The following is a 218202-nucleotide window of genomic DNA, read 5'->3' as shown; positions in this document are numbered from 1 at the left end:
TCAATCAAGCTTTAAATAACCAACATGACATCATCCCACAGCTCACAAACAGCAGAGAGAAAATCAGCCATGTAAAATGTTCTACTGAATACAATCTGGAGCTGGATGACAATTGATTCAGATCTAAACTGTATATGTGAATCAGAGGCTCAATAGAGAAGGAGGAAGCTTGCATGTTTGCATTTGTATATTTATAGATGTATTTCTGTACATTTATTACTAATATATTATTTGATAATATTTTTTACCATTTAAGTTATTTACCTCCTCTTTCCTAACTGCATGTTGAGCAATTGTAACAAAGCTATTTCCCTGCAGGGATCAATAAAGTTTTTCCTTATTCTGATTTTGAGAAAATGATAAACAGCCTGAAAGGAAGTGTTGCCTGGGAATCTCAACTCAGGGCAAGAAATTACCGTGTTGCTCTGCGTTTTTTCTGCTGTGGAAGCAAGTTTAGAAACATCAGAGGCCAAAATTATGGAAGCCTCTCATTTGATATCACAAATGTGGTGACCTAGATCCAAAAAGATCCAGATTGTGGCAGTTTACTGTAAGTCCTCCTCAAAAATGTGTTTTTCTTCTTGTTCCTACAATTGAATCTTTGAGCCTCACTGTGCAGAATGATGTATGTTCAGAGTTTGATATTAGAAGGCCGTTTATACATTCATACTTGAAGTGGAAAGTCTCTGTGCTGACTGAAAATCAGATTTTTAGAGGCAGACCAAGGACCAAGATTTGTGACATCGCAACTATGGAAACATGGTCCAAAATTCAAGTGTGATTTGGAAAGTTGAAGCCTCTAGTGCACAAACACTGACAATGGAGTTTATAGTGAAGTAGGAGACATTTTGTGTCCAGTAGTTAAACTTGTGAAATAAAATATATTTGCATATTCATAATGAGTGAGAAGGTTTTGTTGTTTTTTTACCTGGTAATTATGTAAAGCAGTGTATTCACAACCTTGGATTTTTAATGGTGAGAGATTACGTTTACAACAGCAAGATATACAAAAGTGTCAAGGTGAGGAAAAGGTCCTACCGTGTTGGATTAAGTTTACATTATTCCTCCAGATTACCAGATTTTAAAACGTTTAACAAATTGAAAACTTTGATGTAGGTGCTGAACACAGAAACACACTGTTGTATGCATTATGCTCATTTTCATATCATGCCTGCACTGACAGGACTTAAATCATTTTTCTCACTTAATCAACAAAATGCATGTCTGGGCTTGCAGGATGATAGGATGCTAGAAATCCTCCACTGAATTTTTCAAGTGATTTCTCAAGTGACATTTCTGCAGGTGTAAATGTAATACTTCACACTTGAATACAACATGCAGATCTATTTTTACCAAACAAAAGCTAAAAGGGTTAATCAATTATTAATCAATGCATAATACAAACAATAATACTCTATTTTCTTGTCATAACCTCTTTGACCTCTCTCCATTCCTGAATTAAAGGGAATGATGCAAAGACTATCACCAACTGTTCTTTTTATAATGTTATGTTAATTGTGAAGCATTCATATGAAATCCAGTGTCATACAGCTTTTCTGAGGCATTACAACAAGAAATGATGTGTGCTGTAGTCAGGCAGTCTAGCTGTCAGGAACATTAGGCCTCAGGTGGTTGAACTGATGATGACATAAATTGGTATCTCTTTGAGTAAAAATGCACTTTACACCGACCATTAAAAGATCTGAGACACAGGAGAGTCGTGAGAACGAGATGTTAATGGAAAGAGGGTGAGAAGGCTGTAGTCGAGTGTTAATCTCTGAGGATTCTCACCCTGACACCTCCACACATAGTTGTCTCTGCAGTCCCAGTGGTCAGCCCCCCCCCCCCTTCCTCCCCCCTCGCTCAACCCCCAAGCGGTTAACCCCCATTCTCCCTCAGATGTACAATAAATGAATGTAATTCCACAACCATGTACTCGTTTACTCTCAGAAAAGTAGTAGGAGGGTGAGTTGAGGTAGCCTAACCCATATGGCTGTATTTTGGGGGTAAATGGATACAACACTGATTTGAACATTATACAAAAATAATGGTATGTTAAAATGTGAAAATATTGAACAGGTAAAAAATAAAATGTTTCTGTGTCATTTTCAAGTGTGATGTTAAAAATATTATACGCATAAAGGATGATAGGTTCATTTTAGTTTAAACAGAACTTTCTAATTACGTTATCATCTGCAACTGCTACAGATGAAAATGTCATTATCGAAGCTCATAGCTCAAAAAAAAAAAAAAGAAAAAACATGGAGGTTAGGAATTGGAGTTTCAGTGGCGCTTTAAAAGGGAGCTTTCAATGGCTTTTTCTCTCTTTAAATCAGAGTTAGGCTGATTATTCAATAAATTAACACCCAAAGCTTTTATATTAATCTTATCAAGAACTGCTAATAAGATTGAAATTAAACCACTGCCCCATTTTTTTTTGCTTTAGGACCTGCAGTGCTCACAAATCAAATGGTCCCTTATGTTGCTGGTGACCTCTCTTAATTTAAAGGAACCCCCAAGGTCCTGAACCTGATTTTTCTGAATCACTGCTGTAGATTATAATTTAAAAAGCTTCCTACTGAAGGACAGTGCATAGCCAGAAATATAAGGATGAACTCATTGGGGGCAAGAAATCTGGTAATGCCCCATTTATCTGTGAGTGAAATCAGGCGTGATGCTTCAGTGTAGTGGAATCAGCATTCAGTGACAAAGGTGTATGGATTTGCTGAACTTTAACTAAATTAGCAGTATTTAGTTTCTGTGTTGGAGATACTTGAGATCAGTGCTTAAGTGTATTTAGCTTTTAAAACTTAAAGCTACTTAAAGAGTAGTGTAGTGTACTATGAGTAACTGGACACATTACAGCTTTTAATGTCATGTAGAAAGCCTCAAAAGAAAAAAAACAATCTCAAAAAGCATCAGTGTGGTACAAAAAGCTTCATTTATTTACATGGTAAACCTCATAAGGCACAGCAGGTTTGATTCCTCATTTACATTATAAACAATGTTTGAAATCATTTGACATGTTCTTCTCTTGTTATGCTTAATATAAGCAGATTCAAAACTGAATTTTGGTTCACAAACGTTACAATAGACTTTTTCTGCTGCAGTATGTTGAATCAAAAGCATTTGATGAGCATACATAATAAAACACAAATGTTCATTTTGTCATTTTTATAGGTAATTCATGCTCATTTAAATCATGTTGAGTTTAAAAACACAAATGCCTCATCTGCTTTTTATTAGAGCTAATCAAAAAAAGTGCAAACAATCTTGGAATGTGAAGATCTTGAAATAATCCAAGTATGACAAAAAAAACTTTACAAGACTATTTTGTCTGTGAGCTTTGATTATGAAACAAATAAAACCTTTTCAATCTGGTGGTCGATCCTTTCTTTAAGTCTCAGCACATCAATCATGCTGCAGTGAACAAGACAAAACATTTCACTGCCAGACGTTTCCCCTCCCTCACAGGGACGGAGGAGTAACGGGGGTCCAGGCTGAAGACAGTCGCCCGTGAGGAGACGTGTCGTACTGGACTGCGTCGTGTGCTTCTGCTGCTGTATTGCTGTCATACATGGGAGAGCCAGAGGAGGGCACTGTGACTGAATGAGGCAGGCTGGGATAGTGGCTGCTGGACCCTCGCAGGAACTGTGAGCTCAGACTGTTGTTTATCCCCCCAGTCTGGGTCACTGGAGTCAGGGGCGAATTATTCACAGTCCAAAGGCTGGTGTACTGACTTTACAGACAGAGAGATAGAAAACTTGTTACTCCACTTTGGGTATTTGAAAGATGAAACTTCTGCTTTCATTAACCATTGAATCAGTTACACATAAAAAAGAAGAAACACACACATACTTTGAGTTGGTACCAGAGGGGGAATTGTGGGCAATGGGCATCATGCTGGAGTGTGTTGGCATCTGTAGACTGGACCAGTTGTCGTGGCTTGAGAGCATCGACAGACAAGCTGAAGAGTTATCAGTGTAGCCAGCTGCAACACAAACAGAAGCAGTGAGGTTTCAGAGTTACATGTATAGGTCATGTTATTCTGAATAATATTTGTCAGAAATGAAAGAAATGATGATAATGAATCACTAAACTACTCATTAGGCCTTGTTTCTGTGATGTGAGTATTATGTAGTTACAGCCAAAGGTGTGTGTCCATACATTCCTGGTCAGAAGCCCAAGCGTTTACAGCTCTGTGGCTACACTCACACAAAAGCAAGAGGAATGCAGAACATTCCCCGCTCAGCAACATTTGTTTGCGTTTCTTGTTAATAGCAGGGGAGGAAGTGGTGTAATGTCCCGGATGTATGAAGGTGATGGTGGGAAGAGTTGACTACTCACTGGGCGAGTTGGTCCGATTTGTGTACGGGCTGGTGTAAGGGGCAGAGCGGTGGTTCCTCAGCGTGGAGTAGCGCTCACAGCCGTGGGACGGTGAGACAGAGATGGGGCTCCCAAACTGACTGTGAGGACTCGCAGGAGGGCAGAGGGAACCTGCGCCTGGAATAAACCAGCCGCCTACTGGCTCCACAGAGGGGGGGAGACATAATGGGAACATATTGTATGAGAATCACAAGCTTACCACTAAACTTATTAAATGAATAATTTTAGTGTAATACTTACATTGGGAGTAAGTTGACTGCTGGTTGTCATTTACATCTTCTTTGATGTCTTTGTCGTCGCTTCTGCAGAATTAAAAAGTTTAATGATGTATTTTTCCACATCTTGAAATCATCAACAAAACCTCTGTGTGTATTCTTACCGTTCCTTTGCATCCAGGAAGGCCTTTGCAAAAGGATTGTACTTTATTTTAAGAGCAGTTATCTAAAAATCAAACATACAATAAAGAGACATCATTAGTATTGTAGTTTGCCATCAATAAAAACACAAGGTGTGCGTAAAAGCTATGCGTAAATTACGCACACATTCCGTATACGAACAATACAACTCATTATTATTCCTATTATTACTTTTAAGTGAGAAAAAATGTTTTTGCCCACCTCTTCGTTTTGGTACGCTGTTACTGCAATGAACTGTGTCTCTGTGAACGAGTGACTGGTTATCATCCTGCGCGGGCCTCCAACCCGCACTATGTGGATGCGTGGCTCGTACTTGTGTAAGGAATTTAACATTATCTGAGAAAAATAACAGAACATATACTTCATATGCTTGAATGATAATTAAACTAAACATTGAATTTGCAAAAAGATAAAGGGTAAAATGCTTTTATTTTCCTATCTGTAAAAAAGTACATCAGGCAACAACGTGCTCTCTTCTCCTTACCTGACCTCCTCCGTTCAGTTTATTGGTGAGTTTGACTTTGCTAAAGGAGACGGGAGCTTTCATCCAGTGCGCTCCGAAGTTAGGAGAGTCTGGATGGATGTACACACAACTAGGAGTCTGAGGTTCAGGTTTTCCTCCTGGGACCCATTCCCCGTTCACATATTTCCACCTGTGGTTGTCCGCAGATACGAAGTCCAGCAAAACAGAGTACATGGCGTTCGGGTCCAATCCAGACACGTTCATTTTCAACACGGGAAACATTCGCCTTGATAAGAAGAAAAGCAAGAGAAAGTGTTAGTGTTTACATTATTAATAGTATTACTTATTTTTCCCCTGTCTATCTGTGAAGCCGAAGAGTCTGAGATATTTGCGCATTTTGGCTCACCTGCCATTTTTGGTAACTATCATTTCATTTGTTAGTTCCTTAAATTTTTGCCAAAGCTCGCATTCATCCAGGGAGACTTTCAGTTCTCTCTCCGTGGGGTCGCCTTTCTCGCTGCCGGCCTGCAGCTCACTCTCCACGGCGCTGAGGAGGTGATCCACCCGGTGCTGACTTGCTTTCCCGGGACACTCACTAGAACCTGTGGCCATCCTGTCCAGCAGCTCCGGAGATGAGTAGATTGTAATCACAAGATTTAGTGAAGAAGCTAAATCTGCTCCAGTATCTAATCCCGTTATCTATAGTTATTGTGGTAAGATGCTGAACATCACGCAGCAGCGACATATATAGGCTGAAGAGACGCTCCAGCTCAGGATGGGTGTTTGGAGCAAAGGTGGTTGGTTCATCTCCTCTTTGATCTTTGCGGGCTTGTCACCGATTGGCTAGAGGAGGACATGTCACTGAAGTCCACAGGATGACAGCGTTTTGAATGAAGCAGTTTAACCTACTTTATTACATCAACCTGTAAATATTGACACTTAGATCAAAGCCGCACCTGCAGAGACCAAACCACTGACTGACCTCGGCTGTTCTGCGGTCCCATAAACTTTCACAAACTTGCTTCCATTTAGTTTGAAGATTATTTTTTGCCAATTTGATATGATTAAAAACTTGAAAATTGGTGAGTCAGTTTAGCCAGTTTAGGCTTAAGTAAGATTTCACGAAACAGATTTAAAAAAGAACAATCTAATATAACTGAATAAATAAATAAACGATTCATGATTTAGTTCATTAAATACTATGTGAATAAAGTTAAATAGTTTTGCAAAAATCACAGCCAAGTGCAACATAAGCATACATTGATTTTATTTTTTAAAATGTATCACTGCTGAATAGCATCATCATCCCTTTTCACAATCTTAACTGTTGTTATAGACTATATTTGATATTTATATTTAATATTTTTTAAGTCATATTAATATCATTTACAACTCAATAAAATAATCAAATAATCTAGTGTTATTTGGTTCATGAGACAGAGCTGAATAATAAGATATAATCAGTGAGACATGGAAAAACACAGGGTTGTAATGAAAAGAAGTGTAAAATGCATCTTTAAGAGAAAAGAGGCATGCTGGGAAATCCATAAAGTGTAGTAACAGATAACTGACCCAACACATTCCCTAGAAAAGCTCTATAGTGGTTTTAAATGCAGTAGTCTGTGTTTTGTGTGTAGTTCCTCCATAGTTTTAATCCACGGTCGATTATCTAAAGGAAGGACAAGAAAGATCATTTATTAACAGTACATTTTTACAAAAAATGAATTCATTGTTGGACACCACTTTACCTTGACATGCTTTTGTTGACATACATCTTCAATGGATAAGGGATCAGGTGTTTTATGGCAGCACATTGCTGTGTCCCGAACCAGAGTCTCAAAACATTGGTGGCTGCCAAGAACCCACACATGCACAACAGGAAGTGACAATCAGTTTCGTTTCAAAGAAATCAGTTTTTTAGAAAATTGGGTTAGTATGTGTGTTTTCATGCACCTTGCTGAAATCATCTCACTCAGTTTTTGGTAGGATGTAGGTCGGCCTCTCTGGACATTTGGCTTTTTCACAGAGCTGAGAGCTGGCTGAGCATGTTTTAAGTCAATTCCTGGAAGCATCTATTTAGAAAAATAATGGCAAATATAACTGATTAATAATTACAAACACATAATGTGTATTACATCAGTGCTGTGCACACAAATAAGCAATGGATGCATGTAATTACACTCGGTGTGAACTGTTGCCATGGTGGCTTCGAAAAAAACAAACGTTAAAGGAAGATAGTGTGTAACAGCTACTTGTAAGCTTCCATAGAGCTTTGCGGTGTTGTGTTGTGTTGTGGCTGGTTTGTGTTACTAACCAAATGTCGGACGCCTCGCTCCTCCTGCCAGTACAGTGAGTCTATCTCTCTGTCCAGCAGTCTGGACCAGAGTTCACAGCAAGCAGAGAAAAACAAACTTGAGTCAGTTTAAAGAGAAGTTGAAAGACTTTTTCAATGCACTCCTCAACTCTTGTCTCCTCATTTATTCTAAATGTGACTTAAATGTGTAGAAAATAGTTTAAATAGTTGATTCCAATGCATCATTTCCTTTTTATAATATGCCTGTTTGGTAAATGCCCAACCTCTGTGAAAAATCCATGTTGGTTAAACAAAGATGATGCATTTTCTTCAGCTCTCTCAGGTAATTCTCTGCTTTCCTGCTCTTCTTGGGAATCTCAGGAATAATCTGGTTTGAGAGAAAGTAGCAAATGTGTATTTCCCTCTATTGTCCCATGCTAGGCTACCACATGCACACTGTCTAAAAGAAGTAACTTATTGGCTGACCTACCAAATCAGGCATCTTGCTTTGGAACTTCCTCATAAAGTTTGGCTGTAAGGTTGCAAATGTGGGAGCTTTCATCTGTGGGTGGCACATATTTCATTCATATATCATTTCCTTGTCCATTAATTACTTTGTAATTTACAATAGCACCATCCCCTTGTATACGAGCTGAGGTAACCATGGTGTCAAAGCCAGGGGTGTCATAGCCAGTGTCATTTCCCACAGTACTGGTGTCCCATTTGGCGCCTCTCCCTCCTCCTCCAACACCCCATCCAGCGCTAACTGTCACACCAGGCCACTTCCTGATGTGGGACTGCCGCACTGTGAATTAATGTTATTGATCTATATGGGCCTACATGACATCACACGCTCCACCAAAATTACTTTGTTTACATTTTATTTCAGTTTTAATGGCGTTCTATGCACTTGAAGTCTTTCATTCTGATTTTTACACCGTCTAGGCCACTGCAGGTTTCCATTTGATATGGTCTGGTGATAAACTGAACTTAATAAGAAATAAAACCTGCTTAGTTATGACATCAATGTTAGCAATATATCTGCTTTAATTATCATAGTTATGACGTTATATTATGATGTAAAAATCTGAAAAATCCAAACTTACCTTTGACCATAATATGTGCAAATGTGATCCTCATTGTCATTTATGACCTAACTCCTACCTGACAAGTTTCAAGTCACCACTAGCTGATTTATATATTGAAATAAAAGGAAGTCATGTGGGAAAATACAAAAAGTGAGAAACACATAGAAATATAATGCATGATGATGCAAAACACCGCTATTCTCCTTAAATTTGTACTCATATACACATTATATAAATACGGTGGCCTAAATAACACACAAAAAATGACCTCAAAAATGACCAAAGACCTGCTTGACACAATTTCAACAAATTTACACATAAATCTGGTTCAGAAAGTGTTATTTGAGTATTTGCATGTCCCTCCATGTACATATTTATGTGAGATAAACGAGAAAGTAGTGGCAGTCTGCTGTCGTGATTTCACTTCAGTTTCCACACGTACAGTAGGGACTATAGGTGCCCTCCAATTATACAACACACATACAGCCTGCACCCTTGCCTGACACCCTGAGGATGTCTTCAGAGATGACAGGCCTCTCCGGCTGTGGAGGATCTGAGATGTCAGTACAGAGTCTGGGTGAGTAATGTTCATGCAAGCCTGCTGGCTTTGACCAGTCTTGTCTGACCACTGTTTGCCTTCCCTTGCTCTCCTTCTAGCCAGGCTCATTCTCTGTTTGCTCAGGCTCATTTTGACACAGAGGTGAGAGAAAAATGAGTCCCGCATGCTTGTCCGTATATGCTCATCTCAGCACCTGAGCATAACCTTGCCTCCATTGTTTTCACTTTTCAGAGCCTCTAAAGTTTTTGATTCAGCCTGAAGATTTGAAATAATCCAATCTATTCCTCTAACACCTCTAAATATTAGATTGTTGCTTTCTTTAAAATGTACTTAATATCTTTATCAGCAAACCTTCACATGTTTTCTGTTCACTCTTTATACCACTGGCACAGGGGGACTGGTCCTTAACACAAAAAAAAAAAGTTCCCTGATTTGTTACCTACAAATTTAAAAGAACAGTTCTACATTTTGACGAGAGTTAGATGAACAGATTGATACCACTCGCATGTCTGGGCATTAAATATGAAGCTTTCACCAGCAGCTGGTTAGCTTAGCTTAGCACAAAGACTGGATGAAGAGGGAACAGCTAGCCTGGCTCCATCTGAAGGTAACGAAATCTGCCATTTCTGAATCAACATTTCTGAAGCTCACTAATGTATACATTTGATCTTTTTTGTTTAATTTGCATTAAAACTCAACTGTAAAAATGGCAATTTGGTTGTTTCATCTGGTAACAGCTTCATACAGACAATGAGAGTGGTATTACATTTCTTGTGATTAAGTGTATTTCTCTAAAGTATTCCCTTAAATATTTTGCTTGTTTAATTCATTATATCACTAACGCATGGTGAGAGGATATTTAGGAACATTGTAATTGTTAATGCCTGCTGGCTTGAGGAGGCAGTTGGGTGATCATTGCTCCAGGTGTGTTTGCCTCTCACTGTCTCCTGTGTTAAGTGGGATTACTGCTCCTGTGGTTTTGACACTAACCTTGGGAAACATTTGCTCAGTTTCATCCTTCTCCTGGCTGCCTCTGAAGATCAGCTCTGCCGAACTCTCCCCTGAACCAGACACCTGTAACAACCTGCAAACACACACACACACACACACACACACACACACACACACACACACACACACACACATTCGAAATAAGTCTTTTTGCAGCATCTACAAATGATAGTGACTGACGAAAACTGTCAAGCCTTATAAAACATGTAAAAACATCCTCATCGCCTGGTCAACTTGCTTGATGCTGTGATGTGTGACCTGCAGACAAAATGTCAAGTTGTTAATATATTCCTAATGGTGTGCTACTTCTCAAGAGTAGCCATAGTGTGGTGCAACTCACACCCGATAACACTGCACACTCTGGTGACAACACACTTTGTCTGCTGGGTGCAAACTGGCTCCTGGGAGGACTGCGAGGCAGCGTTTACTCACAGGACAGTGCAGCAGGTAACAGATCTATACAAACCCCACGAGCTGAACAGGATGCAGGTGGAGGAAAGAGGAAGTGGACCTGTGCAGTTATAGATGTTCAATATTAACGTTGATATGTAGAAGCTTGAAAATTAAAAACTCTCAGAACTGATCCTTAAACAGGATCCTTAAAGATAAGAGGCAACAAGACCAACCCTGTCTTATGTACATTTTCCACTCATCGAAGTCAATATAGTGATGGACACGGTATGTTCTGGTCAATCTAATTTCGCAGACCTGTAATGCATACTTGTGAAATTCAACATGTTGAAGAGACCATGACCAGATGGCCACAAAGATAGCAAATTACTGCCTGAACTGTCCAATAAATCATATCTGCTAATAATAAACATATAAATAGGCACGGACAGATTGGAGGTATTGGCTCATTGCATAAAAACATAACAGAGGATTCTGCCTGCGCCATATTTTGGCTTCAGCTCTAATTGCTTTTATTTTGGGTATTTCTCATGGATGTGGGGAATGTGCATATGGCACAGCTGAAGTGGGGGCAAAGGGGGCTGCTGTCTCGCCATGTTTGTCTGTGGAGCGGTGAGATTTTACACTGATGGAAGACTTGTCAGCACAAGCCTTCACTCGTCTTCTTACCAAGCTCCTAATGTCCCCAAGCCAATGTGCTCTTCACAGTGACAGCCTCTTACTAACCATCATACATGCTCCTACTAAAGAGTGCTCAGTGCTAATTAACAACAAGGGTGACAGTGGCTGACACGGTCCTGTCATACATTCACAGTATGTAAACGCAAGCCTCGACTACACTGTGGAGGATTTGAGCAGGTTCAAAAATTTAAAGATGTTCATTGAAGATTTCTATCTTTAGATAACATTCAGATTGTATTTTGAAGTCAGGTATAAAAAGACAGTGGCGGGAAACCTACACAATTTTAAAAATTAAGCTTTGTTTTGTGGGAAAACTGGTTCATTTAGAGTACTAAGTGCTTCCAAGACAGTTTTGCTTATCACCATATAGATTGCAACATTTTCAATAGAGCTAAAACTAAAGCATTTGTGGCAAATGTATTTTTAATAGCAGGGTTAATACTTGTACACTTTTCCTTAAATGGAACCACAATAGGCTACAGCTCAAAGTCTAATAGGCTCTCATATTATCTCTGCTTACTTTACTAAATGGAGAGCTATTTGCTTGGAAGCTCATAAAGCTTTAAAATGAGAAAAGACTCTCCAAACACTTCAACATCTGCTCACAGTGCTGGCATGAAGTGACACCACAGGCCCAATTGCCACATCTCTTTTGTAGCAGACATAATTACGACATTTTCCCCCAGATGACGTTTGGAAGAGTCAGAGCAGCCGTCCAAAGACGTGAGTCTCCTCAACAGAAGGGTCAGATCATGTTTGGTCATCTCACTTCTACGTGAGTAATCAGCTCTCTCCTCCAGGAGGGTCAATGCTAAACAGGTCTCCAGTGGAGTCAGTGTTTGTTCTTGAAGGCAGAGCAAACACAGATCCAGCGAGCGCATAGTTAAGACCAGAGGCCCACGATGTCTCTGCCGGCCCACAACCAACCCTGGCTGTGAAACATAAAACTTCTCAGGAATTAGAAACTGTCCTCAAATATGGGAAACATTCGAGCAACTACACTGGTGCTTTAGTGAAATGAACCTTAAGACTTACACATTGTGTTGCTTTAAAAAGGTGCAGGTTTTATATTAGATGATTATTTGGAAACATTTTGATGGAATTATTGAGTGAAATTGTAGATCTGTTTAATGAAGCAACACAACTCACCACAAAAATGTTTTGCAGAAGAACAAAACCAACGTGGAGGACAGAGCTTGGTGCAGTGTGAAATCAAACATTTGACCGTTCAGATGTACATTTATCTACGGAGATTTTTAAAAAGTTTCTTTTGTGACCTCAAAAGAAAACTGAGTGAGAATAAGCCACTAGGTAGTTTCTAGCACTAGACAAGAAGACAGAGAAAGTGGACAACACTAAAAAAAATTCTAATAGAAACAAAGACAGACTTATCGATGTTGAAGTAGCCACAACCTTGAGTAAGAAATGTGGTCCTCATGTCCTCTATCTCCATCAGCACAGGGATGTTGAAGCGACTCTGCTCTCCTCTGTTGAGCCACCAAACTAGCTGCAGATCTGTTGTCCAGCACTGTTAACACATTACATTAACATATATGCATAAATGGCCAAACCTACTGTTTTTACATAAAAGATCTAAAAGGAAACACATATTTGTTCATAACAAACTGTAACTCAACTCTTTTCCCTGACATCCTGCAGACTTCTCTGCAGCTTAGAAGGGTGATGACATGCAGCCACAGGAAGCCATTAACTGCAGCAAGGACCAATTAGGCCCCAGCAGGTGTTCTTGCCTTTGCCTGCTTTGGTCCTGCTTCACCTCAATGTCTGTGACAGAGCCTCTCCATCTAAGCTCAGGAAACAACGGGTAGTTTCATTTGCTAAGCAATTTGAAGCAAAGGATTCCTACTGGAGGGCCTCTAAAGTTCTTTATTGCGTTCTCTTTGTCCCCCCCCCCCCCCCCCCCCACCCAGTGCAAGTCATTAGAGAGGACAATTACATCCTCCTGAAGAAGGTCTGCTTTTTACAGGAGGGGAAGATAAGACAGGATCTCTCTCATGTTAGACCCCTTCAATGCAGGCGCTCTCTGAAGCTTATTGCTCTCTTCACACCCAGTCAGAACAGAGACAAGACAGTCAAAATCAAAGTCAATCACGTCGGTCACAGCGGAAGGAGAATGACACGTAAGAACAGTCTCTCCCATGTAAAGGAAAACTGATATTTGTGAGACTTAAGTAAAAATGTGAACACAATTGTGACGTGCAAATGATTAGTTTCACCTGTAGATAGTTTTAACTAAAACAGGTTCAATAAAATAGTTGCTACTACTGTCACAGCCACAGTTCATCAACATACTGCACTGCCCATGCTTGTGCTGGACATAGAGTCACAGTAATAACATGTTAATTGCTGCTGTAATTATGTTGATGACATGCATGTCACTTCAGGAGTAAAAGAGAATGTGAAGGTGTTGTGGTCAATACAGAGGGGCTTTGATTTGCAGGGTTGTGTATTTGACCCCAGACAGAATGTAGTGTGGGTCAGAGAGAGATAGACCAGAGTTAGGACTGGATTATGAACTGTGAATGGTAGACAACCCAAAAACCTCTGATTCACTGGGTGTAGATCAGTATTTTGGTTAATGTGGTTACAAATCCCCCCCCCCCCCCAAAAAAAAAAAAATCAGCTGAAGGGCAGGAATTGCATTTGAAGTTTATAGGTTCTTATTATCTAAGTTTATATTGTGCCCACATAGTCCATATTCATAAAAAAAAGCTGTTTCATCACATTATGTAATTTAACAACAGAAAATCTGGCAGAAGGTAGCTAAATTTCAGTGATCTCATGGTCAACATGTGGAACCTGTCATGTGGTCTGCTGGGTAGTCTGCACTTGATGTTAATTTGCAGGCGGCAGGGTGCATAGATAATGCACAGAGGACAGGAGGTGGGGATTTTTGCCCCCATGACAAGTAGTAACAAAAGGATAACACTCTGCAGGCAAGTAATAGAAACAATAACCTGGAAACAAGCCCAACATAGAGCTGTGGAATATTAGGGACCGCAAGGACTAAGTAAAAAGTAAAAGTTTAATACATGAAGAATATAGCAATATTATTTAAGGTATAATAATAATTAATATTGCTAATAGGGAAAAAACATTCTATTCCTTATTTTTTACAGCTTAGTTGACATTTTTATTTAATACTTTACCTTCATTTCTTTCTCTGACTTTGCTCTTGCTGTCTCATGTCTCTGCTGTAGTGCTAATCTTTGCAAACGGACCTTGTCTTTGAGCAGGGCAGCGTAGTGGCGATGGAGAGCATCCCTGAGATGGTGCATGCTCCAGTATGCCTCAAGATGGCGCTGGAAGATAAACAGAGACACTGAAAGCTGAAGGGAGCTAAAAGGAAGCACTACTAGAGGGAAGGATATGATGACATTATTGATTCCTGTGAGCTATGGATCATATTTGAGCGTATTTTTTCCCTCCAATTACTGTCTCTGACTGCAGAATCAGTGTCTTAGTGATAATGAAAGTGTCTTTATAGTTATGGCATTAATATTCATGAACCTGCTCCAGATGAGCCCGACGCCTGGCCTTGGCCTCTTGGTCCACGTCTTGAATCGCTTTCCTCCTCCAGGGTTCAGTTTTGACTTCATTGCCTGCCTATCAACAGTAAAAACCCAATTTAGATGGTGTGGGAGTGAAACAGTCAGCTTGCCCGAAGATTAAAAAAAGAATGCATTTTTGGTAATCCCTCTCGTCTGCCAAGAGCATCCACCCACACAACAGCCTGACATTGTGTTCTTGCAATGCCCAGCCAAAAAAAAGCAAGGAGTATATGCCCACCTTCTCTCTTACAATAAAAAGCCCCCACCTTATATCCAGATCTTCAGCATTTCTCTAGAAAACAATTTTGTAAGGCTGTGATCTGCACTAAGCCTATCATTGGGGAGTAGTGTGTTTATTTAATCCTGATGAAGGGGCCTGATGAAGAATGATACTCAACAGATGTTACAGAAGTTTCGGGGAAAGACTTTAACCTCTGAATCAAAAGAGAAATGTTGACTTGTCCTGGCAAAGACCATCAAGAGTAGAAAGATCAAATCAGGAATGTAACCAGAAAAATGCAAGCCTAATGGGAGAAATGGCATGCATGCCAAAGCAGATTAACTACACAGAAACACATGCTACATGCTTCTTTTTATAACCTTCAAATGACACATAAAACATGCTTGAGCTTTGATGGGAAGACTACACTGTCTGATCTTCTCTCTGAGGTCACACTGTCCCTGGGAAATGCCTCGTCCTTAACAAGCTGCCACTGAATGACCACATTACTAAAGTTTATGGGCAGAGTCTGTTCAGGAAGTGTCTGTTTTGTCTTTTCTCACAAAAGCTACTGGAGAAGCAGGATTTATCAGTTCCGTTGCCACAGTAATGCTGTCATGGCAGAGTAAAGGGACCTGCAGTTCTTTGCTGTCTGCTGTGTGCAAGTGTCAGTGAAGGGGCGAAGGAAGCATCCATCTGTGCACCCTGCCACTACAAATCAGTGGAGGATAATACAACTGTCCTGCTGTACCATGTCACTCTACTAGACAAGCGATCATGATACTGCAAAGAGGTGAACAGAAGCCTGCAGCCATTCTTTTTTACTCTTGATCCAAAATAGGAGCACAGGAGAAATAGATGGGAGCTCATCAGGGACAATGCAAACAATATCAGGAAAGAAAAGTCATGAGATGCTGCAGGTGTGGATGGTATGTGGCAGAAGGCCAGAGCTCAGTGGACAGACCTAGAGCATTGGGTGGAGTTAACAACTCAAAATGAAAAAGACTTTAAGTGGCAGATTCAAGACAGTGTTTCTAGTTGTAACCAAGCCGACCATCTCAACTTTTGCCAGCTCGCACTTCTTTAAATCCAACTTTTCCCTTTGAGTACAAGTATTTGAGCTTCATCAGACCTAATAAAGCTTTTCTTACCCCCAGGACAGACACAGTGATGAATAGTTCTGCTTCAGGCCTGAATCAGACAGCAATGAATACCAGTGTTGAGGAAAAAAAAAGGGGGAGCGAGGGAGGGAGGCACATAAACAAGGCCACAATTGAAATAACACAATAGAGGATGATTACACAACTTTCAGTCACCGAGCCAGTTGATAATATCATCGCAGGATCCATGGAGAACCGAACAAGTCTTGGTACACACTGTCCTGGTTCAGCCGTGATCTCAGTCTGCTTGCGTGCGACAATAAAAAACACTTTGTGACACTGAATGGGAGCATCTATTCAAGGCACATTGCTTTATTCTAGCAGCCTGTTTGTTTACTCACATGGAATAAATGAGAAATCTGTTAAGTCATGTATAAAGCTGTGCCTTACACATATTTAACACCTGATTTATTATGCCATGAATTCTTGATTTTTTTTTCAGGATAACAGCATAATAATAAAAATGAAAATCTGACTGGTGATGAGTGTGTTTTTAGAAAATACCTTTCTGATATCAACAGGCAGTAAGTATGCATCCAATATAGAGAGCAGAGTGCTTGATTGATGGAAGTCTTTGCACTTTGATCTCATGACAAATCCACAAGGTAACCTTTAGAGAAACAGGGCATGTCACTACTGCTAATGTTGAAAATATAGCATCAAAAAATAACTAACTACAATGTAACCTGAGCATATAAGAAAGTATGTTTTTAAAAAGCTTACCAAATGTTGCTGTTTGACCGCTTCAAATTCACTGTAGTGTCTTCACAAACATATTCAGTCTACCTCACACTTGTCTGTCCAAGTTACTGAGCTTTGTAGCAAACCACACTCTGAGTAAAACTCTGGTTACCAAGTTACAGAGAACAATACAAGAACCTTAAAGTGTATTACTCCCATACACACAAATACACACATTTTAAATATGTTAGTGACCTCATGTGAAGATTTAATCTGTGTCAAAGGATTGCATATTATTACTGTTTCTGTAGGACAATATACAGACACCTGCAGTAAATCCGTAAAGAAGCCAAATGGCTTTTTTCCTTTCACATTCTAATATTTGGTTTATCACAATCAGGCTTTTCTTTTTGCTGGAAACACACTGGTTTGTTCCCAGTCCTTCAGTTGGTCCTAGCAACAAAGCAGAATTCAGTTTGTGACTAAACATTATGTACATGCATTCTGCAGGAGACTTTGGATTTAAAAAAAAAAAAGATTCTGGTACCAACACTCTTTTGTAGCTAGGTGCAATACTTAGTTTGATATTCCAAAGGTAAAGCAGACTGGAGGTAATTTCTTGAACAGATGCACCTGGGCCCTACAGAGGCTCTACAGAGGCTCTACACTGGTCGACCCTGCTTAACAAGAAATCTAAGAGGCTTAGGACACTAATGCCCAAATGGCCTCAGGTAGCTACACTGGCAACAAAGAGTCTTTGAAATACCATCTGGATATTGGCCAGAAGTGTAAAAGAAATCTAAATGACTTCAAATCAGCATCATGTAACAGAATTATTAAAGAGGCCCAACACACAAATCAGCTTATGACGTAAAGGCTCAGTGACACTTGTGTAATTAAAAAAAAAACATTTTTACTTCAGTTGGCATAAAATTATCAGCTGAGAAAACGTTTGACAGTACAAATATCTAGCAAATATTAAATACTGTACATCACTGATAAATCCCTACAAATGATATAACCCTCTTATTAGAGGAAAAATAAACAGTCCAGTTTGGTTTCAGCAGCAGGCGCGTAAACCCTGTTGTTGACAGCTTATTGTTCTCTGGCACAAAGGAACGGTTTCGCGTCCCTTTACGCAAATCCCTGTGCTAATTCAGATGCCCCACTGAAAACAAAAAACCATGTGCAAAGGACGAGAATATTAAGGTATTCAATTCAAACTTCAACACATCATTGAATAGGCATAAACTCGCAAAGAAACATCCCTGTGAACCATAAGAAGCACTGTTGGTTAAGCAACGAGCTGCAGCTTTTAAATCCTATTTCTGTCGAGGCAAGATTTTTTTGTTCTCATTCCAATTCAATTTACTCGTCTGATTTTTTGTTTTTTGTTTTCTTGACAAGGAGTCAATTTTATAATTATTTAAGGAATGACACTTTTAGGAATAATTCCGAAACAAATGGACATTCCTTTAGAGACATTTGCAAACATTTCATTTACATTTATATTCAAGACTTAAATTTAAGATGCCATTGCAGCAGGACTATATCAGTGCACACTTTTCACGAGTCCATCGTAGCTTGAGTCAGCTGTTTAAAGATGAAAAATCAGATGTCAGGTATCAGCAGCCTTTAAGGTGCGGGAGTGCAGAAAGTTTGTCGACTTTTCCCAAAGCAGCGGCGTTTTCGACCCCTTTGAGCCATTCTTTACATTTCCTTACAACTGTCTCGTCCACATCTCCATCCTCTTCTTCATACTCCACGTCATCGTACTTGTATTGATCGTTCAACAGTGATATTTTAACGATAGCGGTGATGTCCTGCTCAGCGCCCTCCGCTTTGGCCACTGGTGCGCTGCTTTTGGACGCTCCGTGCGCCTTTTTGGAAGGAAATACGCGCCTGTGCCTGAAGTCCGCGGCCGCACAACACTTCTGCTGCTTCGCCAGCATCTGCTTTTCCAGATTTCGTTTTTGGATGACAAGAATGGCTTCAGGGGTGAGACTGAGGGTAAATTGAATCTCCTTCTTCCCTTCCTCTTTGCCATGGAGGAGTCTGGAGGAGTCCATTGAGCTGGAGCGCCTGACACCTTCCGATGAGTCCTGAGGTTTGGGCAACGTCAGCCAGGAGCACTGAGCAGCACCCGGCTTCTGTGATGGGCTTTTACTCTTCTCTTGCTGAGCTTTCCGCCCCAAATTCCTTAAATTTGCCGATGCCCAAGATGTGGATTGCTTCCCCTTCTCGGACCCCTTTTCTGCGCCGGATTTGCTGGTGAGCTCAGTCTGAGGAGGCACTCCGTTGGCTTTCTTTTTCCCGAATAGATCCCTGCCAGGAGAAGAGATCCGCTGGTGGAGGCTGATGGGCGGAAAAGGCATTTTTGTGACTGGAAGTGATCAGGATATAAAAACGTGCAAATGTTCAAAGTGCAGATGAGGAAGCCCTGCACAAAGCGACGAGCGGCGCTCTGCGGGCATTATCCAACAGCGAGGTGAAGGGAGGCTGTAGTGCACCTGTTGGCCACACTGACTGACTAGAAATCAACTGGTGAGCACACACACAGCCCGGCTTCTTTATGACAGTGCTGGCAGGAAGGCGTGGTCAGGAGAAGCACCAAACAAAGCCACGAAAAAACTGCGGTGATGTCATTTCATAATTTTCAATAACTTCCGATGAGCCACATGCACCTCATGTTCCCCTCAGATTTTCTCACAGCGCCCCTCTGCCGTTTTGCAGTCACTGGAGCTGCTGACACATATTTAATAAATTGTTTAACAGACAACCAGACTGAAATATACTACTAATCTTCAAGCATTGATGTGAATAGTGTCTGGTTAATTGCTGGTGACACATAGTAAGTATACAGTGGCCCTGTCAGTCCCTTATAAACACTACTGATTGGCCTTTGGTGATTATATATAACCCTGATTGTCCTTGTACTAACAAAACATGTCACAGACACAATGACATGCATCTTGATTTTATCCTTTCAGTCAGTCAATACAGTCTCAAATGTCAATTAACTGAGGCGTGTGGATGGGCCTTTGTTGTGGTGTCCACCATGTAGCCTATGAAAGGCAATCTGAGGGAATACAAATAGTACAGCATTATTGATTTCTCCTCATTTCTGCTGTTATCTGCACTTTCACCCAGACAGTTCCACAATTGATTCAATGTGATTTTGTTTCCCTCAGTGTAGGGAACAAGAGGAAATCAATATTCACCTTCTAAATCTATAGTTTCTGCAATTTATTTCATATTGACTTAACATATTTGTCACGATTTGTGGAACACACTACCTTTAAGTCATTCAGCATATACTTACTAAAATGTACTGATTTCAATTTGATGTGTATGGTAGTGAAATTACATTTATATTGACAAGTAATGAGTAAACAACACGGAATATGTGCAGCATAATTGTTTCTGATTTCAAAAAAGTGACCTGAAATAGCAAAAATGGCATAATTGTTATGATTAGAATAATATATCTGTAGTTGATTACTTTTCACATACTCAGTTTAGCTCAGACTAACTCATGGATTTTTAATCAATCTCTTGAAAATGACCCATGACTAACCCGGACAAGTTATTTATTAATCTTTACAAAGATGAACTCATGAAGCCGAAAAGCACCCAGTGTTTAATTTCAGTGGCTGCCTTGGCGTGGGATCCCTCATCTCTCTGACATAACAATGGATTAGAAGTGATAAAGTGATAAAGACGAAACAGGACACTCTAACAGATTGCTGGGGTCAGGGTATTTCTCCCCCACACCCTCAAACTTTTAATCCAAAAATAGCGGGTAAAGAAAACTGATCACAAAAACAACCAACCTCTCTTCATTCAAGGGAATTATTTTATCCCTCAGATTACTTGGGAAGTATACGGTATTCAGGGATTTGCAGGTCCACTATTAAGTTAGTTGAACAAGAAGTACAGAAGGGAGATTTTGCTAATGCTAATCCACCACCACATTATACAAGTGCCTGATGAAAACATGTGGGGGCTGAATTGCTGTTATTTAGTACAAAGAAAACCTAGAGGCATGTTTGGTGAGCCTGAAGCAAACCCTTCAGTTACTACATAGGCTGATAAGAAGCAGTGTGTCTTTCTTTATGTGGAGACGGATGCATTAAACAGCTTTAAAATCATTTCTTCACTGTAAATCAAATGGATTCATGACTGCTGGTCCAAGGTGTTCTATAAAATAAAGAGACGCACACCTTCTCATCAGGATAATATGAACATCTGCGGCACAGATGGGGGTAGGTTGAGGTTACGAATCTTTCAGAGGAGGTTGTCATGGCAACCCTATCCTCAAAGGCTATGCCATCATGCTGAAGCAATATAGGGATCCCAATGCAAGCTATATTGGGTTATTAGGTCACGTCAAAAGCACAATGCTCAGAAAGGCGTAATTAACTAGGTCATTGCTACATCTGGCAGGAAATCAAATTCAAAAAGGAGAAAGAATTTTAATGTAATTTGATGAGCTGAGGGGTGGGTGGTGGTGGGGGGGCAGGTGTAGTCACATACACTTGGAAGACTAACAGCCCAGACAGGCGCTCATTTTTAATCTATCTGGCTGGAAAAACCTCAAAAGAGCTGTGGATATCTCATATCCCAGTGCATCATCACTGAAGCGGTGCCACTACTGCCTGAGGGAAAATAGTTATTTAAAAACACTGAAGAGCATCTGAGAGGGCATTTAAACATCAGTGCCTCATACGTAGTCAGAAGACAGAAAATGTGTTTTAATGCAATTTCACACTGTTAAAGATGTAAATATGTATGGTTCGCCAATTTTTCAAAATACCTCTTCATTCATACTATATGTAAATACATACATAACACAGTAAGGCACTTGTCCTGTAAATTACAATGTGTAGCAAAGTCAAAATCATTTCCCTGCACTTAAATGTATAAAACCTTCAAAACATAAGAATATCCTTAAATATATTAAGCATAAAAGGCACTCTTTTCGATCACAACAGAAGCAAAAGGTAATGAGTGTTATAATCTGGTAATAATCTTTAGCAAGACTTAAAAAGCAGAGAATTCACAGTCTGAAGTAGCAATAGTAAAAATTTGGAGATATAGCGTATAAACAACACAGATGTATATTTTACAGAGCCACCATTCTTGTAATTTGCATATTAGGACCAGTCATCACATGAAATTATGGAGTCCTAGCTCAGACAGGTAGTGAAGCATTTCATCACAGCATCCCTGTGAAAAAAACAAACAAACAGAAAAAAATGTAAGTAACTGTGGAAACAATTAAAGCAAGGAAATTAAAGTAAAAGGTATGAAGGAATGTTGCTTGAGTTATTCTATAATGATCCATGAATACCCAGCAGACGTGCTTTAGAGCGAAATTGTGCAAAAATCTGCGATGCGTACAAAATTAAAAGTGACAAAAAAGCACTTCCACCCTTTGTTATGAAGATCTGGGTGGGGCTCGTCATGAATAAGTGAGCGTGTTTTGGCGGGGAAGCACCACATGTTCCAAGTGATGGGGGCTCCCTTTCTCCAGGTGCTCTGTGTTTGAGGGATGATGCAATACGAGGGATCGTCATGGCAACCACAGATCGCTGCCTACTCTATTTCCCCTTTGCACTGCTTGCTCTTGCCATCGGTGTGTTGCTATGCAGACTTCGCCTGCAGCCACAGTTAAATTTCGGTGGAGGAGGTGTGAAACCCCGTCAAGGTTAAAAGGAGAAGGGGGGATCATAAGCAGTCTGAGAGGGAGGACGGGAGGTCAGTGCACAGAAAGGAGGCTCCTTGTATTGCTTTGGTTGCTCCCTCTGGTGTATAAACAAAAAACACAACAATCCTTTTTTCTAGCACCCATCCAGCCTGAGGTTTTTTTGATTTTTTTTTAAATTTTACTTTCACTTGATGCTATTTTTGCTCCCCCCCAAAAACTCCATGAATAAATGATAAGTCTCAGAGACTTCCCCAGCTTCTGATTAAATTTTAGAGCAACAGTGGCCTTAAAGCACTGTGGGAAGTGCACATGCAGCAGGTTTTTCTACCTTGGTCTTCAAGCGTGGGAAGTTATAAATAGGCAACAGGGTAAAATACATTAAAGGATCAAGTCCATTCGCCATGTGGTGTTGTGGTTCGCCAGGTATCACATTTTGTGTCAGCACCAACAGGGGTGTAGGGAGAGGACTGTGATCAAAATGTGCATTTGGTCTGTAATAATGTGGCAAACAATAGAAAGCTAAATGATCAAATCTAAATTAATGAAAAATGGATTAAAGTAAGAAGCTTAAGAAGAGAGGATAATAATGTGTTGACAAAAAAAAGGTAAGAAACAAACAAAGGAGTAACATAAAGAAATACGTCATCACCAGGATTTCAACTGTCGGCCCAAAACAAGACATCAAATTTGCATTTCTCTGAAGGAATTTGGCTTTTGTGAGGTGGCACACGGGAAAGGTCTTTGTCTCAGCCTTGTGTTGTTGTTGGCGTTTGGGTGGGGGGAGGGGAAACACGAGGTGCTTATAAGAGGTCTCTCAGCTGTCGGGACAGATTATAGGGTCGCCCAAACATACGAGACACTTGAGGGTCATGGGGGTGGCATTGTGGGGGCTTGCAGGGGGGGATCTAGACCTATCACTAAATAAGATATAACCCCATTTACAGCTAGACTGACAAAACATCACACCTCATGCTTGGCCTAGAGAAAGCAGTGAGGTGGTACAACATATGGGAGAATTTCAGAGGTGAACACCTGAACACAGAGTCTGTGGAATTTTTTAATTCAGTAAGATTTCTACACATTTTGACTCTATACAGCGTATTATCTACTGTAAAGACAAAGAAAAAAACCAGTGAGTCTATAATGTGACTTAATCTTCATATTTCATGCAGGACAGCATATTCACCCCTATCCAGCTTAACAGAAACTCATCACATGTAACACAACTGCTTAATCAGGGGAGAAATAGTTTGATAAATCTACTCAAAGAGCATTATTGCATGAAAAATATTTTTTATCTGACATTTTGGATGAAGCAAATAACGTCACAGAGCTACAGCACAGAGGAGTGTGAAACAACAAGCTGCCATTTGTTTGACACTTCGTGCTGGCCCTCGTCATGGGGGGATTAAAGCCATATGGTGGAGGCAAACAGTGGGATGTTTAGAGATAAATAAAAAAACAAAACATGTTGTCGTTTAATGGTGGGTCATAGTATTGCCTCCAGTTTGTTGTGTGTGGCATAAACAGTGTCATGTGTGTGGACAGTTATGATAAAAATGGGGGATATATTTAAGGTCTCAAATTCCATTCGACAAAAAACAGTTTCTCAGAGGTGGTTTAGGTGTACCAATGTACAGTGTTATGTATGAAAATCAATGCGAACATTTTCCTCAAATATTTGTCATGTATCAGGAAGAGTGGGTCATTCACTCATTGGAAGATTGGTGGTTTGATACGTGGTTCCACCAGTCCATATGTCGAGGTGTTCTTGGGCAAGAATCTGAACCCCAAATTGCTCCCCAAGAATGAATGTTATAAACTATTGTAAAACATTGAGTGGTCAGAAGATAAATGCAGCCCACATAATCATGTTAACTTACCTGGCAAATGGAATGTAGGAGATGCTATACCTGAAAGAGAAGAATAGAAAACATCATGATAGAGGAACAATCACAGATAACATAAGACACCAACTATAGGGAAGAAAAGTACAAATATTATTTTGAGGCTATAGTTTAGACAGTCCAAGATGTTCTTGTTCATCATGGTGAAGACATTTCCCTTCAGCTGAGCTTGACTTGACATATCTGTTATGTTTGGGACCCCTGATATTTCAACTTAAACTGAAATGTCCATATGTTTTGATAATGCTGATCTACACACCGTGGATTTGGAATGATGTGATGTTTCAGAGATTAAAGATTAAAAGCATACTATAAATATAGGATTTAATGGCAGCGTAATAATGTTATTTTTGAAGAGCAAAACACCAAAATGAAAATGCTGTTATTAAAAGGCTTCAAGTAGCAATCAGTCAACTGATGGGTATTTGATACAACTTGGCGAAGGGGATTAACCACATGTGATAGTGAATGAATCGGATATACTGTAATCTTCGTGTTAATGATTCAGAACAGCTTGTGAGCCAAACACCAAGTACAACTAAACTAAACACTATACCCTGTACTGGAGGAAATAATTACCGCTGTAGTGTAGCTTAAAAATCCCCTGATCAAACATCTAATATATTTAAAATATGTGAGGAATCTAGAAATTCAATGATTAACTTGAGTAAGATTACCGTGTTATGTGACCACCAGTCAGCAGGAAACTCTCCTCTGTCCTGTTAAGCAGGGCTGTAAGATTTACTGTAAGACCCTGGTTGGAGTTGTAGCTAAGACATGGGCAAGTTACAACCATGAACTGAAGTTTTACTAGTTTACCCCCCAAAAGTAAATGTTCCGAATGTTTTTAAATGATTGAATTAAGTAAAATAAGTAAGTTAATCCATCCTGTTTTGTTATTTATCTTCCTTCAGTCTGGTGCACTCTACATTGAGTTAGTGTGTTTTAGTTTTATATTATCTCTTTGTTAGATTACACAATTCAGCCTGAGGACTGGATTCTGTGCGTTGGTCTGTGGCTACGTCTTCTTAAAAGGGCCACCTTCATACAGACGGCTCGGTGCCTGCGTAGGAGTGCACTATGCCCCCAGTCTGTTAAGAATGAGCTGGGGATGTGTGACTTGTGGTTACTATGGTGATGCCTCTGAGAACGCAGGCAGAGCGGAAGTGAGTGTACTACATGAACAGTAGGTGTGACAGCAGAGTAGTTGTGAGGCAGACAGTCTTCCTTCTGTGTTGCTGGGGGGTTTGTGTTTCTATGAGCAGAAATTCTTTGTTGCTACTGTGCAAATATGCTCATTAATGACCATACATGCACTGACACGCTGATACACATCACTCACTGGTCTATTTACTCACTGCTGTGCTAAAACTTAACCCCACTGACCCTCAGGATGTTAAGACTTTGAATGTAAGACTATTAAGGCTCTATAATCTGTCTATTATTATTTTTATGTTAATTGATTAATAGTTTTGTCTAAATGACATCAGGAAATGTCCATCACAATTATCCAGAGCCCAGGGTGATTGTTTTGCCCGACCAGCAGTCGAATATCCGGATACTCAATCTATAATATAACAAAACAAAAAAGCAGCTAATCCTAAACAGGAACCAGAAAATGTTTAGAATATTTTTAAATAAAAAACCTAATTGATTGATCAATTATCAAAATTGCAGATGATTTATTCTCTTGTTATAAACTTAATATGCTATGTAATGTTTCAGCCCTAATGAATGAATATCAATACATTAAAACATGGTAAAACCATTTTATTTCAAACTGGGCAGAATCAATAAAAGCTTTTTTAAAGCAGGTCGTGGGAACAGAAACAGGAAATGATTGAGGTACAGTCAGGTTTCAGTAAATCAACTGAAATTACATATTTTCTGAGGCAATTCATTTGACATACTTTTAAAAAATAGTTTTTAAAACCTACTTAGGTGCTATAAATAGTCATTGGACTGTCCACCTGTCAGCCCTGTAGTAGTAATGACCCTGGGGAGAGCTGGCAGGGATTTTGGACTGTTAGTAAACAACTGTCTGTGTCTACTTGCCAGGACCACACATTGTAGAGTCTAAAAAAGTAGGTCCACAGTGATCCTGGCACTACCACTTCCTCTACAGGCCAAGAATACCGACCTACCTGGCAACCTACCTTACAGTCTAATTACAACACCCCTGACTCATGCACATGTCACTGGTTGCTAACTAAGGCAAATCAATTGATTCATGCTTTTGGCATCACATATAAGCCATCTAGTTATTATATTATCGTCAAATATCATATGATATGTACTCTTCATAGTTTGAGTGGAAAAAACTCATTGGGCTATAACTATTCTGAAAAGATGAGTCACTATGAATAAAATCAGCTGGAAGTGTGCCGATGTTCATTTAACCGTTTATAAATTTATCCATGCAGGTGCAAACAGCAGTGTGTCACATTAGAGCACCAGCAGTGTGATTAACTCCACTCATAAAGTCACTGAATGAAGGCCAAAGCAGCTTCATCTGAGTAGGTGTCACTGATTAGTCAACATACTACAGTTGACACATGAGAATGGTGGGTCACACTTACCACGTCATTGCCAAAAACTGCAGAATACAGAAGATGATAGCCAGCCCCTTTTTATGCCACTGTGGAAGCAAACACAAAAGACTTAGTCTACTGATCAAAAACAAAGCAATTAAACTATAAAGAATGTAACTTGTTTGTGCTGTTTATTGTCTACTTACCCAGAACACTGCACAAAGTGTTAAGATGAGGCAGAGCTGGTGGGGAAAAGTTTTTATCGGTTATCTTTCGTGTATGCTGGCAGAATGACATTTTACAGAGAATGTATTCTTCTAACCTAAATAAAATGGTGCTGAAATGTGTGAGGATCAGAAACAGTATCCTTTAAGACAACATGGTGAGAACCAGCTCTTTAACTGAACCAGACCATTCATCTCATTTCAAATGAAAAGGCTACAGGCAGTTTACCTCTTCAATATGTGAAAGCAGACAAAAAATAACAGGACATCAAATGCTTACCAATATAATTTTGAATATGAATACATATCTAGTGAAGCATTAAGGTCAACAAGAGACCAAAAAATACTGTATAAATATGAATGTATATAATCATATTTACCAGCATGACAATGGTCGCTATCAGTCTTGTTTTTTCAAACATGCGCTTCAACTGTTTTAGTGGTCCCATTAGGAAGCAGGTGCTTTAGAAGAACAAGAAGAAACAGTCAGGTTACAGTTTTTAAGCATCAGTTAAAAATATATTTCATGTTAATCCATGAAATGATTGTTATCATGTCTTCATATCTGAGTATTCATCACAGGGGTGTGTTTTTGTTGCTTTCTCCAAAGATAACCTGTTAATCATCCAAGACTGTGAATATGTGTTGATAAATGTTCAGTTTCTATAAAAGGGAGGATTTTTCATAACCAAGGAATGTATTCAAAACTAATTTCTTCTCTTTGTAACACCTTTAAAAATGATTAACTGTATGCATATCAACTGCACGATCAGCTATGACAGACATAGGATGCGTAGATTTTGTTTCATTCTCAATATTCTCACACACACACACACACACACACACACACACACACACACACACACACAAACACACACACACACACACACACACACACACACACACACACACACACACACACACACACACACACACACACACACACACACCTTGTTTGTTGTGTGGGAACCATAATCAAACGTAAATTACATGTTGCAATTATTAGCAGGTTAATATTTCATGCCCTACACCATGATGACACATTCAAAGCCTTCTTCATGATGCATGTGTGACGTGAATAACTGTAACGAGACAAAGGATTTCCCCGCTGATGAGGCACACAGCTCTGGGCTCAGCTGAGCTGAGTGGGTAGTGGGAGTCTGTGGAGCGTCACATCTGTTAGATGAGACTCGACAGTTGACGCAGGCTCTTTCTGCTGGTCTGCAGAGAGGCTCGATGCTTTTCTCATCTGCTCAGAGTGACTGAGACACTAATGATATCCAGACACTGCTGCTGCTGCTTTAGAGGAAGGACATCACTGATCAATACATGGCCAACCGCCTGGATTTTAAAATTTTGCTGTTAGCAAAACTCAATGAATTATTACAAAATTGATGATGAAATTAACACGTTTAGTGTTGTATTAACCTAATGGATGTGAATTTTAAACTTAAATTCACAAAAGCTCAAGCAACAGCCATGTTAATGTTTACATTTCACATCATGTGATCCATCACTGATTCATATTTTTGACAATCTTCCACCAATCTTCCAAGGTGACATGACAAAACCAGTAGTCTGAATAGTCTCCTTGTAACCTCTGCAGTCAAAATCAGGAACAGTTGAAAAAACTTAAGTATTATCTTGTTTTAAGCTCCTTAAAATATGACACTGTCTTGCTTTGGATCAGTAACCTGGACTATGAAAGCAGAAGGTGACCCAGTTTCTTGACACATCTAAACCTTGTGGACATACGATACCTGAAAATAGAGACTGGCCTGTCTGAAAACAAACCCCATGTCAATGGTTTACTGTCTGTCAAAGAAATAATGGCATCTTTAGATTTAGACGCAGGGGTTATCCAGATTAAATAATCCATAATGTTCTAAAATCCAGTGTGAGGATAATACATTTTGAAGTTAAATTCTGATCTTTCTTTAAGATAGCGTGAACTATAAACAGTAAGGAGCAGACAGAGTCTACACAGTACAGTGTATCAGTGTAACAGTATTTTTAGAGCACATAGTCTGAATGTGCTCACACTGCCACCACAATCCTGCAAATACTGATGTCCAATGTCAAACTACCATAAGGAATATTTTAAATTCATCACAGACTTTAAAACTGTGTTTAATATGCTACCAGTGTGGCTTTTAAAAATGTTAGAATAATTGAAAAAGAAAGATGGATATGTCCTGAGTGATGGTGATGTAATGACAGATTTGTAAGTATGGTGTCCAATCACAGAGAAGATATTAGATTAGCCTGTTATGCCCCTACATAGTGGAGGCATCATTTACTTGTTAATACTTGCCAGAAAACTTGGCTTTGCAAATAAGAATGAGAGAAAACAGAAATGTCTGGTGTGTTCCTAGAGACAGACAACTAAACAAACTGCAATCGCAATTACATGAACTCAATCTGGTACAATATCAGCCCACTGCCTTTGGAAGACTAGTTCATTTTTCACAGGTAAGCTTGCCTAACCAATCTATGTCATGTACGTGGTGCTTTACTACTTTTCAACTTGCAGTTCCAGCTGCAAGTACAAGTATTTGACCTTCAGAGCCCACCAACAAGTGTCAACCCTTTTAAATGGCTTCAAGCTGTGGCAGCATTTTTACTCCACCACAGGTTCACCTATATTTATTTAAAAAGACAAATATATAAAGTGAAATATGGTTTAGTTGTCTGGCAGGTCAAACTGATCATAATAAATAATGGCGATTATCATTTGAGCTGTAATCCTACAGTTGTTGTTTATCAATAAGAAGGAACTTGTGTGGAATCAGGAGATAAGCACATGGGGTAACGACTGTAAATGATAATAATTACTACTTGACGTGTATTCTTTAAAACCAGCCTGGAAACAAACCTTGGAAAAATGTGTAGCTGTGCCAAGGAAGAACATAACAGGGTGTGGCAGACTTCAAAATTGATTTAAGACTGTATGAGTCTGTTTCTCATCGTTTGTCATATTCTTGGAAGTGTGCCACAGGGAGGGAAAATGTGATAGCAAGAAAATTCTCAGAAGTCCAAGTTTAGCTGTCCTTAAAAATCTTACCTGGAAAGAGCTGCGATGTTCCCTAGTGTGTAGAAGACAGCAAAAAGCTTGATGCCATTTGGAAGGAACAGGAGTGCTGAACCCTGATGAAACAGCAAATATAGTCTCTGTCAGCTACACAGAATAATGTCACCACACATTAGTCGTTATACTGAAACATAATGTGCTCCCCCTAGAAAACACCACAAGGTTTTGTTTAAGAAGCGCTGTCTGGATGGCATAAAAATCCACATACATGTTCATTATTGGAGGGCCTTTTACTTTAAGTGTTTTAGTTTAGCGAGGGGCCTTAAGGATGTTTAAATAGCTTGCAGCTAATTAAAGCATTTCATAGAAAAAGTGGGTTCAGGAGTTGCTTATGTCTTCTCAGAAAGGGAAGAATTCATACATCACTAATAGATTTAATTCATTTAATGAACGTTCATGCAGTACTGTATCCACTGTATCCCTGTTTGCAAGTTTATGCAGAATATTAATAGATCTGAAACTGTTTCAATAACCTGAAGGAAGATCTGTGATTTGGAATTAAAACAATTATGTGCCATTGCATAATCCAGATTTTTTGGTGCAAACATCTTGTTCTGCTCCACATGTTTTAACCAGAGAGGTAATTTAGTTGACACTATTCCATGTTATTATGGCAGAAGGCACAATAAGAGAAACTGGTTTGGTTTAAGGGCTGGCAGCCAGGTGACAGTTGGTGTTTGAAGATGATGTATGAGTGGATGAGATAATCTTTAAGATTATGTGTTGTCAAAGGATTAATGTTCATGAATTTCTGTACTCTGTGAATTTCATCATCAAAGCCTAGACAGAGAGTAAAAGTACTTTGTGAGTAAGAATTGTCACCGTGGTGGCTTCAAAATGTTATCAGCAAGTGCCGCCTGTGACAGGACTTCCTGCAAAACTGTTCATTGTTGATGTTAAGTAACCTTAATATTTTTATTAAGCAAGTGACTAGTGTCAATATTTTTTTAAGTAGCAAGTGTAAAAGGACAGGATATCATTTTTAATGACAGTGATGCTTGGCCATGTTGACAATTGGAGACTTTTATAGTATTTATATAAGCTACTAAAGGAAAGATAACAAGATGAACTAGCTTGTTCGGACCACAGTCAAAACAAGTTAGTGCACATGAACAAGTTGATAATCACATTAACACAGTTGTGTTAGCTATGCATTCCTTATGTCAGCATATAGTCTAGTGTTGGGATGATATACAATTTTATCTTATAACAAGATAAAATAACTCATGAATAGTGACTTGAAAAAAATGTCCAGTTCACTAATGTACAGTGAGGGCTGAGCCCTGTGTGTGTGTGTGTGTGTGTGTGTGTGTGTGTGTGTGTTGCACATACAGTGGAGCAGAGGAGAGACAGTGAACCGGGTGAAGTACTCTAACGACAACTAAACTTGTTACATTACTGTAAGTACAATAAAAGCTTTGTGAGTAAAAAGCCAAGAGAGCACACACAATAGAGCACAATATGAATGTGACATTATACTATTATAATGAAATATTGTAGAGATACAGAGATGGCCTGGCCTATAAGTCGCATTCTCAAAATTCTAAATAACATGAGGGTTTGGTGTACACCCCCAGCAAAAATAACATCATCCTCATAAATGAAAATTATGATGCAAAATGATCCCTCCCACTAAAATTGCAAATAGTAGGCTATTACAGTTTCCCCCTTATTAACATAAAAAGGCAGCAGCACTCACGAGTATTGAGCACAGGATGCCTGAAGCAAAGCATATGACGAACCATTTCACCCTGGTGCTGTAGCTGAGAGTGCTGGCATCAAGGACCTGGTGAGAACAATGGGAGGATGTCACAAGGCAAAGCTAACGACCTGCAGAAAGACCCACAGGTTTCCTACTGATGATTTAAACATGTTGGCTAGCACCAAACAAATAACACCCAGCTACAATGTTATCCCCAAATACACACAGCACAGGTCTGACTGTAAAGCCACAACTAGATACAATGAAGTGAAGCAAATGAACCAATATATTTAGAATCTGCAAAGAATTACAAAAGTGCAAGTATGGGACACTCTGTTGTGCTGGAGTTAATCTTTAACTTTGCAACAAGTTAACAAGTACCATAATGTAAAATATAAAAAAAATGTTCAAGTCAGCACCTTACCTCATTTCCTCTTCCTTGGGAATGCGTGTAAAAAGTATCAATACACAAAACACACAATGTATTAAATATTAACAGAAGACTATGATATCTATCTTGAAAAAGATTAAGGCGTAGTCACCTGATTATGGTACGATAAAGTGTTCATGTTTAGGACTCGGGTTACAGAAGGCTAGCTTACAGTGAGGCGTAAACTGACATTTTAGCAACAACTAACGCTACTTAACGCTTAACGCTAACGCTAACTCCGAAAAAATAATATATTATTAACATGTGTATGTACAATAATGTTAGGTTTAACACAGGCTATGGAACTAGCCATTGGTGGTGTTTTTGTTATTATACTTTATCTACTGACAGGACGTTAGCATTAGCAGCGTTTACTGTCATATAGGCTACCTGTGCAGTGAGACCCAGCTCTTCATTGTCCTCCTGGCCGCTTAGCACACGACGAAGCTTGTCCATCGTTGAGAGCTAGCAGGGAAATTTGCTCACAAATCTTTATGTATATGTTTCCAGCTGTAGTTTTGTTGTTGGTGTCCACAAGTTTTATTTATCGCTGTACGAGCAACTTTTGACTTCCTGGCTTCCCGTGTGATGCTGTCTGTGAGTGCTGACTCTGAGCCGGTTTGTCCACACCCAGTGGGGTTCGTCAAGCTGATAAACTGACTGCAGATCAGCCCGTGAAGGCAACTTTAACAGCCTCGCTTCCTCAGAACCGCTGCTGCCTTCAGGTTCTGTCGGAAATAATACGTTATGAAAGGAGCTGCGTATTATGGACTGTTTATAGACTATATTTTATGAATAGGGGGGAAAAGTTTGACTCTAGATATGTTTTGTATATTGTAATTTAATTTCAAGTGTGATTGGCTATTATAACTTGATGGTAAGTTTAGAAGAAACGATATTTATCAACACAAAGTGGGTATACGTTCACATTTTTGTCTTCACTCATTTTGATACTCAAATAGATATATTAAGTCTGAAAATCACTCACTGTTATAACCTACTTCATCAGTATACCTCATTTCATATTATTCCAACCATTTATAAACAGGCTGTTGTTTTTCTGTTTCTCTGTCGCCACCTAGTGGAGATGTAAAAACAAAGTACGAAACAGTTGGCACTATCAAGGCAGTAAAACCATGTCCTCTTTACATGACCATGCTTGGTAGTTTTACAAGCTTGAGGAGTGTTTCGATTAATTCCATGCATAATTTTAACATTAGCTAGCCAAATATGCTGGGTTCGAACATGGTGATGAATGTTTGAGGAATAAAAAATTAACTGTAACATGTGTTTTCAGCCTGTTGGAAAATACATACAAAATTGCAAATGCCCTTGTTAAAGTCTTCATCAATCTTTTTGACAATGGTGAATATAACCTTGTAGCATAACACGTGTTTAAACATTTTTTTGCCAAGGCTATATAATGTTGCCTTGTCTTTATCAACAACATAACTGGTGTCAAATGAGATACAGTTATGGGAGGTTTTTGAGTTTGGGTCACACTGTCCTTCTAAGGGACACAGTCATCCAATTGGCTTTGTATGTGTATGACAGCAGAAATCTTCATTTTAATTAACCTTAAATACTCAGCAATTACTGACACAAGAGTTAGAAAACACAATCAAAAGGAAAATGTGGCAATGAAAACACAAAAACTACAGATTACTCTGACAATTGTTGATAATCATTCTCAGACACAACAGTGAGATAATTCCTTTAAATTTGAAAATAAAAATGCATTATATACTTTATACACCCTGAATATAGCAGTCAGGAACATCTCTTCATTATCTCTTAATCTGTACACACAATTTAATATGAATGAAATGTCTCTCTGGTTGTGGTTATAGGGGAGACAGAAGGGTCGTATCACAGTTTACCTTGAGGTCAGTCAAGTTTTGAGTTCCTTAATCAAATATGCAAAAGTGCACTCTCCCTCTAGCCAATACATTTACATGGGGGTTAGTGTGTTTCATGGATATTTATCAATTTCAGGATACCCTCACAGTTTAAATATACTAATGTTTACATTTTACCTACTGTAAAAGAACATAGCAGTAATATTTAACTATCAAATGACAAAAAAACAGATATTTTACTCAGTGTAACTTCGTGCTTTTCAGAAGTGTGAATAACGTCGAGCTCAGCAGACTCTATGTGACAAACGAGTCACTTGATAAGAAGTTGGTTATCATCAGGTTGCTGCGATTCCCCTCTGTACAGTTAAAGGATGACGTTCTGTTGCGGCTACATCAACGAACTGAAGCATCAAATGGGACTTTGAAGAAGTCCAATATCGAAATGCGCAGCCCTTGTTGGATATTTCAGTTTCTGTGTGTTTTGCAGACAGTATAACAATGTGGACATCACTGCCGTTGTTCTTGTTGCTATCTGGTTTGTTCTTCTATGGATTCAAGTGTGCTTCGGCTTTCGCCTGTCCGAAGATCTGTCATTGCTTTCACAACGCAATCAAATGCAACAATGTGACAGAGAAGTCTGCTCTGATGAAAGGTCACCGGGGAAACAGACTGTAAGTTCACACTAATGAGATGGGTATGCGAATCTGGTAAACATTTGAAAGTGGTTAAGTCCACTGTATACATTTATAGGGATGTGTTGATCAGGTAGGTGTGCTAGTTTATTATTATTATAATTCTTTGCAGCGACAATTAATTTTTATAGCCTTTGTTGTTGTTGTTTTTTTAAATTCACCTTAATACCACGATTATGCTGTGCGTATTTACGCATGGAGACGTGATCCAGCTGAAACGCACTCGAGTGGTTACAAGTTGAAATGCGCTCATATTTGATTTGAATACGTGGCTGCTTAGTTCACAGATTTAGCATTTTATTATGTTTCGAGAATTCAGTGTGACTGCTTTTCATTTGCCATTACCTCTATTTTCGCATAAGGTAGCAGACAAGTGCTTTGAGAGTGAAGTGCAGAGTAATCCTCACAAACTAACAAAACTCACTGTGCTACTGTATGTTGGTTTATGAGATATTTTTTCAACTCTTTCAGGTTTAGAGAGAAGCTTTTGTCAGGTCTGCACTGTGTTGGCTCACCATATTTAGAATAGTCTGCCAGTTGTCTTGGTGCCAGTTTTGATAGTACTGATTTAAAAACAAAACTTCTCCTTTTAACTGAATACACTTCCTAGCAGTCAGTATTTGTTGGAGATATCCTGATATCACAGCAGTACAACAGATTAAGCCTAATTTTGTGACATCATTTGCTTTCCTTCAAGTTCTGGTTTAGTTATTTCTAACCTAAATTGTGACTGGCTGACAACTTCGTCTATCCAGGTGGGAGCATCCATCTGCTCTTTCAGCATAAATGCATATGTATTATACTGTGTATGTGGACAGTGATATGATGTTTTACTTCATGTTAATGACAATTGTTTGCTCATTGTAGTCAGTGAAACCTAATTACTACAAACCTTATGAGATCTGTAACTTCATGTGTGTGTATGTAGCAAAACACCATTAGCATAAATTGTATTACTGCTACTATAATATCATTTAAAATTCAGAAGGATTTTGAAAACATCAACGTAAAACTTCTGGACGCATTGCAGACTGGAGAGCATCAACTTACAAGTAATATTTATACTATTTAATGCTGTACCTCATTCAGCAAAAGCACACCACACTTCTATTGTTGGAAAACAGAGGGCATTGCAAGTGTGCAATTTAATTACCTGTAAAGAACATGTCAAGTTGATCTCACACGGTCAAGTACACAGTGCATCCTTGTGGTTATAGAGTTTCAGAACTCCCTGTTAGAGTTCACCAGGCTGTCAAAACCTTGAAGGTGCTATCTTGACCCCTCCTCTGGTAAATCACAGAACACTGAGTCTCTCCTGATAAGTGTCCGTGAACACTGAGGCCAACAGCCTCATGCATGTGTCAAACTATAACACCAACACCTCACATACTACTGAACCACAGTGCTGTTTTGCTAATGTTGTAAATTAAAAATATTTTTTCAGTGTATTCATCTGTTTATCCCATTAACTGTGCATGTAGCAGCAATTTTAAAAAGTGACTGACAGCATGAAATACACAGAGAAGCCAAAATCATTGTGTTACATAGAAATTGATTAGTGTGACTGGATAGACAGAATGGCAGAACTTTAGGAAGAAAAAATGTTGTTTTAGTGTGAGTACATTACACTTACATACATGTGAAATTGTCTTTTAAAGTGTCTGTATATGTCTGGTTTCAGGTTTCTCTATGATTTGTCTTTACGAACCATTTCAAGCCATTCTTTTGAGGGTTTGAAAGGAGTCCAGAGGATGTAAGTTAGCTTTCTTCCAATTACTAATTTTAAAATTGTATTATTACTGTTATCAGAGTTATTGATAGCCAAGCATCCAATGACTGAAGGGAATCTGAATGTATCTGTTAGAGGTGTGAAGATCACCACATACAATGTTTTTCTCATTAACTTTGTATTTTAGCTGCATTGCCCAATTAACAAATAAGATTAGGTTTGTGGGGATTTCCCATCCTTTATAAAAATAAGTCTTGACAGTTTTTACGTACAAGAACAAACTTTCCTTTCTTTCAGTGTTACAGTTTAAAGTTACATGTTCTTTGGATGTACTTCATTGCTTTGATTCTGCTCTATAGTGTGATTGCTCAGAGTGTAAACCTGGAAACCATTGAGACTTTAGCATTTAACGATCTTCTCAACCTCTCAGAAATGTAAGTTCTTCCTGGGATTATTTTTTTTAAATAATGAAAGTAACAAACACTGTAATGCAGTACAGGTTTAACTGATGCTTTACATGTTTTGCAGCTCAATCCAGAACACAAGGAGCCTGATGCACATTGACAGAGGGACATTTAACAACCTTCCCAAGCTGCGCTACCTGTGAGAGATCTTCATACATACAATTCATATTTTTGGATTAAGATTTGAATGTTTTTTCGAATTCTGTACACCTGAGCAATGAGTATTACTTGTTTGATTTTAGCTAATATGAATCCAGTTTTAGACACATAGTTCTCTAAAACATGACACGTTTTCTTTTGCGTCAATAGGAGCATCTCAAATACCGGAATATCAATTTTTCCTGACATCACATCTATCAGCTCTCTTGAATCAGAGTTTATCTTGTAAGTAAATCTTTTAATCAAGACTTGTGAGATATAAAAACCAAAGCACATCACTATAAGCAAATTGCATTTTGAGTATATCTTTAGTTCAATTTGCTCATGATTCTGTTATGAACTCTGATGGTCTTTCAGGGATATCTGTGACAACCTCTATCTAAAGGAAGTACCTCCAAATGCTTTCACTGGAATGACAAAGGAATATGTTATAATGTAAGTGACGCAAGAAATTCATTTGAACCTCTTTACTCTGTCAGTCATTTGGACATAAATGTTGTAAATACATGTTAGTCAGCTGCTGAGATAGAGATTATTGGTCTTAATAATCTTGTCACTCTGTTAAACTTGCAGGAACTTGTACAACAATGGCTTCAGAGAGATACATGACTACGCCTTCAATGGGACAAAGATAGATAAATTGTAAACTTTTCTCACATCCCCATTTGCAATGAACAATTTTACACAAGTTATATTTAAGTTTATCCACTCACATCATCAGACTTTTATTTATGAACTCTGCACTCTATTATTTTTCAGGGTTTTGAAGAATAATCGCAACCTCAGAGTGATCCATAGAGATGCTTTCAAAGGAGCTACAGGCCCCGGAGTCTTGTATGTGATATTCTTAAACCTCGAGTCACTTAATGCAACATTTATGTGCTTCAATTTATACAGACAACAATATTTGTGAAATTTACAGTTGAAATAAGATTTTTAAGTCTCGTTATGTCTGTCAAGACTTGAGAGATGTCTAGATATACACTTCATACAACAAAAAAACAAAAAGAAAAACAAAAGAGTCAAGAAACCAAAAAAGGTAGTACAGGAAAACACAAACAGATCAGGTGAAAGAAAGCTAACCGATAGTATAAAACTTGCAAAACTGTACAATAAGAGTCCATTAAGTAGCAGTGATAAAGACAATTGATAAAGTCTGGTGTAAACCTGAACAGTGTACAGCATTACAGTGTAAATCTGTGCAATGAGGCATGGACTTCTTATTCTGGGGATAGGGCAACAGCAAATGGAATGCTTATATTTGTGGGTGTGCAAGGAGCTCACTGTCTTGCTGACTAACTGAAGTCTATGGATGGATAATGTGATTTTAACAGTGTATAGCCAACACAATGCACACAAAGAGGACTTTACACCCCCATGCAGTCACGTTCTCATCTGTACTCTCTGTTATTTTACAGGGACGTTTCTGCGACAGCTCTCACAAAGTTACCGTCACAGGGGCTGGAGTCAGTTCTGGTGTTGATGGCTCAGTCAGCATACGCCTTGAAGAGTCTGCCTCCTTTGCAGGGACTGTGGAGCCTGCGAGAGGCCCATGTCACCTACAACAGTCACTGCTGTGCGCTGCTGAGCTGGAACAAACACAGGTGACTCAGTGCAGAAATTGAGAACATTTAGTATGACGCTGGTTAATCAAATAAGATGTATTATTTACACAAATTCTGTCCCACTGCAGGTCCAGTTTTTCAGTACACTGAAAGTAGAATATTATTGAAATGAGCTGCTAACATGCTTATGCGATTATACAAGACTGCAACATAGATGTGTGTGTCCGATATGTGTCAATCAAGTTATATTCAGGCAAAAGTGGTGGCACATTTTTCGAGTTAGCCTTTACTTGGTTTCCTCCCTTTTCTACAGGGACTTTCCTATTAATCCTGCATGGAATAATGGCTCCACATACTGTGATGAGAGTGATCCATCAGGAAAGTAAGAATGTGATTTGGTTATTTACCTAACAGTTGTTTTCTTGTCTTTAACTTTCCCCTGTACTGGTAAAATTATTTTCTTTTCTTTGGAACACAGGGTTCAGCGTGTGATCGGAGGCTCAGCAGATACACCTCCATTTATGGACATGCCCTTGTTTTTAGATGTTAACCCATTTGTCAAGGATGAAGGCTTTGGAGATGTCAATTTCCACTATCCAGAATTGGACTTCTGTCAGACCCGACCAACACTGGTTTGCACACCTGAGGCAGATGCTTTCAATCCCTGTGAGGACATAGCAGGTTTCAGTTTTCTCAGAGTGGCCATTTGGTTTATCAACATACTGGCCATCACAGGTAACCTGACGGTGATCCTGGTCTTTTTCACCAGCCGGAGCAAGCTGACAGTGCCTCGCTTCCTCATGTATCACCTGGCCTTTGCTGACCTCTGCATTGGAATCTACCTTCTGATGATAGCGACTGTAGACCTGCGCACACGAGGCCACTACAGTCAGCATGCTATTGAATGGCAGACAGGGCCTGGCTGTAGTGCTGCAGGCTTCCTGTCCTTGTTTGCTGGAGAGCTGTCAGTGTATACACTTTCCACCATCACCATAGAGCGCTGGCACACCATCACCAGCGCAATGCAGATAGAGCGCCGTCTTGGTCTGACACAGGCAGCAACTATAATGGCAGCAGGCTGGCTCATCTGTTTGGGAATGGCGATGCTGCCCCTGGTTGGTATAAGCAGTTACTCTAAAGTCAGCATGTGCCTCCCTATGGACATAGAGACTCCCCTGGCTCAGGCCTTCATCATAATTCTCCTGATCTTTAACGTGGGTGCTTTTGTCATTGTATGTGTTTGTTACGTGCTGATCTATCTGGCGGTAAGAAACCCTGAGTTCCCTAGACGAAGCGCTGACACCAAGATTGCAAAGCGCATGGCTGTGCTCATCTTCACAGATTTTCTCTGCATGGCACCCATCTCCTTTTTTGCCATCTCTGCTGCCTTCAAGGTGCCCCTCATCACAGTCACCAATTCCAAGATTCTGCTGGTCCTCTTCTTCCCCATAAATTCTTGTGCCAATCCCTTCCTTTATGCTATCTTCACCAAGGCTTTCAGAAAGGACACATGTCAACTCATGAGTGCCATGGGCTGTTGTAAAAGCAAGGCCAGTATTTATCGCATGAAGGCCTACTGCTCAGAAAATGCAATCAAGAGCAATTTGGGAAACAAAAATAAGGGGCATCGCACAGGAGTGAGGCTGGCTGCCATGGCACAGCAAAGTCTTTACCTTAAGGAGGAAGGAGAGCTCACCCGAAGGCAATGAGAAGAACAGGACAGAGGGACAAGAGAAACTGCAGTAAAACATACTGGATTTGAAGGAAATTATTCAGCCATCTATCATGTTAAAACAGTGTTTGGGAAGGTTATGTTTTTGTTGTAAAATATTATTTTTAGAAACTTTGTAAACACTGCTGAATTGAAAGGATTGCTGGTGACTCTGTTGTGGCAGTGGGTATCCTTTTCATTCAAGACTGATATGAGTTCAATCCATTGAATGAGCTGTTTTCTAATTTCTATTTATAACAGAGAAAGCAAATGTGTAATATCCATTAAGTTCCATTAAGTGTACCAGATACTATTAATGTTATTAGCTCCCCCTGTAGTTTTTCCTACAAATGTCAGCTGTGAAAAAAGCTTCTGGCAAAGTGGAGACACTCCCACAGAAAAAAGCTCCAAAAACAGCTGCTAAAATGACCTGGGCTCATTGTTTTGTCACACTGTTTTCGATGTCCAGAGTGAACCTTCAATCTCAACATTTAATGAGAAAATTTGAACTATACATGTGTTATTCTACATAACAACTGGGCACAGTCCATCTGCAGAAGGGGATCATGTTGATACCTCAGAGCCCTCCAGAACTACTTAGTCCTCTCTGAGTGGTCAACCATGATCATCCCAAAGATTTATTATTGAAACCAAAGGATACCATGGCTTTACAAAAAATATTGTTCTTCTTCCTATGCTTAACATATTCTAAGGATGGCTTGGCTGAAGTTGATTATACTGTATGTTTAAATGAAGAACTTAACCATCATGTTACGTATGAGGGTTTATATGGAAAAATCAGTACCTAAAGTTGACCACGTGGTGGAGGAGTTGGACAGACAACTTCGGTTTTTGTTTTTCTTGTAAGGTTTTTTTTTTTTTAATATTGTGATTGAGAATGCAAGAGATCAACTCCCCTGTCTGTTTGTTGTTAGATTAGTCTGCATATATGTAATTAATGCTTATTTTAAGATAGCAAGTTGTAAGGTCATATTTTTCTGTCTCAAAAGATAATAAGAGCACAATATATAAGTCTAATAGGAAAGATAAAATAAAAAAATAAAAAAAACGTATAAACTCATGTAATATCTCGAGAGTTTTGTTTAGTGACAGTTTTCTGTTGTTGCACCTATTTCGGTGCATTTCCACAGCTCCTCAGTCCCGCCTCCATGGGATCCCTCCTGTGACGTCGAGAAAAGTAAAGGTTTTTTTTTCTCCCTCTAAATGGGACCTTGGGTCAACAAGTCTTTACTCAAGCTGCGATAAAGCGACGCCAACGGGCGATGTTGGTTATTTGTCCCGCACAGACCGCTTAGAATAAAAACGTGGAAGTGTTTTTTCAGACTGTTGCAGGACGAAAAGCAGCAGAGTGGATAGCTCATAGCGGTCATGGCAAAGAAGTCAACTCCAGGCTGGTTTGGAGTTTTCCTCTCTACTACGACTGTAGCGATTATTGTCGGGGGTCGGGTCAGCGGTGAGTTGTTTATTTTCTGAGCTTTGCTTCACTGCACATACTTCAAGTCCCTTAAAGTCGGGCTTTAGACTCATCCAAGCGTTTCGTAGGAGCCAGATGTTTCTGTGACACACTGCATCCATCTGGACGAAATTTAAATGCCTTTGCAGACAGCTTTATATCAGCCAGTGGCAAACTTCAAGGAAAGTTGCTTTATAGACTTTCAGAAAGTCTTTGATACATTTAAACAATCAGGCAGAGTAGCCTACTAACTTTGCTCATCAAGTAAATGTGTCTCTTTTATTTGGCTAAAGGGGACAATAAACATAGAGATACTTGAAGTAGCTACCTAGTTGGCAAAGAGTCATGCTGAAAAGCATTTGGTAGTAGTTCAAAGTTTAAAGTTCTTCATCCGTTAAGAATAGTTTCAATCAAAGCTGTCCAGTACTGAAATATCAGCCAGAGCAGACAGATAATAAATCACCAGCTATTTAAATTTTAATATTGATAAAGAATGAAGTTATTTGTCTTGCACAAAAGCAAGCCCTTCAGGGGTTGAAGTGTTTTACTACGTTTCTCTGACTTATTATCATTGTAAACAGATTGTTAAGCCTACATTATTGGGCTGTTGTTTGATTAAAATAAGCAGTTTGAAGATGTTACCTTAGGCTCCATAAATGTGTTTGTGATGGCAATTCCTCACGATTTTGTGACAGTAATCGAGTAAATGATTCATTGAGTAACATGATGATGAAAAGAATCAATAGTTGCAGCCCTAAATTGTCATTTACTAGTTGCATGTTGGTCTGTGGTGATCTAGAGCAGTGGTTCCCAGCCTGGTGGTCCTTTAAAACATTTGAGAAGCTTCTTAAGCTGTTTAGGGTTCTAAAATCCTTCTATAAAATGTCACAAAAGAACAAATGCTGTTTTGTGTCTAGCTGCTAGTAATTATTGTCATGAAAGATTACAAGTGGACACTGCTTGATCCACAATCCAAAAAGGTTGGGAACTGGTCATTTTGGGTTTAAACACTCATATGAAGGCCTAGTTTTGTCACTTTGGATGTCAACTCTTTGACACTATTAATGTAGCTCCGACTCACAGGTAGAAGTATCATTTCATTAATATAAATCACATGTTCCTGACCAGCCAGTAAAACTGAATCTGACACCTTGCTCTGTGAACAGCCCAGCATCATTTGAGCCGCATTCACCCACCCACCAGGACCTCTCAGCCTATAGAGATACCAAGGACATACGTGAACCTGGATATGGTCAGACAGCTGCGTTTCAAGCCCACTATTGGCGCGATCCAGCTGTCAGTGGGCCATGAGGCTAAGTTCAACTGCTCCATTGACATCCCCGATGCCAGGCTGGAGCCCACCATTGTCTGGGTGAAGAACGGTGAGGACCTGGCTTCAAAACAACAGCTGTTGATCAACGAGCTTCAGACCATCACAGATGGGGTTACCACTCTCCTCTCTTCTGTCAGGTACGTGACACACAGAGTGATATTTTAAAAAGTGTATGTCAGTCTGTGATTATTGACCTCATGGACTGTATTACAGTATTGAGCAGGTGCAGAGGGTGGATGCTGGGGAATACCGTTGCCGACTGATTATCGGCACCAACGTGGTGGAGTCTAAACCAATCATCATTGAGGTGGATGGTGAGTTTGGACTTGATGCTGCAATCGGGAGCTTCTCCTACATTTTTGCTGGAGCGTCACACTTCAATTAACTTTAATTTGTCCACAGGTCTACCAACATTTAGTCAGGAACCAGAAGACAAGAACGTCACAAGGAACACACCTTTCACTCTGTCATGTGAAGCAGTGGGACCCCCAGACCCTGTTGAAATCCGCTGGCTCCGTGATGGATCACCTGATAGTGACTCTCATAACTCTCCCAGCAGCTTCACTGTGTCAGGTGAGCCTAAATCACTCTTTCTCAATATTGAGGACATGTGTTGTATAAACAAACACACAGACAAATAAATAAATAGAACTTTAATATGTATATATATTTCCCTCTTGTCCATTTCCTCTTTAGGTAGTGAAAATCTCTAAAGAGAAGTGTCATTTCTAGATGTTCCCCTTGCACAATATCCAATTTATGATCTGACTGAGTTGAAGATTCTGCTTTGTGGTTTATCACACTCTGACAGGAAATATTCCTTAATTAATCTCTCATGTGTTGGAGGAGATGAAGAAGTTCCTCCTTTAGGAATGCTGTCTTTGTCTTATTTGAAATTTCTTCTGAAAAGTTGGATTCATGTGGTTACTTAGTGTTTTCTGTTGAAGCTTTGTTGGTTGCATTGTTGAGTAAAGAGAAGATTTACCACATGTATAAAAACATTGTTAAACTAGTATACTTGATATAACACAAGAGGTGGAGCTCAGTCAATTATTATGGGTTCACTTTGGTTGAATTCCTTTTTAATCATGACTACAGAGAGAGATTAAGAATGTTTGGCTCTTTAATAGTGGAGATAAAGTGTGATGTTGGTCCTTACTCAGCTAGCGTCACTATGTTGGTGGTTTCTATTCTGCCTTGTCTCTGCTGCCTCAGCATCTGTACCGTGTTTGCTACAATGAGATTTATCAGCAAGGTCAGTGTCATGTGGGCCTCCTGTGACACCTCTGAATGCTTAGCAGCGGTCATTCACGCATGGTCAGTCCTTTTTGTGAAATCACTCTGCTAGCTGTACACAGTAAACAATGTGATACTGGGCAAATAACTGAACTGGAAATGAAAATACTTGTTATAATGAACTATTAATGAGTTAATTTTTATTTTCGTGTCATACCATTCAAGTGGTCCATCTCACACATGCATGCCCCACGTTCTGCATGCCTGATATGTTATTTTAACTTTGTATAGAGTGGCATTAAAGTAAGGCTGCAACTGTTATTTATTTTCTCAATTTATCACATCATCATTAAAAAAGCCTGGCAGAACTTCCCAAAGCTCAATTTGCCATATTAAAGTTGCTTGTTTTGTTAGACTCCAATATGTTCTGTTTAATATATATATTATATTAATGAGATTAATAAAATCAGAAATTTGAGAGCATAAAACTAGTGAATTTAGTGTGTTCTCCCTTTTATGGTCTTAAACAGCCTCTCTTAGAAGACAAACATTTGGCTTTAGAAGCATAACCATTCTGCTCTGTATATTCTAACTGCTCATTTTCAGTTTGCCGCAGGCTGAGAACTCCTGCTGCAGGCTGTGAGTGGTGATACAGCTAGAAGCTGAGGGGGTTAAAGGTTCAGAGCTGTGCTATGGTCCAGTGTGTGCAAGGGCCCGGGCAGTTAGGGGATGGGGGGCTGCATAGAGAGTTTGCTCGGGGGTTGGCTCCAAGGACAAAGACCTCATTCATAGGACTGCCCACTACGCTGCAGGGAGGGGCTGAACACAGAGGCTGGCAGGCTGCAGGCTACCAGAGCTCTCTGCAGGACCAAACACTGGCACAACAAAACAGTGTAAACCCACTCTTGTGCATGTATTTACCAAATGCTTAGTAAAAGTATAGGGCTCCCTTTTCCTCTGAAGGCTACATGATATCATGAAATTGATGTAGTTGGTTAATTATTTTTGATTTTATTTCAGAGAGAGTCATCTCTTGTCATTACTTATCATTCAGCTGGCTTGAAATCTGGGCATCATAATTTACAGATGAGGATGATTAAAGTTTGTAGTAAAGTTTGGGCCATGGCAATCCTTCTGTCTGTAACATCATAATATGAAGTGGATGCAGGTTTGGAAGCTACATGTTTGAAAACACAAATAACTGTATGAAATGTGCTGCACAGTAAAAAATAGTGAAAAGTTTAGGCCAAGTTGTAATCTGATGGAGTACTTCATGGCTATATTTGCTGCCTGAATATAAAACTGGAAAATAACATAGACATCTCAGGCAGCTCAGTAAGATGGAGTGCTCACAGGCCTGATAATTACAGGCTGCATGGTCCACACTGCAGCACTTCCACATTCTGCATTTGGTTGCATCAACCACTCGCTTCTCTGCTTTTACCAAATTCCCTCCATCATTTCTGATGTTTCCATCCTAGTGGCCAACCAGACTGGTTTTTTCTACTGTGTTGTTGCTTTTTCTATGATTTACTTTGCCACGTTAAGTGAAAGCAGAAATATCTAAGCTTGGGCCTTGATTCATTTCCCTTTTCCCACCAAATATATGACTTTACAACAATGTGTGTGTTTAACCCTGAAATGCATACAGGCCTTTATCAGCAGGGTACTAAGAGCAGGGTACTCAGAGGTAGATTTATGCCATTACTGTAGGTCTGCAGTAAGAACTGGATGATGAGGAGAGAAGAGGAAAGTTTGCAGTATAAGAACTTAGTGATATTCATATTCCCATATTGTAACGCTACTCTCTAGGATGTGATGGATGAGATGGAGGGCGGCGTTCAGTCACAACCAGTTAATTGGCCAAGTATGTTACACCACACAAGGAATTTGTTTGTGGTCGTTTGTGTCTCTCATGCAATGCAGATAATATACATATTATTCACAGACAATACACATTTTACAGATTATATTAAAGACAACCAATATATTAAAAGTGCAAGGGTGTGTGATATTGTACAAAACAGTATGTGTAGATGTGAAGCAGAGTGTAATAGCTATCTGAAGAAACACGAGTAGCTCTAGCATAGCAGATGATGCTACTCAGCTATCCATGAGGGTTTATGTTGTTGTTGTTTATGCAGCCATTTTTAATAGCACAACAAGACCAGTGTGCATCCCATAGATGCCTGAGTTTTACAACAACTGTAGCAATACTACAACAATATGAACAAACAGCATTCTGATTTATCTATTCTTAAAGTCTTGCCAATAGTTGACAGGCTGACAGAAGTATTTCATAAATAATAGGGAAGTAAACAAATACACTGCAATGCCTTAACTTTACTTTGAGCTATTACTATACTACTTTTGTACTGTTTAAAATGTTACTGTAAAAACACCTGACAGAATTATAGTAGTATTAATCATGTGCTTTGGATTTTGGTAGTGAGGCAGTCCTTTTGTTTACATTTGGACTTTGGATTTGACCAAGATCTGGACTCAGCATTTCGTCATTTGATATATGTTTTGATTATTAAGCACACAACCATTCAATGAAATTATAATAACATCCACAATCACACTTTAGTTTCTGGTCAAACTGGAAAACACAGATTCACACTGAATATACATCTAATCTTGACTGATGATTACGGTATTTTGTTAGTCAAGAAATTTTTCCAAAGGACTGTGGAGTTTGTAAATTACTTAATCGAGATCATGGATTATAATCCACCCTTGAGACTGGAGACTCAGACTTCACTGGCACTGAGCTTTTACAAATGTTGGTACACAGTAACAAACAGGGGCTGAGTGGAATGTTTACAGCCTCATATCATGTCAAACTCTGCTGCCTACGGCTGGTCAACCCCTGGTGCTCAGACACCTTTTCAGATTGCAGATATGTCTTTGGAGGAGTCCTCTATTCGCTTTGTACTGCTGGATCTGTTTAAAGGTTGGGATAAGACCTTCATAAAGTTGCAGCACCAGAATAACAACACATTTAAAGAGGAACCACAAATTTGAAGAGACAAAAAACACTGTGTAAACAGAACATACGTGCAAATTCTGTGTCTTGTGGACACAGAAGAAGAAAAATAGCTGATTCAGAAACTTATGTGGTGGTCTGAAGCATAATTGCAACAGAGCTTCTAAAACCTTTTGGGCCCTCTGTGAGCATATCTGCAGGCACAAAGGCGGACATAGCATTCCATACATTCATCAACTTCCCCATCAAATACACAAAGAAGCAGAGGACGAAGAAGAGAAAGGAAAACAAGTAGAAAAAAAGTGATTCTCTTAGGTCTCTAAACTGTTTAGGGGAAAGAAGAAATAGATAGTCATTCACGCAGACATTCACCTGTGAACAAGAACATTTAACACTATTCATTTTGTACTGACATTTTGTTTCTTTCTGTTATTTCCATGTTTTTCTTGACATTCCATTCATCAAATGTGTGCACAGCAAGGACACACAGTCCAGGGAAATGTTCATAAAAATAAGAAGACATCCATTTGAGTTGGCTAGCTCACACTTCTGAAGCTGAAGCCAAACTTTTGAGTACATTTTACACAAAACATGGACTGTTGATTCACCTCTTACACTGAAATTGCTCAACAGTTTTTCAGACTTGACAGCAGGAATAGTAAAGACCACTCTACAGTGACCAAAAACAATTTCAGTATACGTTGGTATGTAAGCATTGTTTTAAGAGGGATTTAGAAACAATGTGAACCTATCCTTTAAATGAGATGTTTGGTGGAGTAGCATTTCATGAAACCACTTAGCATAACCCACATCTCTGTTGTTTTATATTTTCTCACTATTTTTGAAACACTCATTGTTTTACCAAAATACTGCTACAGTAAATCCATGCAAACATCTATTACCGTGTTGCCTACACTCTTCAAAGCACCGTTGGAAGGAGCCTTTTTAGCCATATTATAGCACAGTTACTGTATGTGTTTGGATTACACTAAGCCTTTTGGATTAGTGAATGTTGTAACACTTTTTCTGCCACGAAAAACTTGACATCACTGCAAATCCATTGTCACTAGAGTGATTTTAACACAATCACAGCTCACAATCAGCGTACATTGAACTTTATACACTCACCTTAAACAATTCAGGGTTGAGATAGATTTGTGGAGTGTCACTTTAAGGAAAAAATGCCATTGGTAGCTGTGACATTTACTAACTTGGCTGTGTCCCTGTTGCCCTCTCGCTCTTTGGTGAAATTACATAAGAATGATCAGTTTCTATGTACCTCAGCCATGCCTCAACCATGTGTATGCCATTCAGTTTGAAGTGAGGCTTGTGGTACGTTTGCATATGCAGTAAATGATCCAGTGCAACCTATTTTAAGTGAGGCTCTATCAAGGTTTGTGTGGAAAGTGAAGCCCTCTTTACCCTGCTGCTCCTAAGCAAACCAAGGAAAGTAATGAGGTGAAGATATTCTGCAGAACGTAAACAAAACATCCCAAGTTGGTTCCAGTCATCTCTCTCAGGCTGCTTTGTGAATTAGCTTTGTGGAAATGTTTCTGAGATAGAGACACTGGAAAACAGAGCACAAAAGGGACATTATTTAGCAGCTGTCCTAAGTCCTATGCTAACTGTGCAGATCTGTGGCTGTTGAAAGACGGGAATTGTATGACCAGGAAGAGAGACCCAGCAAAAGGATTGTTACCACAGTGCATAACACTGGAGAGGCTCAATTTGAGCTTACTGCATGAGGCACTGCTGTGTGAACTTTAGAGAAATAATGGAAGACTGAGTCATCCTAAATGTGTTTTTTGTATATCTTTCAGTCTCGTCTCATTCTCACTTCCCCAGGGGTGACATAGCACTTCTACCCCAAATTCACCTTTGACACAGAGACACCAGTTCTTCTACTTAACAGTGTATTTCCCACTACTGAAATTGGTAAAACTTGAGTTGAGATAGATTTTTTCCAAAATATTCAATGCGATCATGACCTTGCTGATAACTTTATCTGAATGTGTGTCTATCCAATGTGTCAAATGCAGGTGTGGACAAGTACACTCAGTTCAGCTGTGAGGCTCGCAACACGAAGGGTGTCAGCACCTCCAGAGAAGCAAAAATCAACATCAAAGGTAAAAGTGGGTCCTTCTGGGACTGTTAAATTCCATCGACATTCCTACAGAAACTGACCATTTGCCTCCATGTGGGGGTACTTACTGTAATGAGGTTTTTAATGGCATTTTACAGTGCTTCCCAGTCCTGTGTCTAATGTTACTGTGATGGAGAGGCAATCCAGTAAGTTGATTTTGAGCTGGGTCCCGGGACATGATGGTTTCTCTCCACTCACCAAGTGCCACATCAGGGTAAGCTTAATATCACAAACACACACAGTCTGTTGAAATGACCTCAGATTAATCTCACATGTTCTTTTCTGTTCTCTTAGGTGAAAGAGGTGAGTAGGAGGAAAGGAGAGGTAACAACCACCAGATTCATCAATGTCACAGTGCCGCCGTTCCAGTCTGAAGTCTCTGGGCTGCAGGCCATGACGTGGTACAACATGAGTGTTTCCTGCAGTAATGAAGTGGGCACCTCTCCTGTCGTGAAATGGATCCAGAGCAACACTACAGAGGGAGGTGTGTTTGTGTACTGTGCTTCAGGGACTATGGAACAAATTAGGGGGTGAAATTTGTTTGTGGTGGGCGGTAATCAGCAGCAGATCTAAGGTGCAATTACAGCAGACACATAACTGTAAAGAGGGCAAAATGATCCAAAATCTAATTAAATCCATTCCAGCACTTCTGAGCTAGCTTTGAGACTGTGTTTACCTTCAACACCACCTTGTGCATTTGCTTTCCAGAACCTCTGTGTTATGCTCCTGCCTCCTTCATCATCACAGATGATTCCTGTTTAGGTCTCAAAAATGTCGCACTATATAATTAGCAGAGTGTTTTCCATCCAAAATGTGCTTAATGTAAGCCTTCTTGTAGCAGCAGCATATAATAACTGGAATTTGTGGGCGTTACACAACTACCTGCTCTGCTCATGGCAAGTCCCCTTCAGAATAAACGTCGTATCCACTAAACCTCTTTCATTTTCCTGAAGGGTCAAATAGGAAATAGGAGTGGTTTCACTGAAAAAACACAAAGTTCTTACTGGGTGGAGCTGCGTTCAATTTCCTTCCTAAAGCCACTGTGGGGGATATTTTGGTTGAAAGATTTGATGTGTGGTGCCAGGAAATGACCACATACCAGAATGTAATCAAAGATTTCAATAGAGGGGCAGTCTTAGTTTCTTTTTTCATTTTTGTTTTACAGTAATACTGTATGAAGTCTTTTGCTATTGTAATTAGTTGATGTGTTAATCCCTCTGTTTTCCATTGCTTGTCACATTTTTCAGTGCCATCAGTTTATCCCCGAAATGTCACCGTACAACAGAATGAGTCGTGGCTGGTGATCAGATGGAAGGCTCCTCCAGATGATAAGATCAATGGTATCCTGCAGGGTTATGATGTCATTGTCAGACACGGTGCACAAGTGAACAAGGTGAGCTCATCAGTGTCATCATCCATGTTTATAGATTTAGTCTTTTGTTTTCAGTGTCATCATTTCTTTTGTGAATAATATCATTTTGAGTTCTTTCATTTATATAGCATTCACAGTTATATTATAAAGGAGACATGTTATGCTAATTTCCATCTCTATATTTTTGTTCTGGGATTCCAATAGAGTTGCTTTGCATGATTCACAGTTCAAAAACCTACTCATTTGCAGGCCCTCAGTTCAGCCTGTCAATCAGACGATCTCAACTCCTGTCTCTTTAAAGCCCTCCTCTCAATGAGCTCTGTTCTGATTGGCCAGCTTTCTGGGGAGCCCTAGAGAAAAATAATGAACAATTCAAAAGCATACATACATGTTTAAAGCACTAATTATATATTACTTTGTGTGTGTGTGTGTGTGTGTGTGTGTGTGTGTGTGTGTGTGTTTATACTCATAGACACCCATACTGTAGATATGCACACAGCACTTGTCAAAAACTGAAACATGTGTCATATTTAGTTAACTTTAAATTCAATTAGTAACTTTATATTATTATCCCAGAAGTAAATTGGTTAGCAGTATTCACAAAATTTAAGATACACAATAAAAACATAGACACAAAGAAAGAAAGAGAAGCAATGAGCAGCAATCAGGCATAGTGCTCCATAGTATACATATATATTCATATTAATTAATTTGAGAGAATGTGTCTAGCAATATAGAAATTGTTTTGCTGTTGCTCATATCTTCAAAATTTCTCATAACAATGACTAATGTATGACAAATATGAAAAGAATGAGTGAGAGATATTGAGGATATATGATTTTTCCTTTGTCCTGCCTACTGAAGCAAAGGTCAGCTTCCGTACTATTCCCTATTATCTGCATACAAACATTTTCCCACTTGTCCCAAGAGTTAAACAGGAAGAGAAAGTAATTTACAATAATAGCAACCTTTTTAGATAAACCCTCTGTATGAAATAAGTTATAATTAACAACAAACTCTAGTTTATAGGAAATATCCGGCACATTATTCCATGATGGGGTTTGTGCGTATTTGTACTGCTTTCATGCTCTCTAGTACAATAGTGTGTTTCCCGTCCTTCCTGGCTGTTTCCAAGTTAAAGGAAGCTGATGGTGTGAAAACTGGCAACCACTGTTTTTCTTAGTTTGCCATGTGGTCTTGAGTCATCAAAGAGTGAATAGAATATGAATACAACGGGATGTGTAGGCCCAAATATCATTATGTGTTGTCCAGTCAGTTAATGATGTCATGTTAGACAATGGCTTTGTAATAGAAGTAGTGACTGGAAATGTGTGTAAAGGCAACTTGTTTAATCCCCAAACTCATCTGCTCCTGTAAAACAGCCTTTATGTTGTTACTATTACTTGGTCATATATTTGTGACCTATTATGCTCATTCCGGTTTCCTGGTAGAATATGTGGTGCCATTAGTTTATTGTTCCCTAAAAATTTCTTGCAGGCTCATTGTTATTGCCTCATGATGCCCTCTGTTTAGTGCCTCAGAAAACGTAGTAGAGCATTAATCATGAGTTCAGCATTTGCAGTCAGACTGTCAGCACATTGGAAAATGAGAGGAACCCCAGATGGTGCTGTTTGGTGTTGTGAAATAACAGTGGTGTCTGTCACATGTCTCCTCCCATTGCAGCATATATGCTCATCCCGAAAGAGTTTCTTCCCTTTTTTTTGTATAGAGTTTCATTAGATATGATAATACCCAGTTCCTTTGTATTTTCCAAAAATGTTTCATACTGTAAATCACTGAATGACAAAAGCTGAGAAGGACTTTTTTAATTTGCATTTCTTGTTTGTTATTGTGCATCAAGTAGAAAGAAGAAAAAAAGGGAACATAGTTAGAAAAAGGACATGATGTCCTGCAAAATTGCTGAGATGGATTTAAGATGTTGCACACATGTACAAGATGTTCTTCAGCATTGTGTTCCCACTTCATGTCCCCATAAACCTCACTTAATGACTTACCTTATCGTAGCATTAAAACATGACTTATGTTTGTCTAACAAGTGTGACTTTACCTCTACAAGTGTAATAATGACCTTTTTAAAAAGAAAAAATGTGGTTATGGCACTATGATTTAAATGTCTATTGTTGTGTGTTGTTCAGGTCCACAGTGACACCACCACAGCCTTTGTGCCAGTGCAGGAATTCAACACAAGCTACAGTGTGGAGGTGGCCGCATGCACACAGGCAGGGAGCGGCATGGTCAGCCCACGAGTCTGGCTGTTTGTGCCAGAGGACAGTAAGCTGCTCTATTGATTTATCTCATCATCTGGAAACCGTTAACTTCATAATCTGACCCAACTTTGTTTTGCAGATTAGACTTTACCATAATAGGTAAATACCTAAAGAGGGTTTACGCAGTATTTTTTGAGGTAGAATGGCCAAAGTTTGACAATGCAGCATAAGCATGGATATTTACAAAAAGACAGTTGGGATTAAATGAACTGTCTTTTATCATCTGGAAAACTTAAAGGGGCAGTCCACATGAATAACTTACTGTACTTTTCAGAATGTGAACTGCTGTATAATGTCTTCTGTGCACAAGAGAATTTCAGATGAAAAAATAATGATAATTAAAACCTGAAGAGTTCAGTTTAGAACTTGCTCTATGTGTAAAGTGCCTTGAGATTACTTTGTTGCAATTTGGCGCTATACAAATAAAGATTGTTTGAGATTGATTGATTGATAATGTCCTAGTGATGTGATCAGTGTTATCTCAGCTTGGAGACTACAAATGTGTGATAGAAAGCCAGGGATACAAACTTGGGACATGGAGTTTGTAAGATGTTGTGTTTACCAGGCAGGAAGGCAGTAAAGAAGAATTGAGTAATGGTTAAAAAATCATGATCTCTCTGCTTCAGCTGTGCACTCTCTTAAAGGACAATTTTCAAGTCTGTAATAAATAATAGTCAGTTACCATATAAATGTTTAAACAGGTTTTGTTGACAAAAAGAGGAAGTTTGACACTAAAAAGACTAGGCCTATAACTCTAAAAGATGTTAACTTGATTTGACTAATATGGGTGGCAGAAGCTTCATAGCTTCAAACTTTTAAATACATTTTGCACAGAAGGCTTGTAGATTTTATCACCCATCAAGATTTCTGAAGTCTCCAAACTTTGCATGTGTCATACTAAATTTGCTGAAGTGCTCCTTAAACACACTGATCATCAGTGATATTAGAAGCTCTTTGTCCAACTTTATTTAATGGATCGATAATAAACAGTGAGAACAGAGAATAAAATGATTTGCTGACACACTGTTGCATATTAGGAACAATGTCATCCTTTTTGACATTGACATTTAGACAACTTGGAAAAGTTGCTTCATTATTTTTGGAATCAAAAAACAAAATATACTGACTTATATGGACATGAAATGATAGAGCATTGCTATAACGCAGAAATATCCCATTTTCAGTGTTTGTATAATTGAGATAAGTAATTTTGGATATCTTGCTGACTGATTGTTATTTTTACTAAACTTGTTCATCATGTGTTCTTCCTTATCAGAATTTGTCCCATCCCCTTCATCCAGCCCTGACACCGGGGTTCCAGAGTCTGTCTATATTGTACTGGGTGTGGTGTGCGGCTTCTGTCTTCTGCTGCTTATCCTCTGGGGGGCTATCTGTGTACATAACAGGACTTCTGACTCTTGGTTTAGGTATGCTGACACTGTTCTGTAAACATAAAGTTAATGTAATTGCCAGCTTGCTCCAAGTTTGATTGCCTTATCTTTTAATAAGCCACTTAGTATGTGTATGTGTCACCTATTTTTGCCTTGTTTGATATAAATACAGAAAAGATTTATTGGTTTCCATTATACCACCCTGCACTGGCTTCTGAGACTGTTAAGTAATCTTACTACAGTAGTGAGCTGTAGTGGGACGTAAAAACTGAATGCTTCCGGACTCTCTATATAAACTGCCTTTACTCCCTCTTAATCACCACTGTCTGCACCTGATGCGAGTAAGAACTGCAGCTGGAGAGGCACACAACAGCCAGCTGTTGATCCTCTGGAATTCATTATTATAAAGCCTCTGACTCAGTCTTGCCACTCAGGATACCGACAGGAATGTGTCATAGACTGCTGCTTATGCACAAAAACAGAATCTAACCCCAAAGTCAGGAAAGGGACAACTCAGAGTGTTTCCTCCCCACAACCGTATTTTCAGTTGAATCTCAGCCTGTGTATATTATTACTAGGATGTAATGATGTTTGTTAGGGGAATACCTCAACTAGCAACATTTTCTTTGTCCCTGTCTCCCTCTGCAGGCTGATATTTGGAGGTGAAGAAAAGCTGCAGCCGATTGTGCAATACAAACCCCAGAGAACCTACAATCGATCAGCCATAGGAGTCACACGTATGTTCAAAAATTTCATTGGGCCAAAAAAAGACAAAAACAATGTTAATCATATCCTGTTAACAGCACATTTTTCTAAGATGAATGACTTTTGTCTGCAGTTGGGAACCTTGGTATCAGTGATGAACTCCAGGCTAAACTCCAGGATGTGATGGTCATGAGGAGCTTGCTCTCCATAGGAAAGATTCTTGGAGAGGGTGAGTGAACAGTTTCATTTTAGGGAATATTCACACAAGTATGTCTCTAATAGTACAGATCATTTAAATATTACATGTACTATGATAAATGATTCAGATTTATTTCCTTTCAGGTGAATTTGGCTCTGTTGTGGAGGGACATTTAAGACAACCAGATGGGACATCAGAAAAAGTTGCGGTGAAGACAATGAAATGTGAGTCTTTCATTATTCAAATAGTTTAATAATTCTTGAGTGATAAAACAAGTAGAAATGGCAAATAATGTTCCTGTCGTTCTTTTAACAGTGGAGAGCTTTTCTCAAAGGGAAATAGAAGAGTTCCTGAATGAGGCGGCCTGCATGAAAGATTTCAACCATCCCAATGTCATCAAACTGCTTGGTAGGACTGATATAATACTTCTTATATGCATTGTACAATCTCGCTACCTCTCTCATTTGTGCATCCTTACAGTCTCTGTATATCTGTGTATATTAATGGTTTGCCTTTAGGTGTGTGCCTGGAAGTGGGATCAGAACATTTTCCCAAGCCCATGGTCATCCTGCCGTTCATGAAATATGGAGATCTACACAGCTTCATGCTGCGCTCTCGCCTGGGAGAGAGTCCAATGGTAAGATATCACACAAAACTAAAATACTGTTTTCATAAGCAATTTTACCGGATATAACAATATTAACTCTACTCATCTTCTTGATTGTTTGTGTTTTTACACAGTTCTTGCCCACTCAGACCCTCCTGAAGTTTATGGTTGACATTGCGATGGGAATGGAGTATCTCAGCTGTCGTAACTTTCTGCATCGTGACCTGGCTGCTCGTAATTGCATGTAGGTTGTTTTGCTCTGATTTGTGTTGGGAGTTCATTTTGTAGATGGTACACATGGATTGATTGTATTTTGTGACTGTATTGGCAGGTGCAATGACTTTTCAAATACAACAATTCTTATTAGTTTCTTAACTTATTTGACACTGTGTGTAAATTTAATGCGTTGTCACTTATGTGGTTTGACTGTTGATTCTTTCTCACACAGGCTGAGAGATGACATGACAGTGTGTGTAGCAGACTTTGGGTTATCTAAGAAGATCTACAGCGGCGATTATTACCGGCAGGGCAGAATAGCCAAAATGCCAGTAAAATGGATTGCGGTGGAGAGTCTCGCTGACAGAGTTTTTACTGTAAAGAGTGATGTGGTAAGTACTTCCATCTGTTCCAAACTTTTCAGCACTGTCAGTCTTAACATGTGCTTTTCAAAGGTGGAACACACACCCACACACCCACACACCCACACACCCACACATCTTCACACTTCCCTTTTTAGGGTGTGGTGATGGTTTTGTTTTTAATAGACAGAGTGGGGTCAGTTCTCCCTGAAGTGTCAAATGAAAAACAAGACACTCCTTGTGTAAAAAGCATAAGTGAGAATGTATATAAAGTAATTGATTGTAAAAAAAATGTGTCATCCCCATGCTGTAACATAAATCTGAATATTAAATTTGAAATCAAAGAGGATGACTGAATTCACACTTTACAAACGTTTGCACTCCCTAGTTGACTGAATATAAAAATGTAGATAATGCATATGAAATCATTTTTAGGACACTTAAGAAAGTCAGCATATTTTGAGGGTAAATATTAGAGGTGTGAATCACCAGAGGCTCCACGATACGATATTATCACAATACTTGTGTCTCAATACAATATTATTGGGATTTTAAATATATTGCGATATGCCGTGATATATATTGCAATTCATTACCTTTTTTACCTCATGTCCCTAAAAGAAAAAATAAATTGATGTTCAAATTCCTTTAATAAAAGATCAATACTTGGTGTCCGTGTATTGATACAATTTTGCCACGCAACATATCACAATACTATGCTGTATCGATTCTTTCCCCCACCCCTAGTAGATATCAATAGAAACGTAGATAGCAGCGATGAAACACTGTTTTCCATGCACTGTGTATTGTGTACATAATGACATGTCATCTGAAGTTAATATTCTGTGTCGTGTAGTGGGCTTTTGGTGTTACCATGTGGGAGATTGCTACACGAGGAATGACACCGTACCCTGGTGTCCAGAACCATGAGATTTATGACTACCTTCTTGAAGGAAACAGACTGAAGCAGCCACCAAACTGTTTGGATGAACTGTGAGTATTTTCTGTTCTGCACAGATGTTTGATGATTTTAGTTTGTTCTTCTAAAATTTGCAGAAGTTAATTAGAAATGAAGTGTGTGAATGCTGATATTTAGGAAGTGAAAATATGCAACTTTTCAACACATTTTAAAAACAGTTTTTTTTGGTGCTTAAAATGTTGTCAGATACATCAATCAGACAGAAAAAACATATTTTCTCACACCTTATCTCTATTATGACACTTATAGCTCTTATTGAGCTTGAGGAAATTTGACCATACATTGCCTGGATATGTGTTGTACTCCTGATGATACTAGCTAGAAGTTGCTTTACAAATTAGTACAGTGCATATTTTTTTCAGCTGTCATCTATTCATCTCAATAAAACTGAAGTCCTCTGCTCACCACTGCCATCTGTAGTGCAAGTAGCAGATGGATTAAGTTGGTGTGGGCTCTTTAAAAAGTATGAAGATTAATCAGATGTGTTTATTTACTTGTGACTATAGGTATGAGATCATGTACAGCTGCTGGAGGGCTGATCCTCTTGACCGACCCTTCTTTCCCCAACTGCGTGAAATGTTGGAAAAACTCACAGAAAAGCTTCCAGAGTCCTGCAGCAAAGATGATATCATCTATATTAACACCAGCTTCCCTGAGGAGGACCCTGATGGAGAAGCAGTGGCCGCAGAACATCCTTTGTTCAGCTCCTCTCCATCCTGCAGCCACCAGGCAGCGGAAAATTCAATAGTTACTGTGGACATTCATGGAAGCCAGGAGAATGAAGAGGATGAGGATGATGATGATCGTTATGTGGTGGTGGTTTCCTCTGATCCCTCTCTGAGATCAGCAGCAATGAACGTTCCTCTTTTGTCGAGCAATGCTTTAAGTCGCACAAATGGAAATGTGGTTACCGATGTGACAGGGAGGGATCACAACTCCAGCGACACTTCTCTCCTGCTGTAAAAATTGGTACCCAGCAGATCAAGACTGTAATAAAAATGTCATGCAGTGGTTCATCAGTACTTAACATTATGCCTCGTATGCCTCATTGCACTGGGAGCACCTTGACATTTCCCAATGTGGACTATCTGTAATATTATCTTTGTACATAAGCATTTTGTGCTTTATATGGCCAGCCTTTGTGTCAGTGTTATTCATGTTGTTTATGTGTGTCAACATCAAACACGTTCAGGCACATGTTCCTATAAGCTTAAGATACACTGAACTGTGAAATTGTTTACTGAGTTGAATGTGATGTTGCTGTGTAAATATAGAAATGTACAGAACATTTATGAAGTGATCTTGTATACTGTAATGATAAATAATTTATAGACTGTTTCAAGACTACATTTTGATGAGATTCAAGATTCCCTTACTATTTCACACTGTCACAGAAATCACTATGGGAAAATATTGTATCAAAACAAATGCATTAAAATATTTATGTGGACCTTTAAAAGTATGAAATCAGACCCAATTAGGTATCATAAACTTAATTCTGAAGAATGGCCCATTTTAACACTGAGGCATCACAATCTTAAGAGGAAGCAGCCAGGTTAGCTCTGCAAAACAAACAGCCAAAGAGGTAAGAAATACACTTTAAAAAACAAAACAAACAAAAAACTGTTACATTTACCTTAAAAGTATTGAATGACATAGCCTGCTAACATGCTGTTCATGGCGCAGATACTGTAAAGTATTTTATTGGAATAACAATATGTATATTGAATTACATAGATTATTTAATTTACGTGTATGTAGCTATGTAAACGTAAGTAGAATACAATTAAGTATGTTGTGGACTCCAAAGCACCATATGTCCCCTTAAATAAATTGTCACAAAATTGACATTCAGGCAAATATCGGTCAATAGAAACATGAATTAATGCACAACATTAATCTAAGATAGTTGGAAGTGATTTAATCTTCTCAAGGTCACTCAAGCTTGTTTGAAGTTTAGATGAAAAGGAACATGAACTACTCACCCACAAGTTCCCCTTTCTGTCTGCAATTATGAGCAACGCTGTCAGTGACGAGTGATGAATAATGACAGATAGTTAACCTAGTTGATAGTTAACCTGTATATCTTACAGACATGAGGTCAGAGTGAGACTTCGCTCTTCTGTAAAGCTGTCAAACACCAGGCTGAAACAGGTGACCGTGACACAGGTAAAGGTTTGACGTTGCGCTCCTCCAGCTGGTGCGTTCACGGCGCCTCCTGCAGTGGAGTGGTCAAACCCGAAACCAACATGGCTGCTACAGGCAGAATGAGGACGTGGAGCTGTCCGGTCACAGCAGTTTTTTATCCACGGGTAGTCATTTTTGTACTTTTCCTCAATACCATAAATGCGGTTGCTGCAGCACCAGAGCCGGGCCTTTGGAAAATCACTGTTGTAAATGTAAGTATCCAATTAGAAGATACCGGTCAACTGGCGTTAGCTATATTAGCCTTGTTATGCTAGCTTGCTATCAGCTGGGAGTATGGTGACAGTCGTCTAAACTAGCAATAATCGTAAAGCCTTATTTACTTTGTATGTGCTGCTGTCTTTAATAGATTTTAATAAGGCGTGTCTACCGAAAGAACAGTTGTTAGCTAATTGAAGGAGAAAGCATTTCAAGCTACAGTAAGCAGATGGCTAACTAGCTGGCTTTAGTTTAAGTTGGACAGCTGTAGTCTGTAAAGTCTTTGTTGTTTAGTTGAGCCCCTGGAAGAAATCCTCATTTGTTACCTTGTGTCTAACTCTGCCACCACCCTCTCTAACTCTGCACGCTTCACCAGTTTGACCTGTGTGTCCAGGTTTAATTGAACTGCTTGATTATGTCATTTACCACTAACCTGCTAACCTACTCATCATTGTTGTATTATATGAATACACACCCTGACCTAACCTCCACTGTTTGTACACTGGTTCCCGTTTATCAGAATCAAGCCACTGTTTCCAGACTTAGTCTAATGAGAACTACAAAGCCTTAATCAATAATTTAGGTGTGGAGAAGTTTTGGTTTCCCTCTAATGCTGTGTCTGTCTCTATATCTAGTTGCACAAGGAGAGACATCACCAGTTTATTGCTCAACACAAGACATACAGTCAAACAAACACACACCTATGGACAATATTACATTTTTATAATTCACATGACACACGGGTCTTTTTCCCACCATGTAAACACTGGCAGAAACTGCAGACACAGCCACCATTGTGCTTAAATGATTAATCAGTTCACCAAACTAATTACATATTGATAACTAACTTAATATTGATAAGAAAAATAATCCTAACTTTCATCCTAGCTTACAATATTTTACTATTCCACAGACCTCAAGACCGCTGCTGTTAACGAAATCCATGTACAAAAACACTGATATTGAATTGAAAGGTAAGAAAATGGTGGAAAGGTGGAAAATGCGCTCCTAACCTATCACAAAAAAAGGTACACCTTTTTGACACTTGTGTGTTCATCTTCCAGTTAAGCCTTTTGGTTGTCCTGAGACGGTGACTTTCACCATTCACTGGTATTTAAAATACTACCACTGTCACAATGAGTTCAAAAACATTGAAGTAAGTATATAAGCTCCAATGTAAAACTTACAATCGAACAGTCTATTTTTCCATGCTTGGTAGGTGAAAAATGAGATATGCTCAGTTGTGATTGTCATTGTCTGTAGGAAATGTATGACAGAATACCGCTGAGTCGTGGGGGGAGCATGGATCCAAACCCTCTCGGGAAAGGAGAGTTCATTGAACACAAATACCAGCCCATACCATGTAGCAGCTCCTTTCCAATGCTAAAAGTAGGTTTGTCACATTACTCTCCTCAGTTTGGTTGATATAGTAATATTTATTACCTCTCTACATCCAGTAATTGTCTGTTTGGGTTTTTTTGTTTTTTTTCAGAAAGCAAAGGCAGATCCACGTCCTGTCATTCCACCTGTGGAGGGTGAAGTGCTAGTAAGTTTAATAGGAAAATGGAAGTTGTGAATTTCCCTTTGGGGATCAATAAAATCGTATCAAAGATTTAAGATAGAAATCTTCCAGGAAACTAACAGAACACACACAATTTAGTGTCTTGAACTGATAAATAGTTTTGTTAATGTTTCTTTAAATGTTTTACACATACACAGTCAAAGGTTTTAAAGTTGATGTAGCAGGTATTTTAACCCTGTGATATTTTTGTAATATTACATGATGAAAATGAGACCCCATGGATCACTGAGGAATATGACAGCGGCAGCAACAACGGCAGTGTGAGTATCACAGACAATGTCATAGCCACCACTTGGAAGGACGGGCCTTACCTGCTGGTTGTTAAGATAGTGTCAAATAAACAAGATGCCAACTGGAATTTAACAGGTGAGTTGTTGTTTTTTCACAGGCAAATAATATAATGTGTGGTTGAAAAGAGGAACAACATTACAATGTATAATTTTACTCTGCATGCTGCATTCATGGACAGACATGTTAGAAAATGAACTAGTCTGATCAGAGGGTGGCTTCATTATGCAAAGATTTCAAAACTATTCACTGCCACAAACAAATTGTTAATGGTTTAGGAAACATAGCTTAATTTGTCTAATGTCTAGATTTTTGTTTTTACAGTTGATGTGGTGATGAAAGGCGACCACGGCTACATTTCTATCACAGATTACCCTCTCATGATTGTAAGTATATGAGTGAAGAATCATTTTTTGTGATTTGTGTTTGTAAAAACTTAATTAACCATTTATAATCATGATGATCCTCTTCTGGATCAATAGATGGTTATAATTCACTTTTTTGGGTGGGTACATGATTTAAATAACACTCAAAAATACAAAGTTAAAGGGTTTGTCCTCTTTATAAGAACAATTAATCCAAAAACACAATAAAACATAAAGTCTAAGCAGTAAATAATGGAAATAAGTTGTTTCAGTTTTAAAAACTATGACAACATCTGACTACAGACCTAAAGATGTGATTGATGATGATGATGATGATGATGATGATGATGATGATGATGACAAAACAGAAACTCTATTGTGAACAATTGAGTGGAGAACTGATCTCTACAAAAAGCATGCCCACCAACTATCACTGCACAAAAAGATAAATGGCTGTGTATTATTTCTTTGTGCTGCTACATTGAAGTGAGCTACAACGGACTGATCCAAACCATAGTGAATCATAGTGGAGCTAAATGAGAAGTCAGAACTCAGAAACAAAAACAACATTTTTTCTGTCAATTTCTCTGGTATTTGGTCTCCAGTTAATGAACAGCAATTGCTCCCATGTGTGACGTAATTTTAGACTAATCCCTCATTGTCTGTTTGTAGTTCTACATGGTGATGTGCATAGTGTACATCCTGTACGCCATGCTGTGGTTTGTCTGGGCAGCCTGCTACTGGAAGGATCTGCTGAGGATCCAGTTCTGGATAGCAGGGGTCATATTCCTGGGGATGGTGGAGAAGGCTGTCTTCTGCGCTGAATACGAAAACACCAATACTGTTGGCTCTGCGTGTGAGTATCTACAGATAATTAAAAAATGTCTTATTACCTGCCTCATAGTAGAAGTAGAGATAGTAATTGTTATGTTTCTGCTTGTGTTGCATTTAGCTCCAGGCCTGCTGATCTTTGCCGAGCTGGTCTCTGCCCTCAAGAGAACTTTGGCTCGATTGCTCGTCATCATCGTCAGCCTTGGTTATGGCATTGTAAAGTATGTCAGCAGTTTTGTTGTTTGTCAAATGAAAATTATTGTGCAATCAAAATCAGGCAATGAACATTTTTTCATTTCTCTTTCCCTTAAGGCCTCGTCTGGGGACAGTAATGCACAGAGTGGTGGGACTCGGTGTTCTATACTTTGCTTTTGCTAGCATTGAAGGAGTTCTGAGGATCACTGGGGTGAGAAGTGTCCTCCTATTATTTTTTTTCTCTTGTTTTAATCTATAAAAATGTCAACGATAACAACAACAAATGACCATCTCAAGTTAACAGGACAGACAGTGACAACAATCAGCGTTATTATTTGATAAATTACATTTTAATGATAAAAATGGCCCCTAATTTATGTTCTAAAGATCAAATAATCAACTTATTGTTCATAAACGGATAATAAGTAGAAGTTGAAGTAAAACTGACATCAGGATTTGTGTATTTTTCTTAATTTTGGGTGTTGATGTACTGAAGGGTCGGGACAATGGCCCAGCTCTCATTACAGCAATTGTTCTGGCTGTGTTTGAGTCCTGCTGCATCTGGTTCATATCCTTCCAGTGAACTCCTCCTTATCATCTCATCAGAAAGTTATTTTATTCTCAACACCACAAGCCAGACCTGTTGGTTAATCAATTCAGCTTCAATAATTTAGAGTCTCCTTTTCCTTTTGGGGTGGATAGTTGTGCACTTTGGTGGATGGTTCTTTATCTCACCTGCTTTCTTGCCTTTTTTATCTCTCATCGTGTCTGTGATTGTTTTTTCCCCCACATTTTATCCTCGTCCTCGTGTCCTTTGGTCCTGCTATGTCCTTACTCCTAGGCTAAAGACTCTGACTTGGCCCTGCTGGCCAACATTCCCCTGGCTCTGCTTGACTCCTCTCTTTGCTGGTGGATATCCTTTCGTGCACCTACAGCCTTTCCTTATGTGGTTCCCCTCTGCTCCTCACCTCTTTGATATGAGCCCAAATTAGACCAAGAGAGATGCATCTGCAACTGGGATTTCCCTATTTCCATGGGAAATTAGTGCTTAAAATATATATAACACTTCCTTATTTTCCCTTGGAAAATAAGCAGTGAAAGGACACTCAGAAGAAACAGCCAAGCATTAATCAATAATTATCCCTAACCAACATTCTTTTCTGATTTTGATTTAACTACGCTTGAAATATTAATTTATCACTCTTATTTTCTTGCCCAGTCAATGTTCAACTATGTTGACGCTGATTGGCTGTCTTGGTCTGAATTGGCATAAGTGATTGATTTGCATGCCCACCAAACACCCTTTACAAGTGCTCCTGTTTAAAGATGATATGTGTATAGTTGCCATTAGGGGGTGATATGGCAAAAAAAAAAAAATTGGTGAACATATATATATCAGCATATTTTCAGCTACATCTACTGAGAAATTGTTAATAGATAAAATCAATGAATTATGTGGCTAATCAACCTTCATGACCTAACATGAACTAACAGAGATAGTTAACACAGTATAAACAGAACAGCCAATTCGGTGCCGTTTGAAAAATTATGGTATATATCGTCATATCGCCCACTCCTAGTTGCCACTTTAACATAGTCAAACAATTTGTGTTTGAATAGATCAATGTTTTTATTTTATTATAACAATTTCATTGTTACTGCACATTGATAAGCATGATGGTAAAAATTAAGATTTCAACTGTGGCTCTTAAATAAGATATTGAACATGAAATACAAATAAAAACAGGGAACAGGTAAAATACATATTTCAGTTGTTTTGAATATTAAGAATGAGAAAGTGAACTGACCACTTTTTGTTTTATGTGTTACTCTGAGCCAGGAGGAAAGAGTTGATAGTATGACAAGAAGGTGTACCTAATAAGTTGGACTGTAAGAAATTATGTAATTGTAAGGAGTAATGCAAAACACAGGCATTATCATAAGTGTATATTTACCAACATGTAGTGTTTATGGGCTCTCGTTGATTAATTTGTGATATAGTTTTAGTTTGATGTCTGTCATGTGTTTCCTTGACTGCCATTAACATATTTGTCAGTCTGGCACAAACCATCAAGACTCTGAAGCTGAGGAGAAACCCTGTCAAGTTGTCTCTCTACAGGCACTTTACAAACACATTAATATTTGCCGTCATTGGTAAGTAGTACAAATACACTTATAGTTAGATTAGAGAACATGGCCTATGGCAGTACTGGTAGTAATGCCACAGTATCTAAAGAGAACATAAGATCATTTGTCTGTCCTTTTCTCCTCCAGCTTCTATCATTTTCATGGGGTGGACAGCAAAGAAATTCCGGCTAGCAGATTGCCAGTCTGTGAGTATTGTTTTTGAATATTTATTATATTACATAATGTTTGTCTTTAAAAAGTCAAACCTTTTCTTAATTTAATGTCCTATTTTGTGTGAAGGATTGGATCGAGCTGTGGGTGGAAGATGCTTTCTGGAGATTCTTGTTCTCCGTCATTCTGTTGGTCATAATGTTTTTATGGAGACCATCTGCAAACAACCAAAGGCAAATACTACGTTATCACTGTTAAATTCACCGACATGACCTGAAGTGAACATTTTTATTCCTTTTTTTTCTCTGTGAAAAAGTGTTTTATTTCTCTCATAACTTCATTGCCCGCAGGTATGCTTTCACACCTCTGATCGATGACTCAGACGATGAGGAAATTGAGGAATTTATTGCTTCTTCAAACATTGGTATGGTAACATCATGGAAGAATTACTTTTAATCAGAACGTTGCAAAGGTGTCAGTTCTCTTTGATATATTTATTTGTCTTTTATCTTTTTTTGGAATTCACAGCAGACGGCATAAAATTGAGAACCTCTAAAAGTGAGACCAATGGCACGGTGAAGCCTGCAGAAAACAACCCAGTCAGTAACACAACTGCTCATTATGTTTTCAAATGACAATAAGTTAAATTCAATGTTATTTATTTAATATTAGACTCATACAATAGAGAATAACTGTTCAGGTTTAGGAAATGCAGCCATACAAGTGTCTCATATTTCAGCAGATGGCAGTATTTACTCTTTAATGTCCACTTTTTGTACCTGTACAGGATGAAGACATGAAGTGGGTGGAGGATAACATTCCTAGCTCTCTTACTGATGTGTAAGCATCTTATAAAATTTATATTTATTAATCTAGTCAGCTGTTTTTCATATGAAGCATGTGTGATTCTAACTTTTTTGATCCTGTTTGTCACTGTAGAGCTCTGCCAGTCCTGCTCGACTCAGACGAGGTATGAATCCCATTACTTTTGAAATTTACGAAACAGGAATATGTTATTTATTTAACCATCAATGGTTAGTCTAGACATGTGGAGATGAGTAAGACTGTCCACTAACAGTGAGTAAGAAAGCTTTATTTTATGAGGTTAGAGTGACCTCAGGACAAAGGTGAAAGGAACCATGGTGAATTATGTGGGCACACCTTCTCTTTTCAAGTCAAAAATAAACCCTAACCCTAACACATATAATAACATGCTATAACATGAAGATTTTGTGTAAAAGTGAAAATGAAAACGTAATAGCGAGAACAAAAATGTATAGCTAATAATTGCATATTATTTTTCCAGGAAATCATGACGACCAAGTATGAGATGTCAAAGCTGGAGTGAGGCGAGACATTTCCAGCCAGCAGCTGACATGGAGAGACAACACAGCCAGCCGTCCCCGACTCCGCAGCAAGGTTTTCTTCAGGATTTCCAGTCAGGTGGTGGTGGAGTGCCATTTAACTTTTTTCAGGGGATCCTCCCAATATGGCTGCTCCTTCACAGGGGAGGCCACAGTTTAAGGGGGACCTCTGCATATTTCCTCAACTTCTCAAGAAAAAGGATTCTACCAGAGGAGAAACTGGTGTCAGTTGACTGTTTCCTTGATCTGATCAGTTTTGAGCCTTTCTTTCCAAAGAGAATGTTTTTCGTTTTATATTAAGTGCTGTATTTATTTCTGTCATATTCATGTGAATTTATTTTATCAGCAAATTAAGAACAGTTGGCCTCATGCATGAACACACTCTTATATATACATTGAGTGTCTTTTTGATACGAGATATTAACATAAGACGCCTATTTATGAACAGAAAAATAATTTAAGGGTTTTTTTCTCCACAATAATTAACACCAAGAATGATTTATTTAATTATTTTTTGCAGCCAAGGGAGAAAGAGAAAGAATTTGACTTCAGTGTGTTTATTTAATTTCAAACAGGATCTTTCTTTTTATATCTATCTATCTATATATATGTATAAATGTGCGTTCCTAAAGCATCAAAGTTATGGAATTCAGTAGACAGTTTGTATTTTTCATATGATTTTGACTGTCCGTAACACACTTTTCTTTTGTTACCAGCGTTCAAAAGAGAAAAAAAACAACAACACTGAAATGAAAATGCTATGATTTATGAATAGAACATTTCCTCCTATGCACTTTCAAGATCAAAGTTGTGCCTACTCATAGTTTCTTGTATGAGGCCTAATTCTGGTATTCCAATCATCTCAGTATTGGTGTGTGAATGAGTGTGAGAGGGGCGATGCACAAATGATTTGTACAATTTTGAATTTAATGAAGTAGTCTAGTGTCTGGATTTGTAGTCAGTGTAGGAAGTCTATAATGAATCTACTGTATGTGTGTGGAGGGGTGTCTTCTGAAATAAGCAGCAATATACTGTATGTTGATGTGGCGTTTTACAATTGTATTATTTATTTGTTTAAAGTGTACTTATAAGTTGTGTGTTAACCCTTGTTTACGCTAAGTGTGTTTACAATGTGTGCATCCATTTTTATGTTTAATCACTTGGACCCTGAACAATCTCAAAATGTATCGAGCAAAGCATCTTATTTCTTTGCAATGTTTGCTTTCTTTGCTGATAAAGTTATTGTGTTGATTTCACAGACACCTTAATACCATTCATGTTCTTTCAAAAAAAAGTCTTAATATGCTAGTGTTTTTTCATTTATTATCATTAAAAATGGACGGCCTGGTGTTTTTTTCAGTGTAGTCTTAAGTTGGGACACTGTTGTTGTCTTAATGTGTGTTGACTTGAGTAAATGCAGTGACAGGATCTCGTCCGTCCAGGCCAGCTCACACTATGACACACTAGATAAGTTGTGTGGTTAGCACAAGCACAAGTTGATCACCTCTAGTGGTTTATATGGTCACTGTTAACAGTTCCCTCCATTTTTTTTCTTCCTTTTTTCTGTTGGTTGGAAACCTGGAATAATTGTGCTTATGATGGCAAGCTGTCCTTAAGTTATATAAAACTGCAGACACCTGCAGTGGACCTTGATTATTTGTACAGATGGGCTTTGGCTGATTCCTGTTATTTCATAATTCCACAGGTGGAGAGGTGTCTGCATAATATGACTTGTCTTTTTTTCTTTCTTTCAAGAGTGTCATGAAGAACTAAGCTTGAACTTTTCAACAGTTTTCTTTTTTCTTCCGTCTCAAGAAAGCGTGTTCGCTCAGATTAAATATGAATTGAATACAGGAGAATGTTTGTATCCTGATCTCTTATTTTAAGTCTTGATTTGGCTATAAACATGCACATGTTATGATTTTGCAACATCAGTTAAAATCTGTTTCTCTTTAAAGCTGTTTTGCAGTTTCTAGAGGGAGTAGGTTAAGTAACTGTAGGCTGAATGGGCTATTGTGAGGAAAATGATGATGAATGATAATGAAACACAGACTGAAACACGGGAGAGTTTGAAAGAAGCACAGTTGGTGAAAACACAAACCTTGAGGTTTCTCTCAAACCATTAGCTATTAATGGGCTTTTGACTAAGAAGGCTATAAAACATAAAATCCACAAACAAGCCAATGGATTTGTCATGTCGACACTTCAAGTTGTTGGAGACCAAACTGATTAAAACTTCCTCTGAAGTTAAAGTGTCACTTAATATCAGATGTTTGGACCAAATACAGAAACTTCAGTGTTCAAACCCTCCGTTTCTTTTAACCCTAACATAGTTGATACACATTTTTATATATGCAAATGTACAAAATTGACTTGAATTTATTACGTAAATTCAAAAATCTGAATTCAAACATTTCTGTCCATAAGTTTAATCAAACATTGATTAATGACTGGTGGGGAATTTATTAATCTGAATTGGTGTAGAGACTAATTGTGAGTCAGTATATGAACAGTATGTCAGGGTTAAAAGAAGCCGTTTTAGGCTTCGACTTCAGTGTTTAGGTTTTAAAGAGCAAACATTTAGAAACTGAGTAATACAATTACAAATATACAGTTATCAAATCTATAATTAAACAAGATCTTATTGCAGAGACAAACAGGAAAAAAGGAGCCAGGGAGCCCCAGTTCCTCTTAACTGACAGTTTTTTTATCTGAGCAACCTGCTAAATGCTATATTTACTACCAGGTCTTCTTGTCTTCTGCAGCCAATAATGAGCCTGGATCATACAGTATTTGACATTTGTATCAGGCACGAAAGTGTCATTATTATGGCCTTTAATTTCATATTATGGGCTACTTCAAAGTTAGACACTAAAGTACCGGTACCTCCATCCAGCCTCCCTTATGTGAGAGCGTATTTTTGGATTTTTTCCAAACATTTATCCCACATGAAAGATGATCCACAGGCGACCTCTCCCCTTTCCTGCATAATAAAAGTGGAGCAGAATTCCTCCACAAGGCCTTTCATTCTGAACTAACACATGCCCATTTTCTGTTATGATGGAGATCCATAGATTGAAGGGTTTTCTGCCGCTTCACTTCAAAATGACTTATGAATAGATAAAATAAGACATGTTGTTTTAGGAGGATGAAGTTTATGCTGAAGCTCAAGATTCAACTGCTCCTGGAATTTCAAGAATTTGTGAGATTGTGTCCCCCCCCCCCCCCCCCCCCCCCCACACACTTTTTTACGAAAAGGTGAATGTACTTTTTGTAGATGGCACATGACCGGGAGCCTTTACATATCGAACCACAGGGATGGACAAAATAATAAAAACACACAATTGTCCTGAAGGCAAATGATAGTTTACTGAAGCTCATTTAGAGGCCGTAGTTTGTTCAAGATCAGTAAATATTATGTATAATTTAATGCTTGTGACCACTGTTTCTCTCTTTGGCTGGACCAGAAACTAAATATTTCCCTAAACTAGTTCAGGTATGCTGCAAATTTAAGTTTTTTTTAATAAAATTTGATTAAATATCATAGTTCACAGGTAGATCTTCACCAGCGCTCACTAACAGAGCAGAGATGTTTGCATAACACTGCACACCACAACTTCAAAAAAAAGATAATGGAGTTAAAGAAATGCCTCAAAAAGCTTAACCAACACATGGAGAACTTCATCAAATTGGGATTGAGCATCCAGAGTTTCATCGTGGTTCTGTGACTCTGACGTAATATGAGTACAAACCACACTCTGTGCTGGCTTTGCCTCAAGGCCCTCACTGTATATTTTTATCATTACTCGCCAGCAAATGGCTTGTGTTATGAAGCTCAGTGCTCTCCAATTGTCTCTGGCAATATCCTTCCGCCTCAGAATGGATGAAACATGTGAACATCAAACGGCCCGAGCACAAGCTTGAAACAAAGACTGCAATGTGAGCACTTGTGCTATGGTTACCGAAGGAAATTACGCCTGCCATTAAGGCACGTTGTCATTTTCAGAACAGTGTGTGTGTGTGTGTGTGTGTGTGTGTGTGTGTGCTGTCAGGGCATGTGTTTTGATTCTCGCCCTCCACTCCCTTTTAGAAGCATGCAGTTCTTCTGGCCTCTTTTATTGCAATGTAAACCCCTGGATGGAGACGTGAGAGGACAGAGGGAAGGAAGTTAAGAGACCACATGTGTTGAACATTAGTCTCTTCTTTCTCTAACAAATAGGCACAGTGAGATTTGATTTTAAGATCTGACAGTTACTGTTCCTCGCATTAAATTCAAATAAAAATACTTCTTTTGTTTCAAGTGGGATGCTGTTTTGACCTGTCCTGTCTGCTGCCTTGGGGGTTTTAGTCTAAAACACACACTTTTCCTCTCTTTCCCTTTCATCCATTCAGGGAACTTTTATAACCATCCAGGGTTCGTTTATCAGCATGCTTTGGTTTGAATTTCACTCGTTAAAATTCTGTTGTAATAGATGTAGAATGAAAACAAACACTGCCACAAGGACATTTAATAGCACAGCACACTGTTCAGCATCAAGTGAGGTAGTTCTAACAAACGCTGAAATCTTGGACTGACTTTATTTCAGTTATGTAAAGACAATTAAAATTCCAGATAAACTGCATAGTGCATTGGCAAGCTTGCCAAAATCATCATTGATTTATAGTGAGACTATTTCTGGATAACATACATATATGTGCGGAATATGAGTAATAGAGGAAATATGCCCAGGTACTGTACAGTACTGCATCTACTGTTTAACTAAGAAAAACTCCCTTAGTAGAAAGAATGGCGCTATAACAATGTAAGCCAGTACAAAAAACAAATATACAGTATATGATGGAAGATAAACATGTGGCATTCAGTATGTTACAATGTAAAAACCAGCAACAATATTTCCAATAAATTAGAGCCGCAGGAGCACTAATGTCTTATAGGGATTTATCATCAGTACAGCGGGGCAGTGCATCAGCCCCAGGGCCAACCCTGAGCTACACAGAGATGATCTATGATAGACATAAAAATACAAACAGCAATAACAAAAGAAGTTATCCTTTACTTCAAACCCTTTAATTTAGCTTTTGTTTAGAAAGTAAATCTAATTCATGCATTCAAGCTCACTGACACGGCTTAATGATTCTATTATGTTTTCTGCCATATATTATTATATTCATAATATAACTATAATAATATTGGCTTGTCACTCTCATCTTTTGGTAATTTTTACTATTCTCAAATCTCATAGTACATTTAGCCACTGAGCAAAGGATGGCCAGCAACTGGATTCAAGGGGATGAAGATGATCAGTAAACTCAGTGCCCATTATGCACTCCTCTTCGCTCCTCTTTACCTTTCTGTCTCTAGCCTTCCTCTTTTGGAAAGGCGCTCTCAGAAATTGTAAGGTGAAACCAGAACGTGGACCCTGGCCACATGCTTGGCCTGAAAGGTGCGCTCACTGTATTCAGACATGTCCACATCAACGCTGATCTCCTGTGGCCCGCGCAGCTGCTGGACCAGTATCAGCTCACCAGTTTGTCTGTCTGAACGCTGCATGGCAAACATGGCCCGGGAGTTTCCTCCCACTATGCCGAAACGCAGGCTGTCAGGTCCGGTGCGCCCGGGGGCTGCAGCCGTGGCCATACGGAAAAGAGTGGCTGGAGTCTGCAGGTTGGAGGGAAGGGACAGGTAGTGGAAGGAGACGGTCTTAGGTGCCAGGTGGCAGGAGCGGCTGTCCATGGGGCAGGGGTTTCTCTCACACTGACTGCAGGAGAAAAATGCAGGAAAAGAAAATGTTTTACATTCTGTGTATTTGACAGTCGTCAAATAAAGGGGCTAAACGGTTACATAATGAAATTATACCCATGGGAAAGTATATCCAGAGCCAAACTGTTCTTGTGACTTAAAGAGAAGTAACACAAACAATACATACGAGGTCAAGCGAATGTAACTATTGGAAAATAGCAAGCTGTAAACTTTATTTCTCTTTTATAGGCAGCACATGTGGTTCAACAAAGGAGAGAGAGCATACTGTATAAACAGTCTCTGTGTACTCCCAGACCCTGCATATCACCATCAAGCTTCCCCTCTCACAAACAGTAGCTGTGTCCCAATTCAGATATTAATGTGTACTGCATAATAATATTCATAAAACTGTTCTGAACTTTTCCATTTTGTATTAAAAGAAAATTATACAAGATGTCAATTCAACTTTTAAAAAGAGGAAGCAAAATATTTTTCTAATACGTTGTTCTGGACCGTTTTACTGGAAATTTGCATCATCTGCTATCATTTTTTTTAAGCATCATCTGCGTCCCAAATTCATACTACTTAGTAATTCTAAGCAGGTTTTCAGTACTGTTTGTAGTGTGTTCATGCTGGAAAAACAATTACACTCACAACTTGAGTTGATTTATAACCCTGTGGATGTTTAAGTATTCTTAACTTAGTGTCTTTTCCAGTGCAAATGCATTAGTGTAAGCATTAGTATGTACTGTAATTGGAACTCGGCTACTGTCTTACTCGATTCTTTGCTTCCTCCCTTGTTACAAGTGTTTGCCAAAATATTTATCCATCCCCTTTGCGGGCACTGGAGCAGTATTTCACCACATTGATGGTTCAGTAGGAGCAAACAGAGCTACGTTTCATGCCCTTAAATGAGGCAGCTTGATGATGACTAGCAAATAGGGAGCTGGAAGTTGTAATGTCTCTGAGCATTTGGCCAGAACACAAGAGTTCTAGGTCGCTTTAAAGAACAAATGTACGTCATTGAGTGAAGTTCTGCTGAGCATGCATGCTCTTTGTCAGAAATGGTTGGCTTCATTATAATGCAGCTTTAACAACAAATCAAATTTTTGTAGTTTTGGCTAGTTTGTGTATTTGCTTAGATCTGGGAACATAGTGACGTCCATGCAACATAGTAAGGGGGAAAGAAGCATAGGCAGTCACTCTGCAAAACTATGTGTAAACAAATGAACCATTTAGCAAGATTATTTAAACCATGTGATTAAAGAAGGTAAATTGGAAGTAAGAGCACCTGAAATGTTGGTAATAATCCTTCATTGCACTGGAAGATTATGTGCAAGCAAACACTTCTGGTAATAATGTTACTATTAGCCTTTGTTTCTCCTCCAAATAAATTGTTTCATGCTTCTTGCTGCATCTGACTTCTTTTTAGGAAAGTTACCTCGTTCCCAGGTCACAGCAGTTAGTGAGTATGTTGTTTCTACTGATGGCAATGGTGCCCAAAACTACCATAATGAGACTAAAGTTGTGTGAAACCTGAATTTCCCTTGAAGCAGTTCAGCTGATGAACCTTGTAAATGTAACGCCTACCTCAGGGCACCTTAGATCCTGACTCACTCACCATGCTAGTTCATTGGCATGGATGATTATTGACACACCTGAATGGAACACAGCAATCATTACTTTTATTACTGCTTTTCCTGCTATTTACAAGTCAAAATGTCCCCCAAGAGCCCATTACACTTCCATTGCATCTCACAGTTGGATCTGATTTAATACTGTATGAAGTGGGTCACTGGAAAGTTGAAGCTGCCAAAACATGAAAGATGAAATCCCGTTTAACTTTTTTCAGACAAAAAGTTCCAAACAAACAGGTCAAATTGTGTTGTATTCACTTACAAGGGAGATGTCTTGACATAGCTGATGTTTCCATGAGAACGGGGACACACTGGGTTGACGCACTGAAAGCCTCCCCCCATGTTGATACAAGTTGTGCCTTGACTACAGTTGTGCTGCTGGCTTAAACATTCGTCCACATCTGGAAGACAAAACAGCAGAGGCATGTAAGAATGAGAAGCAGGGAGAGAGACTTGCCAGACTGACTCCCTGCTTCCTGGTTACCACAGTCTGAGCAGGGGGTGCTGTGCTCTGGTTGTTTATTTGGTTTTTCGGTTTAGTCTCCCACAAACGCTTCATGTCCTAAAGATCCTTTCTGCTGGGAAAGGGTGAGGTCATTCATTCCACTGGCAACCATTATAAGCTTCAGGGGTCTAAATGGTAGTGGTAGCCAGGTTTGGAACTGACAGACACATCTGCAGAAACTAGGAACTCTGCTGTCAAAGGCTCCTGGTACTTCTATATCGCAGGTATTCCTCTCTGGAGCTACATACCCAGCCAGATCGGCAGTCAGGGCCTTGTGAAAGAGCCTTTGTCTTCTGTTCCCTCTTGTCACTCACCCTCACAGCTCCGCCCATCTGGGAGCAACTTGTAGCCGCTGGGGCAAGAGCAGTGGTACGAGCCTGGGACATTGACACACTCATGGACACACAGCTTCCCTCCTTGGTCCAGCCGGTAAACTTCGCACTCATTCACATCTGTTAAGAAGCAGAAAAGGAAATGCATGTCTGCCTAAAACAGGCATCTTATGACCAGGCAATAGCACTGTGTGTCTGGGAGGGAAGAAATGAAGGAAATGACCTGTATGTATATACAATTTTAAAAACACACTCAATTAATTTATGGAGACTGTTTATGTCTTTGCTTCTCAAACACCTTAGATGAACATTTAAACAACTACATGAAAATTGTGATCTTAAAATGTTACTCAACCTATTACATCTTAAAAGCAACTGTGACCTAAATGGATGCTAATCAGCTTGTGACCTCTCAAAAGGATTATTTTGTTTGTCACAGACTGGCTCCACAGATTATTCTCATTGTAACCTTATTATTCCGTAGAAAAGTGAAAAATGCAGGTATCCAGGGCCTTTTCTGTTCACCAGTAGATGGTGTGCAAAGATGCACATCAGACAGAAAGCCCTGGTAAAGTATAACAGCTGTTTCCTGTCCTGCTGAGATGTCATCGAGCAAGACATCGGCTTGAGGCAACTGCTCGGTAGCTGACCTCTTCCTCACAGTGAAAGGATGGGGCAAAGTCAGAGTTTCCCCACAGGAATCAATTAAGTAACACATAATTACAGCTCACCCTGGCAGATACTGTTGTCAGAGGTGCCACTCATGTGAAAGCCCGCATCACAGCTGCAGTGTTGGGCTCGGTTCACTTGGGCGCAGCGAGGCCTCCGGCTGAACGCTGGATCATTCATGACGCTCCACTCAGGCGGTGCTGCATTCAAAATGACAAGTGCTCAGGCCTCTTCATCTGAGAAAGATCTGAACTATGTTTCTGACATGAATCTAGTTGTACCTGTCTGGGTTTGGTGCTGGCAGTGTGAGCCGCTCCAGTTCTGAGGGCAGGTGCATTTGTACTGGTTAACACCCTCAACACAGGTACCTCCATTCTGGCAGGGGTTACTTGCACACTCACTTATATCTGTTGGCGCAGAAGAGAATGATCACCCTTGTCAAATTGTTGAGGAGTTTAAAGTCTTTTTAGTCATCTCAAGTACTTTCAATCTGGACGTGGTTTAGCTTTTTTTCTCATTATACCAGTGGAAACATAAAAAAAGGTCCAGCAGCTGCAATTTCAGTCAGTCACATTACAGCTGCTGTCCTCTGAGATGAAAAGAAAAAATCTATCCTTTCAGTTTTGTTGCTTCCTTGGCTGCTGCTTTAACACCTTCTTGTGTAATCTTTTGTCACTGCTGTGTAAAGTGCAAAAATATTTAATATAGTAATCAGGATTGAGTGTTAAGTGCAGAGTTGGTAGTGTTCCCACTTCTCACGGATTTATAGATTTTTAATCCTGCTAACTGAAATAAAAATTGGGACTGGGAAAGTTTGTTTGATCCTATGGGTGCTGCTGGGGTTGATTTTTAGGTCTGCACTGGAGAACAGTGAGCCCAGACAACCGAGACATGAAGTCGCTACAGTGAAGCACTTTATGAAATGTATTTAAAATAGAACTTTATAAAGGCAAAATATATGAAATTCTTTGATTCTACTCTTCCAAATAAACTACTACTAATACTATTAGGATTAGGAGTTAGGCGTTTCCTTGAAAAGAAAGAGTGCCTTGTAATGAAACACAGAAAATGAAAGAGCCTCTGCAATTCCATCTTCTATCCATCCATGGGCCGGCTATTGGTGTTCGCCCAGTTTGATGACTGATACTTAAGAAAAGTAGCAGTTATCTGGATGTATGGATTTTATCTCTTCTTCTTTTTTTAATCATCTGTAAAAGTTGGTGATCCTGCACTATATAGATGTACTCTATACCATGTTTTAGTCATATGTTTGTTGTGAAGCACATAAGACCACATGTGTTAACACCTTCACTGAAAGACAGCCTTTAAGGCTTTCTCTGTGTCTCTGTTACTGGTACAAAGAGTTGTGAAATACCTTGCTGTCAATTCCATCACACGACACTTTTTGACAAACCATGCTAAACTTTGTTACAACATATGTTTAGGCTTTCATTTAACTATTACTTCACTATTACTGTAACTGACTTTGGCAGTGAGCAATACTTTCACTGTGACTGTGATGTGTGTACATATTAAATACATAAGCATAGATTCACCAAACAAGGTTTAGTTTTTTTTTTATCATATTTCAACGGAAACAATATAAACATTGATTATTAATTAGAAATAAATGGTAATCTTGTATGACAGCAAACAGTTGACAGTGACAATAAGCAGGATGATACAGGTTTAGTACTGTCTGTAAAAGGTACAAAACAAGTGGACAATTATCTCTGTCTCTGTGGCCAGTTCTGAAAGCTCTACATATGTTCAAATTATTGAAGTAGCCACTGAGCTCCAGCGCTGAGGCCACAGTATACTGGATGACAACCAACCCCTTTAATGTTTATTTGACTTCCCCAGGGGCCACCACACGACCAAAACATGAAAAGGCCCACTTCACCCTGCTAGATATATTTAAACTCTTTTTAAGTTTTTCACACTCTGTCAATACTGCTTTTTAAGCATGACTAAATTTAGACTTCTTGTGCTGGGTTGAAAAAACATGAACAGAGATAATACTGTGCAGAGTCAAGCCCTCTCATGCTGCTTTAAGCATGAATGTCAATAAACGTATGCATATGTTCAACTGAGTGTGCCACTTGGAATTTTTGGAAGAGTGCCACTGCTACAAGCTGAAAGGACTATCTATAGCATGCTTGGCATACTTCAGTGCTATCAGACCATGGTTTGGGTATAATGTCTGGATCTAACCTCGTCCAGTGGGACTTCTGTCAAAGAGGCAGGGAAACATGAGCAAGAGTGGGGGGGGTTATCTTACAGTAGCCTGACCGCTGCTGTTCATGAGGAGTAGAAAGCTGGTGGGGAAAGTACCCCACAATGGAATGCAGTACAGGTGTTTTTCTGTGTTCAAAGACATTTAATGCCATTTTAACGAGGGCTTCATTCAGTATACCGAGGAGCTCCAGCCATCATAAAGAATGGCTCTTTTCTTTGCCTGTTATCTGTGTGTGTGCAGAGCTCAGTTTGGTTTCTGGGCTGATGTCTCTTTCAGCCTCTCTTGACTCAAATGTAACTAACACTCTGTCTCCCACATGGGTAAATACATGGATGTGTGAAAGGTTAACAGGCCTGGCTTTGCTGTATTTTGCTCTATAAACTTTCAGATAAAGGGACAGGTTAGGGAGCATCACAATATGGCTCACCTTTACAGACGGCACTGATGCCCGTCCAGGTGCCGTTGTCCCGGCAAACACGTGTGGCTGAACCGACGAGATGGTAGCCCTGGGAACAAGTGAAATGTACCTCATGTCCAACAAAATACTTTGAGCCAAACTTCGTTCCGTGAGCAGGGGCTTCCAGGGAGGGGCAGGTGGTGGGAGCTGTGGGAGAGAGAAAGAGAGCACGAGAGGAAGGCTGGTCACATGTGGAGTAAGCCTCCCAACATCCTCTGGCATTCTCTGCCTGGGGATATACACGTGTCACTGGGCAGTGCAGAGCCTTCATGGGAAAGGACGGTTCAAATGCCTCATTTACAGTCAACCAGCAGAGGACCGGCCATTACTATGAGTCAGAATAATACCAGCAGCCAAATGTTATGCTATGTTTCAGGCTCTGGCAAGTTTAATACTTGTATAATGTTTGTATAATATATAATACAATTAAATTACATAACAGTGTAAATGGATTACATTTTTGACTTTTATGGGATTTTGATACTTCCTCCATTTAGGGGGATTGTTAGAAAATGTTTCCTATTCTTTCAGTCTCAAGAGAAAACAATATTGTAAATCATTTTATGATCAAATTATTATCAAATTAAATAAGTTTAAGTATATCTAACCTCAAAATTTGATATTTTTATAGGTGGATTTTTTATTTAAGCCTGGTCATTAAAAGCAGGTGGCACAATAATTTCACTTCTGTCTTTTCATTTTGTTGAGGCTTTATTGCTGCAAATGTAAAGTATCAGCTTCTTCCTGTCCTGCCAATAACTCTCCACAGAGTTATGGACTGCACTGGTCCATCACTAACAAATTGGCCTCAACATCTTCTGCCAAACAACACAATTCCACAAATCCACTTCCTCTGTCAAGTGCTCAGCTCTGTAACTGAGAGAGCTTTGCCCTGTTGGATGAATAGATAATCACATAATAAATGGAGCCATCTCTGGCTTTCTGTTGTCACTGGTTTGGAAAAACACTGTTTGAAGATCATCCTCAAACAACTCAATGTTTTGTAATCCTTCATTTATCAGTAATCCATTGAATTATTGAGCAAAACCTCAGTCAAATCATGCATGTGGAAGTTTATACAATGTAGACCTTGAGGATTACAAATCAAATTACTATTTTTTTGCTATTTATTTGAATCATCGAATGATCCAACAGAAAACAGCCATCCTGGATTAAATAATGTCCTTCTCATTATTTCACTTCTCATTCATTTCTCATCATTTATTGTCTATTTACAATGATACTATTGATATGATATTACTGTATATGTAAATACAGTAATGATACTGTAAATTAAAATGCAGTAATGATACTTTAATTGAAAATACCCTTTTTCAGTAACTTACTGGAAAATTGACAGCAAGCTTTTTACAGTGTATGTGTGTTTATTTCTGGAGTTTGATTAACAGATGAATGTGTATTAAATATAACAAAAACATCTCTTTTACGCTTTTATATTTTACATACACATTTACAGGTTTGTCAGTGTAACTACAAAATAACAGGCCAAATCATTTCATTCAACAATTGTATTTCTGTCACAGACTTACACTTTCATATCTGTTCAAAGACAAAGAAACACTGTATTGATACATTATAATGCTGTTCAGTATTTTCAAACAGTAGTTATTTTATCTTAATAAACTGAGCACAGTTCATAATTTCTGAAAAACTATTATCAAAGTGTTTCAATGTATCATCCCAAAAGGCCCAATCTGCTTTTTTTCTTGTTTCTGCTTATCTACAAGAATATTTATGAAAAGAAACAATTTTTCTTTACTTCAGCTATTAGATTATTATTCACACAAAACCAAATTCTCTTCCATATTCCATTTTCTAACCAACTTTTACTCGTCATCATCATCATTTTAGTGTTGCAATGTGTTGCAATGACATCAACGTACAGTAATTTGACAGTTTATTAGGGCCAATCAGCTAAAGCTAATGCAGTGTAAGCCTACGATTTCTATAACTGTACTCTTCTTTCAATCATTTCACTCAGTAGTTTGGTGAGAATTGGCTAAATGTCACTTTTAACTAATGGTGGATATTTTATTTATTTCATTGTTTAAAAAAAGGTAATAAGACATTGATGGAAATAGTGATGAGGGTGGTGGTGATAGGTGCATGATATTATCAATTTACTACTCACCAGCTGACTGGTCTGCTTGGGGCAACTTGGAAACAGAGTTCTGAAGGATTGCCAGTTTTGACTTCATGATCCGGAGGCCCTCTGTAAATCGCATCTCCTGGCCTTTTAGAAATTTCTCCATTTGACGGAGAACCCCAACCACCTGGTGCTTATCCATGCATGTCTGTAAATAAAGCATGAGTGTGAGCAGAATTAAGAACTATAAAGGGTATTGGCAAAGCATTTCAAAATGTAACGACTTGCATGAAAATGGGCACGGGAGCAAAGGTTACCTCAGTTTAACGGTCATAAAATATAAAGCATGACCAGTGAATGGACATTAATGTACAGCTGTGGAGCATGATGTAATAGAAACTAGATCCATCTTATTGGTGGGCACATGGTATTTATGGTTACAAAGATGTCAATTTTATGAGTTTCTTGATATTCTTTTATGACTGTGACAAGATGTATTATTATATCAATGTTTGTTTTTACTCTGCATGCATATCTCACCATATTCTTTGCACACTACACAATTTTTGCTTTGCACAATTTTCCATTAGTCCTCATAGCGCTCCCGTATGAGATATTCTACCTCTCTTCTTCCCTCCCTCACTCACCCCTTTTCACTTACTACCACAAGTTCAGTGGCAGACACAGCTGGACAAAAGCTGTATGGCAGATGTTAGTGGGACATAAGTCCAAAATGCTGTTCCTCTGTATATTTTGCATGGCGGTAGGAAGGCACATGCTCATTGGATAATCCTGAATGGGCAGACTCAAAATAGCATGGGTGCCACAAACAGTTACTTGAGCGAAAAGGGTTGTCAAGCCATTACAAAGTTCCTCAGAGAAAGTGCCTCTAATCCTTTCAGAGAGCTTTATTAATCACATGCTCATTGTAACAATTTCTCAGAGCAGCATACCTTAAATTCCTTTTCTGGCATTTGGGGGTCTTTGTACAACAACAACTATAGCTTCAAGACATTAAAATTCATTGTGTGCATAGTTTGGACCTGTGCAGTTGTTAGACAGTGGTCTCCTCCTTTTACATGCCCCAGGCAAAGGGGAAATGCCACCAGCTGACAAGACATGAGAGGACTCATATCCAGATGCTACAGTGAAAATTCTTTTTTTTTTCGCAAATGCAAAAAGTATGAAGTAATTTCTCCAGTGGAAACTACAGATGACAACCAAACTTTGCAAAACTTTGCAAAAAACGAGCACAAAAGTGGAATTAAGTGCTGATGCAGAATAAAAACAAACCTTTTTTTGTTTGTGGGTTTAACACTCTTTATAGATGACAGGATTAAGATACTGAAACATGAAAATGTCACTTTTCACCAAATAGACCCAGACTATATAAATATCTCCAAAGAATGGTTTAGTCAGATCTTGAGGTTTTAATTCAATAGCACACTCTCTTAAACCAGCTGGCTCACATTTCATTCATTTGTTTAAAGGTCAGCTGCTTTAACTGATATAAAAATACACAATATCTTACCTGAACGGCAGCATGGCTACTCTGAAGAGCGGTCAACCAAAGCAAAAGCAAACACCTGCGTCGAAAAGACAGTGCCATCACTGTAAGTCCAGAAAGAATAATGCAATACTGTTCCCTCCTAACGTCCCTCGAGATTTATTCGATGAAAATCCCAAAGAGCGATTATCTCGTGTGATGGTCCGTCTTTTGGCTTCACGAGTATGGAGGATGCTCATCAGGTGTCTGGGACAGAGATGCGCTCCTGTCTCTGGATCTGCGCTCTTAGAAAGTTTAGCCTCTGAGCTCTGCACGCCACCTAGGTTTCCTGCAGCAAGAATCCCTCCCACCAAGAAACTCCCAAACACAACTTTCCGCATCTCTGTTGCTGACAGAGGAAAGTTTCTCACAATATTAAAGTAGCTGCATATACTGCACATGTTGTATTTTTTATTTTTTTATTTTGTTTGTGGCCTTAATTCTGTGTGCCTACATATTATTATGACTAGCCTATGTATTTATTTATGCTGTTAAGTGGACTGCAGACAAACCAAGTGTCGTTGTGTTAAAATGCAATGACAATAACACATCTATCTATCTATCTATCTATCTATCTATCTATCTATCTAGCTATCTAGCTATCTTATCTATTTGCGAGTATAGGCCATGACATTTGTGTTTGTTTATAAATGTATAAATAATAGCCATTTATATAACCTACAATCACTGGATGTGTAAGATCATCTTCAAAAGATTTTATGAACCGACTTGTTATCTAACTGCCTAAATCATCGTAAATCACAGTAGCTGATACACGGTTAATTATGAAGCTATAACCTATGACTGTTTAAGCATATGTCACATTGTTATACAGTAAAAAGCAACATATTAACATTTCATTACTGGGAAGATTGTTGACTGTACACTCACTCACATCTCATTTCTAGCTGGAGGACACTGGTTCTTTGGGGTTTGATTTATAGAGTCAGTGCGACACCTGGTGGTCAAAAGGAGGACTAAGCGTAAAACACAAACCCACAAACGTAACTAGAATATTAAACGACGTTTTGCCTCTTTATATAATGTCAACGCGGGTTATTATAACACACGCAGTCATAAATTAAAAGACTGATTTAGGATATATAACTTGAGCTCACTGTTGCAGATGTTGACAATAACTGACAGCGCTTTAAACCAATGAGAATCGAGGTTGTCTTTCCCCTTGCAATGTTTGTCCAATGGCTGACGAGGGTTTATGGTATCCAAGGTAGGTAGATCCAGCTGGGACTATAAATACATGAACAAATACATAATCGAGGGGAATGTGCTGCAGACCTCAGAAGCCATTTTGAGATGATGTCCCTGTTGAGAAAGCGTATGAAGATGCTGAAATCAACGAACATGGTTACAACACTGTCTGTTTCTCCCTCCGTCTCCTCTATTTCACCATGGCAGCTGTCAACCGACGGGACATTAGCAAAGCGGGGGTATCAAGCTGCGCTCACAGAGTTAAAACGTCATTGATATGAAAGAGGAGAGTGTCTTGTTTACTGTCTCTGTCCAGACATGTAACACCGTGAGTTTTTTCCAGTCTGAAATCTTCCAGCATCTCTCACAACAACCCAACGTCTCCTTGACTGATTTGAGTTAATTCACTCTTGTACCGGGAGAGAGAAGGGAGGCAGAATTCCGTTTTGCCAATGGCTTCTGTGAGCCTTGTTTCCAGTCCCCCAGCCCCTGTTCTTGACAAAAACATGACAGACTCTGAGCTTGCAGGGGATGAAAGGTCGAGTAACAATCTTATGCAATTCTTAATACGCTCATCTGTGCGTTTCAGTGCTGTGGGTCTACATGCTTGTGTTGCTGTTTTCTTTCTTTTCTTTTCTTTCTTTTTTTTTTAAACCATGAATTGCAGGGTAGAGAGACATTTTTCACGGTCCCCCCCCCCCTCAAAAATCTTTGCATGCCTCTTTGGTGCAATAGAATAACTGTCCAAATAGCTGAGATTTCCCATCACTGTGTCGATTACGACCCATAATCATTTCCATGCAATCATTCAATAGAGCAAGACCTCATCGTTCGTGTTGTTGTGGTACTGGGGTGGCTTCATTGTTGCCATCTGCAGGAGACTATGCAAATGACTATGATGTAAATGCCACGCCCATCTTTCTATTGTACTCCCCCTACCGGTCACCTGTCAATACTGCTGAGACAGGGTTATGATGCGCTTATGCCATGCCCTGTGTCCTTTAGACTGACCTATAGTCCCACAAAAGGGCTGCAAGAGCATGACAACAAATCCAGCCAAGAGTTTAGTGTTGGTTTCCATTAAACACTACACCAGCTGATTTCACTGACCTTATCCAAGGAAGAAGAACCAGTTGGTGTAGTGTTTGCTTGGAACAAAAGCATGCAGAGTCTCAGCTGTTTATGCCCTGTGTTGCACCTTCCACACCTCACATCTGTTTCTGGCATCTGTTTCACCTCATACAAGGTCTTGTGTTTACAATGCATCAGAAAAATCCTTTAGAAATCTCAAATTAACACAGTATCTGTGATTGTATTGATGAGTAGGGAGATGGTGGCTTTATCACAACATATGTCGTCATTGAAACTATACTATGAAAATTATTTTTAGTAAAAAATCTTGAATAGAGTAGACCATTGTTATAACAACAGCAGTAAGTATATTGCATTTTCCTTAATTTGTAATCAAGCTTCAGTTAACACCACAATTATCCATAGGCAAGGGCTGTTTTATGCCAGTTTTCCCATTAAGTTGGCAAAGGTCCCTGTTGCTTTAGCTGGACTAAATATAAGGCTTAGTTATCATTGTAGTGTTGGATGTGGAGGGTCTCGCGTTGAAGTCTGATCTGTGCTGTTGTTAGAGGAAGACGTGCAACAGCTGTAGTGTCTGTAAAAACAGACTTTGGTCAGTAGACTCCCATTTTAATGTGTTTTTGTTTCCCTTTCCTGCCTGGAGGAGCTGATATTACATGTTATAAAATGGTACTTTATTCTAGGGTCACATATTGTTAGGAAATGGTTTCACATACACATTTTTTTTATGAACATTTTAGGTAATTATTGACTTTAATTTCTCTCTAGACTTTTCTGAATTGGCCATTTAGTATGATTAGCATTGATTCCAGTTTTAAATATTTGAGTCACAGCCACGTTGTACAACCAGCCACTTATTTTCATTAATGTTAAGCCACCATCCTGGTCATAAACATAACAGATTAGGAAGCCCCTTGCTTGTCAAATTTATTCAAACTCTGTCATGTCAGTAACCACTCATCTACAGAGTTTCGCTGCTCATGGCTGATGCAACAAAATATTATAAAGAATCCTTATGATTACATACTGATCATAATAGCAACAGATGTTGGTGTCTCTTTCATTAATACTTCTGTATTCCAGGCCAGAGTATTTGACAGTCCAGATAGATTTTCATCAATGTCAAAAGTGAGCCAAAATACACCATTTTTCTGGGAATGTCATCAAGCTTAGGCCATTTTTCTACTTTTGTTTTTGTCTTCTATTGATATTCATACTATTATATAAAGTAACTGAATAGTCTTGATGCTGAAAATGTATTGTTTTGCAAGAGGTTCTCATAGATTTTATTCAAGCTGAGCATGAATCTAATTTGGTTTTGTAATAATAATATGCATTGGTTCACAGGACATAAAAACCTAGCCTTGAACTACTCACCCGACAGGGTGTTTTTAGCACAGGGGAGGCTTTAGGTGTAATGGAAACTGTCTGGCATGATACTTGTACTTTGTTGCTTATGAAGAAGAAAAGAAATGAATGTAATGTAATTTGTTATTTTACATTTATTTTACACATTACATTACATTTTTATAACTCTTATAACTCTATAATTCTTGATGTGAAAAGCAGACAAAATATATAACCTCTTACAGTTAAACTCACTGTGCTAACTGCTATTCCTCTTTTTAGAGAGGATGGAGAATTGGAGGATGGAGAAATAGATGACGAGGGAATTGGAATTGAAGAGGAAAACAAAGAGGCTGCAGAGGTGAATGAAGATAAAGAGAGGGAAAAGGAGAAAGAAAAGGAAAAATCTAAAGATAAAGAAGAAAAGACTCACAGGCACTCGAGGAAAAGATACAAAAAGACCAGAGAGAAGAGGAGGTCCAAAAGAAGGAGACGTGATAGGCAGAAAGTAAGCTGGCTTTTAACCTGTTTATTACAACAATAGATGGCTTTCTGATGTGAAGTACTTGAACTAATTCAAAATTCACTTTCATAATTTGCACCTCTTTTATCTCCTCTTCTCTCATCAGCACCACTCCCCGTCCAGTAGCTCCAGCTCTGACAGTTACGACTCCGATTATGACCGACCAGAAAGACTCAAAAACAGAAAGGGATCCGATGGCCAATCTTCTCAGGTGAAAAATTTACCACATGTTGGCATATTGTAGCTAAATATTCATTTGGGCATTATTGTGTGACATAATTCCCGCTCTGGTTTTACCTGCCAGCATGGACGGGACTCAAAGGGTAGTCACGGCAATTCACAGAAGTCCCCGCCACACAAGAGCAGCGATTTTGACAAGTACAGTGACTACAGCGATGACAAGTATGACTACGAAGATGAGGAAGATGATTATGAAGATGACATGTCCGAGTACCCGCAGTCAAAAGATTCCCCAGGTCAGGGAAAAGGACGCCATGCTAAAGATCAGATGAAGAGAGGAGGCATGAGGGGCATGAAACAACAGCAATGTAAGAATTCATTTTTAAGACCACTTCTAAAAAGTTGAAATAAATAGTAAATTTAATGTTCTGTAACACAAGACTTAATCAAGATTTTAATTATTTCTTCCAAAATGTCATCTGCAGTTGGGCAGAGGGGAAGAGGGAGAGGGAGTGGACCAGGTCGAGGACGAGGGATGCTCAACAAGAACAAGAAGCTGAAGGGTAAACCCTGGGGAGGACGTGGACGAGGTCGAGGAGGAGACCAGGGCATGGAAGACATGGCACTAGTATGTTGTGTACTGCATGTTTCTCAAAATTCAACAAAGCTTTAGCTTGAAATTGTATTATATATTAGCTGATAAGGACAAAATAAAATGACACATGCCTGTTCTTTTTTTTTTTTAGGAAGGGAAAAATCCCCCCAGTTTTCAGAAGAAACGACCAATTATGAGCAAGGAGTTTATCAATCAGCACACAGTTGAACACAATGGTAGATACATTTGCAAGTATTTCCTGGAAGGTCGATGCATCAAGGTAGAGTACCCCTAATGTTCATGAACTTGTTTTAATAATTCATGCCTCTATGTGTTAAAATGATCTATTCTAAAATGAAATCCATAAAAATAATGTTGTCTTCATACAGGGGGAACAGTGCAAGTTTGAACACGAGCTTGTCATCCCAGATAAGAAAAAGGAACTCTGTAAATTCTACCTCCAAGGATACTGCAGTAAAGGAGATAACTGCATTTACATGCACAATATCCTTTATTAATGTGTTTTGCTATCATGTATTGTCACACTGGTTTCTCTCTGCTCTGTGTTTCTGTTTTGAGGGCAGGGCTTAGTTTGGATAAAATTATCCTCAGCGGCCTCTCTTGCAATTTACCATTGAATTTTTCCCAGAGCCCATTTTCTATCTAGCTACAGGCTAGGTTACATTCCCTTACCTGTGGTTAGCCTGGGCTTGTGTCTGTCAAAATACAGTCAGCCAGTCAGAAGAGAGGGGCATTGAGCAGACACAAAGCAGCCTGTTCTTGGTAGACCTCCTTGAGATGATTATGGGTAGTTAAAACCACAAAAATATCTCCTCATGGATATCAGGACTAAAACACTGGAAACGTGTAAAATATGGGACCTTTAAATCATGATTTACTGGAATTTCATTACACTTTTGAAATAATTCTGTTTCTTAACTTGTGATCGCACATGAATATCCATGCAAGTTCTTTCACACTGGAGCCAAATGTTATCAAGGGGACAACTGCAAATTCTCCCATGAGGCTTTGACCGACGTGACCAAAGAGTTGCTTGATAAGGTAAGACACAATGTTTAAAGCAATTTTGATTTTGAATGCTTCTATGCCAACAAATCCTCAGCGCTAGCTTCTGCTCTCTGACCCCTTGATCAGATCATTAACACTGAAGAGGAGAATGCTCGTGAGGATGAGTTGGAGCTGGAGGACCTGAGGAAACAGGGTATCGCCCCACTTCCAAAGCCTCCTCCTGGTGTGGGGTTGCTCCCCACTCCTGGTCAGAGCAGTCCTACAGATGTAGCTGCTGGTCAAGCAGGAAAGAAGATCCCCTCCCTCTTTGAAATCAAGGTTCAACCTACTGTAGACTTGGCACACAAAATTGGTCTGAGGTAATTAAAATAATCTGTAATCAATCTTTAAAGAGTGCTTGGAGCCTGAAATTAATTGTGAGCTTTATTTTTTAGTGGATCCAACTACTCCCAGAATCAGGGTGACAGCACCAATCAGTTTAGTGGAGGCTCAGAGGAAACACAGAGTGGAGGTATGGTGCCTTCAGGCCCCACCGCTCCTCCAGTTCCTCCACCTGGGTCCCCTGGTCCCATGGGTCTCCCCACAGGGCCACCCATGCCACAGAGTCCCCAAGGACAGCACCCACCACACGGCTTTCCAATGCCGCCACCAATCCCACCTGGTCAACCTCCTCCTTTTCATGGAAACCGACCTAACATCAACCCACAAATGAATATGCAGAGGCCTCCATTCCCCCCAGTACCTGATCTACAGATGCTACAAAGCCTCTTCCCGTTTCCATCGATGGGTCAGAACCCAGTAGAGTTTTTCAGCAATTTCCTACGAAATCAGGCTGTGGGCCAACAAGGAGGTTAGTGTCACATCAATGAGGTTAAAAATACCAATACTCAATAAGCTTGTTACAGTTTATTATGATGTGTCTTCTCTCTTTTTGATGTAGTGGACCCTGGTGTGGCCTTCATACAGAACCTCCAGCAGCAGATGGGTGCAGAGTCACAGTTGCAGTCTTTACCACCAGCAGTGCAGAAAGCCATCTTTTTACACCTGACGCAGCAGAAACAAGAGTCACAGCCACAGGGGAATGAGCCACAGAGAGCAGAGGGCCAGGATGATAACAGTGCAAACAGAGGTGAGTGTCTATGTACCTGGTTCAAAAAGCTGGTTTACTGAGTCAGAAAAAGGTAAAATGACACCCAATAAAACCCAGAACCCCATCAGAACAAGACCCAGATGTGACATGATTTACACAAGTGCTCTGACACAGGAACCATTTAAATTCAGTCTTTCTTTTCCAGATGAAACTACTAACTGGTACTCCAGCGATGAGGAGGATGGAAGCTGTGTTTCCTCCATTCTCAAATCTCTAAAGAAGCAGAGTGAGATGCAGCAGTCTAAGACCTCCCCGACTGCCCCTGTGGCTGCAACACTGGTTGACCCTCGGCTTGTGAAGGAGAGGGCTCCACCCAGTGACCCACGTGTCAAGTCAGACCCACGGCAGCGTCCCCCTGAGATGAAAAAGGAGTCAGATGGAGGCACTGATCCAAGGCTCTCCAGGGACCCCAGGAAGTTGAGACCCATGGAGCCAAGCTCATATCGCCAGCAGAGCCACCCGGTTCCTCAAAAGCCACCTACTGGAGATGAGGACGAGGAAGGAGAGAGAGAGCTCAGGGACCGAGCTGTCCTCATCCCTCTAGATGCCAGCCCCAGTGTGGTGCTGCGGGATCCACGTTGCCAATTAAAGCAGTTTAGCCACATCCGAGTGGACATTCTGCTCCAGCGGCCTTCCTTTGCCCAAACAGTGGTATGGGCTCCTGAAGACCTCATCCCTTCCTTGGTGCCCAAGCAGGAACACTCCATCAATTTGCCCCTCCCACCGCTGATTGCTGATGCTCAGATGAACCGGACAAGTCTGCCTGACCTTCCCCCTGTCTCCAGCCCTCCACCAGCAGACCCCAGGCTGGCAGCTGCACGTCTGAAGGGTCGACTGCCATCTGTATCTCTGGAGTCTCGATCCTCCATAGAGAGACCTGTCGATCCCCGCCAGCAAAAGGCTTTAGACCCCAGACTCAAGCGTACAGGAAGTCTAGACTCCAAGCTGATGGGTCAGAAAGAGCCCTCCTCTGGGGGAGGAGTTGTTGACCCCAGGTTACAGAAGGCCAGTGCTGGCTCCTCTCCTCATGCTGCTCGAGCCAAGACAGAGCCTGAGAGGTTGCCACCATATGCGCCTCGTTTGGCCTCCTCTGGTGGAGGGCTGGAGAGTCCCACTACAATCCTTGGAGGCATCAGCCTGTACGATCCTCGTAATCAAACTGAGCAGGCTCAGAAGGACCAGGTAGAACCTCCTAAAAAAGTGGGGATTCTTAAACATCCTGTTAAGAAAGACAATACTCCACCACCATCACTCTCCCCAACTCAAAGAAGCAGCTCTTTTGAGGAGGCAAAAAGCACAGACAGCACCTCAGATCAGCCTCCACCTTCCAGTACACCCACAGTGCCTCCGGCCTCACCAGTCAAACCCCCTGCCGTGCATAATCTTCCCATCCAGGCACTGGCAGGGCTGATCCGACCCCAGTACGCTGACCCCAGGCAGGCCAAACTAGTAGGACAGGGCTCTGCAGGAGCACAAGAAGAAGCAGAGGAAAAGAAGGAGCAGGAGCAGAAGCAGGAAGAAACCACAGTGGAGGAACCAAAACAGGAGGATCCAGAGGAGGATGCAGATGACAGGACACTTAAGGACGTGTTCAAGACTTTTGATCCCACTGCTTCCCCTTTCTGTCAGTAAACACTCCAGTGTGGACATGTAGAAAAGCTGCATATGTTTTGTACATTGATGAGACATGTATATTAATTGTTATTTAGCTTTACCTGAATCTATTTATTTCTGTATATAAATTCTGTTTATGATCATGAATAGATTCACATAGTATCCAGCACATTGCAAATTTAGCAGTACGGAGATGATGCTGAATATGTGCTGAGGCACAATGTATAGTTCCTGTAAACGTAATCATATTAATGCTGAAGAGTGTTTGTGTGTGTGTGTGTGTGTGTGTGTGTGTGTGTGTGTGTGTGTGTGTGTAGATTTTTTGTCAATGATTTATTTTCATGTACGTTGTAAACAATCAGAAACAATGGACTGAACCATTCTGTTTTATACTTTATTTGCAGGCATTACACTCTGTAGAATAGATCATTAATTACATATGCAGAGAGATAAGAAGTAATGAATCAAACAACAGTTTTACAGAATCCATTAAGAATTTTTGTATTTACATATTTATTTGAAGACATTTTTATATTAGTGGGACTTTGTGCTTCTGCTCACTTTTATTAGAAAGGATTTTTTCACATTTTTCTTGAACATTTGCAATTTTTGCCACACATATCCTGATATGAGCTAAAGACGTGGCAACCTCCAACATGATTAGGGCGGAGAATCAATACAGATAACTATGTACAAGTTTGCTCATAGGCTCCTTGCCTGAAATATATACAATACATTATGACTTAATGTCCCTACAGTATTGATATGCTTGCAGAATTCTGTGTGCAATATGAGATTATTCCTTTCTTACTACATTGTGTCCTTTTGCAACATTACAGTAACGTTACAGATTTTGTACTTTGTGCAATTTTTTTAGGTGGCCTAAATGCTTTGAGGATGTAATGTCAACTTTCTAACTTGCTAACTCAGCAGTATGGAGTAAATTAATATTGTGACTTCATTTGATTTCTCACTGCTGACCAGCTTGTAAGTAGCACTCAAAACATCTTCCACTTTTTACATACTAGATCATCCAAATAGGAAATTAAGATGGTTGAAAATCTTGATCACATTGCAGGTATATGTTTTATAAATATGACCTTTATGAATATCTTTTAATGGCTGAGTTTTGTTGAAGTTTACTGTAAATGAACTTGTATCCGGGCAGTGTGTGCTACAAAAGGTGAATGTTGTGGAACTAATGTGGATTGAGTCAGTTTTATTTGATAGCTCTGTGTTTGATAATGTGAGCCTCCCTTGTTGGACAGAAGCAAAGCCACATATTTGTTTTCATAATTCATTTCATAATTCACATTGTAAATGTTTTTTAAAGAAAAAAATCACATGTATAGGGTGTTTTTGAGTGTTTTAATGAATAATGCTTTATTTTTTCTGTCAGTATGGTGATTATGGTTGTCAAATAATGTATGATATTTTAACAACACATAGTCTCATAACATTTCAGTGGTTTTAATATATCTTAATAAAAAAATAAAACATCAATAATTTTACTTCAGAATTAAACATCAAGTTATTATTTCTCCTTTTATTGTGCATATATTATGTCCATATCCAATTCAAACCTGGAAGGTACCTTTAAAAGCTAAGTTGGTTTTACATTTTTATTATTATATCAAATGAAAAACATATAATCAGTGTTCAGTTACTTGTTTTTAAGAGATAAATTCTTGTCTTTTGAAGAGTGCCATCTTGCAGTGGCGGGGCAAGACTTGGTGCTACAGGATGACATGCTGTCTTCCTCAAACCCAGCTCATCAGTCTCTGGGTTAGAGGTCTGCTGGGCTCGATGGATCTCCAGGTTCCTCCTCCACTGGAAACACAACGCTGTAGCCTCCGCTCCATCTGAGTGTGGCTCAGGCTGCTTTAAACCCTGGTATTGAAAGAGTATCAAGAGAGTATTAAATGACAGAGCTGTATCTGTTATTATTATCTGGAGTACATAAGGAAGATCTCATTTGCAAGATTTACCGCAATACAGGCTGTTTCTGCAGCATGGACACCACGCAGGACTGTTTGGAGTAGATTCTGTGCATTCTTCACCAGGATCTCATCAGATGATTTGCAGCCAGGTGTTATAGAATTGACACTAAGACAACCATAGGAAAACTATTGCATTACTTTTATTTTCTTTACGTGTTCATATATACTTGTATATACTATTTGTTTATATTTTGCTAATGGCGTCTGTGCTCCTCTGACCTGGAGATGATGTTGAGCTGGTTTGTGATAGTGAGAATCTGCTCCACAATGAGGGAGAGCTCAACTGTGCTCTGTTTATCCAGGCAGTGGTTGGCAATAACTCTAATAAAATGAGTCACCGACTGACAGTTTGAGATCACATCTTTGGCTGCAGTGACAAATGCCTCTTTGTTCTGAGAAAAGAAAAAAGAGATTATTGTAGATAATGGATGGCTGGAGGTATCATGATCAAGGCAGAAAAGTGCCCCCTAGTGGTTATTACCGGTATTGGGCCTTTCTTCTTCAAGTACTGAGTCATGTAGTATATTGTGTCAGCCATCTTCCTGGTCACCTGGACTATTGTGTTGCCCTTAGGATCCCAGCTGTCACTCTCTTGCTTTAGGAAAAGGGAGGTGTAGGTCAGTGATGCTTCTTTGTATGTACCAACTCCATCCTGTAGGGGAAAATTAGGATTTATTGGGAAGTAATTAGATAGATAGATAGATAATTGAATCACTAAACTGTGTATTTCTGTCAGTTATGAGATATATACCTCCTTCTCCATATTTCCAGGTCTATATTTGATCACAGTTGATGTGCCCATACTTGGTTCTGCAGCGTCAACACTTTCTGTATTGCTTTTCAGCCGAGGAGTAATTTCAGATTGAAATCCCACTTCTTTGACATTAGATTGCGTTGTAGTTTGGCCATCTCCAGTATTCTCAGGTGATGTGCCTTGTAAGCCAGCCCTAATTTGTTCTTTAGCCTCTTGCTGAATCCTGTCTTGCTTGCAGATCTCCTCCACCAAATAGTGAGCTTTGGCAGACCAGCACTGAATCTGCACATCCAGGCTGAGTGTGTCACAGATAAAGTGAGTCTCTGCAATGAGCCTCGCCCTGCTGATTATGTCAGAGATCTGAAAAGCCAGATGGTCATTGATAGACCTAAGGTTAGAGCGTGAGCGTGGGTCCCGTATGTAGTTGAAGCAGTCCTCGACTCTTTTGATAGCAGATTTTACATTTTCAAAAAGTAACTGTGCTACATTTTCAAATTGTTGCTCTACATTGTCTGTCTTATTCTCCCTGAAGTGTTCTGCTGCAAAATAAGCAAGACTGACAATATTTTGAAGGGCAGTATCATAGTCCTTATTTGCTTTGCTTAAATGACCTGAAAGCACTCGAATTTTAATCAAAAGATTCCTCCGAAAAATTTCCATGTTTGCATGTTGCATTATAGTCGGCATCATGCCAAGGTCCTCGGCAGCTTGGAGGTAGGCTTCAGTCAGTGTTTTTAGTTCATCCTGGTATCCTGTTAACTGTTTTGATTTGTAAGCACTTTTGCATATCAGACGAGTGAGCCTTGCTGCCTCTTGGATTCTCAGTGAGTTCTCAGACAACACTGATAGCTGTTTTTGAGGGCTCAGTTGGCTCATTGCAGTCGAAGTCCCCAAAATCTTATCGAGAGAATTGAACAAAATCTGAACAGACAGACCCCAGAGGATACAGAGCCCTTCTAGCTGATCTATTTGCCCTTTTGGTGTGGTGGAAAACTCTACCAGAGACCTTGTGTTGTTCTGGGCTTTCTTCAGCTTGTTGTGCAAAACAGTGAATGTTTCTTGACTATCACTTTGCAAGGGTAAATCAGACGATGTCAAGAGCTGGACAACATCAGCACATGAATTCATTACCTCACTGAGCTGCTGTGTAACTGCAATTGTTGGTACATTTCCTTGCAGCTCATTGTAAACAGCATGAAACCAGGTTCCAGCTACTGGCAGTAAAACCTTGCGAATGTTGTTAATGAGGTCAGAAAACTGCGTGCTGTGTTTGTAGATGCTGTCTGTTTTCATTGCTGAACTCATCGCCGTCTCTTGAGCAGTCTGGACAAGCAGTGGAGTCAGCGACACCAGTTCAGCTCGAAAGCTTTCCAGTGTCTGGCAATCAACAGCATCAACAATGGCCAAAGCTTCCTTTGTAGCTTGAACGTAACAGTTTGACAGTTCAAGAACACCAGTGCAGGCCTGGTTGAGTACTGTCACATCTTTCCCTTTCGTCACAGTCACAACTTCATACAAGAGGGGTAAAAGGTCAAATTCAAGAGGCTTGTGGATCAGTTTGGGCTCATCTGAGACAGCTGGTATCTTTAAATCATTGCTGTCATTTTTATGAGCCAGTTCCGCTTCTATAATTTCCCCATCTGAGTGCTCCTCCTCAAGTTCAGTTTGGAAATCCCTCCCTGTAACCTCCAGGACAGGAGAATGAGAGCTTCTCATCATATGACCCAGGTTCAGTTCATAGTTGTCCTTGACTGGGAAATGTGACTGTGAGACATCAGGCTGACGTGCCCCCTCTCGAAGTGGGCTGAGGAGATGTGGATGCTGTTGGCCATCCAGTCCCTCCCTCAGCACTTTAAAGTTCTGAATGGCAGCAGCAACATCATCTGAAAAGGTAGAATACACTACCACGTTTAGACTGGAACCAAACAGCATGTCTCTGACTGACTGGACCACTTTGGTTTGAGATAATTGAACCTGTTTCAACAGGACCAGGAGGCCATTCCTGTAGATGGGGTTATCACTTGTGTCTAAGTGCCTCCTCACTGAACGCATACCCAGCTTCATGTGACAAATTAAGTTTGTTGCGTGTTCATTAAACAGTTCATAGTTCTGCTCTCTGTATGCAGTGTCACATCCATGACGGTCACTGACCATCTCAGTAATAACAATGCTAGTGAACTCCCTGACATCCAGTACATCATTGAAAGTATCCTGTAGCTGGCCAGTCTCCTCCTCCCATTTTTGACAAATCTCGTGAAGCTTTTGAGGGGTTTGTATTGAGTTGTCGGCCAGCTCGAGTGAAAGAGGTGCAATTTGAGCCCTGAGTCTTCTGAGACAGACTTGTGAGTTCTCTACATTCTCCAGGCTCTTTGCATCAGCAGCCACAGCTGAGATAAAACTTGTAATTTGGATTATTCTATCAGTGTAAGATATGAAGTCTTCAAGTATTGGTTGAATAAAACTGAGATCGATCTCTGTAGAGAAATCTGCATTCAGGACCTGTCTCGTCACACATACAAGTTCTTCAAATGTGGATGAGGCTGTCAGAAATGTGTCCAAGACTTGATAAAGAATGGTGGTCATCATTACTTTATCAACCATCTGTATTTGTTGCACTAACAAGGAGAAATTGTTCTGTAGATGCTGCTCAGAAACATCAGGACCCTCAGAGGTCTTAAAAATCTGTTTTATGTTTGACCACAACTGCAAGATGTGTCGACAATGAGCCACCACTGTTTGCTGAAACTCTCTACGGGAAGAGTTTGCCACGACCATACAATGAAACACAAGATCTCTTACTGTGCTGTCAAAGCCAATGTCTCTGACTGAGGAGGTGAAGGAACTAGCAAGTAGCTGCAACAGACTGTCCCTCCTTCCGGCATAATACCCACAAGGACCCAAAGATCCTTTTCGACATTCGCTCCTCAGGGTCACAATAATGTCACTCACTGTGCTCTGCACCTTGTCAAGTATGTACCTCTTGGCTGCTTGGGCCTGCTCACTTGTAGGGTGTTTGATGGTTGTGCACACAGCCGTGTGCAGCATGGAGATGCACCTCCTCAGGGTCTCCAAGGAGTCATGAAGCTGTTTGGTTTGTCTTGGGTCCTGTAAGGAATTTGCTCTTTCCACAGTCAGACTGTTGAGAAGAAGCAAGGCGTCAGAAAACTTCTGGAAGGATTTGAGCAAGGATTTCATCTCAGAGGAAGAGCCAAGCTCAGAGAGACGCTCCAACACCTGATCTGCAGCAGCAACGACTTTCCTGACAGTAGCATCATCGTTCACTAACAGAACCTAAGAGCAGAGAGATAGATAAGGTCACTTATTTATTTATACCTTTTTGCAGACAGGCTGTGACATTACAGATAAGATTTCAGTAGCTAACACAGGGGGAAAAGTTCAGTGTTCCCAAATTAATATAGAACAATTTAAACTGTTATGTCTAACAACACCAGAAAGTTGGGCCAAAGATCACAAAGGAGTAGTTGAAATATTTTAATTAGAAAGTGTAAAACAGACAGCAGTTTGGCCTTTTGTAGTGTAATGTGATATTCCCATTGATGGAAACCTCTGTGAAAACAAATGCAGCTGTGGAAGATGATTCTATCGGAACCTGTCAGTCGCTCTCTGCTTCTAGACAATCAAGCAACCATTCCTTTCCTTCAATCTGATTATTTAAAAAAAATTCTAATCAGCTTTATCACCAAGAGAGGAATAATCATACGTTACTTTGACCACTCCCAGGAAGACATTCTGTGTAGCAGTGATGAGTTCCTCTCTGTGCTCAGTCAAACTGGGCTGGATGCTGAGTTTCTGGGCTGCCAGCAGCACATGTTGTCCAGACACAGTGACTGACTCCAACAGGGACGACATCTCCATGTACAAAACCTCATCCTCTGTCTCACTTATATTCCTAGAAATAAAAAGTCTGGTGTTCATTTGGTAATTTATTACACATGTCAGCATTACATGCATAAAATCACATTGGTATTTGACATCAGTGACATTTATAGGCAGTTGTAGCTGCAGTCTTGTCCATTAAATTTATTCTCCTTCCCTCAGTGAACTCCACATTGTACGCACCTGGAGGCCACCGCTGCCATGTTCTTAGTAGCTTTAGCTACAGCATGAGCTGCCCCCTCCAGCTGGCTGAACTGCTCAGGGTCCTCTTCACTGTCACATAGCAGCACCAAGTTGCATAAATGACATGCAATTGGTGCAACCACCCGCTCCGCCACTGCAGTCCTTATCAGTCCGTGATCCAATAATGAGGACATTGTTAGTAATTCTCTCTGGTCAAAAGAAAGTGAGCAGCTCCATGTGTTGCAGTGTTCCTGCTGTATTCACTGTGGTAGCTGAATTAATAATTCATTACACTCAATAGAGGAGCTTGTGCTTGATGTCAGTGTTTCATAGCAACTGGTGTCACCTGACCAACCACACATACAGTAACCTCGTCAGGTTTATAGAATGACTAGTTGCCTTTCTTCCCTGACTTATTGTCTGCAAGCAGAGTGTACTGTGGGATGCAATTTAAGATTGTTTTTTAATACTTAAATTGCAATGTTTAATATTTTTAAAATCAGAATAGAATAAATTAGTTGTTAAATGTATAAAACATCAGAACATATTAAAATGTCTGCCACAGTTTCCAATCCCAAAACATGCTGAAATTGTTTTTTTAAACAATACTTTTTTATATATATTAATATATTTTTTTTAATATTGTAAATGACTTAAACAATTGTTGATATACATTTTCTATCAATCAACTGATTTATTGATAAATTATTTCAGCTTTGATGAGCTAATACTGTATAAATAATTAAAATTAGACCCTTTTAATAAATGTTATTTCAAGATAACTCTAAGCCCTAAGACGTGTTTTAAAGCATAATCATATATTTGCTTTGAATAATTTTCTCATGTCTGATGGTTTTTCCACCAAACGTTTCAATCAACTTATACGTTTTTAAAATGACATCTACACTTTCTCTGTCATTGAAAATCCAGACTGTTTGGATATGAAAATATGTTTCATTTTAAAAGTTCAGCTACTTAACAACATAACTAACTAGAAAATGCCATTCTCAATGTTTGTGCACTGAAGGCTTAAAGTTTCCATATCACACTTTTGTAAGAAGCTTTCTGCTTTCACCTGCTGAATGTGAAAAAAACTCTTCATCAAACTCTGCACATTCTGTAAGCAACAATGAGCAAAACACATTTAAGTGAAGGGGAAACTTTTAGACAAATATAACTGTTTTTCAGAATTTTAGAATATGTAGTTATGTTTTAGTTTTTTTGTCGTTGTTGGTCTAGAGTTTTTTTTCTTCTTCTGTGCATTTGGAGCAAAGCAGCCAGCAGAGAGCACCACACACCATAAAAAGTGAACCAACTAACAACCACACTGGAAACATATTGACAAAAACAACAAGCAGCACCATGAAATTTCACTCTAAAATTTATCAACAGATAAATATACAGTTCAAACACATTTTAAACACCAATCATACAGCACACTATAATGGAAAAGATATTCAGTGACAGTAGTATATTCAGAACAAAACCCCAAATAATGGCGTGATTAACGGTGACAACAAACATACAAAACAAAATATAACCATCACAGTTAAAACTTACCAAAAAAAAAAAAAAGTCAAGTGTCGGTTTCTCTGCATTCAGGTATAGCATCGAGTTAACAGATGCAGAGTGAAGACGTGAATGTGTACAGTATATGCCGTCATGCCAGTGGAATTAATTGGTAAAATAAAGTGTATCTGATCAATAAAAGATTCATACAGCAAAATAGAGAGCCAAGCGATCATAGTCATAGTAAGCCATAAAGTGTCTTAGCACTGAAGTCCTAGAGAAATGTTAAAGATATTAAAATATAATTTTTATTCTTTGGCATTGCACATTTAAATTTGACTCAGGTGAAGTGAAAAAGTCCCAAAACTCATGCAGCTGAAGGGTTTCATCCAAACATCTTGTACATCTGGCAGCAAAACTTGGGGACATTTTCATTCTGTATCCTGCAAAATATCATTCACAATCAAGCCCAGCATTTAAAAGAGTCATGTGGGGTAAAATCATTAGCACTGAGAGCTGAGCTACTTTATTGGTGGCAGATTTTTGAGGGCACTAACATTCCTACATGTTGACTTAAAATGAGCTTTTCCCATGAGCCCAAAAGAGCTCGTTTATGCGTGGTGATAGAGTGCAGCACGTTCCCACCTATTTTTAGGGCATTACTCATGCCATGGGCCCCTGTAAATGACTGTAGGTGGACTCCCATCACAGACTTTCATCTGGCCGTGGAGAGTAATGCTTCTCATATTTCATACGAAAACCCAATGCCTAATAACAGAATAGTAAAATTAAATATGGTCTGCTTAAATGGAGTCTGGATCCGTTTGCACATAAATCATAATCTGATCTAGTGTCATGACATGGAGTAAATCATTTCCTACTGTATTTCATTGAGAATTTATGCTTTAATATCTTTAGTTGAACTTGGAAGACTTCTGGAATCCATCTATAGTTACCTGATCAATATTTCTTTACAAAAGCAGCTTCAAATAATTTGCTCTACTGCACATTTCACTTTCAAAGCATTACAGAGAGTTAAAGATTAACATTTGAATCTGTCAAATTACATCCACTTTAATCCCCTATAAACAACTTGGTTAAAAGCCAGACCATAAAAAATGGAATGCTTATGGAAAGTGACAAAGTTTGAAATGTGAATGATGGCTTTTATTCTACAGTATGCTTTACGACCCATCGTCTGCATTTCAGGCGTGGATAATAAAGGAATCATGGTAAATAAAGTGTTAATAGAGAACTCTACAGTGCTGTAGATGACCACATCCTGAAGTAGGTCTTAATGACCTCAGAGAGCGCTTGTGCTCTGCCTTCTGCACCTCTGGGACAATTATAACGGATGACATGAGGACACAGCGTTTCATCATTGTGTGTGTGGGTGTTAAATGCAGTATTAACTCTGGATGATTATCTATGACAGGGAGGGACAGTCAGATGTGTCATACAGATATTCGTAAGCCGGAAATAGACCAGAAAAGATACAATCTTTCACTCCCAGGAAGAACTGAATATACAAACAACTCCAATCATATACTATACAGGACATATCTTTGGCATAAGAGTTAATCTATGGAGCCAAGGCATTCATTCTTATCAAACATCAGTGCTTTTAGGAAAACATACTGCAGATACAGTATGTTTATAATGGCCTTCAAAACCCCAACTCTTCTCGAAGCCCAGTTTTATACAATATGGCTTAAATTGTATGTATAAAAATAAATTTGCTATGTAACACAGCCCTGAGGGTTTTGTTGTCCACCAGTATTCATGCCGTCTCCACATCCCCGTACGGATGTGAGTCTCCATCAACAGCTCCGCTCCACTGGCTGGGAGATACCTCCTTTGAGATTAGCTGAATTCCACAGCAAGTGTCCTCTGGCAAGCCACACTGTCACCTCAGAAACCTGTTTCCTGGACCCCCACCCACAAAAAATATCAAGTCTCCAAAAAATATGGAGAATATTCTTCTCTTCCACATATGGAAGACTGAAGGGTCTGGTGCCACTGGGGCGGCTGGGCTGTGAGACCCCCTTGCTATTGGATCCTTCTTGACCCAATCCCTAATCTCATTGGCTCCTCTGGGACCCCTACTGCCAGTCTCAGTGGTTCTTTTCCATCCAGTCCCAGCTTTCATCACTGTCCTTCCTGTTCTTTTCAGCCTCGATGATCTCTCTGTAGCGCCGACGGAAGAAACCCATCTGTCAAAGAAAGAGAGGAACGAGAATTTGAGTGGTAAGTAAAGTGTATCTGTGGTCACATCTGACCACTGCAGTGCAAACCAAAGGTTTTACATGTTTCAGCTCATTCACTATAAATTACATTTTACCTTACTGCTGAACATTTTCCAGAGCGTACCATAACTCTTTAAACAGATTTTTCTCTTTTTCAAATGAAATTTACTTACGATAACTTCTGTTCTTTATTAACTTGACCAATAACTAATGGTACAAAAATGCAAAGGTTTGTTGTATTTCAGAAATTGTGTTGCCATTACATAGAGAGGAAGTAATTCAAAGTTTATTTTTCAACTGCAAGAAAAAGGCATTGATTGCAACCTTAAACTTTTCACAATGGCATCAACATTCACTTGCTTTTGCTCTGGATTTCATTTTATGACAACATAGCATTTTTGGCAGTTAAATAACACTGCATTGTGGATTCCTTCAATGTTAGATGTTGGGTTGTCACCGAATGCACCACCAAGGACAGTTTTTCAAAACAGCCTCTTTTTCAGCTGCATCTTCACTCAATAATAATATAATTTTTGCAAATAATAACTCAAATCTGAAGTTCAATGTAATCGATTATATATAGTACATACAAACGAGATCTATTCTGTAGTGAAACAAATGTTAGTTAATTTAAAAACATGCTGTCAAAATAGTCTTATAAAGGTAGTAAGTATATACAATTAAAATGTAATGGACTACACCACAAGAAGCCACCAGCATAGATGGAAGTAAATCAAGCATTCCCCCTGTAGAAATGCACTGTTTCTTTAGGAATGTGATTGCATTCACATTAACATTTCACGGAGCTTCAACATGCATTTAGCAGGTGTAAAAAAAATTGAAGAATGGAGACAGCGGTAGATTCTTGATGTGTGCCTAAACAGAAAAGCATCCCCCTGTGACAAAGCAGTTACACTGGGAAACCGCCCCTCTCACTACAACTCCATTCATTTATCTACAGTTAACTAGTAAAGTTTATTGATATAGACCTGTGCACTCCTCAGGCATTTCCTGAAAAGAGCAATACAGGACATGTGCTGCTCTTGTAAGTGGGGTTTATTTTGGCAAGATCCAAGGACCTGGGGAATGGCGTGTTGGGGGAAAGTGGTGGAGTAGGGTGAGGTGGGGGTGAGGTGGGGGGGGGGGGGGGGGGGGGTATCCAAGGACCAACATTCCAAGGTTCAGATGTGGCATTCCCAGCGGAAAATGAATCAGTGAAAAAGAAAAGGAGTTTTGTGCTAACAGGGCCTCTGGACATCAGTGTAATTGCTATTTCCCTTTAAGATTCTTCCTTCATGTGAGTGGTATGGTGTGAATTATTGTCCAGGCTGTGATTTGTCTTCTGCATGGTTGTTAAAGGCTAGAAGCAACCTAATTCCCCCTCCTCTACCTCAAGCTCTCTCTGACGTCTAACCAGAGTTAGACTCTCACGTCCATGACATCTGTCTCTTGTTTACTATTACAGCGTCAGCATAAAAGCATTTCTGGCAAAAGAATATTGTCGCAAGCATTTTTTTTTATTCTTTGTGACCGACGCTGTGAGCTGGACAACTTTTAACAGACCGTGCTGTTCACAAAATGTGCTTGTGTGATGTTTTTACCTTCCAGAGTAGCACAGCTAACAGCAAAAAGATGAGGATTCCCACCAGCAGACTGATGGCGATGATCCAGCCCACTACGTAACCCCTCGGCTCCTGACTGTGCAGAGCCTCGAAGAACAGCTGAAACACAACAGTACTTCAGTCAGTTAACAGTTAATGAGTCACATTTGGATACAGCACGCACACACATATGGACACACAAAAATACGCATTAAGTCATAATGATGCAATGTAGTGCAACAATAACAACCAGGAAAAAGCTAAAGCTGTTGTCAAAGCTTATGATTTGAATCAAGAGACGCTACATGTAAACTAAAGATACTGTTGTACGAAAAGAAAGTGGACAATATCTATATGTCTCCTCTATACAAAACATATGTTGTGAATTAATAATAGAAATATACATATACATTATTATATTGCATCCAACATCTATCTGTATTTTTATTTTGAACACCCCAGACAGGACAGGGTGGTGTTTGACCTTTGCTCAACATTCAAAAAAAGACACGCGGCATCAACAGCTCTTGGCTTTTTGCTCTTAATTTTGTTTTCAGTAATAAATTAGGTAAGACCTTTTTAAGTCATTATTGCCTCTAACTCTCTAACAAGTACCTTCTAATACTTTGAAGCTTGACTGTCACTAGTCAGTAACACACCACCTTTTTACGTGTCTAAAGCCAGCAAGTATTCATCTTATTAGGCCAGAGCATTTCAAAACAATTTATCACCCCCTCCTTTTTTTCAATTTAGAGCCAAAGCAGAATTTTTTGCAGCCCACAATGACGCTCTTTCTCAGAGTTATCTTGTACATTCTGGGAGGCTTGGCAACTCTAAAAAAATAGCTCTGTTCCACAATAAATAAACTCTATTTAGGCTGTTTCCCATGCCATGAAAGAACACTGGACAATCTGTCACTGACAGCAAACTCTTTTCACTTGACCACAAAGGACAGAGGTGCTATCTGGTGACAAATACCACATTTATTATAATGAGTTATAATAAATTGGGTTCTACAAGCAGTGCTTTGATTTCAATTGGATTTGAATTTGAACACTTGCAGTTCTTTCAGTTTGTGTTTTTCTTGGGATAAAAAAAGTTATCATGAAGCTATTTAATATTTCTTCTCATGGGTCATTACCACACAATGACTTTGGTTGCGTAATTGATTTGCAGTGAATTAACAGTTGCTTAACTTGAGTGAAATATTGCATTACCCTGCACCACAACTACTAAGCCTGCTTTAATGTAAGCATTCAGACTATAGCGAAACATTCACTGGGATCATGAAATAGATGTTTGCATGTTTACCATTGACCTTAAACAAAAGCAAATAATGTGCATTCTCCCAGATATCACATGAGAGTGGGACAATGTAAAGTGAAGAATGTTTGGCTGTGCAGTTCCGCACGGGCTTTGAACACAAATGTGGCATGAGACGCCAACTGCAAGCCAAGACAAAACCAAGTGGACAAGTGAAGATTAATCTCTCTGTTGAATAGTTTCCCACATTAACACCTCCCCCGACTCCGAGTCCTGGAATCTAACTGTTATGCATGCCGAGGTGCTTGCGTGGACAGAAAAGATGAAAGCTCTACCGGTCGTTGCTCTCTGACTCCGACTTTCCCAATTTAACTTGTGCAATCACATTATTTCTTAGAATGTGTAATTGAATGTTAAGTTCATTCAACTTAGCTCTGTGTTGCTAGATTTACTTTCCTACCTTCAGCAGAATTGTATGGATTTATGTTGGTTTGTTGACATGTCACGGATGATAAAAACTGACCTTGTCATTCAGCTGCCAACCGGTAGGCCTGCTGTGAGCAATACAACCAGCGACCACAAATTATACTTTGCAGTGTGTACTCTAGCTAGCTGGGTTCCAGAGGGAAAAGGTAACTGTGTTTACTAAAACCTTGGGGGGTAATAGTAGCTGGAATGAGCACATTTACTAAGTGCTGAAAGAGAAGGACAGTATGGACACATTCATGGCGGCTCTGAATTTTCCGAGCTCGTCTAGCACTCAGGGTCAGGAGGGCTGCAGCTCGGTCAGTGCCCTAATCACTTGAGAGATCCCGCTGTGGGGACGCTGGGAGCTCAATATAATCATCACATCTGATCTGCTCAGCCATTCAATCACTCAGCAACCAACAGTGTAGGGGAAGGTTTGTCCTTGAGCACAGCTGAGGACCCCAAAAACAGCTAGTGGAAGTGCCACCATATACCCACAGGCCCCAGCTGTTCCCTGAACTCATAAACTTGTAAAAGCTCCACAGTGAAGCACATCAGAATGTCTAAGTACAGCATGAATGACTGTGTATCTAAATATGAAAATATAAATTCTCATTAATATATTTTTGCCAGCAGAGCCATGCAGTGGGTAAAATGTCCTTCAAGACAAAAGATGCTTCGTCCCTGCAACCTTACCCTTACCCGTGACTCCTGGGAAGAAGACAAATGTGTCAGGATTTTGAATTCAGAGCTAAAGCAATCAGGATTTACAGGGTCATTTCAATCCAATTATAAAACACATAATTTCTCTTTCCCCTAGTAGAGATAATATTGGTTTCATTTGGCAAAGTGTTTAGATATGCATGCCTTGGATTTCCTTGTTGTAAATAACCCACAAACCTCACTGTAAACACTTTTTAAAATCGTTTTATCGCAACCGTTTACTCAACAAATAGTATCCTAGATGAGGACTCTTTAGTTTTTTTAAGCATCATTTTTCAGTGCTGTGAGTAACATTCCTTTCACCTCTGTTTTGGGTTAGCAGCAGAAATCTCATATACAGATACTTGAAACCCTACTCAGAAAGAAACCACTTTTTTCATGGATAGACACCACTACTGGAAAGTCACAAGTTGTGGGGTGAACTGACCCTTTAACTTTATTCAGAGTATAAAACCCAACCTCTGTTACTCTTATACTGCTAAACATAACCAGTTTGGCATTTTCAATGCAGTAATTTTGTATGTTTTAATTCACCTTTGTTATATCTATCCAAAGTTAAGAAGGGGCATATAGTTCCTTACTTTTTTGTAAGGTACCTAAATAATTTCAACCACTGTAGGAACATGGTGCATGAACTATTTGTGATGTACTCACAGAAATATCTTCTGACAGGCCGTTTGGCACCTCCACAGCTCTGTCATTTACTTGCACATTGCCTCTTGTCACAAACTGGATCACAGAGGAACTATCCTGCAGGCCAGTGGAGAGAACAGATTGTTGTTAGATCACAATAACCTGTGACTGACTGAAGTTATTCAAGTTGTGATGTGTCTCTTACCCTCTTCAGAATTTCAGTGTTGAGTAGAAGTTTTATATCTATGCTCAAAGCTTCCTCTTTCAACTGCGGACCCAGCCTGCAGGAGATCGTCATACATGCTCTTCCTGGCCGGTCACAGTCCTGTTAAAAAGGAGGAAAGGAAAGAAAGAGTGTGAAAGGAAAGGATGTGTGATAAACAGATGTTGACTAAAAAAACAAAGCAAAACAAGAATCTTCCCAGGGGGTGACTGTCAGTGACCCCTGAAATGCCAAAGTGCAAAGTGAGAGCTGTGTATCTACCAAGACTTTGCGTCCTGATTTGGTGAAGAAGGCAAATATGGAGTGGAAGATGCTCTCTCTGTCCTGGGGGATGGTGCACGGTGTCGGGTTCCTGTGAGGGGTGCAGTTCCCTCTGCCGTCGGCCACCTGAAAGAGGACAACGGTGGAGAAAAACTTGTCTTACTGAGTTGTGTTGAGTCCAATTTTAAGTAAAATCATAACTAATGAACATGAAGTTGTAAGTATAACAGGGTGGTAAAATAGGATATGTGAAGGACAGCGAAGGGAAAATGTGGACATAAGCACTTTTGTCACCTAAACTGGCCTGACCCCACTATTGTTATTAGGCTTCAGAGCTGGCAGGAAGTTTTCCCCAGCAAGAAGCCGATACCCCTCCCAGACAGATGTCCCATATGGAGTGATTTAGAGGTGGCTGGTTTACTACCCAGCCCCCAGGGAACACTTCCCCTTTCCCCTCTCTTCAGTCCAACCTGAAGCTCTGGAGGTGGAAATCTCCTCTTGCCTTCCTCATTGTCTGCTCCTGCTACCACCCAGCATGTCTGGTTGCACACAGCTTTTACTGCTGCACTTTCTCATGTCCTGTGTTGCTGCTGCCATTGCCAGTGTGAAGATTAATAGGGCACGCATAACTTAAACATGGTGAAATCCCCCACGAGAACAGAATTTATACAGTAAATAAGAAAAATTGAGTGATTTTATGCAGAAAAACTAGAACATATGGAGCAACAGTCAGGAACTTGTATATCATGTCTGAACAAATGGAGGTCTGTATAAAATGTAAGAATATCTGGCTATAAAATATAAGTGTGCAACTGTCCGGTGTGCCATAGGCTTGACACAGCGTTAACAGCATTTATGATGTGTGGTTCCAGGCTGGGGATGGTACGGAGCAGTAGCCAGCTCTGCAGGTGTCCCTTTCCCGTTTCGTGCAAGCTGTCTGATCCCCTGAAAGTGATTCCAGATGGGGTCTGGGAGGGTGGGATACAGTCAACTCTGTCTACCCATTCATAGTAAATACAATTAACAGCTTGAGCTCCCCCATGATCTACCTATATGAAAGGAGCAATGCAAGGGTTAAGAAAACATTTAAACCCAGCGGGAGTATTGTGTTTCTTTATCTAAATGCAAAATGTTGTGAGACAAAATGGTCGGCTAGCTTCAGTAGCAACGTCAACACTTTTACTTAAGATTTTCACTGGCCCGGTGGTGCCTCACACAACGCAAATTATCCATGCCATGACAAATAGAGGTTTAGCAGCAGTTTTAGCAGCTTTCTGTGCATATAAGTGTCCTCTGAGGTGAAAAGGCAGACAGGCATGGGTGGGATAAATGAGCTAAAATGTGGCTGTCTGCAGGTGAATAAACTAATAAATAATCAGTTGGGCTAAATAAATAGCAGATAAAGTGCTGTTGGCATCCACCTGTGTTTCAATGATGTGGAACATGTCAGCTCCGCTGCCAGCCAGCCGGTTGGGTATCCTGATGTCCACAGTGGAGCCAGGCAGCCTGCTGGGTCCGTTGTTTATTGCCTGGAACAACATCGCACAGAGACAGGAAAAGATGGTGAGAAAGAACAGCAAGGTGAACATATAAAGAAACATGTAAAAATGCCAAAAACCCTGTATAATCTGTGCTTGTGATACTATACCTGGAAAGTGAGATTGAGAGGCTGAAAGTGGCACTCCATGTCTTCCAACAGGACGAAGCGTGAAGCATCAATGGTGTTTCCGTACACAAAGGAGCTGGGTTGCACCACACTGCAGACAACAGCAACAGCATTAAGGGGAATGATAGCAGATTCAGTGGAAATATATATATATATATACGTATATATATATTTTTTTTAAACATATTTTTATTTGAAGAAATGAACATTGATCACAGATATTCAACATACAACATTTTTCTTTTTTTCTTTCCCCCCACCCATTCCCACTGTGCTGCCAATAAGAAAAAAAAAGAAATAAAAGAAAATAAATTAAATTTAAATAATGAAAATACACTTGTGAGTGAGAAGCACACCTCAAATGCTATACAAACAAAGTTACAGATATGAAAATATTTACAAGATTAAAATAATACTGTAACACAAAAATAAAGAAGGAAAGAAAGAAAAATGAAATAAATAAATAAAAACAAATCGATAAAAGAAAAAGTGGACATCAAAACAGTACAAATAGGCTATTTGCCCTTTATAATTTTTAATCTTGTGGGAGGACAGCAAGTTTTTCAAAATAAGATAGTAGAGGGGCCCATGTTTCATAAAATTTTTGGGTCGACCCTCTAACACAATACTTTATCTTTTCCAACTTAAGGAATAGAATCAGGTCCTTCATCCAGGAGGACGCTTTGGGTGGATGTATATATATATATATATATATAAAATAGATATTAAAAACAGCTTCATACAAAAAGAGTTTTTTCTTTACTAGTTGAGATATGACTCAGCTTTGCTCTGAAGCCTCCCCTTCCCATTACAGACAACAGATACTACAGCCTTATCAGATGGTGGATTTGGGCTGTTTTACATCTCTCTCCCTTCTCTCTGAAGTAGCGCTATGTCAGTATGGAGCATATCAACTTGAAAAGCCTTATCTCTGAACGCTTTATCATACTCCCTCTTCTCCCCAGAGTCAGCGGATAGGCAACCAAATCTATGTCTCTGAGCATATGAACTCACATGTGTGGTATAGTAATAGTATAGAAGTAAAACAACATTGTTATGTGTGTGTGAGTGTGTGTGTGTATGTATGTGTTCATATTTATTTTCTTCTTACCCAGTAATAGTTGTGTCTGTCTCATGAACAAGCGGGATGGACAGATCCACATAGTTGTCAGAGAGTTTGTGCTCAGGATTGGCACTACAAAAAAAACGAAGAACAGTTCAGTCAAAGCAACGCTGGATAAAAAAAACACCCATGAGAAAGGCATCTTAATTTAGATCCATTCACAGGAATTCCTTTGTTGTTAAGTGTAAAGTGCTACGTAGCTGTTTGGTTTGCACTAAAACATACCTTTTTGCTTTCACCAAAAACTGTAATGTGTCATTTTCCCCAGAGACCTGACTGGTGTCAAAAATCACTGCAAAATGATACTGGAGAGAAAGAAACAGGTTAAAGTAGGGTGTCATGCAGAGTTCTGCCAAATGTGAAATATATTTTATATATATAAAATATCATTTCTGTAAACTCCTATGAGACCATTACTTTGTGCTTTACCAAGACTACACACCTATAAATATGAACAATGCATGCTATCTATGACTCTGTGAATTTAGTTGTACTTTGGTTTGAGCTACCTTAGTTTGTGCTCTCATGAAGGGAAATCCCACGCTGCATTTGAGGAAGTCCAAATCAACGAATCCACAGGAAATACCCTTCTCTTCCTGCAAAAAGAGAGATAGACAGAGAGTAAGAGGGGGTGACGCAGACAGACAGACTGGAGACAGAGTGGGTGACACTCTCAGAGACAGAGTACACAAAGAGGAAGAAACAGCAGACATGACTACGACGGCAGATTTCAACACAGAACAATTGATTTCGATAAGTTAACAGGCAAAAACAATTAGCAGCAGCTTTGGATGCAGATACCAGAAGTTGTGTATTTACTGTTTATGCACAGCAGAAAACTACATACTTTCTGGAGTACGACAAGTTCTAGTTTTTAGAACTCACACACACCTGCCAACACTTACAGTAAAATGAAAGTTTATTGTTAGAAACAGGTTATTACATGTAAAAGAATAGTTTCTCGTATCTTCTTGAAGTTCTAAATTAGGTTAAACGAGGAATGTACAAAGCAATGATGGCACACACACATCCTAGCGGGTGGGTAATTGGACAACCTCCAGGCTGTGTGTTTGGAAGCTTGTCTAAACAATATGGAGCTTCACCGGCTGTGCTATGTAAACACTCAGGCCCCGACCCTGTGAGGAGTAAGAATTCTTTTAGCCAAAGTTCACTGAGAGGCTGGTGGCTGAGCTTGTGTACTGGGAGCATGAAAGAGGACTGAGATGCACAACTTCAGTGATAAAAAAAGACTGGGAGTACAAAACGTCTGTATACACGGGCTGCTGGCCAGTTTTAACACGTGTTTATAACATATTTCCAAAAGTGATAAAGAAGAGGAGCTGTGAAAGTGGACCCTGCTGCTGACATATTTAAAAGGTAGACATCCATCAACAGTATCATCTATTCCCGTTATTCAGCAGATTCCCAGTCCCGACCCAGGGTGTGGCCGTGCCCTCCATCTTCATTAAGTCAGCTTAAATAAGCAGTGCTGCCCTCTGCACAGAAACTACAGTGAGCCCTGCAGGGGGAGTGGGGACCCCAGCACAACTGCCAATGATGGAATTTCCTCTATTTCCTGTATTCCTCCGTGCTGCTGTGCAAACATCGCCTGTCCCATGGGGCTGGGCAGGATTGTGGAAGTCAACCTGTTTACCCATCACCCACCTGGCAGCCCTTGAGAGAGAGCAGAGCACTCAGACATATGGCGTGTCGGGCTTCCATGGAGAGAAGAGCGACCAGAGTCTGTTTGTTCAGCACTTCTTCGCTTTCTTTCTCTTGCTTACTTTCTCTGGTCTATCTCCGTCAGGAACAAACGCACGCTGGGATTTTCACAAATGGCAGGCCCATTAAATATCATCGGGATTGTTTACTCTGCTTTAGTGTCATGTGAAGCCCAGTGCGCTGGTGGGGATGACAATACACAGGAGAGCCATTTTCTACATGTTGTGCATATCTCCTTCACCTCAGTGTTTGTACATTTGGCTTTACTTTACTGGTCTACTGTTTCTAAAACAGTGTCATTCTCTGCTTTCAAACATCTGCACAGGTATGAAGATGAAGATGTATGTGCAAAGATGCATTTCACAGCCATAAAAGTCATACTCGTTCATAGACTTTTTAGTTTGAAGAACTCAAGAAATTTACGAGTTGACACATTTCTCTCATGTATTTCAGATTTCTTGACTTTCCAACTGGACTATTTGTTCTAAAATACAATCCATTTGTTGTATCATCAGAAACACAATGGCACAAAGCGACAGATGTTTCTTTGCTCCATCTGTGCTTTCAGAAACAAACATTTCAGAGATAGAAAAAAGAAAACACAGAAGCTGGTGCAGCAGTCTCCGAGTCCCACAGGAGTCAAAGCAGCACTCCTGAAACCAATTCACCTCCACAGCTTTTCCGACAGCTTGTGTTGCAAGAACAACAGAGAGATAACACACACACCTCTTAAATATGAGGGGAGTACAAGTTCACCCTGCACTCACTGGAGAAAAAGCCTCAGGGGAGGATTATGAGACGACCTCAACGTTGCAAAAAGGGGTCATATCCCATATCATCACACATATCACCTCAGACTTCTCCCGTAGTAATTAGAAATGTCTCAAGGAGCATACGAGAGTAAATCTGCTCAGTGGCCTCTTTGTCATCTCTTCCACTGTTTGCTTCCTGTTCCCTTTGTGGGGCAGGCCACTCTGACTTATCAAGTTCCTGAACAAAATGAGGCTCTGTGGCTGCTGGTAAAGTGATACTTTATTTCAGCCTGGTTCATTAGATTAGCTATGAAACTGAAACTGAAACACTGTTTTTCTAATATCGGCCCACAGCACATATTCTATTTAAATTCAATTACACCTACGTTGGGGTTTTTTAAATCATGTCACAGGTTGTGCGCTCTAAAAAGATGGTCTTATCCATCACAGGGGTACAAAACTGTGTAGGAGAGTAAACATATGGTCCATTATGAGGGGAAAAGCCTTCCTGATGGATCTTGTCCCCTCTGGTAACTGAAAAGCCGCCCAGCTCATGCAGGCAGGTGGCAGAGCGCTTGATCTGACGTGGCATTTATCTCAGCTGTGAGAGGATGTGTTGGGTCTTATTCCGAGCTGGCCTCTGTGAAATCCATCCACGTATAGCGTGGTCTCAAGGATAATCTCTCAGGTTTAATGTGGGATGTCCGTGCGTAGATATTTCTTTACCAGTGACAGCTTGCTGAAATCAATATTCCTGTGGATGTCATTTATGACACTCGCTGTATTTACTTGATTAAATATTTCCCTATGAGCTTTTTTTAACATGAATGATGTGATTTGAACAGTACATAACTCAAGCAGTCTGGGAATACAAACTATGTAAGTTCAAATTTGTTCTCAAGCACAGAGCTCATATGTTGCTGACATGGTGGGTCTGTATTGAATGAAGCGTATGACAGGTCAGCCAGAGGAGCTGCCCTCTGAGAGAGGACAGCTGTTGCTGCTGCTGGAGCTTTCCTCCTCTTCATCTTTCCTTCTCCTGTGCTGCCTACACGTGTCAGGCAAAAGTTTATCCATCCATTTGCAGGTCTGTCTTTTTGTATGCTTCACTGTTTATACTGCGCTTCTGACATTTAATCAGTCTCTTTAAATAAACTACCTTTGAGAAATGTGAACATCTAAGGATATTCAGTTGTTAAGCCTTATAAATACTGAGCCAAATATTAGTAGTATAATAAGTAGTAAATAAACATTTCAACAGCCACAACAGCAACACACCTTCTGCCAGAAGTTGATGTAGAAAACCTCTCTGGAGAAGTTGAAGTAGATGTTGGTGTCGTAGGCATCATCTCCAGTATTAGAGATGGTCAGGTTCAAAGAGACGTTCTTCACCCCTCCGAGGGCCAAATGAGGCTTGCTGTGCAACCTGATGGCAACATAAAGTAAACAGTGAATAAACAGACTTTTTAGGGCTTTTTAAGGCATGTTTGGGATGAAGCAGTAAGCAAAGATATATTTTTAAAAGGGATGTAAGCTTGTTTTATTTTAAATTAAATTAAATTTTGCTGAACTAGTTTTACAGAAGTGTTGATTTAATGGTTACTCTGGAGGTTGGAGTTGATGGTGCTGTTAAATTATATTGAGGGTTATACTGAGAGGTGTTTCTCCACATGTTGGTATAAAGAGGACAGATGAAAGATTAGAAACATCTGTCTGTATATAGTAAATACAATTCCATAGCAATACAAACTACAGCGTCTGAAATGAGCCTAAAGTTGAATCATCACCTTTAGAATTTTTTTTTTAACTCAACATTATACCGTCTATTGGGGTATTATATTATGGCATGGCTGTTGTATTAGACTGCATTAGTTTAGTGGGGTGTACCTAATAAACTGGCAACTGAATGTGCTTTTTCTATAGTAAAGGATGGCTACATTTTACCAAAGAGACTGTCACTAAATGTACAAAGAGCAAAAGATACATAAAAAAAGAGAAGGAACTCCCAAAGCATGGAAAAACATATGGATATCCTCCAAGCATGCGTCATGGTTTCACTACCCACACCCACATGGCCTATGACTTCAGCTTCCCTCCTCAGTCCTGGATGCGATGGCCAAGACAGAGAGTGAATCGTAATCTAAACTTTGTAGAAGTAGAAGGTTTTTACCCAGAAAGCAACAGTTTCCCATGAAGCTTCAGGTCTGCAGCACAGTCATCTGACAGGCAGTTCTTCTCAAACCAAGTCTGAAGAGGAAACAGTAAAGTACACAGTTCAAATGACCTCATACTGTCCGTGCCCTCAACACACCGACTCAATATTCAGCCTAGGGGGCAGTGTTGTGTTGTTGTTGGAACACAGGACTGAATCCACATTATTTTTTTATCAAGGAAGGCCAGATTCTTGTGATGTAACGTTGATGAAGTTCAGATAACTGGGTTTTGTAGGTGCTGAAAGACACAAATCCCTCCGTTTTTCAAGAAGTGCAGACACTAGGGAAACACATGTGGGGCAGGTTAGAGGTGGTTTCAAAGAAAATAAATAAATCAGTCTCTTGGATCCCATTCAAGAAAAGCTAACACAGACAATAACACCCTGGTAACTAACACCAAATCATTATAACCTCAATTTGAGCTATTTCCTACATTCCTTGTGTGGACCAAGGTAAGACACAACACTGATACCTTATACAGTATCAGGTGTTGAGTAGGTTTCATTTTTAGTCAATTCAGTTGAGGAAATAAAGTATATCAGAATTTGAATTGATTGAAAATAACTGGAATGATTGAGCTGCCATCCTTCATCATCATTCCAAAAGCAAGACTGATATAAAAGAAAATTGCTGCAGTACAGTATGCCTTAACTGGACTGGACTATTTCCTTACCAGTGAGCAGGATGATATGGTATCTAATCAATTCATAAAAAAACAAAGAATAAGATTGAAAGAGGCTTTAATTTGGAGGTGTGAATCATCAATATCGTAACAGTTAATCTGTGACTCATCATCCAACTACATGGAAAATTAATATCTGAAGCAATCAATAAAACTGAAGAAAAAACGTTTGACAACATCACTGGAAATTCATGTGCATCATGTGCATTATCCCTCAAATCCAATAATTGACAGCAGATGTACGTATACATGATTACTGCATCAGATATTATCAAAATTTGCAGATTGTAAAAAAAAAAAAAGTGGTCATGGTACGTTTGGAAGGTACACTTCGCCACCAACTTGTTTCTTCCTTTTCTGGTAATTTACTTTCACCACACAAAATCAGACATTCGCTAGGCCCCCTAAAATTTGGCACCTTAATTTATGAGGAACGCATAATTGAGTCACATTGTGTTCTTCGACATGTTTTACCTCATTCCTAGCTGCGATCTTGTTTCCTTTCCTCCATCGTAGCACTGGAGTGAGAGCGGGCAGATCTCGCTCTTGGTGTCCTGACACGACATGCTTCCCCAGGCTGTAAGCCACCTCGAATGTGATGGCTGTGAACACGTCTTTCACGTCCTTCTGTTGAAAACATAAATGACAACCGCCATTGCGATTAATTCCGCCTCGCCAAAGACACAGAACTGTTAAAAGTAATTTTAACCTCAAAGAAATAAGTGTTATATAAACAATCAGGGTTATTATGGTAATTTAACATCTTTCTCCAATTGACGCCTGGCACAAAGACTGATTACTCTGCAGATTACTGGAACATCAGTCTGGTTATGATATTATCACTATAATCACTGTGCCAAAGATCCACATCAGATTCACATTCATTGCTGAATGCAGATGTAAGTATCTTTGTGGACCACAAAATCATCTGAATTGCTTTTAATGGATGACTGACACAACTCTCTCATCATCGGCAAATTGCTTTCTTGCCATTTTATTTGTTGAAAGTAATAAAAATGAGGGCCATCATCGAAAGCTCTCACTAATGTGAACATATGGATCTCTCCCTTTTTTTAACCTGCTGGCACTGCCTCTGAGAGATATCCTTGTATTTCTGGCGGCTCGATGTAAGACCACAAAAGAAGTGTTTGAGTTGGCATCAAGTCTGGAAACAACGTAGACAGAATGAAAACAGAGAGCTAAATGTGATCAAAATCCCATATCTTCATTAGATGACAGCGCTGAAAGACGAACATGGGAAAAGCAGATACTGATGTTGCTTTTTCATCTCTTCTGTCCATTACAGCTACACTCAGCTCTTTGAAGGCTGCTTGGTGGGTCTGGCACAGGTCTCAATGTCTCAAAGCCACAGCAAAAACACACACAAGCTCCATAGGCAACCTGTGGCCCTTTGCCCAACTGATGTCTACCAACATTGAGCCAAACCCACAACATAAACACAATGGTTTCCCTGTGTTTTCCGGTGGTCACCTAGGCCACTAGTTCTTTTGCACTTTCCCTTTTTTGCCCATTATCAGAATGTTTTCCAGTATCCACCCACCCATCCTCTTTCCTCAGGCAGGCACAGAGTCAGACTGGGCTTTGAACACATTAGTAGGAATCACCAGAACCCACCCAAGTCATCAGCTCTGAGAGAGTTATAGCAGGAAAGAGCAAGCATCAGTACAGGACATGAATAGACAAAAACTGAAGGATTGGAGCTCATTTGGGAAATGGTACTGCTGCACAAGCTGTTGATTAAACTGTGGCCTTGATTGTGATGGTAGTTTTCAGAGATCTTCTCATTAAAATAGGGCTGCAACTCATGATATTTTTAGTATTGATTCATTTCCTGACACGTAGGGTGTATTAGGTCGAAAATGCAGGAAAATAGTGCAACACACCCAACAACATTTTCCAGGCCTCGAGATGACATCTTCAACAGTCCAAAACCCAACTGCATTATATTTACTACCGTATAAGGTATACTTAAAATGATTAATAAAGATGTTGCAGATTCATTTTCTGTCAATCCATTTATTAATCAATTGACTAATTATTTCAGCTCTAACTGAAAATGACAACATAAAAGGCTCCGTTCCCACAGTAAAACTGGTCAATGATAAGGCTGATGGGCAAAGACTCAAGAGGTCAAGCTTCCATCCATCACTGGATTGCAGTTCATGGCTCGTTAAGACTTATAGAGACAGTGTTGTTCTGGTAGCATGTCTGCTCAGCTGGGAGGTAACATGAACAATGTTGTGGTCAGCCCGTGACAAGTGGTGGTATACTATGTAAGGCGATGGCAAAACCCTCGGCCTCAGTGGCCATTAAAGCAGAATGCTTCAAATGGCCCCTGTCCATTGGCCTCTGAGTGAACTGACCCCCTGGGAGTATGCTGCCCGGGTCTCCGGCCCCAAACTCCCACCGCTTATCTCACATTTTCACAAGCCACATGAGTCCTAGGGGACGTAATGACTTGAAATGTGGTATTTTGCACAATCTCATGCTTTAAGGGTGACATTTATTTACAAGTAAATGGCCAGTCTTTCCAACCAGTGAGCTGTGGAGGGATTTCCGTCTTTTTTAACAGAACATCTATTATTGTGCAGATACAGGATCACTTTCCTCTTGAAACACTGCTTACTAACTGGAGAGCTCCCAAGGCTCACAGCATGCTCAAATTAGAAGTGCCGGAGGCTGTTCGGTAACACTTGGCCTAAGATTTTATTATTCCTTGATCAATGCTGCCAGTTGCCCCACCCGAGTCTCCACCCCTGGCCAAGTCACCTACTCCCTCCTGATCCTAGTACTGCCTGTATATGAAACAGAGGAATTCTTGAACTCCAGCTGAGAGGCACACCAGCTAGTGTTAACTGCCTGCTACCTAAAACTTTATGGAAAGAAACCTAACAACTGTTCCTTACATGCCGGAGACGTTTACAAGAGAAAGCTTGTGACAGGTCCTTCTCTACTCAAAGGCATCCACTGTGTTAATCCTTATTCAACCTAAGAAGATTTAGGGTGGGTCCCTGATCTGAGATCAGATTGAATATTGTAAGGATTTAATTCATGTTATTTAAAAGCTATTACCACGAAAATGGGAACATTAAACAACAGGTTTATATCCGTTTTAGTCAGTTTAAAGCAAGACTGTGTAACATTTGAAAAAAGAAGTCACACATTCTCCCTCCTACAAATGAAAAGTTAAACTAAAAAAAATACATCTTTGCTCAATTCAAAATGCTCAGAAGTTGTGCAGCTACAGTTTACACTTTACTTGGTTTAGAATAACCTGCAGTTTATGGTGCCTAATATTGCCTGTTAGCAGACATAACATAAATACTCCTGTGTGGCTGTGACAGACTCAGTTTGCTATCTTTATGACTCTTCTCTACTTGTTGTCTATTACAGTGCATTTAAGAATGGTAAACAGGTAAACATTTATCACAAACGTAAACAAGGAGTAAACACTCTGTAAAGGAGTCATGTTTGTTGTTTCCTGCTTTTAGTCTTATTCCACTCACTCTCAGTAGGTTGCATATTGATGACGTCCTTAAAGCAACTGACTCAAGGAACATTTGAAAAATGAATGAAACTGGCTGTTTCTGCTGGTTTGTCAAATAGTCAACCAGTTAAATTAGACATTTGTATATGGGATTAAGAATCTGAATGTCATCTTCCTACATTGCCAGCTGGCTAGCTATAGTGACAGAAAAGTGACAACAGAAGGATTGAGAGATAGAGGCAACAGTACAGATAGTTGTTGGTTGATTTATATACATATCACAATTAAAAAATGCATTTTTCTTTGATCATTGTGAAAACTGTTAACTGTTCCCAGAAATTTCTACCGCAGCTTCTGTGTTGACTGAAAATGATGTGTGCAATATGGAGGTCACTCATTCTGCAATCTTTTTCAGCCTAATTCATCAGTTAGGTGGTGTGTATTTATGTCAGAAATGTTTAAATATTATGCTTTAAAAAAACTGACAGATTTTCTGACAGTATCCTTAAAGCAGAAAATACTGTCAATAAAAAAGGTAAATTTTGCTGCATGGTAACTTAAAAATAGTCTGAACCCTCTCATCATCCCAAAGCTAAAATGACTTATTAATGGTTCCAGTCATACTTTAGAAATGTCAGCAGACCCAGCAGGAAGCAACTCTTTTCCACCAGTTCCCACCATACTTTGTAAACTGTAAATTCTCAACTATAGAATGAAAAATGTGTTACAGCAGTTGCGATTTTTTATGACACACTTGATGCAAACTCTTCCTCCCTGTATGCATATTCATATAGTCAACATACAGGATGGAGGACAGCTTGCCACTCAGCATGTTTTTAAAGAAAACAACTGGGAGGCAAACCTTCACCTACAACACCTCCTTGCTCTGGAACAAGGTTTCTGCCAAATATACTATCTCAGTGTTTATGTTCACAACTCAGGACCCATTTATTTAGTATGGTTGAACATAATTCCCATCTCAACAACCATTCTTTCCCCTTCATTTCCCTTTCTGCTGCTTGTATGACTCTTCCCAACACACATTCATATTGTGTGCTTTTATGTTTTGGAACATAAATGCTCCAACTTCATGAATGAATCTGATGAACTCGATTTGAGCTGTGCTCCAGTTTTACTTTACCGTACTTGTGCAAGCACTGAATCTCACATGTTAATCTGATCAACAAGATGGCAACGCACCAAGCTGCCCCTTCATACTCGCAAAGTAGCTCCACCTCGGTGGGTGCGGGGAGGATGACGTATTGAGAAAGGCTGAAAAAGGCTCTGATCCTCCGTTTAAATGCCTCATGCTTGACTTAAATGCACAAGAGCCGCTCTCTCAGCCAAACCATTCCCTCAAAAGCATATAAGCTTAAGCCTGGTCATGGGAAGTCTTTATTAACTTGTGTGAGAAACGCACACATAGCCATCCTTTTTAGGACAATGCAAGTTTGGATGACTTACAGGTTGAGGCCATTTCATTCAAGGGCTCAACGCCAGTTTAAATGGAAAAGGCTTTTTAGTTGAGTGATGAATGGATTCAGCCTGTCAAAAGTTAGGGTTATGAGTGTATACTGAGACACAACGAGACAACTTGAAATTGAAAGTATTTACAGTAATGTCTCCAGCATATGGAAGACGTGCACTTGAGCAGCTTATCTTAGCCTGTTTAAAAAAAGAAGAAGTGAGACAGGTCAAACTGCTGCAGCTGCTTTCCCTAAAGACCCAATTAGAATAGGTTAGGCAGATGTTGAGAAGCCTAGAATGACAAACTGTGTAGGAGTAGGAAAGAGTGTCGACCAATTATTTTTGCTAGAAATCTTTCTGGACAAGTCAAGTATGAACAGCTTCATTCTGTCTGTGAAAATGATCCTCATCCTCCTCAATCTGTCTGAGTCTGTACCTGTTTAGTACCACAGCTTCTCAAAACAACACCCCTGCAATCTGTACTTTCTAATCAAAAGTGATCGCACACACACACTGACATATCCCATGCCCATGTAATAACATTTTACTGAGTTCTTCTGGTTTGATCATCTTTTAGTTGATTTATCTACCATGAACTTCACTCATATCCATATTGAGTTCCTCCCTTCACAACATCCTCAAACAGCAGCTCCTCAAGCTCAGACTGCTGTTGTCAGCGACAGGATATTTTCAAAAATCTACATAACTTCCTTCAAGGACTTTGTCAAGGACTTTGCTAAGTATGTCTGCCTCAAAACATTGTGAACATTGGTTGTTTTGATACTGCACTTCTGTTATGTTCCTCGTCTTGTTTTGTCACGTAAACTGTGGCTTGATCACTCAGATCCGGCACACATGTATTTATGCCTCTATTGTGCTTTTAATGACTTGTCATTTCAAATTAGGTGTTACTCTTCCTGTGGTGATTTCTCAAACACTATTCTTGTATTTTATTGTTAATTGTTATGTCTTGCCCTCATATTTCTGGTGCGTCATTTAAAGCAGAAATAATTGTCCCCTCTGGGACAGAAGAACAATCTGTGAACACATTATTGACTTTTTAGACACAATTGAAAGTTGATCTAGTTTGTCTGTTGTTTGGTGCTGGGCAGGGACCATACAGTGGTTTTGTCAGTGCGTTTTCAATGAAAACATCTGTCTGTCTGTCTGCCTGTCTGTCTGTCTGGCTGTCTGTCTGTAAATGATGATTATGAGAGCTGTGAGAATAAATCCAAACAGCAAAGTTATGGATCAGAATCAAATCACTGAGATAAAAGATGCTAAAACTGCAGAGTCAGGTGATAATTCTGGTTTGGTTTCATGACTGCAAGCAACTTTTTAAAAATATGATCCATTGTTAATATAAACATTTATTAGTGCAGTTTTAAGGAAAATATGCTGTCTGAAATAATGACATGAACCAGTAAAACTACTCATATTCTTCATGGGCCATCTGGTTATAAAAGAGACAAAGTTACAAGTCAACAAAAACTGCATTTGGACTTTAATATCTTCTGCCTGTCCAAAACCAAATTATTCTGACTAATCTGAAAATGCCAGACTACCACTCACACCAAATGTATGCAGCATGCCTTTGAAAAGTGTTCCCATTCAACGTGAACCATGTTTACTCCAACCACTGGAAAATATTTCACTCTGTCTGATGTGAGTAGAGGCAAAAATGTTCAGATGTCTGTCCAACATAAGGCGTGAATCTGATGAATCACACACTTCAACCCCGCAACCTAGTCCATCAAAACTCACCAAGCCCAGAAACAAATTGAATTGACAGTGTTTCAAACGAGGGTACACTGAGGTTCAGAGGTTACTTAACACTACTGTGTCCAGTACAAAAGATTTCTAATTAAGCTAATTTAGGTAGAGATGAAAACTATTGTTTTATGGGCTGCATACTCCTGTGGTAATTAAGAATAAATGGTCCATCGAGTAAACATTGGAGCCTCTGAAAAAGAAAGAAAGACAGGAGTGTATTTTTATGAATTTCTATGAATTGTTGGTGTAATTCGACTGTGAGTCTGTCAAATTTCACTCATGAAATAACGCAGGTGCATCTCCGTGTGTTGTTGTCAGACCTGCTGAGTCTAAATCCATAAGAACATTTCCTCCCTCATTTCTAACTCTCTGAACATTTTCCCTCCCTCAATTTTAAATCACTTCTGTCTCATCCTTTTGACTTCTTCTCTGATTCATTTCCATTCGTTTGATCAGACAGTTTTCCCTTTATTTCCATTCCTCCTACACCTTCACTAATCCAAAATTGAAAATGGGATATGACTGAAATGAACAACATTTTAAAGACAGAACGTGGAAAAAAAAAGATAAGCATTTAAAACTATGAGAATCATGAGTACAATTTTAGGGCGCTGTTTTCTGTGAAAACATAAATCACATAAATGCTAACCTTTTGCAAGACTGAGTGCTGCTAGATACAGCGGTGTGTCATAATGTCTCCCATGAGCAAACACATATTTCCTCCTGGCTTGAACAGAGGATGACCATCACTTAACTGACAGGAAACGTATACCATCTGTACTGTCATGCATGAGGCCGCCTGATTTAACACCAACAAATACCATGTTTCTCTTAACACAGCATGCACGCAAAAACACTCATTTACAGAGATACATGTTACACGTTATAAAGAATCTTTATCTCACACTACAAGCTTCTCCTGAAACACACAAACCTCTTCGCTTCAGTAAAAGTACTCCCCTCAAATAAAGATCCCGAGGGTGCAGATAAGGAGATATACATCTCTTACGCCTTTGAGAATTTAGGTGTATTGAATTTATTGCTTTTTAAAACAACGTTCACGTAAACACAAATTACAGGAAACTTTTATGGTCTCACATGCATCATGAAGAAGGCATTCAACATTTGACCCTTGGACAGTTAAAACCACAGCTGGGATTTATAAAGGAGAAGAGAAAAGGTGCCTCGCTTTCCCGGTGGAAATTGGCAGATGGAGTTAGTTTGCTGCTCAAACATACCAAAATCATCAGCGTGTTATTTTTTACTACATTCTATCAACAACAACTTGATTTCATGCCAGTGCTAACTATAGCTGCATTAGTGTAATATGTCGAGCTGAAAACCAGCCAGCCACCTATAAATACACAGATGTGTTCACTCATAGATGCCGAGTTCCTTCTCACTAAACTCTCCCACACTGTGATATTCTCAACACATTACTTGTTTCTGTGCTATTTTCATATCATTTGAGAGCAGTACAATGCTCTTTAGAAATGACCCCAAACTGTTGCAGAGTTGAGTTCTTTAAACTCTGCAGCACAGGAGCAGAACTGAGAGGAAATAAGCAGCAAAGGTCTTGTCTTACTGCCTCTTCATTCCCCAAATTCTTGACCCAGTGCTCCCCACCATTATCATCATCATCATGTCTATCTACCTTTAACCCCCCACTGATCTCTATTGTAACCAGGCTGACGCGTGTGGAGTAGCCACAAGGACACACGCACCACGGCTCTCCAAAGAAGCTAAACAAAAGTGCTGGGGGAAAAAAAGCAGAACCCAGATGAGATCCTTTTAAGGAAGCAGTTTGGGGTCTTGACAATAGAAAGCAGATTACCACTTTAGCCTAGTATCTTCTTTTTTGCCAATGCTTGGAATAATAAGGAAGAAGCGGGGGGGGGGGGGGGTATTCTTAATTTTGTTTCTTGTCAGCAAAATTGTTTTAAAATTGGATTTTACAGTGAAAATCATCTCATAAAAGCATCAGAATCCGATTGCTGTTTATAACGACGACAACCATCTCAAGACTTCCTCTGTTTGAGGGATTAACTTCCTGTACAATCCTTAATTAAAATATAAAACTTCTATGGGCGTACCGAAGATCTTTATCTGGACACTGCAATTAATTATAGATGCAAAACTTCCTTTTTTTCCTTTTTTAAAGAAAGTTCAACCACTGAATTTAAACTCCTAGTTGCTGATTCCTGCAAATGGTTTAAATAAAACTTTCATCATAAGGTTGTGTTAAAAATGTCAATCTCTGGAGACCACAACCCTCTGATGGATGAGATACCAGCAGGGAGGAGCAGCTCAAAATGTGCCCTTTTAAAATGAAGTTCAACATGTTTGTGTTTGAGTCTGTTCCATCCTGGTGATAGAGGAGGTCTCCAGATGCTTCCTGCAGCTGATTTCGTCAGTAACCACCAAATCTGGACCACTTTTACTTCAGTGTTATTGTTGGAGCCATTGTTTTTAGACAAAGCCCCGATGAAACTGCAGCACATAAACACAAATTTATCAAATTCACCTTATGAAGGCAGGTTACAGTCTCTGCCGGATATATATGTATATATTTATTCCACTTCCTTTGTAGCGGACCTCACCCATTTATACAGGAAGCAGAGTATGATGTTGACGCCAGAACATCAGAAATATAGACAGCCATTGACAAAAAGGTCAGACAGTGGGAAATGATAACAGGGTCACCGCCAGGTTCTCAAAGAAGCATCGTGGAGATGCCAAGTGATGAAGTAATAGAAGTCTTTGGTGTTGTCCAGCTGTGAGGAAGCAAAAGTTCCACGTGATGGAGCTTTTTTCAGCTTGTGCTGATCCCCTTCTCTAGCTTCCACACACATGCACACGCACACAAACTGTGCACACATACACATATGTTTCCCTTGCAGTGGAAGTGGGAAACATGGCAAGAGAAACTCTTTCATTGTGGTCAGACTTGGCCACCCATTACGTTGCTATGCGGTGGCATCGTGTGGCAATAACGCAGCCAAAAGACTGCGGAAACATTTTGCCCAGCATGCTCAGCTGCCAAAATCAACAAATCATCAAATCAGCGCAACCTTTGCTCGCTCTTGATATGAGTAACAAGCATGAATTTACTATGGCAACAACACGGAGTGAGTCTAATGAGGAGCCATACCAAAAATAATACCTTGCTGAGATCTTTACTGCACGTTCATGAGAGCAACGTCATGAGAGTTTGACTTGTTTTACTGTAACAAAAGTCTGCTGGCTGTGCACTCCCAAAACAAGCCAGGAGAAGAACTGTCTAATGTTCACTCTGGCACGACCATGTAGGGAAATCCTGACCAAAATATTACTCTGTGCTAAAATTAACCTGAATACCTCGTCTTTAGTATCCAGTAAATGCTATTAACTCTAATACTTGAGGACAAAGTATTCAGCTAAATCTATTTATATGGCAGTGACATTTTCCATTCAATTTATTGTTGCAACACACTGCTCTAGTATATTAACCTTTTTTTTCATTATATTCTTTATACATAGGTGCTTGACTTTCAGCCATGTGCAATAGAAGACAGCTGGATATGATTACCTTCCTGCTATATACTTTCATTGTATCAGCTCTCTTGGCTTGAGGTAAATGAAACTGGGGGAACAGCATCAAGGGAACTGCACATTTCTGTCAAACTGTAAAGAGGCAAACAAAGCAGGCAGTGTGGCTGCAGCCCGGCTCTGGGTTTCCACGTGCAGGACAGTGTTGAAGCTCTGGGACTTTGTTCTACTGGGGACTGTTGGGGATGCAGCAACAGGAACTCATGCATTACGTTACTCTCCAGGGTTTCCTGTTTGCCCGTGGAAAGTAAACTTAGGTCAAACACACACAGATTATTTTTAACCTTTTATCTGACTTACATTTTTTCTGACTGGTGGGTGGTTTTACTGCAACACACAGTAATTTGCATGCATTTCTGCTTAGAAAAATAACTCAAATCTGCATTCAATTATTTTTGGCCACTACGAGGCAAAATAAAAAAAAAACTTAAGCAAAAAATTTAGCAAATATGAAGCAACATTATCAATTAGGAGTCATGTTTCTGGCCAACATTCCTTTTCCATTTGGCTCATTTTTTGGACTACACCAACGCCTAAGTAAAATATCTGCTCTTCTATCTTCACCAGCTAGTCACTAACTTTGTCTGTGTGCTGTTTTGTGATGGGTAAAAAAGTGTACAGTGAGTTCATCAGAGCTTTTTAGTTGGAAACAGCTGGCTGCTGCTGCTGGAAATGACTTGATGAGAGCTGTGACAGTGAACCAAAACAGTGAAGTTGAGGGCTGTAAAACCAAAGCCCACCCAAAACAAGATAAAAGAAACTAAAATGCGCCACAGAACTGAGTAGAACTGCAGAGTCTGGTGATAATTTTCAGTGTTTGCCTCATACATTATCACTTTATCCACTGTTAATATAAAGTATTGGTTAGGTTTTAAACAATGAATAGATTATCAAAATTGTTATGGATTCATTTCATTTAATGAATGCACTGTTTCAGTGCTTCAATTTTTATAGTTTTTCTGGTGCCTAATTTCAACATTCAGTCACATGTGGATGCACAAGGCATGTCAGGCAGTACAATTAAATATATACAGCTGGATACATTAATGATACTTTAATGACCCTGATGCACCAGAACACAAACTTCCAACAACATGGATCCATTTTCCAATCTGTAAAGCTGAACTTTGTTCATCATTTGCCTTCCAGCCGGGCGTTGATTAACAAAATATACAATGTACTGTAAGAGACAGATCTGCTCACTGAATTTATCCCAATGAGATATGAACGAAGCACGTTGCTAACAACAACAATAACAACCAGACACCACCTTTCAATTTAATTTGCACATGTAATGATAGAGATAACATGGTTCCTTCTCTAACATTGTAGATTCATCAGCCCATCTACCCAATCTGTATGGTCTACTTTTTCCATTCAGTCATATGAGTGTGGAGATAGCCTCAGTACATTTAACTTGACAGATGGGTGTTCTGTAGATGCCTCAATAACAGAAGCAGTCATGAGAACAGTGTTTGATGGACTCTTAAATACTGTGTGGGTGCCAAGCAAATGTTAGGGGGACATGAGATATAGGGCACATACTGAGTAGAATATAGGCCAGAGGAAAGATGGGAGGGGGGGATTGTGAGTGGGATACTTTACAGACTAAATTAAACAGACAACTGTTACGGGCAGGGCTTTAGTTGCTTATTTTAGCTCCTCCTTCGAGACTGCAATGCATCTACTGAGCTACACAATACCAGTCATGACCACAAATGGCATTGGCTCTTGGCATGAGTTCAAGGCACACGTGCACTCCACTGTGATGGGGTCTGATGGAATAGAAACACATACATGAAGATGGATGACTTTTTCTTTTAAAGATATATGTTTGGCCTTTCTTGTCTTTATTTGACAGTTGCCAGGAAACAAAGGAGAAAGAGAGGGGTATGACACAAGGGATTTGCCGTAATGTGGCATACACTGTAACAATTTGGCTACCATGACACTCCAATGATGGATGAATTGCCAAAGATGTAAACATGTCTTATCTTGGGATGTGATCACAGAGACTTAAGAAGAAGTTCCAAACATCCAATACAGTAATACTTAAACCGGTGTCTTTACAAGACAAGAAATAAATCAAAGCCAAGAGACAGTCTACAACCACATAGCACTTGACACACTGAAAAGTGAATGAGCTGTAGTTGCTAAGACAAATATCACCATGTAATGTTAACATCACATCTGTGGCATTTAAAATCTGTGGACACTGATGTCCTCTACTGAGCATAGTGGCTGCCCATACCAAGCTGAGCTACAAAGTACAAGTCTAGCTAGCAGCATGGCTCTATGAATGGCAATTGGCTGGTCCGTCACATTGGTGCAAACTGAAATATCACAAATACTATAGGATGAATGGCTAATTACTATAAAATTTGGTAAATCCCTCAAGTTCACGTTTATTGGCATTTTCACTGTGCCTTTGCATACACAAGAGAATGAAAATTCTGATTCTCAATCAATATACACAGAGAGAGATGATGAATCCTAATGACTTTGGTGACCCTGTGACTTTACCCCTAGCCCCACCATATGGTCAACGTTTTCATTTATCCAGTGAAATATTTCAGCATCCACTGAGAAGACTAGCACCATAGTTTATACATAGTTTATGAGTGGTTCACTGGTGATGAATGAGCAACTTTGTTGATTCTGTGACAGTTTCGCCAATGCCAACACGAGGTTCACATTTTTGGTTTTAAGTCAAATGTTTCTCAAACTGGATTGTCATGAAATCTGGTGCAGACATTCATAACACACTAAAGATGAACTGTAATAACTTCTGTGATCCATCACCCTCATTTCATTAAAATTTTAATTTTCCAGTAATTGATTTAGGTTTTGCTAGATACCTGCAAACTTAATGATATTCAGCCTCATCTCAACTTTGTGTTTAGTGCTGATTAGTAAATGTAAGTATGTTAACACGCTAATTTAAGATGGTGAACATGAGAAACCATATACCTCATAATCATCAGCATGTTAGGATTGGCACTGTGAGCATGATAGCATGCTGACATTAGCATTTAGCTCAAATATTTCCTGTGCCTAAGTACAGCCTCACAGAGCTGCTAGCATGTCTGTGGACTCTTTTGCTTGTCATTCCTCCACCTACTATAGTGTGTTCCATCATATCCTATAAGATACAATAAACACATTAAGTATGGCTGCATGTGAAGTCAGTGATGTTTGATTGGTGTCCAGTAGTACAGTACATGAGTATTGCTTCAAGCTTTTTCATGACACTGTCTGGCATAGTACCACCACACAAATATAACACATGCCAATTGTACAAAATCACTTAATGCAAAACATCCAACTCAAGAATTTCTGCAGTAAGTTGGTTGTTTTCACGACAAAGTGACTCATTTCTGTCTCATGCACTACACCTCTAGTCATCTGAATCGTAATCATTCATCGGTCATCACTGCTAGGAACTGTTTTCCCTCCCTAAATTTGAGGTACAACTGAAGTAAAAGCTGCTGTATAGTTTATTTAGCTAAAAATAACCAAACAAAGACCATCTGGAGGTATGGTATGCTGTTCGACGATGCCAATAAAAACATGTTTAAAATGATCAACATGAAAGACTTGCATAATTTCAAGAGAACTGAACTAACCGTACTCTGTGCTCTCTGAATAACTGCTGTTATGGCCTTGTGTTCTCAACACTATATGATTTACTCAGGGGTGCAGTCCAGCTTTTTACTGAATTTCAGATGGTGAAAATAGATCATGTCTGTTACAGTCCTCCTGCCGCTGAACAAATCCAACTGCAAAAGCACATTATTAAGTTTTGCTGTTAATAAAAGGTCCTTTAAAAGTATTTAATTCATACAGTCAACACACGGGGTCGACAGATGGTCAGAGTAGTTACAAACGTGAGAGTGGCTTAGAATAGCTCATGGCCTGCTTCCACCAGCCCTCATGCATCAGGGCTTGAGCAATCAACCCTGACGTGCGGGTTTTCCATCAGCAGCGCCAGCATGCAGCTCCAGTTGACACAACAGCAGCCCTGCACCCTGCTGTGATACTAGACTCAGTCCTGTGTTTTCACTGTATGTTTCAGCTGGGAGAAGGGTGGGGTGGGGCGGGGGTGCGCTATGCCCCCTCCCTTAAGGATGCAGTCTGGCAACCAGCTGGTTTCCATTACCATACCTCTTCTGGGGAATGGGACTGACTCATGTGGGCAGACACATAAGGAAGATAAATGATGCGATTGGTCAAGCAGACTAGACCCTCCTTGGAGTGTGGAGCCAGATCATCTCTGATTATGGTGATTCTTTTGCTCTTTTGTAAAGTTTAGTATGAATAGACAGTTATCATGCTAGGTCGTAATCTTTGTCCCCTTTACTTTTCCTAGGCCATACATATCTAAGGTCATTGAGGTTGTAGACAGTCTGGTAAGGTTGCAATTTGGACACAACATCTTGATGTCCTTTGTAGCTTTTCAGAATTTGGTCATGTGGGAATCTCAACGTCAGGTCTTTGTTACTGAGCAGGTGGATTTTGTGACCTCATATAGCAACAGAATAAAAATGCACACAACGAACTTTGGAATTTAACAGCTACAGTGGCAAACATGCTGCACACCAAAGTCAAGCTAAATCTAATACATTTACAGGCAAAAGATGTAATGTTATACACATAAAATCACTCTGCTTTATAGTAAACTGAAACATTTACTGAGCATTAAAGGAATAGTTCAACATTTTGGGAAATATAGGTATTCACTTTCTTTCCAAGAATTACAAGAGGTCTATACTCTTATATCTGTCTGTTGAATGTAGCGCTGGGTCCAGGATCTGGTTGGCTTAACTTAACATAAAGACAGGGGGATAGACCTAGCTTAGGTTCTCTCTGAAGATAAAAAATAAATCCACCAGCCAGCTCCTCTAAAGTTCAATAATGAATACGTTATATCTGGTTTATTAAATGCGTTCAAGTATACCAGAGTTTAAATGGTGATTTTACAGGGTGCTATATACAGGATTATTTCTTGGCATGGAGCAATGACTTCCTGGAGTCCACAATGAGGTGTTTTACAGTGTATTTCCCAAAATGATGAACTACTCCCTTAACGACATCAAAGTGTAATTTCAACCAGCAACATTAGTGCCTCAACAGACTGAAAGAACAGCAAAATACTGCTTGTCTTTAATGTAACATCTGTGCTGATGAATGGCACTTAAAAGTATAAGAGTGTTTATCTTGCAGCTAGACAGATGCCACAGATATGTGGCAGCAAGGAGCTATGACAGTCATAATTCATTTGCCCACCCACAATCCTTAAGATGTTTGCTTCAAGTGTTGAAATGTCAGCTTTACTTTGGGCAGAAACACTACTTTACTTGACTTACCCTCCTGTTAATGTCCTGTGTGAGGAAACTTTGACGCAAAATAGTGAAAATTAAATTTTAATTGTTAGGTTCTCCCATAAGTTGAGCTCTGCAAAACTCACCAGGTTTACTGAGGAGCACTGGATAAACACATGCCAGACGTCACTGAATAAACCTTGATAACTGTGATGTGTATGTCATTATGAATAAAGGAGCTTATTGCTACAACTGCACTGTGTGATATATGCTCATTATAGTCTGAATGGTTGAAGGAAGAGAGGCAGGCATGGTAATGACAGCCCCCTTCAGTCAGTAGCTCAGCCTCCCACAGTGAAAGCGCCTGGAGTACTCAGTTAAAAATGCCAGTGAAATTTACAGGCCTGCAGTGGGCCTCCGCATTAGAGGAGGTGAAACATGGATGGTGCCCTCAGGACGAGGACCCTGTGTCGCTACACGGCTAAATCACCAAGCAACACAATAGAGGGACTATGTGATGACAAAGGAGACTCTGTTTCCTGTTTCTGTCAATTTCTGCAGATGCACACTTGAGGCTGGTAACACATACTCCCAGTAAAGCATGGTTTCACGAACCATCAAGCGCCTGACTGTTACCTTTAATCTAACCCAGCAGGGTGACACAAATAGCTTCCCAGCAGATGCCTGTTGAGCTGTAGCCCTAAGCTATAGCAGGCAGTGCTCTTAACACCACTCATCTGTGATGGTTCATACCCTCTTCTTCACTTTTTAATATTGCTCTTGTTTTGAGCTGTCTAAACATTTCAGCTGGAAAATTGTGGACTCAAATGCTCCAACGAAAAACTACACAAACAAATTAAAAAGGAAGTCAGACCACATAAGCAAATAATTCATATCACACATCAACACTGCAGGGTTAGAGCGCTTGAGGTCATGTGAAAGCAACTCAGGGAACAACTGAGGACACGAGCAGCACATGGACAAACCATTACAAACATTGCCAGCAGAAAGACCAGACTAGCCAAACGTACCTTAACGTAGGCAGTGTAGCGCTGGCACTCTTCCCTGTTGATGTCCAAGCTGACCTGCTGGCTCATCTGGCTGATCTGAGATCCGCTCTGAGTGAAGTAAACCCGGGAAGGCTGGCTCTTTTGTCTCTTATCCACATCAGCCGTCAGGTTATACAGCAGCTCTGAGCGGAGAAAGAAACACTGTTACACATAACATCAACTGACAGTGACGGTTTTTTCAGCAAAGATAATCTTGAGAAACTCTTTAAGTATGCAGGGTTTGGTTTTCTGGTAAAACATGCAAAAAATAAATGATCATTCATTGCTGTCAGATGGAGGATGCTTAATTGGTGAAATCATCTGACATAACAAAAGTTCTTTGTTTCATGTTGTGGAAAGAAGAAAACGTCTCTAATTACTGTAAATTTAAGGTCATTTGCCTACATGTGTGCTACAGTGATCAATTTTGATTCGTCATTGCCTTTGAACAATCATATTTCATACAGTTCATTATAATATGAGACTAGATCAAGAATTCAGATCAAATATTCACCAAACCTTTATCCAAAATAAGTAAAATGGAGCTATGCAATTTTGATGTTCTCACGCTGAAATGATTACTTTTTCTGCAGACAGCTTAAGGTGAACAGACAAGAATTAACAAAGAAAGGAAATTAATTTTCCATCTGGTGGAGCAGAACTAGTATTAATGTGAAAGAAAACATTGCAATAACAACATTCCTGCTGGTTCTGGTTCCACCCCTGGCTTTGGTGATGTAGACACACTGTACAACTTTAAACTTATTTTGAATTGAGAAATCATAACCGTGAAGTCAAACGTTACTGATGTTTCCGAGTAAGCCATGTAAGGGCCTCTGGCTATTTAAAATCCAGTCCTCTGAATGAATCAGCCTCAGTTTGTAGTAATTGCTTCAAGAGGGTGTCATACTGGTAAAACAGTGGGAGGGGTGGCAAACACACCCCAGTCGTACCAAAGCCTACTGTTTCTTCCGTCCAACAGAAGAAACGCCATGAGCTCACCCCAGTGGAGGCAAAGGAAGGTTTCATTATGGGAGTCACCAAACACATGGTGCTGCACTTTCCATCACGTTCGCCAGACGGGTTAAACAGAGAGGCTTTATTCCTAAGAGCCAGGACGTACTCATTACGTAACGACAGTGCTCCTGCTCTCCTGGGGAGCAGGGAGTGACCACACCCAAATACTAGAACAGGACTACACCTCAGCACCCAAGAGTCAGTTAGCAAAGTCTGAAGGGTAAATCATCCGCTATGCACATTGACAGTCAGCCACAGGCCAAAGGCTAGCCGCACTTGTCTGTCTACAAATTTGTGGAGGAATACTCAGAATGATCATGTTTACAGATTTCCCTAATTCAAAAAGTTCATTAAAAGGTCAAGAAGTAAGAATTTCACTTTGTCGTTGAGCAATACCAATGGTAAATGGAAACTGAGATTTTTGGCTACATGATTTCATCTTTCATCATGTGCTCTGTGTAAGAACAAAAGCCCACTTTGAGACATACTCTGCAAAAACTCTTAAACTGTAACAAAATATTGCGCTCATAAGCCACAAAAACTCTCTCACAAAGATTCAAGTATTCTGCATCAAGATGTAGTAACTCATCAGCAGACATGTTTTTTTTCCTGTTTTTATCTCTCCATCTATTAAGCTAGTGCATGAAACTCATTGATGCTTTTGCAACTTCAGATAGCTTTAATGACACTTTAATATCGGATGGATGACTTATATAAGGCTTCACTTGTCAGGATTTGTCCTCACCTATTTGTCCAGGCAACTGTCTTCCACGGAAGCGCATGCAGACAGTGACGTTGAAGCAGTTTAGGTTCTGGTGGCCCTCGTGGCACTGAGGCACAGATATGTTGATGGAGACAGGCAGGAAGATAGAGACATCCACGGTAATGACAGGTCGGGATCTACAACCACATCAACCCACACAGGAACACAGCATTGGAGAGACTGGACATTAAAACGACTCTGGGAGTAGAAACAAATGCTTCTTTGCCTCTCAAAGTGTCAGTTACTCACCTCAGCAGCACCACACTATCTGACATGAAAGCTCCAATAGTGATATCTGCAACAAAAACATGCACATGATTAAAAAGCTTTATATTAATGGATATTGATTCAGCATCAGCAGAAAGAACCTTAACTGTGCCTGGCATCACTCTTTACACCTGCAAATACAAAACAATGCACAACTGCATAACTGTCATACATGCTGGCTTAGTCTGAATGTCCACTGTGGAATGCAGTAAACAAGATGCCTCTATCACGAGTGTTTAGCGCTGCTGTTGCTTGAGAATGAGTCAAAAACCATGAGAGTAAAGAACTCAATAGTTTTCCCCTATTTTCCTATTTGATGTTTTTATACCATTTTCCTGTTATGTGGTTCGGAAAATCTTTTATGCCTCCATCCACTCTGGTATGACCCTACCTGTATATCCATTGCCATCCATGTCCACATTGCCAGAGATGGACTGGCCAAACATCTGTAGACCAGGGTGTATGCTACGCCCAGATAGTTTCTGTAACAGATGATACCAGCCTTTAAATAACACATGTGAGCCAACATGGAAAAGAGAACATTGTGGTTTGTTTTTGCCTTGTGTGGGTTTTTTTTATTATTATAGATACCTGATGTGTGCTTTTACTGACTATAAAGTGTAAAGGGACCATCAAATATTTTACCTTCATTAGGACTGATGATTCATATTGTTTTTAATTATATTATTATTTTTTCCCCATGGTCAAATGTCAAAATACACAAATTAGCTTTCTTGCTTCATACCGTGTGTTAGCTATGGAGCTGAAGCAAGAGGTAGTTAGCTTATCTTAGCATAAAAACTTAAAGCAGCGAAAAACTGTTAACCTGGCTCTGTCCAAGGTTTTTAAATATAGTATTTCTTGTTATTAATTGCTAGACAACTGATCGCTAAGACATTACCATATGTAAATCTTCACACCAAAGCTTGTGATTTTTAAATTCTGTTTTTGTAACAGATATGACATGCTAATTAGTCAGCTTACAATGTGTTGGTAGGTATACTTTTGGTCTGGACTAGTTGTTTTCACATGCTTCCAGTCTTTAAGCTAAGCTAAGTTGATCACTTCCTGCCTCTAGCTTCCTAATTAATGTACAGATGTGTGACTGTTGTTGACCTTCTCATCTAACTCTTAGTAAGAAAGCAAATGAGTGCATTTCCCAAAATGTCAACTATTCCTTTAATGTAACATACAGTGAATTCAGTTGACAGCCCCATAATGGCAACAATAAAATGCTTTTTATGCCGTCATTTAAAGAACAAATCCACAAGGAGCTACTTCAGTGTGTGCCTCATTCAGCTTGTGGGTCTAACATTTATTCCCAAGGCCACTCTGTGTTTCTTTCACACATTAATCAGCTACCACAATAGTTACTACAACACAATACAAAGTGACCACATCGTTTTCATCAAATATAACAAACATTGGTCAATCCACAGATAAAATAGAATCCTGAAATAATAGAAAGAAGATTGCATCATTATATTCATTTAACAGTAAGAACAACAAAAATGGCATGTTATCTGGCAATATGAAGTGTTCTTACCATGGAGTATTTTTTGATGATTCCTGTGGCATCCCCATGGTAGATATAAACAGCACCTCCATATTCATCCTCTTTAGATGCCCCTATGGCTACATCTGAAGATAAAGGACAGAGGAGATAGAGGACAAAAACTTGTTTCAGTGAAAACACAGCATAAAAATGAATGAGTACAGACTGCATGTGTTTGTGAATGTGCCCTAAAGCTTTCATTAACCCTGTGTTTACTTACTGCTGGCCAGTGGCTGGGAAACAAGCTGTTACAGTAAGACTCTTAATAGACAATTAAGTGTTGTTAGTGGCCATAAAAACTTGTGCAACCTCTGAGAGAGTGGAAACAAGACTGTAAAGTGCTGGCAAGAGCACTGAAACAGCGTTCCCTTATCCCAATTTCCACAGAAGGATCCACATATAAACTTTCTTTTTATAAACTAAAACACTTCCATACCATGTAGTGTAGCATATCGAAGCAGAAATTGTCAAAGAATGTTCTTATTAAATATCATACCACAATTAAGTCATTATACAGAGGCAGAGTCATATGAGTCATTTAATTTTAGTGAAACCAAATGTGTATTCTGATTTCTAAAGTTCTCTCAAATTAAATGGTAGCTGTTAAATTGTACATAGTAGAGGCTGTCAGTCAGTGAGTAAGTCTGGCTCTTTCGACACTTCGAGGGTGACGAGTTATAAGATGAGTTATAATTCCCAGCTGCCATCTCTCTCCACACAGACACTGTGCCAGGCTGCAGGGCTGCAGGCCTCCAGGCGTATCTCACACAGAGATGAAACCGGGCAGCAGCTCCCAGCCTCAAGTGTGAGATGAACGCCAAGTTGAGTCCTTTAGAGCCAAGCCAAGTGAGTGCCAGGAAAACAGGCAGCGTAAACGTACGTCTCTGTGTGTGGATAAGTTGGTTTGTGTCTGGATGACTCTGTGCACACAAGGGTGAAAGAGGGCAATATTTTCTACAGATACCCCTTGCAGCAGGGTAATAAAAACAAAATGTCTGTGGAAATGATGGGGTTTTTTGCACCTACCAAGCAACCAGCTAACATTTGCTTGTGGGCTGATGTGAAGAATATATACTGTGTGACTTTATTACTTGACAAAGGAAATAGCTTTGTTGCCTAACTACAGGACAATGTCACCCTAATTGCACTGGATACAATGACAAAGTGGTTGCCATTTCCCTGAATTATAGATTCATGAACCACTGGAGGGAAATTATAAATCTACACATAAAACACAACCCCCAGCTTTGTTCTGACCTCTCACCAATGGCTCAGTGTTTTACCAACAGTTCACATGCCCTGAGTTTTTCAGAATTTTGAAATCTCTCCTTGTTGGTGCATTCAAGGACACTCTGGCATTTGTTTTTTTTTACTATGTCCATGTTTGTTCACTGTCCTCGGGGTTTGACTTTACACAACCCAGCTGGTAAATGCAATGTTTTTCTCATGCTGAACCACTGTGAGAATTTTTCCAAAACTCCTTTGTATAACTGTATTACTGCAAAATGATTATCCTCTGTGATGGATTATGTACTCTATCTCAAGCAAGTTTTAAGGTGCTACAGTACATAGTGAAATAAATTAAAGACAGAGGGGCTTCAGCATCAAAGTACAATACAGGTGATTTATGGTTAAAGGGCTAAAACGTGAAGGAACAAACAAATTATAAAATACGGTATTAATTAGAAATATAAAAAAAAAACATACAAAAATATATAAAAGCCATCATGAACCTACTAAAAGTGCTCAGGAACGTTTTAACAATTACAGCTCCAAGACAACTCAGCAAACCTTATCTGCTGATGAGTGTGTGAAAAAAAATTCCAGAACAGAAGTGAGTGATTTATTGTCATCATATAAAAACTAATTTATGAAGTCAAGATGACTTGTCATGATGTTTATAATATGTTATTACTTTGCACTGACCTTGATAACCGTCGTCATCTATGTCTCCAATTGAGGCAATGCTCTCTCCGAAGTGTGCATTGTAAGCATTGTCGCCGGTCAGAACAGCAACCTCCTCCATCACACCCTAAAAACAGCAGCAGGCAGATAATAGTTTATACACTGAGCTGGGAATTAAAAAAAAAAACCTATACTACTGCAGTGAAGTTACTGCAGAAATTGCAGCTTATACACTTGCAGTTAGTTTTTAACCCCCAAATTTAACAACCAAACTGATATTACAGTAGCTGACCCTCTCAATAACTCATAAATATAAGGGTTAGGGTTACATACGGAAACTTTAATCTTGGTAGGTTCAATAATCTCACTGCTAAATCACATTATTCCCCACTATTTCATTTTGATCACATCATAATTAATATGGTCAGAAATAAACTCAAGCAAATCTAAAATCAACACTGCAGAGAGATTAATAACTTCATAGAGAGAGAGACTGTGCCATATAGAGCAGTAAATCTGCAGGTTACAGTATCAAGTTCCCACAGGCCCACAGATCTCCACTCACATTGCCTTTGCTGAGGTACACAGTCACCTGGCCCTCATCCCGGAGCTGGCTGTGCATGGGTGCCCCCACCAGCAGGTCCGACAGGCCGTCCTGGTTCAGATCAACTGCACACAATGAGGAGCCAAAGTAAGAGCCCATCTGGAACCAAGCCGAGCCACAGAGTATTGGGTCAGATCACATACACTTCTTTCAGTTCATACTTCATATTCATGCTCAGATTGGATTTATTTTCCTATATATATATATCTATACCAATATCAAAGGAATATTTACTCAACTGATATCTTAAAGCTGCCCTGACTTCCTTTTATTTACGCTGAATGGAAAGCATTAGCTACCTTCTTGGCTTTAGTCTCTTCTGTGAATCACTATTGCTGTCCAAACACTTAACGCAGACATAAACAGTGCACTTCACAACAAAGCAATTAGAGTACCATGTCTGCAACACTGCGCAAAATCAACTACATGATCCCTGAGACAGATTAAAAATGCAGTTGTATCGTGTTTGATGAAGGACTATAGTATAAATATAGCCTTATATGTAAAATATGCTCTGTGTGATGATCACAAACAGGATTGCCAGTGACCGCATCCCAGGTCATACCATTTTCCCTGAGGCTTGAAAACTCTTCACCAAAGATGCACCATCAATTTTGAAAATGTAAACCTGCACAGAAGAAAAACAAAATCACTGTAGCAAGCAACACAGAGGCCTTCAGTTCCACAGCTGGCAATAAGACAAAAGATCAAGTGATGTCCTTACTTTTCCACTGCCGCTGTGCTGAGGCGCCCCTGCAGCTATGTCTATCACATTAGGAGCAGAGAAGTGTCCAGCAGTCACAGCATAGCCTGGAGACGCAAATAAGGTCAGTCACAACACCCTTTTTGTGTTTGACATTATAACTTGGCACAATGACACTCATTAACAGGCTCTCACCAAGGTAGCTGTATCTGTGGGAGTCAACGTCTTCTTTGTTTGGGCTGTAGAAGGTGTCAGAAGTCAAGTTGTACACCTTGATTGTCCCAGTCCAGTAATATGACCCAGGTGCCCCCATCACCACCAGCTCCTGAAAATGAAACCCCAACACTTACTCAGATAATTCATACAACTGGGATTGCGATTCACCTTCTATGTGCACTGCCATAGTCTGCTGAGGGGAAAAAAAGGAAAAAAACAGAGCTGCTGGCTGAATGTCTGGTTAACCAAAGGCCACAGCCTGTTGTGTGCTATCTGCTGTTAACCACACAGCCAGATGGCCTGCCAGCTGAAGTCGCCTTCTTTGATGTGATGAGGAATCCAGAGCCTAAGCGAAATTGACAGCTGTAAAATGAGTTGTTCACAGCTTTTTGTTGTGATGCTCCACAGCTATTACAGGGGGCAGAGCAACACACTTAATGTTCTGTTTCGACTACACATGTGTGTAGTCGAAACAGAAACTCCCCAAATAACCTTTGTAATCTTTCTCATCATCTATGTCCTCAGTTTCACACCGGATTTAACTCAAATAATCTTCACTTCCTGCATACATACAAAAACACTGAACAACACAATGAACACCTCATAGAGTAATATTTCCTGTGCTGTGGTGGCAAACATCTGGGCACCATCAGGCATATGGACCCCTGGTTCAGACAAGGATAAGGTTTAACCGTTGGACATCTTTTCTTTAAATTCCTCACATTCTTTCAGAGGGGGGGTCGTTCAAATGTTTTTAACAGATCAACACTGAGATCTTGAAAAAGGAGCATTTGATGATTTCCCTTTGGTTTTGTAACAGTGGGTTTATTGTTTAAAATCTCAGCTTGTGTTGGTGGAGTTTTTTTTTATCATCATAGGTTTCACATGATGAGGAGAAAATTTGGTGAGGGTCCACTGGAAAGCTCCTCCCCCGAGCCTTTCTTTTCATTGTATTTTTGAATTTGTAAAATGATGGGTTTTTTTACGTAATAAAATTATGAAACTACACATGATGTCACACACTGCTATAAGCCTGAGTGTTTATGACAACCATGAGCAAGATTTTTCAAAGGCTCTTTGACACTGTGTGGAAACATTTACATCAAAGAATTTGTAGTGACATATTTAACAAGTTAGTGGGCAGATCATGTGAAATCCCATTTTAGTAAAGGACAGCCTTATTTTAAAACCAAAGCCGCATGTGTGACCACTTAAGCATGCTCTGTGTTTGTTACTGAGTGTGCTTCTGAGTCTTTCCTGCAACTAGAAAGCCAGAAAATGTTATTTAGTAGAAATAAAGAGAAAATTCTCTTTCCATCACAATGTTTTCTCGCCAAATCTAGAATGAAACTACCTAAGGGCAGAGCTGTGTTCTGAGGACACACTTTAAGCTACTTTACAGTCTACTGTACCTTACTGTATGTCCCAAATTGAGCGTGACTGTAATTTGAGACTTGAAAAGGACCTTTGCTGAACATGCTGCTGGTGGGCAACATCAGGAAAGAATTATATTGCTAATGTATAGAAAACAAATGTCTAAACGGGTCACTTTTAAATGTGTAAGTTATTCCTCATATGCACATATTTTGTCAAACTATATTTTCACAAAAATGCATTTAAAAGTTAAATCTATTTGACCCCCCTCTCACCACTTCTGACTGCTTACCGACAATTACATGTGAGAGTCAAAAGGGCTTTGTAAGCTACAAAAAAGTATTGTGCAACCAGGAATTATGTCATCTGTGAATACAGCATCTTTACATAGAAAAAAAGGGAAACTTGTGTTTTCTTTCATGCTTTATCTCGTGGAACCACACCAGAGGTCAAGTGAGGCTGGTGCAGGCTTTCCTATCTGCCTATGGAAACATAAGCTTACAGTTATCAGGAGTCGGCAGAGAGCTCGTTGCTTCGATACAAATACTCATTTATATCTTACTGTAGAATTTAGATTTTCCGCATCATTTGGCATCTTAAAAAACTTGGAAGGGAAAATCCCCCATGACTCCTTAAATGAAAGCTTCTGCTAACTATCCTCAGAATCCCGGAGAGTTAAAGTCAACAAAAAGTTAAAAAGAAAGGTTATTTGAGAAATTAGACATGTGGTAGTGTTAACCGTAATCATGCTTTCAACTGAGATAATCAGTCGTCCGAGAAAAAATAGGCAAGAACAAAGAATGACTAATAATGTCTTTACTAAGCAACATGACAACTGAAAGAACACATTTTTTTACAATGAGATGTGGTGAAGAAGTGATTCAACGGCTCAGTTTACCAAACAGTGAACTGACGGATGTCTGGCTGAAGATGCTGTTGCGAAGTTGTTTGAGCATCAAGACAACAATTTTTGGATGACAACAAACTGCTATCACAGACTAAACGAACAGAAACAGAGTATTACATGGACGAACAAGCACCGTTACTGACCTCCGTAAAAACTCCCGCAATCCCGGCTTGGCACGAGCCATGCTCTTCCCCATACTTCTGCTTATAGTCTGTAAGAAAAAACAAACCACAAATGATTTCACTATGTGCTTGAGCCAGCATTTACTGGAGTTTTTCCTGCATTCCATATGGAGCTAGTCAAAGTCCCAGTCCCATCCAAGAGGAATCTGGGGGCAGAAAGCAGACTGAGAAAAAGGGGGCGCAAACACTACATTCAACCTCTTACTTTGAGGGGGGACACAGTGCTCTCAAGTTACAAAAATATTGAGTTTGGATCGGCGCAAAATGCACTGTAAATACGGTCCAATGCAAAGTCAAGTCTGGCTTCTCCACAACCGCTGGCAACAAGAGCTGCGGAAGGAAGTGAAATCCTGACCTGGGAGCACAATTAAGGTGTAAAACAGCCTTTGATAAATGGCTCTGAGTCACATATCAAAACACACACATTTGCATGAGTCAGCTTGAAATGTTATACAGTACATTATTCAAAATGGAATTTGATTTTTAGTGCCGTAAAGGGTGTACAAAGGAAAACTACCTGCAGTATGACTGGATTTGATTTACTACATTCATTAACAGAACCAAACAACTTCTCTGCCTTGTGAGCAGCTTTTCTTCTAATTTTTGAAAAATCACACCAAAATCTGTGTTGCGAAATCAGCTGCTCTCATAATTACACCTTTTTGAAAATCTATTCCTTTGCTGAAAGGTGGAAAGGGAATACAAAAGCTCTTTCCCCATTGGCCAAATGCACAGTGCGTTACATATTTAACCTTTAGAATAACAAACGCCTGAGTCCTTCAAAATAGTAAGTACGGGCTCTTGTCAAAAGTACTTGTGTTGGACTGAAAAAGACAGATCACACTTCAAGGCTCCCCTGCTACTTATCGTCAGTGCCAGAACACCAACTAGGAAGCCAGGAGCAGTTGTGGGTCTCCGTGACTGATGGTGCAAAAATCACGTGGCGTGACAAAATGTAACCACAGAAGAGGGTGAAGAGTCATTTTGTGAACTCTGAGGGTTCACAAAATGATTAAGGATATAAAAACAAAAAAAAAAAATTCAGGTTCACAATATTATGTCTGTATGATAAATGTGAAGCTATAGCATGGAGACAGTTAGCCTGGGTCTGTTAAAAGAAAACAAAATCATGCTAATAGCACCTCTAAAGTTCTCTAAATAACACAGACTGTATGCTTGGACTGTACGTGTTAACAAAAACACCTCTTAAAGCCATAACACTTTTTGGGTGATGTGCCAAAAAAAGGTTGGGAGTCTCTGGACTGAGCCAAGAAGCCCTCTCAACCTTTATACTGCATATTTGCTAGTGTGTGTAGGTTAAATATTCGGTTAATACGGGTTAAATAGAGGGCAGGGGTTAAATTAAGTTTGCCCTGTGCTCATTCACCATGGTGCCTCTACTGTACCTTCATAACAAGGGATGAGCGGCTTCGTCTGGCCCTGCAGAGTTGGAGAGATGATGGAGCAGTATCCGTGTGGAAGGATATGCTCTGAGTTGTAGTAGACGTTTTTCCAGCGGTGAGCACAGGCCTGCAAGAAAAGCCGTGGACAGATTCAGTCACTTCAGATTGCAGGCATCCTTCGTCCACGGTTGTTTGAGCCCCTGTCCCACTGGCCTGGAATCAGCACGTTAATATGGTTGTCAAACCATCATCGATAAGAGGGGGAATTAAAGCCCACCCCTAACCCTCCCTGACCATAACAGCTATGGTCTGCGGTGTGAATTTCTCAAATGCGGCTTGAGATCTGCAATTTCCCAAACATCACTAAGTACTGCAGTGAGAAGAGAGTCATCACAATATTTGCAAGTTAAGTTTGTGTTTTTAACATTTCAAAACAGCTCTTCAAGGCTTTACAGGCAACTGGAGAAGCTGAAAGTTCACACAGGACACGAGATTTAGCAACCATAAGGGAGACATAGATCAAAAGATAAAAAACAAACCACTATTTTATTATGTTGCTGGTAAAACAGGGAGTACATTTCTAAAACTGACAGTGAGGAACACTCAAAACAATATTTTTCCATTCCACAGATCAGTAAGTGAACAGGGAAATATAGAGCAGATTTCAGAAACACTGCACAAATCATAAATGTGTAACCATGGTAATAATTTAATACCCTAGTACCCCAGGGGGTGGTGGTGGTGGGGCTGGTATTGCTCTGGGGATGGTTCTGGGTACATCTCAAAAGACAAAGTTCAGTTAATTTCCCCAGTCCACCCTCCCCACTCCCCCCCCCCCCCCCAACACACACACAAACTAAGAGCCAATCTAAATGAATGTAAGAGCTCGGCACATTGTGTACACAAACAGAGCGTCAGATGACTGTCTGGAAGCGAGACACTAGTTGAGAAACACTTGTGTTCAAAAGCAAAGTTTGGCTAACAGTAGTAGCAATACCAGCATGAATTCTCCCTCCCTCTTGAGTGGGAGCAGATTCTTAAAAAAGTCAAAAAGACAAAAAGATCAATCAGCTGACGAAACATTAAAAAAGGATAAAAGGAGCTCTTGCAACAGCTGACAAGTTCTGTCTAAGCAGCGAAGGAGGTTTTTATGGTTGGAGTCTGCGCTGTTGTCATGTTTCTGTTCAGCTAAAGAGCCCACTGGTCACAAACAAGGCCTTCGCTGAAAGTACAGATGAAATCACCACTGTACACATCTGCCAAGCAGCCGTTTCCCCTCTGTTGCAAAGAAACGTGAGTCCATTCAGATGAGATAAAAAAAAGAAAAAAAAGAAAAAGGCATCAGTGCTTTGGAGAGCACAGCAACACGCGGCTCTCAAAAAAAGTCACCACCTTTCTTTTATCGTATTCCTGTCTGGATGGACAAAGAGTCTGCAGCTAAAAGCTTGTCGTTATACAACCCCCTCGCTCAAATTCCCCAAGGCTGACAACTCCAAGAAGTCCTCAGATTTTGATGGGCTGACGAGTAAAGCCAAGGATAATGGTTTGATAATCATGCCAATACATTCCGGGAGGATATAAAAAATGGACCAAAGACAAACATATTGAGAGGAACAGAGGTTTAATAGGCCAAAAAGTTATCTGAACATCCATAGAGACAGGAATTCTTGTGATTTTTCTAACTTCCAGAGAAGGTCAATCAGCAACAGGTACTCTTGCACATTCACGCCTGTCATGAGCGTTTTAGGTATATATCTGTGTGGCTGACAAAGCTTTTAAGAGTGCACCACATGCCTTTAGACTATCCCGCAAGCCGGCTAGTAACCTGCAGCAGGCAGAGGTTAACGTTTAATGAAAGGCTGCCCTTGGATAGGACCACCGCAGAGGGGCTGAAGCCTAAACAAACTCAGCCAGATGCCCTGTGTTCTCTATGCAAACATCCAGGTGAGCACCGCTAGTTCTGAGTTCTCTCAATCCTTCTCTCATTTTTCATAAACAACAATCTACTTTTGACAAACCCTGTTCCACTGAGTCTTCCAGCTGCAGACACGAGGTAAATGTCACAGTATTATTATGTAACCACACAGCAGTTTCCAAATCTGTCTCATTTTAGTTGTTACTCCAACTCTGACTATGCAAAAAAGAATCATTCAAAATCATTTCTGTTTTTACTTGTGCAATAGAAAGCCTACTTCAACCAGAATGTAAGCATGTAACACAGACATGAAGGACAGGGAGGGCTGTAATGTTGAGACCAGCTGTGGTTTAACTGTGTGGTTCATGGTAAGACATTTGTTACAATGATGTTGGTATAATCAGGTCTGCTTTTACGAGAGTACATGGTTCGCATTAAACAATTTGCAGAAGTGACTGCAGTGTTTTGTCCCTCAGACTCACCAATATTTTGCCGTTGGCTCGGTCCTGGCGAGCCAGGCTGACCCCCATCCACTCATCATCTCTGTCACCTTGGCATGTCTTCCCACACGACTCTCTCTGCTTGTTTCCTGAAAGACAATGAGAGCAGTTTGTAGACGTTGAGTCATCAGTACAGGGGATGTATTGGAGCAAGTAACTTGTTACTTGACAGCCATTGTTAGCTTTCTGGGTTTTATTCTTTTATTTCTGCTGAATGTGCAAGTGGTATTTACTCACTTGACAGTTTGGCACCTTAAAACATTAAAAATATGGAATTTTTGTCTACATTTAGTAGTTAGGGTTAGGGTTATGTTAGGGTTAGGGTTAGTATGACACAACAATGATTTATGGGTATCTGAACGGCAGCTGTGGTCAATACTGAAAGCCACCTTTCCATGTGGAGACCAATATCAACGTAATATTTTAGAGCTTTTCATGTCTGAAAACAACACTGTGTATGGGCCGATATTTTTCTTCTACATAAACACATAACATAAACACAGTTTCGATATGGATCTCCTCAAAATGTTTTTTCAACCAATGTGGCCAAGAAATGTACATAGAAGGACATCTTACATTTGAAAAATAAACTTGTCAGTGCTTTTTGCTGGGAGGACTACATAATGGAAAGATCTTTTCTAGATCACAGCAAACATATCTTTGGCATTCTGAACCCCAATTTCTTATGCAAGCATGTTTATATCTACTCCTATGAAGTTATCACATCTATTCTAAATAAAGACAGGAAACAGGAAATTAAACTTTAAAGAAGAGTTTAATTTATCTTCTTTAAAGAAGGCAAAGCAACAGAGAGATTTGTTATGCTGCAATTTGCAGTATAACCACACTCTACAGAGCTTCATATACAAAATGTTAACTATAAATACAGCTTAGCACAGTTTTACAAATAACTTTGTCTAGGAGTGTATTTACTTGTACATTAGTATTGTAACATAAATCTACACAATAAGAGAAATAAAGCAAATGAAAAAGAATCATACATGTGGGACCTTCTTATTTTCTTTTCAGAGACCAAATCTTAAAATAATAGAACATTATTTTAATAAGTTGTTCACCTCTCTGAGTTTTATTCCATTTCTCCCTCAAGACAATTGGTTCAGCACAATGGCATGTAGCTGAGAGTGTTTCTCTGTGTCAGTGTGTTTGGGTTCCCTGAGGCCCATCAGAGTCCAGCTTCTGACTCATGTGCTTCACTGAGCACGGCACACGCTCGTTTTGATAATGTCTGTTTTTTTTTCTTTTTGGTGACACATTGACTGAGCACGGGGTTAATATTAAAGCCATGCCTGCACCCCGGCTTTCTTGACCACAAGAACAGAGTGAGGTTCGTGGGGGTGGAAGCTCTACTTTTTTGGCTCTCGTGCTTGGAAAATATTAGCAGAAGCATAAATCATATGTATCAAAATATTTATGGACCTCTGCACACAGAACCCTGTTGTCTTGTGCGTGTCTCCATATACCAGACTCAGTGCTAAAAGAACAACTTTTGCATTAAGACTAGTATAAGGCTTTATTATTCTGATAAAACAAAACAGATGCTTGGGGGAGTTCATGCAGAGCATGGACAAGAAAAGACTGTGTGTGTGTGTGTGTGTGTGTGTGTGTGTGTGTGTTGGTGAACTCAAGCAGCAGATTGTGAACTTTCCTGTGAGGTAAGTGTTAATTTCTGCATCTTGTGCGTGGGTGCATGTGTTGTCCTGAGGCTACTGTTAGCTGTATGTCATTAAAGCTCTTGTGTTGGTGCAGTAGGCAGTGACTGACCTCTTCCCAGGTCCATCTCTGTGCAGCGGCGCTCTGGGTTGCTGTGAACTCGACACTTATACACAGCTCCAGGAGAGTGCACTGAGCTACTGTAGGTAGAGTTTGCCTTGGGAGCCCCTACTATTACCCTGCAGACATAAAAAGGGGGCAGAGGATTGGAAATAGTGAGTGTTTTCACCCTCCAAACACCTTACAGTATCTCTAATTTGTCTACAGCAATTACAGGAAAAATTTTAATCTGCTGCAAGCTGAAAAAGTTACAGTAAAAAACAGAGAATATTACATTTATTGTTTTGTTTGTATTGGGTGTGGATGCAGACTGAACTGCAGTGATTCATATTTAAATATTTGTTTAAAAGTACTAATCAAAAGCATCATTGGCAGCAAACAGCAGTATTTCCAGGAACAGTAAAACATGAGACTCACCAGCGTGTGTTGTCATGATAATGCTCCAGCACAGAATAGCCAAAAAAACTAGAATTTGGTCCGCGGAACACCAAAGGATGTTCTAAGTCTATATTGTAAGAATAAGCAACTGAGATGGAGAGATAGACATAAAAAACATTTTGTACTCCCGTTTTTGGTCTACGGAGAGGAGCCATCCCTTTGCGCATCATGCGTAATTACGCGGTTAAAGTGTCCAAAATGAAGAAAAAAAAACAATAAGCAGGATTTGTCAGATCTTCAGTGGTCAAACAGTTACAAAACTATAATTCAGTAAATATTCCTGGTCTAGCACAGCAGGTAGGCTGTAATGGCATGAGGAAAAGCTTGAGGAGGAAAGTTAACGGTCCGGTAAATAACGGTGCGTCAGCTTCTCTCCATTCTGTGTCAATCTGAGAAGTTTGTTGCTCGCAGGCTCCCTGTCTTAGAGATAAATGCGATCAACTGCGCCAAGTTAACATGAGCGATCCGGGATGTGACACAAACTACAACAAGCTGTACTCAAAATAAAAGCAGAAGTTTTGGTGGAAATGGTTGCTGCAGCTCAGTGAGGTCGGAGAGTTTTACTGTGAATGAACAAACCGGAAAGTGTGGTTGAGCTCTGCAGTACTAACGATGGTAAAGCGGTCGTGGAGAGACGCGGATGGTTTTGAGGCGCAAAGCATCACATTTCACCCGTGGGCTTTCAGGGGCTCAGTTCACTAAGAGCTGAGAGATGAGGGCGCACTGCTGCCCTCTAACGTTTCCTACTGACGACGAGCAGTGTTACAAGCTAAAGATTTAATGCAGTAGATGAGTATTCATTCAAAGATCTGAAGCTCTCATAAAATAGGAACCAGGGCCACCTGGGAGACCCTAAGAACTGAATAACTTCTGTAAGAGTCAGCACAAAGAGGAAATGTAGGAGCACATTTCTAAGGAATCAGAATAACCCTATCAAATGTCGGTTAGGTTTAGGGTCACCAGTTTCATATGTTGTGGCTAATTCAACTAAAGATGGATTTATTTCTTTTTTTGAATTCTGAACATCTAAAATTATCCTATATTTGAAAAAAAGATGAGGGGCGGGGCATACATTTCTTTTTGCAGAACTATGATTTTTCTACCTTGTTCACTTGTTCATGATCTTTATACAAAGCCTGACAATACCAATTGAAATAGTTTCCTTTTATAAATTCATGGGTTTCTGGATAAATGATAAATTTTACTTCAGAAAAGCAAAATGATCTGCTATGTACTATAGTGATGTAAATGATATGCACTTCCCTGCCTCTAGTCTTAACCTCTTGATGCAGTCTATCATTGTGCCCTGAGGTTTAGAACTGGGATGGCTTTAGAACTTAGCATTGTATTCATTATGAGAAAGTTGATTGTCAGTCGTTGGCACTGAAAGGAGATCGGCACTCAATCATTTTTAGATCTTTTAGCTGATACAGGGCAGTGTGAATGTGTTTGTTTCGATTGAACATTAACTATTTGTGCATATGTTGCTTTTGTTGTCTTAATGTGTTATATTATGAGTCATATTATATTACCGTTGTTTCTTATATTGCCCATGTGTTCATATTTGCTTTTTTAATAAATGCTGAATACTGTTTCTTGTATTTTACATTTGTATTGTAACCATGACATCCTTGAAAAAGACAGCTTGCTCTCAATGGTCTACTCTAAATAAAAGTTCAAATCTGGCAAACCCCAGTCTTACCTTATGACATATAAGCAGACTGTATACTGTACTATACTTTCAACATATGTACAATATATATCCTAATAATCCCTGTATATACAATGGTTTATTATCCATCCAACATTTATTCCAGTATTCTCTGTACTACCTGTACCACATTTACTAACAATTGGACCTATAAATAGAATAGTTTGTTGTCCATTTCTTCCCTGTATAACATTGTAGTTATAAAAGCTGTCTGTCTGTATTTATTTACCTCTTGTTCTCTGCATTGTGTGTGAACTGGAGTCAGATTTCTCACATGTGTCGACACACTAGACCAATACAATTGCCTCCAATTCTGATAATATAAGAAGCCAATGGTTTGACAGATGTCTTTAAATGGAAAAATCACATGTTGTAGTGGGTTGAAATAGAGGTCACCATTTCAAGTATGTGACCACCTCACAACAGCATCTTACACATCCTGGTTTGTTGTGACGTCTGCATTCCACACGTCTATCATAGCAGATAGTTCTCACACATTAACTTCCGCTGAGCAGGTTGTAAAATGTAAATTCAAATAATGAGATAAGCAATTGGATTCGACACAAAAGACACTGTACGACAGTAAAGATAAAAGGAGTGACAAAATGTGTTCTGTAAATAAGATTTAATTTGTTAGTCTCAAAATGTATAGCACGTCATATTGTGCCCTATAGTACAGTTTTAATTATCATAATACAATTTACAATTTGGTGTTTTGGGGTTTCTATGTCAGTGTTCGTGACCAAATATAAAGCATAGAAAAGCAGTTAAACAAACAAGGTCCAGAGGCCAGTATCTTAACGTGGAGCGAGTGCACAGTTAAAGGGTCGTTTACAGTTTTACAGAGGAAGTGATTCAGACAACAGCACAACACAGAAAACCTATAAATCAACTGACCGTCAACATCAATACGTGATAATGATATAATTTATTGCACACGCCAATCTGTATATAAACACATTCTAAAATAAAAAGGAATCCCATTTATCTTCATCTAAAACATATAAAAGAACAAACTTAATTTCAATGTGAAACTGGATTTATGGAAGATATTGTGTTTGTGGTATTTACTCTAAGTCCCTCATACCGTGAGATATATTCGCACATATTGCACCATACACACATCACACACTTAAAACCAAGTGTTGTGCTCATACACACCTTCATACAGACAAAAACAAATACGAGAAATGCAGAGAGAAGGGCTTGATCAAATCCATGGCAGTCTTATCCTTCAGCAGCAGTAGCAGCAGCAGCAGCGACAACGTCAGTTTCACCTTACAGTACCCGAACCACTCAGACGCTCATCGTAACCATGGCTGCAGAGAGACAGATGTAAAACTCAGTCAAATTAAAACAAGACTTCATTGTTGCATGTCACAACATACAGTATACGGCTCATTCAATTCACTCTTTTTCTACATTTTCAGGGCACTTTCTGTATTTTTATTGTTAGCATTTCTTGTCAATATCTATTCAATTATCAGTTACATTATCTGGAGGACTGAGCTGACTTTAGTGAGTGAGCAGATGCTTACAGTTGTTTTCGAGTCTTCTTTGTCCAAAACTTTTTGTGCTTGGTCTGGAGAAAACTTGAGCATGGAGGTAATCACTTTGGCCATCGTCTGATAGTGAGACACAAAAATAAATTCATACATTTGACTTTGCATTAAAAAGAAAAAAAAAAGAACAGGTATGATATTTAAAATCTTGGCAGTAATGATTTTTTAATGATAACGTTTTCTGTTTGTACAAATTTTCAACATCCTTTTTACATAAACACCAGATACACTGAACCCCTCCCTTTCACACCATCATCCACTCAAATCAAGCTTGTTCTGAGACAATTAAAACCCAACAAGACCAAAACACCCCCGCCCCCAAAAACAAAAAAAAATGATCAGCATAATCAGATGCAGGCCTAGCTGCCAGGGTGCATGCGATTCTCCATAAGGCACACAGGGGGATAATGAGAAACAGGGCTGCTGTGTAGGAAACCTAACCACTCAACTAACGCTAAACAAGGCCAGCGTGTCTTTAAATGGCAAATCTGCGTCATACAAGATGAATGTGCTAGGAGGCAGCTTGGGGGACATCCTCCACATGGAGAGGTCTGCCATGTTGCCATAAAGACTAACCGTTTGCTGAGGAGCTGGGAAAAACCATGCTGACTTTAGGGGCATGTCAACAGCACTGTTAATTAGGTAGATCACTGTTAATTCAGCGAGACTGGACACAACATGAATTTTACGAGGCTGTCTAAATGGTGTCATATTTTGTGTGACAGGTGGGGTTCATCAGGCGCACAGCTAAAATGGGATTGACTGATTCTCCAATATCATCAGTAATTACTCCAATATATTGGTTTTGAATGGTTGACTTTATTGAAAACACTAATATATTGGCAAAGTATAAGATATCAAGTGTTCCTTCAACAATTTATCAAGACTGAGATAGAAAACATGAACTAAAAAAAAGGGAAAATCAAGTCATATGATCAGCCAATCAATATTTTGTGTATAATAATGCAAAAAAGAAAAAGCATACTTTTGTTTCACGTCCCATCATGTACTCAAACAAGACCTTCCTCAGGTACTCTATCTCAGTGGCTTCTGAGAGGGCATCAGTGAACCCAGGATCTGTGAAAAACAAGCAAATGCAGCCATTTAATTAATGGGAGACCTGGTCAGTGTAACAGTCTAACAATACATTCTCCACTAAGACTGTAATCATTAGCTATCATGCTGCCATAAGACCTAAATCAGGATGCAGGTCTGAAAACATTAAAAATGTGGTCTGTAAAATACAGAAACACTTTCCGTGATGGTATGGGTGCAAATAAAACACAAACTATAAGCATGGGAAAGAATGGTGAGGCTCAGCATGAACACTTTAATACATTGAGAGTCTGAGAATGAGTGTCTTAAATTCTCTGCCCAAAGCTATAATACTATTATCCTCTCTAAAATCTATGAATAGCAAACTGTAACAATGTGGAGAGTGGGCTGGTATCACAAATTCTACTGATTCTCCCACTGAAATATCCCCATCAGATTTTTAATATGGAACAATCTACTCCAACACCCACTTGCTGTCGTCCTGTCTGGAATAATCATTTATATGATAGTATGTGCCAAGACAGGCTATGAGATTAAAAGGACAAGAAAAGGTGATAGAGAAGTGCAAACAACTCTTTGATCTCTGGCGTGAAGTAATGGGTGACCAATAAATCCCATAGCCTTTGTCCTCCTGACCCTACATTGCCCCAGCTGAGTCTTTAGTCCCACCGATCACAGAGCCGCAGACCTGAAACCAGATATCAGCAGCCTCTCTACCTGAAATCACAGATCTAGACTGTTTAAATAGGCTAAACAGATTTGTAATGAGAATGACGCACTTTCAACATTAAGTACTGTATTGTGAAGGAAATACAGGGCAGAGTATGCAGCTCTGATATAAGATCTGAACTGGAAGTAAAGGATTGAAGAAGTAAGAGTGCGTGTGCTGCAGGGTCCTGTGTGGGAAACCTTAAGAACACAATCTGCAAAACCCATTAAATCCAAGGATGGCTTCTTCACCGCCCCCCCTTCTGACAGCAGATTCTCTTTATTACACCGTCAGGGAAGGTCTGAGAAGAGGGTAGAAATCACTCAATCCCTCTAAATCCTCTCATGCACACACATACCATGTTGAGTTTATGGTATACTTGAGAATACTGCATTGACTTACAATCAGTCCCTAGAGGCTTACTCTAGCCTTAACCAGAACCGTTATATGTCTAACCCTAACCCTTACTCTAACCTTAACCAAACCCTAATTATAACCACGGCTCCGATCTTAACCAGTAAGGCTAAAATCACGCTTAGGGTTGCCCATAATGTCCTCAAAAGCAGAGTTAAACCAGACCACACACCCACACACCATAACACATGACTCAGTTTCTGCATCTCCTGTCCTATCTCTGATCCGTGAAGTGATGTGGGTGCTGGCAGATAAATGGCCAACTACAGATCCTACAGAGGAGCTAGGCTCTGGGGACATTTATGAAGCATAATTGGACACAAAAACTATAAAAGTTTTATAATGATATATAATTATATGTTATGTGTTAAAAATCCTCATAATAAAAAGAGTTTGGTTATTTATGGTATATATATATATGTTACAGTTACCCATAATACTGTACTGTGTTCAAGCATTATGTGTGGCTGATCTGAAAAGGAAATTGACTCAAAAAGCAGAACTAATTGACTCATGGTGTAAACGTTACCTTTGAATGTGCTCCCGAGATGAGTTACAACAGTGCTTCGGTGTAAAAATTTTATCTTGTCCTCAAGCGAGTGAATCTACCATGGAGAAACACACAAGCATGCACAGATTAATAATAAAAGAAGCCATTTGACCCCAGTGGGTTAATTCTATGCATTAGCCTAATTGTTGCATGGGACATGAGCTCAGCATCTTGTTGATCATCCTTGGGGGGTGTTTGTGAGAATAACTACAGGAGAAAAACTGTGGGAGGTGTGATTGTTTATAGGGTTAAACCAAATGTAAACAGATGTGCTGTGTAATTAAGTTGATGCAGCGGGAGAGCAGTAGCTCCTTTCGCTGGAGGCCACAGAACCCTGGGAAGACGCTGCATGGGATTTGCTGTTCACTTGTCCCTCTGAAGAGCACACTCACTCTTTCAACGAACCCCTGCTCCTTCAGCCGAGCCTCACTCAGCAAAGTTGTCTTCTCGGCAAGCTGAGCCTGAGGTAAAGACGGATGAGAGGAAGGAAGCTGTGAGAACTAGAAGGTTCAATAATTAATGTGATACACAAACATTATGTGTTCTTACTGTCTACTGTATAAATGATGTGTTTTCTTGGTCAGACAATTGTTTTACAGTGGTCATTCAAAGCTTGCATGATTTAAATATTAGAAAGAGTGAAACAGGTGTTGCTAACTCACAAACATACCTGTAGTTCTTGCCCGGTCATCTCAGCCCCCTAAAAAAAGAATACAATATAAATGAAAATATGCTTGTGTAATAACATTAAAATCAATAACATCCACAGTCAGTTATAGAATAATAAATACATTTAAAAAATATTACAGACATCAATGAGCAACAATGCTGTAAATACTGACTAAATGTCCAAATGTGTATCAATTCGCCACTAAAAATAGTCCTGAATAAATACACAGTTTAATCCTGTTTGTGTAACATTTGCAGTGAATTACAGTGCCCAGCTGAGAAATTGTTTAGCCAGTATATATTCCTGAAAGAGTGGCCTTGGGATAGGTTCAAGAAACTGGAAAGTACTGAGAGACTGAGGTCTTTTTATGAGATGTGTTTAAAATAGTTAGAGTGTACCAACCTCATCTTTTAATTGTATTGTCTGATTAAATGACTGTTCAAGAACAGTGTATTGTGTGCAGTCAGACTAAACTGGTCTTGAACTTTTGTAAAAGAGTGTTGGCCTGCTGTCTCAATGGAGAGTCACACTGACCCACTGTCTAAATGAAGAATGGTTTGTGAGGCCCAGTGTAAGGAAAGGCCTCCCTGAGCATAAACCCATACAATCCACCCATAAAATTATTACCTCACCAGGGAAAAATGCAGCAGAGAGAGCAGCGTAATTCTTCGTGTGCATCTGGACATGTGTGTAAAGGTAGAAGAATCGGCAAGGAGGTCTCATGGCACCTCAACACCTGGGTAAAATGTCTCCCTGGAGTACTTTTGTCCTACCTGGCTCCTTTCCAGTGTGCACATCTTGCACATGTGTATTGCTGTATTATAAATCTGAGGCCTAGAATCACCTCGTATGATGATAATTGAGAACAGGGATTGAGGCTGGCTGCTGCCTCACAATCTCTGTTTTCCAAGCAGAACATTCCTGAGTGATTCAAACGAGCTTCACAGCATCCGGCGCGCTTTGGATAGCAGCCACACGACCAGAGTGAGAGACTGATCAGAGCAAAGTATGTAAGCAAATTGTCCCTGAGCTCTTGAACGGAATCTTTCAATTACGAAGCAAGACAAAGGAAAAGATACCCACAGATAACTGCTAAGACTGTTAACCTGGATTTGAACTTTCACACAGTAAAGTATCTGAAAGGACAGCGTCATATGACTGAAATGCATCTGGATTAGGCTGTCATTCAAAACAACTAATGCTTCCATCAGACTTTTCCCAGTAGGGAGTTGAAAAAAGTGATTTCACACAGCCATCATTATTATTATTTCATGCAGCCATTGTGAAGTGACTTATGAGTTCAACAGAGTCACCATATAAATTCATTCTAAATCTCCAGTCTCATATATAATTTACTTTAAGAGTTTAAGGTTTGAATTTTGTACAGTGGGAAATGTGAAAAAGTGTCTCCAATATATGACCCAGTTGTGACATTAATCACCAGATGTCTGATGATGGGTTGAATATGTAGAGTGAATGGGTCAGTGATGTTTGTACCTCAGACGTGTCGTGGCTCTTTGCTTGCATCTCCTCCAGTTCTTTCTGGACCTGCCACACTCTGTCTCCCATCTCCTCCTCTCGACTCTGAAGAAAGTAACAACGTCTGAGTCACTTCCTATGTTTCATCTCAGCATCACAACTCAAGAATGTCAGTTAAGTAACCCGCTTTCAAGTCAGACCTCCCACTCTTAATTATATTTGGAGACAACATAGAGACAACTTTATACCAACCACTAGCTGTCCTTCAATATTTGTTTGACTATGTCCTTAATATAATCCTTCAAAAGGCTTTCATTCAAGTTCTTAGACCACTGATTCCTAGCTGGGGGCCCATCTACTCAACGGGGTACTTCTGCAGTTGCCATGAAATAAGTGCAACAAATTTGATAAAATGGAATATACAATTTGATTTAAAAAAAAATCTGTATACATATCAAGTCAGCTAAAACAGATAGTGTAAAAACTAGTTATCAAGTGAGCAGAGAAGCTGAAGAGTTAGCTAAATTGATTGCCTCTTTTTCAACTGCATATCCAAATGGTTCAAATGGTTCAAATTAATGGGTAAATGTTGAAACCATTGACTATATAAATATGGATGTCATGACAACCCCCAAAAGTGAAGCCAAAATATCTTGATCACCCCCCCAGTGGCTGGCTTCAGTATAGGTCATAAGTCCTGCCCCCTCCATGTTAGCAAGTGGAACACGAGCCAAACTAAAAAAAAAAAAGTACATTTTTTAATAAATACATTTTTCCCAAAGAGGGTTCTGTCATCTTAGTTAGTTGGTTTCTGCCACTCAAAGTGATAGTATGAACAAGTACAAACTTAACAAAATCAACCTAAACACTGACAGTTCAATTGTATCAAAAAAATGAACATCAACTATAATATCCACTTTTATAATATCCTGTTTCAAATACATTGCATCATCTTCCTGTTGTAGAAGAGGTATTTGAGTTCATCTGACAGGGCTGTCGAAGTACAGGTCTGACATAAAAGGTTGGGAACCACTGCTTTCAGGGAAGATAGCTGCCAACTAGTATCGTAATAGCTTCCAAATGATGGGTGGGGTTACTCTGCTTTCAGCACAAAACCTATAAAACCGAGTCTTATTTGAGGGAAAATGTATGTGAGCTTTATCTTTGCACAATACCTGTATAACCTGTTCATATTTCTGTACAGTTCTGTGCAAATCGTCTTCTTTCTGCGCAATCACCTTCCGCAGCTGACTGGCTTCTTCACGATGACAATTAATGAGCTCTGACTCGACACTCTGGGCCTTCGCTGTGCAGAGGAAAGGGAAAGAAGCCAGAGTTAGCACATTAAATGGCCAAATTCATATTCCAAACCGCTCTCTCAAGTCCCATCTGGAATGTAACATGATTAAACCATGAAGGAAACAGGGAAACACGGCAATTCAGATGTACTGTTTCCAAATGCAATTATCCCAAAATTTTGTTCCACCCTGTGTCAAGATTAAAAAATGCATAATGTTTCCATGTAGTTATTCCATCCTGCTGTTTTACATAAAAGTCTATTTACATTGATTTTCCATTTAATTTGCATGCAGTTATTTGTGTGGCCAAAACATAAGTAGACTGTAGAATTAAAAATATACAATGCTAAAAATTTCACGACAACAAAAGACAAATTATTCCAATCAGTCGTTTCATGTTTTACAACACTAATATAAATCTTGCCAGTTTAATTTAATGAACGGGTAAATTTATTTTCATTCCGCCTCACCAATTGCCTCCTTCACCGACGTGTCAAGCTCCATCTCTTTCAAAGCGAACTGTGTGTTGAACTCCCTCATTAACTGCTTAATAGCAGAGTTGTGCTTCATTTCGACATCTTCCAACTCCAGTCTATTGGAAAAGATGGTGAAAGAAATACCAAAAATTTGCATGAACACCACAAGCACATGTATAATACAAAAATAACAACTTCATTTATTCCTGTATTAAAATTATTTAAACTTACTTCAGCTTTTTCTCAGTCTCCTCTGACAACTCTTTCTTCATGTACTCCAGATCCTGTTCATGCTCTTTCCTCAGTGACCGGATGTCTTTCTGTAACCTGTTGAAATCTTTGTGGATTTTCTCTTTCTCGTGCTTCATCTGACTCAGTTTGCTCTTGAGAGACTCAAGAGAGTCACCGTCCTCTTCTTGCATCAGCGAATGGTTCTCATTTTCCAACATGCTCTTGGTTTGCTGCACGTTGCTACACTGCACCTTCATCTCAGCCTCTAATGGATTTTGGACCTGCTTAATAGCAGCCTGATGTTGATCAAGCTGTGCGTCCTTCTCTTGCATTTCTTCTTTCAGGCGATTTATTTCCTCATGAAGGTTTCCATTCTGCTCTTCTGCTTCTTTCAGCTTTGCCTCGATGTCTTGTATTACTGATTCGCTGTCTTTGAGTGCCTCTTGTTTCGCTGTATCTCCCTGTAGTGAAGACAGCTTCTCTTCGTACATGTTCTTCAATTCCTCTAAAGACTTTTCTTTTTCTTGCCTCTCAAGACTCAGAATCTGTTCGAGTTGTTTCTCCTGCTCCTCTTTAAGCTTGACAAGAGCTTCCTCAAGTGTTTTTGTCTTCTCCTCGAAAGTTTCTGCGTTCTGTTTGCTGGATGTTTCATTTTTCTGGATTTCCTCTAAGCTAGCCTGAAGAGTCTTTATCGTCTGATCTTTTTCTTCAACCTGTGAGGTCAGCTGTTTTTTAATCTGACTGATTTTCTGCTCAGCTTTCTTCTTCAGCTCTGATACTTTCTTGGCGCTGTCTGCAGATAACCTCTCTTCAGTTGCCTTCAGACTCTCCTCCTTGCCTTTGATAATCTCATCTTTCATTCTTTCGAATTCTTCCCGTTGACTTTCAAGGTCGTGTTTACACTTTTGGTTGTCTTCCTCAAGGGAACGCAGTTTTTCTGCCATCTGTTGTTCTATATTACCATTCTGCATACACTGCATCTGAGTCTGCTGCAGCTGTTCTGCCAACTCTCTCTTTTCATTCTCCCTGATGCCGTGTTGCTGTTTGAGATCAGCTGTGAGTTGTTCACACTCTTTTGTCTTTAAGGCTAATTGCTCCTGAAGCTCACCAAGTCGACTGGTGCAACTTTCAAGCTCCACAGTAAGTCCGCTGACCTTCTGTTCTTTCTCACTCAATACCTGGTCCATCTCAGACTTGCTGATGGACTGATTGTCAAAGCTCGCTGTCAGCCTTTGCAAAGCTTCAGTCTTTTCAGAGATGTCACGCTCCAGGTCTTCAAGCCTGGTCTGTAGACATGTAATAGTGTTGTCCTTCTCAGACAGACTATTCCTGAGTGCTTCTGACTGCTCTAAAGCAGACTTTCTCTCCTGTTCTAACCTCTCAATGCTCTCTTCCAATTGAGCAACAGCCTGCTGCCTCTCTTCATACTGCTGCTTCAGCTGATTTATGGCTTCCTCCTTGTCTTTTATGCTACTTGCTACTTGATTTTTCAAGTCACTGATGATGCTTTCCAAGTTGCTGATTTGGGATTCGTTTGCTTTCATACTTTCTGATATGATTCGGTTTGTTTCACTCAGCTCCTCAATCTTTACGACTTTTTCATCGATTGACAGAGAGTGATTCTCCTTCTCCTGTGTTAAGGCTTTGATATGCTCCATATGAGCATTTACCTGAGCTGTCATCTTTTCTAATGAAATGCATAGATTCTTATTCTCCTCTGTCTGCTTGCGGAGATTCTCCTCTAAAGTGCAAATTTGATCTACTTTAGTAAGGATAACATTTTTAAGATGCCCCATCTTTTTCTGATTACGGAGCACTCTATTGCTTAACTCACCAACTCTATATTCAACTCTTTCACAGAGTTCAGAAGACCCACACTCCACTTTAGATTGAAAATCCTGACAGAAATGCTCCATTTGGTTGCTGATCATAATTAATTGCTGCTGGAAGTCTGCTTCCTTGGCTTGTAGCTGAACTGCAGTTTCCTCAAATTTATTCTGCAAGTCCACACTTTCCTTACATCTGGAACTTTCCAGTGCTTTGAGCTGCTTCTCTGTGTCCTCCAACTTATCTGAAAAAGTCTTTAACTTTTCTCTGCTTTCTTCCTCTGTCGTGTTTAGCTTGTCCTGGAGGGAGTTTCTCTCATTCAGAGCCTGGCTAAGGTTCCTCTCCACTGACTCCATTTGCTCTTTGAGCAAAGCTTCACCCTTGGACAGAGTTTCGAGCTTAACGGCTGCTTCATTAAGCTCTTCTTGCAGCTTCTGCACGGTGGTTTCTCGAATTACCAGCTCCTCCTTCAGATTTTTTATTTCAATTGATATTTGCTCATTCTCCTCCCTGCTCTTATTAAGTTGATGCAAAAGTTCCTCCAGTTCCTGTGACCTCTCCTGTAGTATCTGTGAGTGTTTCTCCGTCATTTCTTCCTCCAGCTGTCCTAACTTCTCCTGCCAACGACGCTCCAGTTCCTCAGTCTCAAGCGTATGGGTATTGTGTAGTTTCTCCAGTTCCTCCTTATGGTTGGCCTGCAGCTCTGACATTGCACTGCTGAGGCCTTGGGAGCTTTTTTGAGCCATCTCAAGAATTTTCTCTTGAACTTGTTGCTCTTTTTGCTGAAGCTCTTTCTCCTTCTTTGCAAGTTCTTTCTTCATTGATTCTTCGTTCTGCTGAAGCTTTTTCTTGAAATTCTCTTGCATTTCTTTGGCCTTCTGTTTGAACTTTTCCATTTTTGTTTCCTGGGACTTCAGCTTAGCTTCCAAATCTGTTTTAGTGTTTTTCAACTTCTTCTCGTGCGCAGCTTTTTCATCGTCTAGCTGTTTCTTGAGGTGCGATTGCTCCTCCTGCTTAGTGTTCAGCTCTGCAGTGTATAATTTCTCCTTCTCTGAAAGTTCCTTTTTAGTCTGCTGTAATTGGAGCTCCAGTTCTCGACGTGATTCCTCTTTTTGTTGACAATCATTCTTCGCTACTTCCAGCTGATGCTCCAAATCTGTCAAGTCCTTTTTACACTGAACAAGATCCTCTGACACCTTACTTGACTGCTGTTTTGATTCCTTCAGGCTAGCACTTTCCAGCTGGGATTGTGATAAACTCTGCTGCACTTGCTCCAATTCTTTTACCTTTGCATTTAGTTCTTGTAGAGTGGAAATTGATTCCTCTTTGAGTGTTTTTTCTCTAAGGGCAAGTTCTTCAATTTCCTTTTCTTTTTCCCTCACAACAATCTTCAACGCATTAAGTTCCTGCTTCAGAGTTTTCTCCATACCTCCAAGTGACTTCTTATGCTCCCGTTTGATGTTTGCAATGTCTGCATTGTGCTTTGCCACCTGATCCTGAAACCTCTTCTCATGTTCCTGTTGAGCATCTTCAACTGCCACCAACTTCTCCTCCAGAAGCTGTTTACTCTTCAAAGCCTCAGAAAGTTCAGAAGAAACCGCCTCCAACTCTGCCTGCTTAGCATCCAGTTTTTCAAAAGTTTTCTGGTTCATGTCTTCAACATGTGCTTGGAACTGCAGCTCTTTATCTTTAAGAAGGGTCTCCACTTCAGCTCTGTGTTTTTCTTTGAGATCCTCAAGATCAGTGTTATGCTGCTGGGTTAGGGTGCCCTTGTGCTTTTCCAGCTGCTCCTGGTGCTTTTCCTCTAAGGCCGAGATTTGCTGTTTGTGTTTATCCTTCAGTTCACCCAACTGACTGGAGAGTTCATGGGACATTTCTGATCCATCTTGTGAGATCTTCTCCAGAGAGCTCTCCATCTCCAATATTCTCTGTAATCATGGACATTTTGGTTTTTACATTATATCTTTAAAATCACAACAATGAATTGTTTCATGCAATGAAGACACAACTATAAAAACAAATGGATCATAATACGGACATTTTCAAACTTCAGGTTTGTGGAGGGTATAGGTGTACGGATGACTTTTGATAAAAAAATAACATGAAAGTGGTTCTATTTGTGTCTCATGTAAAACTGCTGCTTAAAAAACACATCCACATGGTGAAATTCGCATCAACGTATAACTGGTGTACAGTTGCTTAAAAGTCTACATTATTTATTGAATTCCTCATTTCTTGATGACTGAGAGATGTGTTACTATGACAACTGTGATGCAAGAAAGAAATATCAACGAATAATCAGAAAAAACATCAAGGTTGCCTTTCAGCCTGAGTGTGATGCTCTTAAAGTAAACGGAACATAAACCAACATACTGTGTGTGCACAACGTCAGGTAAAATAAAACAAAGTGTGCCAACTTGCCTTCATACGTGTGTATGTTAATTTTATAATCAGTCAACATGGCAATATTTGAAGCTTACCAATGCAACTGTAAAAACTCCAAAACAAAGAAACAAACAACAAACTTACGGTTTTTGCAGCTTCTAGTTCAAGCTGTATCTCTTTCACTTTATTTTCAGCCTCTGTCCTCACAGCTGTCATCTGCAACTCTTTATCCTCCAGAGCCAGAGAGCCCTGCTGTTCTCGCTCCTTGGCTAACTGAGCAAACTCCTCTTTGCATTGCTCCTAAAAACACAAGCAACCAAACCGCATCAAGGTAAGATTTAAAAACTCAGTTTTTCATCTGTTTTATTTGATTATGTTGCAAACTTTAATAAAAGAGAGGCACTGGCACCTACCACAGCTTTGCTGACTCTGGCACTTATCTCCTCTTCTTTAGCAGCCAGAGCTTCACTGTGGACTTTTTCCATACTGGCCACTTTTTCCTCAGATGATTTCTAATAATAATAATCATAATCATAATTTTAAAAAATGATTTACATTGAGTGCATTCCTGTGTAGTCAAAGACACTATAACATAACATTGCCAACATCAATTACATATAAAGTGAATAAGATCAAACAAATATTTGGCTTGCACTGCCTTCCATATCAGTAGTGAAATAGCTTTATTGGCCTGTATTCTCTTGTCTATTTTTCACCTAATGAAAACACTTCAGTTGGAGTCATTGTTAGCTTTGCTTCTCTTAAGTGACCACATGCAAAAGAAACAGGAGTCAGTTAAAGGTACCAATGACTTGTTCAAAATGAAAAAGTCATGAGTCATTCTCTGACCTTCATGATGGTGACCACTTCCTGTTTGACACGTGTCAGTTCCTGTTGCAAACTCTTCCTCTCTTCTTCACCTGCCCTTTCGACATCTTTCAATTGCTCCTCCAGCTGAACCTGCAGCTGCTTTCGAGCCTCTTCCGCCCTCTGGGCTGTACCTAATGCCCTTTCAAGTTCTTCAAATGCTACCAAAAAGGAGAACAAAAAAGCAAAACACATCAGCAACATATAAGGAGACATTTTTTTTTCATTTCAGAATCGGATTCCACTCACCTGATTTCTCGGCCTTTTCTTTCTGTTCCTGCAGCTCTTCTTTCTGGGCAGTAGCCTGCTGAAGCCTGGAGCGTAGCTGTGCAATCTCCTCTTCTTTCATTTCCAGTGTCTCATGCATCTGGCGCTTTGTCTCAGCGATCACCATTCCCTAAAAGCCAGCAAACCATGAGAGAAAACAACCTTTAACCTTCATTCAGAGATAAACAATTTCCATTCAAATTGATGATGATTTGATAAATTCTGTCTCAGTATTTTACACCCTATGTCAAACCCTGCGTGTGTAATTGTTTTTGACATTTTAGTGCTTTTAGCATTCCTTAAAGAGCCCTTGTGAGCTGTTGTCTGTCCTGCAGATCTGGGGTCAAAGTTTAGGGGAAACAATGTGAGACTTCAAGGTGCCTGACTTCTTTGCTCAGTGGCTGAGTATAAACATGTCCACTTTTCAGACCTGCAGGACCTTCAATCAGGATTTGATTAAAGTGTTGTATTTTGGGTAATAAACTGAACATAACGAAATATCAGGAATTGTAATGTCCTTTGTTTCACTGAAACTTGGCCAAATCCATTGTTGCTAAGTGCTTGCTCATGTGGGAATGTTGGGTCTCTTTAAAATTAAAACCTGAAGAGTTTGGTTTAGAACCTGCTCTATTTGTAAAGTGCTTTGAGATAACTTTGTTGTGATTTGGCACTATACAATTAAGATTGATTGATTGATCCTGGAATAGCAGGCAGCGCCATTCAACCAGGGGACACTTTTCTGTATACGGATCAGACATAACAGGTCCTCTTTCTGGACAGAAAAAACAGAGGAGGCATGTGCTTTATGGTGAGTAAGGACTTCTGTCACAGTGGGAATATTAAAGTGCTGTCCCATTCCTGCACACAGGATCTGGAATTATTGTCAATCAAATGCAAAGCACACTTTCTACTCTGGATCACTGCTACGCACCATTCAAAAATGACTACAGAGCCCAATAGCTACCTGCATTCAGGAAGAGCAACTCTGCAGACATCTTGCTGAGGTGAAAGTATGTAAACAAACTATAACCCATGCTGCCATTGACATGAGAGGTCAGGAAATGGTCATGCCAATCAAAGGCTGCCCTGTAGTCTGCACTACATGATGAGTCTGACACACATTGCAGGACACCATGGTTGACTGACATCAATGGATTTACTGCGACTGTGGTGGATTTTATTTATGAAACAACAGGAGAAACTGTACCTAAAACGTCAATTACATCATTCCAGACACCATGGATTACCAGAACACCCTCTCCTAAAATACTGAGGCATTTCGACTCCTGCACTATCTTTAACGTTTTGACCGGCAACATCACTGCTGGTATGGAAACAGCACCGAACAGGACCCTGCAAAGAGTAGTTTATTGAGCTGAACATACAATAGTCTGTGCCCTACCCTGCCTAAGGGATATTTACACCTAACACCGCAAGAATGCTGCTACGAGAATCATTAAGGATCCCAACTACCCGGATAACTGCCATTTCTCCCCACTGCCGTCAGGGAAGAAGGTACCACTTAAACCAGGCCACTCTTTATTTGGGAATTGACGGGATAACATTTCATTTTAATGGTACTTTATATGATTACATGAGACAAAAAAACTTTATTGATTGATTGAAGCCTAAAAAAACCCTAACCCACCTTGTCCTGCTCCAGCTGTTCAATAAGGTTCTTGGCATCACGCAGCTGAGTGATGAGCTTAGTCTTTTCTGTTGTGTGCAGTTCCTGGAAAACATTTGAAAGAATTAAAACGAGAACACATTTGTATATACAATATATGTGTATATATATATACACACACACAATATATATATTCCTCTTTACACTGGGTAATTTCAGATTCTTGGCCTCATAATTATGCTTTGGTGAGATAACTTCAAAATCAGATGCTTGCTGCACCACCCAGGATGCCTCACCCACAAGTCAAATAACCAGAGAGTGTACAGAAGCCCAGCTAAACCAACAAGTCAACCCAAATTACAGCCCCGTATAGCGGCAGTGGCATGTAGTGGGTATGTCTGTGTGCCTACGTTGTGTAACCATTGATTACTAAACAGGAAATGTTGGGCTGACTCTTTTTCCCTTTTTGTAATGGATGTGTGCAACAAGACAACAGTGTCCACACAGCCACCTGATTAACAGTATCTTTAAGAAAATAGATTTGAAATATATTTATAATTTCATTATAAATATATGAAAAAGCCACAACAGCATACAATACTGTTAACCAGACTGAAAATAATACATTCAAAAATCCTTGAGCTGAGTGTCTGGAATCATAGACAGATGGCCTGTTTTATTACTTATTTGTCTGAGGCCGGGGATGAGCACAGCCCAGACCAGATCCAGGATGGCTTCATGCTCCTTAAGAGGTCTAAACGGCTGTTAACCTCTGCTGTTCCTCTCACAGAGGAAAGGCCTTTTCCCAAACAGAGTGCAGATTCAACACAAAAATGATGGCAATAAATGAAAGCAAGCCAATCAACATTCAGTCACAGACAAAATCTCTATTATTGTAGCATCTCTGTGTCAACAAACATTTGTTATCAGACGCTGCAGAACATCAAAGCGGCTACGAGCAAGCTAAACAAGCCTGTCATACCACTAAAGCAAAATGTTTTCAATTCAAAGAAAACACTGGTTCAGTCATGTCAGGCTGACATGACATGAACCCTGGTCCTGGAGCGCTGCCAGAGAATTTGGATGTTCGGACTCAGAGAACCACAGCAATCCACTGTGTCAACGAGATAATGGAGTCACATTATCAGTGGACCATAAAGTCTCTGGCAGACATTTTGCAGCATAACATTAATTAGCTGAAACACACTGCTCAGTGACTCACAGCATCTCAGTCTGGCCTCATTTCAATAAAACCGCCATATAATTACATTTTACCACCACATCAATTTCTAGTAAGTGGCTGTCTCCAGGGAACTGATTTGGGATATTTGGTGATTGGATATAATTATGAAAATATCCCCCTGACAATATAGTAATGGGTACAGTGAAGTGCTATATAAAGTTTAAAGATCAATTTGACTGAAAAATGTTACTATATTTTACATGTTTTGGGGAATAAATAGGTCTCGTTGACACGGTTGACAGTCGTAAGCATCATCATTCACCTTCATCTTCTCCAGCTCCTGCAGTCTCTCCTGCAGCTGCTCTTGCAGAGTTTCATTCTCACTGCTCAGCTGGGCGCTCCGCTCCTTGTGTGTACGCATCACTTCTTTGCACTTGTGCAGTATGTTTTCCTGCCTTTTCACTCTCTTCTGCAGGGCCTCCATAAGTTTGGCTGGATCACTGTTGCCCTCTTCTGCCCAGAAAATGAAATGCAGGGGTTAAACAAATTATTCTCATTCAAATATTGTACATAGTACTGCATCTTCATGATGACTTTTGTTCCAAACCAAATTATACATACAAATATATAAATAAATACATTTTATAAATATTTAAAACAGTGTGCCTACCCTCAGTGACTTCAGGCTCTACCCCTTGATCCTTAGAAGGACTTTGTGGTGCAGAGGTGGAGTCGGTTGCATCTTCAGACTGATTGACCTCACCCTCAGGTGGCAAAGCACCACCAGAAACCCCCTTGGTTCGTTTCTTCAACAATGCAACCTGTTAAAAAAAGGAAAAAAAACAATGTTATGTCGATGCCTTTGTTAAACAGTCATGTTTAGTACAAGTTTGAGTATATTATTGTAAGAGGCACCAGTGCTTCATGTTGGCACCATACTCAAGGTGACTGTCTTTAGTGCAGCTTTTCAAAGTCAAGATATACTTTGCCAAAAAGAAGGAGGAGAAAAAAAAAAAAAGTTATTGCTGCAGTCTTGGCCCCTGACCTCAAACCAACCACATGCCAACACTCTCACCTGTGTTTGGAGAACAGTGATCATCTGGTCTTTTTCCTCCAGCGCAGCATCAAACTCTTCCTGTAGGTGTTTCTTGGCCTGCTGGTCCATTTGCAGCTCCTACAGATCATCCAATATATTTATTAATAACCTAATCTAAATTGTATGTCATGAAGAGAGTAATCTCATAAGACATACCCTTTCCAAAACAATGATCATCAAAAAATAGCCATACCTCCCGTAGTTCCCCTATCCTGCGGAGAGCTTTATCTTGACTCTGGCTGAGGATGACCTGGAGGAAGAACAACAGAAAAGTACATAAGATCTTTGAGGAGAAAACTCCTAAAGAACAACATGGAAGGAAACAAATACACACCAAATATTAGCCAACATACTATTTAGAGGAAATTACCTGTGTTTTTTCTTTATCTCGTTGTACTGTTCGGTATGCAGTAACCAGCTGCGGGGTAAAAAAGTGGGATGTAGGTAAACCGTCACTATAGCTATAGTTTAGTAGTTGAATCGTTTTATGTTAAACAGTAACAGTTGATTTTACTCTCCTGGGGACCATTCTCAGTGTGACTCTCACCTCTGAATACTTCCCTCTGTACTTCCCCAGGCTCCTCTCCACTCGAAGCAGTCGATGTACCAGCTGCTCTTTGGAAAGGGTCTCCGCATTTCCTGACGATTCCTCTGCCTCGCTCTCAATATCTGAGGGGGGGTCATACGTAGGGGCGCCCATTGCCTCATTTTCCCCCAAAGGTGTCAGGGACTCACGTGATGAGCTTCGGACCAGGTTTTCTTTAGAGGGAGAACGGAACAGGTTCTCGGCTCGACTAGCACCAACACGAATCAACGACTCCATAGAGGGAACTTTCAGCTGTAGCTTTTGGGCAAATGACTGCGGCTCCTCTCTCTGTAGGGGAAAATTAAAGAAGTTCAAAGGAAACTGCTTTTAAAGAATAATCTAAAGATTTAAGAGAAGGATGGAGTAGTAACATACATGAGGAGAAGCACTTCCATCTCCATTGATGCTACCTCTGGGAGATCTCACAGGTGCTTTAGAGGCACTCTGCAGAAAAAAAACATGTTATGAGAAAAAGGAAAACTGTGCCAGCGAACTTGTCCTGGGCCAGTTAGTCATCCACACCCAGCATGGCACTCCCTGATTACTCTGGAGGGAGCAATATTAGTATTGCTGGGAGCAATGCAGGGGCAATGGGTACCCTCATGCAACTTGGAAAAAACAGAGGGGTTAAATACATAAAAAGAAGGCATCTCTATAGTACATTTAACAAAAAAGGGTTAAAACTATACTCTACTGAACAGCCATGAGGTCAGAACAAACAGACAGTTAAATTCAAGTGGGAGAGCCAGTTTTTGAATTAAAGATGCTTGGCAGTGCTGTGTGCAGCTGTATTAAAAGAGCACAAGAGAGTCATAATTGAAGTGAACATTTAGCAGCTTAGTTGGTTTAGTTGACGTGTTAGAAGCAGGATCAGAGTAAGCCAGTTTTCTCCTCTCACTTGTCCAGCTCCGAGCTACTCCTTCCTCTGGATTGTTTTGCAAAACATTCAACATTTCTTTTCTGTTAAATGCGGAAGTTTTCTTAAGAGGACAGCGGTCACTTTTGGGTCAGTTCCGGGATCTGTTTTAATCACTTTGGCAGTTTAAGAACGGCTCCTTTCTGAAAAATAAATAATGAAGAACAGCTTGCTATGCATCAGTGGCCATTCTAGTAATTACTTTAAAACCAAAATGATTTAATTTCACTGGGTTCGGGGAACAATTGTTTGACTTTGTGAATGAGTGTGTGGTTGTGTCAACAATGCTAAATGAGCATAAAGGACACACAGATGTACAAATATACATCTAGAAGGTAGAAATTGATGAGGGCTGAGATGATTAGACTCTTTATTCAGGCAGTGTGCCAAGGCTACATGATCCGCCTACTTTACTTTCCAAAGGTTGTTTCAATAAACAGGAATAACAGGCCACTTATTGAAACACTGTATTTAGCATACTGTACTTACCCATGCCAACTCTCACAGACAATATAATATACACCAATTAATTAACACTGGTTCTGAATACAAAATTATGTTACTCACAGTAGTAACAACTATCACTACTACTGTACCTTTAAAAAGTAACTCAAATATACTTTAAAGAGAGATTGCTTGCAGCCCTGATCAAATGACAAATATAGTCGGCAAAACGACAGTTTGTTCCTCCAAAACAAAATGTGAAAACTGGTAAAAAAGAATGAGTTTTTGGATGGCATGACTATCAATAAAGGGTGAATTTAACATGTTGATTTAGATGGAAAATCATAAAAGGCACTATGGTAGATTTGAGGAATTTGTGGGTTATCATCGGACAGCCATGAATATGACATCTGCTGTATCTGTATCTGCATAACCCAAACTTTATCAGACTATAAAGTAATAACTCACTGATCCCTAGAGTCAAGTACTGTCAGTACAACAGAGATTATATTAACAGAATAAAAGTATGGTGCAGCTTTTTCAATTATATTTAGCCTTGTTGTAGAAAATAAGTAAAAGGTAGCAGAGATCAAGCCTCACAGAATGAATTAGTTAGGAAGTTCCTATTAATAATTAATTAATATGAATTAACATCAGTACATATTTCTGTACGTATTTCATGTTAGCAAACACAAGTTGCTAATACTGTATAACAACGAGACCTATATACCCACATAATGACAACTATTACAGTGCTAAAGATAGTTTGGGTAAAGAACCTCCCTTTACTCACTTTACACTGAGCTGTTAGTTTGTAGCCAAAACAAAAAATTGCTATTTAATCAAACAGACACATTTTACATTATATAGTACCAGTCCAAAGTTTGGACATGATTTCTCATTCACCTGAATGAAAAAGTGTGTCCAAACTTTTGGCTAGTACTGTATGTTAGATCAAATACAGGTAAACAGACACACAAAATGTAAAAAGATGAATGTATATATTAATAATACATTTGTATAAAATAAGCTGTCTGATCTCTCTCCACTGGTGTAGTGCCTGATCCTTAACATCTGGAAAAATCTTTTGGCACCAAAATGAAAATGCGTAAGTTATGTCAAATGTTGTTTTCCTCCACTTCATCTAGGTTTTGACCACAAGGGCATCTACAAGGGTGCTCCGGTCCGTTTGTTTACTTGGAAGAGTTGGATGAAATTTAACATTTCAACTGCTTATAAAAGCCCAGCCAAAGGCTCGTAAAATGGAAACTTCAACTCTCCAAATAAGCAGACTTGTTGGGAGAAGGGACAGAGGCCATCAGGCAACATAACAGGATGTTGGGGGTCTATAAGGCAAGCAACTAAAGGCTAAAGGATACCTGAAGACAAGGGGGATAATACTGAATTCAGTGACAGATCATAATAACTGAAAGGTAGGGCAATAAACCAACAAATGGCAGAAAGCACACAAGCTTCTATCCCACAATGTAAACCATAAGTCCCATCGGATGCAGGGTTAGCCTAGATATGAGATGCCTTCTGGTTGCTAATTCCAAAGGAAACAGGAGACAGAGAGCAGGGAACAAGCAGTCCCTACGTGGGCCACAGTCCTCTACTGATTCCCCAGAGGCGCGGAGACGGGAGGAAGGAACAGGGCAGGAGGAGGAGGAGGAGAAAGATGAGGAGGAAGAGGCAGGAAGTGAGGACAAACTCACCACACTGGCTACCTGGGCCGTTTTGGGTCGTTTTGAATGGTCCAGAGCAAAGATAGTATACTCAGAGAGAAAAGCGGGCTCTGCTATCATCCCGGCCAGCATCTGACCCCGTCAGTGCAGTAACGGGACGAAAAGGTGGGGAAAGGAGAGGGACACAGAGAGCAATGAGAAAAACAACACCATGAGTGTGAAATAGCGCTGAGGGAAGTGTCTTGCCAGACCGTCCAGAGGAGGCTGGCCGAGAGAGAGGGAGAGAGGGAGAGAGAGAGAGGCCGAGAGGCTGAGAGAGAGAGATAGACAGAGAGACAGAGAGAGAGAGAGACAGACAGAGAGAGAGACAGAGAGAGAGAGAGAGACAGAGAGACAGAGAGACAGAGACAGAGAGACAGAGAGAGAGAGAGAGACTGAGACTGGAGGGAGGGAGAGGGAGAGGGAGAGAGACTACATGAAATTGCAAGAAAAATAAGGAAAGCGGGAAAGTGAAACACTCAATCAACATTAATGTTATGAATAACAGTTTGACATCTCAGTGTGTGGTCTTTAAGTTGTGGTGTGGGCCAATCTGCCTTCAATGAGCAAACAAACACTTTCAGAGATGTCAAAGTGTTAAAGATTTGTGAGGTGAGAAATGATTCTGCGATGGTACGAAGCTTCAAAGTTGAGGGCTCTTGGACCCAAGTTATAACCACACATTTGTGCTTCCTAAGAATAAAGGGGAAAGTAGAGTGTAGAAACATGACCAAAGAGGTGCACCTCACTATTCCAGTTTGGGGTGTCCAGTGTTGAAATGTAGAAAACTTATCATGAATGACTAAAGATGTACTAAACATCTAACGGTCCAAACTGTAAACATCCATATACCCATTAGCTCGTATTAAGCACTTGATGGAGCATCCATATTACAATTATAGTCAGTCCCTCGTTGATGGTCTACCTCTGTCTAATGAATCAAAGAAGTCTTGCATAAACTTGCCCACATTCACAAAGGGAGCTCTCTAAGGGAAAATATTACAACAACTCATGAGAGGATTTTAAAAAAAACACTGAGAGAAGTATATTAATTATTCATAAATATGCAGAAATGTGATATAGCCTCCAAAATGACCTTCCCAAAGCCTCTAAACTATAATAATGAAAAATAATGTATTCTCAGTCATGAAGTGATCTATTGTAAAGTGTTGTGATTTCATGTACTGATATTTCATTTGTGTTATAAAGCCTTTTTTAAACATGTATTACATTTGCCAACATTTGTATATTTGTTCTTATAAATTAATATTATAATACCCTCAATTCAATCTAAGTTTAGTTTGTCATTGCATAATTCATGCTGTCAGATGAAGGAAAAACAGACCATACCTGTATATAATGAGATAACAGTACTGTTCGCTCGGCACCACATCACATCACAAGCATCACATTGTACTCATGAAAGTTTGAAGACCTTTTGATGAGTTTCATCTGTTGTATTGTAAGTAATGACACCGCTATGATTGAGGAAACGCTTAGGAAAAAAGATCAGGGAATTAGATTTATCGTGTTAACTATGTCACTAATAATTGGGGACAGACAGTTGAGAATTTGAATTTGACAATAGAGGATGAGCAGTGAAAAGATCATCTATAAGCTACAGTTTTTTTTAAACCTTAAAGCACTAGCATGTAACTGATTCACTTTTACTTGTCGTCACAGCAAAAAGGCAAAAAGACACTGGCTGTTATTAGGGGAGCATTAAGCGTAACAAAACACGTGACAGAAATGTTACACTGTTGTAGAAATAGGGTAGGGAGAGAAAAAAACATCTCTGCAGGCTGCAGTTTGGATACAAAGATATTAAACATATATCCACAATACGTTGACTCCATGCTCACCTCTCTGTCGCTGGGAGAAGGAGAGCTGTCGTGGTGAAATGCAGGAGTTTGGCTGCTGCGCCGGTCTCCAGCGCCCATCTGTAGAAAGACAGTACACAGCACATCCATGAATTACACACACACACACAATCTGCTCTTCTTCCTTATGCTGCTCTGGTTGTGAGAAATCACATCTTTTGGCTCCCTGGTAAATCGTATAAAGCTATTTAATGTACCACTACAATATTGTTATTTGTCGAATCTACCCTCTCTTGTCAGTATTCCCGACTGTTTATCAACCTTCACCTTTGACCCCTTGCAGCACAACATACTGATATTATTAACAAAACAATGGTAGAGAAGAACTGCAAACAAACACAAACTTAAAGCAACAAATTGAAGTTAACCAAGTTGCATGAAAAGAAACTAAAAAGCAACTATTTATAAAACTAGGCAAATGCAATACATTTTGCAAAATGGGTTATTACATGTAAGGGAATGTGAACAGAGTTACTAACAGTACTTCAAATGTTGGTCATTTTAGGCTAAATGCCAATTATTGGTTTTACAGCTACAGAAGGTTCACAATGCTCATATACAGTATAAGTTTTTGTTAAAGCAGCATGAAACAATCAACAGCTCCTAAGAGGCCAAATCATCTGCTCATATTGCAGGTGGGCTAAACAATTTTAAAAAAGAATCAAAGCATAAGTACAAGTTGAACCGAGAAAAACGTTTTGAACTAGCAAAAACGTGACATTTGAGAGACTAAATCCAAGATCAAACTGCTTTGTAGCAGTGTTTGAAGAGGTTAAATCCATGTTGAGTAAAGGATACGACATGCACGTTAGTTAATCTTGTATATTCATGTAGCACGGAGGCAGCTGTCGTGCAGCAACAGGATTGGCATGTGTCTAATAAAGCTGCCAGCTGACCAACAGTAACATGCAGGCAGCACTGACATTGACACGCCCATACAGTTCAGTCGATTATAAGATTATTGCCAAGTGTTTTGGCAACAAAGAAGTTCATTATTGGCTGTCTGCTGTTGTTATTTCTACCTGAAACATCACGATTTACCAGATAACGTTACAAGTTGTTTTGAACGCACCTCAGTGACAGCAGCTGATGACAGCCAAGTTAGCCAGCTAACTGACTTAGCATGATGCTAACGCTTAAAGCGAAAGCAAGAGGGCCGACTAACAAAACAACTTGTGAAGAGCTCATTAAGTTTAGCCAGTGAGATATTGGCAAACAACCACTGTGAAGCGACACTTTGGCCAGTGTAAACAGATGTTAGCTTATCCTGTTAGCTCCCAGCTGTACAACAACTAACCTGGGCCTGTTGAGGTGACTGCGCATTCCTCTGCGGCGACTGCTCCTCGTTTATCTTCTGCTTCAGTTTTTTAAACATCTTGTCACGCCGGTGGAGCTAACAGCTGACGAGCAGATGACTGCTATCAGGCGGAGATGTATTTTAGTTTTTACTTAGCCTGACATCCAGTCCTCAATGCTAGACTTCCTTGTTCGCCTCTGAGTTCCAGCAGGTGACCGGGTTCTCTGCGCATGCGCGGCCAACGTGGAAGAAAACTGAACCGTCACAGTTAAAGGGCCAATGCTGCCTCTTCTTCTTTTGGTGAGTATTAAAGGTTAACAAACAGCTTTCAGGTGCATTATCGCCGACTACTGGACTTTATCAATACTCACAGAGGTTCACCTTAAGTGCTCCCATTCACAACATTGTCTAGTCTGTGTTACATCTAGCTGCTCTCCAAAAATGTTCTATTTCAAATGCAATCTTTGCCGTGAAAAATGCCGTCTGAGCCCAGAGCACCCACAGACAGGGCCAATTTGTTTTGGATGGATCAGAATTAGCACTGTATGACTATTGCAAACATTAGTAGTAGTAATGCTGATTTTGGTCCTCATTCTGCAAACATTAGTAGTAATGCTGATTTTGGTCCTCATTAACAATTTTCCAAAAAGAATGCACATATAATTAAATAGATATTGATAAGGCATTAAATCATAAGGAAAACAAAAAACATTACATTTTAATTACATTTCACTCATTACCACTGCCTTGACAGAAATGTCTTTCAGAAGTTTCATTCTTAGTCACAATTGTTATAAACTCACTCAGATTCAGTCAGCAGCTGGTTGACGTTACTGTTCAGAAAAGGTGATTTCAACCAGTATTTAGATTAGATTTGGGCCTTTTGAGAAAACATTAGGGGCTGGAGCCCCAGAAGCCACCCCCTAGCTACATCCCTGAATGCAGTGTCTTTTAAAATTCATTTGTTGTAGTGGTGGCAGTATGTATCTAAAATGAATTGAACAACCTGGAGAAAAATAAAAGTGGAGACAAAACACATAGCCTAAACAACACTGAAATTTTAAAATTCTTTTGGAAAACTCATACTGTGTAAAACATGCTTGTTGATTTTTTAAAAGAGGCATCAATTCATTGGGTCGTGATCAAATATTCATATAAGGGTCAACACCCTTTTTTTCCCCATCAGGGATAAGAAATATGTCTGAAGAAGTTTGATGTAGTGGGAAAAAGTTGTGTGTTTTACATTTTGATTGAAGAAAGGAGGAAACATCTACATAGGATGTTTTTCTTTTAGAGACAATATTCCTTGTGGACACTTGACAAATCCAGATTCAGGTAAAGAATTTAATTTCATCAAGTCATATCATGGATCACAGTTTACCACCTTTGTGTATAAAGTGAATGTCAATGGTAGGGCAAACATGTGTACATTTGGATTACAGATCTGGTCTTGAATGATTCTCAGGTGTAATATGATGCACCATAAAACTGAACCAAACTATACAGAAAAAACAGGTCCATTTGAACTGAATGTAAGTATGTAAAACAACAGAAACTGCAATAATTACGCTCTAAGTTTATAATGACATTGGCAGGTACATACTGAGGCATCTGTTCAGGCAGAATAAGTTCATTTCACACCTTTCACAAGTTACGAAAGGTTCAAACTGTTCATGAGTGACAGAGCGCAACATTTAACAAGATGTCTCTGAAAAGTGAACCATTGGCCCTGAACTATCCAAGCAGCTGAGTGACAGATAGAGAATGAGGCTCCGGGAGTACAGGTCGAGGTGCTGAAGGCTCACCTCCAAAGAGCAGATGCCTGTCAGGAATAAAAGGCTACTGAACTGTCCACCAGACTGGAGACAGAGATCAAAGAAAATAAGTTTCTGTGAAAACGGGGAACATTTAACCAGCAAGCTCCAGGATGAGAGGGCCAAGAGACTGACTCACTGATCAGCCTCAGACAGAGAGAGACACCTATCAAGAAAAACTCGAAGCACAGATGAAGTTTTATGCTGACAGGGTGAGCGAGGACCAGGTGTAGGTGTTGATTGATTAACTGAGGTCTGAGCAAGGTGCCCTCCGTGAAATGATGGAGCAGCAGGTGCAGGACCTGAGAAAAGACTTGAAGAACAGACCTCTACCAACCTTGAGCTTGCCACTCAGCTCCAGGCAGAGAAAGAAGTAAGCCATGTCCTCCAGTAAGAAATTGCCATGCTCAAAGAAGAGCTGAAGGAACAGAAGGACAAGGCCCTTGTCACATTACAGGCTATTGAGATGCTGCTAGAGGAGGACATCTCTGGTGAGAAGGTTACAGGGAATGAAAAGAAGAAATCAACAAGGAAAGAATCTGCCACTTTCTTGGTTTGAGAAGCAAAAGTAATGAGAGACAGGAGGAGTCTATTTCTACCAACTGAGACTTCTAAATTACATAAATAATCGTCAAATGATACCAACCAAATACTTTCAATAAATGTGGATGTTAATGCTTTTGGACAACAATTCAGCCAGTGTCAATTAAAAGAACAGTTTAGCATATTGCTGCTGCTGAACTGGGGAGACAGTTTTGTACCATCACAAGCAGATGACCTAAATGTTGCTTCTATTCTTGTCTAAATGTTAAGCAGAACGAAAACGTATAAACAAATCAAAGCTTCATCTTTGGCTATGGTTTATTGCATGGACTCCAATCTTAGTATTCATTTTATGGCAGTGGATAGCTAAACATAGAAAGTCTGTATGTTTACTCTTCATGTGAGTCATAATGTCCTTGGGTAATGTAATGAAAAGGGGGAACAGACAGAAAAGTTGATAGAAAAGATCACACTGTGGGTGTGAAGCATAGTTTGAATATATGACCTATTCCATCCTTTGGGATCTGGCCATGCGCAAATATCTGAAATAAACACTTGTGAGTCAGACTTCTGTTGTCTGGTGGAGGAAGAATACAAGATGCGTCATTTTGGGCTTCAAGCCATTAAACTGAAGACTAAAATGAAAGCTGATTTGCATTTTTTCACCATTCTGGCTCGAACACTTACAACTCAGCAGGGCTTTTGATCTGTGATAGGTGCCTTGAACAGCGGATATGAACGATGGGTGGTTAACGGCAGAGTGATGAAGCTCCCCTATACCATCCAGCAGTTAATGCTTCACCCTGAGGCAAACAGTGGAAAACATATTTAGTCAAAATAAGCAAGTCGGCTGCTTTGTGCCTGCTATAGCATTTTTTGGACTACTGCTAAACGGTAACTCAGTTTCATAGTACAAAAGATGAAAAAAAAAAATCACACTTGCACTATTACATTGGAAATACTATATTTTTATGGATGTTGGTGATTCTAGAAAAATTGGATATACTATATCCTCGAATAAGGGTTTTATTGAGATTCAAACTTTATTCTTGGCATTGGAAACAGTAGTTTCCATTGAGTAGCTGTTGAGGGGCTACATTACATGATAATTATTTAAAGGACCAGTGTGTAAGATTTTGTGGTCTCTAGTGTAACTGACTTCAGAGAAATGGAATATAATATTCATAAGTATATTTCAGTTACTGTATAATCTCAATGAGAATATAAGAATTGTTGTCTTTTTGTTACCTTAGAATGAGCCCTTCACCACCATGTCTCTATAGTAGCCAGAATGGACAAACCAAAAAATGTCTCTAGAGAGGACCTTCTGAATTTTTTTCCAGTTTCACGAACTACCGTAGGTTCTACACACTTGGAAAGGGAGAGGGAGGGACATTAATTTACTTAATCTACTTGCCACTAAATCTTAGACTCTGGTCCTTAAAACTAACAGTTTACCTGCTGTGTTGTGAAAAGCTGCGATTTGCTGAAATGTAAAAGTTGAAACTCTGCCTCATGCAGTTATCTCCTGAAATTTAAACGTTACTCATAACTGTATCTCTGCAGGGAGACCTCTGAGAGAAAGGGCCAAGCTCATGAAATATTAATATATTTCATCTCTGCCTCGATGTTGCTTATCACAGCTCTCTCACCTCCTTCCTTTCCAAAAACATCTCCACAATGCGGACCATATTAACATATCTTTCTCCTGCCTGAGAGATGATCTCTTTGCTTCTGTCACAGTCTGTTCTGCTCTTCTCCTGCTGCTGGTGAAATTCCATTCACCACAACCCTGCTCTACTCCTGCTAATCAGCCACACCCACCTCATCAGTTAACGCTGTTCACCTGGACTCTCAGCTGCAGCTCATCAGTAATCACCTGGACTCTCAGCTGCACCCCATCTGTAATCAAGCCTGTGTATATATACTCCTGTTGTCCACTCACTCTTTGCCAGATCATCATTTGCATTTGTTTCATGCCAGACTTTCCTGCATTAATTCACAGATTGATTCCTTGGTTTTGACCCTGCTTGCTTTTGACCTCCTCTCCTCGTGTCTTCCCCGGTAAATGCACCAGCCTTCTGTCCCTGACCCCGAGTATCACTGTGTGCCTGTGGCTGTGTGGCGACCTCCGGCTTCGATCCCGTCAGGAGAGCCCAGAACTTCCAGCTTGGTCAACCCCTGTCTGTGAGTGCTACTGGTGTTATCTTACCTGCTACCAACTCTGTCTTTGGTGACCCTGAGCCCTGCCTGGTTCCCTACACATTCTGTCTATAACTGTTCAGTTACCTTGCGGACTATAATAAAGATCATTTAAAACTGCTCACTGGTGTTCTGTGCTGCAAATGGGTCCTACCACTTCCACCTGTTACAGCTTCACTCTACTACTACGTTTAATGTATTCTCATCAGCTTCCCAGTTTCTCTTGGCATTTGTCCATCCTTAAAACCATTTGAAGTAGTAGAACACTATAGTAAGCCACTGCCTTCCTCTATAAATGGTGTCAAGCAAACAATGAAGGGCTTATTAGGGGTAGAATCCCCATACCACACTCTGAATTACTCCATTCTATTTCCAAAAACCAGCCAACTCATTGAAACTGTCCTTTTAAAAATACCCTCGTAGAGGGTTTCATAAAGATCCTATTGTCTTATAAGGGCAAACACTAGCTCATAATGGAAATATTTGACCTTTAGATGCCAACTTGTCCACTATATGGAACTTAACCAAAATTTGTGAGGCATAAAAAATAAAAGGCAATGAGTTGAGTCACTAAAAAGCTCTGTAGAGCTGTGGGGGAGCTACAGAATCACTTCAAGGGACCTCCATCCATATTAGACTTATTCATTTACTCAATTTTTTACATGAAAATATTGTATAAAGTAGCTTTAAAGCACCACAGCTGCCCTATATGATGGTAACATGTTGTGAGATCACCTCACAACTGGGAATTCTCCAATCTTTAAAATGCTATAGGAAACAGAAGAACTGACAACATATCCTGTGAGCTTGGCCATCAGCACACTGTCAATGTCTCATGGGCGCTGTAGCTGTCGAATGCAAATAAATTAATAATGCTTTCACTGGTCGGGAGCAGTGCTGAATGGAGCCTGCTCTGGTTCTTGAGTGGTTTAGTCAAGCTTGCTAGCATTCATCACCACAGCTGAGAGCATCAGAGCATGTAGAAACAAGGGTTAAGAAAGAGGCACATCTGTCTATTTCTATCGCCCTGCACAATGATGCACTTTGGTGAAAAATAAAAAACACTGATGCGTCAACTGACAACATGAGGTTTGATTTAGAGGCTCCTTTGCTGATGATTCAAATCACATCAGTCAAACCATCATCAGTAAATGGTTGAGCGTGACAATGATTGATGCATGTCAGATATATAATTTCCATCCTTTCAGTTTGAGCTGCAGTTCATTAAGTTGTGTAATAAATCCTCCAAATAACCAATCTGCCCTCCCACCCACACTATACTTGCTGTTTGTTCATGCAATATGAAAGAGCTTAAAACACCAAGGAGTTGATGAAGCTGCTTTAACTACAAAGAACCACTGTTTTGAGATATTTTTGCACCATATTTGAAGTTGGTTAGGTATATTCCATTCTTTGTAGTTGGACAAAATGTAGTCAGTCTGGTGCTGACACTGACCAACTCTTGCCCCTCTCCCCTCTCCTCTCTCCCATGGTGTCATCATCTGGTTGTTTGTGCCCAGGCCTCCTGTCACAGTGAGCCATGCCAGTTTGCAGAGCTTGGTTCAAAAGCAGTTCCTTGTCACACCTTTGTCACTGGGATGGAAAAAAATGTTTGCACTGCTAAGAGCCATCAACCCTCACATCCTGTCCAAAACAGGGCGAGCATTTAGCCTTTTGTAATAAGTATTTGTTCTGCAATGAGGGTTAGGGTTACATAAGGAATAATGTCTTACTGAAAATAGGAGGCTAAATGCCAGTGACAGTACTGAAAAGTCTTAATTGCTCCAGGAGAAAATTTGTTTTCACAGTCTGAACCTGCACATGATACATACATGCAATACACACAATGACACATACATTGATGTCACAACATATATTCCCGAATATATTTATAGGCTACATATGCATAAGGATTTATACACGTGTACTGTATAGGTCCTGTATCTGCAAGCAGAGAGAGTAGATTGAGGAAATGATCGGTTTCAGCTGCTATAGTCTTTCTGTGACTTGTCTTTTTTTCATCTACTGCATGTTTGAATGTTGATGCATGTTGTCACTGTGGTTTCATGTCAGGGGAACCACCAGATGGAGCTACCCCTCCACTTCCACACACCCACCTTAGATACTCAATAAGATAAAGGCTTTGTACCACATGTCAATGAGAGAGAATGCAGCTCTGTCTTTATTGGATTTGTGTTATCTGGAACAGCTCACGATAAAGTAATTAATTGTTGCCTAAAGACGCCATTAATATACTATTGTGTACTGCATACCTGTAAATAAAAAAGCAGCATCAAGCTCTGCATAACAGACTCATTACTCTACTTTCACAAAGTGGACAGCTGTACATGTAGAAATAAAACACACATACACACACTGAACTCCCACCCACCAAGCTGAGTAACTGATGACTCTTAGGGTCTCATAATCAATAATTGTGGTACACTTGAGATGTTGGGTTGAAAGAAATGAGTGCCAGCATCCTATGAAATCATGTTGATTTTCTTAATTTTGTTGATAGTTAGAAAAAAGTGTTCTCCTTACTTTGAACCCTTTTAAACATCTCTATGTAATAGCTTTTTCTTTTCTCAGCAGACATTTTAATTTGTCATACAAGGAAATCACAGATGTTACTGGTAATATTAACAATGGCTCCTTTCCTCACAGGTGTGTCAATAAGCTATGTCAGTGAGGCAGATTGCACTATAAGCCTTTTTACATAGCAGACATTTTGACATGTCACAGTAGGAAAAGCACAAGTGTAACTAATAACATTAACGATGACTCCATTCTATTCAAGTGTTCCAGCAAGTCGTGACAGTGTGACAGTGAGACAGTGAGCTGACATGCACAGAACCAAGACCTTGAACCTGGAGTAGGTAAATGGAAAGAAACTATCATTTTATTATTTACATGTGTTTTTCCTACAGTGACATGTCAAAATGTCCTCTGCAATACTGTAACTGGAAGATCTCAAATGAATTCATTAATAATGTTATTAATTAAACCTGTATGACAAGCGAAAATGTCTAATTTGAGAGAAGTGTGTGTTTTCTTTTCACTTATTAACCAGGGAAAAGTCTCATTGAGATTAGTCATGTTATCATTTTCTCAGCTCTTAGCCATTAATTTACCACAAACCCAATGTTTCCCCAGCCATAACAAAGTACCAAGTTATCTAGATTTAACCAATAAGTGAAAAATCCCAAAATGCTTTTATCAGTCTGTAAATGTGACTCCATCTACTTCTTAAAGCCACTTAAGCCTATAAATCACAAGTTTAAATAAAACTCTGTAGTCAGTATTCTTTATTTTATCTCTTTCCTTCCTCAAATTTATGATGTCGTTTTGAAAAAATCATACATTTGCCTTCTGTGTGAACAAATGAATTAAAGTCATATGAATGCATGCTTGATTTGTGACTGGTATTGGCCTTTTTCCCTGGCAGACATTTTGATATGTCACAGATGATAAATCTAATAGTAGATGAATTTCATTTAGCGACTTCAGCTTCTAGGTCCTGGTATTGTGCATGCTGGCTCACTGTCAAACTGTCATGGCTTATTGGTACACTAAGGCTACGTTCACACAGCAGTTAAAAGTGACCTGAATCTGATTTGTTCGCTCAAATGTGACCCATATCTGATTTGTTTCTGACAATGTGAACAGCACAAGATTCAGGCCACTTTCAAATATGTTTCTGAATCAGATATATGTAAAGTGCCTTGAGATGCTGCTACACACTGTTTTTAGCATTAGACCATAAATGAGACTACCAGTAACTTCACCAGCTGTTGCTATTGCCATGTTCGCTTCCGTAAACACCGCTCTGTGCGTGACGTCATTAATGATCAACTGAACATGTGGGTCACTTCAGGAGGCCACATTGAGCATTAAAGCCTGCAGTGTGAACGTAGCCTTGGAGAACAGAACAGAGTCATCGTTAATGTAATTAGTAACACCTGTGCTCTTCTTAATATGGCTTGTCAGAATGTTGGTATTTTATTCACTTTTCAGGATTGGCATCTTTGACTCATTTACTACTGTAATGAGTTACAGGTCAGTGCTGAATTTATCCGTACATTGGAAATTCATTTTTTCCTATATGAAAAGTGACTGTGCCAGTTTGAATCACACTATAATTGTCAGGCAGTGCTGCTTATAAGAACATTTTGTGAAAATGATAGAGTATGTGTCCTATGAATATGTATAAAGCAAACACACCTGAGCTCTCAGGGCTGAAGTGGACTGCAGCAGTAGTGTTGTCAGTGACCACAGTGAGGAAATCAAGATGATTGTCAACTATATCTGGCTCCCCTTCACACTGCATGGCTATGGCTATAATCTCTATACTCTAACCAGCAATGTATACAGCTTCTGGCATTGAGTTTTAGCTACGTTGTGGCTTATGGTGATCTGCTGCCATTCTTGTTGGTGTGTTTGTGTCCACCGGGTACATGAGACATGACCACTTTGTTATTTTTCTCAGGCTGTCCAACAGATGCCCTCAGACTTTCCCTCATTTCCCCATATGCACACCAGACACCTGCTGCCCATTCCATCATCAGCTCCTCACTTTATATACCGGTTTGCCATTTCATTTAAGTTTCTCCCACGTTACTTTGTTTCTTGATTGTATACTTATACCAACTTGATCATGTTCCTGTCTATTCATTTATCTGTTGCTGCTGTTCCAGTAGTTTTAACTGTTTTTGACTTGCCTGCCTGCACATTTTCCCTTTAGACGTGTTTGCATGTTTTGAACTGCGTCCCTATTGATTAACTTTAAACCTGTTTTGCTGATTTTGAGCATTAAAACTCCTCATTCAACTTGCCTGTTGAGTCTGCATTTAGGTCTTCCACCTGTCTGTGCTATTCTCACTCATGACAGTACAAACTGGCCAGTCATGGACCCAAAAGACAAACTTCATGACAGATTTTTAATCTTTTTCTCTTCTCGCAATAAGTGTAAACATGCCTCCAGTAGAGAGGACAGAGGGGCAGCTCTATCATTGACAGGCTGAGAAGTGACCTCAAGGCCTTGGTTGAGGAAATTGCTACCTGTGTGGGCAGAGGACTTTATCAACACTTGTGAATCCCAGTCTGCACTTCAGTCAACAAACCTGCAGCATGATAGCCTTTAACCTGCACCCCAACCTGCTAGGATTCATCAAACCCTGCTACAGCCACATTACACAAGCGTGCAACACTTAATACAATTCTACCCACAGAGGGAGCTATAATAATCAATTATCCTATAATATAAATTCTGTTTATAAAAAAATTAAGCCTAGTACCCAAAAATTCTCAATGCACGATATATTGAAGCACTGATGACACCAATAGCTCCACCTTGTGGCCATTAATAAAACAACACCAACCTTAAATTGTCATATCTCATAAATATAATATTCCATTGCAACCAAATTCAGCAATATTGTACAGATGAGGACGCTGAACAAATATGTTTGATATAACCTCACCCATAGGTTGAAATTGCTGGTAGAACAGCAGCTTGTTGCTAACCTTGCTAACCCTAGATGCAGTAGCTGGCAGTCTAATCAGCAGCAAACACACACACATTCTAGCTGGGGTTTTTTCAGTTTCTTCCTTTTGATTCATCAGCCATCATAACTTTATCTTGCTCTTTCGTCTGATTAATCTTGCTCTTTGGAGGTATTTACTCCAGTATTTTAAAAAAGCAAAAAGGTAAACTGAACATTGTAGTTAAAGAGGCAAAAAGGATGATCATTTAAGCCTCTGTGTGATTTAAACAGGGGACTGGTTGTGTCTGTTGAGAGTGATGCTATTCATTACAAAGACCCTAGCTGTTAAAAGATTCAACATCTTGTGGGTGGTGTTATACCTGGATGAACACGTTTTACATTGCAGGGATCATTTTTCCCTGAAGGCTGCACTGGTCCCAGTATTATCTCCTACCTTCTCTGTGGTCAGAGCCAAGGGCTTCCAGATGGCATGAGCACCCTGATGCATAAAACAGCATATTCATCCCAGTCTTCTGTCATCTACAAAGCTCATTAGGGCTTACATCTTATCCAGGGATAAAGGGACAGAAATACTGTCAAGTAAATCACTGCAAGACACTGAGATCATGTCCCCACTATTAGCAACCGTCGAGTGAGTTTATATTCAATTAAAATGGAGTAGCCTGACTGAAAGTGGGGTCACCAAAAACTAAAAAATCAGCATTTCCTCACTAAGATGTTAATCCTGGAAGTGTGACAATAGCTTGAAAATACATTTGTACCTTTTTATAAATACATCTTACAGAAAATCCAAACAATTAAAACATTTTATAGACTTCATTTTTGGTATTTCATCATCATTTTCTGGATTTTAGATGTTAGTATTTCTATCAAGGCCATAGGTAAGAAATCCTGCTTGCCCAGATTGTTCCACAACTTTATTATGCAGATATAATAGGACACTGCTATATATCAGACAGAGGATGCAGCGCTGCATAATAACAGGCGAGCTGAAACTTGTCAGTGATCTGCATGAGTCCCATCAAGCAAGTTCCAATTTGCCTCTACACTGATATGAATACATGTTTAATTAGATTCACTTTAATGTTTTTGGAATAGCCTACTACAAGGCATCTGCCACCGTAGATAGAGGCTCATCTGTTGCTGACAGCATGGTTAGACAAACACCACTCTTGCCTATTAAAATGTCTCACAGTGTGTCCTTACTATGGCCACCATTGTTGAGGCGCAACCTTGAATAGGGTTTGATAAAGCTGAGATGGGAGAACAGCTGCAGGGGTAGTTTCTTTTTGGATAATGGCTAGAGGGGGTAGCTATCTGTCTCCTCATCACCATGCCAGTGGTAATAAAATGTTGCTTTGTGGCAGAGGATGGAGGCAATCCTGCTGATAACTGTGATCTCAGAGCTGCTGGAGGAGGGGTTGAGACAGAGAAGCCATTAGAGAAGAAAGGAGAAGTAATCTGATCATGTCCTATAGGGGGAAACACTACATCAGTCAACTGTGCCATAATCTCACTTTCTGCCTCGAAGCAAACATAAATGTCCTATTTGTTCTGAGTTTACATCAAATGACATCTTTTGCGTTCCTGGTCGTATTCTAACGTCTGTATCATGACGATAACCTCCTCACTCACCTGACTGCAGACAAACACATGGTTTGGCTCCTTTAATGTATGTTCAGAAAGTCAATTGCATGCTGGGTGATTGCCAGAAAAGACAGAGTCATTAATAATGATTGAAAAAGACTGAATCAATTTAGTTAATTTATGTTTATCAAAATTGGTGCCAATATTGCTCTTGAGCTTGAGAAAATCATCTTCACAACTTGTCACCATTTTCACATCGATTGTCAAAAGATTCAAAATAAGTCAAATTTGATTATAAAACACTTAATGAGTGGTGAGGTGACTACTTTTGTTTCAATAATTTCTTGTTCACCTTACTGCTTACTACTAACATTAACATAACTATGCTCTATTAGAATTGTGTTATTTCTTACATGATGAGAATAAGGAAGTAAAAACTGTTCCGTTAAGAACATTTTATGCATTTTAGAGGTTAAAGGCAGACTTTTAATTAGTTCAATCAAAAATTCACTATTTTTGAAAATGTGTATTTTTTCAGTTTTATATCACTTCAAATAAAAATATTTGGGCTTGGACTGGTTGATTGACAGAAATGCATTTTCAAGATGCCATCATGGGCTCTGGGAAATTACAACATGGTATTTTTCACTCTATTTTGACAGTTGAATTGATTAGTCAATTATACAAAACACTGATTACAAATGTTCAGGAAAAAACTGCACCAGCATTTTCTTCATATTCATTGACTTGGTTCATGTCAATGTATTATATCATTGGAATATCATCCTGGTATTTATATCCCATTTCCCTGGTATAGAACTGTGTAGGAAGCATTTATTTTGGTGTGTGTGGGTGTGAGATATTCACACATCAATAGTCGTGGCCATGACCTATAAGAGGCAGGTTCCATAGCATCTGTGTAGGAAAAGTAACAGCAACACATAATTTAGTTTCAGTGAATTCATCCTACTGTCTCAAAGATAAACTATTTTCTCCCTTTGAGGGGCTGCACCGAGCTTTCACAATCTGCTGACTAAGATGCTTGCTAAGAACCCAACACACCTTATCAAATGACTCATAATGTACTGTAACAGGATTTTTCCTCCTCTTAGTCTCGAGGCCACAACAACATAACACATTGTATAATTCCATCAATGCCTTGCTATAGCTTCTGCTGAACATCCAGTTTGTGATGAGTGGTTTTCAGCTGCTGTGGTCTGTGCATATGACTCATTTTGCAAAATGCCAAAATATGAATAAAAACAAAAAACAAGGAGGTGTTCTAAGTCCTCTTTTGCTTTTTATAAAATACTTTCTCTACCTTGCAGCTTTTAGTACGAAGATTAGTTTAGGCATTATTTGCTCAACATTCTTCTTTAGGGATTAAGACAGCTTAAAGTGTCTGTATTGTCCATTAGGTTGTTAAGGCAATCACTGCAACTAAGACATATAGATTGCCTGTTTACCTCCATCACATTAAAGCTGTATTTTAGAGCCAGTCTGGCAGTATAAGATTTCCACTGAAGTGCTCCTATTATAATACTGACTTCATACTGGCACTGTGTACTCATATGTGTGTGTTTTCATATGGATATTCTGTGTGTGATGCAGTGTCTCTCATATATCCTGCTGCATTGTTATCATATCTGCGCGTCTAAATTAAAAAAAGTTGTGGGGAAGATAGAGCCTATGGGGAGAGGGTAAATCTATAGGCAACTGTCACCATGATAAATGAATCAGAACAAGTCAGTTTTCCTTCACTGTACAGTAGAAAAGTCTCAATGGGATAAAATGATGCCCATTTATAGGCTTATCTGCTTGCATTACGTGAAGAGAAATCTATATTTTCCATTTTGGCATCGATTGATTATCTTTTAGTGAAGCTCCATAATCTTGCATCAAACAGGGAGTGCAAATAGATATCTTAGGCTGTATCCATAATTCATTATTATTGAGGATTCTTATAAATTAGATTTGTGGGTAAATACATGTACAGTAAAGATGTGGAGTGTTACTTCTCTGAGATGCAGGATTTGGATGTAGGAGTAGTGTGTTTACAGCAAAACTACTAGACCATGACATTTGCTGTTTCAGGGGATTCACAGCTATATGCAGCCAGTGGGATGTAAAGCTGTCCAATCATCCTTTTCCCAGTAATTAACAGAACCTAGCTACATCTCAGACTACTGTTGTTCATTTATTTATTTATCTATTTTCTAACTTCTGTGTTTCTTTGTTTTTATAGATTTATGACAATCTGAAAAGAAACGGTGCTCTGTCAGGCATTCATTTATCATAATTAGTTTTGCAGCATTTATATACACAGAATGCAAATAGTCACTGATATTGCAGGAATTGTACTGCGACCAACAGCGGTCGCTCATCTGAGCATGTTTCAGGAAGATAAGGATCCAAAGCAGGCTTATCCGCTGTCAGGCACTCCCCCCCACACATTAGCTCCCTATTCTAAAGTGGTGTTTGATAAAAAGATTATGACAGTACAAGAACTGGCAATATGTTGGCTGGAATACCCCAGAGACACTTAAAAGTCTACTTCACTCCTCCTTGTGCCATTTGGCTTGTCATAAAGTTATGATATGTAAGTTTCATAATTCCTTTCCACTGGCTGCCCTTGAGAGCTCCGCGGTATTGAAAGTGAGTGAATTTGAAAGGTACAATAATGCATGAGAACTGCTGCGAACTACAAGCATCCACCGCTCTTACTGTGGACCACCTCCAGGTTTTGACTGGGCTGTAGTCATGAGAGAGAAATATGCTTTACACTGGAGGATCCTCTTGAAAAGATACAATTTAGAGGGCATACAAAAGTTTGTCACGCTCTGCAGGATGACTAAATTGGACATGTTGCATAAAGGCATTCAGCAGGTAGAAGAATAACACAAGCATCAATGAAAAGGGGCCAATAGATGGATGTGGAGAGACGGTAAGGTGGCATAATTTCCAACCACAGAATAAGTTTTTTTTGCTTTTTTGTAGCATGCTTTAACATAGTACTTAGTGACTCTTCTTAAGGTGATAAAGCTTGGATTATCTTTCCACTTAGATGGCTTCAAATAGTCAAAAAGACTTGGGACACAAGAAATCTGTGAAATGAGTAATCTCATACTGTTGGATAGGCTTAATTTCTTAAAATGTGGGTTCCATAACTGACCTAAACCTCAACCCAAAAATAATTTACCATCCAGGATTCATGAGTAGAACTATTGTTGTTGGACTGTAAATCTAATTAGATTCTTGTTGGCAAATCCTTCACAGCAGGAAAAGTGGGAAAATGGTTTTCATTAAAACCAAAATGTATACAGACACATGCTTATGAACACTAACACACACACACACACACACACACATACACATACACAGACGTGAGCGCGTACACACACACAAAGGAGCTGGATTAAAGTTGTCGAACAAACGTACTGAGTGACATGCACTTTTGTCATTTTGCAGATTACTGCAGTGAAATGGGAGTCTAGGCAAAGCTACAGCACAGTACATGCAGCTTAAATTTTGTATGTCACTTTGACTTATTCATTAAATTAGTAATAACTGTAACAGTTAAAAAGCTGTAGTGATCCGTACTGAGATCAGGACCATGGACAGAGCCAGTGGGTGAAAGTTGGATTTCCTACCTTCTTGGCTTGTTTTATTAATTGATTTCAATTATTCAATGAAATGATTACAGACATAATCTACTGTAGTGACCTTTGACCTGCAAATGTTGCTATTTTAATTAAATCGCTGCAATCGCTACATGTTATCTGAAGGTTTCTGAAGCATTCTTCTTAAATCTCAGAGGACCATGTTTGGCAAATTGGCCTTGTCAAGCCAGATCAAAATCAATAAACCTTCACTCCTTTCAGCATTGTTGAGCATGCTTTTTGCCTTTTGTGTCAGCCTTACATTGCTAGAGCTTGTGAAATGCATCTGATCACTTTCACACATCAAACAGACCTGTGTGGAGTGTTTTGAAAATGACGAAATGATTGATTTCACCATATGTTCTCAATCATTGTGAGCGCCTGCTCCCGCTCAGCAGGTTGAAAGGAAATCCCTCACCCACTTCCCCATTTCATTTATCCCTGTAGGTGGATGGTGTGTCCTCCCTTGTCTCCTCATCTTTATTCACTGCAGGAGCCCTTGTTGCTGCACTCTGGAGGATTGTCTCCCCTCTGTCTTTCCCACATGCCCTCTATATCTCATGTAAAATGCCAGTTAAGGTGTGTCCTGAGCATTGGCTGCTGTACATTTACCATTTAACACTTGCATTACTGTAAAATGGCTGCTGTGTCTGCACTTGGCATTTAAAGGGGAATACACGTGTTTTAATGTTTTATAAAGCAGCTTTAAAGTGAGACTATATAACTTGTGAAAAAAATGGAATGACAACTCCTTCATCCTTCAATAAATTGTTAAATGTAACCTGATTTAACTATCAAAATAATTGCTGATTCATTTCTGTGGATCAGCTAATTGATTGATCAACTAAACACTGTAGCTCTGGTTTATGCACCAGTTATGTAGCTCTGGTTTATACACCAGTTATTGATGCTTTACAGTAGGAGTCACGATTGTCAACAAATGTGCCATTTAACACTTTTAAAATGTCCTCATATTTGCTTACAACTGATTTGTTTCATAAAGAAGTTATTAAGTCGTTGCTTATAAATGCTAAACTTGGGAAAAGAAAAGCAAGTGTTGATGTCCATAAATGCAGCATATGTCTCAGTTTTTAATATTGTTGTTCCCTGAACATAAAATGGACTCAGGTTTAGTTTCAGCTTCAGCTGCACTGGTTTCCTCCCACAGTCAGGTACACTGTAGACTCTAAATTGCCTGAAGGTATGAATGAGTGTCTGTACAGTATGTCTTAAATCCTGTAATGACTTTCCTGCCTTCCAACCGGTGCATGCTGGGACAGTTTCCTACCCCCTCCCATGACCCTGAAAAGAAATTAGTGGGAGGAGAATATAGCTGAATGTCAGTAAAAGGGGAAAATGTGTTTCACTTAATGTCCCATGATCATTTTTTTACCCTCTTGTTTTTCATCATCATCATCATTAATGTTATGTGTGTTGTTACTAATGCGTTATTCTGCTCGTGTTTCATGCTTTTTGGTGAGTCTTGTGCTCTCAGACACAATGTATATAATCATATTAGCCAACCACAAAGGGCTCAGGCTATAATTAAGTAAATGGGGAGGCCTCTTGTCAATAACACAGACACAACTTTATATTGATGTCTTCTTCTGCTTCATCTCTGTCCCATGCTTTCTTACAATTTGAATTGACAAGGACAGACCGCTGAGATATCTGTGCTGAGCATGCCCTTGTTCTGTATTCTGTCTTGATATTTGTAAGCCAATTAGCTAGATTAGAAAGCATAATCAATACTGCCACCTATTATGCAACCCAGCCCCAGCACTGCTGTTCTCCTCTAAGAAAAAACAACTGCTGCCTGTCAAAACAATTGGAGTTTCTCATAGGATATTCTTATAAGCTCAGTAGTGTTTTGGGAAATAATGATAGACAAAGCTAAGTGCCTCATCACTGTTGTTCCCCACATCATCTCTAAGTGACAGTTTCTTGTGACAGAGACACACTGCTTCCACTCCAGTTGGATAATGCATCTTTTTAAAGCATCAGTCGATATGTACACGGATATTTTCACGGATCAGCAGCTCCAGGTCATCATTGATTTTGTTAGAATCTCCCCTGCGTGTCCACCAACTCAAAAGGATATTGTTCTTTTTCTGAACAGTAATTTGAGCCTTGTAAAAGTTCACTCAGCTGTGCCCTATTGTCCTGAAAATTGTCAATAAGAAGTCCTAAGCAGCGCCACTGCCTCTCTGGTTTTGTGTGCGGTCTGGATTTTGCCTTCCCAAAAGTATCAGTAATGTACAAAATTGTCCATCTCCATCACAATAAATATTCTTCTGTCGGGTCTTAAAAGCATACAGAGTGGGTCATTATTCATTTAAACCCATTGAAACAAAAGACAACAGGGTGAGATCATGTCTCACTTGTCCTTAATAACGTTCTTAGGAAGCATCATATGTAAAATAGGCAATCACATACAATGTGTGATATAGTCATGATCATTTATTATATTCAATGTTGAAAAGCATATTCATTAAAGTACTGAACTTAACCACAAAATAAACAGCTATTTATAAATAATGAATCATTTCAGTCATTTTTCAAGCAATATTATTTCAGTTTTTTTCTGGTTTGACAATTTATTATGTCACAGTGCTTATATATATATGGATTCGTCATTTTTGGACGCACAGAGAAGTAACTGAAGACGTCACGTAATGATACTTCAGTATAATTTGCTGATAATACCTTTATACTTGTTTTGAATGCAGTACTTGCAGTATTTTTACACGGTATGGCTACTTCTTAAGGCTAAAGGTTGATTTCTGTATAATTTATAAAACTTTAAGGCAGATTAGCTCAGGTGGAGTCTCTCACTTTTACATTTTTTCCCCCGGTGCAGAAAGTGAATAACCGTTCCTCAGTATACCCTCAGTGCGCAAGGCACAAAGAAACACTGCTGCACTCCAGTGAACATGTAAATCTTCTGTTACCTGGGGAAATGATGATTCCCCTCTTGCTTATCCAACTGCACAACTTTAGTGTCTTATTTAATTCTCTCCTCCTTGTCATTCAATGGATGGACACAGTACAGGTATGAGCTCACCATACGCGCTGACAGGCTGCAATGAGCCACTGTAACGTCCACACGAAGGAAACAGCTCCGTACATCTCCTGACCAAGCAAGCCTGAAGATAGATGAGTTGATTTGAGACCGGAGCGCGATTTCTACAGAAACATTTTGGTGCAGGGGAGTCAGAAGATACTACTACTGCTGGCATTCCCACCCTCAGCTTTTGCACAAAGAAGCGCGTCCGGTCGGATCTAAGCTGCAGTCCACTTCAGTTCAACTGCAGTGCTACAACTGTGAGAATGAATCCATCATGAAAGTACGCGCCGATTGCTTTTCTCGTGAACTCTTTCTTGACCAGCCAGCGCAATCTGGAGGATTTGCAGACTTATATCCACAAGTGGAGCGTCTTTTTTGTTCGCTTTCAGCTTTCAGCTTTCAGCCACACACATATCACTCCACTACTACAATGAGACAACGTGTTGGGCTAAGTAAAGGAAATGTTATCTGTAGAAGTGCAGTGAGAGAGCAGTAGTACAGTGACTTCCAGAGGACACCTGCAGACGAGTGAATGCCGTCTCCGATGTGGAGCTTGTCGCTGTCCGACGCGCGAGTGGTGCTGAAATTTGGATGATGCCTAGCCAGCGACTGCAAGGCTGTCGTTCCCTGCACTTGAACGAGGACAACGGCCGCTTCGCGCTGCTTGCCATCCTCATCATCCTGTACCTATTGTGCGGCGCTGCGGTCTTCTCTGCCATAGAGAGGCCCTCGGAGCTGCGGGCTCACGGCCGCTGGAACGGGACGCTCCTCAACTTCAGTGAGACCTTCAACATCAGCCTGCAGGACATCAACTCCTTCCTGCGGGAGTACGAGGCTGCCATCGCCGCCGGAATCCGGGCTGATGCTCTGAGGCCACGATGGGATTTTACAGGGGCTTTTTATTTTGTTGGAACTGTGGTGTCGACTATAGGTGGGTGAACTATACAGCATTAAGCCATTTCCCTGACCTTTGCGTTCAATTGGTCGCAGGCATGATGTCCTCTAAATACTTGTTGAAAAACATGTATTATTCATGAAAAACTGCCAATAGATAATAATAATAATAATGATAATAATAATAATAATAATAATAATAATAAACTCCAAGAATACATTTTGCTCACATCATTTAGACAGTTATTGGAGTCTTTTTGACAGAGACTACAAACAATGGTAGATGTTTTAAGTCAATTTGGGACATCATGTTCTGATAAATCCACACTCAAGTAAATAATCTGGGGAATGGTTATTATTAATATGGGTTATGCTCATAAAATAATCATATAATAATAATCATTTAATCACCAATTAATTTGTACCGCACTTTTCATTCAATTCTAATTCTCAAAGTGCTACAGTATTAATGACATGGAACATAAAATATGAAGAAAATAATAATAAGAGATAAGATTTAAAAAGCCTCCCTGAATAAAAAGGTTTTTAGGCCTGTTTGAAAAGATTCTATAGGGTTTGTGCTGTCCTCAGATGGTTATGAAGGCTGTCCTACAAGCGTGGTGCAGCAGAGCAGAAAGCTAGACTCCCATGGTGTTTCGCACTGGGGACCCGGAGGAGCAAGCTGCTGGCAGGTCTGAGGGTGCAGGTTCCTGTAGATATTGTGGCACATGTCCTACGATGGCTTGTACCTGAGAAGCAGTAATTTCTAGACGATTCTGAAGGAGACAGGCAGCCAGTGCAATGAGAACATAAACCGTGATATGTGTTTTTGTTTTCATACTCTCATCAGGATCCTGGCAGTGCTGTTCTGAATGTACTGGGGCATCTGGATGCTCTTGACAGGGATCCTTATGAAGAGTGCATTGCAGTAGTTCAGTCTTGAGGCGATAAGGGCATGGACAAGTTTATCTGCATCTGACAGGGTGACAGAGGGGTGGAGTTTAGATATATTTTTAAGATGGTTTAGAGGTTTTGCATAACCTGGCCGTCAAAGATGAGATGAGATATGGGGGATAACTGGATCTGATGTGGAGTGCCATTCAGAAGAGCTTCAGTTTTGCTGCTGTTACGTTAGAGGAAATCTGTGCTCATTCAGTCCTTTATCTCCTTAAGACAGATACTGAGGCATCACATGGCTGTAGAACAGTTTGGGGGGGTCATCAGTGTAGCAATTAAATGCAGAGTCATATCAACCAGTGGTGGTTCAGAGGTGCTCCAAGAGAAAAGTGTCATCCACAGTGTCAAATAAAGTGCTCAGGTCAAGGAGACTCAGGAGAGAAGGGGACCCTCTATTAACTGCCTTCAGCAGGTCATGCATAACCCTGAGCAGAGTTGTTTCACCACTATGTGATGAAGTAACCTAAACTGAAATCTTTCTAATTGGTTAACAGGTAGTCCTGAGGCTAATGAGCAGTTACCTTCTCCAACACCTCAGACGTCACTGTCACGTCAGGGAGGTTTGTAGGTTGTAGATTTGAGGTAGAGTGGGATTTGTGAATAGGGAGTGGATGACTGCAACCTTGGGGGCAGATGGAAAACTACCAGTTTGAAGCGAGATGTTGACAGATTGGGTCATCAGGGGGATGAGAATGGGGATGATTTAGAAGAGCTGTAGGAATGGGGTCCAGGGCACTACAGGGATTCATCTTCCTGAGGATTTCCTCAATGTGGCTCTTCCTGATGCCAGTAAAATGGAGTAGAGACAGCAAGCTCCCAGACAAATAAATTACTGACAGTCTGGGATGTCAAAAGGACGGGAGCTGCCATCCCTGTAGGCTGCTTTCTTTCCACTGGCTTACATACAGAATAACAGATTAGCATTTTTATTTTTTTTCCAGTCATGTGTTACATTTTGGCTGTGAGGGCTTTGGCAATGGGGCAACATCTGACTCGCCTGCCATTTGGAACAGCATGCTCATCTCTGGCTATAGGACAGCACCCATGGGTGCAGTCTTTTGCCACATTTCCATTCAAACCAGCAGGAATGTCAATGAGAAGCCCCTTCCACCCCCCCTCATTTTAACATTTACTTGTGCAATAGGTCAGAAAAGAGCAAGTGTCCCTCCTAGGGCACCCTGAGGGCCAACAGTGTGGTGCACTGCATGCCTGATGGCTGAGTCCTCCGTCACCCACTGCCTACCACCAGCTCCTCCCTCCCTCACAGCTAGAGAGGAGCCATAGCATACAATGAGTGAGTGAGTGAGTGAGTGAGTGAGTGAGTGAGTGAGTGAGTGAGTGAGTGAGTGAGTGAGTGAGTGAGTGAGTGAGTGAAAAGGTAATAATTTGAGCTGACAGCAGCTGACCTTGCTTTCTACACATTTACTATAGATACACTATGACCCTCCTGTGACACCTTGTTTTAATTGAAAACTGCAGTGAGGGGAATGATAAGGAAAACTGATGGCTGTGTACAAACTGTAGGTGTACACAAATAGGGTACCTGTCACAACATTATTTACTGTATCCCTGTCAGGAGAGCTTTATTGGATCCATCTCCTCTCCGTCAGCGCTTTCCACACTGTGCACAAAACACTCTAATACACAAATACAGTGCTCACGGGAAGTCCATGCACTCTGCTCAGCCAGTCACCGGAGGGACAGCAGAGCAGCTGTGTTTGTGTACATGTCTGTGGCAGGTTGAAATCCTTTGTGTTCAAGTTGTCATAAAGCACTGCAATCTTCCCCGTCAAGCAGATCATAAAACTGACTCAGCTGGGGGAGAAAAAGTGAAATGTAGAGATTTTCACTCCAGTGTTTGTCTTTTTCATAAGCTTTCATGAGTTCCTGTCTGTATATCTATCTCACTTTGATCTCCGCAATCCACCCCCACCCGTCCGGCTCGTGTGCTACTTTCTCTGCACGCTTGTGAGGTGGTGATATAAAAGGGATTTGGGGCGTCCCCACACAACTCTTTATCACAGTGGCATCCCCTGCCACTCTAGACACTCCTCCCAAACACTGCCTAGGTCTGACTCAGCTGTGGGAAAGGTTTCAAATCAGCAATGAGACTTTGATCCCCTTCATGTCACTCCACACTATTGCTTTGAAGAATAAAAGTGAACCAAGCAGACAATGAGATATTAAATGACCATAGTTTGAACGTCCTATCAATATGTCGGGTTCAAAAATTTTTACCTGGCCATCATCTGTAAGTCCTTCCTTGGTGCTCTAGCAATTTTGAAATATGTCATCACCATCATCAACGGGCCTATTCAGTTATTATGATCAAGTTTATATACACAGTGTGCTTTCTGCAGCTTTATACACTCTGTATGTCCATATTCAAAACTTAATATACTTTACATTTTAAAATGGTCCAACCATTGTCCTGTCTATCCTAACACCTGCCATAGAACTTAATGTGTCATTTTCAGCTTAAAAATCGGCGGTTCAATGCTGGGCTCCTCCAGTTTGTATGTCGCAGTGTCCTTGGGCAAGATACTGCTACCAAATTGCTCCTGATGTCTGTGCCCACAGTGTGTAAATGTGTGTGTGAATGGTCAGGTCGTCATGATGCACAGGTTGGCACTCTGCGTGGCAGCCTTCCATCAGCGTATGAATGTGTGTTTGTGTGTGTGTGAATGAGTGAATGTGACTTGTAGTGTGAGAGTGCTTTAAGTGGATGGAAGACTGGAAAGGCGCTATATAAGTACAGTCCATTTACCATAAACCTTTTAATAAACAATATGTAACCAAACACACAGCTAACATATGTAGTACAAGACACAACAAAGATGATCATCAAAAGTTCTTTACTTCTTTAGTTTCAATTCTGAACATAACTTCTAATTTCATATTACAGACTTTGTGGTGGCTGCAGCTGGCTAGTACTAAAGTAAACTCCAGCTTGTGAACAGCTGCTGACAGTCCTGGCTGGAACTCTGTGAGGAAAACAGAGGATCTAAATCACTGAACTTTTCATCAACATCAGCGTTATAGAACATAAAAGCAATCTTTAAAGGAAAACTTACCCCAAAGTTTTATTTCTGGTCCATTTATCTTCTTTGAGACTTTTCAAATACAGTGAGATGCATGTTTTTGTATAAAAATATGTTTCTGAAGTCAGGTCCATGTGGACCTTTTATAGACCTTTAAAATTGGACCAGACCAAATATTCATTAGAAGAACAAATTGGCACTTACAAATTTGATCACACATCCACCAAAAATGTGACCAGTACCATTTCTGACACATCACCGTCCGACCAGTGTTTGCTGTTAAGCTGAGGCCACTTGAGTTTCAGCCAGGTTCAGCGGCTATCAGTACTGCACCTGGTCTGTTCTTTTCTAGTTGTGGGACATACTGCAGGAAACAGTAACTGGTTTAGACTGACATCGATTTCAAACATCACATGGTCTGAAATCTCTGCTCAAATTTCGTTTTTTCTGAGCACTTTGAGAATTTCTTGACTGTGTTGGCTTAAAAGTTGAGATGGAAAGTCCATGTCACCACTTAGAGGCTGTTCTGGAGCTTTCAATCATACCACATGAGGTTAAGAAAAGGTCAAGAATGAGCTTTCAATCTCAGCCTTTTTGCAATGCTAGCAGCGTGGTCTAGGAATGTCAATTTCCATCTGTTGGTTGGTCGGTCATCTGTCCATCATTTTGGATCAGACTGAAATATCTCGGCAACTATTAGATATATTACCATGACATTTTGTAGAGATATCCATGGAGTCCACAGCATGGACCAATACTGACTTTAGTGATCCTGACTTTTCACCTAGCACTACCAGTAGGTCAAAGTTTTCTTGTAAAATATCTTAATATGTAAGACCTCTCTCTTGACAAGTATTGGATGTAATAGCCTACCATTCATTTTGATGAACTTTTTATTGAGCACCACCATCAGTTCAAAATATAAATGTGTCCAGTAGCTACTGTGGTGTATGATCACATTTAACAGCTTCAGCTGTACTTTGTGTTTAGTGCTTATTAGCTGCTGATTAGCATGTTAACATGCTCAAATGAGATGGTGACCAAGGTAAACATTATAGTACCTGCCAAAACAGCATGTTCGCAATGTCATTGTGTATATTTGCATGCTGACATTAGCATTTAGTTCAAAGCACCGCTGTACCTAATTACAGCCTCGTAGAGCTGCTAGGATGGCTGTATCTTGTTTTTATTCATCTGCCCCTTGTTGAAATATTGCACTGATGACTTACTCAAAGACTTTGTTTTTGTCTGTTTCAACTCTTGCTTGTGTTGTCCTGCCCTACATTTTCACTCACAGCATTCCTGTTTGCATGCTCATTAAAGAGGGCACTTGAGTCTGTTCAGTAAACAGAATTTCTATTAATACGAAAGATATTTATAACCTTCAGGGCTGATTGGTAGCTGGTGAGACTGCCAGCTAGGACAGTTCTCTACATCCGTTCATGAGCCTGTAGGTCTCATTTTAAGTTGCTCCAGTGACATTTTGAAGAAATACTTTATCGGTTTTGAAGTGCTTGCAGGGGAGATACTTGTCTGATAATTGGTTGTACTCAGTGATGGCTGCCTGATCTAGTCTTTTAACTTGTTGAGATTGAGTGGGACAAGCTAGTTAGAGCAATTAGGCAGTTTTCCCACAGAACATTCAGCTGCAGGTTTGGATCATGTTCTCAGCTATTTATTCCCGGAGTTCGACTCTACCCTGCCTCTTCTTGCCTGTGGCTGCCACTGCCACTTCTTGATCCATCACACTCATATCCGCCTACTCAGAGAAGTCACAAAGAGAGACAAGACAAAGAGGACAGTTTACCAAACAGCACACATGTACGGCCTGATCTAACCTCAATGCAGTCCACAACTTGCAATAGGAGGAGAACTGTTCGAGGTGGGCGGGGGTTAAGAGAAGATAAAAAAAAAGCTAAACCCTGCCTGTTCAGAGCTTTGCTGCAGCAAGATGACAAAGCGCTCTTCCCTGCAGATAAACAGAGGCATACAGCAGTCTCATCCATCACAAACCATTAATTCCAGGTTGAAATGTGATTTTGAATAATCAGGTTAAAGGGTATAGCTCATACTGCAATGTATAGTTTGTGTTGGATATGTTAAAGAGGTGTTACAGGAGCCGTACAGTATTTTCTAGGTTGTATGATGTGTGGTGATTGGTGTAGTGGCTCTGATTGAATTAAACAGTACAGTGTTTCTGGATTTGGTGGACAAATTAGTGGAAACACATCTCAAAATTTAGTTTAAATTGTCTATTTAACTTACACTGATTAACTTGTTTATATTAACAGTAACAATTCCAGGATTAATTAAGGAGCATCATACAGCTCAGTTTTGATTTTTCAGCCCACAACTTTGGTTCAGTCTCAGTGCTCTTGTCAACCTTGTTTGCAGGAAGAAAAGCTCTTATAAACCCACTGCACACTACATTACCAGCACCAAACGGCAGGCAGACTCGCTGAACATTGCAGAGCATTTAGCAGCTACAGAGACAGATATTTCCCTCAGGAGGTGGTGAAGATTACCAACTGCTTTAAACAATGTCATTCTGACATATTGTGGAGAATGGACATTATTTCACAAAGGCACGGCAGAGTTTGTTGCAGGGCTATTTGAAGTAGAATATATAGGTTTGTAGCTTTCTGGATTTTGTAAGGGGGAGATTCTATCATAGTTTTACATTTGACCTTAGCACCCTCATCCAACAAAAAATGTATTGTTTTAAACTTTAAAACTTAGTTCACAATGTAGCCTAAATTGTGTTAGAGGGGTCAGATACAGCAAATCTGAAAATGAAATATGGCTTGTTATATCACTTTGGTGCCTCTGTCAGGATATTACTCTAGAAGCAGACACCTAATACTGAATTAGTGTAGATATTAGCCCAAGAAAGATCTTTAAAGAGATATTCCCCTCTGTTGATCTTTTTTTTTTTGATCATTAACAGTTCTCTAACTTCTGGTTATTTTCTCATTTGTTTTAAAGATGCAATCATTCAACCATTACTGGAAAAACCTTGGTTTGGATTTGGATCCCCTATCACTCATCAACTACAGACTAATTTATCATTTTTATCTACGGTGCTTGGGAAAGTTATTTCAACTAAATTAACACGTTATGAATAGTAATGATACTTTAATTAGATTTCAGTCTGGTTTTAGTGCTCACCACAGCACAGAGCCAGCCCTCATAAAGACTACTTTTAACAGCTGATAGAGATGACTGCACAGTAAGGGTGTTTTTAGATTTGAGTGCTTCCTTTGACACTATCAGTCACTCCATTCTCCTGCACCATCTAGAAACCAGGGGACTGCTCTACATCTACTAGGGCTGTCACTCAAATTTGAACGAATACCAAATGTCACGCAATTCATTCAAATGTATTCGAATATCTGCAAATTAACATTATTTTACACACACAGACTTTTACCATTCACAGCATAGGACCCAAAATATTTCCAGACACTGCTTTTCAGATGACTTGGGGTCATAATTATCCAGTCAAGGCAGCTGCTCTGCACATCTTCCTTCCCCATCTTTTGTTACAAAACATATTGTTCGCCTAATTTACAGATGGATCAAAAGAGGGCATACTAGTCGGGTGACATTTTAAAATTCGAATGGGTAAATTATAGTTTGAATATGATTTTTTCACATCATATAAAAAGAGAACCTTCTCCTTAAGGCTCTATCATTGGCCCACTGCTGTTTTCAATATACATGCATCCTTTTAGCCAGATCATTCAGATAATTCAGAATCTCCTACTCATGTTATGCAGATGACATGCAGTTACATGTCACTCTTCATACAACACCCAGCAGCTTTGATAATCTCTTTGCCTGACTCAGTGATGTTAAATGTTGGTTATCCCAGAACTTTTTAAAATGAACAATGATAAGTCTGAGGCCATAGTTGTTGGTCCCACAAATTCTACCAGCCTGCTTCACAGTAAGCTTAACATGACACAATCTACTAGAAATCTTACGTATTTAGTTTAGTTTAGTGGATCTCATGAATTTTTCAAATTAAAAAAAATGTAAAAATCATATCATCCCTGTCTCCCGATTTCCCCCCTGCCCCTACTACTGCAATGCCCTTGATGCTGGCATCAGTCACAGCTCCTTTCACTCCAACTGGTACAGAACGCTGATGCCCGGGTTTTAACTGGCACTAAGAGATATGAACATATTACCTCGGTACTTGCCAATTTACGCTGCCTGACATTCCCCATTGATTTTAAAATTCTGCTTATCACTTTTAAAGCAATAAAAAGCCCTTGCTCTAAATTACATCAAGGACATACTGGATGGAGCTCTGCTGGTTATTCCTAGATCTGGGCTGGTGACAAAAGGTGACTGGCCCTTTACTGTTACAGCCTCCAAACCGTGAAACAGTCTGCCTATCAACATCAGACAGGCAACATCTTTAGTTTCTTTTTAATCTCCTCTTAAACATTCTTTTATTGGAAGGCTTTTATGAATGTTTGATGTTACCATTTAATTATCCCACTTCTGACAGTTAATATTGTTGTCTGACTTAATTTATTTATTTTCCTGTTTTATGATCTCTGCTTTTTTTTAATTGCTGATTTTTTAAATTCCTTTTATGTTCTCTCTGCCAATAACTTTGTTAAGAAAAGTGCTATATGAATAAAGTTGATTATTAAATACACCAGACCTCCAACTTTGAGGAATCGAACTTCAGAACTGGTCAAACAACGTCTGGGTTTGCAAGTTTACAGTGAATTTGATTTAATTATAGCTCACACATGAGGGAAATCAGTGTTACTCTTTGGAAGTGAAGATGCTTTATCCTGCCAAATCTAGCGGAACATCTCTACAGATGTTAAATGTTCAGCAGAGGGACCACAGAGTCCAGTTAATGAGCAACAGATCTGGCCCAAGCCCCTATAATGCAGAACACCAGAGAGGACATGCAATGATTCATACGGTTTTGTTGAATCATCATCAGAAAATAATTATTTTATAATCGCAACATAAAAAGCTAGTATTTGCTGTGATGATAAAGTAATTATTCCACTGTTCCACTGACATTATGTATATGTATGTGTGTGTATATATATCTATCTATAGATCTATATGTATGTGTGTGTATATATATCTATCTATAGATCTATATATATGTGTGTGTATATATCTATCTATCTATAGATCTATATATATATATGTGTGTATATATACATATGTTATCTACACTCTCTTCAGTGTTCCTAAACATTTAGGCATTTTAGGAAGTGTTAACCTCATTTTCTTGTGCCAATTTAAAAAGTGCTGATTTGGCAGTTGAGTGTCATTGAAGCTGGTGAGGTTTGTGTGACTATTTCACGCCTGCCTGACCAGGGCCGTGTATCTGGGATGGAGCTGCAAACCAAATTTGCTCTCTGTACTGTACTGCACCTTATAATTCACATGTCTCAGAGGTTACAAGACAATGTCACCTCAGACTAGCGGAGCGTGCATTTGGCATTTAAGCAGTGTGAAATGTCACATGATAGACTGCGTTGATCCCCGAAGGCAGGCTGTGTTTTTGCTTTGATGTCATGTTCTTATTTAGATTAACCGCTCGGCGCTGCCTCGCTGAGACAAAACCATCTGTGTTGTTGTTACTGCTGGTGTATGTTATGAATGTGGTTTCAGGAGGTGGGTGGGAAAGGTTTGCAATCTGTGAAAGCAGATTCATCGGTGCACAGCAACGTCTCATGCTCCCTGTTTTTGCTTTCTGTCTCTCACTTCAGCACACTCCTCTACCACTCATTCTGTCATCACCAGACTGTCCCAGTGTTGACTCCTGTCTCACATCTGACTACTTTGCGCTTTGGCTCATAACTAACTTCTATCATGTAGATTCAAGAAGTCATTGTTTCATTTTGATGAGTACACTTTATACTGTGTTTTTTTGTGGGACAACCTTGTAATTGTATTGGAAAATAGATTGTGCTCATCTTGCAGTAGAACATTACATAATGAGATGAAGATCATTTTACCATTCATTTTGAAGCTGGTCAGTATTATTTCTGCCCTTGACTTTTTCCTCCGTCCTCTTTTTAGATCTCCTGGGTCATAGAGAGAAAATGTAATTGTTAAAAATGGAAAACAGAGGGCTGTCTGTCACATGAAAGGCACTGGGAGTCCCTCTAGATTGTACGTAATTCTGACACACAGCACATAAAATGGTTTCCCAAAAGAAGAAGTGAAGCTGAATAGCGGCACTGCTGTACAGATGGTCTATAGAACTGTGTCCAAATTAAGGGAGAGTTTATTGCCGGGTAATGTACTTAATCGCTGCCTTAAAGCTGAACCGTAAACAATATTTTATACTGAAATTAGGAAAACTACCTGCCTGTCACCAAACAACAGACCAGATATTTCTCTCAGGAGCTGAAAAAAAAACTTTACTAATTAATTATTTTCCTTATATAACACAGAACATACACAGCTCAGACATCACATGGCAGATACAAAGACTAGATGGTAATGACTACATATGCGAATAGATACCTACAATAAATGACAATACTAAATCCACATTTAGACATACATAAAACAAGGTTACAAAGCTTTCAGGGTGCCAAAGTTCAACAAAGAAGGCACAAGTTCAGTCTAAGGCATTTTTGGAAATCCTTGTAGCAAGGAAGATGACAGCGTAGATCCAATATATTTTAAGTAAGAGTCCCAGACTTTATAACAAGAGTCCACTGTGGAGTGCAGCAAGCAGGAGATGTGTTCACTGGGAATACACTCCATGATATTATTGTGCCATGACTCTTTTGTTGGAGCAGCATCCTTAATCCAAAAGAGCAAAATGTTCTTCCTGGCAGCAAAAGTCAACAGGTTAAATAATCTCTTGTGTTTTGCATTTACAATGTGAACATCCGGAAAACCAAGCAGGAGGCACATGGGATTAAAGTGAATTGGGACGCCAAATATAACAGACAGTTCTTTTACAATATCAGTAGCCTTGTAACTTCACACATGACCAGAAGCAGTGAAAATAGTGCCCAGTTTCAAAGTTTGACTTCCAGCTAAGCAAAGACACATTGGAATGTTTAAACAGGTGTTTTATGTGTACGATGCACAATTCTAAACTGAATATATTTGGTTCGATTGGAAATAGAAATTCTCATGGCATTAGTCCATACTTTCTGCCAGTCTGAGTCATCAATAATGATGCCCAAATCTTTCTCCCAGGCCTGCTTGGTAAGGATAGAGGTAGAAGAGAGGTTGGAGTGTAAGGCTCTATAAAAAGCACTTATATGTTTCTTAGATACCTGTAATGTGAAATGGTATTATTGGTTATTAAAGTAGTGTTTTTAGTGATGAAACATCTAATAGCAAAACACAATTTTAAATAGATACTAATGTGACCTATAAATATTAAGTGACTATACGAAATTCCCCTAATTTCCTCTAAAAATCATGTGGTGATGCTAAATTAGATGCAAACTATTCAATTGTCATATTAATAAATAAATGAATGCATAATCAAATAAACCTGATCACTTAAATAATGACTGATTGACTGGAAAACAATCCCTCAAATAAAAGAAGAAATTAAATTCATCTGTTCCACATAACACGCAGCTACTTCAAACATTTTATCCCTCCATTTCAGTCCCCCCCCCGCCCTAACAGGGGGCTTCCTGGTCTAGAGTGGAATGTGTGTGTGTCTGTGTGTGTGTGTGTGTGTGTGTGTGTGTGTGTGTGTGTGTGTGTCTGCATTGGAGAAACCTGCTGGGACACATAGGCTTCAATAAATCCCCATCTCAGTTAACTGCTGCTGTACAGGATTGCTGTGCACACCTCTGCGCTCTGTCACAGCGGGTCATAAATCTGCACTGACTCACTAAGGCGTGGACTCGCCTCCATACTGTAACTCACACACTTGTATCAAGATCATTTTAGAGGACACAGCATATTTGTGGGCTTCCTCCTCCTCCTCCTCCGACCGATTAGCATTTAACTGATTCTGCTCTCCGCACCGGCAGGGCAAAGAGAAGATCAGCTCTTTGTGCTCTTTGCACTCTGCAGTCTTCTGACCTGCTGATTATCAGAGCTACTTTAATAGCAATTTTGGTTTGGATTCTGGTGTTAAACTTGGCATGGATGTCAATGTTGACTCATACAAAATGCAGCTATGAGAGTTTAAACTTTCCCCCATGAGCAGAAAAGTCTACCTGGTGAAACTTTTGAACTGTTGGTGATCTATGATGCAGTAAACACACTTGCAGTGAAAAAGTGTCATGATGTTGCATGAAAACTGGAAAGCGATCTCACTTCTTTACCAGTAGAACATTTATCTTCATCTTGGGGTCATGCATATAAATAGTTATCAATGTTAATAAGCTAACAGCAAGTTGGCGAACAGCGTGATCTGGCAGTGGTCCATCTGTCTCTTTGTGTGAAGGAGGGGCTGCTTGTGTAAGACAGAGAGAGACAGGAGTACAGTAGTAAGACATGCTGTGCAACTGCGTTTTTAAGCAGCTAAATGCAAATGACATGCGGAAATAGTATTTAATATAAAATATGAATGTCAGATTACATCATTCTCTGATAAAAGTTTCCTTTTAGCTTCTATCAGAGCTAAAGAGAGTAAACAGTAATATAATCCATAAGAGGCTGTGCAAAGAAGACACACACATGAGTTTTCAGCATCACCTTGAATCGGTAAGATGATTGATCATTATTATGAGAATACAAGATCAAAACTGAAATGCAGATATTGCATGTTACACAGAAATTACAGGCAATTCAAACACGAGTACTGGTTGAAAATAGATACAGATGATTGGTGAGCCACCCTTGACAATTTCATATAATCTGTTTGAATGAGATGAAACAGCACAAAGGCTCTATTTTTTTTCCTTACCTGCTTTTTATTTATCTTATTTAGAGAAAAATGCACATCTCTCAGTTAACCTGTGTGACCTTCTCAGTGAATCTGCACTGGCCACTATGAAGCTCAGCTGTAGTGACTGCATTGCCCGAACACACCTCTGAACTAATGGTTGCACTTTTTTGCCAGCCAGCACAAGACTTTAAACTGTTCAGATCATTCAACTTTTTCCATGCTAGCAGTTTCTGACAGAGTCAGGTGATTTCAGGCTCCCGGATGAGAGAGAAGACTCATAGTGGGCCCATTCTGTTAATAGAAAGTAAAACATAATTTAATTGTGAGCAACGGAGCATTGCCTCATTATTTCTCTGAGGCAGCTTGCTGTGGTTTCTGTGTATGGTCCAAGATCATTATTGCAGCTGTCAGTAACTTAGCAGTCCCTGACAGGAATCAGGTTTTTGCAGAGCCTTAAATTTCAGGGACTTGTGCTTTCATATTAGCAGTAATGGAAAACCATTGAATCAAATGTCTGCTGAACCTCAAGCAGTCATTTCCTGCTGGTATTTGACTTTATTCATGTGATTCCTGCAATTCTACAGTTTCTTATTTACATGCAGTGCATTCAATGTAGCGTTACCATGATACTGTGCGAGCACTACATCTGTATCATGTGCTGAACATGGAGGCTTATCTGAGAGTGATAGTCTTTCAAAAGCTCCACCTGGACAGGTGTGTTTACACAAGAGAAGAATACAAGAGGGCTTTATGTAGCTAAGCTTTTATTCAAACATTGACTGTGCATGCAGTATAAGATTATATGAAGCACAAGGACATAGCCTTTAGGTCCGTCAGAGAGAAGCTATTAATCTGATGAGAGAATGACTTCTCAGCCACATGAAAGGACAAATCTGTGTTAATGTTAGCATACGGACAACGAAAGCCACATGAATCCCAATTTTACTTTAGCTTATTAAGTTGAGCAACTATGCCTTTTGTTTTTACAATTCTGTGAAGATGTGGAACAGATAAAAAAATTAATAAAAAAGAGTAAATGTTGGTGTAGGTCAAAGACAATGCAGCATATTTCTTTTGACAATAAATCAATACATACAACAGCAGAGTCATCAATCCTTGTGGCTCTCTTTGCCGGGAATTATTACTGAGATACAATTTGAAACACTAGAAGACTGATTCAGTTACAGAGGAGCCAAATGAATCAAGAAATCAGAAAATGATGCCATTTTAGATTTTGTTTTATTGAATAAGTTTGTGTTGTTCTGTATGTTATCACACTACATCTAACAGTCAACAGAGAGCTTTTACTCAGGTAATTAATGTCTGTATCGACCCACTTTAATGATTGTTAGCTACATGTTTCATTATGATCACCTCAGTCTGTTATTTCTAATTACTGCACAGCCATGTGTAGCACAAAACACTCATTATGAATGCTCTGACATGCAGAACAGTTACCATTAACGTAGCGCCTATAATGTGTGTGGGAGAGCGCAGCTGGGTGTGAAATTCAAAGCCACATTGTTTTGTTTCAGGGGACTGTAGAAATATTGCTGCATGTGTCGGTTTGGGTGTTTTTATCCCCTGCAATAGTAGTATGGTCTTTATTTAATTTGCGCCCACAGTACACAGATGCAACAATGTATCTACATCTCAAACAAAATTTGGCATCTTTGTGCAACAGCATGTATGTGACCTATTCTATCATCTGCTTTTTGTAACGCTGGCAGCACAGTTTGAATGTTCCTATTATTACATAGTCTGCCAGTAATACTGGCAGCTCATCAGCAGATGGTGTGGTGATGATGACTGTGGTCTGGCCATGTTGCGGCTTCCTCAGCCCTCTGTCCTCTTTGCAGACCCCTGCCATGCCGCCCCATGACTAATGATTTCCTGTTCGTCACAGAAACAGAGTCATCAGAGGGCTGGGCATGCCTGGCGTCTTTTACTGCTGCTCCTATCAGACCAATTTAAGACTATTCCCACCAGTGGTTTGACTGGAAGCTTCTTCTTAAGCGCATTAATTGGGGACATGGAGAAGCAATCGAAGGCACGGTTTTGATTTTTGGCTTAAAATACAGTTACGTAATGAATCATTGGGTCTCTTTATGGCCCTTCAGGGAGTTGAGTGAGAGGCATTGACCTCAATGACATACAGTGACCTTCAGCTTCAATACTACTTAAGATGTACAGCACATGTCCTTCATTAAAACATGGAAATATGACTGAGTGCTTTTAGTTTCCCCTTCATGTTTCTCCCACATTGTATACCTTTTATAGGTTTATAGGTATACTAGGCTTCTAAGATCAGACATTGTGCTCAGCTTCATGGTGGTTGTCCTTGTGAGGCTTTTTTTCCAGTAAAGTGAATCAATATGCTTTTTTCAGCTTACATTACTTCACATTATCTACTGTAAAAGGTGTCAAGTGGGCTTTGACCAAAATTTCCACCAGTTCTAAGTGAGCTCTTAGAAAACTAAAATAACTTGAGTGAACATATCAGATATTAAATGGATTTTCTTTTCTTTATTGACTTTTAAATTGAACATTAAAAGACTATCTGCAATTTGGACTGTTCATAAATGCTTCCTGTGTGTATAACCTACCATTTTAAAGGCTTTTTTTTCTTATTGTCAACAAATCTAGCATATTCCCATGTGCCATATAACTGCATTGTTGTCTAATAACTAACACATCAATGAGCCACACTGTTGCACTGGGAGATATATTTCATTATGATCAACACTGGTGCTGTAGTTTATCTCTAGTCAATCACACAATATTATTCCTGTTCTAAACTCCCCAGAGCACCAAATACGTGGCTTTAAACAGTCTCACACAAATGCACCATTTACTCCTGTTTTCTGAAAACTGCAGTGTTCAGCTGTTTTAGGAAACTTGTTTTTTAACTGAAACTGTTTATTTGTGACAGACTTTTAAACCTGTAATAGCCAGTTTTTTGTTGCTGTTATTTTTGGCCCACTTGGGACCTGCAAACACTGACATATTATCTCTTTTTAAGTTGATATGGCGAACGTGTCAGCTAACAGTTGCCTGTTTACACATGTAGCAGCGATAGAGTCATGTATTATACTACAGGGGCATATCTGTCTGTGTAGATGCTAAATGCTCCACTATGTTCACCAGCTAGTCCTACTTTATCTCTCTGCCATCTGGTGCTGGAGAGGTAGCATAAAGTGGGCTTTTCAGAGTCTTTATCGCTGTAAACAACTGACTGCCACAGCTGGAAACAAAACTAATGAGAGTGGTGAGAATGAACCAAAACAGTTAAATTAGAACTGAGGAGAACTGCAGAGTCAGGTGATGATTGTCATGTGATCTATTTGTTAATATAAAAATAATGATGCAGCTTTAAAGAGTTACATTTTCAGAGTTAACAAATGGGGTCAGGGCTAGAGCCACATGCAGACTGAGGAAGTCAGAAAGTATTGAGAGACTAACACATTGTTGATTTTCACATGACTTATACAGAACATCCTTCAACCTTTCGCAGCATTTCCATTTGTGAAAGTGGCTTACTGTCGGCCACCATATAGTAATTCGATTGTGATCACATCTTTGCATACTTATCAAAAAATAATTCCTACTGCCTCATGGTTTTGACATAACTGCTAAAGAATTCAAATATCAGCAGAGGAGAGTTTCAACAGTTCTTTTTATTGGTTATTTATTAGCTGCTGTTAAATCTCCACATAATGAAATACTTGTGTGTGTGTGTGTGTGTGTTGTATGAACAGTTCTCATTCATCCAGAGAGGCTCTTTGGTGCAAAATGTCATGATTGATTACTGCTGAGAGGCGAATGGTCTAAGTGTAGCAAATGCAGAACATTCATGGAGTCCATCAATACTACTATTAGCAACACTCACTGTGATTTGTGTTGTTTAGGTCTCGATTCTACTACACAGCTTAATGAGCCATTGTAATTTTCCATTGGACTACAATGATGGCCGCTGAACACGTGTGATTTAAACTCAACAGCTGGTGATAAAAGCTGACCCAAACACTAAAATCACTACAGTCCACTAATGCTCTATTTTTGTCCCCACCCTCATTTCATTTCCCTGTGGTCTGATAACCATTAGAGCTTCTTCTTCTTCTCTTAAAACTGTCAAACGGTAATTAATGAATACTAATGGCACAATTTCCATCACTTTCCTTCTGGTTGAATCTCTAATGTGTAATTACGTGCGTAAGCATCATTAGCCATTAGAGCATAACATCATTTTCTATGTTGAGTTGAGCATACTTTATTTAATGTTAATGAATAAATATTGTCCCAGGGCTCTGATTGAATTGGATTAGCACACATATGATTTCCTGCCTTATCAAGTTCTGCTCATCTTGGCTCGGACGGAGTGGAAAGATTAAGTGTTCACTGAGGTCAGCCTCAGAATCATTGGTCTGGACTGCTGATTTCAATGTTGGGAAGTCATAAAATTGAATTAAGAGTTTTAAAATTTAAATGAAGAATGTGAATAAAGTCACACAGTGTTTGCACCTTGGTTTTTAGCTGGCCTGTCCTTTGCTTTCTATTATTGTTCTGTTTTCGCTAATGTATCTTGACACAGCAGTCTGGAGTAATGGCTCTGAAATGTTACACTGAATCGATGCCTGGTGCCTTTTCCTCTCTTAGGTAATTTACTTGGTAATGAGAGACAGTGCAGGAAGACTGTCTCTGCTCGCTGCGAAGATGTAATCTGTTTTCTCTATGATTCAGTTTGGTTAGAGAGAATTGGGCTGCTAATTAATTAAGTATGAAAGACTGAAATAGGATTTCACTGAAGGGCTTAATTTGGGTAATCGTTGCCCCTCACCTTCTTGTCACCCAGTCTGTTACTGAACTTTGTCACTATCGCTGAGGATATACTGTCTGGTGCTCCTGCTGTTACTGTTCTCATATCATTGTGTAAAGCCTACACAAGTGTGTGCGTAAGGCCATAAGGTGTGTGGATGTGTGTGTATGGTTGAGTGTGTGTGTGGGTGTGTGTGTGTGTGTGTGTGGGGGGGGGGGGGGCGTGTTATATTCCCTCTTGTATCGATAAAACAATCTGTATCAATCAGCACTGATCTAAATGACCTGGCAAGTCAACAGCAAACCCTCAGTAGAGTGGTTTTCTGCGTGAGAGATAAGGTCAAAAAAGCCATTTTGGGTATCATAAAGGAAGTATTGTCTAGATATTGATGTCATTTATTACCTGACAAGGATTGTTATAGACGGGTTGGTGCAAAATGGGGGAAAGTGCTGCCCTAATGCTCTAAGAAGACTGAAATGGAGGATAGCCATGATGGAAAAATATATTAACCTTGGCCTGGAAGTGAACTGGTTGATCTTTCAGCACGATTTTATTTGTTGACAAATATACCATCTGCTGTTCAGTGGATAAGGGCCATGACATTGTGTGTGTGTGTGTGCATGTGTGTGTACTTGCTGAGACCTAGGCCTTTTAAAATTGTGAATGCTTACACAATACACATTCTAAATTACATTATAAACACCTTTCTGATTTTTTTTTAAAACATCAGTAAATGTGGGAGTCCATGTGATTAATGTTGGTCAGTAAGAGTAAAGAGCAAAGAAGATTAATAATAGGCCTTATGTTCACACCTGCAATAGCATGTGTGCTTTTGCTCTCTGAAGCCTCCACAATGCGTACATCTCTTTATAGAGGTGTGGGGGTATTTTTTGGTTGAATTGTCACAAAAGTAATGGTTTGCTGCTAGTTTTGGCTGTGTAGTGGATTGCAGCAATAGATGGATATAACATGGATTCCCAACTTGGTGATTGAGACTCTTACGAAGGAGGTTTATGTCTCTTCTCTTTTCTTGTTAAAATACTGAGTGCTTTCACCTCTTCAGGGATCCAAAATTCCCTTTATATGAAACAATAAGGTTGGAGCCACTGCCATAAACCATGCTTATTGTTTTTCTTAATTATTTTATTACGTCCAATTTATTTCAGACTGAAGGGCTGAAAGAGTAATGTGATTCAGTCTTATAGGAAACAATTGTGGGCTCAAATACCGAAACACTCATCAGCTAAATGATAACATCAGAGCTGCAGCTGTGCAGCTGCAATGTCAGAGCTGCACCTGTGACACTACTTGAGACTGAGAAGTGCTTCTTCAACATACAGCAGAATCCATAAACATCCTCTCCTCTCCTCTCCACTCCAATCCTCTCTTCTCTTCCTTCTCCTCCTATACCCTCTCCTCTCCTCTCATAACCCCTTCCTCAGCTTGAACATCAGTCTAATTGACTAAGAAATCAGGAGACAGCAGGAAGCCAAAGAGCAAAGCAAAGAAAAAAAGAATAATCAGAGGACTTTCCAAATCTTATTCCTGGCATCCTCCCTCACTCAATATAATCCTCATGCCTTTGTCTATTGACCAACAGCATTAAACAGTGTAACATATACTGTATGAAAATACTTTGTGTTCATACTGTATAGAATAGAATAACATAGAATAGAATAAAACTTATTGTCCACAATGGTGGAAAATTGTCTTTGGCTCACCAATAACAGACATACAGTGGACAGACATTAATAAAATAAACAACATTGAATCCATAAAATTACATAAAATCATTCTTAAAATACATAAACACATAAAGTATGTAAGGTATAGAAATACAAATGCATGACAGTTCCTGTGTGTGTTTAAAATTGCATTTAGGATAAAAGACTTCTTATAAAGACTTTACAAAATATGTCAACAATATACAGGATACTACTATTGTCATCACCTTAAAATTGTGGAAGTGTAGTATTTAAATGACCTAAATTAACAATAATAGCATTTAGCACAATACAACCTAAGACGATGTGATAGATTATCATTGGACATTACATATTCATTTTTAATCATGGACAAAGAGGTCATAGTAAATCCTTCTAGATGTTTTATTTTGATTGTTGTCTACATCTAATACATGTAAGGCTGATTTTGATTAAACTAATATCAATTTGATAATTTTCCATTCATTCTCTCTTGACTCATAACCTGCAAGTTCATTTGTAGTGCAAAACATTTTTTTTTACTATAACTTTAAATATTTTCCAGGAAAGCTGTTTGAGTCAGCAGCAGCATCAACACAAATTATTATCCAGGATTTTGTGTATTACTCAATCCCCACTTTTACTTATTTTTTTCATTACAGGCACTACTGTTTAGTAATGCGATTTAAGCTGTATTTAAAAACCTCATTTAGATTTGAGCTTGTTCTCTTGTCCCTAGAGACATAATTTATTGTGAAGAAACTGAAGACTTCTTATGGCCGAAAGTCAGTTTTTGGCTAACTAACTGTTTCATATTTACCTGTCTCTGCAGGTTTTGGGATGACAACACCTGTGACAATTGCAGGCAAGGTGTTCCTGATCTTCTATGGACTCCTGGGTTGTGCTGCCACCATCCTCTTCTTTAACCTCTTCCTGGAGCGCATCATCACACTGTTGGCTGTGGTGATGAAAGCTGTGAGGGAACGGCGAATCAGGAACAGTGGTCTACTCCCACCAGGCATCCGCCATGACTTCTCAGCCTACAGCCTCCCAGGCTGGAAGCCCTCTGTCTACCACGTGATGCTGATTCTCTGCCTATCAGCCATTACCATCTCCTGCTGTGCATCAGCCATGTACACCCCTGTGGAGGGTTGGGGGTACTTAGACTCACTCTACTTCTGCTTTGTTACCTTCAGTACCATTGGCTTTGGGGACTTTGTCAGCAGCCAGAATGCAGCTTATGAATACCAAAGCCTCTACAGGGTGGCCAACTTCCTCTTCATGCTAATGGGTGTGTGCTGCATCTATTCGCTCTTCAATGTCATCTCTATTGTCATCAAGCAGGTGCTCAATTGGATGCTGGAGAAAATGAGCTGTTTGTTTTGCCAGCGCTGCAATAAGGCCAACACCTTCCTGGGCAGACGCAATGCCATCCGCCCGGGCACCAAGGGTCGCCAAGGTCAGTTTGGCCAACTGCCCGACTCAGATGGACCTTGTGATAGTGACACTGAGGGACGCAGACTATCAGGGGAGATGATCTCTATGAAAGACCTGGCAGCCTCTAATAAGGTGTCACTGGCCCTCATGCAGAAGCAGCTGTCTGAGTCAGCCAATGGATATCCCAGGACAGTCTGTGGCAGCTCTCGCCACAATGGTTTCTCTGGGGGGGTTGGTGCCCTCGGTATCATGAACAACAGGCTGGCAGAGACAAGTAACTCCAGGTAGAGGACTCAGTGAGACAGGAAACAAAATATGGGGACTGTTTATTCTCATACAGTGTAACAAACCCGGAGGTTGACTGCCATAGGAAAAAACAAGCCTTTTGAAACGGTTGCTAATGTAACTTGTTATGCATGATACATAGGATTTTTGTGGGATACTTTTAGTTGGCATTACCAGCCTGTGGTGATAATACTGGCAGTGATAACATTGATGACAATGATGCTTGATAATGTAGTCAACAAATAGCAGCGTATATAGATCTTGAAACGTGGGGATCATCACCCATCACCCATTTCATGAACCTCAAACCAACACAGAACAAATCACTGAAAGACTCTAAATATCAGTGTTAGTCTGCAGAGGAAATATACGCTCAATATATCAGATTTATATGACTGAAATTGTGCTATAAAGGAGCCAAGGGAAGTATACAGTGCAATCTTTATTGTTTGGGGGTTTCACCAGTTTATTTGAATGTCCATATTGAATGCTGAAACATTTCAAGACAAGTAATCATTGGACGTTATAGCACACACTGATCTATGCATTATAATTCTCATGCATTTTTTGCACCATTTCTAGACCTTCCATTGATTGTGTAAACCCAATTTTTTCTTGACACGGGTCAAGTTCTACCCTCAGGTGATTGATTTCATTTCTAGGGGAAAGCAGAGTTTCTAAGCGCGGCCGTGATGTAGCTGATTTTGACTGGGCTGCAGCAAGAGGCGGTTATATAGTGTGCCACGCTAACGGACAACAAAGAGCAAATTTCCAGCTACTCAAGATGGAAAAAAGAGCAGGGTTGGAGAATGAAAATCCATTTCTCTTGAGAGAGGAGCTGGCCTTCTTATCAGCTCAGAACATGCTTCGGCGGCCAAAGACTTTGACTTGGAGGGTAAAAGGAGGCACCTTCCAACTCTTCCTCTCTCCCTTTTCTCTCAAGCTTGCAGCTGTCTGGCAAGGAAAAACAAATGATAAAGGCTTGCAATGTATTAATTACTCTTTGAACGCAGAATATATATTTGTAAAACAGAATAAATGAGAGGTAAGTTTATGCTTGTTTGAAGTGAAATATAAGGGAATGGAGTGAATGGGTTTATCCCATAGGCACGTTATATTAAATGATTCAGATTGAAAGTAGGCGGGTCAATCTCAGATGCTGGTAAACAAAACCCTGAAGGATCCTCTCACTTGCATTGATTTATCTTTTGTGGAGATTTTCTGTGTTCATAGAGGGAGACTTCTATGCAGATACATGGCTCATTCTCTGAAACAAAGACGCAAAAGCCTGCAGAGGTTGATTTTCCTCTTGATTTCAATGTAAATGTGTACGAACTTTAATGGATGAAGGTTGTTTGCAGAGGATATGGTGCTATCCTGTCAGGCTGCACGATCAATGGCCTTGTTGCCAGTAACTATCTCTGCCAACATATTTGTGATTTAAAGCTTTGTGATGGTATTTGATATCCGTACACACAGAGGAGGAGACACTGATAGTTAAACTGTCCAGGAAGCGGTGATGAAGGAAGAGAACTAGAGAGCAGTGGATGTAGACGGCCGCGTTATTAGTAGCAGTGAAAGATTCCCCCCAAAAGATTTATACCCAAATTCATGCCCAGTGCAAATCAACAGCCTATCTCAGCCAAGGGCTCAACTTTCCTTGGCGTCCATCTTCAAGATCTAATAACCTCCCAGGCCACTCACTTCTTTTTCTCTGTCATCTCTGCATTCCCTTCACACACACTGCACCAAACCCTCCTGCGTCCTTTTTCTTGCAGATCTCAGCTCTGTCCTCATGCTCATTGCCCTTACACTGTGAATATGAAGACATGCCATAAATGTATATTGCATCAAAATGTCTTAAAAATAGGTGTGAATTGGATCTGGATCTATCCTTTTTATTGATTTTTATCCTTTTAGTGCATAGATGATAATAATAATTTCCTTTACTCCCCAGTCTCACCGAGAGGAATAGTGGAAATGACTCAGGTAGTTAAATCTTCAGGCTTGTTTTAGTTTTTCCTGCATGCCATCATGGTAAAGCCATACAAGATAGTTGTACATAAGACAAAGGACTCTTTAAAGTCTATTTTTCTACATATAGCTTTCAAATATCTACACGTGGCTGATTGAATAAGTCTGTCACATGTGTCTTTCAGTCACATCAGATCAGAATCAGCAGATTGACAAGATGCTGCTTTCAGAAATTAACTACCCTCTATAGACATAGATACAAAGATCAACACAGATTTTCTCAACATTAAAGAATAGTTTGGGGAAAAATACGTATTCTATTTGTTGCCAAGAGTTAGAAAGTTTAGAGTTAAATATGAAGCTACCCAGCAAACATTGAGATGATGAAAGACTGTTGTTTGAACATCTGATCAAGACGTCTCATTATGGTTCACAAATAGTTCCAAAATGCAGTTGTAGGACGTTACCTGGCCATCAGCTTGTATTCTTTCAATGCGAAAATATGTTGCTACCATCACCAACTTTATACATCCTGTATGTCTAGATCAACAACTAACATCCTGTCTGACCCAGACGCCTTAACAACGTATCACTTTTAGGATAATCCTGATCAATTATATATAGGCAAACACACAGCAAAAACATTCAGTAACTTAGGTAATACATAATATATGCATCATTCTTACAGAAATACTCAATATTGATGTGCAACAGTATTTTATCTGGATAAAAGAAAATGATGCAAAAGTGCTGCTTCTTGTAGATAATCTAACAGTTTAATTTATTAAATCTTTTAATTCCATCTGATGCACTTTTCCCCAGTTTTCCACTGAGGCTGCAGCAATGCTAACTGCTGAAAACAGCTGCCAACAGTCCACATCTGAACTCTGTGAGGAAGAAAGAACTCACTGAACTAATCATCAACATGAGCATTATAGAACAAACACACAAATATAAAAGCAAAAACAAAGCAAACGGAACTGCACATCCTCAGCTCTCAACTTGCACGCTGAACCACGTGTATCCTCACAATCATTTATGTCAAACATGAAACATGAAAGGTATGAAAATAATACATCCACGATGAAGATATGCGACTCAATCATCAACCCATCACAACTTGTCCTAACCCAGATAAAGCATCATTATACTATTAAAATGTCCAATGTTCATTCTATGAGAGGTGGACATCCCTCTTGGAGAATCCACCATAATCCAATTAATGAATAAAAAGAAATATTTTTGAAGTCAGGTCCAGGTGAACCTTTATTGAATGCGGAAAGAATGACGTCCTGTGATTGTCTGTCCACAATAGATTTTCATAAAATATTCATTAGTTGACACTTACAGATGCACATCTGTATTTCAAATATGAGCATGTCTGCTAAAAAGCTATTTGACTTGAGTTTCATAATTTGTGTTCATGTGCATGTTGCTGTTATACAAAAATCACAACTGTTTTTGTCCGGGGACAGAAGGTCACTATCTGAACTATGTTTGCTGGGAGCCAGCTGCTAGTTAGTTTAGTATAAAGACCAGACACAATGGAAACAGCTAGCCTGGTTCAAAAGGTAACAAAATTCACTGACACATAGTTTGATAATTCCCCTAAAACCATGTCTCATTTTTATACTTTGTACATTTTTGTACAGATTAAACAAATAAGATATAATGATGTAGGCAGATTTTGTTACCTTGGGCAGAGCTAAGCTACCTGTTTGCCCCCTTTTTTCTAGTCTTATCTAACTCTCTGCAAGAAAACACAGGGGGGTATTTCCTAAAACGTTGATTTATTCCTTTAACAATTCCCAACAGAGTATGAGCTGTGGAGTGAGCTAGTGCTGTGATGTGAAGCTTGCAGTGCCAGGGGGTTTATGTGTTGCCACACTGATGACAGCTGCGACATCGCAGACAAGCCCCGGGACATTAAAGGAGGAGTATGTAGCAAATGACTTGGTTTGAATTCAATAGTGTTCCCCTCTTACAATATGCCACCAAGGGGATCCATTTCCCGTGGTATTTCTTAATAATGATCTTCAAGTGATGTTGGAGGCTATGTGAACCTTTGTTTTGCCTGTGAGGCTTAAGGTCACAATGGCAGAGGTTTTAGCATTGCTTATT

General features: G+C 39.7%; 11 protein-coding genes across 14 annotated transcripts; 5 read left to right on the top strand and 6 right to left on the bottom strand.

The window, feature by feature from the left end:
• Positions 1 to 3468: 3468 nt before the first annotated feature.
• Positions 3469 to 5877, bottom strand: tbxtb (T-box transcription factor Tb). 3 transcript variants are annotated; one of them, XM_053333009.1, is made up of 8 exons: positions 5672 to 5877; positions 5287 to 5551; positions 5004 to 5138; positions 4766 to 4827; positions 4627 to 4688; positions 4348 to 4524; positions 3859 to 3991; positions 3469 to 3739 (listed from the first exon to the last, which is right to left on the bottom strand). In XM_053333009.1, the coding sequence occupies exons 1-8, from the start codon at positions 5875 to 5877 to the stop codon at positions 3469 to 3471; spliced, it is 1311 nt and encodes a 436-aa protein (XP_053188984.1). The 3 variants fall into 3 exon arrangements, with proteins under 3 accessions (XP_053188984.1, XP_053188985.1, XP_053188986.1); XM_053333010.1 differs by having other exon boundaries at positions 4348 to 4521; XM_053333011.1 differs by lacking the exon at positions 4348 to 4524.
• Positions 5878 to 18215: 12338 nt separating this feature from the next.
• On the bottom strand, positions 18216 to 19316 carry prr18 (proline rich 18). Its single transcript, XM_053333249.1, has one exon. The coding sequence runs from the start codon at positions 19314 to 19316 to the stop codon at positions 18567 to 18569; it is 750 nt and encodes a 249-aa protein (XP_053189224.1). The 3' UTR covers positions 18216 to 18566.
• A 1372-nt stretch (positions 19317 to 20688) lies between these two features.
• Positions 20689 to 33114, bottom strand: sft2d1 (SFT2 domain containing 1). Its single transcript, XM_053333638.1, has 8 exons — positions 32927 to 33114; positions 32104 to 32190; positions 30378 to 30460; positions 27694 to 27775; positions 27296 to 27331; positions 27138 to 27196; positions 24535 to 24564; positions 20689 to 22170 (listed from the first exon to the last, which is right to left on the bottom strand). The coding sequence occupies exons 1-8, from the start codon at positions 32990 to 32992 to the stop codon at positions 22131 to 22133; spliced, it is 483 nt and encodes a 160-aa protein (XP_053189613.1). The 5' UTR covers positions 32993 to 33114; the 3' UTR covers positions 20689 to 22130.
• Positions 33115 to 34893: 1779 nt separating this feature from the next.
• On the top strand, positions 34894 to 40713 carry lhcgr (luteinizing hormone/choriogonadotropin receptor). The gene is made up of 11 exons (XM_053332636.1): positions 34894 to 35066; positions 36769 to 36840; positions 37176 to 37250; positions 37345 to 37419; positions 37590 to 37664; positions 37797 to 37874; positions 38013 to 38081; positions 38199 to 38273; positions 38858 to 39043; positions 39318 to 39386; positions 39483 to 40713. Exons 1-11 carry the CDS (start codon positions 34894 to 34896, stop codon positions 40711 to 40713), a joined length of 2178 nt encoding a protein of 725 aa, XP_053188611.1.
• A 1275-nt stretch (positions 40714 to 41988) lies between these two features.
• On the top strand, positions 41989 to 59345 carry mertka (c-mer proto-oncogene tyrosine kinase a). 2 transcript variants are annotated; one of them, XM_053333635.1, is made up of 19 exons: positions 41989 to 42189; positions 43356 to 43659; positions 43736 to 43836; positions 43925 to 44095; positions 49787 to 49873; positions 49989 to 50104; positions 50185 to 50374; positions 51138 to 51283; positions 53419 to 53554; positions 54827 to 54977; positions 55590 to 55678; positions 55780 to 55875; positions 55989 to 56069; positions 56161 to 56253; positions 56364 to 56482; positions 56602 to 56696; positions 56901 to 57060; positions 57887 to 58023; positions 58516 to 59345. In XM_053333635.1, the coding sequence occupies exons 1-19, from the start codon at positions 42105 to 42107 to the stop codon at positions 58970 to 58972; spliced, it is 2814 nt and encodes a 937-aa protein (XP_053189610.1). In that variant the 5' UTR covers positions 41989 to 42104; the 3' UTR covers positions 58973 to 59345. The 2 variants fall into 2 exon arrangements, with proteins under 2 accessions (XP_053189610.1, XP_053189609.1); XM_053333634.1 differs by having other exon boundaries at positions 56587 to 56696.
• Positions 59346 to 60246: 901 nt separating this feature from the next.
• On the top strand, positions 60247 to 67641 carry tmem87b (transmembrane protein 87B). Its single transcript, XM_053333636.1, has 19 exons — positions 60247 to 60408; positions 61326 to 61386; positions 61477 to 61568; positions 61676 to 61801; positions 61905 to 61959; positions 62196 to 62360; positions 62607 to 62668; positions 63320 to 63503; positions 63600 to 63699; positions 63791 to 63884; positions 64170 to 64252; positions 65730 to 65827; positions 65948 to 66006; positions 66101 to 66204; positions 66322 to 66395; positions 66500 to 66570; positions 66759 to 66811; positions 66911 to 66941; positions 67278 to 67641. Exons 1-19 carry the CDS (start codon positions 60259 to 60261, stop codon positions 67317 to 67319), a joined length of 1704 nt encoding a protein of 567 aa, XP_053189611.1. The 5' UTR covers positions 60247 to 60258; the 3' UTR covers positions 67320 to 67641.
• Positions 67642 to 71967: 4326 nt separating this feature from the next.
• LOC128373343 (fibulin-7) lies at positions 71968 to 82767 on the bottom strand. Its single transcript, XM_053333637.1, has 8 exons — positions 82553 to 82767; positions 81067 to 81229; positions 78885 to 79061; positions 76500 to 76625; positions 76281 to 76418; positions 75532 to 75669; positions 74975 to 75113; positions 71968 to 73094 (listed from the first exon to the last, which is right to left on the bottom strand). The coding sequence occupies exons 1-8, from the start codon at positions 82628 to 82630 to the stop codon at positions 72722 to 72724; spliced, it is 1332 nt and encodes a 443-aa protein (XP_053189612.1). The 5' UTR covers positions 82631 to 82767; the 3' UTR covers positions 71968 to 72721.
• Positions 82768 to 83910: 1143 nt separating this feature from the next.
• LOC128372709 (zinc finger CCCH domain-containing protein 6) lies at positions 83911 to 92580 on the top strand. The gene is made up of 12 exons (XM_053332841.1): positions 83911 to 84314; positions 86498 to 86723; positions 86845 to 86949; positions 87043 to 87286; positions 87404 to 87540; positions 87665 to 87793; positions 87903 to 88019; positions 88468 to 88575; positions 88669 to 88901; positions 88977 to 89392; positions 89483 to 89671; positions 89838 to 92580. Exons 1-12 carry the CDS (start codon positions 84229 to 84231, stop codon positions 91322 to 91324), a joined length of 3477 nt encoding a protein of 1158 aa, XP_053188816.1. The 5' UTR covers positions 83911 to 84228; the 3' UTR covers positions 91325 to 92580.
• A 7494-nt stretch (positions 92581 to 100074) lies between these two features.
• Positions 100075 to 147898, bottom strand: itga9 (integrin, alpha 9). Its single transcript, XM_053332592.1, has 28 exons — positions 147451 to 147898; positions 147025 to 147152; positions 145225 to 145331; positions 142831 to 142954; positions 141386 to 141453; positions 138941 to 139070; positions 138767 to 138852; positions 138608 to 138670; positions 138004 to 138141; positions 137460 to 137565; positions 135525 to 135619; positions 134370 to 134460; positions 133961 to 134006; positions 133694 to 133848; positions 131914 to 132074; positions 115700 to 115852; positions 114501 to 114577; positions 113609 to 113756; positions 110366 to 110452; positions 110082 to 110161; positions 109845 to 109928; positions 108716 to 108824; positions 108489 to 108596; positions 107068 to 107193; positions 106789 to 106908; positions 106605 to 106700; positions 103497 to 103616; positions 100075 to 101862 (listed from the first exon to the last, which is right to left on the bottom strand). Exons 1-28 carry the CDS (start codon positions 147639 to 147641, stop codon positions 101764 to 101766), a joined length of 3096 nt encoding a protein of 1031 aa, XP_053188567.1. The 5' UTR covers positions 147642 to 147898; the 3' UTR covers positions 100075 to 101763.
• A 1894-nt stretch (positions 147899 to 149792) lies between these two features.
• On the bottom strand, positions 149793 to 173914 carry golga4 (golgin A4). Its single transcript, XM_053332976.1, has 24 exons — positions 173727 to 173914; positions 172412 to 172489; positions 167841 to 167909; positions 167427 to 167753; positions 167250 to 167297; positions 167073 to 167129; positions 166859 to 166957; positions 166454 to 166604; positions 166106 to 166296; positions 164622 to 164705; positions 162956 to 163103; positions 162689 to 162867; positions 162253 to 162351; positions 161984 to 162139; positions 157628 to 161382; positions 157391 to 157512; positions 156798 to 156928; positions 155641 to 155727; positions 154144 to 154173; positions 153866 to 153934; positions 153453 to 153528; positions 151730 to 151821; positions 150721 to 150807; positions 149793 to 150501 (listed from the first exon to the last, which is right to left on the bottom strand). Exons 1-24 carry the CDS (start codon positions 173802 to 173804, stop codon positions 150487 to 150489), a joined length of 6228 nt encoding a protein of 2075 aa, XP_053188951.1. The 5' UTR covers positions 173805 to 173914; the 3' UTR covers positions 149793 to 150486.
• An 18782-nt stretch (positions 173915 to 192696) lies between these two features.
• On the top strand, positions 192697 to 214110 carry kcnk12 (potassium channel, subfamily K, member 12). Its single transcript, XM_053332990.1, has 2 exons — positions 192697 to 193036; positions 213218 to 214110. Exons 1-2 carry the CDS (start codon positions 192697 to 192699, stop codon positions 214108 to 214110), a joined length of 1233 nt encoding a protein of 410 aa, XP_053188965.1.
• Positions 214111 to 218202: the final 4092 nt, after the last annotated feature.

This window comes from Scomber japonicus, chromosome 14 (assembly GCF_027409825.1).
Source record: "Scomber japonicus isolate fScoJap1 chromosome 14, fScoJap1.pri, whole genome shotgun sequence".
In the NCBI taxonomy this organism is placed as follows: domain Eukaryota; kingdom Metazoa; phylum Chordata; class Actinopteri; order Scombriformes; family Scombridae; genus Scomber; species Scomber japonicus.
This window is presented reverse-complemented; position numbering and strand designations above follow the sequence as displayed.

What these genes read in the sequence shown, in the direction of transcription:
- LOC128373343 (XM_053333637.1), bottom strand. Translation starts at nt 82,630, where the DNA reads ATGGCACTGTCTTTTCGACGCAGGTGTTTGCTTTTGCTTTGGTTGACC. An exon ending in CATCAGTGCCGTCTGTAAAG is followed by an intron (nt 76,626 to 78,884) that starts GTGAGCCATATT and finishes CTGCGCCAACAG; the next exon opens with ATATAAGTGAGTGTGCAAGT. An exon ending in CCAGCACCAAACCCAGACAG is followed by an intron (nt 76,419 to 76,499) that starts GTACAACTAGAT and finishes TTTTGAATGCAG; the next exon opens with CACCGCCTGAGTGGAGCGTC.
- tbxtb (XM_053333009.1), bottom strand. Translation starts at nt 5,877, where the DNA reads ATGGCCACAGGTTCTAGTGAGTGTCCCGGGAAAGCAAGTCAGCACCGG. An exon ending in CAGCGTACCAAAACGAAGAG is followed by an intron (nt 4,828 to 5,003) that starts GTGGGCAAAAAC and finishes TTTGATTTTTAG; the next exon opens with ATAACTGCTCTTAAAATAAA. An exon ending in AAATCGGACCAACTCGCCCA is followed by an intron (nt 3,992 to 4,347) that starts GTGAGTAGTCAA and finishes TTTGTGTTGCAG; the next exon opens with CTGGCTACACTGATAACTCT.
- golga4 (XM_053332976.1), bottom strand. Translation starts at nt 173,804, where the DNA reads ATGTTTAAAAAACTGAAGCAGAAGATAAACGAGGAGCAGTCGCCGCAG. An exon ending in AGAGCCTGAAGTCACTGAGG is followed by an intron (nt 166,297 to 166,453) that starts GTAGGCACACTG and finishes TTTTCTGGGCAG; the next exon opens with AAGAGGGCAACAGTGATCCA. An exon ending in TCTCGGGAGCACATTCAAAG is followed by an intron (nt 151,822 to 153,452) that starts GTAACGTTTACA and finishes TGTTTTTCACAG; the next exon opens with ATCCTGGGTTCACTGATGCC.
- prr18 (XM_053333249.1), bottom strand. Translation starts at nt 19,316, where the DNA reads ATGCCTTTTCCGCCCATCAGCCTCCACCAGCGGATCTCTTCTCCTGGC.
- itga9 (XM_053332592.1), bottom strand. Translation starts at nt 147,641, where the DNA reads ATGATGCGCAAAGGGATGGCTCCTCTCCGTAGACCAAAAACGGGAGTA. An exon ending in TATCATGACAACACACGCTG is followed by an intron (nt 147,153 to 147,450) that starts GTGAGTCTCATG and finishes TTATGTCTGCAG; the next exon opens with GGTAATAGTAGGGGCTCCCA. An exon ending in TTTTTGGTGAAAGCAAAAAG is followed by an intron (nt 109,929 to 110,081) that starts GTATGTTTTAGT and finishes TTTTTTTTGTAG; the next exon opens with TGCCAATCCTGAGCACAAAC.
- kcnk12 (XM_053332990.1), top strand. Translation starts at nt 192,697, where the DNA reads ATGATGCCTAGCCAGCGACTGCAAGGCTGTCGTTCCCTGCACTTGAAC. An exon ending in AACTGTGGTGTCGACTATAG is followed by an intron (nt 193,037 to 213,217) that starts GTGGGTGAACTA and finishes CTGTCTCTGCAG; the next exon opens with GTTTTGGGATGACAACACCT.
- tmem87b (XM_053333636.1), top strand. Translation starts at nt 60,259, where the DNA reads ATGGCTGCTACAGGCAGAATGAGGACGTGGAGCTGTCCGGTCACAGCA. An exon ending in ATCTGGTTCATATCCTTCCA is followed by an intron (nt 64,253 to 65,729) that starts GTGAACTCCTCC and finishes CATATTTGTCAG; the next exon opens with TCTGGCACAAACCATCAAGA. An exon ending in TCCTGCTCGACTCAGACGAG is followed by an intron (nt 66,942 to 67,277) that starts GTATGAATCCCA and finishes TTATTTTTCCAG; the next exon opens with GAAATCATGACGACCAAGTA.
- sft2d1 (XM_053333638.1), bottom strand. Translation starts at nt 32,992, where the DNA reads ATGGACAAGCTTCGTCGTGTGCTAAGCGGCCAGGAGGACAATGAAGAG. An exon ending in AGCTGGGTCTCACTGCACAG is followed by an intron (nt 32,191 to 32,926) that starts GTAGCCTATATG and finishes TGTTCTCACCAG; the next exon opens with GTCCTTGATGCCAGCACTCT. An exon ending in AACATCGCAGCTCTTTCCAG is followed by an intron (nt 27,776 to 30,377) that starts GTAAGATTTTTA and finishes GTTCTTCTAAAG; the next exon opens with CACCTGCTTCCTAATGGGAC.
- lhcgr (XM_053332636.1), top strand. Translation starts at nt 34,894, where the DNA reads ATGTGGACATCACTGCCGTTGTTCTTGTTGCTATCTGGTTTGTTCTTC. An exon ending in TTGAAAGGAGTCCAGAGGAT is followed by an intron (nt 36,841 to 37,175) that starts GTAAGTTAGCTT and finishes TCTGCTCTATAG; the next exon opens with TGTGATTGCTCAGAGTGTAA. An exon ending in CTTCCCAAGCTGCGCTACCT is followed by an intron (nt 37,420 to 37,589) that starts GTGAGAGATCTT and finishes TTGCGTCAATAG; the next exon opens with GAGCATCTCAAATACCGGAA.
- LOC128372709 (XM_053332841.1), top strand. Translation starts at nt 84,229, where the DNA reads ATGGCTTCTGTGAGCCTTGTTTCCAGTCCCCCAGCCCCTGTTCTTGAC. An exon ending in CCGATGGCCAATCTTCTCAG is followed by an intron (nt 86,950 to 87,042) that starts GTGAAAAATTTA and finishes TTTACCTGCCAG; the next exon opens with CATGGACGGGACTCAAAGGG. An exon ending in ACCAGGGCATGGAAGACATG is followed by an intron (nt 87,541 to 87,664) that starts GCACTAGTATGT and finishes TTTTTTTTTTAG; the next exon opens with GAAGGGAAAAATCCCCCCAG.
- mertka (XM_053333634.1), top strand. Translation starts at nt 42,105, where the DNA reads ATGGCAAAGAAGTCAACTCCAGGCTGGTTTGGAGTTTTCCTCTCTACT. An exon ending in TCACCAAGTGCCACATCAGG is followed by an intron (nt 50,105 to 50,184) that starts GTAAGCTTAATA and finishes CTGTTCTCTTAG; the next exon opens with GTGAAAGAGGTGAGTAGGAG. An exon ending in AGGAAAGATTCTTGGAGAGG is followed by an intron (nt 55,876 to 55,988) that starts GTGAGTGAACAG and finishes ATTTCCTTTCAG; the next exon opens with GTGAATTTGGCTCTGTTGTG.